Source organism: Hemibagrus wyckioides, linkage group LG17, assembly GCF_019097595.1.
Source record: "Hemibagrus wyckioides isolate EC202008001 linkage group LG17, SWU_Hwy_1.0, whole genome shotgun sequence".
NCBI lineage: Eukaryota > Metazoa > Chordata > Actinopteri > Siluriformes > Bagridae > Hemibagrus > Hemibagrus wyckioides.
The window spans coordinates 23,171,867-23,434,472 of NC_080726.1; the positions used below are offsets into that span (position 1 = coordinate 23,171,867).

Here is a 262,606-nt window from a genome sequence, read left to right on the forward strand (position 1 = left end):
GAGTCTCCATGGAGGATCTGCTGCTAACATCTTGAGTTCCTAGATACCACGGCACACCTTCAGGGATCTAGTCCATGCCTGGACGTTGTCAGGGCTGTTTTGGCAGCAAAAACATTGTGTGGGACCAAAACAATATTAGGCAGGTGGTCATAATGTTATGTTAGGTGTATGTGCAGAGGTGAAGACTTGTCCACATACTTTTGGCCATATCGTGTACATGCTGATTTTGTTTATGTCTTTGTGTATGTTAAATCAAATTTAAAATAAAACCACATTCTATAACTCGAAAATGAAGCAGGAGACATTTACTTTCACAGCAGAGACCTATGAAGAGAGAGCTGTCAGGTTTAGGCGCCCTGGTGTTGATTGACAGATCATGACAAGCTTACGTTGTCTTTGGTCGTCATTGCTACATCCGGGACTTTGCCGTTTGATTGACAGTTTCCATAGTAACGTCACAGGCAGTCGCCATTTTGTCGGCAGGTTTTTTTGAACCTTTCAAATGTTTTCGCTTCCCGCCGGAATAATACAGTCGTGTGAGTCCAGAGTGACGGTTCCGTGTGGAGAATTTCCTCGACTGTTCCGGAGTGGAGGCATTTTCGGAACCAACGTTTGGACATGTTCGGGGTAGATTAAGCGGCACGGAGCTCTCCTGGCTAACGTTAGTAGCCGTGTCTGGGCTCTGCCGGGCCGGTCCGCTGCGCAGGTTTGGAGCGCGCGCCATTTTGTGAAAACTGACACATAATCTTGGAGGAAAAGTGGATTTTTAAATATAAAGACATATTCGTAGTGCATGATGCGTGTGCACTCGTAGCAGTTTTAACGTTGTCAACGGCGCACTTTTCTCCCCCCCAAATCTGTGCTCCTGAACGTTAGCCAGGGAAACGTTCTGACTTTTGAACGAAAGGCTAACAAGCGGAAGCAGGAGCGGCTAGTAGCTGTTAGCTGGTTAGCCACATTTGTCCAAGTCAACGAGACCGAGCTAACATTAGTGTACTGTCGTTTGGCTGACCTGCTATGGCTGTTTTGAGCACACAGCGTGACATTAGGTTGGTTTTGCAGTTTGTCGCCTGTCACTTAGCTTGTTAGCTGCGGTGTGTGTGTGTGTGTGTGTGTGTGTATATGTATGTATGTGTGTGTGTGTGTTTCCGAGTGCCTCTCAGTCAGTGAACGCGTCGTAACCAACGTTACAGAAGCTGGATCATTGGCTTTACCTTTCCGGATCTGGGCCTTTAAATGAAGATCACATCATTAAAGGTAAGGTGGAAATGGTTTGCTGTTAAACACTTGAACTCTGTGTGTGTGTGTGTGAGAGAGAGAGTTCAGCTGCTGGTTAGCCACTTCAGCCGCTCTCACTAGCTTGTATTGCTGTACAACCCTGGCCTACAGACTAACATACTGCTGATGTATAGAAAAGTTCTTGTCTCCAGCTCGTGCTGCACTGCTGAAAGCTTAGCCATTAAACTAGCTAGTTAACTCTGACTAGTATGCTAACTGAGTCGTTACGCTAGGTTCAGTATGTCTGTGTGTTAGCAGCCTCAGACAGCTAGCTAGGTGGAAGATTAGCTCGCTGGTGGCTGCTAGCTGAATTGTAATCACATTTAACATTTCATAGTGTTTGTTATTTTAACTAACTTGGATAACTAACTGTCAAACCACTGTATGGTTGACATGACTGTTGTTTCAAGCTGTTATTGTTTTGAGCAAGCAGAAATGATAGAATGCATGACACTGAATCTGATTGTTTCCTATATGAGATCATCCAGTGGACCTCTCTGACTTGCCAGGTAAACACATGAGATGATGTGGTGATAACTCATCCAGTGTTACCTGGAAATAAGTCAACTAGTAAGGGGCTCAGGGGTGGTTTAGAACAGCTAAAGCACAGTTTGATTGATGAGTTAAGTTTAACTCCATGCCATATTCAGGCATGTTAGAGTCTTCTGCATGATGCTGAAGAGATTATTAGAGATTGAACCATAAGATGTGACTTCTCAGAAAGGTTAGGATCTACACCTCTACATCTCTATCAGGTATAACATTTTGAGCAGTGAGAGGTGAAGTGAATAAGACTGATGATCTCCTCATCATGGCACCTGTTAGTGGGTGGGATATATTAGGCAGCAAGTCAACATTTTGTCCTCAAAGTTGATGTGTTAGAATCAGGATAAATGGACAAGTGTAAGGATTTGAGCGAGTTTGAACTAAAGGGCCAAATTGTGATGGCTAGACCACTGGATCAGAGCATCTCCAAAACTGCAGCTCTTGTGGGGTGTTCCCGGTCTGCAGTGGTCAGTATCTATCAAAAGTGGTCCAAGGAAGGAACAGTGGTGAACTGGGGACAGGGTCAAGGGCTACCAAGGCTCACTGATGCACGTGGGGAGAGAAGGCTGGCCCGTGTGATCCGATCCAATAGATGAGCCACTGTTGCTCAAATTGTTGAAGAAGTTAATGCTGGTTCTGATAGAAAGGGGTCAGAATACACAGTGCAGGACGGGTCAGGGCTGTTTTGTCAGCAAAAGGGGGACCAACACAACATTAAGCAAGTGGTCATAATGTTAAGCCTGATCGGTCTATGTTTTTATTGTGAGCTTTGCACTGTTCACAATCATGAAGGTATACCCCATGTCAAAGCACCTGCAGAGCCAGACATCAAGTGTTTTCCATCCCGCTGTAACATTTTGTACAGGACCGGACAAAAGTCCGGTGCAAAGGATTGTGTGAACGGTGGTGTGAAGCAAGCAAGAAAAAAGTTTAGAATTATTGCCTGCTAGTCAGATTGCTTGCTTAGTCACGCCAATCGTCATCTCCTTATCTTTGCAGCTCAACTAAATACACCAATAATGTAACATGTCAATATTACAGTATCACTGAAAACGTGTTTTAGCAGAAACCTTTTTGCACCAGAATTGACTGGTATCTGGAGCTATTCGTTATTCCCTCCACCTCGATTGAAGCCCCACTTCCAGCTTTAGGGCATTATGATGCCACCTCCACGCTTTTCTGTGGTGATGGTGGTCTTTTAATGATGTGCTGTGTGTTTATGGGCAAAAGATTCAACTTTGTTTTCATCAGACCATAACACACATTCCGCATGGCTTTTGGAGATCATTTGTATTATTATTATTATTTTTTTTTTTGTAAATTTTAGCCAAGCTTGGGTCCTCCCCCCCAATATAATTAATATGAGTTTATATGTGATTGGTTGATTGTGAACATTATTGTACATTTTTAATTTTCATTTCCCCCCCTAAAGGTTTATATAAAAGTTAGAAACGGCTCTGACATGATTTATCTGTGTTATTTTATTTTATTTTTTTTACACAACAAAACCTGCCATTTTGACAGGGTTGTGTGACTTTATATCCACTGTAAATATATTGGTTAAGATTTACATGTAGGGTTTAAGTAAGGAAGAACACATTCAAGTCCATGCTGTAATAAACCTTCAACATATTTTCAGCATGTTTTATATATTTTATTTAAAACTCCTCTGTCCTGAAGACTTCTCTGTTCTGGTAAACTGAAACAAAGCATCATGACTCAGAAAGCTCTTGCAACAGAGACCTCCTGCATAAGTGTTTCACTTTGTTAAGCAATATATTTTTTAAAATCAGTTTCCAATTAGTTTTGGATTTTGTGGAGCTTCCAAAGTACTAATTTTCGTGTATGAGCTGTTACTATAGAAACAAGAACATGTTAGAATGTTATAGCCAGAACGACTGTCCAAGCCGTGCTGTTAAATGAAAATAACGCACACCTTCTGACCAATCAGGTTTGAGCATTCATCCATTCTGTGGTCTAGTTAAATTGATGAAATGCAAACATTGAATTTATAAAGTCACTCATTTAACCTGCAACTCTGCATGGACATCACTCCTGACCACTCAACCTGCTTGCCTTTAAGCAACGTAGTTTAAAGCGGCCGGCACTTAGGCTAGTGACCTTCAGCAACGTAAACTGGCCAGGGTGAGCAACGCAAAAAAGTTCAACTTTATGCAAGGGAGAAAAGTGAGTTGTCAACTATCAATAGGAGTGAAGGATGGTACACTGTTGCCAAAAGTTTTGGGACATCTGCCTTTACGTGCACATGAATGTAATATGGAGTTGCCCCGCACTTTCTGGGAAGGCTCTCCACAAGGTTTAGGAGTGTGTTTATGGGAATTTCTGACCATTCCTCTAGAAGCGCATTTGTGAGATCAGGCACTGATGTTGGACGAGAAGGTCTGGCTCACAGTCTCCACTCTAATTCATCCCAAAGGTGTTCTTTCGGGTTCAGGTCAGGACTCTGTGCAGGCCAGTCAAGTTCCTCCACACCAAACTCGCTCATCCATGTCTTTATGGACCTTGCTTTGTGCACTGGTGTCCAGTCATGTTGGAACAGGAAGGGGCCATCCCCAAACTGTTCCCACAAAGTTGAGAGCATGAAATTGTCCAAAATGTCTTGGTATGCTGAAGCATTCAGAGTTCCTTTCACTGGAATTAAGGGGCCGAGCCCAACCCCTGAAAAACAACTCCTGAATTCAATGATTTGGAGGGGTGTGCCAAAACTTTTGACAATATAGTGTATGTTCCCCCTCAACCATGAATAACATCTGTTATGTTTCCACGTATTTTTAGTGTGATATTTAAATTGTGATTTGCTGTAGGATAGCTTCATTGCCATATTTAGTTCTTGAGGTAAGACTCATTTGCACTTAAACAAGCATCCGGTGCCTTCAGGACATGAGAACTGCAATTCCAGTGGGCCAGAGTGTGGCATGTCAGGGAAAGTCTGTCTCCATACAGAAGCATCCAGACGGCCTGCTCACCTCCACTGTCATTAGTCAGCAGAAACATGAATGAACAGAGGGCAAAATTCAGTGACCGCTCCGACAGCATGTCTCACTCCCTTGCCTTGAATGCCCTTCTCAGAGAAAGTGTTTGTTGTAGCAAATCTGTCCCGTAGTGTGATGGGTTCAATTTAAAGGAAGTCGTGTTCAGTTTGGATTAGTTTATCAAGGGGTTATTGTGGGTTTTCATGTGTTTTGTCAGTGTAATAGTTTTGTATTCAGTCAGCAATGAACCTTTTTTCCCACCATCACAACTTGGACGACAATCACAGTTTAGTGACAAACTGTAGCCAATATGGCACATCAGGCTATGTCTACACTAATCCTAGCTGTGTCACATGGCTAAAAATGCGTCATCGGTTTCGAAAGCCTCCGTTTTCCCATTCCACACTGCGGTGTTTTCAAATTTATACACTTTTTTTATATACACTTTGGACTAAAAGTGCCGTCTCAGTGTGGACAGAAAGCCAAAACTGATAGAAAAATATGCATTTTTAAATGAAAACATATTAATGTGGACACGGCTCAGAGAAGGATGGACAAAAACATCAACGTGGACAGAAATAGTCACACAGCTGAAGTAAAATTTTGACCATTAATGCCAGCTATACACTGTACAATGTTCAGTCTGATTTTGCTGTTGCAGATACAGCTGTACATCATAAAGTCATTGTGATCGGTGCTCCTAACTCCTAATGTGACATGTTCACCGGCGGCCGATTATATAGTGCCACTGTGACCAAAGACGACCTAAAATTTGAGTGTGATTGCTGCTGCATCACCTGACCAAAAGCTGCCAATAAAAGTATGGATATTATAATAGTGATGGTGGGACATATGGGATTTAAACGAAGAAAAGTTTGCGTTGCAGCAGAAAGAATGTCTCTGAGCAGTTATTTCATGAGAGGACAGAAAGGGACTCGTCATGGACAGAGGATGAATCGCAGCTCTCGGGTATATTTCCCAGCTAATTAGCTACAACATGAAACTGTTGTTTCTAGAGCTACAAACCTGTGCTGCGTCACTGCATGACCAGTATGTCTGAGCATAGAGACTGTCTTCATTGTCGAATCTGTAACGAACATCAAATTATTGCACTGTCTATTATAGAATTATTATTCACATCATCTCATACAGTGACCACTGGAATTGTACAGTGTAATAGTTAAGAGTTGAAGACTCTCATGCTTTTAATTTCTCATTCACGATGGTTTAAGATTTGTTTAGAGGTTATAGCATCTTCATGCATATCATCTCTTTTTTAGTTAACCTAAACACCGGAGCATAACATTATATTGATGCAAGTCAGAGTCAGTAGCTGTTATTTGCAAGAGAGATCCTGCCTCTTGTATAGTGTTGTATGTACCCAAACATAAAAAAAACAACTCATTACAAATAAATTGCTGCCTCCTGGTGGTCTAGCTGCAGGATCCCATGCTCTCATTGCTGTAGCCCGGGTTTGATTCCCAGACTGGGCACTAACCCGGTTAACCTTAACCCGATTATTACTGTGCTAAAAGGTTATTTTTTCCATCTGAAAGAGGCCTGCTGTTATTAACCCAAAATTAGTGTTTGGTTCTCTCTATTGTACACTCTATTTTAACTAGAGCCCCAGTCCCAGCTGAAGAGAAGCAACCCCACACCGTGATGCTGCCACCAGCAAGCTTCACCATGGATAAGGTTTTTAGGTGATCTCTTATTTTTGTGAAATACTGATGCATATCCTCCTAGTGGTCCTGTGGCAGCTCCCTACCAGGTTCGATTCCCTGGCAGAATGTTAACCCAGCCGCTGAAGAGTTAACTCTCAGTACCAGTCCCAAGCCCGGATTAAATTAAGAAGTCTAAAACTATTGGAACTGTAGTAAACCTGAGTGTGGAGGGCACAAGTGTGTTTTGCTACCAGACAGAGTCCAAAAACAATTCTCCAAGGATCGCAGTTGAAGATTTGCAGTGCTAGGTAGCATTTTGAGGGTCACCAAATGTCCAGTGTCCAAATCTACAATTCAGACACCACCTTTATTCAAACAAATTGCTTTGTAAAGGCGTGCCAGAAGAAAGCATTTTCTAACCAAAATGTTAAGCACCTGGAGTTTACCAGATATTCCTGGTCCTGGAATCGGACAGAAATGTAGCGTTCCTTTCAGGCTGGGATTGGTGTAAAAAGGAGGACTATTCCATAGAAAAGAAGGAAAGGATAAATGGGAAGCATGTCTAGCAGCAATGGCAAAATAGACTTCATGAAATTACTGAACACACTACAGTTGTTTATGTTGTTGGTACTAAATTGAAATTTCTTCATCTTTATCAGTATTCCTCAATAAAAAAATAAATGCACCTAAATATCTCAATAAAATATTGTTTTGTTACATCCGATTTACAATGTTGAAGCTTTTCTGTTTGAGATTTAATGTCATAAATTCTCCCCAAAATTGAAATTAGTCATAGCAGTTATAGGTACAGATCATCCTGTACAACACCAAACTGTTATTAAGCTGAAATAGTACTCTCTATTGTACTCAGCTTGGTGCAAAGATTTGGACAGAAAGGGGTGCACTGCCCACGCAATCAAAGTGCATTTTACGCTCAATTCACCACTCCTGAGTGCTGCGACTGTTATGCTCTAGGCCTTCTGTGTGCAGGAGCAGGGTCAAAGCTGCGGGTTTGAGGAATTGCTCGAAGAACCAAATCATTTTGGACACACAGACCCATTCAACACTCAAAATCCTACAAGTATAAAGTCAGGGGAATGGACAGAGACCTTATACACTATACTGCCAAAAGTTTTGGGACACCCCTCCAAATCATTGAGTTCAGGGGTTGCGCTCAGTCGCTTAGTTCCAGTGAAAACAACTCTTAATGCTTCAGCTTCATACCAAGACATTTTGGACAATTTCATGCTCTCAACTTTGTGGGAACAGTTTGGGGATGACCCCTTCCTGTTCCAACATGACTGCACACCAGTGCACAAAGCAAGGTCCATAAAGACATGGATGAGTGAGTTTGGTGTGGAGGAACTTGACTGACTGACCTCAACACTATTGGGATGAATTAGAGTGCAAGCCAGGCTTTCTCTTCCAACATCATTACCTGACCTCACAAAAGGGCATCTAGAGGAATGGTCAAAAATTCCCATAAACACACTCCTAAACCTTGTGGAAATCCTTGCCTGAAGAGTTGAAGCTGTTATAGCTGCAAAGGGCTGGACAACTCTATTACATTCATGTACCTATAAAGGCAGACATCCAAGTTTTGGCCTGACTCGCAGTCTTTGTTCTAATTCATCCCAAAGGTGTTCTACTGAGGTCAGGACAAGTTCCTCCACACCAAACTCGCTCATCCATGTCTTTATGGACCTTGCTTTGTGCACTGGTGTCCAGTCATGTTGGAACAGGAAGGGGTCATCCCCAAACTGTTCCCACAAAGTTGAGAGCATGAAATTGTCCAAAATGTCTTGGTATGAAGCTGAAGCATTAAGAGTTGCTTTCACTGGAACTAAGGGGTCGAGCCCAACCCCTGAAAAACAGCACCTGAATTCAATGATATGAAGTGATGTCCCAAAACCTTTGGCAATGTAGTGTATGTCTGGAGGTACTTTCTACATTGTGACTCAAAGTTTGCTGTTGTGGATGACGATCATGTGGATGAACTGCTGCTCTTATCATAAAGCTTGTGTTCATCCAAAGACTCATATCCTTCTCAGGTTTTCTTTCACTGCTCTAAATTTATATCCAGATTTCTGCAAAACCGCTTGGTTATAACACCTGTTGATAAAAGCACTATACAAATAAAATGTAGTTGAATTGAATCATCATGGAATAACCATGCAGTTCTGTCCTGGTTTTGCACACGTCTCGTTTTTCCAGTGTGTTTTTTCCCCCAAGAGTGGAATGTATAAGAGGTTTGAACCTCTTATCTCTGATTATTTCCATATGCCACTTCCAGTTCACCACCACCACCCAGAGCTGGGGTGCCTACATGTCTACCTGATGAACAGTTAGCTTAAATATGCAAGTATACTTCACTTTCGACCATGCGTGCGTGCATGCATGCAGGTACTACACCTGCGGCATTGTTCACATGCTCACTTATCTTATGTACAGCAGGAGGATTAAATATGGCGTCCAAGCTGAAACATCCAGTTGTTCTGTAAAGTTTTCATGCATGTTAACAGAATGTTGATCGCTGTTTCTCTTTAACACTGTCCACAGTGACCGTGACTCTTGTCATGATCTGCATTTCAATTCAAAAACACTTCTCATACATTTAGAAGAGTACTCACTGTCCACTCGATTAGGAACACTGTACTAATGCTGATCAGGGCCTCCCTTTGCTCTCAGAAAGTGTCAGTGGCATGAATTGTACAAGATGTTCAGAAAGCCACTTCAGAAGAACATTGAACCCATTGTCATGTTCATGAAACCAGTTTGAGATAACTTGCTCTGGTTCGTAGTACATTATCATGCTGGATGTAGCCAGTAGAAGATAGGTTAATTGAGGTGATGAAGAGATGCACGTGGTCAGAAATAATACTCAAATAGTTTGTGTTAAAATGTGGCATTCAAGCGATAGTTGATTGGTATTAACTGGCTCAAACCTTCCACCACTTCCACCAGTATGAACTGTTGAGCCAGTGTGGGTTGGGTCGATGGATTCATGCTGTTTCAGTTCTGACTGTACCATCTGTGTGCCTCAGCAGAAATCCAATTCATCTGACCAGGTTACATTTACAACCTGTACCCACTGTAGCGTCAGCTTTCTGTTCTTAGATGACTGAAGTGGAACCCTGTGTGTTCTTTTGCTGTTGTAGCTCATCTTCCGTCTGCTCAGACCAGTCTGACAATTTTCGTATGCGGTAGCGCTGCTCACTGTATGTGTGTTGTTTTGCTGTACCAAGTTAAGTCTAGAGACTGTTCACTGAAATCCCAGTAGGTCAACAGTCAGAATGAACTGAGATCACATTTTTTGTTGGCGTGAACATTATTTGAAACTGTCGGCCTGTTATCTGCATGATTGTATGCATTGCGCTGCTGCCGTATGATTTGCCGATTAGATAATTGCATGATTAAGTAGGTGTACAGGTGTTCCTAATAAAGTGCTCAGTAAGTGTAATCTAGGAAATCCAGAAAAGTGGTACTCAAAGCAGATCTTTACTTACTATCATAGGAAAAAGGATGCCATTTGAGAAACAGTGCTAGTTTGTTTGACTGCTTAAGTTACTTCCACTGGTATTTTGCAACATGGACATGTTCATTTCTGAGGATGTGAACAAGTGATATGCTCTGATGTGATAGCCTTAAAGTAAAAATTATCAATAAAGTCAACATATATTTGACCTAAATTACACATTCACTGGGACTTCATTGCCTACACTGATGAGCAGTGAGAGGTGAAGTGAATAAGACTGAGTATCTCCTCATCATGGCACCTGTTAGTGGGTGGGATATATTAGGCAGCAAGTCAACATTTTGTCCTCGAAGTTGATGTGTTAGAAGCAGGAAAAATGGAAAAGTGTAAGGATTTGAGTGAGTTTGACCAAAAGGGCCACATTGTGATGGCTAGACCACTGGATCAGAGCATCTCCAAAACTGCAGCTCTTGTGGGGTGTTGCCGGTCTGCAGTGGTCAGTATCTATCAAAAGTGGTCCAAGGAAGGAACAGTGGTGAACCGGCGACAGGGTCATGGGCGGTCAAGGCTCATTGATGCACGTGGAGAGTGAAGGCTGGCCCGTGTGATCCGATCCAACAGACGAGCTACTGTTGCTCAAATTGCTGAAGAAGTTAATGCTGGTTCTGATAGAAAGGTGTCAGAATACACAGTATGTGACTGGTCAGGGCTGTTTCGGCAACAAAAGGGAAAACACCCATTACAATATTAGACAGATATTAGGGAAATGTTATGTTAGAAGCTACTTGCATAAATCTTGTAGATTAACACATTTGCTACACTTCACAAAACCAGTGGTTGAGAGATTCGTAAATAAATAAATAAAATTGCAGTCCAGGAGAATGCTTCATTTTCGGTGAAGAGTTTTAATAGGCCACTGCCGCATTTTTTGGTAAAGGCCTGTATGCTACATTTCTTTCTAGCCTTCTTTCATGAGTGAGTGCACTGTTACCGAATACACATTAACCATCTGACTGCAATGTGCACAAATAAAATGCACTCATGGACATGTTTGGATCCACACACACATCGCTCAAAGTGAGGAAGCACAGCGTTATGGATCATTTGTACCCATTAAAAATCAGTAAAATAATATGAGACGTGACGCATTAGCAGCAGTAATTGAGTCATGTCTGCTTTTGGCCAAGAAATAACAGGATCTATTAAAAGCATGTGTTTTTTTGTAAGGAAACGGTGTAGTGCTTATCAGTGATGCTTGGCTACTTAGATGGTATAATAGTTCTTTTTTACAGGCTACTTGATTCATATGACATTTACTCTTTTTTTAAAAAAAAAAAAGGCACATGCATTGATTAGAAATCCATTTGGCCTGTGTGGTGGAGAACATTCCTTATTGAAGGCTTATTGTAGATTTATTTTATTTTTTTTAACTGCCTTAACAAAGTTTTTCTAGAGCTGATTAATGGCGTTGAGCTGCTAGTCATACAGACCCTCATTGGAAGCTATTGGAAATGGTGTTTTTAAAGAAGTTTTTAAAGAAAACAAAGGAGATTACAGAAATACCAAATGAAGAATAAATCTTTGACCATCTTGAGATTCATAGTCGAGTTACGCATGTGTGGCGACATTTTAATACTGTAATTTCACGCACCAGTATTCAGGTCCCGGCCGTAAAGACCTGAGCCCTATTTAAAGGTTTCAGTAAGAGTTATGTATATGTGATGGCAGATGGAGGCATGTGTGTTTGACTTATGTCCATTTCTCTTATGAAAAGTGACTTACTGTGTATCCTTTATTCTTTAGGGTCTCATGTGCAGGCTTGCCTGATGGTGTTTAAGTGAATTGTTGCCTAGGTGTTTATAGGGTTATAACACTGCTTGATAGGCATTATAACAGTATAATCCTGCAAAACTCATGTTCCTATTAATTACTGGGAATGATCATGAGCTCCCAAGTCTCATTGAGCTTTCAAGCTGACTGTCACCTCTGGTGCTGGTATTTTTCATCCAAGGCATTGCTTTACATGGCTCTCTAAGGGGTTAAAAAACCATTAAAGTGAACCAGAGTCATGGGCGGCTAAGGCTCATTGATGCATGTGGGGAGCGAAGGCTGGCCTGTGTGGTCCAATCCAACAGGCGAGCTACTGTTGCTCAAATTCCTGAAGAAGGTAATGCTGGTTCTGATAGAAAGTGTCAGAATACACAGTGCAGGGCTGTTTTGGCAGCAATAGACGGACCAACACAGTATTAAGCAGGTGGTCATAATGTTATGCCTGGTCGGTGCAAATGAGATGTAAGCCAAGCAGATTGTTCAACTTGTCTTTCAGCTGTGGACACGGTTATTTGAAGGAGAGTATTAAATGAATTTAAACATTACATAACTTAAACATTGATCCAGGTCAAGGATCAACAAAAAATTGATACCTCTCGTATACTTTGAGGTTGCCGAGCTGTGGTTTGCCTGAACTGACAAAAGAGCCAGCGTTTCTCTTCTCTACTCCGGTACCTCTTGGACTGTTTGGATGCCATGCTGCAAATAGAGCCTGATCATGTGACCATATCTGGGTGCATGAAAAATACAACCTGCAAGAAAACTCACTCCCTACTTCGTATCCAAGAGTTTTATCACTGAAAATGGATTACAGACGTGCCCCAGGATAAACTAATCCAGTCCAAATAGGGCTTAAGAGTGTACAAGTATGTCTTTAATCATGCTTATTTATTTTATTAGCACATTGCTGTTCTTGTTTTCTTTTTATTTAGATTATCTTCTATATATTTGGCCTCACTTTTATGCTATGTTGATCGTAAAGCACCTCTTGTGAGTGGCAGGTCCAAAATCAAGCTCGCCTTCCCTTTTTAGGTCATATCCCTCTCAGTGCTAGGCGTGATTCACAGTGATGGGGCGATCATACTGGGATCGCACCGTCTGTTACTGGTTTGGGTGAATTCTTCGCCCCAATCTTGGCTCGCTCAGATAAATTGCTCTCCGAGATTTTTTTATTTTTTTTTTTAGTTTGCTCTCAGCCTCCCATGTGCTGGATGTTACCTCAAAGTGTACCAAAGTTCAATTTAATTTCTTGTTTATTTCTTGTTTTCTTATTGGCAAATGGCAGAAGCTCTGCCCTGGCAACAAAAGTAGTCTATTTGCATACTCTGCTGTGATTGGCTTGAACATTGATGGGCTTGCCAAATCACACCGTATCTTGGCGGTGATAGGCTATGCTAATTGGGTGCTGTTGCTGGGATTCTGAATAGCGGTGTGGTTCAGTGTGGCTGTGGCGCATTGTGCTGCCTGCTGAGGGATGCTCATAAACCAGCCTTCTCCTAATAATTATCAGAACTCACTCTTAAAGGAGGGTGAATTTGTCGGAGGGATCAGTTGTTGTTTTTTTATTATTATTATATTCCTGCCCTACATACACCACTGAGTTACTCAGAAACTAAATATTCTTTCATTTAGTCTGCACTGTGTGGCATTCAAGTTACTTTTCGAGATTTTCCTCTTTTCATGTTTAGCCTCCATATAGAAATATGTTGCATATAACGAGACGCATTTGTGTGATCTGTGATGCTTGTTCAAATAGTAATTATTGTACTAATAAGTATATATTTGATATACTTTTCTTCTAGGGGGAGAGACCTCAGCATGCCAACCCTGGTCTGGCCGGCTTGCACACTCTTTTTCTTTCGATGCTGCTGGGTTTCACATGGCTGCTCCGATGCCTCATTCACACCCGCAGCACACTGACTGTCACCAGCAGAGTACAGAGCAGTCTGGCACTGTACTACCATACAGTGACCAGACACAAGCGCTCACTGCCAATCAGGTACTACCGAGTGCTCATGTGCACACACATGTAAACCAATAGGAGCGTTACAGTTTAGTCTGGATATATGACAGCTTTACAGTATGGCCGTATTAATAGACCATGCAAACCAGTGGTTATAATTGTAAAAATATTTTTCATCTTGGAAAAACATCTCTGTATAAGCGTATAGGCACCAGTAACACTGACGCACCTTGATGGCCCACTGTTTGACTTCGTTAACAAAGGATTGCATTGAAGAAAATGACCATGTGTTGTTTATCAACCTGTGCAAGAATTCCACGCACACAGTTTATTATTTTATTAAAAATTTATAATTTACTTGCTTTCAGCTAATAACTAGATGTGTTTATTTACTCACACCGATCAGGCATAACATTCTGAGCATTCTAACAGACTGATCTCCTCATCATGGCACCTGTTAGTGGGTGGGATATATTAGGCAGCAAGTGAACATTTTGTCCTCAAAGTTGATGTTAGAAGCAGGAAAAATGGACAAGTGTAAGGATTTGAGTGAGTTTGATGAAGGGCCAAATTGTGATGGCTAGACCACTGGATCAGAGCATCTCCAACACTGCAGCTCTTATGGGATGTTCCCGGTCTGCAGTGGTCAGTATCTATCAAAAGCAGTCCCAGGAAGGTGTTGGTCAAGGGTGGTCAAGGCTCACTGATGCACGTGGTGAGAGAAGGCTGGCCCGTGTGATCCGATCCAACAGACGAGCTACTGTTGCTCAAACTGCTGAAGAAGTTAATGCTGGTTCTGATAGAAAGGGGTCAGAATACACATAATTTGTTGTCTATGGGGCAGCAAAATGGGATAAAACAGTATTAGGCAGTTGATCATAATGTTATGCCTGATCGGTGTGGGTGAAGTGTAGAGGCTGCAAGCTGTGCCTGAAAATGGTCACCATCTACACTTATCAAATAGATGTGTCTTTACAACACAGTGAGTCTAATACATCATGGTCATTTTTTGTTACATTAGGTTGATGTTTTGTTGATGTATAATTGATATAATAATTAGAAAGTGATTCAACACTTTGATTTGTAACAGGATTACATCGAAAATTTAGTTATTTTTATTATTATTATTTTTTAAATCAGTTATATTTTCATTGCGCTTTACTGAGAATCTTGTGCCTGATATTATTACATCCTCGGTTGCTTCCAGTGACACGAGATTAAGGCAGTCGTCTGGTCATACTCATTGACCCACCCTGATGCTATAACAACCCTATAACCCACACGTGGTCCTTCCCTGCAGGCTGGAAGTTTTGCTTTGTTTATTGCTGGTGTATTGCAGGTCCAAGAAGAATGACAACTGCACTGTTATCTACTGTTAAACCTCAACCTAAACATCTGTGTGTGTTTTCCTACAGAGGCACATGCCCCAGTGTTTCCGTGAGCCCACTGCAGCTCCTTTGAGGAAGCTCTCTGTTGACTTAATCAAAACCTACAAACACATTAATGAGGTAAGATCTGCCAAAACCGACTGATGTTTAATAATGTACGATGGAAGTAAACTCAATGAAGCAATTTTATAAATCTTAATGTTATTATTTTCTGCTGTTTAGTCCTGGTTATGTCTTTAACCCTAACCCAGACTTATTTTATCAGGCCATGTCGAGCAAAAACATGATATAGTGTCTGAGAATATGTGAGGCACATAAGGGTGAACATGTCTAGAGCAAATGGTGGACAGAATAATAATATACATAATACAAAATGACATACACTATATTGCTAAAGGTTTTTGGGCACCCCTTGGGCTCCCAAAACATTGAATTCAGGTGTTGTTTTTCAGGGGTTGGGCTCGGCCTCTTAGTTCCAGTGAAAGGAACTCTTAATGCTTCAGCATACCAAGACTTTTTGGACAATTTCATGCTCCCAACTTTGTGGGAACAGTTTGGGGATGACCCCTTCCTGTTCCAACATGACTGTGCACCATGGATGAGTGAGTTTGGTGTGGAGGAACTTGACTGGCCTGCACAATCAACCCAATAGAACACCTTTGGGATGAATTAGAGCAGAGGCTGTGAGCCAGACCTTCTTATCCAACATCAGTGCCTGACCTCACAAATGCGCTTCTAGAGGAATGGTCAAAAATTCCCATAAACACACTCCTAAACCTTGTGGAAAGCCTTCCCAGAAGTCTTGAAGCTGTTATAGCTGTGGGCCAACTCTATATTAAATTCATGTGCATGTAAAGGGAGACATCCCAGTTTTGGTCTGGCTCATGCTCTAATTCTCCACTCTAATTAATTCATCCCAAAGGTGTTCTATGGGGTTGATGTCAGGACTCTGTGCAGGACAGTCAAGTTCCTCCACACCAAACTCGCTCATCCATGTCTTTATGGACCTTGCTTTGTGCACTGGTGTGCAGTCATGTTGGAACAGGAAGGGGTCATCCCCAAACTGTTCCCACAAAGTTGAGAGCACGAAATTGTCCAAAATGTCTTGGTATGAAGCTGAAAACGTTTGGCAGTATAGTGTATTTCTAGTTAAACTCTTATTTTACTTTTTTATTTTTTCTGTGAGACAGACATGAGAGAAATTGCTGTTTTTGTTGTGTGCCCCCAATAGGTGTATTATGCAAAAAAGAAACGACGGCATCAACAACAGGGTCATTGTGAGGACTCCAGCCATAAGAAAGAGAAGAAAGTCTTCAATGATGGCTATGATGATGACAATTTCGATTACATTGTTAAGAATGGAGAGAAGTGGATGGACCGTTATGAAATCGACTCTTTAATAGGGAAGGGTTCATTTGGCCAGGTACGGTTCCTAACAGTCATGTCATACGCCATTTATTTATTTATTTATGACCATTCACACCCATTTGTGCTCCCATTATAACTTTAGTCCCCCTTTGCTATTAAAATAATCTCCACTGTTTTAGGAAGTCTTTACACTAGATTTTGTAGTGTGTGAGGATTTGCTCATTAACCACTAGAGCATTAATGATGTCAGACACTGATGTCAGGTGATGAGGCATTCCATCCCTAAGATGTTCAGGTTGAGGTCAGGGCTGTGTGCAAGGCCACTCATGTTCTTCCGCTAGAGCTTACTTTGTGCTCCGGGGCATTATCATGCTGTAAAATGGTGGGGTCCCTTAGTTCTAGTAAAAGGGGAACTCTCTATGCTACAGCGTACCGTGATATTCAGGACAATCGTGTGCATCAACCTTTGCGGCAACTGTTTGAAGAAAGGCTCACATATGGGTGTCTACTAACTTTTGACAAAGTAGTGTTCATGCTTGACATCACACAGTATGTAAAGTCTCAGACACCCCTTTGTTTTGTCACTGGTCAATGTTAAATGTGTACTAATGCCTTTTAATTGGCGTCTTGCAGGTTGTCAAAGCTTACGACCGTGCAGAGCAGGAATGGGTAGCAATCAAAATCATCAAGAACAAAAAGGCTTTTCTGAATCAAGCTCAGATTGAAGTGCGGCTGCTGGAACTCATGAACAAACATGATACAGAAATGAAATATTACATAGGTATGTAAAAAATTATCTGACCGTATTTTGAATCTTGGAGTATATGGTGTATTGATGTCATTTAGCAGTTTAAGATTGGACCAACTATATGTATCTTTTATACTATATGTATATTTATAAGAATTTTCTCAATTCAGTAAATTCTTTACTCCTTTGTTTTTCCTCTTTTTTTATTTAGTTCATCTGAAGCGGCACTTCATGTTTCGGAATCACCTTTGCTTAGTGTTTGAAATGTTGTCATATAACCTGTATGACTTGTTACGAAACACCAACTTCAGAGGGGTTTCTTTAAACCTGACACGGAAATTCGCGCAGCAGCTCTGCACTGCACTGCTGTTCCTCGCCACTCCTGAACTCAGCATCATCCACTGTGACCTCAAGCCAGAGAATATCCTACTATGTAACCCCAAGAGAAGCGCCATTAAAATAGTGGATTTTGGAAGCTCCTGTCAACTAGGACAGAGGGTAGAGTTCTCTCTCACTCTCTCTCGTGCGCGCTCGCTCTCTCTCTCTCGTGCGCGCTCGCTCTCTCTCTCTCGTGCGCGCTCGCTCTCTCTCTCTCGTGCGCGCTCGCTCTCTCTCACTCTCTCTCTTTCTGTCTCTCTGTCTCTCTCACTCTCTTTCTGTCTCTCTCTCTCACTCTCTTTCTGTCTCTGTGTGTGTGTGTGTGTATGTGTGTAATGGTGGTTGTCATTATCTTGTTTGCTTATATGTAATCGCATCCTTTTCAGATATATCAGTATATCCAGAGTCGATTCTACCGCTCCCCTGAAGTGCTGTTAGGAATGCCATATGATCTGGCAATAGACATGTGGTCACTGGGGTGCATACTGGTGGAGATGCATACAGGAGAGCCTCTGTTCAGTGGAGCCAATGAGGTGAGAAACTTCATCTTCATGGTCGAGTCCGTAAAATGCCGTTTCTAATTTCTTTTAGTGCATTGTCCGGCCATCTGCAAAATGTTTAATATATTAGTATAGTTTTTTAGGTGTTTTTTTTAACAGGATTTTGGAAAAAAAAAAAACAGTTTGTAAACTGAATGTTTGTCGAATTATTCTGCATTTGTTCAAGAAATAATTCATTTATTGTATTCAAGATTTTTTACAACTTTATAACAGTGTTATTACATTGCATTAAGTTATGCATTTTGTGCTGGGGTATACTAAACTGCCTAGAGGTCCATCATGGATTGTCAGACAATCTAAGATATATTGTGGCAGCACTGAGTAGGTAACTGTAATTGTATAGTATATCCTGTTTGTCATGTTTCTATTTTGTGTTTAATTGTAAACGTATACATTATCTGTGTGTACAGAAAAAAATGTAACGATTATTTTTTCTACACAGGTGGACCAAATGAACAAAATAGTTGAAGTTCTTGGTATCCCACCCAGTCACATAATGGACCTAGCACCGAAAGCCAGAAAGTTTTTCGAGAAGTTGTCAGATGGGTCATGGAGCGTTAAGAAGACCAAAGATGGGAAAAGGGTGTGTTTATTACCAACTGTTTTTCCTTGCCCAGTAGTCAGCTTGTACGTTCATTACTAAGTTGTCTGTTCCTCTGCCGACAGTACAAACCCCCAGCTTCTCGTAAACTCCATACCATTCTGGGGGTGGAGGCTGGTGGACCTGGTGGTCGAAGATCCGGTGAATCCGGCCACGCAGTGGCTGACTACTTGAAGTTCAAGGACCTTGTGCTCAGAATGCTGGACTACGACCCCAAGACTCGAATCCAGCCCTATTACGCGCTCCAGCACAGCTTCTTTAAGAAGACCGCAGACGAGGGAACGAACACAAGCAGCAGTGTTTCAACAAGTCCTGCACTTGAGCATTCGCAGTCCTCAGGGACCACTTCTAGTACATCCTCAAGCTCAGGTGCTCTGCAAATAGAGTTCCTCTTTGCCTACTTAGTAATCCCTACTTATAGCAAACGAGTGACTCAATGAGTGCTATTAAGTGGTTTCACTTCAATTCTGTGAATTAAAACACCAGAATGCGTCTTGATTCAACTTTCCTAGAAAAGAAGAGAAGGATATTCCTGCATTAATATATGTTCTACTTAGGCTTACATTATAAGGCATGAATTTTTGGTAACACACACAGTTTACCCGGTATGTGATAGAAGTATTTGAATATATAAATGAGTATGTTTTCACTTGTTGAGTTAAAATCTACGACTGATTCACTGAAACAGCAATAAAAAATGTCTCATCATGAGACAGAGAGAAAATGGATAAAAATACGAAAGAAAAAATTATTCAGGTTCATTTCTTAGGTATTGTGGTATGAACCCCACAAACTCCCCTCTCAGAAAATGTGTCAGTATAATAATAGCAGATTTCTAACTTAATTTATTGATAAATTTGATTATTAATTTCATTTGTCAGAATAAAAAACCATTTAAATAAACATGTAATTGACGTCTACTACAACCTGTCCTAGATTTCCATCACAAGTTTCAAGTTTCTTATCGACAGGGTTTTTTAAAATAATTTTTTCCCTATCCATAGCACATACCTTACTTATGCAGAACATAGAACTGGGTTGAAAAAATACTAGAGAAACAATACTGCTTTGGGTTGAATTCTAACATAAAAGAGTTATGTGAAACATCTGTCAAAAATGGAAAAGTTAACACTGCTCATGTTCCACGATTTCAGGAGGATCATCTGGAACAAGCACCAGTGGCAGAGCGAGGTCTGATCCCACTCACCATCATCGGCACAGTGGGGGGCACTTTAGCACAGCAATGCCAAGCATAGACTGTGACAACCTCCGCCCTCAGGTCAGTGTTTTTAGAAGGACTCAGCTCTTAAAAATGTTAAACACACTAAAAAAATATTGGTGGCTACAAGGAGAATACTACAAATACAACAAAGTTACTTTGTACACTGATCAGGTGTAACATTGTGACCAGTACCAGGTGAAGTGAATAAGACTGATGATCTCCTCATCATGGCACCTGTTAGTGGGTGGGATATATTAGGCAGCAAGTCAACATTTTGTCCTCAAAGCTGATGTGTTAGAAGCAGGAAAAATGGACAAGCGTAAGGATTTGAGTGAGGTTGACAAAGGGCCAAATTGTGATGGCGGATAGATGACTGGATAAGAGCATCTCTAAAACTGCAGCTATTGGCACTCCAAAAACACTGGACATGTGAGCATTAGAACTGGACCACGGAGCAATGGAAGAAGGTGGCCTGGTCTGATGAATCACGTTTTCTTTTACATCACGTGGATGGCCGGGCGCATGTGCGTGGCTTACCTGGGGAACAGGATACAATTACATTATTTACTATCCAGTGTCACCCAAATGAGGGTGGGTTCCCTTCTGAGCCTGGTTCCTCTCAAAGATTCTTCCTCATATCATCAGGGAGTTGTTTATTGCCACCGTTGCCGCAGTCTTTCCCCTTGCCCCTTCTCTCTTTCTCTACTTCTGTAAAGCTGATTTGAGACAATGTCCATTGTTAAATGTGCTATACTAATAAATTGAATCTAATTGATTTGGAACACATGGCACCAGGATGCACTATGGAAAGAAGGCAAGCTGGTGGAGTCAGTGTCATGCTTTGGTCAATGTTCTGCTGGGAGACCTTGGGTCCTGCCATCCATGTGGATGTTACTTTGACACGTACCACCTACCTAAGCATTGTTACAGCCTTTCATGGAAACAGTATTCCTTGATGGCTGTGGCCTCTTTCAGCAGGATAATGCACCGTGCCACAAAGCAATGCTTAAGGGATGGTTTGATGACCACAACAACCAGTTTGAGGTGTTGACTTGACCTCCAAATTCCCCAGATCTCAATTCAATCCAACATCTGTGGGACGTGCTGGACAAACAAGTCCGTTCCATGGAGGCCCCACCTCACAACTTACAGGACTTGAAGGATCTGCTGCTAACATCTTGGTGCCAGATACCACAGCACACCTTCAGGGATCTAGTGGAGTCCATGCCTTGATAGGTCAGGGCTGTTTTGTCAACAAAAGGGGGACCAACACAATATTGGGCAGGTGGCCATAATGTTATGTCTGATTGGTATAATATGTACAAGTAATATACACATATAGTAATATACACTGGATACACCTACTGTTTGTGTTTAAAACCAAGCCCGTTATTCTTATACTTGAGCAGTTTGACAGCAGTGCTGTCTGCATTTCATTGTTTATGTTCATTGTAGTATCTTGTCTTCATGTTCTTGGTGTGTTGTTTTATTAAAAAAAAAACTAACAAATAAACAAAAAATTAAACCAACTAATACAGTAGGGTGTTTTTGGTAGAATTCTTTTTTTTTTTTTCCTGCATGCTAGGATTTTCTTATTAGCATTGTTGGCACGTGTGTATGTAAACACCCATGTCTGTATTTCCTCCTCTTACAGAAAAGACAGCCTTACCATCCTCCCCTAGTATGGACTGATGGTGGCTCAGAAGCGGTCGCCGTCGAGACGCATCCAGTGCAGGAGACCACCTTTCATGTGCCTCCTCAGCATCCGAAAGCATTACACCCCCATCACCACCACCACCACCATCACCATCATCATCATGGACAGGTCATAACAGCGTTCCCTCGGTCACGGCTCTACAACTCGCCCACCAACAGCGCCTCCACACAGGACTCCATGGAGGTTGGGCATGGCCATCTGTCCATGACGTCGCTGTCTTCCTCTGCCTCCTCTTCCTCCACCTCTTCCTCTTCCACAGGAAACCATGGCCACCAGGTGTACCAGTTCCGCCAGGGGCCCACCACAGCCCTAGACTTTAGCCGAATTGGGAGCATGGGGTTGGGTGCCTTCTCAAATCCCCGCCAAGAAACTGGCATTGCTGGACATCCACCGTACTCCGTTCCCACCAACACGGGACCCGGGCACTTCATAACAGAGGGACATTTGGGAATGAGACAAGGCATTGATAGAGATGAGTCTCCGATGACCGGAGTCTGCGTTCAGCCGAGCTCCATGGCTAGTTCGTGACTAATCTGAAAATGTTTTGTTTTCTGTACGTGGTTATTACGACTATTTTTTTTTTTTTCTAGGTGATATTTTCCTTTCTTTCTTTTTTTTTTCTCCTATTTTTAAATGGTGCATAGAGAACAAAAAGCTGCTCACTTTTTAGGGGAGATATCACTGAAACGCTACAACTGAAGAGTATTTAAAGTATATGTGTTTCAAATCTCTTTTTCTTTTTCCACATTCGTAATACTGCAAAATAACCCTCATAAAATTGCATCTGCCAGTTCATTCACGACACAGAACTCATGTCCCACTCATTGTTCATTCATTTTATCAAATCAGTTTTTTTAGTGTTTCAAAGCCAAGAACTGCCACACAGCTATCTACATGTAAAGCAATGCAAAAAAAAAAATATATATATCCCCATCCATTTTACATTCCAACAAGTGAAACGTTTATTATAATATAATTTATTTCCCCTTTATTTGAAACCTCTCAAAGGAGCTGTGTGTTTAAAACCTGTAGTGTGTGCAGGAAGAAGTACTCGCAGTGGTCTTTGGTGTTGTCTGTATTGTGTAACCGTGAGAAGCGTGTGCTCAGGCTGTGGGAAGCAGAGCGAGCCGCAGTGGCGTTCGGGCCGAGACGCGTCTCACTTTGTGTTCCAGTTATGGAGAAGATGCACTGAATCGGGGCGGGGTCAGATACAGATTTTAAAAGGGGGTTCTCGTTAAGAGCCCCCTGTCAGCCTTATGATTTTTTTGAACATTTGAATGAAAAGGACAAACGTGGACAAAACTGTTCCGATTAAAAAAAAAAGAAAGAAAAGAAACGGCTTTCCTCTCTTTTTAACGTACGTGATGATTATTTAGAGGAATGCTGAGTAGAGTTAAAAAGTAATCAAGAGGTTATAGAGGCCTTTATTTAACAAAGGGACTCGTAATTACAGGGTTTTAATCCTATCATTTTAGTAGGAATTCACAAGGAGTTCGTCACCCCTATACGAGACGCTCGATTTTATTTATTTTATTTTCCTTTCGATTGTACACTTTCCATTGTTTACTTCAATTTGCTTATTCACTTTTTAGTCGAGAAATATCCGCTGAAATTTGTGACTGCCTTTCTCCCCTCTTGAATTATGCTGTGAACTTTACACGTTTTTTTAAATACCAAAGTAATTGGGTTTTTTTTAAAGGTTCTGTAACCAGTAATGTAGCAGTTCACCACTCCAACACCAGTGTTTTTATTAAATGATCAGTTTTGTCCATACCAAATGTCTATCAACTACTTTTGCAAGATGGAAATTATTTTGCAGAGCTTGGTTGAATTAAACATCGTTATTTTCATTTTTTAATTCTTTCATACTTCAAGCAGTTGGGAGCAAAGCTTGGCACAACACTGCTGCTCTGCAGGCTACGGAGTAGCTGTTAAGGAGGCAAAAAATAACCATTTTTTTTTTTGTTGTTGTGGGTGATGCTACGTTTTCTACTTACTTTTGGTTGACATGCTGATGTTTTTGTTTTTACCGAAGTACCATACTTCAGCTCAAATATCCAGGCAGTCTACTGTAGCTACTATGAGTTTGTCAACCTTTTTGTTTTTGTTTTCTGGTGCTTGTTTCCCCCCATATAGTGTTTAAACAGATCCGAAATATGGCACCGAGGGCACACGGGCGTATGCATGTTCGCAAGAGATTCAGTGTTTTCAAGATCACTTTGTCAAACAAGCAATTTGTTCATTAATTGCATAAGCAATCTCACCCACACTTTATAGTACGCCAGGTTTTGGGAAGTGTTCTCCACCCGTGCTTCTCTCTCTCTCTCTCTCTCTCTCTCTCTCTCCCTCTCTCTCTCTCTCTCTCTCTCTCTCTCTCTCTCTCTCTCTCTCTCTCTCTCTCTCTCTCTCTCTCTCTCTCTCTCTCTCTCTCTCTCCCCTCCCTCCCCCCATCGGGTTTTAACAAAGACCGACTCCATCCGTCGCTAAATACGTATCTTTTAGCGTCCTGCTGCAAACATTGAGTACCAGGACACACAAAAAGTGGTGTTTATTTTGCTGAAGGCATCTTTACCCTCTTCTAAAACAAAATCATGGTTGCTATATTTCCATATTCTGAGAAGAGTCATGGTGATGAGAAATGGTTCATATCAATGTTAAATGGCTTTTAAAAAATAGTTTTTATAAGAATGACCCCGTTTGAGTGGGGAAGACGGCAATTTGCTGAAGCTCAAAACATTCCAAAATAAACCTGGGAAAGAAAAAAGACAAAAAAACACGAAACATATTAAGTGTCTACCTGTTTTAGCGCTCTGATTTAGTGTCGTTTTCCTGAAATGCAGCCCCTTTTTAATAGTTGAAATAGACTTGATGTATATATATTTATATTTTTTAATAAAGGAAATACAGAATTCGCTACATTTCTCCTGGTTATATAATTATAACTGTTTTGGCTGTTATTGTTAAGAGGTATTTTCCTTGGGTAACGAGAACGAAAATGTTTTCGGCAAGCGCTCGATTCGATCCGAAATGTTTTACTACAGAGGGAAAAATGTTTTTCACCATCTTACACCATTTTATTTTAAAAAATAAATAAATAAATAAATAAATAAATATTAGGAATGCGGAGCTGCCTTTAAATGAGGAACAAATCTGGTCTTGGATCCAGATTTCTACTCTGTGATGTTTTGTGTTGATGGTGCAGGATCCCAAACCCGCTGTAGCGCATTACTCTTACCATGTGGTGCTGATGTTCGTGCACGCTGTGATGCTTTTTGGAAAAACGCGGCTCTGAGTGTTATAACGTCGACATAAGTAGTCGACATACACTATATTGCCAAAAGTTTTGGGACACCCCTACAAATCATTGAATTCAGGGGGTTGGGCTCGGCCCCTTAGTTCCAGTGAAAGGAACTCTTAATGCTTCAGCTTCATACCAAGACATTTTGGACAATTTCATGCTCCCGACTTTGTGGGAACAGTTTGGGGATGACCCCTTCCTGTTCCAACATGACTGCACACCAGTGCACAAAGCAAGGTCCATAAAGACATGGATGAGTGAGTTTGGTGTGGAGGAACGTGACTGACCTGCACAGAGTCCTGACCTCAACCTGACAGAACACCTTTGGGATGAATTGGAGCGGAGACTGAGAGTCAGACCAAAACTGGGACGTCTGCCTTCACATGGACATGAATGTAATATGGAGTTATATGGAGCTATAACAGCTTCAACTCTTCTGGGAAGGCTTTCCACAAGGTTTAGGAGTGTGTTTATGGGGAATTTTGACCATTCCTCTAGAAGCGCATTTGTGAGGTCAGGCACCGATGTTGGAGGAGAAGGTCTGGCTCACAGTCTCCACTCTAATTCATCCCAAAGGTGTTCTATGGGGTTGAGGTCAGGACTCTGTTCAGGCCAGTCAAGTTCCTCCACACCAAACTCACTCATCCATGTCTTTATGGACCTTGCTTTGTGCACTGGTGTGCAGTCATGTTGGAACAGGAAGGGGTCATCCCCAAACTGTTCCCACAAAGCATGAAATTGTCCAAAATGTCTTGGTATGAAGCTGAAGCATTAAGAGTTCCTTTCACTGGAACTAAGGGGCCAAAAACACCACCTGAATTCAGTGATTTGGAGGCAATATAGTGTATTAATGAGCTGAAAATGATGCTGGCTTTTTCATTTAAAGATGAAATCATTTTAACTAAAAGAATCAATACCTATTTAACGATCCTTGAAGTGTTAAGATGCAATAACAAATAAAGGGAAGTGTAAATATACTGTATACTCACACTGTGTTTAGGAACATCTTTACATCTACACACTTCATGCATTTCTCCAATCAGCAAATAATGTGGCAGCAGTGCAGTGCCTAAAATCTTGCACATGCAGGTCAAGAGCTCCGAGTTAATCTTCATCATCAAACATGAGAATTGGGGGATAATGTGATCGAGTGTGATGTGATGGGAAGGCTTTTCAAGGTTTTCACACATTACAGTTTACACAGAATGGTGAAGTATCATCCGGTGAGTTCTGCTTTGAGCTGACCTGAAGACTAGAGTAACTCAAATAACCACTCTTTTCCAAAAGTACTGAATCTGGACAATTGAAAACATTGAAAAATCATCACCACTTTTTTCTTTCGGTCAGGTTTTAGAGAGCCTGTGCCCACTGTAGCGTCCGATTCCTGTTCTTGGCTTACTGGAGCAGAACCTGCTGTGGTCTTCTGCTCTTGTAGCCCATACACCTCCAAGTTTGTTGTCATGTGTCCCAAGATACATTTCTGCTTGTACGGAGAGGTATTTCTGTCAGCTTGAACCAGTCTGCCCATTCTCCTGTGACCTCTCATCAATGTGTTTCCACCTGCAGAGCTACTGGATGTTTTCCACACTATTCTGTATAAACTGTAGAAATGATTGTAGAAAAATTCCCATGAGAAAATCTCCACAGTGTCTATAATACTATAACCAGCCTATCTGGCACCAACGACCATTCCCTAGGTCAACACCACAGAGGTCACATTTCCTCCCAGTCTGATCTGAAGATTAAATGGAGCTCTTGACCTGCATCTGCAAGATTTTTTTTTGCCTCATGCTACCGCTATATTGCTTTGCTTTGAGTGAGTGTTAAGGTGTTTCTAATAAGGTGGTGAGAGTAAGTTCTGCTTACACTGTATGGGCAAAAGTATGCGGACACCTGACCACCGCACCCTAGAACTGGGCCGAACTTACCAAAAAAAAGTTGTAAGGGTGCAATTTTATAAGATATCTTTGTATGCTTTGGTATTGAAATTTGCTTTCACTGGAGTTAACGGGTCCGAGCCTTTTCCAGTACGACAATGCCCCTGTGCACAAAGCGAGTGTCCTGCACAGAGCCCTGATCTAAGTCCCACTCATACATCTTCATGAACACCACCTGCACCCCCGATCTCCTCAACCAACATCACTACCTGACCTCACTATTGCTCATGTAGTTGAAGGAGCACAAATTCCCACAGATAAACTCCAAAATCCACTGGAAAGCTTTTCCTGAAGAGTGGAGTTTAAATAAATTTCAGGAAATGTTTAACGATCAGTTCATGGTATGATGGTCAGGTGTCCACAAACTTGTGGTCAGTCTTTGCGCCAAAATGAGCGGTGAATTTGCTGAAACGCATTGTTTTTAGGAAGATATTTATTGCGATAAAATGCGTGGTTGTAGCACGTGGCTCGTTGGTCTAGGGGTATGATTCTCGCTTCGGGTGCGAGAGGTCCCGGGTTCAAATCCCGGACGAGCCCACTTATTATTATTATTATTATTTTCCCCTTACATCTCTTTATTTAAATGGTAGGCTCGAGTTGAATGGTTTGTTAAACTGACACAACGAGTTCCATTTACATTCCAGACATTTTGAAGCGCTGTAATTCAACATCAGTCACCTTGCTAATACCGTCTAAAACCCAATACCAGAAATAAAGTAGGAAAATCCGAGTGGCTTTTTTTATTTTCATTCCGTCTATAATATTGTTTACTTCTAACGAGTCTATAAATTTCGATCACGTTATTAATTGTTTCTTCGATTTGTCTCATTTTAACACATAATCTCCTCAAAGAAAGAAACGCTAGCATTATGGGACACGTGTCGAAATGCATTCTGGGACAGCAGTTCCGTGCTTTGTTAGCTGTTTAGCTAGCTTGCTAGCTAGCTGTGTAGTACCTGCGCGCTGATTTAGTAGGAAAACTACAAACGGTTCAATTTTTAATACACCTAATATAATGCTTGGATTGTGATCCAGTAACAGTTTATTCATACTAGTTTTATTAAAAATGCCAAATTTTTGCGCGGCTCCGAACTGCACCCGGAAAAGCACTCAGTCTGATCTGGCTTTCTTTAGGTTTCCAAGAGATCCCGAAAGGTAAGTGTTTCTGTTCTTGACAAACTAATACGTTTAAAAACAATAAACCTAACACCAGCATGCTAATAAGAAATAAATAAGCGTTGTGTGCAGACTGTTAGAACACCTTTCAGTAAGAATTCAGGTACGCGTTAGCTACACAAGCTAAGCCTAAATAGCGTATTTTTTTTTACCACCTGTACTCCGAAAAATTTCCGCATCGCGTCTTCATGCTTGTTTTTTAATTGGCTTGTGCGTTGTTTTGTCTCTACTGTCAGCCAATCATGTCGGAGGAGGCGGGATCTGTCAGAATACGGGTGGACAGAATGTCTTTGCCTTTAGGATTGAGCAATTGTGTGATGAGAGAGAGAGAGAGTTTTACATGGATCTGAGAGTGAGAGAGTCAGTAAAGCTAGTATGCAATTCCAGATGTTTAGAGTGTTTTTAATAATGTGACAAATCAGCTTTACAGAAATCCCCAAAGAGCAAGCCAGAGGTGACAAACTCCCTGAGACGACATGAGGAAGAAACCTTCAGGGAGCCGGTCAATTTTCTTAAAAAAAGATTTAATTATGAGCATCATGATTTCCGTCTATATGATTTCTTGCTTTCTCACTCTCTTGAATGAATCAATATAATGAGCACCAAATTTGTGGACACAAGGCCTTCACATTCATAGGTCAGCTTTTTTTAAATAAATAAATAAATAAATAAAAAAAAGGCCAAAAAGATGGAAGCACATCATTGTATAAATTGTCTTTGCATGCTGTAACATCACTGGAACTAAGAAGCCCAAACCTGTTCCAGCATGACAATACACCTGTGCACAAAGCGAGCTCCATGACGACATGGTTTCCCAAGGCTGGAGTGAAAAAGTAGCCTGACCTGCCCAGAGTTCTGACCTCAACCCCACTGAGAACACTAAGCCCTTCTGGCCTGCCATCAGTGCCTGATCTCACCAATGCTCTTGTGGCAGAATGAACACAGACACAATCTAGTAGAAAGCCTTCCGAGATTATAAAAGTAAAGGAGTTACTAAATCTGGGAAGGGATTTAACAAGCACGCATGTGATGGTCAGGTGTACATGAGCCTCCTGGTGGTCCAGCGACAGAATCCCATGCTCTCATTGCCACGGCCCGGGTTCGATTCCTAACCAAGCCAACAAAGAGTTAACTCTCAGTGCCAGACCCAAGCCAGGATTAAATGGGAGGGTTATGTCAGGATTGGAGTCCGGCGTAAAACCTAAAGAACAACACAAGAACAACAACGTGTCCATATACTTTTGGAGATGTATTTGGGTGGACTGAATGCTCAGAGGTGTTTTTCTTAGGTCACTGATGGTAGAATGGGAGGGGCTGATAAAGTTGGGTTGCACGACAAAAGACTGGCTAGGTTTCTGTGTCCTTTTATTTACTGGTCAGAAATATGGCAAGACCTCCTCACTCGAATGCTACTGGACCAGTTGTTTTGGTCCACATTAGAGTGTGATTGGTGTGTTCTGACCTTCCTTAATGAACTGTCCAGAAGGTGGAACACATCAGGGTTTCATCTAAATGGACTCAACACCTCCATAGTGATTAATAGGGTACTTAATAAAAGGGTTAGTCAGAGTAGGTCCAGGAGCTACCGCTATAGAATGACATCTGGAGTGTCACAGCATCAGGATTTAACAAGTCACCAGCAGCTGGATATGAATGTGATCTAACACCTTCTGTAATTTCTCCTTGTTGTGGACAGATGCAGGCTGTGGGTGGAGAACTGTCGCCGCGCGGATCTGGAAGAGAAAACTCCTGATCAGCTAAATAAACATTACAGGCTTTGTGCCAAGCATTTTGAACCTGCAATGATTTGTAAAACAGTGAGTGTGGTTACCTGACTTCAATTACTCTGTATGACATCAGGACTGACTCTTTATGACTTCAGGACCGACTTTAGGGCAGGTTTTATGTGACTGTGATTTGAGGACTGCCTCTGACTTTAAATTGATTCTGCATGACTGACTCTGTAACTTCAAGACTGATTCTGTGTGCGAGTTTAAGACTCTGCCTGTGGGACTGACTCTGTGACTGTAGGAGTGACTCTGTGACTGTAGGAGTGACTCTGTGACTGTAGGAGTGACTCTGTGACTGTAAGACTGACTCTGTGACTGCAGGAGTGACTCTGTGACTGCAGGAGTGACTCTGTGACTGCAGGAGTGACTCTGTGACTGCAGGAGTGAATCTGTGACTGTAGGAGTGACTCTGTGACTATAGGAGTGACTGTAGGAGTGACTCTGTGATTGTAGGAGTGACTCTGTGACTGCAGGAGTGACTCTGTGACTGCAGGAGTGACTCTGTGACTGTAGGAGTGACTGTGACTGTAGGAGTGACTCTGTGACTGTAGGAGTGACTCTGTGACTGCAGGAGTGACTCTGTGACTGCAGGAGTGACTCTGTGACTGCAGGAGTGACTCTGTGACTGTAGGAGTGACTGTGACTGCAGGAGTGACTGTGACTGCAGGAGTGACTCTGTGACTGCAGGAGTGACTCTGTGACTGCAGGAGTGACTCTGTGACTGTAGGAGTGACTCTGTGACTGTAGGAGTGACTCTGTGACTGTAGGAGTGACTCTGTGACTGTAGGAGTGACTGTGACTGTAGGAGTGACTCTGTGACTGTAGGAGTGACTGATTGTAGGAGTGAATCTGTGATTGTAGGAGTGACTGTGATTGTAGGAGTGACTCTGTGACTGTAGGAGTGACTCTGTGACTGTAGGAGTGACTCTGTGACTGTAGGAGTGACTCTGTGACTGTAGGAGTGACTCTGTGATTGTAGGAGTGACTCTGTGACTGCAGGAGTGACTCTGTGACTGCAGTAGTGACTCTGTGACTGCAGTAGTGACTCTGTGACTGCAGGACTGACTCTGTGACTGCAGGAGTGACTCTGTGACTGTAGGAGTGACTCTGTGACTGTAGGAGTGACTCTGTGATTGTAGGAGTGACTCTGTGATTGTAGGAATGATTCTGTGATTGTAGGAGTGACTCTGTGATTGTAGGAGTGACTCTGATTGTAGGAGTGACTCTGTGATTGTAGGAGTGACTCTGTGACTGCAGGAGTGACTCTGTGACTGCAGGAGTGACTCTGTGACTGCAGGAGTGACTCTGTGACTGCAGGAGTGACTCTGTGACTGTAGGAGTGACTCTGTGACTGTAGGAGTGACTCTGTGACTGTAGGAGTGACTGTGACTGTAGGAGTGACTCTGTGACTGCAGGACTGACTCTGTGACTGCAGGACTGACTCTGTGACTGCAGGACTGACTCTGTGACTGCAGGACTGACTCTGTGACTGCAGGACTGACTCTGTGACTGTAAGACTGACTCTGTAAGACTGACTCTGTGACTGTAAGACTGACTCTGTAAGACTGACTCTGTGACTGTCTCTGCCATGTTTTGATGGTTGTTCTCGGCCTCTGTCTCATAGAGCTGAATGTTGAATTTTCTGTGCTTCAGAGCCCTTACAGGACTGTGCTGAGAGATACTGCAATTCCGACCATTTTTGATCTAACCAGCCACCTCAGTAATCCACACAGCAGACACCGGAAACGCATCAAAATTTTGGTACACTGCTCTTTTAACTATTAACTAAAGTTTTAATGAAGTATAACTAATTAAACATATGCTCCTATAGTCCACTATATTCTGCTATTGTCTTTATCCTCTGGAATAACTTATATACAGACAAGATCAATTCCACAAGATTATTCCACAACAGTTTATTTATGTTTCTTATCATTTCTCTGGAAAAGTTAGCCTACACACTGCACCAAATATCTCCATACATGGAGGAAATGAACAATTCCAAAAATATTTCACTTGATATTTTATGTTTTTGCCTTTGACACAATGGTGTACCAGGATAAGAGCATTTAATGGAACATATTCCAGGCATAGAAGATGATCACATGCATAACACCAGAGGTGTGTCTTACTAAGAGTTGGGAAGACGATTCTGTATGTTTGCAAAGAACAGTTAATCACGTAGATCTTTTAAACAAAATAAACATTTATTTCATTTCCCCCCAATGTATGGAGACTTTTGGGACCCTCTGTATAGCAGCATTATGAAGCACTTGTGATTATATCCTTATTTATATCAAAACCTATTAGTATTTTTTTTATTAAGTGATGTTTAATCCCATTTCATTTCTGTTTTTGCTTTTAAAGACAGATGAGGAGGTGCGAAAAATCAAAGAGCGAAGATGTGAGTATTCATTACATCGCTATATACACTATATTGGCAAAAGTTTTGGGACACCCCTCCAAATCACTGAATTCATGGGGTTGGGCTCGGCCCCTTGGTTCCAGTGAAAGGAACTCTTAATGCTTCAGCTTCATACCAAGACATTTTGGACAATTTCATGCAACTTTGTGGGAACAGTTTGGGGATGACCCCTTCCTGTTCCAACATGACTGCACACCAGTGCACAAAGCAAGGTCCATAAAGACATGAATGAGAGAGTTTGGTGTGGAGGAACATGACTGTCCTGCACAGAGTCCTGACCTCAACCCCATAGAACACCTTTGGGATGAATTAGAGTGGAGACTGCGAGCCAGGCCAAAACTGGGACGTCTGCCTTCACATGCACATGAATGTAATATGGAGTTGTCCCGCCCTTTGCAGCTATAACAGCTTCAACTCTTCTGGGAAGGATTTCCACAAGGTTTGGGAGTGTGTTTATGGGAATTTCTGACCATTCCTCTAGAAGCGCATTTGTGAGGTCAGGCACTGATGTTGGGCGAGAAGGTCTGGCTCACAGTCTCCACTCTAATTCATCCCAAAGGTGTTCTGTGGGGTTGAGGTCAGGACTCTGTGCAGGCCAGTCAAGTTCCTCCACACCAAACTCACTCATCCATGTCTTTATGGACCTTGCTTTGTGCACTGGTGTGCAGTCATGTTGGAACATCCCCATCCCCAAGCAAATTTGGGAGCATGAAATTGTCCAAAATGTCTTGGTAAGCTGAAGCATTAAGAGTTCCTTTCACTGGAACTAAGGGGCCGAGCCCAACCCCTGAAAAACAACACCTGAATTCAGTGATTTTGGGGTCAGTGTCCCAAAACCTTTGCTAATATACTGTATATCTTTTGGATGCCAGGATTGAAAACATTTAATATATTAAATGTGTTTTGCCATTATTTGTTTTTCAGTGGAGTCTTCATTAGAACAGTTGCTTTCAAAAAAGGATACGACTGGTGAGGATGACGCAGAGGTTGAAGACGTACCCCAGCTGACTGCTCATCAGAAAGAACTAAGAGAGTTCCTGAGGTCTTTGTTTGAAGTGATTGTTTTAATAGGGAGACAAAACATCCCGTCAAGTTTCCAGGCAAAAGAAGAGCCGTTAAACACGAGCACGTTTCAGGCTTTGCTGGAAAACCGCATTAACGCTGGCGATGAAGTTCTTCGAGCGCGGTTTGAAGCAGCAGCTGTTACTGAGGAATTTTGTCCAGGAGCGCAGCAGAAGCAGCTGCTGGATGTTTGTGAGCGATGCATTCGCGACGAACTTCTGCAGGAAGTAAGAGAAAGCCGTTTCTTTTCGCTGGTGACCGGGGAGCTGGTGGAATTTCCAGAAGGTCAGCACATCCCAGTGTTTTTGCGTTTTGTGGACCAAAGTAACACTCTCAGGGAGGAGTTTGTAGAGTTCCTCTTGTTTGAAGGAGAGGAGAAGTGTATGGCAGATCGATTGGAGTCTCACATCATGAAGGAATGGGATCTTAACATGGAACATTGCAGAGGTCAGGCACACTCAGGCTCCGGTGTTTTAGGCATTAAGATGAAATCCGTAGCCAACCAACTGATGGAGAAATACCCAATGGCCATGAACACACCATGTGCGACTTATGCACTTAACATACACCTAGCTAACAGTATTCCACTCACCGGCGTTCAAGTCGTGATGTCGGTTCTTAAAAAGACAGATGCCTTCTTTAAGGCTTCTCCACAACTGCAGGCTGAGCTAGACAGCGCCATCTCCATCCTCTCTCAGGGCAACACTGAGAAAGGAGACGAGCTCAAAGAGAACTGTCGTGCCACCTGGACGGAGCTGCATAATGTGTTCGAGATGGCTGTTGAATTGTTAGAGCCACTTCTGCTCTGCATGGACAGCATCCATGACAACGAAGACCTGAAATGGAATGACCAGTTTACCGGCGATGCGTATGCCATCTCCGAGGCTTTGGCTGACTTTGAGTTCATCGTTACTCTGGTGGTGATGAAGAACGCTCTCTCATTCACAAGAGCCTTTGGTAAAAACTTGCAAGGAGAGACTCTCGATGTGTATTTTGCGGCCAGCAGCCTGACGGCCGTCTTGCATTCTCTGCATGAAGTCCTAGACAACATTGAAGTTTACCATGAGTACTGGTTTGAGGAAGCTGTGAATCTAGCCACAGCGATGGAGATCCCAGTCAAAGTGCCCCGACTGTTCCTCAGAAAGCAACGGGCGATCGAAACGTTAGAAATCCAGGCCGAGGCCTTTTACAAAGAATACCTAACTCTTCCGCTCATGGAGCACATCACTCAGGAAGTGAAGGACATGTTCTCAGATAACCATATCAGGGCTCTTAAGTGCCTGTCTCTCGTTCCAGCAGTTATGGGCCAGATGAAATTTAACACCTCGGAGGAAGCCCATGCGGACATATTCCGAAGCGATCTTCCTCAGCCAGACACACTGCCTGCGGAGCTTCACTGCTGGAGGATCAAATGGAAGCACAGGGGAAAGGAAGTCAACTTGCCGTGCACCATTCATGAAACATTGCAGCACTCGGACGTCAAGTTCTTCCCAAACGTTAACGCCTTCCTGAGAATTCTGGCCTCTTTACCCGTGTTGGCGTTCGGAGGTCAGGGAGGCACTGGACAGAAACGCCTACAGGCTTACCTTTCAGACACACCAGTGAGGCACAGGTCAAAGAGTTTGGCTGTGCTGAATATCAATTATCATGTTAAATTAGATCTAGATGAAATGGTTGAATGTTACATCAAAAGTCACCCGGAAGAAGAAAGTTCAAATGAATAGTGGCCTTTACAGAGACTCAACAGTGGAAATGTTGCTCAAATCACACTGTGCTTGTGCAGATTAAATTATTTATATTTTTCTAAATGGTGTATATAAATTTGACATTTTGCAGGATTATTATTTCGGTGTTCCGGTAGACATTACAACGTTTAATGTATTTATACAGTTTTATATTATGCAGACCTCATGAACTTTAAATGCATTAAATCATGGGTATAAATTAGTGTGTATAGTTCACTGGTGTGAAACTTCAATAAATATGTGAAGGTGAATATGTTAACAGGCTGAAACATAAATGTTGCATCGTTTTTACATCTGTACTTCATCTACTGTAAATAAACGTCACTGATTTTTAATATGGCTTTCTGACAATCCCCATATTTCTTGTATTTTTGTAAAAAGAAAGAAATTGAGTTGTTAGTTTTATAGAGCTCTTACCAACTGACATTGTCACAAAGCATCTTTATAGAAATTCAGATCCTTATTGAGCAAGCCCGACATGACTGTGGCATAAAAAACAATACGATGAAGAAACACTGCAAGATAGAGAAATGACAGTAAACTGAATCTGATTGGTTTTTATATAAATGTTCACCTGTCTTCATAAGTCATTGTTGATCATTTCTGGTGAATAGAGTGAACGTGAAGCATGACTTTGTATCTTTGCTTTCTGTCTCCGGCTTCAAGTCTGCTGCTCTGATATCACCACTAGATGGTATCGTTAATGTTTCTCTTACAAGATTGAAACAAAGGAACATGGGTGTGACTCAGCTGCTGAGTCTTTTAAGAACTTAACCAGTCTCTCTGAGATGGTGTTTCATAATTCCAGTCCTAAAAGCATGGGAAACCAGCACAATTCGGTGAAATCTTAAAGTCTGTTAGAGTTGCAAAATCACCAAACTGTAGACCCTTTAATTCAGGATAAGTGAGAAAGGATAAATGCACACAACCCAAACTTACACTGAAGATTTATGCAGAGCATTAAGAGCATCAGAAGAACCTGACATAATGTCAAATCAAGATTTCTGTGTCTAACTGAGGTCTTCTAATGAATGCAGTACTCTGAGGACACGCTGTTATGTTTTTTTTTATATATATATATTATTAACACGTTTCAAACTGAAGAGGTTAGCACACTGCTCTAATACACTAGTCATCTAATCGAGTTGAAGTTGGTGTGTAATAACAGGGAGGGAAGGCTAAAATGTGCAGGACTGTACAAAGACTGCCCCAGGACCTGGGTACTTGTGACCTATACAAGTTACATACACTACATTGCCAAAGGTTTTAGGACGTCTGCCTTTACATGCACATGAATGTAATATGGAGTTATATGGAGCTATAACAGCTTCAACTCTTCTGGGAAGGCTTTCCACAAGGTTTAGGAGTGTGTTTATGGGAATTTTTGACCATTCCTCTAGAAGCGCATTTGTGAGGTCAGGCACCGATGTTGGAGGAGAAGGTGTGGCTCACAGTCTCCTCTCTAATTCATCCCAAAGGTGTTCTATCGGGTTGAGGTCAGGACTCTGTGCAGGTCAGTCAGTTCCTCCACACCAAACTCGCTCATCCATGTCTTTATGGACCTTGCTTTGTGCACTGGTGTGCAGTCATGTTGGAACAGGAAGGGGTCATCCCCAGACTGTTTCCCACAAAGCATGAAATCGTCCAAAATGTCTTGGTATGCTGAAGCATTAAGAGTTCAAGCCCTGAAAAACAACACCTGAATTCACTGATTTGGAAGGGGTGTCCCAAAACCTTTGGCAATGTAGTGTATATAGTACACTTACAACTATAAGTTATATACAGTACAGAGAATAATATACACATATAAAGGCTTTTCGCTTGTACGGCGGTCAGTTTTAAACTTCATTAAATATTTTTCCCAGTGGTACATTCATTTCCGAAGCTAATTATGTTACAGTTTGTATTAAATATTAATATATAAAGCCAGCATTATATTAAGATAAAGTATTGCATGAAGACAGCGCACTGTACTCCAGCGACAGGTTGTGAAAGTGAGGGTCAGACAATAAACGTGTGATTTTACGTAAAAAAAAAAAATGTTATACAGTCTCGGACATGAAATGGTTAAATTCGGGGGCGTGGCCTGTGGATGCTGCTGTCCAGCCGCAGCCGGCTGCAGGTGACGGGCGATTTTACGCAGCAATCCTCCACAACCAGGCGGGGCTGCGCTCATACTCATCAGGCCTTCAAAACTACTATTTGGGGTTATTTTTTACGCGAAGAGGTTTGGGATCATTAGGAAGGAAATAAAAGATCTTTTGGATTTGGAAGACCACGACAGGATTTCACTGAGTGCGCCTTCTGGGGATAAATCCATCACAGGAGGGAAAGTCGCGCTCTAATCCGTTTAAAAGGGAGCGGGGGAAAGCCGATGCCTGATTTTCCCTGATTATTAATCGCTGCTGCAGGTCTTCGGCATGGCGTGGCCCTGCATCACCCGCGCCTGCTGCATCAACCGCTTCTGGAGCGAGCTGGACAAGGCGGACATCGCCGTACCGCTCGTCTTTACTAAGTACTCAGACGTGGCCGAGGTGCGGCACCTCCATCCGCAACCGGGCCCGTTAGCGCAATCCCATCATCATCCCAGCGCGGTCGCCATAGAAACAGAGCCCGCCCACACCGCGCCACAAGAGTCGGCTGCAGCAGCATCCTCTTCGGCGGGGCGCGGAGCGTCCGTCACGCGCCAGGACTTCAAAGCCTGGAGAGTCAAACCGGAGCCGAGCTGCAAACCCAAAAACGAGTACCGCCCGTGCCAGACACCGTTCGATAACGAGACGCAATACCGGAAAGATTACAAACCGTGGCCTATTCAGAAACGCGGCGATCACCCGTGGATCCCCAAAGTGGAGAGCAAGAGCCAGAAGCAGGAGCACGTGGCCGCAGAACCGGACACAGGCGTGGAGAAGTGCGAGATCGAGGAGAGAGTAAAAGAGAAGGAAGATGCCAAGGAGGAGAAGAAGAGACCGGTGAAGAAAGAGGAGGATGCTGAGACTGGGGAGAAGAAGAAAGAGCAGAGAGCGGGGTCCAAAGGAAGATCAGCTGCAGATGCTCTGAACAGGCAGATCAAGCAGGAGAGAACCACCGGAAGCTCATACAGGTGAAAAGTTTCTCTAAATAGTTTGGCCCAGCATCGATACTGTATTGTTCTCATACATGTGAATTATATAGCACTTACACACCTCTACACCGTACTCTACATGCAGAGTAAGCAACACGCACCAGTGTGTAAAGCGGAATGATGAAACTAAAAGACATTTTTTAAGTATAGTAGAAGACCAAAATTGGGTTTAAGCACAGAGGGACTGAAGATCTCTGACAGTTCTCTGTAAATGAGTATTACTACTATTATATTGTAAAGAAAAATACAATATATTAGCATATAATTTCACCTTACATACTTTCAGCTGTTTAGCAGTATGTGTAAGCTCATACACTCTGACATGCATTTCTTAGTCAGTAAAAACCTGAGATTCAATCTGTTCATTTTATTCGTTTACATCAGTGGTTTCAATGGCATTCATGTTCTGATTGTTGTCATTTTTAGCATAACAGAATATCAAAACTAGCTGAAAAACTATCACAATGGCACACTAAATGAATATATATATGACACAAAACAGTTTTGACTGCATACACTTGTCCTTGTCGTTGTTCACAGTATGTAGGCCTGTTCCAGTAAATAGAAAATCAATGTAATGTCTCAACGTACTACATCTGATCTGTCACTCCTAGAAGGTCTTGAGATGAAAAATCGCATACTAATAGATATGTAGTATGTAGTCAGATATACGAGGTACATAGGGACAAAACGTTTAAAAAAGTAAAATCCACAGTCTGCAGCAATTGCTCTTGGTCTTGCTGAAAAAGTCAAAGTCAGAAAGTCTACATCAAATATGATGCTCTTTTTCAGGATGGAGTTCAAGGCGTACACTGATGTCAAGCCGGTCAAACCGATCAAAGCAAAGTCACAGTACAAACTGGCAATGGAGGACAAAGCTAATCTGGAGACGAGCTACAGCGCCACTTATAAAGGAGAGCAGGGAAAACCAGAGGCTGCAGATAACAAACTGCTGGAGCGCCGCAGGATACGCAGCCTGTACAATGAGCCCAGCATTAAAGAATCAAGCAAGGTATGCATGTTGTACAGTACAGTCAGTCAGGACACATTTGATAGCAGGTTGTTTATCTAATCAAATAACTCTATTAAGACAGAATATTGAATCTAGATACAAAATCCATTGGGGGTGTTTTCCTTTCTCATGACAGTCAGTGATAGGATGTCTAAAACTCCAGACTGGGCAAGAAAGAAATCAGCCACAGTTCTTCACATCATACTGTGTATTTTTCTTTTTAATGAAGGTGGTAGGTGGTGTAGTTTTCTTGTTCTTGTACAAAGGAGTGGCACAGCCGAGAGTGAAGGCTTTTATTTGTACATATACTTATGGCAAACGTTTGTGGACACCTGACCATTACACCCATATGTGATTTTTGATTATCCCATTTCAGATTTATTCACATTTTGCTGTTATAATTACCTCCACTCTTCCAGGAATGCTTTCCACTAGATTTTGAAGCATGGTTGTGGGGATTTCCTGTTGATCCCAATGGTGTTTATTAGGATTGAGGTCAGGGCTTTGGAGTTTTTTCACTCCAACCTTGGCACACCATGTCTTCATGGACCTCGCTTTGTGTACAGGGGCATTTGCCATGATGGAATGTATGGGATTGAGGTACAAAGGCATCTTATGCTTCCATCTTTGCAGCAACAGTTTGAGGAAGAACCACACATGGGTGTCACTGTCCACAAAACTTTGGCCATATAGTTTATTTTTCCATGACTATGATGGGGCTCTACTAGTCTATTTATACTATTCAGCCCTGACTCAATATGACATATGTGTCAAGTTTTATTATTGGATAGTTAAACCATGTAAGTTCGATCCATTTGTTTCTATAAGAGTTTTCTAGACATCATCTTGGTTTAACCCAACGTCTGATGTCCTGATCTGCAAAGAGTTTACAAAGCATTTGTAAGATCTCAGTATTAGAATTTAGTCATCAGTAAAAGGGTACAAGAAAATTTACAAAACATTAGATGTACCATAGAAGATTATGTCAACAAGTGGACGGAATGGACACCACAGTGACGTTACTAACAACGGGACATTCCTTCATAATTGACAATGCAAACCATGTCAGGGAGTCTGCCAAGAGACTTACAGCAACATTAAAGGAGCTGAAGGAAAGTGCTGGTCACTTCCTGCAACAACAACCTCTAGTATTCTTCAAATATCTAGGCTATGAGGTAAGCTAGAAAGAAAAAATAACATCCAACCCCACCTAAATTTTACAGTCAGCTCCAGAATTAGTAAAGATGTGGTTAAAATGTTTAAGAAACTAGTTTTTGTTCCTTCTGTCTTTCCTGGTCATCATCATCGTGCCAAAAAGCTGAGATGGACAGCACAAACTTCTCTAGCTCCACCCACAGATTTAAATTTTACCGAAAGCATGTGTCAAGAAATGTTATGGTCTGACGATTTTTGGGAATAATTCTGATATGTTTATCTCTCAAAAAACAGCATACCCCCGGTGAAGCATGGTGTTGGCAGCATCATGCTATGGAGCTGCTTCCCTTCAACTGGGAATCGTGACTAATTTCTAAATACCAATCTATTATGGCACAAAACCTGTAGGCCTCTGTTAGATAGCTGATGGAAAAACATATACACACAAGCATGTATAGGGTTTTTATGTTCATTGTATGTAAATACAACTAGCTAGAATTTGTGTATGCACTTACAGTATATATTTGTGTAGTTGTGTTGATGCAGCCCGTCTTTTCATCCTCATAGGGCTGTTCAGACAGTGACAGACGTTCTGTTGTAAGTCTGTTCTAGTCAGGTGTGGGTTTTTTGGTTTTTTTTAAATGTTTTATACACAAAGCATGGAGGACGTGAAGCATCTCAGCCCAGCACACCAACACCACGGCTGAGATGATTAGACCTTTCTCACTGTGGGTCAAATTCAATCCCTCCGCAAAATTTGACAATCCAAAACTGGCTAAATATCTCACCGATTTATAAAGAAAACTGTAAGAACGGATTGATGAATATATTTGTTGGTTTATTCCTTCCTTGGTGAATGGATAGATCCTTTTAATACTAGGTGAATGGATGGATAGATGGACGGATAGATGGATGGATAGATGGACGGATGGATGGAGTGTACAGATGGATGATTTTAGCAGTTGTCATTTTAAATGTACAATGTAATATGTGCTGGTAAATTTGATTGAAATTAACATCAGCACTCATGCGGGAGGATTGAATGCACAATTGATATGAATGCTCAGCTTTACAATTTAAAGACCACTCTCACTCTTTTTATTTGCACGTCACAAAAGCAACATTCACTACGAATGGCCCTATTTTCCCACTTTTAATGCAAATGACTAGCGCAAGAACTAATTAAGCACATTGCGCCCAACTTTAATAATTCACATCTTGAAAAATTATAAAATATGATATATAATTATGTAAGCATTTAATGTATTTTTGTAGTAGTTAATTCATTCTTCCAGATGTTATCCTGCAGTTTTGTCATCGTAGACTTTACACGGCACATGCAGCACAGCCAGTCTCTCTTGCGACAAAAATGTCATCTGCAAATGCATGTTGAAATAGGGCCGCGTACTCCCAACTCAAACGACTGCCATATCTACACTAACAAGAGAATAACAATTTAGAATGAAACTATTCTGAATGAATTATTCTGTGTGGATTTTTGTGTTTATTGCACATCAGCTCAAGGAATTATTGGCACCCTTGGTAAAGATGGGTAAAAATGGTCAAGAAAATAATTTTTGTCTTATTAGTTAAACGATTTATTCATTCTTCACTCTTCTGGGTTGGCCAGCAAGCTAAGCCTTCTCTAGTCCTATGCACAGATTTCAGCTTTTTTAGGGAATTCATAGACTATTATTAATCCATTTTCTACTCCACTTATCATACTGGGTCGCAATGGAACCTGGAGCCTATCCCAGGAAACCTGGGGCACAGGGCAGGGTACAACCTGGACAGGATGCCTGTTTATCGCAGGGCAAAATCACACACACACTCACACACTATGGACAATTTAGAGATGCCAGTTAGCCTACAGTGCATGTGTATGGACTGGGGAGGAAACTGGAGTACCTGGAGGAAACCCTTGAGGCATGGGGAGAAAATGCAAACTCCACTTACAATCGAACCCCCAACCCTAAATTTGATGCAAACATGCTAACCACTAAGCCACTGGATTCAAAGACTTTCCTAAGTTATTTGTAAGATAAAATCTCTTTACTAGCTGCTGGGTCTGTCCCAGTGTCTCCATCCAGTGGGACAGGTCTGATCCTTACAAGATGCCTGAACTAACTCAACTAGCTTCTCTTGATTTGGAGGAAGAGCAGATCAATTCTTAGGCTCTTACAATTACTGGTCTCCTCAAACTATCACAGAGAGTAAACCCAGCAATCCAGCAACACACAGCTCAAGATGATGATAGGAATCTAGATTAATAAGACATACCAGTTTCATTATGGGGCTCCTAAGTGGCACAACTTCAGAGTGTTTGTTCTGTCTTCTGGGGATCCAAGATGGAGCCATCTGTGGCCACAGCCAAGGCTACCTCTTGGGAGACTCTCTTTTATTTGTTAATCACAGTAATTCATGGGCATCTGTGAGCTCAGGTGTGTGGAACAGGGCAGATTCCTCTGAATGTGCCCTGTGATGAGCAGCAGGTGGGAAAAAACATTTGGCTAGCTTCTTGGAGGAAGTATGTGCTGGCTTTCACCCCCCTTGGTTGGAAGTTTTCCTAAGAAACGGTCCATATTTTCCACATTGTTTTAGTCTCCTTCAGAACCTTGGCATAGACTTGTCTGGGGAGGTTGAGGGGTGTGATTCCTCTATACTTGCAACACACCCTCTGTTCCCTGTAATAAGATCTTCATGCAAGACTGAAGAAGCAAGTTTAGATGGACTAAAAAAACACCAGGGATTTCTGGCCTCATGAAGGGAAGGCCTGTCCACTGGAGTTTCTCAAAGTGCTCCTGCAATTGCTCAGCAATATCCCCAGTAGATGTCAACTTTCTTACTAAAGCTTATGAATGGTCTCTTCTCCTTCCCAACAATTTTCCAGAACATCTATTGGCTCAAGTTTATATACATAACTGGTCTCTTCAAACTCTTCTCAAGCACAAGCGGGGATTGAACCCTGATCTCCACGGTAATCTCGAACACCCACTGACAGAGATTTAGACCAAGATGCAGAATCAGGAAAAGCGTGACTTTAATTAACAAACATAAAAATAACAAAAGACTTTCATAAAACAGAATGAATACAACATGGAAAACAATGATAACTACAACATGAGGAGCTGCTTTGGTGTTAATGAAATTAACAACAGGTGCACTAGATGGGCAACAATGAGACGACCCCCAAAACTGGAATGGTTTTACAGGTAGAGGCTACTGAAAATTTTTGTCCCTACTCATTTTTTCTGAATGTTTTTCACTAGTTTTGCATTTGGCTAGGGTCAGTGTCATTACTGGTAGCATGAGGCAATACCTGAACCCTACAGAGGTTGCACAGGCAGTCCAACTCCTCCAGGATGCACATCAATACGTGCCATTGCCAGATGGTTTGCTGTGTCTCCCAGCACAGTCTCTTGAGCACATAAGAGATTCCAGGAGACAGGCAGTTACTCTAGGAAAGATGGACAGGGCCTTAGAAGGTCTTTAACCGATCAACAGGACCGGTATCTGTTCCTCTGTGCAAGGAGGAACAGGATGAGCACTACCAGAGCCCTAAGAAATGACCTCCAGCAGGCCACTGGTGTGAATGTCTCTGACCAAACAATCAGAAACAGACTTTATGAGGGTGGCCTGAGGGCCCAGTGATCTAGTGCTCACTGCCCGGCAATGTGGAGCTCGATTGGCATTTGCCATTGAGCACCAGAATTGGCAGATCCACCACTGGCACCCTGTGCTTTTCACAGATGAGAGCAGGTTCACCCTGATAGACATGAAAGGGTCTGGAGAAGCCATGGAGAACGTTATTCTGTCTGTAACATTATTCAGCATGACCGGTTTGGTGGTGAGTAAGTGATGGTCTGGGGAGGCATATCCATGGAAGGACGCACAGACCTCTACAGACTAGACAATGGGACCCTGACTGCCAATCCAAATGAAATCATTGGACCCATTGTCAGACCCTATGCTGGTGCAGTGGGTCCTGGGTTCCTCCTGGTGCACAACAATGCCCGGCCTCATGTGGCGAGAGAATGCAGGCAGTTCCTGGAGGATGAAGGAATTGATACCATTGAATGGCCCCCACGCTCGCCTGACCTAAATCCAAAAGAACACCTCTGGGACATTGTGTTTCAGTCCATCCAATGCCGCCAGGTTGCACCTCAGATTGTCCAGGAGCTCAGTGATGCCCTGGTCCTGATCTGGGAGTAAGTACCCCAGGACACCATCCGTCGTCTCATTAGGAGCAAAAAAGCCCGTGGGGGCCATACAAACTACTGAGTACCATTTTGAGTTGTTGCAATGAAATTTCAGGAAAATGGACTAGCCTGCTGAATCATTTTTTTCACTTTGATGTTCAGGGACATCTGGGTCTTTGAATTCAGCCCCCTGTAGGTTGATCATTTTCACTTCCGTCAAAGGATATGGAATCCTTTAATTCCTAACACATTACCTAGTTCATATCAGTATAGATATTTTTCCCCATTGAGATCTGAAGTGTAACCTTAATTTTTTGTGCAGTATATATAGGGCAAAGTATTAGATTAAATAGAGAACAGGTGACATGGTGGGGAAAAGGAACAATGGGAAGGGCAGGGCACAGCTCATGTGGGAAATAACAAACAATACAGCAAACTATAATGAAACGTCTGCCAGCACCCTCTGATGGTCTGGCAGGGAACCGTCCCAGTAGCTCCAGACACTTTCACTTCTGAAACACTAGCCTTCCTCTACAACTTGATGGTTTCTCTCAGCACTGGTGTCCATTGGTGTGTCATAAAGATGTAATTGCTCCTTTTCCTGACGTCAGGAACTTATTCTTGCTGCAATTAAGGCACCATCAGATAATGAATTCATGAAATCACAGTGGTGTCTGTTCTGTGAACATGCTTCTGAACTACGCTGTTCAGTTGAGACAAAAAATCAATAGAGAGAAAACAAACACTCAGGGTGGACTGAGCATAAAAAGAAGGATGGTTATATAGACAAGAACCTAATCAATATGGTTACAAATGGTGGAGGATCTGTGATATGGGGATAATCTTACTCCATATGCTATAAGATCCTTGTAAGAATACATGGCACTTTGGACTTCATGAAGTAACAAAAGATTTTAAATGAAACTCTGGCCTCTACCAGGACAATAATTCAAAGTAATATCCAAATCTATACAAATGACCACAGAATCACCATTCCAGTCCCCTGACCTGTACACCTATTTAGATCCTGTGAAGTAAAATGAAGAGCAGAGTCCAGAAAAGAAGATGTAGAACCCTGGAGAGATTCTGTACTGAGGAGTGACACTGTATTTCCCCGTCTCATCAAGCATTACAGGAGAAGACTCGGAGCATAGTACTAAAAATGAAAAAGCAATGGTGACAATATTTGAAACAGCCTTTATTTGTCACATATACATTACAGCACAGTGAAATTCTTTCTTCGCATATCCCATCCTTGGAGGTTGGGGTCAGAGCGCAGGGTCAGCCATGATACGGCACATGTAGGCTTATTAAAAAACAATTTAGGGTGAGATACAGCTACATAAACACAAGATAGAGGTGTGTGCTGGGCTGTTTTTAAATCCCAATCCCACCCATTCCCACAACTTTTGTTCGCACATGACTGTAATATTTTCTAATGAATTTAGTTGGTTCTACAACAACAGAATCAGTTACTAAATGAATGAACACAATCATGTCCAATTTGCACTCATGTTAATAACTTTTCTTCGTCCCGCAAGCTTTATATCTGACCGCCTGCACCCGCCCGCATGACAGTAAAATCATGCCTGCTCTGGTCCCATAGAATCCTAATCCCAATGCACACCTCTAACATAAAGACATTTTTTATAACCCTTTATATCTTTACCAATTTCTGCTGATTTTTTTAATCATACAACTACACTATATTGGCAAAAGTTTTGGGACACCCCTCCAAATCATTGAATTCAGGTGTTGTTTTTCAGGGTTTGGGCTCGGCCCCTTAGTTCCAGTGAAAGGAACTCTTAATGCTTCATCTTCATATCAAGACATTTTGGACATTTTCATGCTCCTAACTTTGTGGGAACAGTTTGGGGATGACCCCTTCCTGTTCCAACATGACTGCACACCAGTGCACAAAGCAAGGTCCATAAAGACATGGATGAGTGAGTTTGGTGTGGAGGAACTTGACTGTCCTGACTTCAATCCGATAGAACACCTTTGGGATGAATTAGAGTGGAGACTGTGAGCCAGACCTTCTCATCCTACATCAGTGCCTGACCTCACAAATGCGCTTCTAGAGGAATGGTCAAAAATTCCCATAAACACACTCCTAAACCTTGTGGAAAGCTTTTCCTAAGAGTTGAAGCTGTTATAGCTGCAAAGGACGGGATGACTCCATATTACATTCATGTGCATGTAAAGGCAGACGTCCCAGTTTTGGCCTGACTCGCAGTCTCCGCTCTAATTCATCCCAGAGGTGTTCTATCAGGTTGAGGTCAGGACTCTGTGCAGGCCAGTCAAGTTCCTCCACACCAAACTCACTCATCCATGTCTTTATGGACCTTGCTTTGTGCACTGGTGTACAGTCATGTTGGAACAGGAAGGGGTCATCCCCAAACTGTTCACACAAAGTTGGGAGCATGAAATTGTCCAAAATGTCTTGGTATGAAGCTGAAGCATTAAGAGTTCTTTTCACAGGATCTAAGGGGCCGAACCCAACCCCTGAAAAACAATACCTAAATTCAATGATTTGGAGGGGTGTCCCAAAACGTTTGGCAACATAGTGTACATAATCACAATACAAAGATCTTTAGAAAGGGAAACAAAAAAAAAAACAAGCTGCTTGTATTTCATTTGAAAGCTGTAATGCATGTTATACTGTATATTTATATTACAAGCGCAGTATGTGGTTATTAATTAAAGTATTACTCTCAGATGTCTGTGTGTTTAAAGCTGACTTGCAAAATATCTGATTTTTGTGCTTACAGTCAGAGAAGCCCATTGTGTCCCACTCCAAACCCAAAAAGACGACAAGCCATAGTAAAACAGCGAGCAAAGCTAAAGCAAGGCCGAGCACTGGAACCCAACCTGTCAAGAAGAAAAGCTCTGTGAACAAGCTGGAGTTAAAGCCAGATGGAGGAGTCACCAAGAAAAGTAAAGAAATGATTAACAGACTGGCTGAGGGAAAAAAATAAATGCAATTCTGCGTGGATTTGGGTGAAAGGAGTCTGCGCTCTGCTGCTAGAAGACTCACTTTGATTGAAGCCCAATTTCAGTCTTTTAGGCTTTCACGTATGGATGGTGGATTTGGATTTGACAGCTTGCTTTGCCTTGAATCACTGCATAACTCACACACCAATCTTTTTACACACGCCTTAAGCTTTACTGCATGAAACTTGCCCCTACCCTACATGTTTGATTAGAAATGTACTATTAGAAATTTCTAGCTATTGTCATTGGGCTTTAATCACAAACACTACATACCCCAATCACAAATAATATGAACTGATTAGAGGTATCCATTAAACTGCACATATATCTGGCTCCTAGCATCCCACTAACTAGTAATAAAAATGGAATTTTCAAATGGCGACATTAACAAACACTAACACCAATGAGCCAGATTTATAGTAGCTTTTAGCACATGATTAAATGATTAGTGCATGAACTTCCAGCCATAATTCATTGTCCAGTGCACTGCTTTTACATCGCGTCGTCAAATCCGCTGCTGAAACATTAAGATCAGGCCCACAGACTTTCAGAATACACATGAAAACAAAATAAATGAGTGTTGAAATAAAATACATAAGCTACTGTTTTCGGTCTGGAGTATGAGTCTCACCCAGCCTCGCTGTGTTTTTTTTTTTTGTGTGTGTGTGTGTTCTTGTAGCGTCGAATTCCTTCATCATGAATTTTTCAAAAGTGTCAAGATGATCAGCTGTGTGTTATGCTACGTAATGAGACACTCTTTTAGGATTAAAGTTTCCTGCTATAGTTAGTTAAAGCTGTGTGGAAGAATGCTGCTTAACCGCACTACTGTTTGGTCTTTTTAAGGATGTACGAAGCTGATGATTTCTGTTAAAATTGTTGGAATGTCTCTTACAGGTGGACGCATGGCTTCTGTATGAGTCCTCATTTTTGATAAGCATTGTTTTGTCATTATCAAACCCAGCCATGTAAGTCACACGATGGGAGAACCTGCAGACTTCTTGGTACATCCTTCTTTCTGGACCGTCCTTTAAACATGCTGTGTACACTTCACTGGGTGCTATCTCCAAGCTATGCTGTCCATTCGAGAATACTGGTGCCTGAACACACCACCTGATGCCACTGCAACTGCAATGTGTTTGTATGTGTGATGTTCTTGTGGTGTTCGCTTGCCTTGAATAAAATCACCTAAAGCAGTGTCTTTGATATATTGATTTATTTGATTTTACACCTTAACAGTCTATTAGTGGATTCAGTAATCACTAATTAATGTGAATTAAGATGAATAATACACAATAATCTAGAAGGCAAACATACATAGATCAGGTATAACATTGTGAGCAGTGAATAAGACTGATGATCTCCTCATCATGGCACCTGTTAGTGGGTGGGATATATTAGGCAGCAAGTCAACATTTTGTCCTCAAAGTTGATGTGTTAGAAGCAGGAAAAATGGGCAAGTGTAAGGATCTGAGTGAGTTTGACAAAGGACCAAATTGTGATGGATAGACCACTGGATCAGAGCATCTCCAAAACTGCAGCTCTTGTGGGGTGTTCTCAGTCTGCAGTGGTCAGTATCTATCAAAAGTGGTCCAAGGAAGGAACAGTGCTGAAACGGCGACAGGGTCATGTGTGGTCAAGGCTCATTAATACACGTGAGGAGCAAAGGCTGGCCCGTGTGATCGGATCCAACTGATGCTGACGAAGTTAATGCTGGTTATGATAGAAAGGTGTCAGAATACACAGTGTATGACGGGTCAGGGCTGTTCTGGCAGTAAAACTGGGTCCAACACAATATTAGGCAGGTGGACATAATGTTATGCCTGATCTGTGTATACCTCTTCTTTAAAATAGTACGCACCTCCTGTGAAATTGTTGAAAATGAGGACATCTTGTGGCCAGTTTAAATATTGCACCTCTGCAGTTTTTATACAGATTTAGATATATAGATAGATGCTAATGTGCTTCATTATTGCTGACAAATTAATCATTTAATAGCTGATCCACTTAATGCTTGTCCTTTATGGTCAGTGTGTGCTGTGTAGTGTCCTGTCTATTTCATTATACTGCGAAGTCTATGTTTTTATACACCTGGTTAAAAGGGTAAAAATAACAACAACAAAAAAAATGTACAAAACTTTGAAAGGTTTTTTTTTAAATTAATCTGTTCATTCTAATATTTTATTATTTCTTCATATACACAGGGATTTGTATGGAGGACGTTCTGCATTAACAATTATTAAATATTTTTAATATGGTGAAGTTTTCAGTGAGACTTGTAGTGCTTTGTAACAGTCAGTGTTCAAGCAGTAACTTTACCTTTTTTAACAGAAGAAAGTCTTTTTTTCTTAAAGAAAAGAGAAGTTGGTGCTAGAAAGACTGTTTATTATATGACTGTTTAGATTCAAGATTCAAAGAGCTTTATTAATCCCAGGGGAAATTCCTTTTCCATGTTACAGTTGCTCTAATAAAAACATTATATATATATATATATATATATATATATATATATATATATATATATATATATATATATATATATATATATATATATATATATATATGAGAGAGAGAGAGAGAGAGAGAGAGAGAGAGAGACATACATACAGATAGATAGATAGATAGATAGATAGATAGATAGATAGATAGATAGATAGATAGATAGATAGATAGATAGATAGATAGATAGACAGACAGATTCAATTCAGTTTCAATTCAGTTTATTTTGTATAGCGCCTTTTACAATGAACATTGTCTCAAAGCAGCTTTACAAAAGAAGATTATTATTATTATTATTATTATTATTATTATTATTATTATTATTATTACTCCAGGACCAGAGCTTGGGATTTAATTATCTTTGTGTATAACTAGCCTTTATATTATTTAGGTTTCTTTTTAAATCCTTTAATTATTCTCTATAAACTTATTTATCACTGCAAAGGAGACTCAATGCAAAGCCAACACCAAGCGTTCCTTCACAAGATGGCGGTGCCGAGAAACCGAACGTCAGGGCAAATCCTTTTTATTTTACTGTCTCTAATTCTTTAATTAATTAATTAACTAATTATTGTAAATAATTATTTAATTCTCTCGAATGTCTTTAATTGTACTGTCTCTAGACATTTTCACTTGTTTACGTTGTACAAGGCGCAGGGAAAGAAGGACTCTAATTCAAAGAAGACTCTTATTTTGTTTTCTTGCCTGATGACACGTTCAAGCTGCGACCGAATCCAATGCGTTCCCCAAATCGCTTAAGCCTTCCATATTGGTGGACTATATGAGACAATAATGACAGATACTACACCCTACTTAGTGCACTACTTAACCAGATTTGTGAGAATTGAAATTCAGCCATTATCCCGCGCCCAAGCTCAGTTTTAAGGGATGTGTATCAGTGTACACAAGCTTTGAGCTGCTCTGTTCTGGTCATGTTATAGAGCAGAATTTTAACATTTAATCTTCGTACTTTTGTTTTTTTTTTTTAAAATAACATTTTTATACTTCAGTGCATGAACGGTAAGTATTTAATTTGTTAAGTCAGTTACTATCTAGTTAGACTTTTATCAGTGAATAAAGCAGGAACAACATTTCCGGTCAGTGAACTAAATTAGTTAGTAGTATGTTATTATAACCAGAACTTCGACATTTCGAGGTGGAGAATAAAAATATAAATGTTTGACTTGTTTTTAGCTGCTCCAATGACCTGAGGAAATCTCAAGCTTAGTTACTAAAGCACCTGGAGGTCGGAAATGCGGTTGTAGGTTTATACAGATCCCCTGCATCTACTGAATCGAGGGTGAGTCTTGGTCATTAACTGTTTTTGGGAAGTGTAAGTCCATTTTAGAGCATCTACAGCAGCAGGATGATCAGGCATCTCTCAGACATGTCCAGAGACTGTTGATATATTTATATACACCGACCAGGCATAAAATTATGACCACCAGTCTAATATTGTGTTGGTCCTCCTTTTGCTGACCTGTCCTGCACTGTGTGTTCTGACACCTTTCTATCAGAACCAGCATTAACTTTTTTAGCAGTTTGAGCAACAGTAGCTCGTCTCAGCCTTCACTCCCCACGTGCATCAGTGAGCCTTGGCCACCCATGACCCTGTCGCCGGTTCACCACTGTTCCTTCCTTGGACCACTTTTGATAGATACTGACCACTGCAGACCGGGAACACCCCACAAGAGCTGCAGTTTTGGAGATGCTCTGATCCAGTGGTCTAGCCATCACAATTTGGCCCTCTTTGTTAAACTCGCTCAAATCCTTACGCTTGTCCATTTTTCCTGCTTCTAACATCAACTTTGAGGACAAAATGTTGACTTGCTGCCTAATATATCCCACCCACTAACAGGTGCCATGATGAGGAGATCATCAGTCTTATTTACTTTGCCTCTCACTGATCGTAATGTTATACCTGATTGGTGTGTGTGTGTGTGTGTGTGTGTACCTACCGTGCGTTTGAGATGTTGCCTCATTACTAACTTGGCTCATGCCTCTGTAGGAGATCATGGCGAAAAAAAGAAATCTCTCCAACATGGTGATTGCGTGTGAATGGTCCTCGTGTACATTTAAAGGCCACAGTATGGAGGAGATGAGTGAACACATGTCTTTACATTTGAAGGAGCATCTTGGGGATGCGGACACCGTGGAGGAGCTTGGTAAGTTGTTTAAAGTCAAGAAATTGCTTCTTAGCAGACTGCCTCTATCCAGAGTGACTTAGAATTTACCCCATTTTATACAACTGAGCAGTTGAGGGTTAAGGACCTTGCTCAGGGGCGTGGCCGTGGCAGCTTGGTGGACCTGGGATTCGAACTCAAAACCTTACGATGATTAATCCAACTAAGCAACCACATCTCCTTCATACATCCCATAATGAACTGAACCTACCATACTAGGGAAGTGAAGGCTGAAGCAGTTAAAGCTCTGGGTCACTGATCGGAAGATCAGGGGTTTGAGCCAAGCTACTGCCGTTGGGCCTCTGAGCAAGGTCTCTCCCAGGACCCTGGCTTCTTAATAAGCTGTTAGCTGTCAATAATCTGGGCAGTAGTAGTTCAAGTGGTTAAGGCTCTGGGTTGTTGATTGGAGGATCAGTGTTCAAGCCCCAGCACCACCACGCCCCACTGTTGGGCAACTAAGCAAAGCCTTAACCCTCCCTGCCCCTGGGGAACTGTATCATAGCTGCCTCTGAACTCTGACACCAACTTCCTCAGCTGGAATACACAATGAAAAGAATTCCACTGTGCTGTAATGTATGTGTGGTGATAAAGGCTTCTTGCTCTTTAAGTTCTTCTTCTTCTAAACCTACCGTATATACATGCATTGCCTTCATGTTTAATACAGTGGTGTGTGTGATGTGTTAGTGATGTGTCACTAACGAATCAGGAGCATTGGTTCTTATTGATGAACTGAGCTGATCAATGTTTATTTCGATTTATTTAGTGGCCACATCATCTTCATGTTCCGTATGTAGGTGTGTCCTTGCAAATTTGTTTTTAATGCCCTTTATCAGTGCTCAGGTTCTGACCCCAGGATCAGAGTCGGTGAGATGATTTGGGAGTGGGTCCCATCAACTTATTCCTTGATGCCAGATTGTGCAGGAACCACACACATTTAGACTACTATTAAGTTCACGTGAAATGGCCTCACAGGAGGTGGACACGTAGGCTGATGGTGGTCATTGTGTGAACAAACAGCCTAAGGGTAACAGCTGAAGCCAGTGGTACTCATGCTGAGTAATCAGCCAAGAACAGAAGCCTTTATACTTTTTTACAATCGTCATGCTGTCTTAGATTTTAGATCAGAACAATTAACTGTTCTAGGGCAGGAATCATCCAAATGTTGAATCCAACTATGCATTAATGAGGTCTAATTAAAAATTTTTGTGCATTGTTGCTTTTTTGGGTTAAATAATGTAGTAAATTGTTGCATGGTCTTCCTTCTCTCTTTCAGATGATTATCAGTGTCTGTGGCAGGGCTGTGAGTTCCTGGCTATGGGAAGTCCTAATGAGCTGATTGCCCATGCACACTTCCATAACTTCCACAGCAAACTGAAGTTCATCGGGACTCAATTGCTCCAGTCCCATCCCGAGCTTCCCAGCTGCACTCAGGATCTGCACAGCAACAACCTGGTGACGGACATCTCCGAGGGATTCGTGTGTCAGTGGGAACACTGTGATGTTAGTATGAGCTTTTCATTCCTTCAGTTTTATTTGCGGAACGCTTTTAACGGTGGACTACGGTGGCCAAGAAGTGCAAAACACGATAACAAATCAGAAAACACAAGGAGAATTCAGACAGTCTGGAAAAGGTAGGTATAGTTTGTGAACGGAATTCTTCCCTCTGATTGGACGAGACATCTGTCACTCAGGATATACAGGAAGTAGGAAATTGTGTATCTAACATTATTTCTTGTACATGTGTGGAGTTCTGCCTTCACTTTAAACCATGTTTTAAAATCTTTTAAAGAAAATAACAAACATTATTTATATATATATATAAATCTCTTTATAAGATAATGGAATCAATTCAGCGCTCCTTTGAGGAAGGACGCTCATATGGCGTGATTTTGGATATACTGATAGTGTATAATGGTGTAAAGGTTTCTCTAAAAACACACCAGGTATGTTTGGAAGATCAAACTGTTCCAGATTAAAGGATGTAAGGAGCGCTATAAGAGCAGAGCTGTGTTCATACACACACCAATCCACTTTCTACTGCTGGACTTCCTCTGTATCCCGAGTGACAGATGTCTCGTCCAATCAGAGGGAAGAATTCCATTCACAAACTATTATACCTACCTTTTCCGCTTTGTCTGAATCGTCCATTTATTTTTGCATTTATTGTGTTTTGCACTTCTCAGTCACTGTAGTGAACAGCTATACAGGAACGTAAAAATTCAGAATAATATTTGATTTATTCCTAATGAGCAAGCCAGAGGCCACAGTGGCAACGGGAAAACTCCCTGAGACGATATGAGGAAGACGAAACCCAGTCTCATTACGATTTCTGAAATGGGATAACAAGAATAAAAGCAGAGGCGGTTATGTACTCGGGCAACTTTTCTCTTTCCGCAGAGTTCTTTTAACAATCCAGAGTGGTTTTACCGCCATGTGGACATGCACGCTCACTGCACGGAGTTACAGCCACTTCCTGACCAACAGCAGGCTCTGTTCTGCAGCTGGAAAGGTAGGTCAGGCAGGTAAACATATTGAGATGATTGTATTATGTGGCCGTCTTAGGAGTTAAACGAGGTTTGGCTTGGTTTCAGGCTGCGACGCCTTCTTTAAGATCAAGTACCGTCTGCGTGAGCACCTGCGCAGTCACACTCAGGAGCGTCTGGTGGCTTGTCCAACCTGTGGCTGCATGTTCTCCAGCAACACCAAGTTCTTTGATCACATTCAGAGACAGGCCGAGCCAGAGGGTCAGTAATTACACGCATACTGTACCATTCCACAACCGGGGGCCAATTTAAACCCCTTCCAACTCTTATTTATTTTTCTTTTATGGTTTTTTACCACCAAAATCTAATACTGTCCACTGCCTCATTTTGTTCTTCAGTATTGAAAGGTACTTCAGTCTTCCTTTCATAAACATTGTGTCTGTCAATTTCAGAAAATCAGTTTAAAAAAGACAGAAAGAAAAATGATGTTTTTACTTTTTTGTAATGTGGTTTTGATGTTAATGTGCTGGCTGCTCAATAATCTGTCCTGATTTCCTGTTTCAGATTCTCTTACATGTGCCCATTGTGACAAAGGCTTTGCTAACGAAAGACTGCTGAGAGATCATGTCCGGCAGCATGGTACGCTCGCCTGCAGGGCATGTTAACCTTCCATCACGTTTTGGAATCTTTCTCAGACAGTATACAGGCGTAGTCGATGTCAGTGGTAGAAATATGAGATCACACACCTTGAGATTAAACAATGGCACTTCGAGTCTCGTGAATTACCATGACGAGTCGGTACACGCGTAATAAATACTCAGATATACAACACTGAGGATGTTATAGTCTCCTCGGTTGTGTTTTGTAATTATATCTAAGTGTTACGTTGCTTGTCAGGGTAACAATAGGCGGAAATGTTAAGCAGGACCAGAAATGAGAACCACCGTATTAAAGCACATTTATCTGGGCATGTCCTTTTTTTTAATTTTCCAGTGAATCACATAAAGTGCCCACTCTGTGACATGACGTGTACGTCCCTCTCCACCCTGAAGATCCATATCAAATTCCGCCATTGTGACGAGCGCCCTTTCCCATGCGACTTCTGTGAGAGCAGGTAGCGAATTATGATGTCCACACCTTCCATTTTTCTTAGCCTGTGATTAAATAAAGAAATATTTATTTTAATTATATAGAAAAGAGAGAAGAACTGGAGTGAATGTTTGTTTACTTTCGCTCTTCAGCTTCAAGAATCAGCACGATTTGAGGAAGCACATGGAGACCCACAACGAAGGAGCGGCGTACCACTGTACGGTGGAGGGATGCGGTTACTCTTCTCGCATGGCTCACACCATGAAACAGCATTATAAAAGAGTACACGAGGTTAGCCAGCTGGGGGCGCCGTAACCACACACACGAACAAGTTTTCTGCCATTTCACATGCTGGACGTTTGTGTTTTTGTTTTTTTATATGGGGTGTTATTACTGTTCCAGCAGGGGAACATGGTGTCCAGGTATAAATGTCATCTGTGTGACAAGAACTTTTCATGGTGTTACACCCTGACCCTTCATCTGAGAAAGAAACATCAGCTCAAATGGCCATCAGGACATTCCCGCTTCAGGTATGTTGTTTTTCAGTTGTTTGTATGTTGCACAGGTATTCAACTAAGATTTATGAAGGTACAGGACCATAAAATTCTTCAGATAAGTAACTAACCTGATTGAACGGAGACCAGTTATCTTTTAATGCTTAACCATTAATGATGGCTATAAATAATGCAATTTGAAGTGGCTATATTTAATTTTATAGTGGTATCTCACATGACCACCAATGAGATGCCTCTGATTTGAACGCGATTCAGGGAGAATGAAATTATACTTCTCTGTCCATTCACATTCAAATAGACTGCTTTTGTTGTTGACTATTTTTGCATCTCATCAGTTTGACAATAAATACACTCTCCCCTTTCTGACTTCATGTCTCGAGCCCAGTGGCTGTATATATGAATAAACAACACGGCACTATCGACGCCCTTTATCCTAAATTTGTTGTGTTGGAAGCTGCCATCTTAACTGCGTTTGGTCAAAATTGGAGCCAAAGCATAAGCACATTGATGATCAGACTGTAGGTTCAACTCTTAGCTAACCGTATTGGTCATTCTTCATACTGGGAGCACACAAGCAAGGTACAAAGCTACATCAATCAGGCATAACATTATGACCACCAAATAATGTGTCGGTCCCCTTTTTTTGCTGCCAAAACCGCCCTGACCCGTCCTGCACTGTGTATTCTGACACCGTTCTATCAGAACCAGCATTAACCACTTCAGCAATTTGAGCAACAGTAGCTCGTCTGTTGGATCGGATCACACGGGCCAGCCTTCACTCCCCACGTGCATCAATGAGCCTTGGTCGCTCATGACCCTGTCACCGGTTCACCACTGTTCCTTCCTTGGACCACTATTGATAGACACTGACCACTGCAGACCGGGAACACCCCACAAGAGCTGTAGTTTTGGAGATGCTCTGATCCAGTGGTCTATCCATCACAATTTGGCCCTTTTGGTCAAACTCGCTCAAATCCTTACACTTGTCCATTTTTCCTGCTTCTAACACCAACTTTGAGGACAAAATGTTCACTTGCTGCCTAATATATCCCACCCACTAACAGGTGCCATGATGAGGAGATCATCAGTCTTATGCATTGCTCATAATGTTATGCCTGGTCGGTGTATTAATATATAAAACGGTACAAATAATTTTTATGTTGTCAGAAAAAGATTTTAGAGCTTTGAGTCATGACTGAATGAGCTCCGGGCTGCTAGCTAGCTGACCTAAGTGATGAATTGTGACAAATGTACTGGAAACTAACTGGAATTTCCAATCAACAAAATCTTATTTTTTCTAACCAAAAAAATAATAATAATCTGCTGTTTTTCTTGGGTGGTGGTGTATGCTTTGCTAGTTATTTCGGTGGTGTTGGTTTAAAAAGGAGAGACTGGGTAACTTTACCAAACTACTTCAAGCATGAGATACAGTCACACCGTAAACCATAGATTGTTATGAAATTGAGGTTGTGTTGGTTGGTCAATATCAGTAACAAGCTAGCGTATACATCAAAAGTGCAAGGACCTCCTTACTGAGGGTCTGTTAGAACAGCGTACAGCAGAACAAGGCAATGTTTTGCTACAGAGCTCTCGAGATCTTCAGACCCGTCTTAGAAAACGCCTGAGTACTGACTCGTGTCCAAATCTGTCAGTGACATCATCAGCCATTTATCATCAAATAATGTGTATAAAGTTATTAGGAAAATTAAATTGAGGTATCTCAGAGTTAAGTGATATCTTGTAAAAGTGACGGAACACGATACGGAAAAATTATTTGTGGGGGTGTAACTTAAAATCTACGCTTGGGTCATTCTCAGTTCACTAACTGGAGAATGGGTGAGGTTAAAAACTGTACTGAAGCCAGCCACTAGAGGGTCTCCAAGACATTTTGGCTTCACTTGTTATGGTGTTCTTATACACTTTATTAGGAACACCTGTACCCCTGGATGTTTCATGTAGATACAGCTAAAGAGCTTCAGTTACTGTTCACATCAATCACGAGAAAGGGGGGAAAAATGTGTTCTCAGTGACTGCGGCATGATTGTCGCTGCCAGATGGGCTGGTGTGAATATTTCAGAAAGTGCTGATCTCTGGGGGTTTTTACACACAACAGGCTCTAGAGTTTACACAGAACACAGAATGCTGCAAAGAACAAAAACTTTGAGTGAGCTGCAGTTCTGTGGTTGGAAACACCTTGTTGAGGTCAGAGGGAAAATGGCCAGATTCTATCCCAGGAAGGATATATATACACCAATCAGGCATAACATTATGATCAGTGAGAGGTGACGTGAATAACACTGATGATCATCTCATCATGGCACCTGTTAGTGGGTGGGATATATTAGACAGCAAGTGAACATTTTGTCCTCAAAGTTGATGTGTTAGAAGCAGGAAAAATGGACAAGCGTAAGGATTTGAGCGAGTTTGACGAAGGGCCGAATTATGATGGCTAGACCACTGGATCAGAGCATCTCCAAAACTGCAGCTCTTGTTTGGGTGTTCCCGGTCTGCAGTGGTCAGTATCTATCAAAAGTGAAGGAACAGTGGTGAACTGGTGACAGGGTCATGGACGGTCAAGGCTCACTGATGCACGTGGGGAGTGAAGGCTGGCCCGTGTGATCCGATCCAACAGACGAGCTACTGCTGCTCAAATTGCTGAAGAAGTTAATGCTGGTTCTGATAGAAAGGGGTCAGAATACACAGTGCAGGACGGGTCAGGGCTGTTTCGGCAGCAAAAGGGGAACAACATAATATTAGGCAGGTGGTCATACTGTTATGCTTGATCGGTGTATACTTTACAATTGGGGTGCATCTCAGCATACATAAAACATCAGTTCCACTCCTGTCAGATTAAAAACAAGAATCTGAGACCAACATGAACTCACTGAAACTGGACAGATGGGGGGAAAAAAATCACCTGGTCTTTTTCCTGACCAGTTTCAGTGAGTCTGTGTCCAAGATCGCTTCAGATTCCTGTTCTTGGCTGACAGGAGTGGACCCTGATGTGGTCTGCTTCTGTTGTAACCCATCAACCTCCATTTGTTGGTGTGTTGTGTGTTCTGACATGCAATTTATAGAAGTTACTATAGACTTCCTGTCAGCTCAGATGAATCTGGTCATTCTCCTGACCTTTCTCATCAAGAAGGGTGTTTCAGCCTGCAGACCTTCCCCCCCCCCACAGGATATTTTTGGTTTCCAGCACCATTTTGTGTACTCTAAAGACTGCTGTGGGTGACTACAGGGGTTCAGCAGTTTAGCACCACACATCTGGTACCCAGAACCAGGATAAAGTCGTAGAGATTTTCCAAACCTTTTCCCTTATTCTGTTTGATGAAGCTCTTGAGCTGCATCTACACAATTTTATGCATAGCGCTGCTGCCATATCATTGGCTGTTTTTATAAATGTACAAGTGTACAGCTGTTCCTGGAAAAGTGTGTGTGTATAGATAGAAAGGATTATATAGATATCTGTATCAGTTATTGCACTAGTCTTAGTCTCTGTTCTGATAAGCGTCTTCTGCTAAATAGATAATAAGACGATAAGAAGCCAAGCTAGGTATTTAAGAACCTAGGGTCACTGAATGATGGCCTTTTTTCTAAAATGTTTTCAGCTCTGATACAATTTTTTTCTATTTCTTGTTTTTTCTCTACTGAAAATACTTTTCTAGGTCTGCATCTGGACCATGGTCTGCTACCTGATGATACCTAATTTACTAAATTTTCACTTCAGCTACAGGATTTGACTTATTACACACTGCAAAGGGGTTACCCTTTGCAGTGTGTAATAAGTCATATCCTGTAGCTGACTAATAATCTCTTTATGATGAGCAGGTATAAAGAAGATGAGGACGGCTACCTGCGCCTGAACATGGTACGCTTCGAGACCGTTGAGGTAACGGAAGAGCTGATCAAGAACATGGCAGAAAAACGCACACCTCGGAAGCTCTCTGGTTCGAGCGCTCAGACCAAGAGACCTGCGCTACAAGCGGAGAGCATGAATGATGTTTCCACACAGTCTGCCTACCCCTCCTCCTCCTCTTCCTCTTCCTCCTCGTCCTCTTCCATGACGGTGCTTATGAATGACCACGACGGTGCGGTAAAGGACAGAGCACCGGTGTACTGTATACTGAGCACAGTGACCGAGATGAACGGGGATCAACAGAATACATCAGACTCGGGGATGGAGTCCGGGGCAGTGAGGGCGCTGGCAGCTGTGGCTCGAGGGCTGGGTATGGATGTAGTGTGAGGAGAAATTACACGCACAAAACACTGCTCTACTACATCGGTTTTAGTCTTAGTCTAACGAAGAAAAATATTTGGATTTTTCTTAGCAGGTTTTTTAATTTTAAGGCTATTTACATTTTCCTCTTTAAATCGTTATAAATGATTTTATATTAATGTTGTGGCTAGGCTTTATAATAATATTTCCACTTGGAAATCTCTGGTACTAATGCTGATTGTAGATTCCTGTTTCTAAAACCTCCATCTGCTTTTTACAGTCGTTTTAGCTGATAAGTTGTATTTTCAGCTTTTTACAGTGTTTATTATACACGTAATACAAACGTTTCTGCTTTAAAGGAAATCGAATACGTAGTCAGTTTACGATTTGCTGACACTGTTATTTATTTGTATTTAAATTTGTTGTAAATGTTGTCTAATGTTGTTTACTCGATATTAATCAAGCACAAAAAATAAACAAGTCTTTTTTTTTTTTCTTAAAATTCTTTTAATTTTTTCACAAAAAAATGATGGGCCAGTTTCCTGGTAATGAATTGCGTAGCGGAAGTTGGAAAAAAAAAAAAAAAAAAAAGAACTCTGGATCACCACTGACACTGCAATTAAATGAAAATCTAGACGTAATCTGGATCCAGGCAACAGCCCAGACGCTTTTGCCCCTGTACATTTCCATATTTATCACATATTTGACATGAAGTGCTTGGCTCAGCCTCGGCGAGGCCCGCGTTATGTCCCGTTCATGGTGCCTCGACATTTCTGTCCGCCAGTGGCGTAGTCCGTCTGGGAGAAGGGGGCCGCATGGGCATTCCATGCAGCAGAGGGGGCGGGGGGGCATGGATGTAGCCTGCAGGAGGCAGAGCCTTGCTCAGAGTGCCGTAGGGTGCAGAATGAGGCAGCGCCAGGCGCGGGAACAGCGGGCTGGCATAGGGTGCGGGCAGGAGGCCGGGATGTGCCAGCTGGGTCTCGAGGGTGGCGTGGTGGTGTAGTGCCAGCAGGCGGCTCCTCTCGCTCTCCTCACGCAGCAGTGCCAGGCGATGGCGCTCTTCCAGCTGGCACCTCTGCTGCTGTTCCAGCGCCAGCGGGTGGAGGAGCGGCTCGCGTGGGTAAACACGCTGCAGTGGGTCGCCCCTCAGCAGCAGCTCCTTGGCAACGGGGTCTTTTTGAGATATGTCCAGACCACGGCTCATACTCCGAATCGGATCCCAGTGCTGGGGAGAATATGGAAATCGCTCGGCTCCAGGCAGTGGGCTCATCCCGACAAGGGGTGTCATTAAGCGAGTCCTTTCCAGGCCATGTGGAAATCCTGTCATTCCTAGAGGCACAGGAATGGATGACATGGGCAAAGGATGCATGCCTGGGGTTCTTCGGTCCTGCACTGGTTTCTCCAAGACTTTAGAAGGTGGTTTGATTTCAGGAGAGTCCTGATTCTCTCTCCTCTCCTCCTTTACTTTAACCTGGACACTCTTCACGTGTTCCGTTTCCAGTCTACTCCTCTTTGCGTCTGGCTCCCACTGTGATCCGTCACTACTGCGCCTCTCGACTCGAATCCTTTGTTGCTGTGGGGACAAAGTGTCCTCAGAAGTAGACTTCTCCTCTGTAGGACGCTGGTCACCCTTAGCAGGTTTCTCTTTCTTCTCTTGCTGGCTGTCCCGGTGCCTCTGATCCTCCGTTTCTCCACTCTGACTGGGGGGCTCCTGGGATTGTACTCGTTCTCTGGCTCTGTCCTTGTCTTTTGGCTCAGGAGTGTCTCTAGAAGACTGTACTGTGGGCTTATGACTCTGTGGGCTCGTGTTAGCAGGTGACAGGTGTCTCACGTTTACCTTCTCTTTTGTGTCCCTGCCAAAACAAGGAAAATCAATGTAAGCAAACAGGAAGTAATGTTGCATAAAAATATTTCTACACATAAGTACTATATATTACTGCTATCCTTTTTTTCTGTCTCACAAGTGCAGGCAGGAAACAAACGAAAAACACTACATGGCCAAATGTTTGTGGACACCAGACTACCACACCCATTATGTGATTTGTCCCTAAACTATTGACACAAAGTTGAAAGTACACAATTGTCTAGGATGTCGTTGTGTGCTGTAGTTTTACAGTTTCCCTTCACTGGAAGTAAGATGCCCAAACCTGTTCCAGCATGACAATGTTCATGTGAACAAAACAACCATGAAACATTATTTCCCCAAGGTGGAAGAACCTGAGTGGCCTATAAAGACCCCTGACCCTAGTGGAAACCTTTAAGATGTACTGGAACACTGACTGCACCCCAGGTCTCCTCACCGGACATCGTTAATAGTCTTGTGGCTAAATGGGTTAATCACCACAGCCACGCTTAAATATCTAGTAGACAGCCTTCCCCGAAGAGTGAGGATTATTATAACAGGGAACTAGATCCGGAACGGGATGTTCACCAAGCATGTAAGAGCACCTTACGTGTCCATTCCAATTAAATTAATAGCAAAAAAAAAAATTACTAAGAATAATTTCAGACCTTTCATGCTCGTCTTTGTTAAGCCCAAAGTCTCTCTTGTCCATTACTCTTTCGAGTTCAGGGGGCTGGGGCCATGCAGGGGGTGTAGGGAAAGAAGAGGGTGTTTGCTGCAGCCTGTTCCAGGGCTCCTGAGGTCCTGCTGAAGATGGAGCTGCTTTACTGTCTTTACTTCCATGTGCAGAGCTTGCTGTTTGGAGCAAAGATTCGAGTATTTTTAGATTAGACTTGACATCTTACAACACATATAAAAGGCTTATAAAAAGATGAGTCCAAACAGAAAAAGCAGATTATTTACTTATTGTGGGATTCCCAAGCCCTCCGAACGCCGTGGAGCTCAGTATTCCCAAACCTCCAAACGCTGGTGGCTTACTCAGAGGGTCTATATATTTAAAACAATACAGTGTTTGAATGTGTGTTTACAAGGATACCTGAGAATTACACAATGATCACTTGGGAAGCCAGACTCACCATGATGAGAGGGGGGTGTGTGGAGATTAGTGTGAGGGTGGGGTAAGTATCCGTAGGGAGAGACCGAAGGGTGTGTGGAACCTGATAACAGAAACGGTCATCATTATTATATATTTAAAACTATTTACTATAAATATTTTTTATTTTGCCTATATAATTTTCCATGTCTGATTCAGTGAACAGTGAAGTGATCTAGAAAATGTCGCACAGCTAATGTGATAATTATCCTACAGACTTATTAGATCTCCACTAAATACTGTTATACAGTAAATGCCCATTGTTCCTTGTCTGCTTTTGTGTCGCCGCATATGACCGAGCCCCATGACTTACCAGCACTGGAAAAGATGGTGGAAGGGCGGGGTAAGTCACGCGGTTGCTGGATCATTCCTAAGAGGCCCGAACCAGAAGGTCGACTCAGGAACTCTGGCTTCAACCCAAAGTCTAGCTTGTGTGGCTCATTTTGCATCTGCTTCTGAAATGCACACAGACAAGAATGGGGCTTAGCGCTCTAGTAGCTATGACAGAAGCCCAAGATCAGTGATCTGGTAAACACAGATGGAGAAAGGCTGAAGGAACAATAGCTTCCAAAACAAACAAAAGAGTCATGGCTACAGTGCCAGTGTTTGATCTGCTAACATACCTTTATTTTCTGCTGATGGTGGTACACCTGCCATGCAATGTGAACATGCATCGCACACCACTTTCCTGGCTTCTGTACAGCAAACACAGGGAAATTACTGTATCTCCGATTTCTACAGATGGCTGAATAAAGCTTTATCTGCGAGGAAAGGGCGCAGCTCTTACCTTTGGTGTAGGGCACGAAGAGTCCAACAACTGGAAAACAATGAGCATAAAACACTATTTACTCAGTGTCCACCTGCTTACTTTAAATCAGCTTCAAGGAAATGTCCCTTGGCATACACAACATGCAAGTGGCAGGTTTATGCATATGTTAGTTTGTTCTCAGACCAGAACGCATCAGTTTAGTTAGATGGAAAAAAGCCAATTGGTGAAGATATAATTTGATACACAATAATAATATTCATGCTTCGAAAGCTTACTCTGGATTCCTTCTGTAGGAGTGGACGAGGCATTGCTCCCGCTCCGGGAACTACATCGAGCGGGTTGGAGGCCTGTTGTAACGAATCACAAGTCACACACACTACTTTAAAATACAAAATATATGAAATCCTTTGCAAAGTCTTTGTGATTCCATCAGGCAGTCAATAACACTGCTCATGGAAAAGGCTAGGAATTCACCTGCCACACTACCACTACGCTATCTAAATGTAATTTTAAGCAAAAAGTAATCATTTTAATAATATGTTATAATGCAGATGATTTAGGTTAGTCTGTGTATGTGGAGCTGCAGTACCTTGGGCTGGAAGGCTCCCTGCAGAGAGCTGAATATCCCTGTTGGGGGCACCATGGGGGACATTCCCGGCATTACTGAAGGATATGACTGAAGTAACTGTAAAAGATGATGGGACTATGAGTGAAAATGCGATTTTTCATTAAAACAAAATTTATATTAAAAAGAAAAAGACGTACATTGTGCCTGTGAAAGGAGTCGACCTTTGGTGGGTATTTGTCGAACTGGAGAGAAAAGAAGTTCAAATGTTACTCTACAGACCGAAGAGGTTTAATCCGATGTATCTGCTATCAGTACGCAGCCCCTAATACAGAGTGTCCCTAATACAGAACTATGGTCGCGTTAGTCCTCCATCAAATTCACTGATACATTTGCAAACGTGACCATTAGGAGAATAAAAAGCAGCCTCGTTAACTCATCCTCACATGTCTGGTGGTGGTACGCACCAGGGGTGCTACAGGGCCTGGCAGGATGGCCGGATGAGGGAAAGGGGTGAAGGTGTGCTGGTGTGTGTGTTGGTGTGTATGCTGGTGCTGATGCTGGTGCTGGTGGAACTCGGTGCGCAGGTATGATGGAGCGGCCAGAGGAGTTCCCCTATCCACGTTCTGGGAGGCCAGGAAGCGCGAGTTCAGCTCTTGGCGCAGTAGGTCCTGCTCTGTAAATTCAACAATCATGCACACTTCAGCACAATGTTTCAGCACAAATATCAGCACGTTTGTCATATAAAGCACGCCGTGACGTACCTGTGTAGGGACCTGCAGGAGAAGCACCGGGCACGGCTAGAGCATTTCCTGTTAGGAGTGGAGGAGGAGCTAAGGCTGTAGTGGGAGAAAACATGGTGCGATCCTGCTGATCCCAGGAGCACAGGGGCTGTTATATGACAGCTTTTACTTCGGGAAGGTTCTCGTGCACAGTTAGCGTGCAGAGACGGTTTATGCTTTCCTGCGCCTTCGCTTGCTGCCAGGAAACTTTAGTCTTCCGCTGGTAAAATCTCCAATCCCGATTTCGTCTGGACTTTTACTTGTAGTATCATTAACATCACTGATACCTGCAAGAGACAAAATACAATCTCGTCAGTACGAACGTTTTACATCCGTCGATGCTGAAGTATCACAATTTACACCCCTAGCGTACGTCCCGGCGTTTACTGCACTGTCTCTGTGGACTAGTACTGGAACAAAAATACATCCAGTGTAGCGAGACTGCATTATGGACAATAACCTAATTTAGAACGAGGCCACTAATAATCCGCTAATTACATTTGATAGCATGTTGTTCCAAGAAGGGATGTTAGTATAATGCTATCTGTTTAATGTTGTTAAACAGGGCAGAGCACATTGCAGTAATGCAGCCAGGACAAAAGCGCCAGAGAGTAGGGTATGGCAGGGAGGGCCATGTCATTTGAAAGAGCTAATAAAGCAGGGGTTAAGGAAAATAAAAGCGAGCCTTTCTGCTTTTATTGCAGCACCTTTTCCATGACATTATGCCGCCGTGCTCTTTTAATTCTGCTGCACTCAAAGTAAACCTAGCATTTAATGGCTAATGTTGGTGTCACTTTGACATTTACTGGACCTTCCCAGGGGAGCGGCAATAGTGAATGCAAATGGGGCGGAGGCCTGAAATCCCAGGAGGATTGCCGATGTATACAACCTGCAATTACCTCTTTTTGAATGCCACTCATGCACATGAAGATAAGCAGTAAATCTCTTTTGTGTAGGGCTGTCAATTCGGGCCTTTTCCCCCCTGGAGCCTGTTGTATCTAGAGTGAAAGGTCTTTTGAGAGGTCCATAATGGATGGTTAGGCTCTCTTAAAGTAAAGCTCCTTTTGGGAAGCACCAGGGGTCCATGGAGGAGGGAGTAGTAGGAACAGCTTATTCCTCCTCTGCAGAGCGTCGCTTCTCCCCTGGTGAACAGTTTGTATTGAGCGGGGTGATGCAACCACAGGGGGGTGAGCATGGTAACGCCAGGAAGAACAGCAGACAAGAGCGCTGCTGCCTCAAGGAACATGCCTTTGTGCTACAAAGCACTTGAGATATAGACCACAAAATAATCTTCAGTGCACCTTTTGTGTAATTGTGGAGCTGCTGGATTTGTGGTGCTTGTGTAATTGTGGTGCTTTTACAAGTGTGGAGCTGCTGGATTTGTGGTGCTTGTGTAATTGTGGTGCTTTACAAGTGTGGAGCTGGTGGATTTGGTGGATGCTTGTGAAATTTGTGGAGCTTTTCCACAAAGGTCTTTCAAAAAAAAAAAAAAAAAGCTTGATTTTACAGAAATGATGTCCTGTTTTAATAAATATGCATGTTTAATAAGTAGGATATTTATCTAACAGTGTGAGCTAACATGCTGCTTTGTTCTAACCCTTTAAACCTTTTCACTGTAGTTCTATGCAATTATTTCTGAATCATACCTTGACTGAAACATTACTGCAGCCATTTTAATCATTTAGAAAAATTCCATGCTGCCACTTTCCCTTACCGAATTTCCTGATTGTGACTCTAAGTGCTTATTTCCAGTTTGAGTCATGGTACATTAATGTTCCTTTGATGAAGGTTAGGTATTAGGGTTAAGCTTCTCAAGCTGTCAGCCCACCAGCAAATGTGTCTTCCTATTTCAATCGGCACCTCTCTTGTCCAAGCGGTTTTTGTCATTCATCAACCCCATTACTGAGCTAAACCTCCCAGGCATGCTGAGTCTAATGGCCTAATCCCTCCAATCACACAAAGGTGAGATTAGCTGAAGGTTAAATACTCTTGTTCTCTACATTTTTGTCTTGCTCAGAGTGACAGGAAAATCTTGTGAAGGAGCCACTGCAAGAGGTTTGTGTGTACACGAAAGAAAAGATGGAGGCTTCAGAAACGGTCTGAGGGAAAGCTTGCGTAAAGACGTAGAGGAAAGTCAGAAAATGTGTTTACGCTGGCAACGCCGGACAAGGGACAGCCTGTGAATTCTCCTGCAACATGGCGGTTCGTGGACAGCACTGCCCGAGTGCAACTGGCAAATGACCGAAACAGAGGAACAGTTGTTCTTGCGCGCCGATAGTTTCTCACGTTGCTTTTAGCTTAGCTGTGAATGAGGCCCAGTCAGCTAAAGGGGCATCTGGCCCATAACCGTTCTCACATATACAGCAAACATTTGTCCAACATCTGAGTATTACACAAAGTTACTACATTCCCGTGCAGCAGACACTTCGATAGAAGAATTTCCCGGCATTTCTTTTACAAGCAATACAACAACCTTTGATCTACGCTTCATACTATCCAGAGAACAGGAGGAGGAAATAAATCGAAAGGTAAAAAGGAGAAAGCGTTATGAGACACGCTGGGTTTTTCATTTTGTCGAACCGACAGCTTTGAGTCGTCCACTGCAATGCAAGCTTTACATCTTTGCAGAGCTGCTGCTTTAAGTGCGGAAAGTCTGCAGTCCAGCTAGAGTGTAACGAGCTGGGTTAATGAAATTTTCCTCCAGTGGATTTCTATGGCACTCAAATAAGGCACCAGGGAGCTCTTTCTGTATACTCTACTTCTGTCTGAAAGTTCACTGTCTGTGGTGTAGGGTAACACACCGTCTAAGCGAAGACTTCCCTTATGTCTCTGCCTCTCTCTCTGGCAAGCAAACACACTCCCCCAACACTAAGCCTGTTTGATGGTGAATTCACCACAGAACATTACTAACATCAATCACAATATAAAAGGCATTGAGTTCTTCCACACGAAATGAAATAAGAAAATTTCTAACACCATTTCCAACAAGCTTCTACTGTTGTTATTAACAGACTACGGTGTAATTATAGTCTCAAACCATATATCGAGACCTGAGAAAACTCTGGCTGCATTCAATAAAACCTACTGTGTTATTCGAGCAAGACGGCCCTGGCATGGAAGATAATCCCTTTCTCAATGTACCGTGTAAGACAGAAGACTTTGAAAAGAACACATGAATTGCGGCAAGCAAATTGGTCCATGCCAGGAAATAGGTGAGTGCGCTGGCATTGAGCTCTTCCATTATTTAGCGGTCAGGTTTCTCTCAGTTAGAGATTAGCGGCAGTGATGTAGGGCGGGCATGCACACAATAGCCGTCAATGCCTCTGGGATGTGTCGTGCCGCCTGCTTCCTAGAAACCAATCCCCCTAGTACGCTAGTATAACAATCTGCAGCCCAGAGGACCCCAGGGACTCCCCTCCACTCCTTCCTTATAATGGACGGCTTTAAAGAATGACCTTACAAATGAGAAAGGGCTGGGCCGCTTCCACGGGGCCAGCGTGGCGAGCCACTGCAGTCGCGGCTCTAACGTGCGTGTGGGATCTTAACGCTCGTAAGTTAGGTAGTCAAAGTATTTATTTGAGCCGCGTTGAAAGCTCCCGAATGGGCAGCTGTCTTGCTGATCGCTCAACAGAGTCCACCTTGGCTGCACACCATCGCTCCCTCCCCTCCACTCATGCCTGGCTCGGCTCAGGTTACGGCGAGAACAATGTGAACCCTGTGCAGGCTCTGCAGTCTCTCAGGATCCATCTGTACTAACATTCATACCTATGTCTGCGCCGGACTGAGAATTAATATATCATGCAGTGGCCTTGGATGGGTTATTTCCTATGCATCATCTATGAGCCAGTTGCAATTAAGTCTGCACTTAAAGCTCTGCCTTCTTGGCTTGGCAACAGAAAGCTTTTGTGAGCAATCCGTAATATATGAACTAAAAATAGATGGGATTCTAAAGAAAAAAATACATACATTTACGGCGTGGTGCCCTGTACCATATCTTTATAGTTTTTGAAATGGATACTGCACAAGTCAAATTGAAAACATGAGATATTTGGGAATATAAATATATCTCAATATATTCCAGGCTACACATTTAAACATAACAGTTTTACTGCTGTACATATTTGCACCAATTCCAGTATGAGTAGACCATTCATAGCCTTTAAATGAGGTTTGACATTCCATCGCATGTTGGTTTTTCCGCATTAAGAGCTCTGGCTATGAATCTGTAGAGGCCAAATGCCTCACTTTCTTGGAATGCCTCACAATAGTTCTTGGAAAATTTAGAGCCCTGAATGTGCAGGAAATGGATTTTGTATCAAAAGCTTTCAGGCATATTTATAACAGGCTTTCCAAAGGTCCTTTGCAGAAGCGTTTCTGTTGACAAAGTAATAAAATAAAAATAGAATACACAAGCAGCTACCATTGGACTGCAATAACGTTAATGGTGTCCATGTCCGGACATGTGAGGTTTCAACACCTTAAGCAGTAGATCATGTAGAAACCTTGTGTGCCTACGTGAATGCGCACATTCTGCAATGTCCTTTTAATAAACATAGATCACAAGAGTTACAAAGGTGCAAAAACCTTCGGCCATGGCCGGCTGCCACACGATGTGAGCAATACCGAGGCCGGGGCCAAAAACAGTTCCGCAAATAGCCGCTCCAGTTATTCCAGGCAGTGACAAGGTAAGACTTCTGCGCTGAGGGAAGCTGTCAGCATTTGACAGCTGGGTTTCAGCCAAGTGGATGAGCTGCAGTTTAGCTCCGCTGGGACCTTATCTTACTTTAAATGGTACCTCAGCAGAAGCACCATACCAACAGCACAGACACATATCCCAGATCAACAACATGCTAATGTAACTAGGCCATCCCCAACCAGAGCATGAACCCATGACTTTTAAACCTTTTAAAGCTTACATGCTTTAGAGATCAGTGCTATCAGTCACAGAGCCACTAACATCGCTCGGTTACGCTGTTGCGGTGGCTGCGCCGTGTGATATTAGATATCATAAACCCGGGGATAATCAAAGTGGAGTCGTACAACTTTGGCAGTAAATGTTGCATCACGCAAGACTATATTTGAGAAACAGTTATCTATAGATTGCCGTTTTAAAACTTGGTAATCTTCACAGCTGTCCAATTAAAGCGGATTCCAAGAACTACTTGGAGGAAAATCGGCTGTAACTGAAGCAAATGGCCTTTAACTCAAGTCCACCATCGCGGCCCATAGGCTTTGCGAGACTCAAATGCGCCATATGATGCAACTGGATACGTCTATGAAAAGAGAGAGAGAGAGAGAGAGAGAGAGAGAGAGAGAGAAAAAAAACGCTTTCCAGTCAGTCTGGGTTCTGCCTCCAATTATAGAATGTGCACAAGTGGCATTTAGTCACAAGGAAGGGCTTTAATGCCTCACACCTCTGGGTCGTCATCTGTTAAAGGAAGCTATCCGCATCCACTAGCATTTCGTGTGGAGCCCTGGCTCAGCAGGCTGATGGTCACCCCGACCCTGGAATCCCAGCAGGCCTTGCCATCGGTGTTTGGGGGTCACAAGCCAGGCTTTGGCTCCTGCTGACATGTGCTAGCCAGCACCTTTTCTAAAGCACCGTCTCTAATTTAAAGACCTAAATACCATTAACCAACACTGGAGACCATATAACCATAATCTTTTTACGTTCTTAAGTGCTTCGGTTTTCACAGTCTTAAAGGGCAAAGGCAACACGAAGGCAAATGTTAATGTATTACCTCAGTGCACGCATTTTACCTCTTATGACTGTCTATTAAATGCATTTTAGTAACTGCATTTATCAAAATGTCACGAGCAACACAGTCTCTGTAACCTTCACTAACGTTGACATGATTCATGGTAATGGTTCTGTCTTCCAATCCAATTATTTTAGCGATTACTAGCACGCACTTGGCTCACCACATACACTTCCTTAAGTTATCAGGACACTAATTGGTTAACAAGATATTGCATTTTGCAGTCTTCTCCTCGGCCCTTGGGGATTTCTCACCATGCCATCTGCTCAGAGCTAATAGGAGATATAACGTTTCTAGATTTCAGCAGCACTCAGACACACAATAACATTACAGATCTGAGCGAAACGGAGTTAAAGTCTGGCGTCCGAGTTTGATTTTTTTCTGCTCGTCGCAACAAGAATGCGCATGGTTTCTAAACTTTGAGAGACTGGCTTTAATAAGCTATCCAGCGAATAATCATTCTAATGGAAACAGTATTATAAGCAACATCAAACCGCTAGGCCTTGTTTCATAGTCACTGGAATATTAAATGTCCCTATAAAACACATCACATATCCTAAGAAGCACCACGTTTACAGCTTTTAGTGAGGGCTCAGGGCCTCATAAATTACACTGAAAGGAACATCCTGAAAGGAACAGGGTAAATAATTGCGCTTAGTCAACTAGTGTGTTTATTTACGGTTAAATCTCAGCTAAGCTGTCCTTGGTTAAGGAGAATCAAAAGAAGTCCCTGTGATGAGGAACTACTTAAAATGACCTTGCCATTATTGGATGTTCAGGTTAGAACAGGGCTCTCGACTGCGACGTGAACATCTCTGATAACGTTGACTGCCGAGGGTTAGGACAATTTCCTTGTAGTAATTGGTTTTAGGTGATATTTGAAGCCAGTTTGACAGGCTGTGTGGATTTTATTACTCTCAGAAACAAAAGGGAGGGTTTTTCTTTTCTTAACATATAGTTTGATTGTATGTGGAAATTTTAAGAAGAAGAAAAAAAAACCCTCACATATTATTGTCATATAATGCATCACATTGAGTCAAATACAAAGCATGTCCAGTCTGGGAAATGTGTTGTAGTTTCATAGCATTGTCACAAACATGTACATGGATTTATTTAACATGAAATAAAAAAAAACTCATATGACCTGCATGGATGGATAGACAGGCAGATAGATAGATAGATAGATAGATAGATAGATAGATAGATAGATAGATAGATACAATGAAATGGTATTGAATGCAATTATTGGTCGAGTCAAAGGACATGTACGCTCTTCTGTTATTGTTATTATTATTATTATTATTATTATTATTATTAAATGTCGATAGAACAATTCAGGTAGTAGTTCTAGAGTGTTTTGAGCACTTGAACTGTCAAGTAAACGGTGAAGTATGTTTGCAGCAGGTCTGATGTTGGCGATGAAACCTCTTTTTGTTACAATATTACTGGAGAATGAAATGATTGTGTCGATATTAAAATGCCGGTGTATTAGCGTCTAGTTCACGAGGACTTGACTGAAGCCATTTTGATGTTTACTTACCGAATTCACAGACAAAACAGTACAAAGAGGAACATGACGTTCCGCCCGCTCCTCTTCGGCGTTATAATCCACAAACACACAACAAATCCCAACAAAAGTATATCTATATATATATATATATATATAATGTTTATTCTCAATCCTTCGGTGTGTCTTCCCGTGAGTGTGTGTGCGCGCGTGTGCACGCGCGTGTGTTTTTGACTCTAGCTAGCCCACGTAACCACGAGTGGAGAAAGAAAGTTGGTGTGGTGGGAAGGACAAAAGAAGCCGCTCAGAAGTCGAAGAGTTTCCGCAGAGCTACGAGACTTTTTTTTGTTTTTTCCTCGCTCCGTTTTTATTCCTCGGATTCACCAGGATATTGAGACCGGAAAACGGCGTTCATTACCACGTCCATTGTTAAGAAAGCTCATATCCATTTTTTTTTTTGTTTTTGTTTAAATCCCTGGAGTGGCGCAGGCTCGGGTTTCTCCCAGCTCGCTCACAAGTGAAACAGATTAAATCCGGGTCCGCTGAAGAAGAGGAGGAGGAGGAGGAGGAGGAGGAGGAAGAAGAAGAAGAAGGCAGCAGCAGCAGTAGAGGCAGCGTGTGAGGCCGCCCTTCTTTTACGTGAGGGCGCGCGAGCGAGCGCGCGCGTCTGTCCGTCCGTCCGTCCAACGCTCGAGGAAAGCGCTTTTCCCGCCGAAGCGCGTCTCCGCCACGCAGGTAGGCTGCACGCGGACGAACCGATCGGTCGGTGAAAAACGAGTGCTGTTCTGCACTTCCGTCTCGATCTCCACCCTCAGTAGTGCTCTTCCCTCCCTTCCTCTTTCACTCCCTCCCTCTTTCACTCCGTCCCTCCGCCCAGCAGGGTGCAGGCAGCGCACTACACCGACCAGCACAGCAGACACCTGCTCCGAGTCATGCCCTTTATCCCTCTCATCTCACACACACACACACACACACACACGGACCTTCCTCTGACATGCATCTGATTAATACTATGTTTACACCTGAATTTAACCCTAATCACAAACTCAGTAACCAATCAGAAGGTCAGAAAGTCCCCACAAGGTCAAGATTGTCTGATATTCCTATCCTTGTGCAGCTATTTGGTCCTCACCAATATACAAAAACATGGGCGCAGACAAGCACATAGACTGTGGGTCTGCCCTCTTTAATTAGAGGGAGGTGATGGCCTGAGGGGAGTTTGCATAGGCTCTGGTATGGTGATGAGGATGTTCTGGTTCACACAGAAAGAGACCTCTCAGTAAAGTGACACAACGTCACACTATAATTAATAGTGGTGTGCTGAGCTGGCAGCAAGAAAGGTAACATGCTACGTTCGCTGCCAAGGCATTCGAGCATACTGTGTAGCCTGTATTAACTCCTACATATCCTTATTACTTACTCATATAACCTGCACCTACCAACTGCTCTTTCTTTTCACTGAGGTACGGCTTGTGATGGTGGCCCCTGGCTGAAAAGGGCATTTCAGAAATATATTATTAATGAAGCCTGTAGTTATCCAAAAAGACACTGTTAAATTTCTATTGGACTTGAGATAAAGACACCAGACCACTAATCTATACAGCACTGATGAAACTCCTCAGACGAGTGGCCAAATCGCTACAAGATCAGGCCACAAGTTCTGGATTTCTTCCTACTAAGCTTTGCATATAAAAACACAAAGTAGGCCATGATCACACAATATCCCCCCAGTTTCTCCACAGGGAAATGAGCCTGTGGTCAAATAACATCTAACCAAAAAAAGGCTGTAGGTGAAGATTAAAGGCAAGCTGCATGCGCAGCAGTTTGCCCACGGCTTCTCGTCCCTAACGGCGCCCCTCATAGAGCAGAAGAGAGATGGCGGAGGACTTCAAAGCCCTCAGGCTGTCCAGGCCAGCAGGGAGGTCCCTCCCTCTCTCTCTTTCAGGCCCTGTGGGGGTGTCTAATTGCATCTCACCAAGGCCCTGAACAGAGCGAGGCCTTGTTGGAGGCGCCGTGGTCTCTCCCGCTGAGACGGGGGCTGTTATTCGCGACTCCTCAGCGGGACGCAGAGCCTCGGCGAGTCGGCAGGCCTGAGGAAAAATGGCCTCCACTTCCTTCGGCTGATGGCGCACACCGGGAGGCTGATCAAGAAGGGAGGGGAAAAAAGGATAGAGAACGGCAGGCGACTGCCATTTCCTTCCATCACCAAAGAAAATGGTTCCAATTTTATTTGCCGGAGGCTTGACTGATGGTATAGTTGATTTGCTGTTCAGCTTTTAGAGTGGAAAAGATCAGAGTGACAACAGGGGATTTCAAACCATTATGTCCGACATCATCACGTCCACTATAATCAGACTTTAATCCTAAATATCCTATGAAGACAATAAATGAACGTAGATAAAATCTCGTGTGCTGCTGTTGGCATGAAAGGGCTCGGATCTTATAAGAGCTGTCACATGCCAATAATATCTTGGTTTTCTTTTTTTTTCACACCTATCTACAATAAAATATAGATTTACTCCTATCATGGCAAATACACACTGACATACAAGTGTTTGTTTGGCAGTACACCACATCCTGTTGTACGTTGGTGTTATATTGTGTGTTGAACTGTGTTCCTGTTCTTTGTGCATGTTATTTGGAAAACAAGTGGATAATGTTCATCAGCTAGATTCTGTGCTGGAGAGTGCTTGTGTAAGAACACTTGAAAATGAACATTAAAAGTCAGTAAATAATTAAAAGCGGAGTGTTTTAATCAGTTTTTGGCACTGCTTGATGATTGTATGCAAAAGACATGCAAATGGGAAATAAACCAGTCAACCTTAAACTGTGTGAATAAATACAACTCGTGTATTTGGCAACTGAACAATAGCCTTTTATTTTAGCGTTGCATCCAAAACTCTGGCCTGCTCCGGAACTCAGACATGCAGCCCAATGACTTTTAACCTCTCATAGCTCTTTGCTAAGCAAAGAAGATGCTTAATTGGTTTCCCAACCAGCTAGTATCTTTTTTAGACTAGCTATCAGACCTTTAATAAGTTTCAATTTATTCATTACACGCCGAGGCGTAAGGACAAAACTTTCCGATAGCCTTATTTCTTCTGCATTTGTTTTAATACCTCTAGGAAACAATTGTATGTCTCAAAACTGTCAGTTTCTAATAAATGTGTAATTATTCTCAAAGGCTGCAAACCTGAGGCACACATAATCACGGAAATTGAGCTGCAGAGAGAGTGCGCAAGTCTCTTGATGAGCCGAGTGCCCATTTGCATGAATCCTTTCTAAATCATGTTTTTATGATAATGAACCAGAATGGTCTCATAACAATGTCGCATGCAGTTTAGTACGCCCTCAAACTCACCAAAAAACACAACATACTCATCTCTCTGAAAAAAAAAAAAATATGAGGCAAATCTTATAGACCTGCCTCAAAGGCAAAGTCATTAGTGCAGCTTGGCCTGATTGTTTTCACCGATTTTCTGTCTGGAGGAGGAGTAAACTGATGTCTTAGCCTTCAGCCCGAGCCTGGCTATTAATTTCAGCACGCAGGTCTGGCCTGATGGCCCAAAGAGACAGAGAGCTGATTAAAGTAGATAACTGTTAATGGACATAGTGGCCCTCTGGAGTAGCACATGTCCTCCATAAACGCCGGGATGTAATGGCCTGTGACTCTTATTGACTATTATTAATGGCCAGTCAGCCTTGATAAGAAGTATATCAAACCCTGTGTGTTGTAAGGCGTGGGCTAAACTCAGGTCAAGATTTAAACGACCTGCCTTTCGAGCCTCCTACAAATTAAAATTCTTGCCCCAATCCATCATCAGGAGTGAATGTATGCTAAGACCCTGGTCAGCAAAGGTTCTTTTATGCATTCGAAATGACTGCAGAGCATCACTGGCCCACAGAAAATGGCGCTGCCAAATGATTATCAACGCTAGCCTAAGTAAATCAAAGGAATTTGGACTTCTTTGAGAACCATAGCGAAATGCCAGTCCTCTTGGATTTCAAAGCCCATCTAACGACTGAAAAGGCTTCCCATATGCCCTTTGGTTTGGATGATACAATGTTGCGTCTGCGCCGCTTTGGATAAATTAAGCATGTGAAAGTTTTAGTGAAATCCCCATTTTCCAGTTAATCAAATCTCGCCTAATCAAATTAGGAGCCATAATTCCCAAGGATGCGTGGCACAAAAGTGCATTATTCCTGCCTTGGGAGCTGAAAGGGGAAAATCAGCGTGATGCCATTCCCCTCTGCTTCAGTGGCCCTGAATTGAATCGCTCTTCCGACTGACCCGGGACTAAGAGGCAGGGTCAGGGTAAACTTTGGCAGTGTTTAGGTTCCCAGCTCATTAAAGAGCTGCCTCAGTGGCCTCCTCCCGAGACCGCTCAGCCGTTCATTAACGAGCCACTTGTGTAATTCTCCCTGGACATCTGTGATGAACAGGCTCTCTTCCAATGCCACACACACAAAAAAGCACCTCTCACAAAGGAGCGTATTTTTCCTGCCTGCCAGGCTGATGAACGACATTAACAAGATTATTCATGACGAAGTTAAAAAAAAAAAACCCTGAATATTCTCTTCAAGTTATAAGGTCCTTGGAGCATAATGATAAAATATGCAGGTCTTGTCATTAGCTATCTGCACCAGTGACAAGTGAAATATTTCTGACTTTTGTGAGGACCTCACCCCATTGCTCTTGCCATCAGTTCGGAGCTGACGAGTCTAATTGTATATTCAGTGTTGAATTCGCTATCTTATTGGCAACTGACATGTTGCAGCAGGCGTATATGACATTCTGGTGGCACATGCAGTATGAACGTAAATGTACTACCATCATGTTTTACTGGCTGCTCTGCACATCACCCTTCTTCTTGGAGGTAATACATGTGACAGCTAATGAATATGGCCCTTTAGATGTCCTGAATTGCTCCTTTCCATTCATTACCCCCAGTGTTAACAGCCCTTTATGCTGATTCTTAACACCTATTGCATAGTCTCTCAAGGTCACTCTGCTGGCTTGGAAAGATGAAGAAGAGGGGAAAAAAAAAACCTGAGAGGCTCCATCCCTATTCATTTGTCACATTTGCATGCATGCCTCTATACTCCATCAGACAAAGAGCATGGTAGCTTAGTCATTGCCCCCTACCAATTACAAATGAGCCCATTAAGCTGTCTGCATCGGGCCCGGCCTCTTCATGGTAATGGCTTGTGAGATTTCCATCATAATCACGCAGCTCCCATTGCAGTCATGAGTGCAGATAGAAGAGGAGAGACAGCAAAGAGGTGAAATTCTTCAGCATTTTTCCCTCGCATAGTAAGGTTTCAGAAAAACACAATCGAGAATGTGGATAAGGAACGATACAGAAGAAGGGATTTTAGGCTTTAAAAAGAGGCAGGACCTCAACAATCTATCAACCATGTCATGTTTTTGTGTCATTTTGCTCGGAAGGTACATCTACACCTTTCCTGTGCAGGCTACAAACCAAACCTAGACACACAAACACCTAAACTCCTGTCTGGGCTTGATCATCAATCAGTGGAAAGCTGTAAACTGCAGATTGAGCAACTGTTGCTGCAGGCTGTGATAAAGCTTTTTAGTTAACCCTCACCTTTGCATCCTAAGCTTTTCAATCTGGGATGCTATGTACCCTTGCTCTTTGGCATATAGAGGTGGCCCACCCTTCCTTTTCCACCAGTGGAGTTAAAGTGCTATGGCTTGATCTCTCCATATTTCACATCACAGCACACTCCCCTGCTAGTAGCCCTATATGCTGAAAATGATTGCAGCATTCCACCTTGAGGACATCTAGACCAGCGCTAATGCAGTGCACCAGCCCAGGGAGAGCATGAAGAAAGATGATGGGACTTGGGAGGTATTAATCACCAGGACAGTGAGAGGCGCAGCCTCAAGCCACTGAGGTCTCCGGATAAGCTTGTGAAATTGCTCTGCTCTCCGCAGGGTCCTTATGTCTCGCTGCTTTATGGCAGCTGAGTCCCCGAGGAGGCCACGGCGATGTGCTAGCCTCTAAACCCTTGCCGTCAAAAATGATCTATGACCGTCATTAACAGAAAATATCACTTCAGTCGCCCCATGATCTTGCTTCGCTAAGGGTCATATTATCAGCCAAGAACAAATTACGGTCCAAGTACATTCAAATAGCCCTAGAAAAAAAACAAAATCATGCAAATGGTGATATGTCATCTGTGACAATGGCCTCTGGTGTACTGTCGATGAAAACACAAGGGAGGAATCATGAACTGACAGACTGGGAAAGCTCTTTCTTACCCTCTGTCAGTTGGCAGCAGACATACTCAGTGAACTGAAGCCTGACACACACACACATACACACACACACAAACAAACACACAAAATGGATTTGACCAGATAGGAGTAGACATCTCCATATATCACTCTAAATCTCAGAAGGTTTACCATATTGATCTTGAAGGTGTTCTCACTTTTGGCCTGTTTAGGTACGGTTAATACACACACACACACACACACACACAAGAACTTCAACCAGTTCTTATGAATGACCTTGAACTTTTCCATTCATACTCTTTCTGTTCAATGAATGGTTTAATGCTACTCAGTGATAGATTCTACAAGTACAAAAACCTGGGCATCCATTGTGGCATGCCATTTACGGTAATAGCAGGCTGATATATGTGAAATAACAAAAACTCCTTTGGAAATTAGTTCTGCGTTTCGCCTGTGGATTTTGGGTAGGTGGGTGGATGGGGGGAATAAAAGAGCTTGTGAGTCCTCCCGCCCAATATCAATTTCAAGGTCCATTTACCCCCACCTTCCCCAATGCCCGGCGTGGTGAGCAGACGGAGGCGCCCTGACTGTGCGCATATGACAGAGGGCTGGGAGTCTGCCAGTGCTGGTAATGACAGCCACGGTGAAGCGGGTGCGTTTGCCGTGGCAGTGCCGTGCCAACGCTATAATTGACAGCAGCGCCAATTCGCACAGCTCCCTAATTCGCACAGCACTGACTCTGCCGCTCAGCTCAGCGGGGGCAGCCCATCCAATTTACAGCTCTGTCCAGGAGCCGTCTCCAGCCTGGCCGAGACACACCGCCGGAGCCTAATGATGAGCCTCTCCAGCAGCTCATACATTATGGAGACAGATCGGGACGTGGCCACCAACGCCCTCTGCCATTCCGACCGGAAAGAAGCAAAGCAGCTTGGGATGCCAATATGGAGCAGCTATCTGTAACGCAGAACTGTAACTCTCCTTGTCAGCATGTGGAGTGGTAATTTTCGCTGAAAATCTGGGCAAGAGCTCTCAGTGTGTAGCATAGAAAAAGATAGTCAACTTGGCACTGGCCTCATTTCTTTTTTAGTTGGAGCCTATAAAGATGCCAAAAACTGTCTCGGCCAAAATACTTTTTCCATCAAACTGTGAAGGAAGAAGCTGCATAATCAGGAATGCATTAGAAATGCTGTCAATATGTGTGTTGGCTTACGCCTTGATTGCTAGCCTGGAGCTTCTCGCCGAAGAGGCTCTTTGCCTGGTGAGATTGCACCTCTCTCTGCTCTGCTCCTGCATGCTTATGAGAGAGAACAGAGCAGAGCTGGCCCACTGCTGAGGACACCTTGGCACACAGTCGCGGCGAAACAAATTGTGTTCTGTGATAGCTCTGTGGGAGGCTTGGCGTTGCCAACGTCCTTGGGATGCTTACCATCTGTCAGCTCTATAGTTGCACTCAGACACGTTGTGTTGAAGAAGACTCTCAGCACTCAGCAACAGCATAGCACAAAACTCTGGGCCTGCATATGGAGCTACTCTGAGGGTTGCCTTCTCTCCCCCCCCCCCCCAAAAAAAAAAACTGACGAGAGTGTGGTTTTAGAAAGAAACTACTTAGGAACTGTTTCCCCTCCTCATGCTTCCTTCTGTATTTTCTTAGGGAAAGCCGTATTTGTGATGACCTCCAATATATTTTATTGGTGGAAAATTCAGTCTAATCAATTTCTTCTTCCAATATTTGTTTAGTTATGATTCTAATGATCTAGAAACTTCAAAACAATGAACTCAGTCCAGGCTTTTTGAAGGTCCTCCCCAGGGAAGCCTGAAAAGTCCATTTCATTACTCCTTCCACCCTGACGGTGTTGACACCCAGCACTGCAGAGAACAAAACACAGACATTACCATAATTGTAAATCTCTTACTTTTTTCCTTTAACCATAGTGTGAATGCATGTCTATTGCATGCTCTGACAAGCTTTGAATTAGGAATAAATAAATGTATACTCTCCCCTTGGGAGAACAATAAATGTATCTCTCGCCCTCAATTACTGGAATCATTTCCCAAATGGGAAAATAGCTAGATTTGTGCCGCCCACTTCACTCTGATCATTCTCAATGCTCTTGTTGACTGTGATGGTCAGCAGATCCAGTAGGACCTTACTTACAATCTTTTTGATGAGCCTGTGTCACAAAAAGCAATTAACCCTGCTCTCAGTGTTTGTCCATCAGAGACCTGCAGTCCAACAGAGGCCAAGGCGAGAAGCCCTGAGGGGTCATCCATTAGCTCTGAGGCAGATGGCACAAGCTGCTTCTACTCATTGAAGTAGAAACAAAAGGTTTATGAACTCACCAAGAGAGCAAGCGATGAGGTCAGTCTCTAGCTCAACACATTAGGGCTATCAGCGTTTGGGAAAACAATATATATTTATATATATAGAGATATATATTAGACAGGTAGATGGTGTTGCTTGATGCACTCAACAGCTTTGTGATACTGGAGTAACATAATAATAAAAGGCCAAACCATAAAAAGCATCTTAAAAATAATTTCTTCATATTTTACTGACAAGAGTGGGATTTCATAAGAACAGTGTGCATCCTTCATGAGGAATGGCCCATAACAAGCTATTATCTCCCTCTTGCTTTCACCAACAACCAAAATGGAATATTACAAATGGCTTGTGACAGGTGAGATTCGCCATGGTGTTTACCACACTGAATATGTCAGCCTTTAACACAGTCTCTTGGCTTCCCTCATAGCAATGACAGCTTACTTGACATTTACGCACTCCGATTCCCGTCGGCTAATAGCTACGCCTCATCTCCCCAGGGTTCGGCGAGCAGGCCAACCGATAACAAACCTGTCAGGACAGCTTCGGCAGGAAGATAAATTCTACGCCACGTGAGAAATTAGCCGTTCGACAGGAGAATATGGAGTCTGACACGAGCGGCATGCTAGCTCAGTGACAGATGATTTTTTTTTTCACAGGGTGCGCTAAATGGAAGGCGCCACGGCAGCTGATTAGGTCCTTATCAGGGGTGCTTTGGAGCGAGCGCCTTTTTTTCCCCCCATTTCACATCTCTCCAAGGAGTCGACATCAAAGGAGATCACTGAGGTTGCTCTGGTTAGCCTGTCAGCTGAATTTGAAGGAACGTGGTGGGAGGATAGAAGCGGAGGAGGGAAATGTCTAAGATAACACTGATGCTCAAGCTGTTCAGAGATGAGAGAGGACAAATTAGGCCCACACAAGCTGTGTCACAGGCGACTAAAAAACATTCGGTCCAATTACCGAGAAGCAGCAGACCGCTTGATTGTCAGTTTTATACAAAATAAGGACTCGATTACTAAATGTTTCATTGTCACATCCACTCTTTTACGATCTTACACAGTTAATGTGCAGGGAGTAATCTGAAACACTGAACGGTTCTGAGTGCAGAAAGAGAAAATCCATTAGAACTTGAAGTTTAAACAAAGAAGACTGTGGATGTTGTCCTGTCAGATGAACCAGTTTATACTAACAGCTTAATTGTAAGGTGGTGTATTGTTATAGGAAAATGATCAACGTCATGGCTTGGTTTTGGTCCGATGTGAAACACTGACTCAGGGTACAGAACCTTTCTACCTATATCTTTAAAATCAGACAGTTATACACTATATTTCCAAAAGTTTTGGGACACCACTCCATATCATTGAATTCAGGTGTTGGACTTGGCCCCCTAGCTTCAGCATACCAAGACATTTTGGACAATTTCATGCTCCCAACTTTGTGGGAACAGTTTAGGGATGTCCCCTTCCTCTTCCAACATGACTGCACACCAGTGCACAAAGCAAGGTCCATAAAGACATGGATGAGCGAGTTTGGTGTGGAGGAACTTGACTGTCCTGACCTCAACCTGATAGAACACCTTTGGAATGAATTAGAGTGGAGACTGTGAGCCAGACCTTCTCATCCAATGTCAGTGCCTGACCTCACAAATGCTCTTCTAGTGGAATGGTCAAAAATTCCCATAAACACTCTCCTAAACCTTGTGGAAAGCCTTCCCAGAAGAGTTGAAGCTGTTATAGCTGTAAAGTGCAAGCCAGCTCCATATTACATTCCTGTACATGTAAAGGTAGACGTCCCAAAACCTTTGGCAGTATAAGAAAACAGTATATTTTCATTTATTAATACAATTCTGTTATTATTACCTTATGATTACGCGGCATCATACACCCCTGTAGATGGGCTGTTTCTACAAATATGATAACATACTAGAATAATCGCATTACTATATTATGTTATAGAAAATTGATCCACAATTTTTGACCAATCACCTTTTTTTAATTCAACTGTGCTGATAGGTCTAATAGTGTTAATTCACGTTTTATCTCATTTAAAGGCAAAGTAAGCTGCAGTTTATAAACATGTAATTACATACACAGATATTTTCTAAAAGTAACCTGTTTATGTAATTTTCTGTTGTAACTTGATTATGCATATTTAGTTATTGCCCAATCCTAATGCAGGCAACAATTTTACTGTTATTAATTACAATACAAGCACACTGCCCAATTCGAAGAGACCACTGGATGTACGAAAAAGACAGCAGGACTCACAAGTATAGACCTAAATCTATAAGCTTTTTTTTTTGTAAAAGATTTTATCCTTTTTCAATGACTATTTAGACCAAAAGTATTTTTATCTGGTCAATTATTTCTTCAGTCTCTGAAAAAGCTGTTTAGAACGGTCAATACGAAACCATATCTGGGGTCAACACTTCTCTTGTGCTCAATTCAAGTCCAGATGGTGCTCATTAAAATATGGCACATCATCCATTTATTAGCTGAGTACCATTCAAACCAAACAAGCACATCAGAATATTTTTTTAAAAAGGTTCTATGGTCTATATGATAATATCATGATCATGAGCTTGAGCGTAATTAACAGTAATCACACTTACAGGAATACTCATTATACCCATAATACTGACCTGCCCTGTCTGTTTGGACTTGGCTTTGGGCATCAATGATGTGGAACACTGTCACAATAAAAATTTATACATTATCAGTTTTGATTAATTATGCATTATTATTACCTGTTATTTGGCATCAAAATTTAATTAGCGTGCCCTTATCCAGTGGCTGCTTTTGGCTGAGAGTACTTGGTGTCCATTTACTCATGGATCTTATTTGCTGGGACATAAGTCTGTAATTGGATGAGGCTTTGTGATCAGATGTTCTCCAGGAGAAGCTAATTCCACTCTTTCTGACCTGCTTAATCTGCAAAACTGAGCCCAGTTCAAGCTGGGTTAATGGGGTCCTTTGCCCACCCGCCGCTCACGGGTCACCAAACAGCTGGCACATTGTGTACACACACACACACAACAGACATAGTGCGAACTAGCTTACAAATGACACAGATGTATAATACAAACCTCCAAACGTGACCTATTGATAACCCAATTAAGGCTCGTGTACTCAACCACAAGTGAATATGAGAGACGTTTTCAGGTTCTGCTGATGCAAAAGAATATCACATAACGCTGCTCCTGATAAAAATCGTTACTCTGACTGTAATCGTTCCAATTTACCGGAAGGTTGTGTTCCCCCCCCCTCTCCCTCAGGAAATAGCTAATAAAACATGATCTGTCAACATTACCATCACTGCAGTTCCATTTCAACGCCAGAAAAGGATTTTTTTAAACTAACCACTTCATCAGTGACCTCAAACCAGTATGATTAATGCATTTTTTAGTTAATTACACATACACAGAAATATCCAATTTTTCTATCTGAATTCTCAGAGAGCTCCATGATGAAGCACGAAGTTTTCTGTCTAGGTGAATGCACTTTCCTGCCACTTCAACAGGATGCTAATGTCTTCCTGCCACAAACACACAGATTGATGTCTCAGAAACACTGCAGCTCTCTTTAAGTATTCAGAGCTCTGCTGCTCGGTAACCAAGCTGTATATTAAAGCAAAACTCTATCCTGAAACTATGCTTATATTCAAATATTTCTGATGTGCTTAGCGATTGTGGTGCTAATCTGTAAGTCGATGCTGTATTTACATCATCGCTGAGAGAAATGAATGGATCGATCACATAAGGGGTAAAAGTGAGTCTTTCTTTTTTTAAATCAAGAACAAAAAGGATATATAACATAACATATTAAAGAGAAATACAACACAGAAATAGTGAAGACGTGACATTGGATTTCTCGAATAATGTTGGGTTACAATGCAATAAAACTATACAACACAGTTGCACAGTTATCGCAACTCGGCTAACAAGAAGATGACCACAGTGGCCTCGATGATGGTTTTAGCACTAAAGTTGAGGTTTTGGTACCTGACCTGTTTAAGTAGTGTACAGTAAGGCTTCTCGAGCTTTCTGCTTATTTTATGTACATAATCCAAGTTTATACGTTTACAAGAACCCTCTTGTTTACAGTTCTCCTATTTTGCACATTGCACTGCTTATCCATCGCAGAATGTACACTGGTCAGCGCTATTCTGTTTATATTGTGTGTTTTGTGTATATGTGCATCAGTACTGTTTTGTTTTGCATTGTCTGTTTGCACTACGTTGCACTTTATGTAGTAGCTAGGACAACTTACTTTCTGTCCTTGTCTATGTCGTAATGTCATTTTATGTAGCACCACCAGGGTCCTGGAGAAACGTGCTTTCATTGCACCGTGTACTGCGTCAGCTATATGTGGTTGAAATGACAATAAAAGCTTCTTGAATTGACTTATATAAATGTTAGGCTTGTTGAAATGTGTACAGTGAGACCCATCAAGCTTTTAAAATGAATTCCATTTTAATACCACTTTGTCATTAGATTCGAATTGACATTATTTACATCCATGCTTGTTTTATGAGGATTCGGATTAAACCAATGGGAAAGAGACTAAAAACGATATAAGACTTCGATGATAAATACAACCAAACAACTTCGATCATGCGATTTCAATCTATAACAAAATAAAGAAAGCATGGACCCCGGGGCTCTTCTTCCCAGGACCCCATTTTGGACCCCAACTAAAGTACTAAAGTACTAAAGCACTGCTGCAGAGATCACTTTAGGTAGAGAATAAGCGAAGGCCAGAGACGACGCTATGTAGGAAAACGTTTCCTGAAGTGGAAAAATGTGTGGATGAAAGAAGTTTAAACCAACTTTGATAAATCAGTACAGTATTAATCAGATCATGGGTTGATTATGAACCTAAAATCCAAGTTCTTTTCCTTCTAAGGCCAGAAATCTAACATGGCGGCTGACATTGATAATAAATCCTATACCTCAAGGTTCAGTCTCTTTTTCTTTAGTCTACATCAAGAATTCGACCTGAAATCAATTGTGTCTTGAAAGTAGGCCATTTTCTTTCAGAGCAAATGCTTGTCGACTTCCAGGACAAACCAGACGTGATTAAAAACGTTGTCTAATCCTCTCCCCGTAAACAGCCGTGACTGTCGGGTCCGCGTCTCTCTCTCTCCCCCCACTGCGAACAAAATTTGTAGGCGATTCATTAAATTCCCGCGCCTCTGCTTTGCGGCCATTTTGTCCTAATCTATCAGCTCAAAGCACATTTCTGCCTGAAGCGTGCCAGGTCACATCCACCCAGAGGCAGCCAAGCTCAATAAAACTCCACTTCCCTCTTCACCCTCGACAGCTATCATCTCCCCTTTTTATTGCCATTCATTTTTTTTTCCGCCGGCAACACGATGCCGCCATTATAGGCTGACTGATGTGGGGGAGTCAGAGCAATTTCCTGAGCCACTTAACGCCAGGTCGCGCGGGGGCTTGTAACATGAGAGAGAGAGAGAGAGAGAGAGAGAGAGAGAGACCGTGGCCATTCAGAGGTCGCTTATGCGCCATGAATACAGACCCAGATGTTAAGTCAATGGCTTAAGGGTGAAGAAAAAGCCCCCCCACCCCCCCATCCTCCTCCAGATGGAAAGAGAGCGGGTTACATTTCATAGGGCAGCAAAAATGTTTCTTTTCGAAGGCGAACGGTTCGGCTGAGATAAATTAGTCCCTCAATCAGATACATTCATAACAGGCTCATAAAGAGGCTGAATAGACTACAGGCTATGGACTGCAGGGAGCCCAGATGCTTCTATGCGACATAATCCATTAGCGTCACATTTTCTTTTCTCCCTTTTCTTCAACGTTAAATTACGAGACATATCCCTGTAGCGGAGTAGCATTAGGCGCAGATAATGATTTTGTTATCCCTGCGGTCCGGGAGGCCCTCCCTTCTCCCCTAACTACAAATGTCAGCCCAGACAGGCAATTATAGGAGTCGGATTACTCCTTCTCCTCTATCAGTCCATTCTCCAAGCCCACGGCACGGCGAGAAGCCAAAGGTAATATTCCCCCGGGGTCGGAGCCAAGGCCATGAACCCGCCTATTAAAGGCCTAACGAGTTTCTGCGCGAACAGCGGGCCGGAGGTTTGAGTGACATGCGGTCGATGGGCTGCTCTCTCCCGGGTCTGCTCAGCTGTCAGAGGGGCTGATGTCTAAAAATGCTGCTCTCAACTACTAAAGCCACCTGAGTAAGGAAAAAAAAAACACATTGACACTATTCATAGAAAGAGGTATTAGCAATGAAATAATCCATGATCATATAAATGCAGCATTTCTCCTATTTATAACATGTATGATTTGATTTCCTGATTTATTTTATTTTGTTTTTAAGAAAAAGTTGTTTTTTTAAAAAAACAAAAAAAAAAACAAAAGATCTTCCGTTTTAACCAAATGGTTATACTGGTGAATGAAACTGGAATTCAAAAGCAGGCACAAGAGCGCCATCTGCTGTCGCCTACCACAACTGACACTCTAACCACCTCAGGATAGTGTCCACTACTGTCCTGCACAGCATTTTTATTCTCCAGCATAGCTCATGCACACTTAATAGGATAATTAAGAGACCTTCCAGGTTTGTTAGAGCAGGAACCCCTAATGTGATTAAGGTGTTGGACTAATGGGAAGGTCAGAAGGTTGTGAGTTTGAATCCCAGGTCCACCAAGCTGCTACTGCTGGTTCCCCGAGCATGGCCCTTAACCCTCAAATGCTCAGTTGTATGAAATGAGCAATCGAGTCGCTAGAAATGCAAGTGTAATGCGTATTCCAGGACTAGAGTTGGAAACCTGTGGGTAGAAATTCAGGCATAATTTGTGTTGGAACACTATAAGGTAGACTTGCATAACTTTATAATGTCTGCATCACTTTCTGAAAGCCTTTGTGTAGCACACCAGTTGAAGGTAGGGTCAGTTATTTTAATGTTAAGACACCTTTTCGTCCATGTACTCGGGAGAAATATTCTCACACATTTAAAACAATTGTGGAGTAACTCTAATACGATTATGCTGAGTGGATATTACCTTTGTGGATTGAACTTTTCCTGACCTGTTTCAAATCATGACAAAAATAAAGCTTTCTAAATGCCAATCAAATCTGGTTTGTGTTGAATAAGCCTACTCCTGAGGAAGTTTGAGATTATTGGGCTAGAAGCAGCTTCAAAGAACGTAAAAATCCAGGTCCATGCGAAATCAACGATTCAATACCGCTAATTAGCCAAGAGAAAAAGCCTGAGGACTCTGAGGTGACTGAGGACAAGTTAAAAGTAGGCTGAGCCCAAACATGTTCAGGCACGACGGTACACAAAGCAAGGTCCGTGAAGACATGGTAGGTGGTAGTGGAACTCAAATGACCTGACCTCAACCCCTGAACACCTTTGGGATGTACTAGATCAGTGCCTGACCTCACTACTGCTCTTGTGGTCGAATGGGAGATTTCCATAATCATCCTCTAAAACCTAGAGGAAGAGTGGAGAATGTCTGAAACTGGATGTTCAACAAAAATATAAAGCTCAGGTGTTCACATAATTTTCGGCCATATGATAGGTTCGGATAAATGCCACCAATATCACTATGACCACACCTTTTAGAAGACTGGATGCAGCTACAGTGTATAATGACTTCATAGTAGACACAAATGCCTGTAAGCAAGGCAGAAAAAGCAAGGACTTACGCTGGTAGTAACCCACAGACGACCATAAAGGGGCATATGCAGTATATCAGTAAAAGAAAAACGCATCAAGAGATTCACTAGTTCATGGATCGTAATGGAGAGCAATAATGGAGCCCCAGGCAAAGTCACATTACTTCGGTTATGGACTCGCTGCAGCTCTTGCCATCAGAGAACGACATACCACATGACGGCGATAACAGCTGCTTAATAAAAAAAAAAAGCTTCAACACCCAGGATATCATTTTACAGGGGTGTGTACAAGTTAAGTGCAGATTTCCAAACACCATTATTCATAATTACTCCTAAAGCACTACCCAACTGTAAAGACTCCTGCAGAACGCTGAACAAGAAGGATGTCTCTCCTCGCTTTTACCTCTCAACTAGGGCTCGCTAACGATATTACACAAATAGAATTTATACAGGCGGTACGAGAAGAGGAATTTTACCCACGTTAGAAGTTTAACGCTACTACATAACGAGTCTGATGCTAAAAGGGACAGGCATTCTGCAAGATCATCTTGAATAGATCGACCAAAAAAACCAACTCCACAATCGTTTTAGGTTGACGCACTTTATTCCTAAAATTGGCTGCACCATTCATAGCGGCACAAGATTGTATGTACACATTTTATATAGATATTTACACACACAATTCTCTAAATCTGATATAAAATATATAATTTGACAATGTATCTCTTGTTCTCTTATTTGAACACATTAAATCGCTGTACAGGTATTCTGCAACTACAGCCTATCCTGCAGTTTCCACCACACAAGGCTAAGAACAGCTTCAGCATACTTCATTTGTACATCATGGCAATAAAAATCGTCTGTCCACTCTCAGAAAATACTTCTCTAAAAGCAACCTACTGCAAATACACTTGTCAGTTCTTGCCTTGCAATTAAGACAAATTACATACATGTTAGAGCATTTTGAATTTTATAGGAAGGCAAGGTGTACCTTCAGATATTATATATATATATATATATATATATATATATATATATATATATATATATATATATATATATATATATATATATATATATATAAAAGATTAAGAAATTACACATTTAAAAACGTACAATAAATAAGATATATGCAGGCATTTCATTTGCAAAAGATCTTACCCAGACCAAAATATCAGGTCATTAAAAAGAACATTTCAGTAGACTAGTCCCTTTAGCTCCAGTTGTTTTTGAGATGGACTCTTGGCATTGCTAATGTATCCCTGCACTTCCCAAGTGCCCAGACTGTCTGTCTGATGTGTGCCCTGTTCTGCAGTAGCGCTGCAGCACAGCGAGTGATTTTACAGCACGTTCATGATGAAGTTGTACATCTGGTTAAGCACGACAAAGTGCACAGGGAGACAAGAGCGGCGGTCCTGCGTGGCAGGGTCACAGGTCAGCCAGGAGAGGGCGTTGTACTGCTCCAGCACAAACCTACACAACAAGCAGACATGAAACATTTATCTCAGCTGCTTAATGCACAGCTTATAAAAGGATGCACAGAGATTCATTAGGACATTACAAACATTATATTCAAATAGGTTGCCAAGAGTTTTGACCACAAAGGTACAAATCAAATACTGTAAGTGTGGAGAGCTTTTGGAAAGATTGCTTTTTTTTCCCCCGTTAAAATAATTGCTTTTGCAAATTTGTGGTCCTTTCTGGAGAATACTAATGGCTAAATTTACTAAATCCATTTAAGAAAAATGTATCATCTAAATTATTTTTATTTGCTCAGAGATGATTCTTTGCCTTAAGAATAATTATGGATTTTCAAGCTGTTGTAAAAAAGGTAATTATTCATTTATCAAGTAATGTTTTAAAATCTGGTTGATCTTCATGAACAGTTTTACACTTCTATATGGCAAAATAGACATTTCTGTATTAATTTACATCCAACGGTAAGGGAATTATCCCATGCTAGGACATGAGGGTACGAGTACTCTAAACAAAACAATGTTTATATTCAATATTCTCCCTATCTTTTGTTTACCTGAGCAGATACAAGAAAGCATATCTTCGGGCAAAGAACTTAAACTATGAAACCTTAGTGATGATTAATAAAGTCCAGTGTTTTCTGATATTACTGGGGAAAAAGTCATACGATCTGTTCTTTATTAAGGTCTTACACAGAGATACGTTCAATTTATATTGTTATTATTATTATTATTTCGTAAGTGATAAACAAGTAGATTAATACTGAGATAATCAGGATATTAATGTTACCACATTAATGAACATTAATGTCAAGTTACCTGAGCACGTCTGAGGTGTGGTTGGAGTCGAGAGGGTGGGAGTGTTTACTGTGCAGCAGCTCGTCGGACTGCACCGAGGAGACGTGCAGGTGTAAAGATGCCTGAAAAACAGAATATCCCTACTGGTGACTATCTGTGAATACGCTCACCCCAGTGTGGTGTCTGAGGGGTGCCACAATCAATAAACAAAATGTCAAGCCTCTCAATGTTTGTAAAAATCTTGACACTATCACTTTACAACACTACATGAATGTTATTCTTGGAGAAAACAGATGCATAATGTCTAACCTTCAGGAAGAGGGGGCATTGGTTCTTGGCCTGAGGGCAAGAGGACCAAAACCAGTCCGGCAACGGCCCTGCTTTGGCTGTGGACACAAAGTAACCCAGTGCCATCGGCTGCTGCAGGATGTTAGGAGTTTCGTCGTGGGACTCCATGCGATCTGTGCTTTGACCCTGACACACACACACACACAATGAGCAAAATCGTGTTTCATAACACGTATATTTAATTCTTTTTGCCAAGTATACAGCGAGTGCACTCCAGAAACTGTTTCTATAATCAGAATGTGTAAGGTAAAGAAATGTTTATAGTGTCACCGTTTATTTATTTGGTAGTTTAAAATGGCCGACACCATGCAATTCATTCATGAAATTACAGTTATTCATCATAAGAGCTGCTTTAAGTCAACAATAGAATTTCTTCTTATACAAGTGAAAGGAGATGACTCATTTTTGTCCGAAGCATGTTTGTTTTTCATAACTGTGGAACTGTCGACTGTGTACAGCAATCTGTGAGCTAAAAACAACATTGTTCACGACAGAAAATTAAAAGTTAAGAAGTAAAACCTTGCTGCCATCTCCTCCGTGGTGGTAGTGTGAGCCGGGTGAGTGTACTGGGGAGGTGGTTGGAGAATTGGGTAAAATATTAATGAGGTCAGGGTCCACGTCATTCTCCGACACGAGCAGGTCCAGGATTCCATCCATACCGCCCATGGCATCTGATGCATCTGAGAAGATGAGAGAATTGATTAAGGATTTAAACAAGAACAATGTCGGCTAGAACTTTGAGAGCCATTCGTGTGTATGAGACTGACCGTGAATGGGATTGAAGGGCGTGTCGATGACCTGGACTACAGCAGAGGTGGGGAACACCAGAATATGGGTGCAAGAGGTGTCCTGAGGGGTGTTCAGCTGTGACGTCTGCATGTTCAGAGCAGTGCTGCGGCCAAACACGGAACCGGTAGATACAGAGTCTACACATGGGCACAAAAAGATGGGATAGTCAGAGAAGTGTCTAATTATGTAGTATAAATCACGAATAATAAATTTTCACTCTGGTTTCCTAAATGCCTTTAGGATGAAGACTCTTGGAACTAGCATTGAAGTCAATATATAATCAATTAACTGATAAGTACATGCTTTGCTGGCTTTTCATACAGGGATTTAATCTACCACTTATTTTTGAGCCTGGATTTGGAGTGAGAGTTTTACGCTAGTGCTACTCTGGCTTACTGGGAAAGTTTTTAAGCATTTTTTTTTTTTATCATTCATATAGATCCCACCTGGCATAATGACAAATGTTGCCTGAGGCTCTAGGGCGACTAAACAGGCACTAAGGATGCTGGGACTGTCTGCTGATGAGATGCCACACATCCTGCACATCTCCTTCAAGCGGCGACTCAGAGACTGCAGGTTTCGTCTGCTTAGCAGGATACTCCAATCTGTTCGAAATGAAGCAGACCACAAATTAAAGAGTGAACAACCATGCCATGTATAACACAACTAAGGTATGTGACATAAAAAAAGTTACTTACCTTGCAACTCCCCATGACCCATTCTACCCAGCCGGCCAATCACAACTCGCCAAGGCAGCGAGGTCACTTGTACCAGACCCACACACCACTCCCAGAGCTTCTGAAGACCGAGTCGACGTGCTGAACCCTTTTTCCTGCGAGCTCTGTGGGAAGACGTTCTCTCAGTTACAGAGAATTAAAACTACAGAAATTCCTATTTACAAACAAAATACCATTTTTAAGCACTTACCTGTTGGGCACATCAATGCTGATAATGGAAGTCTCCAGCAGCTCTCCATACTGGTCGGTACAGCTGGCCAGCAGCCAGCGTTGGTCGTGAGACAAACAGTAGGCTACAAAGAGGACATTGTGTTTTTGCGCTGCCTCACCAAACGTCTCACCCAGCTCTGTCTGCTTGTCCTTAACTGGAGCCAGGACAAATGGTGGTGTGTAGAGATGAACAAACTCTGCCCTCTGGATTAAAGCAAAAAAGAATACTCAACTCAATACTCCGCTGAACAGTTTTCATTCAATCCTTACTTCCTCATTTTCACAAAATATACTCTTATATAAAGGGCACTGTGCTCAGAAAGAAAATTAAGATGATTTTGAATCAACAAGTTTAATAACAGAATAGGTTTATTACACTTGAAACCAAGCAGAAAACATATTCATTTTCATTTCACATTAACATGAAGCCTATCTGAACCCTTGAAGCAAAGAATAACTTAAACCTAAGCTATAATTGCAAAACATATTGTGAAAACACTTCGCTCAAAATAAATGTCTACGCAAACGTCAAAACAATAGAATCAGACAGAAAGTTAAGTCTAACAAAAAGAGTGACATTTAAATGAGAATTATCAATCATGAACCTGATGTCAATGTGATCAAGTATGCACCCCTAATAATAGCTACTTGAAACTTGACAGGAAACAAATAATATAAAGACCCTGTTAGACAAACTCGGTCAGTTATAAACAGATACCATAAATAAGTTTTTAAGTAAATTTGCAGTCAGCTGGATATTTGTCATAAGGGGAAATCAGAAGCTATGTACCTCAGAGCTCTGTAATGCAGTGTCTATGGCAAGTCCGGGGCCAAAACCTGTTAGTGTTTTGACGTTGGTGGAGTTTGGGAGAGGCCTCCTGCATTGCGTGTACACGGAGAACGCCAGGGACTTCAAATGCTGAGCATACATATGCCTCTCCTCACTCCGTACTGGCTGCAGCAGGTACTGGCAGGGAACGACCTGCATTGACGATACAGCATCAGTTTTAGTGTTTAAAAATACTGTTTACAAAACGTGGAGGAAAAAAAAAAAAAAAATCAGACACAGATCAACACCATCAACTCACCTGCACAGACACAGCGTTCCTTATATGTGGTGGTAAAAACTGCAGCATCTCCATATAGCAGTAGAGGAGTCCCAGACTCCACACACTAGAGTTGCAGCCTCTGCTTGTGTCCTCATAGCTAAATGGGTCCACAATATAGACCACTATGGCAGGAGGGTAGCTGACAGCATGGGAGTCTCCATCCGTTGGCACACCCACTTTGTCTCTTTCCATAGTGCTGTGAAAAAACAATGCTCACATCAGTTGGAGGGTCAGAGATTGATATAATATTTAGAGTGCATCTTCTATCTTTACTGCAGCCAATAGAATGCTAATAGTATACCTCTCAGGGGGCTCAGGGTGAGCCTGTGGCTGGCTGGTGGCTGATGTGTTGTCTCCTATGGTGCCCGTGTTCTGGGCTCCAGCATGCTGAATTCCTTGAGCTCCAAAGGGAGGGAGAGAACTGGGCTTATTAGATCCTAAGCCTCCCAAACCCTGAGGGTTAGAGGAGGTGGCAGAGGTGGGTGCTGGGGTGCTGCTGTTACTGCTGGCTGTGGAGGTGCTGGTGGCAGTGGTGGTGTTCTGAGGGCCTGTAGAGGTGTTGCTGGAGCTGGCAGGTTGTGAAGATGTTGAGGAGGAGGAGGAGGAGGAGGAGGAGGAAGAGGAGGATGAAGGGTTTCGCTGAGAGAGTAGGGTGCTGTCTAAAGACTGGGCAGCCAGGTATGGAGCTGAAAAGAACGAAATGCAAATAATTAGAAATTGTGTACCTCAAATTCACACTGACAAGTGTCAAGGCAACAGCTGACTGATTATCCATTTTGCAAGAATGCGAGTGACTTCTTTTCAAGAGGTCTGACTTCTTTTTAGATCAAAATTCAGTCTAGTTTTCAGTCTGAGAACTGAAAACTAAAGGTTGGAAGAAGAGCAGGGAGATATGGCCAAAAAATTGAATCTCCGATTTTTTAAAAACAAAATTCAATTTTAAAAGGATTATTTTTCTTTAAAAAAATTTAATAAAAACACTAGAGACTATAGAATAGATTTTTTTTTTTAAATTGAGCAAAAACAATATAACCAAACATATGAACTGCTAATTTGGACTAAAAGTGCAAAATTACTTTTGCTAACAAGTTTTTTTTTGTTGTTAATTTAGAAAAACAATAATCAATACAACATAAAAACCTTTTTTGGGGATTTATAAAATGCAAACTTTCACCAGTCTTTACAAGTTCTAATTATTCTAGTAAAATAAAGTAATATAACAAAATATGAGGGATTTGTAAAGTGCAAACTGCAGACTTAAATCACTTTTTATAAAATAAATAATTGTCACCTGAAAAAAAATCCCTGAAGAAAAACAATTTTGTAAATCAGTTCAACACACAACTAACACGCTAAATAAAACCGACACGCAACTAACACGCTAAATAAAACCGACACGCAACTAACACGCTAAATAAAACCGACACGCAACTAACACGCTAAATAAAACCGACACGCAACTAACACGCTAAATAAAACCAAACAGGTGCCAGACTGCATTTTACATCTGTGTATATGGGCACAATCAGGGGCGAATCTAGGATTTTCATTTAAGGGGGACTCCGCCCCCAATGAGGGTATAATAGTAAAAAATATAAATAAATAAATAAAGGTTTGACTAACAGGGTAGGATGGTAAACTTATTGCAGCATTCCACTGTATTGCATAAATGTGTTTTATAACATCTGAGTACTGAACAAGCCAAATACGAGTCTTCCTGATCTCTCACACACACGTCCTCTGATCCTAGCTCTGTGACGCTGCGGTTTCTAAAGTCGGATTGAAGAACGCGCTGAAAGAAGGGGAGGAGCCGAAGTCTGCCGCCGTTTTCGTCGCTAGGCCATTTTTAACATTTCTATTCAGCCACCATAAGAAGTCTGCGATTCTCCATAAATTCTACACAAATTCGGGATCGCTTCATTCCCCTTTAAATTTCATGAAAACGGCGGCAGACTTTCGGCTCCTCCCTGTCTTTCAGCGCGTTCTTCAGTCCGACTGAAGAAACCGCGCCTCTCTTAGAAACAAGCTCTTTGCGTCACAGAACTATGGAAGCTCGCTCTGGCTAACCAAAGTGAAAGTGGAAAATCGATTTTCGTTTTTTCAACATCGACATAAACCATAAATTCGAATTACTTGATAATAATGATTAATTGCCCAGCTCTAGTTGGAAGGGTGACTTGGGTGAGTGTATTTAATTGTATACATCATATAACAGACTATATATATTGGCTACTACTGTTTCCTGAAATGTGCACACCCACACAACAATAGGAGCAGCACTCTCAGGAAATGAACTATGTGACACAAGCAACAGGCTGCTTGTTACTGTGAACACAGGGGCAATGTCAGTATGGCAAAACACACTGACAGTAAAAATACGCTGCTCTGTTCAGTGTAATTCTGCAAGTTATCTGCAATACCAGTATCGCTATATTGTCATCAGCACAACACAATGTAAATGTGCCTCAAGAACACCTCCATCACATGTTTGAGGCAGGAAAATCCAAACCTTTAACAGAAAATGATTATATACACTGAATTCTACAAATGTACTATATGGAGTAAACAAAAACCAAAGAGGTAAAAAATATAAACAAACAAATTCATACCCAAATCATGCCGGCATACTTGAGCATAGAGCTTAAGTTTTGTTATGGAGTCACTGTTGATGCTGCTGCACATTTTGAAGAACCAGTCACTGAGCGGTTGATCTGCCTGAGGCCTCAAGCCAGCGGTACTCACTGTTACTATCCCATCAGCGTGAGCCTTGCAGATGGGCTTGTGCTGACCAAGCCGACATGCCTGCGTGAAGAGTGATACTGGTATTATATACGGTTCCACTGAAATGCTAAACACAGTTCATCAAGGTTATATTGTGTATATACCTCATAGACTGCAGTCAGGTCTCTGAAGAAAGTTTTAGCACCAGTCAGCAGAGTCTCGTTGTCAGGACACACCACCACATAGCCAACGTCTCTCTGAGAACCGAAAGGTTCCAGTAACAGCTTCTCCCAGTAGGGAAGGACAAAAGGTGACAGAACCACAAAGTCATACTCATAACCAACTAGGAAGGTTGGTATGGGTAATGGCTCAGGAGATTCATCAGTACCTGAATGGGGAGACAGAAAGAATTTAGCCAATCACCCAGACAGATCTGTTTCACAAAAATTACAAGTAGTGATATCCACAAAGCATACCATAGGATCCCCTGCCAGCCATCTTGTGAAACTGCTGCCAAGTAAGGGGACCCTGGACACCCCAAGAGCGCACAGATCGCTTCTTCTGGATGGCGTCTTGCAGCACAGGCTGCAGAGACAGTAACATCCTTAGCACATCCTGAGAGAAAAGCAAGCTCACATCCATGGCTGAAAGAAAAAGGAAAGAACAGAGGTTTTGAGCACGTTTATAATAAACATAGAATATAGCCTATTAGTTCAAAGTACTAGTGTGAAACAGTTTTTTTTATTCCTATGGTATTATCTGTAAACTGCTAGATTATGAATGCAAGTTAGATTTCTAAAAAAAAAAAAAAAAAAAATTAAATAAATTCCCTGTACCATTGCGATTGGCCCAGGGGTGCAAACATGAATTCTTGACCAGCGTTTCATCTACTTTTCCTCCAGACATGTTGTCCATGAACTGACGACCATGCTCCAGAGCCAGGTAGCAGTCGCTACAGTAGTCCCTCTCCTCCAGGCGCCGGGGTGGCCGTGGTACTAATCCGGCCCTGGGCTCTGGCATGCACAGAGCGGGAAATGGATTGGAGCATTGCTCCTGCAGCAGAAGGAGCAGCTCGTCTTGGAGGTGCACTGAGGAAGCACGGCGCTGTGCTTCCAGGTGCTTTTCTGCTTCTCGGCCAGCATCCGTGCCCCTGCCCACAACATCCAACTCGTCCTCGAGAAATAGGCCAGCACCATTCGCATAGCGTCGATTTACGACGGCACTGAAGCCACAGGAGCAGGTTTCTGTACTGGAATACTGTGAATCCAGGCCTGCGTCACTAATGTAAACACCGGCATCAGCACCCTTGATGTTCATGTTGCACACACACACACAGCAACTGTCAAAATTACAGTCTTTAAACAAGTTCATGGTGGAGTCAGAAAGGATGAGTGTGACATAGAGGCTGTGGGCCTCAGGCACCGAAGGCGCTGTAGCTGGTTCCACTGAGCTGAGAGGCCTAAGAGTGGAGGGGGTGGAGGCGGGAGAATACAGATCAGAGTTGTCGTATTTCATCGATCCCTGGGCACTAGCAGGACCACGTGGGGTGCGTGGGGTACGTGGTGTCCTCGGCGTAGGTGCTGAAAAGCGTGGCGTGGCGGGTGAGGGTAGGATACCCGCACCACTGTTGCTAGGCGGGGCACTGTTGGACTGCATAGGGGTGTGGGTCTGAGGGGTGTATGTTTGTGTGTAGTCTTGCAGCTCCATTGCACTGCCCACACTAGGGATGTTACTGTGAAAACAGACACAAGACAACAATCACATCAAATAAGATACTTAGAAACAAATAAGAATAGCAGGCCAGACTGCTGAATAGGAGCAATTTTTACTACTACCCTCAATTTATCCTTTAAGTCATTCCCAACCACTGAACAGCATAAAAGCTACCTTGGGCCTTCTCTGAGACAAGGGTCATGCATTATCCCACTTTTGTATCAAAAAACTATTTTGGTGAAGCAAACGTATTAACTCTTCTTGTAACGCAACTGCTACATTCTCTGTACTGTAATTTACCTTTCCTTGCCGAGGAAAGACATGGCAGGCACTGGCTGCAGCATCTCCAGTTTGCCCACAGTCCAGCTGGGCCGGTACACACAATCCTCTGGCAGCTTGAGGGAAATTGGGCATTGACTAGGCAGTGTCTTTAGGGGCGCATACAGGGAGCTACCCACAAAAACCTGACAAGGCTCTGGCTTAAATACAAAAGAGAAATCCTGAAAGAAAAGAAAGCACAATCTCAGCACTAGACTACAACATAAATCATTAGTGTTTTCGGTTTGTGTCACCAGTTGTCCACACCTTGATCTCGGAGGGTTTGGGGCTGCAGAGGCCTTCCTCCACTTCCATTTTAAAAGTTCCAATGAGCAATGGCCCATCTGTCAGAGTGAAGCCTGGCCCAGTTTCAACAGAACCACACTCCTTACTACCCATGTTCATGGGGGAGAAGCCCATGATGTGTTGCTCTAGAGATGGAGGTGTGGGAAACATCTGGTGTAGATCCGCAGCACCTAGACAGCCAAACACACACACTTTTACTCCATTTCTGAATGAAAGAACCCTTACTATTTGGAGGTAATGCCTTTTCAGAGCACTCTGTGTTCTGTATTAATAAACCAGTCCATCTGCTTAAAATGTTTTCTGTATATGGAATCTGGGCAAACTTCTGAGTTGTAATTAAAATTAAATTGCTTCTCCAAACAAGTAGATTTTGTTTAAAACTTAAGTTTACATATAAAAAATCATTTTCTGACAGTAGACCATGAGTAAATCCATCTTCTTAGAGACATACTTAAATTTGACAGAGTGTCTGCTGCTGCTGGCTTGGGTTCCTTGCCACCAAATTTCTCCTCAGCTCCACTCCCAGTTTTCCTGGCTCCAGGCTGCTGGGAATAACAAAAGCACAGAAAACAACCGTTCACCTGCGTGACACTGCCATGATGCCGTAGACTGCTTTACAATGCACACATAATAGATCATATACTAAACAAACTGTTATGAAAATGGGCTACTGAGAAAGCAAGGGGGATCTGAATGCTTAGTAACAGGGAAGATCTGAAAGGCCAAACAGAACTCACGAGAGGTTCACGAGACACGTGCAAGGATCCTACTAACCGTAAGCTCATCTTCATCAGAGTTGAACAGATTATCCAGGTCGTTTATTGACACAGCCAGGTCGGTCTCATGTATTAGGCTGGTGGATGGGAGAGGTTTACTGCATGCTGAGCCATGAGTGTCTGTGGTAAACAAATATCAATCAAATGAGGAGGCAGACTTAAAAAAAAAATGGCAGTGTAAAAATAGTGTCTGATAAGAAAACGCAAAACATACTCACCATCAGTCGAAGACGTGCTACCATCATCCCTCTGGAAGAATAGAATTAAAATCAATCAACAATATCTAGTCATTGCAAGCAACTAATTTGGTGTTTTTGAAATCTAACAAGTAAACAATATTAAACTGTCGCCTGCCACAAATATGCCACTGGGGTATTGTTTGTTATCGGTGGTGCACTTGTTGAGTTTGACAATGTAATGCGGTGTGGACGGTGTCACCTGTCGGGTGAAAATTGTTCAATTCTTCTTCACTTAAATGACACAAAGACAGACAGAGCAGGACATTGCATTTTGTCACACTTGTTTGTGCCTTTTACTCACAAGAGTATCCTCTACCTCTTACTGACTCTACTCCATCTCTGTCACTGGCAATTGCCTGCATCAGTCACCCAAATGCGCTGCTGAACTGCACAGACTTATGTAAGGAATGCTGCCATTGTGACCAAAACACTAGTCACAGTTTATTTTCATTAGATATCACTCGATTCGTCTTTTTTGTAACGCTCAAATGTTAAGTTGACATCATAACCAAATAACAGCACATGTGCCCTGTTTCACAGTGTATTTATTTAAGCATATTAGGACGCAGTGAAACCTCACACTGCCACTTGCCACCTTCCTCGGTACATCCTGCCATATCTGTCTCACGGCTAACACGTTGCCATGCAGTATTTTTAGCCCCAGTGTAAATGATTCAGTGATGCAATCTTTCTTCCACGCCTGCCCAAACTAAGATGCTTATTACCACATCTTACCCCAAAGGTTTGCCTCGGTGGTTAAGCTTTGTAAAAGAAGGCTGACATTTGGAATTAAAATTCAGAGTGGTACCTCTCTCACTCTCCAAAGCAAAACTTTGGCTGGTGGGCAGCACTTTTACTGCTCTTCAACTAATTGTGTGGTGGTATCATGGGAGATAATTAACTTAACTAGTTAACCGTACCATACAGTTAGCTCACCATCTTCCAAAGCTGTTGTACAATTAGCTTTAAAAGTGGAATGTAAGTGTGTTTGGTTCATTCACTGTTCCACTAACTTGTGTCATGTGTTTTAGTGGCCTGTTTTGTAAATACAGCTGGTTTGACAACGTGTGTGATTTACAATAGTTAATGAAAACCATCAACTAAAGATGCAAGTGACTGACCTTGTTTCTCTTTGCAGGTTCTGCTCCAGGCCTCTTTTCCTTATCCGTGAAAGAAAACTCCTCATCTCCTTCCACAAAAGCATAGGGATCTGCGTCCAGCTCCTGCTCCCCATCGCACACAGACACTGAGAGATACTGGTTCTTCTTCTGAATGTACATCTTCACCCGTTCCTCTGACACTTTCAGAGTTGCGGAGGAAGCCATTACCCTGTAAACCAAAACATGCACATCAGAAATATTTCTAGAGCACATTATACCGAGTTCATTTTGGCCTATTTGTGAGGCCGGGGTTTTTTTTTTTTTGGTGATTTTTGGCCACAGATTTAACTTTTTGCAATATTTTGTTTTCTTATGATGTTATATGATGTGTATTGGCCCGAAACTGTAGAAACATTAGCGGTAATTTTGCTAAACTGCAAGCTCCTCCAAATACCGTGGCATTGGCTTGATTTTGCATTCATTTTTGTGATCGCAAATTGTGGAGCGACTGATTCAAGGTTGCCAGCTACATAGATTATAGACAAGACAAACATAGTAAAGAACATAATAAAACTGTAGAATTAATGTGTGCTTACTCTGTGACAGAAACAGCACTGTCCATGCTGTCCTGCTTCAGTTTGTCCACAGGAAGCTGAGGAGGCTGTAGATCCATATTTCTTTTTCCAGGGAGCCTGAAGTACCTCCAAGGGTTGTGGCTTGTGTCCTCGTTGGGGCTAATGGCTGAGCCAACATACACTGTGGGTTCCAGAGAGTCTGGATAAGCTGTAACATACTCCGAGGTCAAAGGGTCAAAGGAAGCGCGATCAGGGCTTTTTGAAGGCAGAAGGCAGGCCTCGGAAGAAGGAGGGTAGAACTGTTGATGAAGAGGGGTAGAAGAGCGTTTTAGGTCGGATGGTGTCTCTTCCTCTCGCTCACAGGGATGTGGGCTGAGTGGCGGGGGCTGAGGCGAGCCAACCATGTCCCTGGATGATGTGTGCAGGGTTTGAGATTTGCTCGTATCAACATCCCCATGGTGAAGAGCACGGTAATGGCTGCCTCTCTCATCTGGCTCTAGGCTCAAATCCTCACCCACAGAGCTGCGGTGGTGGAAGGGTGTTTGAGGTCTCTTCTGCTGTTTCTCTGCCTTCTCTGGCTTTTCTGCCACTTTGTATTTGGAGGGGAGTTGAGAGGGCTGGCCAGCAGGGAGAGGAAGTCCAGGAGTGTTACTTGTACGCTGCTTCAGGTTTTTGTGTCTGTAGGAAAAAAGGGAATGCTGAAATTGTACTTCTGTTGACTTTTAACTTATTTACAGCAATGAAACACAATCAAATTCTTGTATCTTGTCGTTTGAGATAAAATTGATATTTGAATATTGAAAATATATTATATGAATGGATTTCGATACTATACCTTGAGCAATTGCACTGCACCCTTTGATAGCGTTCAACAAAATCCCAAACACCAGTTTTGTCCATCTCTTCCTCACATAGACCACTGGCTATGGCTGAGAACCTTCTCCTGTAAAAAGTTAAAGATATAAAATGAAGCATGTACTAGGACCCAGCAGGAATAAAAGGACAGAAAAGATTAGGGTCATACTTCTGAGCACGGTTGACATTGCACTCCTGCCATACTGCCTCCAACAAATGACTGGCCAGCTTGCGCGGAACTTTACCCCCATGATGGCTAGTACTGTCCATGCTGAAGCCATCAGCTGCTGAGGAAATTTTTGTCCATCTTGGGGCAGGCTGAGGAACTACAGTAAAAAAAAAAAAAAAAAAAAAAAATTAAATTAAAAGCACCATTAAAAAAGTATACATAAAAAACAAAACAAGGGACATCTTCCCAGGTTATACTGCAATCATACCTTTCTGAGCTTCCTCTGGTGAAGTTGGAGGAGTGAGCGTAACTGAGGAGAGGGCAGATTCTCTGTGTATGGCGTGACTGTGATGTCCTCCTGGAGTAATCATAGTGCCGGAGGAACTCGCTGCAGCCGGGGTTGGAATATCCGACTGGGCCACGAGCACCAAGCAAGCCGGGTACACCATCCTCACTCCGGCTGAGAAAACAAACAGGCGAGATCATCAAAAACAATGTCAACTAAACCTACAACACAAGACATGTTCTGAATCCTTAACTTGTAGAAATATTTGCGCCATACCGACAAGAACCTCCACAGCAGCTAACGAGTCATCTTCCCAGTCCAAGTCATCTAACTTATCTTCTGGTGTCTCCTTGGTGTTTGGGCCAATGGGGTAGAACTGCTTCCATTCTTCTATTAACTTCTGTGTTGGTGGATCAGAAAGCTTAAAGGATTGGCCCGTGAGTGTACCGTTCAGACCATACGGACTGAGAATCACTGAAAATGAAATTAAAACATCGTCAGATCAGATTTAAAGCATCATTATAACTTCTCCATTTTTTACAATCAATCGCTAAAAGGTTCTGTTACTTAGGTGAGAGTGGTGCAAGGAAAAAAAAGGATTCTTCTTTACACCGAGTTTGAATCTTGATGCCACAAGCACAAGAGCACAACAAGATTGGCCATGCGTTCTAGGTGGGAGACATAGGACATATTCTCACTTCCTTGTCTATTACAGAGACAGTAGCCAGTCATGCAGAAAAGGGTAGATAGTGATTTCCTGAGAGTGTTATGCCTCCAGTGAAACTGGCATGCTTCACACTTCTCCGAGAAAATTGTACAAATTGTCATCCTTGATAAAGGTACATTATCTTTCTGCCTTGCACCATGTCCTGTTTCCCAAGGGTTTAAATATTGGGCTGCACACAAGAGACACTGTGCACCATCCCACACATGGTTAGGAAGAGGGAATGAGCCTAAAGAGTAAAGTATCAGAACTGCAGTATAGCTGATTCTTGTGTCTTGTCAGGCTGTTAAACTCGATTTTAAAGCAAACTTTTTATCTGGAGAAAAATATAAGGAAAAAAGAGCATCTCAAAATGCACAACCTAAACTCATTGTAACTATAACTGGCACAAATCCTAGGAATTTAAAGGAGCTGAAAAAGAAGGAATGGACCAACTCTCCAACCTTCTCAGGCTTTACAGAGGAAGAGACTCTGTACAGTTATTTTTAGAGCAGATTTAAGAAAATATTAACTGTAAATGCGCCAATAGTTTTGTTTAAGACTTGCCTGTATAGATTTCCCCAATGCCTCTGTGTACTTGAACTAATCGCACGTTTTTTTATGTGACGCTGTTTAGTTTTTAAGGTGGGAAATAAATACTGAGCTTGTTTTGACTGGATGTGACCTGAGCTGTGTTTGGTTAAGCCTATAAGCATAAAATACTTACATAACTGCCTAAACTGCCTCCAGGGAGACGAATGATGAATGTGTGACTATAAAGGACAAACTTTGCCATGGAGTTAATCCACAATCAGTTATTGAATTACAGAACAAACACCCCGATCACCAATGCAGAGCTCTTTCAATATGAAACGCATCCAGATACGCTCATATGTTCCCTTCTGTCAGATTTCAGATGAAATTATTCTAATGTGCAGAGAAGACTAAATCAGCATAGGTTAGCTGAATGAGCACCAGCTACAGGGAACAGTGAAGTAGTGCAGTTGTAAGTGTGTATTTGGAGAAGCCTTCATCAGTGCTTGAGTGAGCCTGTACTGAGTTAATTACTAGCAGCAGGGAAGGCAAGAGAGTCCCAGAAGAATCAGCAGGATGCTGTAACTCTGTCATTACTATGCCCTTGAGCACAGGGGAAAAAAAACACATGCTTGCCAACATACTGACAGCTGCAGGCCTTTAAGGAGACAACAAAAACAACCAAAAACCCCCTCATCACTTAGATTTAGGATACACAATACTGTACTGCACATACTTTAGATGGCCTAAAGTTTGTGGACACCAAGCCTGACTGTCACACCCCATTGTGGGTTTCCTCAAACTGTTGCCACAAAAGCAGAAGCACACAGTTGTATACCCTCTTTTGTAACAGTACACGATTTTCCTTCACTAGAAATACAGCGCCCAAACCCCATCTAGCATGACAATGCCCCTGTGCACTTCATGAACACACAATTTGCCTAGGTTGGAGTAAAAGAACTCGAGTGGCCTTCAGGAAGCTCTAACCTTAACCGCACTGAACACCTTAGGGATGAACTGGAGTGTAAAATTTCTCGACCAACATCAGAGTTCAACCTTATGTACCCTTGTGGCTGATCTTGGGCACACTCCAGAACCTTCTTAAAAGAGAAGAAACTACTAGAGTAACGAAGGGGGAACAATTCAATATCAGCCCCCATGAATTTGGAATGGGATGATCAGCTCACTTTTGGTGTATCTGCATTTATTCTTTTAGTTATTAAAATCTATACGCTTTAGTAATATGTTGTAAACTATATGACGCAAACAGCTTACCTATCAGTTATAAATCCCATGTGCAGCCTACAGACTTCATTTTTTTTAACGATGCTATAAATCCTCTGCCAAAAAGTACAGGCTTAAGCTGACACGCTGAGCAGAAATGTGGTGTTTGGCATCATACTGCCGAGCTGAAATGCATGATCTCACCTTGCACTGGGCTGCTGCTGTGCTGGGCCTGAGTCAGGTGTTCCTCACTCAGTAGGTAGACAGGCTGATGCTGGTTGATCTCCACACTGGTACACACGTTATTGTCTCCATGCAAGAAGAAGGTGAAGGAACAGGACAGATGCTCGCTATTCAAGAGCCAGAGAACAAAAAGAGAACAGGATCAGTACTGATTTAATTCAACGCATATAGGCAAGTTGTAAAGATAAGCTCTGAGTGACTAAAGCAATTATAATTAAACACCCGAGATGGAATGTCCTTATTGTTCCTCAGCAGTCATACTCCTCATAGGAGATTCTACCAAATCCCAAGAGACTTGAATTACTTTCGTGTGTGTAATTTGACCTAATTTAAGGAATTAATTCATGTTAAGGTTAAACAATATATTGTTAATGCTTCATGTAATATTGCAGAAGCCTGCGATATGAAAATGTGCCATCTAAACCACAATTTTGTTTATGCTGCTCTGGGAGCCTTCCAAGAACAGACAGAGCATCCAGTTTTATGTTGTTCTTTCGATGAATCATGGCATTAATGTTATCAAAAGACAAACAAAACATCCACAATTAATTTAAGTCACAAGAAGACTCAAGACTGTCCTGAAACCCCACTAAGCCTCAGCCCATTTTCTGTACTGAAAGAATCTATTAGGCTAAACAGCCTGGGGCACAACAACTGCTGTCGCATGTTCCTGAACCCTCTGTCACAACCTATTTCACATGTGAGGGGGATTATTTTTTACATCTCAAGTCAAAGGGAAAGAAGGACACTTCTACTGGGTGCCACCTTGCTTACGCGGGAGAGGCGCAAAATAAAACCATGAATCGCAAGCCAGGTAACGAGAGAGCAGGGAGATTATGCTGAATGGGGAAAGTGTGCGCATTCGTCATACGACTGCTGAGCACTCAGTGGAGTGTCATTAAGGCATGCTACCAACTCACCATCAAACTCCACACCAACAGATGGCACTTCAAAGCCTGCACACAGCCCTGTGGTGTTTAACACAGCCTGACTTCATACTATGTCATCTGTTCGTTGTCTATCTGAAGAAATTAAACCACTTCAAATGATCAGCCTGAGGTAATAGTGGAATTGTTCTAAAAAACTTATGATTGCTTACACCCGGGCAAATCAGTGCACTAATATATTACAAGCAAACGTGTAAAGCTTTTCATTTTTTTTTTAAAATAAAATAATAATGCTTTGCTGAAGGCAAAACAGGGAAGTCAGTCACATTTTCCATGCACAGTTAACAGACACTATGGCCCAGTGAGTACACCCAGAGCAGTGCAGGAAGCCAAGGGGCTATTTATGACACATTGTCAAAACCGTAAACACAGCACAACTGCTCAGTCTTGAGGGAGCAAATTACTTCTTGTTGATTCTTTACTGAACACTGCTTCCACAACTAATTTGACCAGAGTCAGGATTTAACAGATTCCATGCACTTGACATACCAAAACCAGATGATTCTGCTAAAAAAGGCCGGCGAGAAACACGAGACATAAACACAGTGAGTGATCACGGGGTGATACAGAGAAATATATGGCTTCCAGATGAGAAAATGTGCCCTACTGTGTTAACAGCCTAACTCAATTGGACTTCTGTGATCATAAGGCTTAATAAAGTAGCCTATGGCATTGGGTAAAAACCTTAATCTTACTAAAAAAAAAAAAAAAAAAGACAAAGAAACAAAAGAATAAACACAGATGTTTCCATAACGCTGAGAGATGCATTACCTCTTGTTGATGGGCTTTTCGTCTTTCTCGTAGGGTTTGACGAACCACTTGCCGATGCGCACAAAACAGCGGTTCATGAGGCAGCGCTCCAGCAGGTTGTGGATGGCTTTGAAGAGCAGTGTGCGGCACTCGTATGTCAAACCGCTTTCCCACACGCCGTCTTCATTACCTAACAGAGGAAAGTCCGCAAGCTTAATGTCCGTTTCCATAAAGACGCCTTAACTCACTTTACTAACATGCGGGTATGTGCATGCATAGTTAAATTTTACATCTATACAAACATGTACAACCTCTATTTTGAAAATTAGGTTTTAGCCAGAAACAAATAACGGTCTTAAAGTTCATGATTCTAAAACCTCACTGCATCAGAATAATTGTTTTGGAATTAAGTGGCAAGTAAATCACTACGGGAAATTCAGCACTGAACAATGCATGGATAATGCAGTGAATAATCAATAGACATAGTGAGTTGTTACGTACGAATTATCTAAAAATTAACACCAGTCAGCAACAAAGTTTGTCTTTTGTGGATGTGTAGCGATCACTTGTGAACATTGTCCAGTTCTCTTTAAAATAATAAAGTATCTACAAGATACCCTATATACCCTAAATTCTGGACAATTTCATGCTCCCAACTTTGAGGGAACAGTTTGGGGATGACCCCTTCCTGTTCCAACATGACTGCACACCAGTGCACAAAGCAAGGTCCATAAAGACATGGATGAGTGAGTTTGGTGTGGAGGAACTTGACTCAACCCGATAGAACACCTTTGGGATGAATTAAAGTGGAGACTGTGAGCCAGACCTTCTCATCCAACATCAGTGCCTGACCTCACAAATGCGCTTCTAGAGGAATGGTCAAAATTCCCCATAAACACACTCCTAAACCTTGTGGGAAGCCTTCCCAGAAGAGTTGAAGCTGTTATAGCTGCAAAGGGCGGGACAACTCCAAATTACATTCATGTGCATGGAAAGGCAGATGTCCCAAAACCTTTGGCAATATAGTGTACATTTAACTGTATAATTTACACATATTGCTTGAGGTTATATTGAGGTTTGTCAAAAGTGTTTTTCAAAGTTTTTTTTTTTTTTTTAATTTGTATAAATAACCTGGAGTAAATGTAGAACATGATTAAAAATAAATGAACAAAACAAAAAAGATGTAGCATATGTGGAGGTAGCATAAGTGTATCAAGAGCTGAAAAAACCCGTTTGGAAAATGGACTTCTGGTACAGAATGCTTGTTTGTTTGCAGTTTTATCTTACCTAATTATACCATTAATTACTAACTTTTAACAATTAATAACTTGTATGGGGGGTTCCATACAATTGTTTAGATATATATAATATCACATACATAATTTTTTTAAATAATTTTCGCTGTCTCCAGAATTGCACGGCTGTGACACAGAAACTCAGGAAAGGTATAGCCATCTGTCACTTCATCACCTACTACTGTGAACACGCTGTTAACATCTTTGCAATTCTAATCGAAAAAGAAGAATGCTGCAGGATTACAAACACCAAAACACTAAAAGAAAACACACTGTGTGTTCCAATGTTCCTGCATTTCTAGAGTCTGTTAATGGTATTCACCATATAGCCCAGAGGTGGTTATGTAAATTTACTTGACAAACAGGATCAGAATCAGGCCCCCAAAAAAATCATAATTCTCTGGTTAATTCTCCTGGACTTAAGTACATCTGAGAGAGAGAAAAGGATTATGGGTAAGCATACCACGTCAGAGATGTGTCAGAAGTGCTTGACACACGCCTCCCAAATCCTAATGGCTCACTGTGTACATCTTTAGTGTTGTGTATCAACCATTTCATGTCTCTGAGATTAAATCACCCCAGTACGTGTCAGGATGATTATTTGAATATGATGAAATAGATCCCTTTTTACTTGCCATTTGGATTGTTTTTACTCCTTAAAACAACGTGCACGTTTTTTAAGCAAGTTTACACACCTCGTCTCACAGTTCTGCATAGCAATAATGTTCACAAAGCAGACTGCTTTTTTTGGTCCAATTGCTTAATCTGACTGGTAACCCAGTACTATAATGATCACCAAGCATCTGGAAAGTGCAGCCAAGAACACACGAACACACACACACACACACACACACACAAAGGGGGAGGGGAGGAGGGAGTGGTAGAGGCGCTCTGCTTGTCAGGCACAAAGCATGCCCACACATAACTAAGCAATCCCATAATGCTTTATTTGGCCAAGCTGATGTTTTGGCAATGACTGTATGAAATAATTCTTTTTACTAACAATGAACATGCTTAAAAGACTTTTTTTTCATGTCATATTAACATTATTTTAAAGAAAAGATTATCTGAAAAAGCCCAAACTGCACCCAAGTCAGCTTCAGTACTTCAGAACTTGGTCATTTAAAACCCACAAGTAGTAGAAATCCTCAGTATTATCTCACACAGGACTTTAGTCTGCTCTGTAAGGAAATGTGAAACTTGATTCATTACAAATATATATATATATATATATATATATATATATATATATATATATATATATATTTTAATTTTCTGCCCCCTAGTGGATATATCCGAGTTAAGTGCGAGGCAGACACCTATGCAACCGCCCATGTACAACGCCCTCATGTGTTCACAAATACGTGCACGAGCGCAAGGGTTTAATCAGAGCTTCTGTGTAACAAACAGCAACTAAGCTCTGCACTCAGCATCTGCATGTTCCTTTCTCGCCGCGTCACTGTGCACCAAGCCCAGCTGCAACCAGAAACATGATCCTACTCTAGCAAGCAAGTGCAAACACCCACGAGCTATTTCCAAAAGCTAAACCCGACGAGGACTTCTTCATACATTAGAACTGCATGACGCGGCCTCTTAAACATCTTCTATATAAATGTGCAAACCGCTGTCTCCAACCCTTGCAAATATGGTGCAAGCCACGTGATGTTTTCATGAGGGGATTTAAAGGAGAAAAGACAGAATGATAATGCTGGATTAAATTAAATATTAAACTTTTTGTAGTTTTTAAACAATTACAATGTTCACAATCACATCACTGCAAAAATAAATAAATAAATAAATAAAAGTTAGACGAATTATTTTGGAAAGCTTTAAAACATTTCAAGAGAAACAGAACAGCCAGCCAAATGGTGATGTGTTTTTTTTTCTCCCCAGTGCACAATGTTGTGAGTATTCAATTCAATTTATCTGTACAGCGCTTTTAACAATGGACATTGTCTCAAAGGCAGCTTTACAGAAGTAGAGAAATATAGAAAAAAAATTAGAAAGTTTAAAGTAACTATTTTATCCCTAATGAGCAAGCCTGTGGTGACGGTGGTGAGGAAAAACTCTGAGGTGATATACGGAAGAAACCTTGAGAAGAACCAGGCCCAGAAGGATCCTCGTTTGGATGAATTGTGATATTGAGAAACCTACTTGAAAGCTCATGGTGGATGAGCTCGGCGAAGTTGGGATCATCGCCCCACCAGAAGAGCCAGAGCTCCCGGCGTCCGGGCGTCTGGTGCCGCCGCCACACGCTCAACACGTCTGCCTTCAGGCACCGGCTGAAACTGCACAGGATGGGGTCCTCCTCAGTCACGGGGAAGACGATGGGTGAAGATGTGGGGCCTTGCCATACAAAGCACTTCCATTTGATGCCTGTGAGGTCAGCCTGAGGTCAGAGACAGAAAAAAACAACAACATACAGTTAGGACAAAAGTCAACATAGCAAACTACAACGCCATAAATATTATCAAACGTCGTATCCTGATCGTGAAAAACAGACATCCTTCAAGAGCACTAATGTGTAACGAACATGCGCCTGCAAGTAGTATTGATCGCTGTTATGTTGCCTAGTATGCATTCCCATCGAACTGGTGCACTTCAAGTAAACATGCATGAGCATGAGGCTGTGCATGAGCAGATCAACACGAACATTGAGTAATATAAAAATAGGCATGAGATTACACAAAGGAGGAAAAAAACAGGCCTATGGTTAGAATGATTACACTTTCCTGAAACCCATAAGCATCATACTACTGCCTGCCAGGGCCTTAAATCCAGTTATACAAGACCATCTGACTGGAAAAGTTTTCACTTATCTCCAGGAAATACTCTGCTCTCTCTCTCTCTCTCTGTGGGCAAGAGTGGATTTCTTTTCTATTTGAGAAAGGATGTAAATATCAACAGAGTAATCAGATCATGTCGGTATTATGTTGAGCAGTGCAGAGGTCACTGCCTAACTTAACGCAAGACGAGAGCAATATAAAGGAAAAGAAACCTGCTGTGATTCAAATGCTGGTTAATCACCAAGTGAACACGAAGTGGAGAAATACAAAACACACGTTACATAAAGGTGATCAGGTTTTAGCAGAGGAGAGAATACACATGTAGGCCTTACTCGTAGTCTATCTGACTGATGGCTAGTTATGCTAGCTCGCTGACTAGCGTTGATTTGAAAATTACTAATAGTAAAAAAAAAACACTTAATTTAACTCGATATCAATCGTTCACAACATCGACTTTGTCTAAACGTTCACGTGAAATCGGATTTACATTTTGGCTTCCAGATATGAAATTAAAAAAAAAAAATAAAAAATCATGCATCTCGATTTGAACAGGAAAGATAACTAGCCAAATTGATCTAAATCCAAGGCGAAAACGTTCAAATCTGGTTTAATAACGTGTTAATAACGCACACGTCGTTGGGATTATTCCATCAGGCTGTTATTTATGAGTAATTACAACCTTCAACTTGTAACTCCAGATAGTTGTGACATTGTTTACTACCGACATACTAGCAACAGCTAGATTAGCGCTTGCTAACTTTACACGTAATATATAACGATCATCTTTCAACTTTTTTTAAAACCCCACAGGTATATGTTGCGTGTGTGATCCGTACAGGTAGAATGGTGTTTTATTTCCAAGCCCAGCAACACTATTTACTTGTTCAGACACCATTTAAGTAGCTCAACAGGCCTGGGCCGCTACTTCGAGGAAGCTAGTCGTGAGTCTTAGCTGGCCAGAGCTAGCTGGAATTGGCTTTAGCCGCAGTTTAGCTTTAGCTCGGTTAAATCTCTTACCAGACAAAATAGGTTGGAGTGGCAGTCCTCCAGGCTCGCCCCGTTGGGTACAAAACAAGAACTCATCTTCAGGGTGAAGCCAATCTCGCCATCATTTCACAGCAAACAGATATTTTTTTTTTTTCGGAGTGTGTTCGAATGTTTTTGTGGCTGGTCGAGTCTGAACTCCAGCAGAGCAGCTCCGCAAACAAATCAGCCGTCAAGACGCGTCTCGGGCAAGTTTAGCTGCTAAGCGAGCTAACTATTCAAATCCTCCACAGTCTCTTGTTGAACTCGCCAAACATTCGCCGAGCTACTTAGCCGCGCTTAAAAGGAACAAACAAATATAAGCGACGCTAAAAGAGTACCCGCTTCTGCGTTCCGTTTTCTATTTGCCAAAAAAACCCCAATAAGAACAATCCGATTAAAAAAACAAGGTAAATCAAATTGTTCGAGGTAATTCCCCCTCCCCCCTCACTTAGCATCAGAGTATCTGGACGGCTAGCTAGCCAACCCACTAGCGTTAGCTAACAAGCTAGCTAACGTTAGCTAGCTGGCTAACCGATTGGCAGCCCAAGCAGTCAAGTCCAGTAAAAAAAAAAAGTGTTCAGTTACAAAAAAAGAAGAAATCCCTACTATTTTCTCGGTCTTTACAAGAAGGTGTTCACATTAGAAAATGCCCATTAAATATCAATTAAAAGCCGAAATGCAAAATCGTTTAAAACGCGAAACATTGTCCGCTTTCTCATCAATGTCTTGCTGTTTTTTCTGTTTGAATAGCTACATGGGTCTGTATCCTTTAATGGCGGCCACAGGGACAAACTCTGTAGCTGCCTCTCGGCTCCGGCTGGGAGTCAACCGAGGAGAAATGAATCGACTCTCCGGATTCGGGTGGATCATTAGAGTGGAAATCTTTAAAGAGTCGATTCTTAATGGGAATCGTTTTCCTGGAAAAAAAAAAATACCAACACTTGTTTTGAATACTGCAAATTAGAGTCTCTATACACTTAAAAAATAAAAGGTTTCCACAATGGTTCATAACGTTTTATTGTGTGAAAGGACAACTATCTGTTCTACTGATCTCCACTGACAGAGGGATATGCCTGAGGAACCATTCAGAGTAATAGATGGTACCTTTTTATTAGAGTATGAAACAAAAGTGCTCCAACTTTCTTTAAATCACTTTTTATAAAATAATAAATAAATAAATAAATTCTGACCTTCAATGTAATGTCCGGTCTTTGCAGAACGGTAATAATGTATAAACATGCATTTTGTGGTTTTAAATGAGAGAATAAATTACAACTATTGAAAATTTTGAAAATCCCCCCCAATAAAAATAAATAAATAAATAAAAGCATGTTTGATTCTAGACTTATCAAGCATTGATCACAAAGTGCAAAATAATTTCTCATTTAAAGTCTACCTAAACTTTTAATTGGTTAATTTTAAGCCATTTCCCTCTTTAAGCTATCCCATAAAAGCAGGTTCATTTTTTTGGCAGATAAAAAAAAAAAAAAAAGAATTAATCAGAGAAATTGTAAGAAAATGGAACATCTTTGTGTAGAATTAAAGAAAAATTAAAATCTCACTTAAGAGTTCAGCAATCAACATTACAAGACTACCAAAGTTGTGGAGGCAAGCTTTTAATTTTATTTTGATAAAACACCAGCCCAACTTACTAGAAAAGCATATAACAGAACTATTAGGTCTCAATAATATCACCTGTGTCATCTATCTAGTGTCAAACAAAAATTGTAAAAAAAAAAAAAAAAGATGTATGGTATAGCTAGTAAACTTTAAAGTGTGTCCATAATTGGAATCTGAGAGTCGACAAAAACATTAACCAAAAGTGAACAAATTGATCAAACTTGGATGACTTCTGTCTACTCTCCTTCCTCCAATCATAATCAAAACAATCATAGCGTGATTATGGGCTACCTCATTGGCCCTCTTTTAGCACTTGGTGTAGTTTCTTTCCCATTATGTACTATTTCTGCACAAGCATCATCTACATATACAAGATATTGAGAAAACAGGAACCTTTGATGAGTGCAAACCTTAGATGTACATCTAAACTGGCCTCAGAGTGGATTTTGGATTGTTTCTAGATCATTGTCCATTGACCATGTTGAGCTTTTTCTTTAAATATGGGAAATTTCCAAGAAAGCTGTGTACAGTAATCAACACGATTCACACATTAACAATGCAAAGTACATATTTTAGGACTAATTTTTAAACAAAATCATAACAGATCATTTTAAAGTTGTGTCTGATGCCAGATGTTAATATTACATCAATTTAATTACATTTAATTTCCTTTGTATAGGATTTCCAACAATAGACATTATTTTCAGCTTTACAGAAATCAAGACATACACCGACCAGGCATAACATTATGACCACCTGCCTAATATTGTGCTTTATCAGAACCAGCATTAACTTCTTCTTCTGTCTGTTGGATTGGACCACACGGGTCAACCTTCACTCCTCACGTGCATCAATGAGCCTTGACCACCCATGGCCCTGTCGCTGGTTCACCATTGTTTCTTCCTTGGACATCTTGTGATAGATACTGACCGGTGTAGGCCGGGAACACTGCACGAGAGTGTTCTTCACTTCACCTGGCAGTGCTCATAATGTTATGTCTGATCGGTGCAGATGCAGATTTAGAATCTATAAAGAGCTTAGAGATGACAGTATTAAAGAATATGACATAAGAAGATAAGAAGAAACCTTGATGGGGAAGAAATCAAAGTGACCATCAAAGTGGGAGTTGTTTTGGTAAGTCCACAATCTTTAGGATATCTATAACAATCTTTACTTTAACCATGTGGGCCAGTCCACAGCAGCAGAAGATGAGTCACAATGCACAGAGCTCAAAGCAAAAGTAGATCTTTGAAATAAATCAGGCCACAAAGAGGAGCCACAGAGAGAGAGAGAGAGAGAGAGTATTAAACTATTTAACAAAAAAGGCAGACTAAACAAATGTATTGAAACTGGTCTAAAAGATTGAGAGTCTAAGATCCAAGCACTAAAAGGCTATTTCATAGTTAGGCTATTTGTTGGAAAAAGCTCAGCTGCTTGACATATTCTAAATTATGCTAGCTACTAATAAAGAGCCTGTACTGTTTCACTACAGTATACACCACAGGAAACTTCAGCCAAAACTACAGAGATCCTCAGAAGTACTTTGCTTATAAAGCTGTTTGTACTATTTCTCTGGAAACTCTGTGTGTTGTTTACTTTTTCTGTAATATTTTATGTGATGTAGTAAAATGCCAGATTAGGTCTTATTGAAGTAATCCAGAAATTACAGTCAAAGAGTGTTTATGGAGAGTGAATGCAGCTGCAACTGCATCAAGAAAAGAAATCAGAAATCAGAAAGAAATCAGGGGGAACGTTAATGAAGGGAATACCTCTCAGTGAGAAGGAGTTTTGAGCTAGTTCTTGTGAGAGGAATGTCATGCCTTTGTTTATGCTGACACTTAAATTCAGTGTATCCATACTTTTAACTTTTCTATCATGTCCCCAAACCCAATTCCTATGAAAAAACAACAACGACGACATATTGGAGGCAAAATCATTACATCAAAATGCAAAAGAATACCTGGGAGATTTGTTAAACTGTGACTGGATAACTATATCCTTCACCTGTACGAGAAAGAAAGCTGGGAGTTGTGTTGTGACTGCAGATATTTAATGCTGTATATTAGGAGTGGTTGTAGCTTGTAATTCCATCCCTTTGTCCAGGAAAAAAATAAGAAATATGCCCCCTCAACACTTTCTGCTCTGCATCCCAGGATGGTCTCCTCCAATCTGAGTTCCTCCAAAGTACACTTATTGATATCAGCCGTGCACAACATTTAGCGCTTTCAATAAGGTATGTCAGTAGTCACTTACATTCACTTGTTGAATCATTGACTTTAAAAATTGAGAAGAAAAATATACTTCATTCATCATGGTTAGCTGTGACAGAAGACAAGCATGATGGTGTCCATGTTTTTATTCCAGTTTTGTAGCTCAAGTGCATGGAGGTAAAAAAAAAAGTCAATTCAGGGGTACTTCAAATGCAGCATAAATAAAATCCATGATCATCACCCTTAACCTGAGATAAAGGGGTCACTATGTGAATTTCCTGTTTTTTAAGAGAAAAAGTCTACCATCAGGGCCTCTGAGATGAAGACATTTACTCACTGACTGCTTTCATCATACCATGGAGGCAGTACCACTGGATTGGGATTCCATTTGGGCTTAAGTTAAGCTTCAGATAAATTTTAAAGAAATATAGAAGTGTTTAGATGTTTAGATGACAATTTAGTACGCAGCCCTAGACTAGGCAGATCGGAACAGTTTTGCATAGATACACTATATTGCCAGACGTTTTGGGACGTCTGCCTTTACATGCACATGAATGTAATATGGAGTCAAGTTCCTCCACACCAAACTCGCTCATCCATGTCTTTATGGACCTTGCTTTGTGCACTGGTGTACAGTCATGTTGGAACAGGAAGGGGTCATCCCCAAACTGTTCCCACAAAGTTGAGAGCATGAAATTGTCCAAAATGTCTTGGTATGCTGAAGCTAAGGGGCCAAGTCCAACACCTGAATGGTGTCCCAAAACTTTTGGAAATATAAATGTCTTGATATGCTGAAGCATTAAGAGTTCCTTTCACTGGAACTAAGGGGTCGAGCCCAACCCCAGAAAAACAACACCTGAATTCAATGATTTGGAGGGGTGTCCCAAAACTTTTGTCAGTGTAGTGTATATGTAGCATTGGGTAACACGACATCAGGGCAAGCTTTTTAAAGTGCACTGTCTAGGTAGGTGTGCCAGGTGATAGGTACACAATGGACCAAGCAGAAGTTTCCCCTTTGCAAGCATTAAAAATAGAAAGTAACCAGGGTTTTTTTTTTTACAGACTGAGGATGTTGGGTTTCCTCTAGTACATATATTTTCTAGACTTTATATCAGCTCCTATCACTCCTACCTTATTAGTCTACAGCCCCTAAACAACTGTCAGTGCAGTTAGGACAGGCTAGTTGTCAACTACATCTCCCACAAACTGGACACAGAACAGCAACCATGTACACCGTATACACAACCTCATTCTGCATTGCAAAACTTCTTGCATTGCCGTACAAGATGCAAAAGGGGATCATGGTGATGATTATAAACCCTAGAGAACTCTAGAAAACCAACCCCACCCAAAAAAAAAAAAAAAAACTATTAAATGCACTCAGGAACCCTGAGTGTTTCCTGGACTAATGAGCAGCCCTGAGAACAGAACATCCATATATGTGATTATGCAGAGATTTGCTAAACAAAGCAGTTCCTACTTGAGTTGCCCTTTAGCTAGAATATGTACTATGTATTTCTCGTAAAAGTTACTCAGATGAACTACCCATCAACTCCAGTAGACAATCTTAGAAACATGGCATAATGTTAATTTTTTTTTTTTTTTATATTTTATTGTTTTTGTCCAAACCAGCCCTGATGTTCTTACTTTGGCTAAAAGTCAAGCCTTTGAAGAGGTTTGTTAATGTGGAGGGTTCAACCATTTCAGGAGTTTTAAAGTCAAGGTCTGGGACACATCAGACAGCAAAGCTTAATACAACAGGTCAGTGGGATTGCCAAATTGGATGATTTCAATGTAATCATAAAGTACTGCCCAGATAAACACAATACAGATGTGTTCTAGGATGTCCCTAGACATGAACACGTAAGGCGTCAGACAAGATTTTGTCTACATGTGTGTGTTTTTTGCCAGATTACCCGTCTTGTCAGGCTGCTATATATGTTGTGTATACCTCTAGTTTCTTGCAAGTACTTTGTGTTTAAGTGTTCTCTCATTGTCCTTTGCACATACTGCTGCAAACCCGGGGGTCAAAATACACTGATCAGGCTTAACATTGTGAGCAGTGAGAGGTGATGTGAATAAGACTGATGATCTCCTCATCATGGCACCTGTTAGTGGGTGGGATATATTAGGCAGCATGTGAACATTTTGTCCTCAAAGTTGATGTGTTAGAAGCAGGAAAAATGGACAAGTGTAAGGATTTGAGTGAGTTTGACAAGGACCAGATTGTGATGACTAGACGATTAGATCAGAGCATCTCCAAAACAGCAGCTCTTGTGGGGTGTTCCTGGTCTGCAGTGGTCAGTGTCTATCAAAAGTGGTTCAAGGAACAGTGGTGAACCGGCGACAGGGTCATGGGCGACCAAACCTCTTGATGGACGTGGGGAGAGAAGGCTGGCCCGTGTGATCCGATCCAACAGACGAGCTACTGCTGCTCAAATTGCTGAAGAAGTTAATGCTGGTTCTGATAGAAAGGTGTCAGAATACACAGTGCATGACGGGTCAGGGCTGTTTTGGCAGCGAAAGGGGGACCAACACAATATTAGGCGAGTGGTCATAATGTTATGTCTGATCTGTGTATAATCTCAGGTTTCTTCCTATGAAGAGCATAAAGTTGGTATGGGACCTATAGTTATAGGTAAGAGGTGTATTTCAATAAGCCTTTAAAGCCTGTGTAATAGTTTCAATTTTGATGTAATGAGCTTGATACTGTTTATTCTGGCAAAAGCTTGGAATTTCCATAAAGTAAACCGGGTTCCATTATCACTTCCCAACTGTCCTGTTAAGCATGTGCATGACAAACAAAGTACAGAGAATGAACTTTGAGTTTTAAGGGAAGCGGTTTCACTGTGAAGACCTTAAGCCATAATTGGAGCTCTGTGTTTGAGCAGTTGTATTGGACAGTGTTTCCATTTATACAAATTTGGAACATTTCAGCTTCTACCCACCACCCTGTCCTTTGGCTCACATGCCAGGCAGAAAGGTTCCTCAGTATTTGCACATTGTTTTGCACATTGTTCTGCTGAACTCATGAGACCCTAAAACAAGGAGTGCTTTAAACCTGTCTGGTGCAGCTTTCTGAGGGTGAAGAGTAGTTATTAATGTAAGAATCTCTCAATTAGTTTTGAGATACACTTAGCAGTGTTTAATGACCTTGATCAGGCCTTGACCTTGATCCAGTGTGATACCACTGTACCAATGCCGTACCGGTCAGATCGAAGCAAAAATATCATGTATGCTAATGAGTGGATACTGGTCCGCATGGACATAGTGATATTAAAGCTGCCAGCACTTGTCCTGACTGCTAGTGCTATGGGTGTTCATATCAGTCACATCAGTGTGCTTTGGAAAGAATAGTTTGATCCTCTAGAGGCTTGAGTTCTATCTTCATATTAGGGTAAATAGTTGGCACAGATGGAACTTTGGGAAGCTGGGAATTGTCCTCTATGGAAATATGTGCCTTAATACACTATATTACCAAAAGTTTTGGGACACTCCTCCAAATCATTGAGTTCAGGGGTTGGGCTCGGCCCCTTAGTTCCAGTGAAAGGAACTCTTAATGCTTCATCTTCATACCAAGACATTTTGGACAATTTCATGTTTGGGGATGACCCTTTCCTGTTCCAACATGACTGCACACCAGTGCACAAAGCAAGGTCCATAAAGACATGGATGAGTGAGTTTGGTGTGGAGGAACTTGACTGACCTGCACAGAGTCCTGACCTCAACCCCATAGAACACCTTTGGGATGAATTAGAGCGGAGACTGTGAGCCAGACCTTCTCGTCCAACATCAGTGCCTGACCTCACAAATGCGCTTCTAGAGGAATGGTCAAAAATTCCCATAAGCACACTCCTAAACCTTGTGGAAAGCCTTACCAGAAGAGTTGAAGCTTTTATAGCTGTAAAGGGCGGGACAACTCCAAATTACATTCATGTGCATGTAAAGGCAGACGTCCCAGTTTTGGTCTGACTCACAGTCTCCACTCTAATTCATCCCAAAGGTGTTCTATCGGGTTGAGGTCAGGACTCTGTGCAGGTCAGTCAAGTTCCTCCACACCAAACTCATCCATGTCTTTATGGACTTTGCTTTGTGCACTGGTGTGCAGTCATGTTGGAACATGAAGGGGTCATCCCCAAACAAAGTTGGGAGGTTGAAATTGTCCAAAATGTCTTGGTAAGCTGAAGCATTAAGAGTTCCTTTCACTGAAAATAAGAGGCCGAGCACAACCCCTAAAAAACAACACCTGAATTTAATGATTTGGAGGGGTGTCCCAAAACTTTTGGCAATATAGTGTATGTTTCGTAGTCCCAATTTTCTATGGGATGAACATTCCTGTAGCTTGGTGTGTTTCTTCTGAGTTATCCTCACAATTTATGGACTGCCAGTTGAGCTAAATGTTCCTTAGCCATTCACTTCCAAACAGAAAGGCACAACTGGTGTGCTGTACAATACAGGTGTTTTGTGGTCATATTTCACTTTCATTTTCAGTTTTCTTACACTCTTGTGTATGGTTTTAGCATGACTGTGGAAGGTTTCAGTTATGTGTGAAAAGTTTTCTTGTACTTTGTACATTTGGTATGACAAGTTTGACATCATTTTTAAGTTAACTCATTCATTTACAGATTCTTGTCTGTAAATTCTCATAGGTCTGTCATTTTCATAGAATTTCATAGATCTCTATCCTGATTTCCACAAGTGTTCTCTTTTTGTTTCACTTTGCACATTTCTTGTGGGCGTAGCTTTCCGTTAGCCTGTTTGCATTCTTTGTCTTTCAATCTGCATTTTGCGGGGTCACATGTCTTTTATCCATATCTAGAGCATGCCTGTGCTTTTCTTTTGCACAGTTCATATGGCACTTCACACCGGCCTTCCTTAGCAATGAGTGGCTATATACAGAGAAATGGCTACCTCCCATGTGTGACTTACTGCTAAGCCTATTTTTCCCGCGTAAGCAGGCATTTATCCATGCTTTCATTGTTCAAACCTATCTCTACAAACTTATCTCTGTAGGCATTAGACAACACCTTGCCAAATTGGCAATGCTCTGCAACTTTGAAGCCATTATTTAGCTTGCTAGAAGGGACTTTGTAAGTATTGCAACATATATAATTTACGTTCATCTTCAGGAGCTCTCTTAGACACCGGATATAAAGTTCCACCCCTGTGAGTGTAACGAAAGAACCTGAAAAACAGGAATAGTGCTAAAGAATGTAGCAGAGCCCATAACCAAGGGTTTGTCTCTTTCTATTCTTTCCACAGTGTAGTGGTCTAATTATGTGGGAGATTAGCTGCTGATGCAACTATTGCCGTATCACACACCTGGGCTTAGACAGTCACATCTTGCTCTAAACTGTTCTCCGGTGGCACAGTATTAGCAGTAGTGGGCTGGAGAGATGTGTTGCTAATGCATTTATGGGTGGGTAGTTCAAGGCGATTTTATAGCAAAAGAACAGTTTTACAGGTACACCATAATAGCAGAAGCACAGGCAATAGTTTTTAAGTGGTAGTCATCACCCTGCAGGTAAACATATATGGAAATCAGAGAATTTGCCCAATTCCACCGTAATGTGGACATCACCGTCGAGCATTTTTAAGGCATTTTAAGCAATGCAGTTATGCTGACCTGTCTCAAAGAATTGTTCACACTGGCACAGGTCAACTGATGAAATAAAGACTATACATATCAAGTACAGGGGGTTATATTGGAGTTATTATGCCTACTGTCTACTATATGCTAATTTTCATTTTCACTGATGCGTGTCTGGTGAAATAAAAATGTATGCAACCATATGTAATGTATACTTATTAAAAATATTATGTTTTATTATATTAAAATATTCATCATCAGGCTTGATTCCCGGGCAGGGCGCCAACCCAACTCTATCTATCTATCTATCTATCTATCTATCTATCTATCTATCTATCTATCTATCTATCTATCTATCTATCTATCCAGCCTGTTCAGCAGCATTTTTATGCTAGTAAGAACTAGCTTTAAAGTCCAGACGGACAAAACCTGCAAAGATTTGTGCTGCATAATTGTCAAAAAAAAAGCACCAGCTGTTGCCAACACTTTCGAAACAAGCCGACTGAAAGGATGCAGGTTACTGCAATTGGACAGCAGTGGTTTCAGATCTGCTTTCCAGTGCTGTGGTGTGTGGCCAGGTAGAACAATGACACTGGCTTTAGCTGAGAATGAAATCTACAGCTGCTCTGGTGGATTTCAGTTTCAGTGAACTAAGTGGGAGCTTATCCTTATTTTTATGAACTCTTGCGAACCATACCAGCAATTGTGTAATGATTTATCAGAGCAGAAAACTTATCCTGTTTGGTTTTAAGATACACTATATTGCCAAAAGTATTCGCTCACCCATCCAAATAATCAGAATCAGGTGTTCCAATCACTTCCATGGCCACAGGTGTATAAAATCAAGCACCTAGGCATGCAGACTGTTTTTACAAACATTTGTGAAAGAATGGGTCGCTCTCAGGAGCTCAGTGAATTCCAGCGTGGAACTGTGATAGGATGCCACCTGTGCAACAAATCCAGTCGTGAAATTTCCTCACTCCTAAATATTCCACAGTCAACTGTCAGCTGTATTATAAGAACGTGGAAGTGTTTGGGAACGACAGCAACTCAGCCACGAAGTGGTAGGCCACGTAAACTGACGGAGCGGGGTCAGCGGATGCTGAGGCGCATAGTGCGAAGAGGTCGCCAACTTTCTGCAGAGTCAATCGCTACAGACCTCCAAACTTCATGTGGCCTTCAGATGAGCTCAAGAACAGTGTGCAGAGAGCTTCATGGAATGGGTTTCCATGGCCGAGCAGCTGCATCCAAGCCATACATCACCAAGTGCAATGCAAAGCGTCGGATGCAGTGGTGTAAAGCACGCCGCCACTGGACTCTAGAGCAGTGGAGACGCGTTCTCTGGAGTGATGAATCGCACTTCTCCATCTGGCAATCTGATGGACGAGTCTGGGTTTGGCGGTTGCCAGGAGAACGGTACTTGTCTGACTGCATTGTGTCAAGTGTAAAGTTTGGTGGAGGGGGGATTATGGTGTGGGGTTGTTTTTCAGGAGCTGGGCTTGGCCCCTTAGTTCCAGTGAAAGGAACTCTGAATGCTTCAGCATACCAAGACATTTTGGACAATTCCATGCTCCCAACTTTGTGGGAACAGTTTGGAGCTGGCTTGGATGCAACTGCTCGGCCATGGAAACCCATTCCATGAAGCTCTCTGCGCACTGTTCTTGAGCTAATCTGAAGGCCACATGAAGTTTGGAGGTTTGTAGCGATTGACTCTGCAGAAAGTTGGCGACCTCTTCGCACTATGCACCTCAGCATCCGCTGACCCCGCTCCGTCAGGCTGAGTTGCTGTCGTTCCCAAACACTTCCACGTTCTTATAATACAGCTAACAGTTGACTGTGGAATATTTAGGAGTGAGGAAATTTCACGACTGGATTTGTTGCACAGGTGGCATCCTATCACAGTTCCACGCTGGAATTCACTGTGCTCCTGAGAGCGACCCATTCTTTCACAAATGTTTGTAAAAACAGTCTGCATGCCAAGGTGCTTGATTTTATACAACTGTGGCCATGGAAGTGATTGGAACACCTGATTCTGATTATTTGGATGGGTGAGCAAATACTTTTGGCAATATAGTGTATGAACAGTTACAAAGCACAATCTATCATTTGTTATTTATTAAACTTGTAATTGTTGGCAAAATTGCTGCAGTGTTAGAGGAATACTACACCAACTAGGCATAACATTATGGTCATGACCCGTCCTGTACTGTGTATTCTGACCCCTTTCTATCAGAACCAGCATTAACTGCTTCAGCAGTTTGAGCAACAGTAGCTCGTCTGTTGGATCAGATCACACGGGCCAGCCTTCACTCCCCACGTGCATCAATGAGCCTTGACCGTCCATGACCCTGTCGCCGGTTCACCACTGTTCCTTCCTTGGACCACTTTTTATAGATGCTGACCACTGCAGACCGGGAACGCCCCACAAGAGCTGCAGTTTTGGAGATGCTCTGATCCAGTGGTCTAGCCATCACAATCTGGCCCTTGTGTCAAATCCTTACACTTGTCCAGTTTCCTGCTTCTAACTTGTGCAAGGACAAAATGTTGACTTGCTGCCTAATATATCCCACCCACTAACAGGTTCCATGATGAGGAGATGAGAGAGTGTTATTCACTTCACCTGGCTCAGAATGTTATGCCTGGTCGGTGTATCTCAGACACACAAGCTCAAGTTTTATTATTATTATTATTATTATTATTATTATTATTATTATTATTATTATTATTATTATTATTATTATTATTATTATTATTATTATTCAGGATAGTATGATGGTTGGGAGGGTGTTTTCTTGAAATATATTGGCTTCCTTAATACAAATTATGCACCATTTGAATGCCAATGCCACAGCCTATTTGAATGCAGTTGCTGACAATGTCCATCCCTTTATGGCCGCAATTTGCCCATCTTAAAATGACTTCTTCTAGAATGTGTCCTAAAGCACACTAAACCGGTTTAAAAATATGACAATGATCTCAGTGTACTCTAATAGCGTCCTCAGTTGCCAGATCTAAATCCAGTAGAGCACCTTTGGGATGTTGTAGAAGAGAATATTGGCAGCATGAATGTGCAGCTGAAATAACGGCAGCCATTATGTGATTCAGTCGTGTCAACATCGAACAGAGTCAAAGAAACATCTTGTGGAATCCCTGCCATGAGGAATAGAGCTTGTTCTGAAAGAAACTGACAACTTTTACACTTTTTCAGTGCTGCAGTTTCACATTGGAGTATGTTAATAGGACCTTTTTCTGTTCTAACACTTTACCAATAATATTAGTGGTGATGGAAATGAGTGTAACAGAGGAGACACAGGGATATAGTGAAAGATCCATGTACAGGAGTTGAGAAACATGAGAAACAACCCACATGCTGAAAAGGTCATACACTAAACACCCAGCTTCTCCATAGAATGACTGGAAGATCTCTCAAAGGAGCTAAATCTCATAAGTGGACGCTGAAGGGTGTGATGACACAACCGTAAAAATTATGTCTGCCTTTATAATCACCTTTACTCATAGCCTAGTGTTGATGGGTGAGAAAATGGCATTTACTGCTTGAGGACAAGAAATTCAGTAGCAATTAAGGAATAAAGTGATTAATCAAAAGTCAAACTGGCTCCTTAACTACCTAATTACACAATTATGCAGAAATCCTAGACAAGTTAAGAAAGTCAGTAACACATTTCCACACAATTTTTAGGAAAATGCTTATTTTTAATGAGATGTGAAATCCTGGCAGAAAAACATGATTTTTTCATCTTTTTTCGGCTTTTGATTAGATTCAGCCTCAATTACCTTCATTAGATTCAATTACCTTGATTAGATTCAGCCACAATTACCATCGATGACAATTTTATCTTCATTTTTTTTTATTTTAATGGCATTCTTATTAATATTAAACACAGAACAAATGCAGAGTTAAACCGATCTCAACAGACAATTTAGAGATACCAAATCAGTCAGCATGTCTTTGGGTGACTAAGGAAGGAAACTAGAGTATCCAGAGGAAACTCCTGGAGTATAGAGGGAACATGGAAACTCCATATACAAAGGGTGGAGACAGGAATCTACTAACCACTAAGCCACTGTGTTCCACATGCATACGTTCAAGACATTTGTGTTCACACTTCACTGCTCCTGGTCTCACTTCACTGTCCCTGTGGCTTGTGACCTGAGCACTAGACTACCATGCTGCTGACCCAAGTTCAAACACTGTCCTTGATTATAACATTCGCTTGTACTCTGCCTTGCTTCACCTCCTCTGTGGCTCACATGCAGAGTGTCTGATTTCTGGCTTTCTTAAAAGATTAAAATAACAAATTTCCACCCAATCCATGAATGTGTCACACTTATCTGTGTAATAGTACTGGCCACATGGTGACTTTCCTCATCACCCTGAAATTCTTTCCAGACTATGCTTGCCCATGGATCCCTTTGGCTTCATTGTAAAAACAGTGCTGATTAAAGTAATAAATTACCCACTACTGGCCTCTGATAAGGTTTGGGTCTCCTTGGGTCTCCTCAATGACCACATTGTTCGTACTACACTCCTTGATAGACTAGAAAATGTTGTTGGAGTTGTTGTTGATTGTTATCAGTTATTAGGAACACTGTACTAATAATGGCCGGGGCCTCACTTTGCTTTTGAATGTTCAGAAAGTCTCAATTCTTTGAGCCATCGATTCCACAAGATGTCAGAAGCATTCCTTTGACACTCTGGTCCAGGTTGACCGAATAGCATCACACATGAATTTCACATGAGTGAATCTCACGTTCTACCAAATCCCCAAGGTGTTCTTTTGGATTCAGGTCTGTTAAACTTATTGTCATGTTCATGAAATAGTTGCTTTGTGACATGGTGCATTATCATGCTGGAAATAGCCATTAGATGATGGGTAAATTGTGGCCATGAAGGTAGGTAATTGTGGTCATAAAGGTAGAATGGTCAGCAACAATTCTTAAATAGGCCTCCAAGCCTATGGTTGATTGGTATTAATGGACCCAAAGTGTACAAAGAAAACATTCCTTACACCATTACACCACCTCCATCAGCCTGGACTGGTACCATAAGGCAGGAGCTATGGATTCATCCTGTTGCCACCAAATTCTGACCATAATTCTGTCCATTCTCTGCTGGTCTTTCTCATCAACAAAGTATTTCCATCCTCAGAACTCCTGCTCAGTGGATGCTTTTTTCTTTGATCTTTGATTAACTCTAGAGAACGAAAATCCCAGAAGATCAGCAGTTATAGAAATACACAAACTCTCAGACTCAAAATCACATTTTTTCTCATTCTGATGGTTGATGAACATTATCTGAAGCTACTGGCATGTGTCTGTGTGATTTTATGAACCGCCACACTGACTTTTTTCAAAAGAGGCGTAATTTTTGTTGGTACCTTGAATAGTGAAGGCTATAGAAAGGGGCAGATTTCTCTTGCAAAGCCCCACAGTTATGGAACAGCCTTCCAATTAGTCTCTGGGACAAAATCTGAGATAAAGTGTTTGCAACATTAAGTCAAGCATTTTGTTAGTATTTTTTCTTCGGTAAAGGAACAGACCTGGAGAATATTTTGGGATATTTAGATGCTGTTGCTCTCCCATTCTCTTGTCTTCACACTCAGGTTTGTTGCTGGTGGAGTGGCAGGCTGATTTATATCCCAGGGCATCATCATGTCTGTATTTCCTCCTTGCTTTTTTACTTATGCTGAAGCTCTTCAGACCTGCCTGATCCATCTGGATGCACTACTTTTAGGTGAAGTTCCCATCACTTGGAAACCAGTTGATGTTGCTGAAGATGTCCTCATATGGACAGCCTAAAGATACATCAGATTACTGGATGGAAGGGCAAGTTTGCTACACTGGTTTAAGACTACAGATTTGCGCTCGTGAAGTGAACAGTTGATAACTTCAACAAAATAGACGTGATGTTAAAACTAGAATGAATCTACTTCAAAATTTTCCTTTTAGACTATAGAGTACACAGTTATAGAAGAGAATAATTCATAACTGCACTATCCTGTGTCACCAAGATGAGACTGGATGCCATTTTGAGCCTGCTTCCTAATATAATAAACTATATATATAGCCTGCTTCCATTTTGAGCCTTTTTCCTAATATAGTCTCTGAGTTTTTTTTAGCCACTGTCACTTCTGGTGGGTGGGATAAATTTATAGATATGGAATTTATAAATGTAAAATTTTTGTCTAAAATCTGTCTATTTCTAGAAATCCGATTTTTCCAAAAAGTGCTAAAATTTTATTATTGCATTTAATTGAAGATCTCTTAATATGGACAAATTGAGATTGGCCCTTTGTGACTTTTTATTAAATTATAGCTGATAGAGTTTTCTCAGCAACAATAATTTAAAGTATCTATTGACTTTCAATCAAACTGGTTTGTGCTTTTACTTTATAAATAGTGATATTGAGGTTAACACAGTTTAATTAGTTATTGTGTTTGCAGTTTCCTTAAAGACATGTTGCAGCTTGCGCTCGGAGGGATTTTCTGCACCTTTTCTGCTCCACCCTGTCGCTTCTTCTCCATACTTCAGTGCATTGGCATTGCTTCTTATGAACCAACTTCTGATGACCTATCTGGGCCTGATGCTACCTAGGTACCTCAATAAAGAGACCTCTTTGACCTCCACACATTGTACACTAAACAGAAGTGTAGTGACACAAAATGTGACCAGAATAAGACAGTTTTGTTTTTACTGAGCCTGCCTTGTTAAATTAGGATTCCCTAATTCTTAAAGCAGGTCTGAGGTGGAAGCTCAACTGCTTAGGTTCTGGGTTATTGTGATTTCAAGCCCCAGCACCGCCAAGCTGCCACTTTTGGGCCCTTAAGCAAGGCTCTCAACCCCCCCCTCCTGCTCCAGGGGTGCTGCATCATGGCTGACCCTGCACTCTGACCCCAACCCATCTAACAGGGGTTCGTCTAAGGATGGGATATGCGATGAGAGAATTTCGCTATGCAGTAATGTGTATGTGACAAATAAAGGCAACTACTTACTTTATTTCAAACAATGGATTTTAGTGCTTATAAATTGTGCTACACTTACTCAAAGATTCACTCTGGCATTATACCAGTCATGAGCTGTTGGCATGGGGCAGAAGGCATGGGGCAGAAAATGGTCTACACCTTACAGTGGCCCCCAAACTTTTTCTGTGAGGGCCACATCATTTTTTGTTTCTTTAGTGGGGGTTTGGATCAGTCTGTACCTGAAAGTTACATGGGCCGGAGTGACTTCTAGTATTATTGTGGAGACTTTATTATGATTTTAAATGTGCTTATTACGCCTCCTAATGTTAGAATAGTTTATCATTTTGTTATGCACCGTACAGACAAATGACCATTCCTTTTCAAGAGATGCAGTATATAGCCTATTAAAAGAGACATTAATACTATCATAATGAAATTTTTTTCATATTCAGTGCTACTGATATCAAAACTGTAGGCTTGCTTCTGGCTGGTGAGAAGTCCAGTGTCAGGTTCCGTTCCTGTCACAGCATGTCTCAAAGTCTGATGCAAATGTTCATCAGTAAGTCTGGATTTTGAGTCTGAGTTTTCATCACTTTCACGCATGGAAAGGTTTACTCACAGATATAAGTGTGAACATCTTCACTGCATGCCTCCTGACGTTTGGGTATGTCTCGTTAGGGAGGGCAGCGTAGAATTCGATGAGACCGTTGGGCTTAAATGTGTCTTTTAGAACATCACAGTTCTGTAACTCAAACTGATAATAAGAAGACAGGGCTTCGTCAATGTCGGCAGCAAAGGGGTTCTGGAAAAGGCGAATTTCTTTAGTGTGGAACTCCGGCGCCACACTTCCGGCAAATAATTAGGCTATGTTATTAACTAAGGGAAATTTTTAGTTTGAAATCCAACCTTTATTATCAAATACAGATATGATATAAGTAAAATATACAGTATATGTCTCGGAAATTTTCCAGAGGGCTGGTCCAAATGTGGGGACGGGTCACGTTCGTAGTTTGGGGACCCCTGCATTATAATCACTTTTACAATAGATGTGTAAAGACCAGTATCAGATAGGCCCTTCTGATTAACGTAAATTTTACATTAGCTTACCATTATCTGCTATTTCTCCTGATCACTGTTGTAGAAGCATATAAAATACTTAGTGAATATAAAAAACAAGTTTATAAAACCTGTACTTGATTGCCTTTTTATCGTGTTAGGTTCCATATTACCTGGAGTTGCAAGGAAGGACTATGAAGTGATAACTACTGAAGTGATATCTACAGGTATGCAACAGGTTTGTGGTGAAAAAAGAGTCATAATCTTAGAGACCCTCAATAAGAAATACTTTTAGCTGAATTTGGCAAAAAACAAAGAGCAAAAAGGCTTAGATAGCTTTCCTAATGACCTCGTGCAGTACACGTTGCCTTTTATTTGACACATGACGATTTTTTATTGGCTTACATACAGCAAGGTTTTTTAAACATTTTATATGACAAGGAATCAATACAATTTTTCAATGCCATTTACTACAATGTATTGTGTTTTGTAGTTGACAGGGATGAAAGACGCCAGCCTGATCACAGCATCATTACACCTTTGCTCTACCATGTGGTAAATTTTAGGATCACTGTGTCTTGAGGGTTTGGTATATAACACCCGACACCTGAAAAGAGTAGTAAATATCTAATTATTATAAATTATATGCACGTATACATACTGTATAACAAACATACTCTATGTAGTTATCAGGAAAAATCTCAAAGCTATGGTAAAATACTGAATCAGTACTGACCCACATCAGGCCTGATTATGGTGCCATTCTGCAGTTTGACAAGAAGCTCCCAGTAGGTACGGTCAGCATCGATTCCTGGAACTCCATTCACACTTACGAGGAATGGACCATAGTTCGGATCCTCTTTAATAGTGAATCTATACAGAAAATGGAATACTTAACTGGAATTAAGTTTTTATCCCAAATCAAAACAGCAAGAAGACTGCATTAACAACACTTCTACACTATTATTATTATTGTAGCACTACTACTACTGCTACTACTACTAATAATAATCATCATCATCATCATCATCTTCATCATTATTATTATTTATTTGTTAATTTGCTAACACTTTACAAATGAGCAATCCATTTTACTTTGACAGGAATGATTAGCTAGACCTGATCTACACGAAGGCTAGACCTGTATCTCTGATATCTGATATGTCTGAAACTCAATTGTGCTGTAGTTAATAATGAATGATTATTGACTAAACTATTTAGTTTGTATCAGGGGGGTCATTTTGGCTGTCACCCCACACACACACACACACACCCTACTGTCCAAACTTGTACTATGATAACTTACTTAAAATCATTAGTAGTCTCTTGGATCTTCCTCATGGCACCTAGTAAGATCCCTCTGTATGCGATGTCGGTGTTGAAGGTCAAATTCCTCTGGTTGGTGAGTGAGTTGTACACGAGGAGTGAAATAGGATATGGCTTCTGGATGTCTGCGAGGAGGAACATGAAAATCAGACACTTTATATTTGCTTCAGGAAAACATGGAATTTATAAAAATACAGATTTGCATGCTGTGATGTATTCACATGCGGTATACTGTGAGTGCAAAGCAGATCAGGATTTCTATGGACATGACAGCAAACGCGACAGCAAACGCAACAGCACCCCCCCCCCCCAAATAATACCACAACAAACTCTCAGCTAATCGGAAAACTCAACAATTTAACAAGTGTTGTTGCTGTTGTGTTTTGGAATTTTTGCCTCCTTCTACTGTATGTTCCACACCAGAAGGATCAGAGATTTCTACCTACATGTTTAATTGGTTCCACTTCTAATGCATGATGCATTCTTAAAAGCTGCATATATTTCTATAAAAACGGAACATTTAATGACCGTGAATCAGACATTTTTGCATCGAAGGATGTGTGTATTCTCACCTGAAGTAAAGACCAGGGGAGCCAGAAGGTAGGTGAGCATAAACACGGACAGAAGAGCTGCAATTTTGAAGGCCATCTTGCTGCTTCTTTGCCCTGGAGCTCTGTGTGTGTGTGTGTCCTCGTCTGATGGTATTATATGCTGCAACACCTTTTTTTTTTCCAATCACATGATCCTGCCGATTTTTTATGCTTATCAGGAAGAAACTACATTAATACAATGATGCAGCTTTGTTCCATGTCCAAGTGCTGATATATTTCTTTACTGCTCAGAAAGCTATTATAAAATAAAGATTAATCTAATTTATTTGATGTTCTCATGGTTGTGTTTGTTTGCATTAATAAAACTGAACGCCTCAAAACGAATGCTTATCTCATTTAATGCGTTTCATTAGCAGCCTGATAACAAAATGTTCCTGAGGTAACTGAATGTAATTTTTACTTTTTCAGAGCACGGTGTTTTATCAAGTGTGCATTAGAGATTGGTGGGAACTTTCACCTCCAGTGAGACGTACCTGGATACCTTCTTGTGTGTGTGTGTGTGTATGTGGGTGTGTGTTTTTCTTTCTTTTTCTTGCCTCATATACCTTGAATACACCTGGAAGATATCTCAATTCCATTCGGTTTTATTTATCTGGAACTTATAACATACTTGTAACAATACTCACATAGCAGCTTTACAGAAATCCAAATAAAGATAAAGATAAGAATCCACGTAAAGATAGATGAATTAAGATTCCCTAAAAAGCTGGAATAGAGTGTCAGGGAGGGAGGTGAAAACTTCCCTCGGATGAAGAAGATGAGGAGGAAATCTCGATCGGAACACAGGAATCTTTCCTCCTCTGGGTGACATCTAGTAGTAGGATTAAGAAATCATCAATCATAAATATTCCTCCACAACTCTATAAAGCAATCTTTAGGGTAGCCATGTGGGAGGAAGCACAGCAGCAGAAAGTGAGTCATAATAATAGGAAGCTCCAGGCTGAAAGAGAGTATCAGGGTGAATCACTCAGGTCCGGAGGGTGAGAGGAACTATGGCAATAGGATCAGGCCAAAGCATCAAAGCATCACACATACACAGTTTATTAGAACAGATAATTAGCTATTACTCTTCAGTGGATTAAAGGGCTTGACAAGCGGGAGAGACAGAATCTACACCGATCAGGTATAACATTATGACCAGTGAGAGGTGAAGTGAATAAGACTGATGATCTCCTCATCATGGCACCTGTTAGTGGGTGGGATATATTAGGCAGCAAGTCAACATTTTGTCCTCAAAGTTGATGTGTTAGAAGCAGGAAAAATGGACAAGCATAAGGATTTGACCAAAAGGGCCAAATTGTGATGGTTAGATCACTGGATCAGAGCATCTCCAAAACTGCAGCTCTTGTGGGGTGTTGCCGGTCTGCAGTGGTCAGTATCTATCAAAAGTGGTCCAAGGAAGGAACAGTGGTGAACCGGCGACAGGGTCATGGGCGGTCAAGGCTCATTGAAGCACGTGGGGAGAGAAGGCTGGCCCGTGTGATCCGATCCAACAGACGAGCTACTGTTGCTCAAATTGCTGAAGAAGTTAATGCTGGTTCTGATAGAAAGGGGTCAGAATACACAGTGCAGGACGGGTCAGGGCTGTTTCTGCAGCAAAAGGGGGACCAACACAATATTAGACAGGTGGTCATGATGTTATGTCTGATCAGTGTATATATATATATATATATATATATATATATATATATATATATATATATATATATATATATATATATATATATATATATATATATCACATCTCACCAACTAAGTCACAAATCCAATATTCACAAGACTCTAAACAAAGTCTCAGGCTTATATAAGTAGCTTATATTGATTAAAATCGTTTATTCTGACACAGTAAAAATGATATCTTCAGATGAGGACTGAGAAGAAAATCTAGTGTCTACTTGAAAACAATGATTTTTTTTTTTAGAATTCTTTTATTCAGATATATCAGCTGAGGAAGTTGAGGTCAGAGTGCAGGGCCAGCTATGATACAGCACCCCCAGAGCAGAGAGGGTTAAGGGCCTTGCTCAGTTGCCCAGCAGTGGCAATTTGGCAGTGCTGTGGCTTGAACCCTGATCTTCTGATCAACAACCCAGATCCTTAGCTACTTGTCCTACCACCGTCCCACAGTGAAAACCTTTCTTCGCATATCTCATCCTTGGAGGGCAGAGCACAGGGTCAGAGCACAGGGTCAGAGCACAGGGTCAGAGCACAGTGTCAGCCAATGATGCAGTGCCCCTGAAGGGCTCAACAGTGGCAGCTTGGCGATGCTGGCAATCTTCCGATCAACAACCCAGAGCCATAACCACTTCATCTACCACCACCCCTATCACTAGGCATCTCACCACTAAGGTCATCTGGTGCTTCAGCTATTCTTTTTCTACTGAAAGCTTAACAATGTTCAGGAAGCAAAGGAGATTAATAATACTTTTCAGAACAACAACAACTACTACTCTTGTCTCTTGCCTGCATCTTTCCAATGAGGGCTTGCTTTCAGTGTGTTGAATCAACTATCTATGTCTTGCTGCATATCAGGATATGTCACACCAAAGAGCACACAGTCATCACACAGCCAGCAGTGAATAGTTTGTCCGATCTTGTTTACATGTTTTTAAAAAAAATCTAAATTAGCCTAAAGGTCCTTATTAAATCTGCTCAGTGCTGTTAACTAGATAAGTGCAATTGTTTTGCTTTTCGATAGGATTTCCACATGCCTGTATTTCACTGACCAGGCATAACATTATGACCACCTGCCTAATATTGTGTTGGTCTACCTTTCTGCAGCCAGAACAGCCCTGACCCATCCTGCACCGTGTATTCTGACCCCTTTCTATCAGAACCAGCATTAACTTCTTCAGCAATTTGGTCCTTCGTCAAACTCGCTCAAATCCTTAACAATGCTTGTCCATTTTTCCTGCTTCTAACACATCAACTTTGAGGACAAAATGTTCTTGCTGCTCTAATATATCCCACCCACTAACAGGTGCCATGATGAGGAGATCATCAGTCTTATTCACTTCACCTCTCAGTGATCATAATGTTATGCCTGATCTGTGTAGATTACAAGAGTATTTGATGGAAAATATTACATACAACTGGGCTAGAGTATTTATGTTATTTCTGTCAAGTTATTTCATTTCAAAATAATAGCAGAGACAGACTTATTTCAGATTTTATTTAGTATTATCCTTGTTGAGTGATGTTTTCTATTTCGTCACCACTTCCTTTTTTTTGTCAGTGGTTGATCTTGGGAGATAATTTGCATCTTTCCTGAAGGATACAGTGCTAGTGTGCTCTCAATATTTTTTTTTTATTTTGCAAATATTTGCATACAGTTGTTTGTACAGATGCTTGGGGTATCTTCAGTTTTTGGAAATTGCCCCTAAGGAAGAACTGAACTGCTGGAGATGCATTTTTTTGGCCCTGAGGCCTTGCTTGGATTTTCCCATGGTATCGAGGGGAAATGCTGGGCCAGAAAGTACGCTCTTTTAAAGCCAGACATGAACCAGCGGTTAACTCTTAATTATGACCACTGACCAATCCGAAGCTTCTTAAAGTCATCACACAATGTGTGGTAACATGAATTATTCAGACTTATTAAAAAACTGAAATTAAATCACTTTTAGTGTATGTAAATGTACACTTTTTTACCCTTTTGCCTGTCTGTTTTCGCCAGTAGGTGGCAGTATTTACTCTGAAGTGTAGAATCTTCTAAGCTTCTTAGTATCTCCTTGAAGTAGCACTTGTTTTTGGTGAATAATGACCATACCTACTGAAGCCACTTTTTAAAATGTTATATTTATATACCCAAATTATAAGCTGCTTTAAGAAATTAAACTAATTTATCTAGCCAGCTAACTAACTATTACTAAAGAACTAGTCAGCAGTTCTTTGATCAATATGAAATGTGAAATACTGGCTCATAAAACTTGATGTACCATAGAGAAAATATCCTTATGTACATACATTTTGTTATAAAACATAAAAATATTATATTGGTTCTGGTTACTTGTGCAGTTTTGGGTTTATGTAAACTATAACTATATATAAACTATATATATATTATTGTATATATTATATATAGTATTGTTATTATTAGTGTTACTGTCTACTATTGCTGCTGGATATCTGGAAATTCTGATCTCTCTAAAATAAAATGTCTGACATCTGGGAAAACCTGATGTTCTCTCTCTCTCTCTCTCTCTCTCTCTCTCTCACTGTGACATCACTATTAATAAAAAAATATTTACCTAAAAATTGCAAATATTTTGATCTCAATTTGCCTGAGCTTTCTGTGAGACTTCAGAAGAGGCAGTATTAGCTATGAATACTGTAAGAGTGGTTAAAAAATGGAGACATCATTATAGATAAAAAATTCAAAAATTCCCATAAACACACTCCTAAACCTTGTGGAAAGCCTTCCCAGAAGAGTTGAAGCTGTTATAGCCGCAAAGGGAGGGACAACTCCATATTACATTCATGTGCATGTTGTGCAAGGTGTTTCAGCCTGCAAATTCTCAGCACATAGGATGCTTTTTTCTGCACCGTTCTATGTAAACTTTAGAGACTGTAGTGTGGGAAAATCCTATCAGGAGATCATCATTTTCTGAAATACTCAAACCAGCTGAACAAATGGCAATGGCTGGAATCAATGTCACAGAGAACATACATTTACCTCATTCAGATGTTTCAGTTCTCCTCAATCTCCTGGCCTTTAGCTGCAAGTTTATATCAAGGGCCTAAATGAGTAACAACAAAAAAACACAACCGATTTCAATTTGTAGTTATTTTGTTCCCCTAAAGATAAACCATCACTCAGAAATCAGGTGAGAAATATCTTTGGCAAGAATCATTTTTGGGCTCACTTCAATACATGAAACTACTAAACTGTTCTGCTCTTACAGTGGAATCTACACTTCTTGATGAATTCCTAATCTCATTAGTAATATCCGGCTGCTAATTACTCTCTTAATAATAGCGGAAGTAGGAATCTACTTATTCTTCCCACCCAGGGTTCTGCTAATCTGATAATTACTACATATTGAAATCTGTTTATAATTTCATCTACTTTTTTTCCTCCATCACCTGATGTTTGTTCATAGAAGATGACGAGACGCACACAGTTGTTATGTAGTCTCTGATATACTTATGAAACATAGAATTGAAAGAGGATGTGCTTTCCTTTCCTCGTGACCGTCTGTAGTGGACTCGGAGTGAAGGCGAGACATACGTGCCGGATCTAGGCATTTGATGACATGTGAAAAAAAAGGATGAATAATGCTTCTCAGTCGTCACGTAAACTCCCGATTTACACCCAGTGTAGGTTTAGTTCAATTAATATTCAAATAAATCACAGTAGATTAATACACAGTAATCCCATCCGTAACACCCATCAGTAATCACAATTACTGGAGAAAAAATATTAAATTAGGATTTGAAGCATGTTTGATGGCCACTTATCAGCTTTATAGTCCATTTAGAGCTTCATCAGTCAGTGTGTTCTGATGAGCCATGACTATAGATTGATCCATCCATCCATTTTCTATACCCGCTTTATTCGTAATTCGGTCACCAGTCCATCACAGGGCGACTATAGCTTGATGAATAATTTTATTTTCTTTAGCACATGGTAGACTGTTTAACTGACATATGGAAATAGTTCTTTAGAAGGATAAAATATGTGCAAGTTGAACAATGCAAATGGAATAGCAAATTGAACTTTTCTTGAATATTTCCTGGTTTTCGAAGCTGGATATAAGTGAAGGGATTGCAGGCATTCGAACAAGTGACTTAAGAGTTAAAATAAAAACATTTTAGAGACCTTTGATAAGAAATATTTCACCCAAATTTGTCAAAAAAATATAAAAAACATGGGAAAGAGCTTGTGTAATATGATTTCCTTTAAAAGAAAAAATTCCTAATGATATTTTCTAAGACTATGTGCAATAGAGACGAAAATATAGATCTATTAAATGGCTTACATATAGCAAGAGATTTGACAAAAAAAGAAGAAGAAGAGGAGGCATCCTGATATGATGTAAAATATGACTTCATTTCAAGTGAATTTCCCACTAATACTTTTTGTCTAACAGGTCCGAAAGCCCCAGCATAGATCACAGCACCGTTAGAGCTTCTCCAGATTACCATTTGCTGAATTTGAGTATAACTTTGTCGTAAGGGTTTGGTATATAACATCCAACACCTGAAAGAATCAAAGTTTTGTGTAAATATTTAACGTACATACAGCTTGGATTTGGATCTGAAAGATATAATACTGAATCAGTACTGACCCACGTTAGGTCTAATCTCGGTGCCGTTCTTCAGTGTGACGAGAAGCTCCCAGTATGTGTGTTTAGAAGGGTCCCCGGGCACTCCATTCACACTCACGAGGAATGGACCATAGTCTGGATGCTCTTCGGTGGTGAATCTATTCAAATGAAGTACATAAACTTCATTTATCCTCCGTGACACTTTACAAAATAAGTTTAAATTCTAAAATACATGACACAGCATCTTATTCGTTACAACAACAAAGGCTGGACTTAATATGAATCAACGAACAATTATGAACCGGTCTACTGCATTTAACTTACGTGAAAGTTTTATTGTCTTTTTGGATCCTCCTCATGCCACCAAGTAAGATCCCTCTGTGTGCGATATTAGTGTTGTAAGTCATATTCACAGGGGTGACGGTTGGGTTGTATACGACTAGTGACATCGGGTGGGTGTCCTGGATATCTGTAAAAATCATACACTTTATATATGAATTTGCACTGCTTCTGAGAGACACAAGAAAGTTAGAAAGCATATTATTCCCTTATGTAAAGGAGATATGCTTAAGTGTGTGCACCTATAATGTCTATAGAAGAAGACTTAATTTGTAACATATACATTACAGCACAATGAAATTCTTTCTTTGCATATCCCAGCTTTGGAGGTCGGGGTCAGAGCGCATGGTCAGCAATGATACAGCACTACTGGAGCAGTGAGGATTAAGAGTCTAGCCCAAGGGCCCAACAGTGGCAGCTTAGCTGTCATGGGGTTTGAACCCTGAACAGCCCAGAGCCTTAACCCTTTGTGCCACCACTGCCCCTGTGATAGTGAGCTGTACCATTTAAACATTTAATCAGTAGTTGAGCTACATACATTTAACAACCGATACTACATAAGATAGCACATACACCGATCAGACATAACATTCTGTGCAGTGGCAGGTGAAGTGAATAAGACTGATGATCTCCTCATCATGGCACCTGTTAGTGGGTGGGATATATTAGACAGCAAGTCAACATTTTGTCCTCAAAGTTGATGTGTTAGAAGCGGGAAAAATGGACAAGTGTAAGGATTTGACCAAAAGGGCCAAATTGTGATGGCTAGACAACTGGATCGAGTATCTCCAAAACTGCAGCTCTTTTGGAGTATTTCTGGTCTGCAGTGGTCAGTATCTATCAAAAGTCCTGTAAGTATCCCCATGGAGGCTCCGCCTTGCAACTTACAGGATCTAGTGCTAACATCTTGGTGCCAGATACCACAGGACACCTTCGGGGATCTAGCAAAGTCCGGGCTTCCACAAGTCTGATCTGTTTTGGCAGCAAAAATAGGACCAACACAATATTAGACAGGTGGTCATAAGGTATGTTATGCCTGATCACTGTATTGATACTAGTGTTATGTATTCTCACCTGAAGTGAAGACCATTGCAGTCAGAAGGTATGTGAGCATAAACACAGACAGAAGAGCTGACACTTTGAAGCCCATCTTGCTGATTCTTTGTCCTGGAGCTCTGTGTGTGTGTGTGTGAGAGAGTGTGTGTGTGTGTGTGTGTGAGAGAGAGTGTGTGTGTGCATGCATGCATTTACGGACAAATATGCTGCAAGAGTTTTTGTTCCTGCCCACTTTTTTCAATACCAACCCAGGTTCAGAAGAAAATGTGTCCATGTGCTGATATATTACATGAATGCAGATTTATTTTATTCTTCACTTGGTATAAGTATAAAATATTACCAGTCAACATTATAGCTTATCTCACTAAGAGAATTTTATACATTAGCAACGTTCATAGCGCACTTGACTTGACAGCTGACTGAACCTACAGTAATATTTGCTAATTCAGAATAAAAACAGTGTTTTATTTGAAGTGCTACTGGTCTTAATAACCGATGTGACACCACTAGCAGCAGTTATGTAAATATTCAGATATTCTGGACAGAGTCTTAGATTTTACATGAAGAAAAATAAATAAAAGAGACACTACTTAATGGTCAGTAATGGACACATTCTGCAAAGGATTTCACTGCAAATAAACTGGATCGTAATGACCCACGATGATGACCCTGTCATGTGTGTTCTTGTGTTTTCACTCTTATTCACATCCCTAAATTCAGTGTTCATGTCTGTATGAGTCACACAGTGTGATTAAATTGTGCAGTTTCCCATCAACAGGTTGAACTTCCTCATCAGTCAACAAGTCCAGTCACTGATTCTTTCAACTATTGTAATGTTTGTTTTACTTAGTAGTTAATAGATTTTGGTGCTTTTGTTCCTTTCTCTGATTTTGTGGTGTTTTGGGGATAGCTATAAATCTACAGTGTGTTAAATAAGTGTGTGTATGTGTGTGTGTGTGTGTGTGTGGTCAGATGAACTCGTGTCTTTGTTGCCACAGCATCGAGTTACAGGAAAAAAACTAAATTGCATCACATTTCTCCCAGCATTTGCTTTTCAGATGTGCAAAAAGTGAACTGTATTACCACACCAGGTTTTTGTGTACAGTTGGAAAGCCAAAAAAAACGTGATAAATTCAACATTTAACTCTGAAATAAATGGCCCTTTTTAAGAAAACGATGACAGAGGTTCAACATTCAACTTCTATGCACTTCTATAAGCTCATTTAATCTTGCTAAACATTTAAAAAATGCACTACTAAGAAACTACTCTATATTAAATACACTGTATTATACATTCACTATATTATATCATTATATATAGATATATATTATATCTCCTCTGTATGACTCTTCATGTGTGTTATCTGTGGTGAGGAACACAAATACAGCTTAGTTTAAGAGACATGAATGACCTTCTGTTGAACTTCCCCTTAAGTGGCCAATCCCTGAGATATCTATAAATGCCTACGAAGCTCCTTTTCTTAACAAGTAATTAGAAAGAAAATTACTAATACAGCCTTTATGTTGAGTAACAACAACTGTGGATACCATATGCACACGTTGTAATAAATAATGAAACATAGATAAAGATAATTGGAAATAAACCTAACTAGAGGTAGAGTAAGGTAGGATAGGGTATAGACTACCTGATTCTCTCTCCAGACATCCAAAGCTTTATTCTGTCTCCATATGGCTTGTTTTAGGTAATGAAGAGGACCCCCTGTGACCCACAGTAAATGCGCTGAAATGGCCAGAAACATTTACAGAAGATTTCCAGGAAAACAAATTACAGCTGCCTGGACTGCTTTCCTTCTGCCCAACTACTATGAGCCAAGAATGAGCTTGAAGTGATGTGTGTAAAGCCCCAGGAAGTGGCAAGCTGGGTACATTTTTCAGATGCGTGATGTGAGTGATACCACAGCTAGTTCATTCTTTCTGTCAGTGGATCGTCACTAAGCTACAGCATTGCCACAATAAATCTGGAAAATGTAATCAACCAGAACAAGATAGCTACAGTTGAGAAGATTAATTTGGCCAGCACCAATTTCCTGCCCAGTGTCCCTCTAGAGTCAGACATGGGAGTCTGAAAGGGTTCTGGAGGTTGATGTCTTGTTCTGCAACAAATGTCACATTATTTGATTCATTATTGTCCAGCAAATTGAAGATTTCGCTCAGTCTCTCAATTTTGTTATGCCCTGATGGTAGCTTTTCCAAGCGTTTGCGCCTGCATTAAGAGGGATGAAGACCAATTTTGTTGTCTGACTGTTCCTTAGCGAGATCAACTAAGGTGAGCCAATATGGCCCCAAGACACAGTCATGTTCAAGCGTCAATCCTGGCAAAGGAGAGGATTTCAAAGGATTCTATTGTGTTTTCATCTCAGTGAACAGGACCCATGAAAGGTATGGAGAGATGCTTAAACCTTTACGGTAGTGATTTATACAAGATTTGAACCTCTATTCAAGCTCATACACACCAATCTGGCATAACATTATGATCACTGAGAGGTGAAGTGAATAAGACTGATGATCTCCTCATCATGGCACCTGTTAGTGGGTGGGATATATTAGGCAGCAAGTGAACATTTTGTCCTCAAAGTTGATGTGTTAGAAGCAGGAAAAATGGACAAGCGTAAGGATTTGAGCGAGTTTGACCAAAAGGACCAAATTGTGATGGCTAGACCACTGGATCAGAGCATCTCCAAAACTGCAGCTCTTGTGGGGTGTTCCCGGTCTGCAGTGGTCAGTATCTATCAACAGTTGTCCAAGGTGACAGGGTCATGGACGGCCGAGGCGCATTGATGCACCTGAGGAGCGAAAGGCTGGCCCGTGTGATCCGATCCAACAGACGAGCTACTGTTGCTCAAACTGCTGAAGACGTTAATGCTGGTTCTGATAGAAAGGGGTCAGGATACACAGTGCAGGACGGGTCAGGGCTGTTTTTCAGCAAAAGGAGGACCAACACAATATTAGCCAGGTGGTCATAATGTTATACCTGATCTGTGTATGTGTATATGTGAATAAAGGTTTTAGACACAAAACTCTCCATTTTAAATTGTCTGTGTGTCTGTCACAAGATACAGCTGTCTTGTGTACATGTGTGCATGAGTTTTGCAGGGAAAACCAAGTAAGGTGTATTTAGAGTTGGTCTAGGAGAATCAAGTGTCTACTAGAGGCCCCTATAACAACTTATTCACATCATAAAGTCAAAATCCAAGAATTTGACACATATCAGTTCAATTCAAGGGTTTTTTTTTTGTTGAAAGAACTTAATCTTAGGTTTTGGTCACTATTCAGATAAATTAGGAAATCGATATTTGGGACATTTCCACTAAGATTTATTCTTTTTATGATGTTAATGTCTCACTGTTCAGCTAGTTCGACTGTTCAAACCTTAAAAATGGCTTTGTTTGAATAAACACATTGTTCCCAGGCTTGATCTTTACATACTTCACCCAGTGAGTGTCTGTAACAACACGACATCACCCCTCTCAGTTTATGACACATGTTTCCTGATGAATACAGCTGTTTCTTTGTTTAACCCCAGCACTTGACACAACGTCACATGAGCAGATGAATGTTGTACTCCAGGTATAATCACCTTTCAGTCGAACCTTCCCTTTCTTATCACAGTGTTACTGACTTCTACAGTGTTATCATTCCATCTAGACTTCTATGGTGTACTAAAAATGGTAGATATTTAATTGAATTCAGATGTTGTGGCAACATTGTTCTTTGGTGCTAATGGTGTAATGTGTCCCATGGGGTATTGAATCCATACGTTTAACAATCCCCTTCAGCAAATCTTCAAATGATTTGAACTTTTGTGTTGAATATACTTCCTGTAGTCAACACTTGGTGCTCTCATTCCTAACTGCGGTGTCCTATAGCACAACAGGGATGTACCTGTACAGTGGAGGGCTGTACGGATATTTCTGACCTTACCGTCCATCAGAGATCTAGATGAACGTGTTCAGCATCTCGCTCAAGTGAACACTGATTGATTAGGTGCCTGGCTAGGTTCCTGGATGCAAAGCAGATGTAAATGTTTATTGTGTTTCCTGGTCATCATCCTGTTAGCGTATGTCATGATTCACTGGTCTATCTATTTTTAGCATCGGTTTGTTCTGATGAGTTTTATGGTTAATAATAATATAATAATTAGATGTTGAAAAAGCTTTCTAAAGAATGTTGCAGAAAGTGTGAGCTCAGCCACTGGACATCATAATCGCAATGGCTGAAGATTTTGAGATTAATGTCATAACTAAACCAGGACATATCAGATCTTGGATAAGAAGCTTTAAGAGATAAAATCTGAGAAGGTTAAGATTAGGGAGAAATATAGGAAGTGACTATTTAATATACACTGACCAAGCATAACATTATGACCACCTGCCTAATATTGTGTTGGTCCCACTGTATCCCAATATATCCCACCCACTAACAGGTGCCATGATGAGGAGATCATCAGTCTCATTTACTTCACCTCTCACTGCTCAGAGCATTATACCTAATCTGTGTATTAAATGCTATTTTCCACTTTTCATTCTTGTAGATGATTACCTGTGACAGTGTATATAAAATAGTTAATGCACACTAAAAAAAAATAAGCGTAGACAAATAAAATTTGAGCTTTTATTATTTTCATTTCCTCACACAACATTTTTTGACTACTTCCATTTTATTTTCATAAAGCTATGGTTTCACCCTGGATATATGTGTGTATAACTGAAAAGAAAAAACTTAAGAGTTAAGAGGGTGAAAAGTATCATAACGGTGACTGGAAATATTTTAGCTTAAAACACACCGAAAAGAGCATGATAGATTTTGCATAAAGTCAGATTTCTCGAATACATTTCCAAAAACAACAAAAGACAAAAATCATACATAAGGATTCAATGATTAGATACAGCGAGAGATTTTGAACATGATCTTGTTGTGTTAAAGAGACATCACACAGATTTTCATGTATTTTATGAGAATTTACCATAATGTATCATGTATTTATTTCTCTACAGAAGCCAGAAGACCCCAGTTTGATGACAGCCCCATTAGTTTTACCATTTGGTAAATTTCAGGATCACTGTATCATTTGGATTGGGTATGAGACATCCGACACCTGCGAAGAGTGAAAGTTCGATTATTATACTTTTGCATCGAACATATATAAACTTTGTATATGGATCTTAAAGCTATAATAAAACAGTGAATCGATACTGACCCACATCAGACCAGATTACGGTGCCATTTTGAGGTTTGATAAGCAGCTCCCAGTATGTATGTTTGGCATCGTTCCCTGCCACTCCATTCACACTTACAAGGAATGGACCATAGTCTGGATTCTCCTTGATGGTGAATCTATTCCAAATGAATTATTCAATAAGTAAAGAGAGCAAAATAGGGCTCATGGAAAATTTTGGATTAATCGATGAACAATTCATAAACACAAAGATTAAACCCGTATCTCTGGTACTCACTTGATAATGAACTATTTATAAACTGATGAGGCTTATGCCTAGGTTTTCATTCCACCCGAGCAGACACCACACCTGAGTCTATTAAATGCATAAAGTTGATTAAAAAGGTGGAGTCAAATGTGGCTCCTGCTTGGTTGGTATGAAAACCTGTACCTGTCCAAAGTCTGGACACTGCTGACCTACTTTTTTTCTGTTGCATCCAAGCAAGAAATAAAAATTCACATTACGTTGTACATAACTTACCTGAACTTCTTAGTGGATGCTTGGATCCTCCTCATGGCACCAAGCAAGATCCCTCTGTATGCAATGTTGGTGTTGAAAGTCAAATTCTTCTGGTTCGTGAGCGAGTTGTATACAACCAGTGAAATAGGATAGGATGTCTGGTTACCTGCAAACAGGAAGTGATGTGAAAACTCATGCATTTTATATTAATACTGCTTTCGAAAGAAAGCTTTTTATATTTTAAGTGTCTTCATAGTCTGTTATAAAGGGTATAGGTCTGGGTATACTGGCAATTTTGTTAAAATGTGCCTGTCAATAGAGATCTGTAAGAAATTTACTTATAGTATTAGTTTTCTCACCTGAACTTACGAACAGAGGCGCCAGAAGGTAAGTGAAGGTGACCACAGTCAGAAAGACTGCAGCTTTAATGGCCATCTTGCTGCTCCTTTGGTCTGCTGCTGTTGCTCTCGTCTGTCAGGATTTTATACACCTTTTTATACCTTTTTGGTCCTGCCCACTTTTGGTACTTTCATGACTGAACCTGATTTTAGTGCTAATATATGTCATTAGTGCATATAATATGTCGTTGTTCTTGTTCTTTTGGCTGCTTCCTGCTCAGGGATGCCACAGTGGCTCATTGGGCCGCTTGTTTTGGTTTGACACACAACGCCCTTCCTGATGCAACGCTCAGATTTTTACCAGGGCTTGGGACCAGCACTGTGAGTTAACTTTTCAGTGGCTAGGTTAGCTTCCTGCCCAGGAATCGAACCCAGAGGGCGGGATCCTGCTGCTGGACCATCAGGAGGCTATTAATGCATGCAATATTCTATTAAAAAATACACAATAAATGAGTTTACTTGATCTGAGTTAAGATGTCTTTATTTGTCACTTATACATTACTTCAAAGTGAAATTCTTTCTTTGTATATCCCATCCTTGGGGGTTGGGGTCAGAGCACAGGGTGGGTTGGGGGCCTTGCTCAAGGGCCCAGCAGTGGTAGCTGGGCAGTGCTGGGGCTTGAACCCTGATCTTCCAATCAACGACCCAGAGCCTTAACCACTTGAGCTACTACTGCTGCAGTCTCACTCAATATGTATTGTTTGTCTCATTTAAAGCATTTCATTGCAGTATTTTATGCTTTAATAACTTTAATGCAGTAACACAGTCTGTAAGGCTCATTGAATCAATGCTGATGGGTGATCAGTTATATATATATAATGGAAACTTGATGTAAACTTAACATCAGCTTTAATTTAAGCGTATTGATAAATCCAAATTTGAACGCTGTAAGAATTACAACACTTTTTATTTTAAGGGATCAAAAGTAAGCGGACAACGGACTGCTCGGCAATTCCATGACCAGGTGTATGTTATTAATTCCTTATTTTCCCTTGAACTAAGCAGTTCTGATGGTTTAGAGAACCTGTTGGTGTTAACTCTTGATGTGAAGTCCCAAGAGCGGTCTCTGTCAGTGAAGCAAACCAGCATTAGATGGCTGCTCAAGTGTACAGGGATAAATTATTTACTCAGATTCATCCAAATGTTCCAAACCTCCTTAGACAATATTCGACAGTGCAGATGGACAGGACAATGATCCGAAGACTTTTTTAAAGGTAAAGCTGAGGAATGTTCTGAAATCTCTGATTGTCCAATCGAGCACAGCATCACTGAAGGCGAAATGCCCCAGACGCTAGCAAGAAGAGAAAATGTTTGCAGAAGAGACCTGACAGAGCATCATCAGGGAAACCCAGTGACAGTGGAAGTGCAGCAATTCCTACATATATATAAATACCCCACTTTTAAATCTGTATAAAGTTTAAGCTCATACTCATGATTAAACTTCCACTCTAATATACTGTGTAGATAAATACACTGATCAGCCATTAAATGATTATGACCTCCCACAAATTTTATTTGTATAGCTCTTTTAACGAAGAGCATTGTCTCAAAGCAGCTTTACATAAAAAATAACACAAGAAAACAAACATATAAACAGACAAACAGTCCTAGATGTTATCCCAAGTGAGCAAGCCTGAGGTGACTGAGGCGAGAAAAAAAAATCCCTTAGATGGTATGAGGAAGAAACCTTGAGAGGAAACAAACTCAAAAGGGAACCCATCCTCATTTGAGTGACAGCGGAGTGTGTCATTATATTGTGCATTTGTGTGTAGTCAATTGTGTGATGCCGATACAGCATGTGTAGAATGTTATGTAAATTAATAAGGAGGTTGTTGTCATCCACATAAGGTTGACAGCATTATCCTGCTCAAAGAGGCCACAGACATCAGGGATTACGGTTTCCATGAAAGGGTGTACATGGTCTGCAACAATGCTTAGGCCAAAGTAACATTCACATGGAAGGCTGCTAAAAAGATTGCTAAAATAATAACAACTTTGTCCATTTCCATAAATCTACGGACCCGACTGTAGTTAACATTGGCTACCTCATGTCAGCTGTATAGCCAGAACAAATAGACACATGAATAAAAGGAGCATAAAAATACAGCACAAATTAAATTAAACTTAATCAGTGCCATCTCTGAACATAAGGTAAGGCTTGTAATAACAACATTCCCTACTCACAACATCACCCTGATCTGTTTACTCAGGTGTCTCTGATTCACCTGCATGGACTGTGGTGTTATGTCAGTTTCTTAATGCCTCAGGTGTATTACATACTCTGCTTAAATGACGGGGGTTTTTGAAATGGAAATGAGGAAGCTGCAGAACATCATCAAGACTGATTAAGAAGTCTAAGATAAATGGATTGAGTTGTTCATTCCTTAAATCAACAAAGATTAAATAAACTAATCTTGGAGGTTTCCTTAGTGTCACCAAATATAACTATAGTATTGAAGGAGGGTCTATTTTCTTTTTTCCCTTGACTTTATATCTACACATGCTCTGAAACAGCTGTGGTCAAATAAACCATATGTTTCCTATATAGTGCCACAAGAGTGTAGATAGATATTTAATTAAAACACTGGCCACAAATATACACTATATTGCCAAAAGTTTTGGGACACCGCTCCAAATCATTGAATTCAGGTAATGTATTTCTGGAGTTGGGCTCGGCCCTTTAGTTCCAGTGAAAGGAACTCTTAATGCTTCAGCTTCATACCAAGACATTTTGGTCAATTTCATGCTCCCAACTTTGTGGGAACAGTTTGGGGATGACCCCTTCCTGTTCCAACATGACTGCACACCAGTGCACAAAGCAAGGTCCATAAAGACATGGATGAGTGAGTTTGGTGTGAAGGAACTTGACTGACCACAACCTGATAGAACACCTTCGGTATGAATTAGAGCAGAGACTGCGAGCCAGGCCAAGGCTCATTGATGCACGTGGGGAGAGAAGTGTGATCCGATCCAACAGACGAGCTACTGTTGCTCAGACTGCTGAAGAAGTTAATGCCGGTTCTGATAGAAAGGATTCTAGTGTCTCTACAGGAGGACACTGCACCTTTTGTCTCTATAAGTTTACCCCGTCTTGCTAAACATTACAGGAAGCGCTTTGGTTTCAAAATGATCTGCACTCTTACAATGAATATTTTAATGGCACTGGGGAGAATAACTGAGTCTGAAACCAATTTGTGGTTTTTCGTCCATTTCTGTATTGATTTGGAATTACACTCAACTCGTTTTCCTCTCCTTTCATCATCAGTCTCACCTATGTAGGGTACAGTGAGCTTCTGAGTCAAATTTCCAACTGTTTTAGAAACTTTTTATTCACCTGGTTAAAAGTTTTTCTATCCCTGACCCGATCTGTGCAGATTTACAGCAGATTTTCTCTTTTCTGTGTTTTTTTTCCTCCATAGTATTGAGTGACAAGTATTGAGTGAAGTTTTTCAAGAAGAATGACGAATGTGTATTTGTATTTATGTAAAATAATATTATTGATGTTTTAATCAAGCCTCTTTTTGCAAAATTTTCATGTCTTCATTTTTCATGTGAAGGGCATGTTTTTACACATAATTCACTTATTTTCACATGTGGGGCATGTGTTTTTTTTTATAGGAATAATTCTCTACCCTGAATCAGGCATAACATTATGACCACCTAATATTTTGTTGGTCGCTGCCAAAACAGCCCTGACCCGTCCTGCACTGTGTATTCTGACCCCTTTCTATCAGAATCAGCATTAACTTCTTCTGAGCAACGGTAGCTCGTCTGTTGGATCGGATCACACGGGCCAGCCTTCCCTCCCAATGAGCCTAAACCTTAAAACAAGTCTGTTGCAGTGTCTGGGTCTTGGAGGCTTTACAGAGGTGAAATTTGTGTTTCATGGTTTCTAAACCTTCACTTAATCTTCTTCTGTGGTGCAAAAATGAAAAACTATTACATTTCTCTCTCGTTATAAACGGATAATCCAATGCTGGCTAATAGATATGAACAGTCTGCTGTTCTACATTCATCTGCATGGAGCTGAAGCTGCAGGAAATTGTGAAAAACTCATCAGATGTGATACAATGACCCAAGAAAAAGACGCAGTTTTTTTATTTGTATTTTTCTTCGTGAGCGCTGTAATGATTTAAATACAGACTGTGAAGATATTTCAAGGTAAAAGTGGAGCAATGTTTTGACGAAAGATATGAAAAAGGGTCCCAACTGATTAAATGCTCCCATCTTTATCGATAAATGTATAATAGGGATAGCAAAAGCAAGTTTGTTTTTTCAGCAGATTTGTCTCATGCATTCTATTCTTAAGCAATTTTATTTAATCTTATTTAATTGGCTTTGCACCAAGAGTCAACTCTGTTATTCTCGACGCAACGGACGCATCCGGCGTTGTCACAGCGATAAAGTGGAATTCTATTGTTTATCTCAAGTATGTTTTGCTCCCATTGATTCTTACCAACATCATGTTTCCAAATCTCACTGAAAACAAAGGCTTTTGGACCCGTGTGCGTCTTGAACATGTCGAGAGCTGGGATGATGCTGTGGTTTCCGTTAGGTGTTGAGCAGGTTTGCACACAGGGGGAGTTGAAGGTGTAGAAAACCGTGCAGCCATCTTTCCGTCTATTCAGGAGGTCTTGCATGGGCGAGGGATTCTCAGCAACAGGGATTCTCAGCAACAGGGACTCAGAGTGGATGTTTCTTTTAGAATTTTTTCGTTTTGGTCTGGCACCAACCAGCTCATTACCAATGTAAATACATTCTTCACTGTTCATGTCGCTCTTCACTTTATTTGCTTCGTCGCCAGAGAGGAAGTTCTGGTCGAGGCTGGCACCTTGCGCACAATATTTAGCTAGGACATTAATGCCCAGAGCGTACTGACCATCAATACCATAGCTAAAAAAAACCAGAAAGAACAATAAGTTTCATTAGTATCATGGGTCACTGAATAGGCTCTCTAAAGGTTAATAATCAAACTTCATTAATAAAACTTTAAGTTTTAATAAAGCTTATTTTCTAAGAGCGTAGCATTAAATCATGTAAATCATTTATTAAAAACACTGACCCTGAAGAATGTGCTCATAAATCTAGTCAGGCATGACATCTCCATTTTCATTAACTGTTTTATTGTGACAAAAAGATTAAAAAAAATATTGCATAAAAATATTTGGTATTATGGATATTCTCTCATCACTCTGCAAAAATGTTAAGAAAAAAGGTTAAATCTGTGTCTGTGTGTGTGTGTGTGTCCTTACGATTTGTTAAGGTGATCAGTTATATTCTTGAGATTTTGAACCTCAGCCCCGAAAGCAGGAGAGGGCAGAAAGAGCAGGACCAATCCCAGAGCTCCACAATACACCTGAGTAAAACACACCCCAAACACCATCGAGTTTTCCTCAATTCCTGATTCATTTAATTTGACAGAAATGCACATTTTATTATATTAATTAACACGTTTTTGACACAATTAGGCTTAAAATAATAAAATGCCATTCTATTGTCCTCATTGTTTCGTCTTATTTATTTTAATTCCGATTTTTTTTTTCATGTGTCTTTATGGCCTCTTTTATGCAGAATTGTGTGAAATTCATATGAATTTACAGAGAGACTTTCATTAAATTCGCATGTTTATTGAAATATATATAAGCTACGTGAACATGACAACGTAATCTCGATATCTGGGTATACAACTGAAGAAGAAAAATGAAAATAAACTATTTGAAAGTAATCACATTAAAAAATCCATACTTGACTTTGATAACCAGCCATCGTGACTCTTGTTGGAAGCTTGCAGAGGAAACGAGACAGAGGATGTAGACTCGGAGTCCTTCTCAAGAGAAACTGCTGCTCACACATTTATACCCAACACCACATCACTGTGGCTATCGAGCAATACCAAAAAAGGCCATGTGTAGGTTTACAGTAAAATGTGTGTTCACGCCTCCTTAACCCTCTTTATTTTCACCAACACACTGATGTTTCAGTCCACCAACAGAATGGAAATGGAGGTTTTCAATCAAAATGAACAAATGAATGATGTTCAGGCTGTGAGTCTGATATGAAATGAGTCTGTTGGCTTTCAGTCTGTTTTAGACATGTGTTTTTTCCCTCTGTTGGAGAAGCTGCTTTTTAGATGAACAAGCACTCTGAGCATCTCAGAGAGCAGAAATGGGGCATTTATATCGATCAGGCATAGCCGGTCAATAGGGGGCGCTGGGGCACTGCCTCCTTAAAGTTAGCCAGGGAAGAATGCTACTTTAACACGTTAACAATAATTGTTTTAGTCGTACTATTCTGCTGTTAGTCATATTATTTATTTAAAGTATAAAAACTGTATTTCGTTCATTTGTGTGTGTGTGTGTGTGTTTGTGTGAGACTGGATCAGAGCATCTCCAAAACTGCAGCTCTTGTGGGGTGTTCCCGGTCTGCAGTGGTCAGTATCTATCAAAAGTGGTCCAAGTAAGGAACAGTGGTGACCCGGCGACAGGGTCATGGGCGGCCAAGGCTCATTGATGCACGTGGTGAGTGAAGGCTGGCCCGTGTGATCCGATCCAACAGACGAGCTACTGTTGCTCAAATTGCTGAAGAAGTTAATGCTGGTTCTGATAGAAAGGTGACAGAAAAAGGGGGACCAACACAATATTAAACAGGTGGTCATAATGTTATGCCTGATCTGTGTAAACTCAGGTATGAACATAAACTTACTGCTCCAGAGACAGAACTTAAATATGATGTCATAATAAGAAAATACAAAAACTGGTGTGCAATAATGAAAGAAGAAGCTAAGAGCAATCAGAAAAAGTTCAAACTCTGGGTGAGGGTGCCCTCTGGTGGTCCATGGGGGGGTGGTCCACTGGGGGGTGGTATTGTCTATGGTGGCCAGGACAGAGAAATGCTGCTTTATTAAGTTAAGGGGTCTTGTGACTGACTTGGCCAGTCTAAAAACCTTCCACTTTTTTCTGAGATGTTTCTACACCTTGATTGGAGTTTGAAATTAGAACATTTTCTGAGAGTGAGACTCGAAAAGATTGGTTAAATGAGGACTGTTCAATGGATTGTTTATAGTGATCCTGTGGTATAATCTACTATTTCTATTATCTCCTAACAATAAATCAATACTTCTATAAAATCGTTTGGCAGAAATGTCAGATTTTTTTTTCTAGTAGCCTTTATTTATCACATCTACATTACTGCAGAGTGAAATTCTGTCTTCGCAAGGTTGGGGTCAGAGCACAGGGTCAGACATGATGCAGTGCAACCTTGGTGCAGGATGTGGGGCTAAGGGCCTTGCTCTTGCTCTAGGGCCCAATGCTGGTAGCTTAGCAGTTGCTGGAGCTTGGAGCTCTTCTGATCAACAACCTAGAGCCTTAACCACTTGAGCTACCATAACCTCATAATAAAAGCATATCATGCCAAATTAATAGACCTTATCTAAAGAAACATGACAATTTAGACATGAGCTACAACTCGGACAACGTTCCTGCTGACCCCTGCAGGATGCAATAAGTAGAAAGGGGACGTCTGAGAGAAAATACACAAACAAGTGACAGTCTACAACTATACTTTCCTCTGAAACTGTTTTTGTTGTTCTTCCCAGCATTATTCTTGTATCCAGAATAATGAAATGTGTGACTCAAATTCATAAAACCTCCAATAAATACACAAGACAAGCCCTGATCCCAGCCTATGAAGGAACCTACTAATTTAAATACAAATGGTCTTTATCAGTAGGCTAATTATGGGCGACTGACAGCAGGATGTGTGATGTGAGGAGACAGCTGTGTTGGTGTTGCCAGAGTTACTGTAGTAGGCTTGGCTAGGGAGTGGGGGATGAAGTGTACCTTTATTTGAGGGTTACTTGGTGGCGGAGTGGCAGAAGGGGTGTTAATGACTGCTCTCCTGGTCATAAAAGAGGGTGGGTCTTTTTTTGGATGAATGAGCAAGGAGATAAGCGTGGAGCCAGGCTTTGTTCAAGGGCTTATATGAGAGAATGGGAAAGAGAGAGAGAGAGAGAGAGAGAGAGAGAGAGAGCAGGATTAAAAGACTAAAGACCCACCAGGTCAACACTGCTTTACCTTCACATTCTTTGGAGATCCAGTCAAAATATTTTACACCCACAACCCATTTGAGAACCATTTTTTTCCATGAGCTGCAGAAATCTTTCTGATGTTGTTTGAGTCAGAATTCATTCCTGCTTTGGATTCTAAATCAAGTCTGCAAATCTGGACTCTAGCATGATGCTGAAGAAAGTCCGCTTCCAGGTACCTCTTGCTTTTCTTGTTTAAGATTTGAGGTGGAATATGTTAGATGTGCATGCACTTTGTTTCACACGTTTTGCAGTTGCATTGTGTGTTTTGATCACGAACACGGCACCGTTTCATGTACTGACGTGTCGGATTGTGGTCTGAACTCACGCTTCAACAGAAGAGATTGGACATGAGGAAAATCTGACCTTTAGCACGAGGCATTTATCATGCTCCATATCACACAGCTGTTTACATTTAAATAGGGTATATTAAATATTCCTTAACAATACTGAAGATTTCCTTTCTTTATTTTAAAATTCTAAAACCTTCTTGGAAATAAATAAAATGTGGTCAGTGCGGTCACAGATTTTTTTTCACCCCTCTGTCTGTTTTGTTTAACGTCTGATCCTGCCAACCTGACATGGAACGGTTACCGAAATGTTGTTACTCTTCTGCTGAGAAGTGGATGTAGGGTCATTAGTAAAGTTCCCCATGTGAGGAATGTAGCAGAGAAAGTGACAGTATGTCTCTGGACGAATTTTGTCCAAACAAGTGCCTGTGCCTGACTGACCCCCTTGTAAAAAAGAGATCTGGACTTTTCCTGTAGTGAAAGTAAGATCCAGTGAAATTCCTCCTCACCTCTCTACTTCCTCCTGTTCAGTATCCCGAGAGCTGAAGATGCTTTGAGCACACACACACACACACACACACAGAGGCAATTAGACTCAATCTGGATGGACATGAGGAATTTCTTTCCTGTGACCCATTGAACAGAACAAACAGTGGCCTTCCTTTTGTGCTCAACCTGGCATGTGTGTGTTTTTCAAACCCTGGTGTTACAAGGGAGAGATTAGCTTAAGTTCTTGTTTAACACACAGAGCCTTATTAGTCATAGCAGTGCACATGGCTTGTGGGTAATCTTGTAGTGTGGGCATTATATTGAAGTTTTGAAAAAGAGAACCTGTTTACAGTCCCACTAGGTGGCAGCGTCACTACACGGTAAAATACACAGATCAGGCATAACATTATGACCACCTGCCTAATATTGTGTTGGTGCTGCCAAAACAACTCTGTGTATTCTGACACCTTTCTATCAGAACCAGCATTAACTTCTTCAGCAGTTTGAGCAACAGTAGCTCGTCTGTTGGATCGGATCACACGGGTCAGCCTTCGCTCCCCACGTGCATCAATGAGCCTTGGCCGTCCATGACCCTGTCGCCGGTTCACCACTGTTCCTTCCTTGGACCACTTTTGATAGATACTGACCACTGCAGACTGGGAACACCGTCACAATGGTCTAGCCATCACAATTTGGCCTTTTTGGTCAAACTCGGTCATATCCTTACGCTTCTCCATTTTTCCTGCTTCTAACATCAACTTTGAGGACAAAATGTTGACTTGCTGCCTAATATATCCCACCCACTAACAGGTGCCATGATGAGGAGATAATGTAGTTTTTACAAATTCTACAACAGCTAATTTCAATATTTATACACTACAATACATAATAGTTGCTATGGTAAAGCTTTGTGTAAGGAGATGTTTATTTAACATTTATGCAATGAGTCTAGTGTGAGTTTTCCATAAAGGGGAAATATTCAGACATCTCAATGACATTACAAGGCTTTTTTTTGTCTAAACGTTAAGAGAAATGAACAATGTTGTGGGAATAACTATTGAAATGATCATTTTAATGTTTGTACAATAGTTTCAGAATAATAAATGTGGTTTCAGTGCTGATTTGAAACTATCCTGGAACCATCACAGACTTCAGTGTACTACTGTACATCATGGGAATCAGTGCCAGCCACTGGATAGATCGGCTTTCCAGTGATCCACTTTAGACAAGGTTTGACTTGAAAATTGTTGGTTAGAGAAAAATACTGTGTAGATTTGCATTAAAACCTATTCCAATACCATATAAACATAGCAGGAAAAATGGATATGCATAGGGATTTGAGCGAGTTTGATGAAGGGCCAAATTGTGATGGCTAGACCACTGGATCAGAGCGTCTCCAAAACTGCATCTCTTGTGGAGTGTTCCTGGTCTGCAGTGGTCAGTATCTATCAAAAGTGTTCCAAGGAAGGAACAGTGGTGAACCGGTGACAGGGTCATAGGCGGCCAAGGCTCACTGATGCGCGTGGGGAGCGAAGGCTGGCCCGTGTGATCCGATCCAACAGACGAGCTACTGTTGCTGAAACTGCTGAAGAGGTTAATGCTGGTTCTGATAGAAAAGTGTAAGAATATACAGTGCATGACAGGTTAGGGCTGTTTTGGCAGCAAAATGGGGACAAACACAATATTAGACAGGTGGTCATAATGTTATGCCTGATCAGTGTACATATACTTAAACCAAATTATTTTTTATACAGTATAATAAACTACAGTCTGTTCATTTGTTAGAAATATGACATTTGTTAAATATGTGCATTCTAAATGTTCCTTTAACTAGATAAATTCCTATAAATGAACGCACTTAAAAGGTGACATTGATGTGTTATTGTGTTATCTATGCAATTTTTTTAATGACCCTTTAACTAAACGTATTTAGCATCAAAAGTATTTTAACCCCTGTGTTTAGATGTCCAGTGACTTCCAAGTGGTTATTACAGGCTTGATCATCTATCCGAGGCTTTTATATTTAGCACGGGTGTTTCTTTAATCAGACTCGGAGGAATGCATGTTCATACAGATCCCTGAGAGACTGGCGACAGAGTAGAGGGTTTGATATATCATATTATTGTTCTTAATATCACTAATCATGTGTACATTTTATTTTTACCTTATAGTCTACCTTAGTACAGTGCAATACTGCATTATTTTTCATTTACTCATTGTGTGGCCCTTTGTGTGTGTGTGTGTGTGTGTGTGAGTGTGTGTGTGTGCTTTGTATTACCTGAGCCTTTTTTTTTGTAGAAATTTCCTAGAAATCTCCTCTAATATGATCTAAGGGGTCATAAATTACTTGTGAAGGAATAAATGCATGTCTTTGGTTAGATGCTGGAACAGAAGGGCACGAAAAGTGCACAGGGTCAGTGAAGGTCAGTAACTGCAAAGTAAACATCACAGAAAACTAAAGGAACACAAGGAAGTGCATGTCAAAGACAGACCTGAGCTCTGCTGAGCCTGGAACTCCTTCCTGACCAAAGAGCGATCTGCTCCTCATGGCTAGTCTGAAAAGACTTCACTTTAGATTCAGCTCTGGATTTTTCCACCGAATCTATAAACGGACCAAGTCTTCTAACATGGGCTCCTGCAAAGATGAGGAACAAGTGAGGATTTCTTTGGCTGGGATAATGACGGCCTTGTGCCGGACTAGGAGGGGCTGATGGCACAGGAGGCCTGGGAGGGTAAATGTGAGAGTGAGAGAGAGAGAGAGAGAGAGAGAGAGAGAGGTGTAGTGAATAAAACTCAGAACCGAATTCAAGTGCAAGACTGATTGACTGATTTTGTAAATACAGAGCCACACGCCACTTCTGTTTGGATTTTGGATTTTCTCTTCAGCCTATATAAGATTATTAGTTCATAAAAAGAGGCAAAAACACAGGTATGTATGCATTTACATGTGAGATATTAGCCTGACTTTTTAACCACACAATACTGCTCTGTTAGAACAGCTTAATCAGTATATGATTCAGATTCAGGGGGTGTGGCTCAAAGCATCAAGGTTTAATTGCACATTATAACTGATTTATTTATTTAATTTAGATAAATCAATCATATGCTAATGTCTTGGCTAATGGATTACATTTGTGATAAGTGATTATTAGTGTAAATGTAGTTTTTCTGAAATTATTAAGGTTAGATGTTAGATGGTGGGGTCAGCTCGCCTGTAGGTTGATCCAGTGTAGTACTAGATGCAGGAGTGCTCTAAAAATTAAATGCTTTATAACATCATCGATATTAATGTAGTTCTGGTATTTGTACAACATGCCATCAGTGTATCCTTTAACAGAGAGTTGTTGTTATCTGGCAGTTTGCTACTCACTGCTACTCACCACATAGTTTCTTGAGTGAATTAAATAATTAGCAGCCATGACTTGTTTCCTTAGTTTGCTGCCGTCCAGCAGTTCTTAACATCTCCATCCAGTTTCATCAAACTGACCTTGTTTATTCTGAATGAAGAGACATGCAGAGATAAAAGTGGCCTGGTTTGTTTAATTTTGCATTACATCCTCTACGACTACTCTGGCATTCAAAACAGAGCAGGCCAATAAGAGAGATGAGAGGCATTTCCACGATCAGCTCGTTCATGGCTGTGGAAAAATCTCGGTCTTTATAACCCAATATTTAAGGCTAAGCTCTTTTCTTTTATCATGGCACACATCCATCCATCCATCCATCCATTCATCCATTGGCATTTGGCATTTATCCAGAGCAACGTCCAAGAGTGCTTTGAAGTCTCTATCAATGAGTACATTAACACTGGTTCAGTAGGTCACAGATTTAGGATACCATCACCCTAAACAGTGAGTTAGGAGGTTTTTTTTGTTTTACATCAAAATACAACAAGACATAAAACACACACGGAACACAAGAGCTAGTGTTTCAGGAAGAGGTAGGTCTTCATCCGGCGATTGTGGACGGTCAGTACGGACATTTAGGGGAAGTTCATTCCACCACCAGAACAGAGAAGAGTCTAGATGTATACCTACCTCTTACCCTGAGAGATGGTGGGAGCAGTGCTAGTGGATCTGAGGGAGCGAGATACAGTGTGAGGAGTAATAAGAGCTCTGAGGTAAGATGAAGCTGGTCCATTCTTGGCTTTGTAGGTAAGTGTCAGTGTTTTTAATCTGATGCAGCTACTGGAAGCCAGTGGAGGAGCAGCAGTAGGGAGGTGTGGGAGGTTGGAAACAAGTCATGCAACTGCATTTTGGATCATTTGAAGAGTACAAACTGCATTTAGAGGTAGAACTGCCAATAGAGAGCTGCAATAGTCCAGTCACAGTCCAGAACAGAAATGACCAGAAATGACCAGTGAGTGAACAAGCACCTGAGTGGCCTGTGTGGATAAAAATGGCCGAATCCTTCTGATGTTGTACAGAAGAAACCAACATGAGCGTGTGGCATTAGCAACATGGGAGGAAAAGGACAGTCGATTGTCCATGGTTACCCCAATTAGATTGTCTTGTTCACATTTGAATCAGAAACATCTCAGGTGTGATTTTATATCTCTGAATGAACCTAGGTCAAACTCAATAATTAACTGTCATTGTATGAGAATTATTTTGTTAATTAACAACCTAGTTAATTATGTCACAATTAACTGCAATGCATTCACACTTTATGTCCAGTGCAGACAGGAATTCAGGTTTTGGTTTTGATCTCCAGGATATATTGTGCTTGGTGAACCCTAATTTTGCAAAGAACATGTAAAGAACCCTTATTCAAAGTGTGTATGTAATTTCCCTCATTTGATGAAACTATGAGTAAATAAATGAACACTGGCTTTTGCAGCGCAGCACAGTGATCTAGCAGGTAAAGTCACCTTCCTTCAGTCTTGTATTAAGTTGCTCAACTGGATTCATGAATCAGATTCAGCTTGTGCTATCTTCACCCAAACATTCATGGTCAGTTTTTCTTGTCCCTATACTAATATAATCTTCAGTTGCTTGTCATTCCTATGTTCAGTCCTACCTTCTTGTCATGATGTTCACCATATCTGTACTCCACTCACATTTTTCAGTGGACCTGTTTGTTTGCTGTCCCTGTGTTTTTTATTTTAAACCTTATAAACCTTTATTAAGGTTTCCCTTGCTTTGCTCTAGTGAGTGTGAACTAATCTCTTAGATCCTCTTAAAGGACATTATCAACATTTACATTATGTATTGTCCAGTGTCACTCAAATGTGGATGAGGTTTCCTTCTGAGCCTGATTCCCCTCAAGGTTTATTCCTCATACACTATATTGCCAAACGTTTTGGGACGTCTGCCTTTACATGCACATGAATGTAATATGGAGTTGGCCCGCCCTTTGCAGCTATAACAGCTTCAGCTCTTCTGGGAAGGCTTTCCACAAGGTTTAGGAATGTGTTTATGGGAATTTTTGACCATTCCTCTAGAAGTGCATTTGTGAGGTCAGGCACTGATGTTGGACGAGAAGGTCTGGCTCGCAGTCTCCACTCTAATTCATCCCAAAGGTGATTTATAGGGTTGAGGTCAGTACTCTGTGCAGGTCAGTCAAGTTCCTCCACATCAAACTCATTCATCCATGTCTTTATGGACCTTGCTTTGGTCACTGGTGTGCAGTCATGTTGGAACAGGAAGGGGTCATCCCCAAACTGTTCCCACAAAGTTGGGAGCATGAAATTGTCCAAAATGTCTTGGTATGAAGCTGAAGCATTAAGAGTTCCTTTCACTGGAACTAAGGGGCCGAGTCCAACCCCTGAAAAACAACTCCTGAGTTTAATGATTTGGAGGGGTGTCCCGAAACTTTTGGAAAGATAGTGTTTCATCTCAGGGAGTTTTTCCTCACGTCCATCACCTCAAGCTTGCTCATTATGGATAAATACTAACTTTGTCATTTTTTCTATCATCTGCTGAGACAACGTGCATTGCTCTACAAATAAATTGAATTGAATTAGATTAGAATTTAAACGAAACCTCTTGCTCTGCTCTTTAGTCATTGTTTCAACTAATGTGCTGAAGCCAAAACAAAACAAAAATGTCCAGTCATTGTCCAATGCCATCAGGACTGTATTTTCTTCTTCTTCTTCTTCTTCTTCTTCTTCTTCTTTGGGCTTTTCCCTTCAGGGGTGTCCACAGCGAATCATCTCTCTCCACCTATCCCTATCTTCTGCATCCTCAACACTTGTACCCACTAGCTTCATATCCTCATTTATTCCATCCATATACCTCCTCTTTGGCCTTCCTCTTTGCCTCCTGCCTGGCAGCTCCATGTCCAACATTCTCCTACCAATATACTCACTCTCCCTCCTCTGGACATGTCCAAACCACCTTAATCTGACCTCCCTAATTCTGTCCCCCAAACATCCAACATGAGCCGTCCCTCTGTACTTTACACATCTAAAAAAAAAGGAGAGAGAAATGTCTGTTTGAGTTCATGTGAATCATTTTAATCCAATTAGGTTTCATTAAATTTAAGCAGGAATGTGTCTTGTATGAATCGAGCAGATTCAATCTTTTCCTTTTTAGAGTGTTTTAATCAGCAAACACTGAATAATTTTCAACACATAAATAATTTGGTTATTAAATCTCAACCAGCATGTGAAATATCCAACTGTATGCTGCTATGGCAATAACAACAACAACAATGACAATGCTTCTACAGATTGTGTGTGTGTGTTGTCATGAGCAGCTCTGGAAATAAATAGGCATTTTGGAATAATGCAATAGTTTTTCTATATTGCTTCTAAACCTAAATCATTTCTGTCTAACTGCTGAACTGCACAGCCTCTAAATTCCCTATAATACACCAAAACATCTCATTCTTCCTAAACCACTGGGACATTTTAATGGGAAAATGTAATTTTGATGGGAAATAGACTCCGAGGAGAGGTGCGCTCTAGGAAAGGGTTTTTTTTTTCCAGGAAGGAGATAAATGACGAAATTTCCATTAGCTAAAGAGATTTCTAAAGCTGCTTCCTCTTCCTTGCCTCCATGTCCTCATCCTGCTCCTCAGCACTTCCTCACATTTCAGCATCCAGAACATGGCTTGGCTCTTCGCTCTCTCTCTGAATCCTCACACAGGGCCTCATGGATTTGCCGGTTCCTCTATTATGTTCTCTACTAAATGATGAGGCGTACGCTGGCATACCCGGGGTGATTCGAGGATACTTGACTTGCTCTTAGCCTTATTCCTGCAGTGTAGTGGTGAAAAGGTGAGTCCTGACGTTGTTCTATACTTTAAAGAGGGGTCTCTGCTGTTTGTCCCATTCCTCTGCCACTTTGTGCCTCAATCAAAATTCCTGGCCTTGGACTACCCTTTTGTGTGTATATTTCAAATGGATTAGAGGAGACTCTGGGAGATTTGGCATTGAATAAGAAAGCCTGTATCTGGCAGCGAGGATAGAAGCACCACTTGGCACAACTCACAATGTCTGAACAACACTTTTAGCCCAGCGAGACTGTCTTGATTTGACAAATCCTGCTCAAGACATTTGGACCAAAACAGGATGCTTTTCCTACATGTGACAAATGGGATTTTGAGAGAAGAGAAATTGTATTCAGAGGAGAATTGAGCTATAAATGAAATTATGTTCTGTATGTGTGTTCTCTGCTGTGTAATTGAGGTCTCACTGGGAAAAAAAACATATAAAGAAGAACCAGTTGGGAAATTTTTACTTTTTAATTTATGTTTATTTCACAAATCGAACCTAAACAAATTAGCTCTTAATTATCCTTGAGTTTGCCAGATGCAACGATTTGTCTGCGCACCACCCAGCATTTACTGCATACACAGAGCAGCATTATGTGTTGGGATGAGTGCCTGGAGATTGAAAGACTCCTTTGGAAGAAATCTTTTTTTTTTTTTTTGGAATAAGCAGGTGAATAAGTAATAGAATATACAATAAAAATCAAATACAGTAGGGGTGGAGCAGAATATGAACCAACAAGGTGGTGCGAAAACGTAGATTTGTTTTACTTTTCTTTACACAACAGCATTTTTATCCATTTACAGTTACATTTGCTGTTCTCCAAATCGAATTAGTTAGCCTTCTATCCGTGTAATGCTTAGCTTAACTCAGACTTTTAATTATACTGAATCTGGGGGAATCAGTATAATTAAATTATTGAAATAAATTATTCATTCAACAATACACAAAACAAACGTCACTATATCAGCGATTACACACATTTTATTACACGGGTGTTTATTTGGAGCATCTAGCCTGTGTAAATTGTTACCACAGAAGCAATAATGCTGTCTGTTTTACGGTCAGATCTGCTGATAAAGAGGAAAGAAGAAAAAAAACCCATCTGAACGATTAGAATATTCATAATATTATCCTAATAGAATATTTTCCTTATACGTTGTTAATCGTTTTGAGGGAAAAATACTAAACAGATTCATTTGTTGAGCAGTTCTTTTGGGATTTTGCTGCAGAAGGCTGTGTGTAAGCGTATAAGTGTGTGTGTGTGTATATGTGTGTGTGTGTGTGTGTGTATGTGTGTGTGTGTGTGTGTAGTATCCACGTCACTGCCAGTGGTGGAGGAGGGCCAGGCCCCCTTTCCCCTCTTCAGGGATTAAATGCATTGAAAAGAAGTCTTTGTGTCGGTGGAGCTGGAATGCCTGTAGAGCGTAGTGTCTTTGGGAAACAAACAGCCAAAGTCAACGGAACATTTGCGCAAGAGCCTACTCGAAAAACGGCACTCCCAGAATGCCCCACTGCCCCATACCCCTAATTAAGGGAACAAGGAACAAGGGAAAGACTGACTCCTCAACTTTCAATAGCAGAATCCTAGCCAGGGGTTTATTAGTCAGGCTTTCCCTTTATGCATCATTGAAGCAAAAACCTAACATTATCAGAATATGTGCAAATTCTGGAGATATTATCTGGTTGTAGATATCAGTGCTTTCTTATAAAAATCGACACATGCGTGACACATGCATTTCTTCACTTGCGTCTTCAAGTGTCCAAATAATTCATCTCTCTAAGGTTTGGATAAGCCTCTTGGATAAGGAAAGCGAAGTTTATCCTTGCTTAAGCTGCTAGCGTTTAACTGCCACACTCCCCCGGTGACTAGCGTTCTCCTTTTTAAGCTATCTAAAGCCACACCTTGGAGGAAAACAACTCAGAAATGGCTTGTGTCCAGTCTTTTAGTCTAAAAGAGGTTCTCCCCAGTCTGGCTTCACAGGAAACCGCCTGCTCGTCCACGTACTACAGGAAGTCTACATATAGATTCGCTAGTGTCCTGTTTTCCTGTTATTTTTTTTGTTTTTACTTTTTTTTCCACGTTTCCATGTTGTGCAGGACTTTCATTCAGTGTGTTCTTCCTTATTGGAGACTTGACATGATGCCAGATGTTAGGGAATCCCCCTCAGTTATCTATCTGTGTATTGTTGTAGACAAGACAAGGGTTTGTTAAATACTGGACTGAAATGAACAACCTTAGGTTTCATATTATTCATTAGATCTTATCTTTAAAACTGAATTTTAAAATAGTTGCACTAATAAAATACGGCATAACGTTTCAGTCAATTAACCGCCTCAAATGCAATCAAGAGTGTTGCTCATGAATCTGAATTATTGCCTCATCCAGCAAAAAGAGAGAGATAATTTTTGCACATGAAGCATATCTTCTTTCACTTTCGCATGTATTTTTTCTTGAAATTCTCTACATTCTTTCTATGGTCTTCTCTTTTTCCCAGTGTTTTTAAACCACCATTTCAATAAACATGAATATAAAACATTTTGATGGACCGTCATTGACTTCTATGTGTCTGAGAAGTCTGCACAATCCACCGTCCTTCCTCTCGGGATGAAATGCTGTCTTTAGAAACACAATAAAACTCTGAATGGAAGAATACCAAAGATTCCATCAAGCATTATAAAACAGGAGTAGGTCTTCTTTTACAAGCACAATAATATTTTATTGTCTGGTTAAAAAGTACTGAAGCAGAAAAAAAAAGAAACCCATCAAGCTGTGTGCAAAAAGATCCTGTCATGTCATGATTTTAGTAATATATAAGCGCTTTACCACAATTTCATCCACAATTTTACGTGACTTGAACTTACAAACTGCTGCCTGCACATTTCTATGCGAGACACAGTCACTGACGTACCCATTTGCCCTTTCAGCAGTTCTGTCACATAGTTGCGGAATGGTTTATAACAGGGAATGCACTTTAACTGCCCACATCTTTCCCTGGGCACCAGTGTGGCTATAATCATACACTCAGAGAAATGTCAAGTATGTCTCTTCTGCCCCTCAATATCCTGGCTACACATGGTGCACTACATAATTCAGATTCCTCTCCCTGAACAAATCTTCTGAAGCTTGGCGTAGGTCTATCTGAAAGAGAAACAAAGGCCTCTGGCAACGTTTTTCTCTTTATAGTTTGCAGCATGGGCTGTGCAGTAGTGGTTCCAGTTTCTTGAAAACATTGATGCACATTTCCATGTCAGGTTACTTACCTCTATTATTGTGGTTAACACTTTACCACCAGCAGTGGAAAATGGGCCAGAGGAAGGGGGTAAATGTGCTCTGTGCTCACCACCAGGTGGAGGTCTTGGATTAGACAGCTTCAAGAGAACGATAACTGAGCGAAAACACATCTCGTTCCTCAAGCCTATCTGAATTTCCGTCGATGGATAATTGTAAGGCTATTATGAGACTACTGCAACAGCAATCTTTGAAAGCATCTCTTCTATATTTCCATCCCGTGATCTTTTCTGTTTCTGTGTTCACCATTTTCATGAGAAGGCAGTGTGTATCATCTCCAAGGGAAAATTCCATTAACTAGGCAGCAGGAGAACACTGAAGTCACTCCATCACTGCAGGACTGGCTAATGCTCTCAGCATGGATTTAACCACTGATGACTGTTATGAAGCAGGGGATCAAGTGGTAATATATCCACATTTCTAGCACTTCTTTCTGTCGGAAGAGTCCCTGCTCTCCTTTCAGTCCATGTGGTTGCTGCTCAGATCAGCTGGCTTCTGTAAAACCCTCTAACCTAATTTATTTCAGCTGATTAATTATAGGTCTAGTGGAATAGTAATACTTTCTTCTGAATTTGAGAACTAAAAATCCCATATGGAATGATGTGTTAGCGCTTTTCTACAAAAACAATATTGTGCATGTTAAATACTTTAATATATTGTGCAACTGTTTATCAGCATTAAGTGGAACGATGCTCATTCAATAAATTCTTGGCCACTAGAACATTAACAGGGTTGTAAAATTTTGATTCTAGATGGCCAGAAGGTACTGATTAATTTTCTGTTACACCTGCTGTGACAGTGTGCTACCTGTAAGCCAAATCACAGGTTGCTCGTGCTTGATCTAATTTATTCTTGTTTCTAAATGGTTCCAGTGAAAGGAACTCTTAATGCTTCAGCTTCATACCAAGACATTTTGGACAATTTCATGCTCCCAACTTTGTGTGAACAGTTTGGGGATGACCCCTTCCTGTTCCAACATGACTGCACACCAGTGCACAAAGCAAGGTCCATAAAGACATGGATGAGTGAGTTTGGTGTGGAGGAACTTGACTGGCCTGCACAGAGTCCTGACCTCAACCCCATAGAACACCTTTGGGATGAATTAGAGTGGAGACTGTGAGCCAGGCCTTCTTGTCCAGCATCAGTGCCTGACTTCACAAATGCGCTTCTAGAGCAAAAATTCTCATAAACACACTTCTAAACTTTGTGGAAAGCCTTCCTAGAAGAGTTGAAGGTGTTATAACTGTAAAGGGCGGGACAACTCCATATTACATTCACGTGCATGTAAAGGCAGACGTCCACGTTTTGGCCTGACTCACAGTCTCCGCTCTAATTTTGTCTTTATGGACCTTGCTTTGTGCACTGGTGTGCAGTCATGTTGGAACAGGAAGGGGTCATCCCCAAACCGTTCCCACAAAGTTGGGAGCATGAAATTGTTCAAAATGTCTTGGTATGCTAAAGCATTAAGAGTTCCTTTCACTGGAACTAAGGGGCCGAGCCCAACCCCATCCCAAAACTTTTGGCAATATAGTGTACTTTTAAGATATAAACATTTGAGTAAAATAACATTTTGGGGGTTCTTTTCTTTGAATATATTGTCATGAGTAGGCTAGGTAAAACAGAAGAACCTATGATAAACTACAAATTTATAAACTCCTAAGAGTCTAATTACATATGAGCCATTAACTACCACTGTAGAGTGTGGCATTACAAATAAATTCAATGCTGAACACTGACACAACGGCCTCTGGTAAAAAAAGAAAAGAAAAGAGTAAGGAAATGAAACATAAAATGAAAATCTTGATAGATAATGTTCTTTTCGACAAGAGTTAAGACCTTTTGTTACCAAACAAAACTAAACACCAGAATAACACTAGTACTATAATACTTTCAGCGATTTTACACAAAGCATGACAATTCTAGGGAAAAATACACAAATAACAACAACAACAAAAAAAACCCAGATATGTCATTGCCAGTTCCCAGAAATTCTTAGGCTGTTTTCTAGGCCTGGAAGATTCCTCCTCTGCTTCAGCCAACACGCCACATTTCAACAGGCAAACAATTTTGGGCCCTCACATTTTGCTGGAGATCAGGAAACAAGCTGTCCACATGCTCTTTATGGCCCGAATATTTTCAGGCACTGAAAGGAAGAATGCATATTTGCCATGTGCGCTCCACATTGTTATGGACTGTGCATGTCAGTGACTGTCTCGTTTGCGTCCTCACTGTGATGTGGCTTTATACCAGACCCACATGTCTTGCTATCAGATCTTTTAGTTCTTTCTCAATGCAAACACATACCTACCTACCTCCCAGTCCTGTCCAGCACCTGAGACAAGTCTTCGTACACATACTGGTAAATAACGGCAAGTTTTAAGGCTGCTGCTGGAAAAAGAAGTGCTCATCATAGAGTTGGTGGGGTTTTTTTAAGGTTTGGAACAAAGCTAGTGAGGAGATTCTGGGGATGTAGCGAGCATATGGAGTGATGATAAGCTCTGATGATCATGTGGTCATGAACAGGCTCTGGAGTGAGATCAAACCCAGCTCCATTGGAAGAATCTGCCATATGCCTACAATAGTGTCTCATTGTATGAACTCCACTGACCCATATACAGTGGCTTCATTGTTTCTCCCTTGCAGCTTTGCACATTTGCCCTGTCTAAGCTAGAGCTTCAGAATTTCCCATTTGCTTTCCATCATCCTCTTTCTTCTCTGCTGTTTTTTGACCTGCTCTCTAGAGTATGTTATCAGGGCTTTGGCTTTGGTGGGTTGGAATGCAGGATCCGGCTCGCTGAAGCATGTACAGGCAGGTCTGCGCTGCAAAGTCTGCTCTTCTTTGCTCTGAATGGAGACTAGTCTGACAAACGGATTATAATATACTTGGTTCGAACCTTAGTGTGCTGTAGGATGGTTAGGGACACTCTGGGCTGAAGGACAAATGATAAGATATGGTGAGATTGCATTGCTGGACCATTGAGGAAAGGTAAAAATTGTTTTTTTGTTTTGAATAAATAAATAGTAAATAAGATTGACTTTTAATTACTGCTACACAATTAACACCTTTTCAGGTTGTTGTCTTAATCTATTGTGCTATTGTGATTTAAGCTGTGGTTTAATTTAGCGTGATTGCGTAACTATATTTGATCTCTTTTCTATGAGATGCCAAGTTTACCGGTGAGTCCCAATTCAACACAATCCGCTATTTCTCTTAGAGCAATATAACAGAGATGAATAATTATTGTATTAGCATCCATACAGCTTGAGTCTTTCATGCAGACAGTGTTGTTTCTTTTCCCCTCTACAGTAGATTACAGAATTACAGCCATCTCTCTATATAGGTCATGGACAAATATAGCCATTTCTAAACCTGCCTTTGTTTCTGTCTGCTCTGGTTAAAAGAAAAGTCAGAGCCAGGATTGTGAGTAAGTCAGGAGGAATTCCAGGGGAGGGTGGCATGTTTGTGTGAGTGTACCAGGTTCTCGCTAGAGCTCAGCCGAGAAGAACGGAACAGTTTATATGAATAATAAAATCTGAGGCTGTTTTATTAATTTATTCAGGAGCCACTGTAGTGCTTGAGTCGTCATTTTATTGATGAGAACACCGAGATGGTGCAGAGAGACTTTCTATCTTACAGGAATCAATACATTATTTATTTTAGATATAAAAATGACAGCTTTAGAAACACATTGTATGACTGAATCGCCTGTAAGAACAACCAAACAGGGAGCTGGTGAAGCCTTGTAATGCAAGAATACATTGTAATAAAGACTCAGTGATGTGTTCTTTGTACTGTAGCACGTTTGCACAGACAAAACACATTGTTGTTGCAAACTGCTCAAGGTTGTCTTTTGTGTCCCACAGGATGCTCAGATATTAGAGGGAGTGACAAATAACACAGAAGACATGGACCGTGTGAACAGGAACGCGTCCGATCATGGACGACAAACACATCAGGTGCTACAGGTGAGACTATCAGGATTATTTAAAAGACGGTGTAACGTCGTGGTATAAATGTCATGTGTATATTGCTGTTGAGATGAATACATAAGAAGAACAATGGTGTCCTATAATATAAGCAGCTATGTCAATATTATATCTATAAATATTAATTAAATTCCATTTTTTTGACCTTGTCATAAAGCAGCCTAACATAAACCTGGATGCCGATTCAGATCCCTAATGAGCGAGCCAAGGGTGACATTACCTTCTGAAAACACCCTGAGATGAGATGAGAACGAAACACTGAGGGAATCCAGCCTCAAAAGGCAACCCATTTCCTTCTGAGTGACACCAGATGTAGAAGGTGTAGAAGAGTAAAATCAATGTTAATGCATTCTTGGATAGAGAATTGAACATGTGCGAGGATATACTAGTGTATCTCCACTAGAAAACTTAGAGGAAGGACAAGGATAATGGCAACACAATGCACCATGGGAATATAAAGTAGCTCACTAGTACACAGGGTGAGAATAAAATCATGACTGATGTTTGATTGTATATCCAATGACATTTCACGGGATGGTCATGGAATTGCATCAAATTTTAATTCACTTTTTATTGCTCACCTACACAACCATACACAGTCCAACATGCAGTGATGTTTTTTTTGTCCAGTTTAAAAATAAAATAGAGCCAAAATAGAGTAGAAAAAAGCCATTTAAAAATAAAATAAAATAAAATAAAATAAAATAAAATAAAATAAAATAAAATAAAATAAAATAAAATAAAAAATAGCTGTACAAAATAGAGGAAAAATAAATAGACACAATCCAAAAAAAAAATAAAATCATACAATTACTGATGTTATAAATATCATATGATATGAATGTCTGTTTATAAATAAGCATCAATGAATATTTACATAATATCCATGGTCAGAAAATACTAAAGGATTCCAGGAAGAAAGATTCTAATCAGAATTTCAGCATCATATTTTGTAGCCATTCCCATAAGATGTCATAAGCTGTTGGAATTATCTTATAGGACCAGACATACTGTAAATATCCTATAGGACAGCCTCTACAGGAATTTTTAAAAAATGGCATCCATTTGCTATCTGATTCAGATCTATTTGGGAATTCAGTGTGTTATTTCTAGACAAACAGAATATTTTTGACTTCCTTTAATGGAGATATTGTACTGAGAATATCAGTTATTGATCTTAATGGTGCATATCAATCAACCTGCAGTAACATCATTAGATAAGAATAACGGGGATGGGAGCAGCAGACAGGGTAGGACTGATGTTTTGGGAATTGTTCGGAATAAAAATCAGAAAGAGCCGGCAAAACCTACCTTGTTACTCGTGTTATACTCATCATTGCATATCACCAAACTACTCTTAATATTTCTGCCATGTATGATATATCATTATGATCATTTTTGAGGGAAGTAGAAAATATTCTAAATAACATCGTTAGCACCCTCTGTAATTTCCGACAACAAGATATTATTTCCAATTAGAGTTCCCATAATATTTGAAGAAAGATCCCACAGGACAAGACAGGACAGGATTTTTCTGACGTGTACATCTCATAAGAAGGTTGCAGATGTTAAATAAGAGATGCGAAGAACCATTACATCTGGCACATTATCAGAACACAAAACCTCGTGCAAAAATCCCCAGTAAAACAACAAGAAGGCTTCAGGACAATGATGTGACTGCAAGACGGCAAAAAGCCATGCTATTCCATCACACTGTTGCCATGACAACTACAGCTTGCTCATGAGGCACAGCAGAAGGGGAACAAACAATACATCCTCAGCCACTGATTCCTACTGAAATTACATCTCAGTTTACAAGCCAGGATATTTTAATATAATATATCTGCAATAACTACTATATAGCCATACCATTTACATTAGAAATTTATGGTAAAACCACCAGGATTTAAGAAATTTAACCAGGATACAGAATTTTCCTCACTGATCATTCCCACCCTAATTAAAATGGCACAGTTGCTGCACAATGCTCCTCTGCAGCATTTCACACTAGAATGCGATTAAATGCTATTTCTAATAAAGTAATGCAGTTCATAAACCAGATTAAACTAGATCCTTATTCCTACTGACCTCTTTCCCTCCTCAGAGCACTCCTCTGGACCTGATAGAGACGGGAAAGGGGCTTAAGGTTCAAGCAGAACGCCCCCATCTGGTCAGTCTTGGGAGTGGCCGACTCAGCACAGCCATCACGTTGTTGCCCCTGCCCGAAGGTGAGTTCAACAAGATGTTCTATATAATGATTTCAAACCTCTTCAAAACCCCACCGGCATCTAAAAAGATGCTAAACTGTGTTTTTGAGTTATGTAAGCTTGCACCAATTTTCTCTTCTGGAGGGACATGCTTATAAAGGGTTCCACTGACCCCCCAGTGTATTATTATTAACAACATTTATTTACACTGATCAGGCATAACATTGTGAGCAGTGAGAGGTGAAGTGATAAATAAATATAAGTCACTCTGAATGAAGAGGTTTGCTAAATGCCATAACAATAATGTCGTGTGATGTTTTTATACATATCCAGAATAAACGCTATAAATTGATCAGGTACAACATTGTGAGCAGTGACCGGTGAAGTGAATAAGACTGATGATCTCCTCATCATGGCACCTGTTAGTGGGTGGGATATATTAGGCAGCAAGTCAACATTTTGTCCTCAAAGTTGATGTGTTAGAAGCAGGAAAAATGGACAAGCGTCATTATGTTATGCCTGATCGGTGTATACTGACACTAAAGGACATTTTTTTATTTAGAAATATCTCATCTTCAACATATTTACCTTGAACAATTTCTTATTCAGCTACAAAAAAAATATCTGGCAGAAAAACTACCTACGCTGTCTGCCTCTATTAATGCCACATGCCCACTCTGCCATGAAGGTCAAATATTTGTTGCTGGTTTATTCCAGTTTTGGATCAAATATTCAAATAATTATCTATGGATCTAAATGGGATTCGACTGGGTTCTCCAGTTTCTTCCCACGTTGCAAAAACATGCTAGCTAGTGGGTGGATTGGTTGCTCGATATTGCCTCTAGTGCCTCTAGAATGTGTGTGTGTGTGTGTGTGTGCATGGTGTTCTGAGGTTAACCAGAGATCTGTCCATGATGTGCCCCTGCCTTGTGCCCAGGGGTTTTTGGATAGACTCTGGATCCACCAAAACCCTGAAAGCCAGTGTTGCAGATAAATATGATGAATATATAATTTGATAAATGTCAGCCCACACACACACACAGAAGAATATGATGTGCTGAGCATGATACGCTCACTATGGGATGATGATCCTTTGAGATTCCTTCACTTTGTCACTATGCGTATAAACATTCTATTAATCATATAAATGCATTTTAATACCGCATCATGTCCGATTAACCCAGCCTTAGGACACAACCACTGGAAAGATCAAAATGACCCTCTCCTCACCCTCTTCTTCTGCTCCCCCTCCAGCTTTGAAAAAACTCCCCCTCCATACACTGAAAAGCTAATAACACAGCAAGCCATGATAAGCATGATAGAGGCTGCAGCAACAATAGACCTTGTAAAAAACCTTCTCCTTAATAAACCCATTTCATACCTGTCCATCAAGTCCTCCTCCGTCTGAACGAAACTGTCCAGCCTTTCCCTATCAATCCTTTATCTGGCCATCTATAGAAAATGCATGGAATGTTCTGGAAAACGTTCACAAGCTTTCATATTAAAATGTCCATATAGGGGTGTTCTGGTGATGGTTTGTCTTGAGAAAACTTGAAACAGTTGTACAGTTAATGCTACTAAAGTTACTGTTCTTCTTATGATAAGAGAAACAAGATGTTATGTCCAGATGCATCATGTGCATGTCCAATATGCAACACACCAAGGCTAAATAGAAGAAAAGAGTGTTTCTACATTCAATCCTTTTAACAAGTCCGTTTCGATCCGTTTCTCTATTCAAATAATATCACGCTTGTAGAAATGCTACTGTTACAATGGCATCCACGATAAAAAAACGACAACGGTGTTTTTACAATAAAATCACTTTTTTAAACACTTTTCATTCCTGTAGTTAGGTAATGTAGAATGAACTGGTAGCTCTTCCTAGCCTGAGGTGTTCCACATGCCCTTACTTATCTAACTGATAACACTGAAGATGATTGAGCAGTGCTAGTAAGAGAGTGGAATGTTATTTGCCAGAGTTGTGTTTGTTTATCCTGGCCTGGAGACGGTCTGCCACGCTCCGGTTCCTGTGTTGTCATGTCTTGTAGCGAACACTTCATGATTCATTCCCCTTCAAGACCAGGCCGACATTCTTCCTCAGTGTGGTCTTGCATGACATAATACCTGAGTCCTTTGTGACTAATGCTAGGTGTGGAAGGTGAGATACAGTATCTTGCCTACTGTGGGATTGTGCATGTGTTTAAAGCCCATGCAGACTTTAGGTTTTATTAAGTGACCTGTAAGTATACAAATCAAAGGACTGGTGCATTTGGTAGATACACTATATTGCCAAAAGTTTTGGGACACCCCTCCAAGTTCCTTTAGTTTCAGTGAAAGGAACTCTTAATGCTTTTACATACCAAGACATTTTGGACAATTTCATGCTACCTTTGGGATGAATTAGAGCGAAGACTGCGAGCCAGGCCTTCTCGTCCAACATCAGTGTCTGACCTCACAAATGTGCTTCCAGAAGGGTTGAAGCTGTTATAGCTGCATTCATGTGCATGTAAAGGCAGACATCCCAGTTTTAGCCTGGCTCGCAGTCCCCACTCTAATTCATTCCAAAGGTGTTCTATCAGGTTGAGGTCAGGACTACATACTTTTGGCTTGATAATGTTCCTCAAGTCTTTTTTTACCTCGAAAATCATTCAAACAAAATAAATAAAATTAATTTCATGAGAAAAGCACCAAGATTTTAGAGATCTCTGAACAGACTGACTGCATTTACTGAGCTAATCTTCTGGCTCTTTGAAGGCAGACAGCCAAGACAAGGTTTGATGGTTCGATTTATATCATTACAGTAAAATCTACTAAAATTTTCAAAAACATAGACATATTATTGCATTACTGTCAATGCCAAATGGACAAAATATGAGTTTTTTTTTGTAGGGAAGACCACACTGGGCCATGGAGCCGTGGACATCAACATCCAGGGTCCTGGAGTTGCAGCCCAGCACTGTTTCATTGAGAACAAAGCTGGAATAATCATCCTAAACCCCTGTGGAAATCAGTGTAGCATGGACGGACTTCCAGTATTCAAGCCTGTACGCTTGTCTCAAGGTAGGCTTAACACGGTGTGCAGTCATTTTTTAATGTCTCTAAATAAAAATGATTGGATATTTATTGAAGACTTGCTGACGTTTCATTGCTCATCATCATCAGAATGCGACATCTCAGGCAGGTGTAAATGAAAAGCTGTATAGTGTGTCAACATCAGGATGCAATTTAAATTCATAGGATATATATGCATAGCATATAATTTCATCAAATTATCCTGGAATTTGAAGCCAACATATGTTCCAGTCCTCCAAACAGACAATTGTCAAAGACAACCCCTCTCATGTTGACAGCTGGATCATTTCCCATATTATACCAAGCTAAGTAGAGAATTCAATATTGAATAGCAGAAATTACATTGGATTATAAAAGATAGAGAATGATGATGAGAAGAAACATGACAGAGACTTGCAGCATGTAAACTAAAGGGTGAGAAGATCGTTAATTTTCCAGATATTAACATTGCTTATTAACACTAGATAATATGATGACAAATGGTAAAACCAAGACTCGACCTCGACTGAATCCTGAAACTTGTCTTCTTTTTGGAGGTTTCAGGCAATAAAGCAACCGGAAAATCTATTCAGGAAATGCATAGGTTTTCCTTTCTAGAATGAATTGATTCGTGGTTAACCGCAAGCTCCTGCTGAGTCTTCAGACTTGCCTATGATGTCATATCTCAGCCTGAAAACCATTATATTCAGGAAGGTAAGGGCTGATCGTTACGCCATACGAGCGAGCAGTCTGGTAGAAACATCTGAGGGTTTTAGAAATTCAAGTGCTGAAGTGACATCTGAATTCTCTCTGGTTAAAAATGCAGTTTGCGTTGGATAAAAGCAAGCAACTTTGCACGATGGGAAATTTAGGGGTTAAAAAAAGGAAGGACAAGAAAGATTCTGAATCAGTAAGCCAGAGTTGACGGTGGTGAGGAAAAAATCCTTGACGATATGAGGAAGAAACCTTGAAAGGAACCAGACTCAAAAAAAGAACCCATGCCGGATAGTGTGACTATAAATAACTTCCCTTTTATAACTGTGTACTATGTGGTCAAATAGTGTTATTATTTAACCAGGAAATTCATTCTAGTTGTAACATAAAGTCTATCATGCTAAAGTTGTCAGCTGTTCAGTGATGGAGAAATATTTGTGGCAATTGCAGTCCAAACACCCTTTCCATGGTTTCTAAATGGATTATCCATAGCAATCCCATGTGGGTTCATAGCCAGCATCGATTGGCCTTCAAGTGATGAGAAGTAGGGTATCTGGATGGTTCAGGAAGATCTAGAAAGCTGAAGGTGTCACGATTACTGGAATCTCAGGAGTAGCATGTGTAGCTCAAAAGAGAGAGTAATTTCCATTCAATGATCCATGTCCAATCAATTCCAGTTCAAATAATAACACCTTATTATTTTATCTATTTATTAAGTAATGTTCTCCTAACACAGTTTATAGAGTGAAGTGGTGTGTGTTGTGATTCTCCCAAGATTCCCCCCAAGAAACTGCCTATAAAAATACACTATCTAAGATCATTCGCCAAAAAATAAATGACAAAACACATATTTCATCATGACCACATATGAGCGGAGGAAATCGGGAAGTACAGCAGTTGGATAGTTGCACATCTGGTATAAGAATGCCTATTATGTAAGTTTGTTCTGACGTTGGACAGTAGGCTATGATCAGCTTCGTTAAATAGGAAGTAAACTGCAGATTTCTAGAGAATGTTGCACAAACATTGTAAAGAGTTTCCCAAGATCAGTCCATATTTCTTCACATTACTCTGTGTTTATTCTCAAGGAATCATGTTCTCAGGTAGACCTGTGGACTAAACAAATACCTTTAAAATGTGTCGGTTTCACAAACAACTGGAATTGCATTAGCAAAACTGAAATAATTAATGCTAAGTACTTGCGTTATTTTGACCGTCTGTCAAAAAAACTTCAAAGACATGTCCAGAATTGCTCAACAATAAATAATTTTATGCTAAATAAAGGATATTCATATGTATCGTGGAGGAATTCATTCACAGCTATCAGGGTAAAATGTTGTTAACTGATGTTACATCACTGCTGGCATTCTTTTGCTAATGTTAGCTAAGTGTGTTTGTAGTGAATTAAGAGCTGGATAAAAAATTAAAAATAGTGGGAATGATGAGTATTTTTGTTTGTTCAGTGCCTATATGTATTAGACCTAGATGCTATCTGAAAACAATTCAGAATCAGAATCATTTTTATTCGCCAAGACACAGACACACAAGGGATTTGTTGTGGATTAAGGTGCTCTTGGTAAATACATACAAACATACATACGTATACATATATATACATACATATCTGGCATGAGAACAGAAAACAGTTAAATAGTAAGACTTAACAATAAATAATAATAATGTGTATGAATCTGGAAGAGAGGATTTATGTGCAGATTTGTGCATTATTTACTCTATAAAATAAAGAGATATGCTTATGTATTTACATTAGTACTTGAGAGAGAGAGGCAGTAATTAAAGATGGAGAATGATTTACAGAAATGAATTACAGAACACAGTTAATAATTCCTGTGTTAGCTGTTTAAGCTTGAGATGGCGTGGGTTTTTTTGTGCCTAGATCAAAATAACAAACCAGAAAACAAAATTACAAAACAAAAAAATACAATAACAAAACAGAAAACTAATTAACAAATCAGAAAAGTAACAAAATAACAAATCCAAAAACAAAATAACTAATCAGTAAACAAAATAACAAATCAGTAAACAAAATAACAAATCCGAAAACACAATAACAAATCAGTAAACAAAATAACTAATCAGTAAACAAAATAACTAATCAGTAAACAAAATAACAAATCCGAAAACACAATAACAAATCAATAAACAAAATAACTAATCAGTAAACAAAATAACAAATCCAAAAACACAATAACAAATCAGTAAACAAAATAACAAATCAGTAAACAAAATAACTAATCAGTAAACAAAATAACTAATCAGTAAACAAAATAACAAATCCGAAAACAAAATAACAAATCCGAAAACAAAATAACAAATCAATAAACAAAATAACTAATCAGTAAACAAAATAACTAATCAGTAAACAAAATAACAAATCAGTAAACAAAATAACTAATCAGTAAACAAAATAACAAATCTGAAAACACAATAACAAATCAGTAAACAAAATAACTAATCAGTAAACAAAATAACAAATCCGAAAACACAATAACAAATCAGTAAACAAAATAACTAATCAGTAAACAAAATAACAAATCAGTAAACAAAATAACTAATCAGTAAACAAAATAACTAATCAGTAAACAAAATAACAAATCAATAAACAAAATAACTAATCAGTAAACAAAATAACAAATCCGAACACACAATAACAAATCAGTAAACAAAATAACTAATCAGTAAACAAAATAACAAATCCGAAAACACAATAACAAATCTGTAAACACAATAACAAATCAGTAAACAAAATAACAAATCAGTAAACAAAATAACAAAACAAAAAACACTTTCACAAATACAAAAACACAATTTTGGTTGGTTATTTTGTTTTTTGTTTTGTTATTTTGTTTTGCACTTCTCTGTTGTTAAAAAAGATAAAAAAAGATTTTTTGGGTGTATATAAATTGTGACTTTGCATCGCCTTTTTGAAAATTACATTAAATAAATAAATACATACAAGGCTACTATTGGCGGAGTTGTGAAAAGGGCTCCATACTCCGCGCATGCGTGTTGCCACAGTGAGCCTCAGTCGGCTCGTATTAGTGGGCGGTGTTTCAGATTGAAATCCCGCTGCTGGTAGACGCTTTAAAGTCAGGGGGCGTGGAAAACGCTCTCACTCTTTCCACATCCCTGCTTTCTGTGACAAGGAAATGAGCTTGCTTTATTAACGGAGACAGCATCTGTTCATCTCTTAAGACCTCTCTGTCTTTACACAACGCTGTAGACATACCAGCTTGACAGCTAAAACTGCAGCCAGCCATTATTACTCTCACCATCACCATCAGTGGATAGCGTCTTATAAGACCACTGAAGACTGCCATGCTGCTATCAAGAAACCTAGAAGATTCCTGAAGAATTGCCCTCGTTAGGCATGGATCTGGGGAGAATGACGATCCTCTAACAAAGGATTTCCTCAGGGCAGGAGGTAAAAGAAGAGAGGAATCACCCGGCTTTCAGTCCACTCCAGTTTCCTATCTGGAAAACGTGGCTTGATTTTAAAGGGCCAGTCTGCACTGCACGCATGAGGATTTAAGAGTAAGTGTGCATGAGTGTGAACACCTACTTCATGTCACATTTGGACATGCATTCACATTTAATCGAAGCTTCTGAGTCCCCGTTTCACTAAATTCCTTACAGTTTTCAAATGATGATGTCACTGTTTTATTTTCCCTGCAGTAAATCAGCACCGGGTCTAGGATCACGTGACCAAAAGAGATCCACTTACTGCCCAACAAAAATCTATAAGCAAATATTAACAAGTCTACAAGCTTGTAGATATTAGATTGACAAAAGTGTTATTTCTAGATGTAGTGGTTCACTGCCTGGTTAGTTCTTTTAGCTCTGATTTAATGTTTAAACAGAACTTGATCTACTGGAGCTTGTGCACTTTTATCCTTTAACTATAATGCTGAGTTAATCAGTGTACTGCTGAATGAATTGTGGTGCATAACCTAAACCGGACAACACTGACCGAGACAGTGATTATAAAGCTGGTCCTTGACTCAGTGGCACGTCGATCGGTCATTTCAGCATGCTCATGGACGCTGGTATACTGTTACACTGCTATTCCTGGTTAATGTGAGCCACTGACTCCTTTAACTCCTTGAGGGACAGATGCATACCTTTTCACACATGCTATTTTTGTAATTAATGGTTATCTTTTCCAAAAGCTGTTTATCTGAAACACCATTCGAATTGTAGTCAGATTACACCGGCTCAGACCTGATTTTTTTAGAACTGAACTGTTTGTACTATAAGCATCCTACTTTTGCACTTTTCTGACAATTGGATCGGTTTGCATTTAGCTACAGAGTTCAGCTCTCTGTGTCCACTATGGTAGTGTCACTGTGCTCTGACCTGACCTCAGGGTTCACTCTATATGAGGCTCTGAGTCTTTCTGCTCTCTTAAACTTGGCATTGGTAAACATTAGGTACACCGGTCAGGTATAACATTGTGAACACTGACTGGTGAAGTGAATAAGACTGATGATCTCCTCATCATGGCACCTGTTAGTGGGTGGGATATATTAGAAGCAGGAAAAATGGACAAGCGTAAGGATTTGAGCGAGTTTGACCTAAAGGGCCAGATTGTGATGGCTAGACCACTGGATCTCCAAAACTCTTGTGGGGTGTTCCCGGGCTGCAGTGGTCAGTATCTATCAAAAGTGGTCCAAGGAAGGAACAGTGGTGAACCGGCGACAGGGTCATGGGCGGCCAAGGCTCATTGATGCACCTTGGGAGTGAAGGCTGGCCCGTGTGATCCGATCCAACAGACGAGCTACTGTTGCTCAAACTGCTGAAGAAGTTAATGCTGGTTCTGATAGAAAGGTGTCAGAATACACAGTGCATGACGGGTCAGGGCTGTTTTGGCATCAAAAGGGGGACCAACACACTATTAGGCAGGTGGTCATTATGTTATGCCTGATCGGTGATCATTTTGTCATTGCATGTATACCGAACAGTACTCCTGTTATTTCGCTGCCGCTTTCAATCCTGATTAAAATTTCATTCAGATTGAGCGCAGTTGGCTCAATTGGGGTGTCTACATTTGACAGTGTTTTGATCCAATTGATCAGTCAATCTGATTATTTGGTGTAGAGACACTTAAGATTTCTAGCATAACTCCTACTAGCTATTTAACTATCCAGATCATCCTTGAATATTAATTGTGTCCGACACTAGACATTAATAATTAAAGTTGAAGTTGAATTTGATTTGTGTTAAAAGGCTGAAATACGCCTGCAGTGCTCATACGTTGCTGTTCTCTCCAGACCTCAGAGTTTAACCAACATGCTTCAGGGATTTCTGCTTTCCATGCATGCCTTGTATGAGGGTTTTTTTTCCCCTTATATCATCATTCTCTTACTTTCTCTTCATTTTCAATCATGATTTCTGAACCCAAAGATTGTGGGATGCTGCATAAAAAGTCATTCATATAGGGCTGCAATTCCATGTAACCAGTAACAGATAATTATTGTTTTAATAATTAATTTGACCTTATTTCTATTTTTTTGTCAGAGGTAAAGCTGTAAGCTACTAAGTTTTCTACTATGCGTCAGTCTCTTCTCCGAGACAACGCTCATGAAAAGCTGCATTTAACTTTCAGAGAAGGAAAGAGTGTCTGTAACTCGCTGTAACGTAAGTGGTAACGGGAGCGATCTTATTTTGTTTAACGATGTTCCACAATCAAAGTAGCTCTAATATGATAAAATATCTGTCGTTTTTCAAAGAATAGTCAAACTACTGAGCTATAAGAGGAATAAATCACTTCTGTAGTAACAGATCACACTACTCTTCCACACTTGGGTCATTATTAATATTGCTTTAGTGCTTATAGAACTGATAATTAATAACTTAATGCTTATAGCAGATGTACTGCCATATAGCGAAAATGATAAAGCAAAGGCAAAGAATATTAGAAAGCTTTCACACGGGCTGTTTAGCCCTGAATCAGATCATGATAAATAGGTAATGTGAAAGATGTCATATGGTCAGGAGGCACGTCGGTATTGAACCCAAGACTCCGTGTAGGAGGTGGTGTGAGTTCGGTTCCTCTGGAACTGTACCCGTGTGCTTTAGCCGATGATGACCACAGCGTCTCCAGCGCTCGAGTCTGTTAGCACTGACCACCCTTACACATTACAGAGGGGCCTAAAAAATGATTGCACACTTCAGCATGAAAAATATCTGCATAAATATTTTATTACTAAATTTATATCTAAACATCAAAGGGTAGCTGTAGGTCATGTTTGAATTATGCAATCACAAGTGGTCACCGTTAGCGTCCAGACACTTCTGATTTGGGCGAACAACTGAACGAACAACATTGACTAGAGGGATCTCTCTGCATGATACTTCAATTTCCTTCAGTAGTGTTCCCCAGAGATAGAAATCGAGGGGTGTTAAATCCGGGGAACGTTGAAGGCATTCTATCCGACGTCCTGGCAGAATGTCATCACGTCTCAGTGGTAGTGAGGTGGTGTGCCATCTTGTTGGAAGTAAAATCCCACATAAACCGCACTACAGTTCAATTATAATTTTAAAAAAGGGCGTAGATGACAGCTATTGAAGGGTTCATACATTTTATTTGGCACCTCTTACATTCTTTTGCCAAGATCTCAAAGATTTCATAAAATTGTCAGAATAATTATATTTCTGTCCTCTGGAGAGAAATATGGTCCTAGTTTTCTTGGCTCAGGTCCCAATCTACACTTAGTTTAATGAGCACATGCATTAGCACGAAGATCTAAGTTCTGTCTAGGAATGGTTAATAATATGACCTAAAGCTGTCATGTTATTACTTTGGTTTCCTTTTGACGCGTCTTCTGGCTGGTTTGCATCCTCTGGAGTCATGAAACCGAATTACAAAACTGCTCTGAGTCACAGTTTGTCAGAACATGGAAGAATGTTACTCTGGAATTCGCGCAGATGAGAAAACGTTATCTTTGGAGGAAATGGCGTCATTTGTGTTGCGCTCCACGTGCAGAGTTATGACAGAGTTTCAATGTTTGCATACAGAATATTGACGATGTGGAGTATATACTGCTTCATCATCATTGAGACAGATTTCAAAGTTATTCATCTAAAATTTTAGCAGGATATTGTGACTAGACCATGTGAGAAGTGCTAGATGTTTGCTGTGTGGTTTAGAGACAGGCTGTGAGATGTCGAGCGAGCGTGACTCTGCAACAGGAAGCAGACACACAAACACACAGCCTTCTCCTGGTGCAAAAATATCTGCGGTAAAATGATCCATAATGCCTGGCAGAAGCATGCTATCTATAAACAAACCCCAGGAAACAGGGGCAGCGGGGCTATTTATATCTTTAAACCTTTTAAAAGAGAATGTATAGAAATGATAAATTCGTAGCCATTTTTAATAGTAATCAGATTAGGCTAAGCGTCTAAGGATTTAAAACTCGGCAGCAGCGGTGTGGTTTATAGCCCAGGTCTGAGTGCTTTTGCGTGACAGTATTATATATACGATAGCGCAGGAGCGAATTGCTCCTATAATTCATGACTCCATTAAACGCTCTCATCGCTCACGAAGCTGTCGCTACGTTTTGATTAATGCTCCTTAATACTGGGCTGTGTAGATTCACTGGCAGAATGCACTCCATTATTTCATATTCCATTCAGGGTTTATAAATAAATAAATAAATAAAAAAAAGACTCTTGGACGTCTTTACATCTGGTACGTGAGACTGCAGACTGGCGTCTCTTTCGCAAATGAATGCTCACTTTTCCGGCTCTCACTTTTCCAACATGTTTGGAATAGTGTGAATGATTTCTCTCTGTCTCTGTCTCTGTCTCTGTCTCTGTCTCTCTCTCTCTCTCTCTCTCTCTCTCTCTGTCTCTGTGTCTCTCTCATGTATTCATTAGTTTGAAACAGACATAACAAGTGAGTACATCTGCTCACATGCTGCTCCCATCCTCAATGGGAGTCTCTTGTTTTTCAGCTCGATTCCCAGAGGAAGTCATGCAGTAACCCAGAACCGTGCTTCTGTTGAGTTTGGTTTATTTTGAAGTTGCCAGTCAGACAGGGATTTACTGCTCTATCCTCCTGGCTGACGAGTGCAGTAGGATTCACAGCACTGTGCCGGTTTGTCGGTGGTGCTGAGTAAGCAGTGGGGTGTGTGTGTTGAATTCGGGACGGATGGCTGACTCATCCCTCTTCGAGTGGAGGAGCTCGGGTGTGAGGACGCAGCTCTCGCTTAAAGCGTGGACCTCTATGACGTGAAGCAGATGTTGAAAACGGTCGTATGAACCGTATGTTCTCTATCGCACAATATTTCCAGCGTGTACAGTAATAATGCGTAGAACACGACAGCTGATAATATGATTTCGATGATGAACGAATTTGTTATAGTGTTATTTTTGCAGTCTCCATTTTGTTTGGAAAGCTGCACCCTAAGGGCATGGATTACAGAGAGGACGTGTAGAGACAGATATCTCAGGGCCATGCCTTCTGAACAGACACTAAAACTCTCTCAAAGCAATAAACAAAGCCAGCCAGCTTTTATCATATTGAGAATATTGTTTTAGATCGGACCGAATTCGCACGTGTTTGTGGTCTGGAAATCATTGATACCTGTGGGTTTGTGTTCTAGTCTCGGGGATTTACATGGAACTAAATGTACTTCCATCCGTCTGGAACACAAAAAAAGGGGGCATCTGCCACTGTCTATTCATTGAACATCTGCTTTTTTGTTGGAGAAACTTTCCATATGAAGTACACCCCCCCTCCACCAGCAGCACCACCAGCATAGAATGCTTTTTTTTCCAATGAATTCTCCTCTCTAATGCAATACCACATAATACGATTATAAACACCTCATTTGCTGCTTTTGTCTCTTTTTATGGACTTGTAAATGTGCTCAGAAGATGTTTGGATAACAGCACATGATTAAAAAATGTGCCCAAATATTGTGTGTGTGTGTGTGTGTGTGTGTAGAAGAAGCTGTGAGATAAGTGGTGTAGAAAACAGCAGACAGAAACAAGGCTTGTCTTGTCTTATTTTCCTCCTCACTCAGCAAGCCAAGAGTGTGTTTAATGGCTGACTCTGCAGTGAAGGATAGTACTGAATGTTCCCAGCTTTCTCTGTCTAACCATGATAGCAAATGTTCCATACACACAAGACTGCATCTCTCACACTGCGGCGCTAAAGCCAACCCACTCCAGCAGGCCTCTTGGTGATTGTGAGACATGTAAAAAATGTTTCTACTGTTAAAGAAAATGTGATGCACGATATCATCACACATCGTGTTTTTCATTTAAAGCGTCTGTGTGTCTTTTTCTGGTCCCGAAATCTCCAGCAGGCCTTTTTTTTGCGATTGTAAGAATGACATTAACCTGGAAAAGTGTTTCCACTGTTAAAGGTGCAGTGTGTAGACTTTTAAAGGCACAATATCCTCCAACAGTGTTTTTTAATTTTTTTCATTTAAAGCGTCTGTGTGTTTTTCTGGCCCATAAATCACCAGCAGGCTTTTTGCGAGAACGACATTCACATTTAAAATGTTTCCACTATTAAAGGTGCAGTGTGTAGACTTTTAAATGTGACATACAAAAAATGTGCACAATATCATCAGTGTTTTTATTTCATTTAAAGAGTCTGTGTATGTTTTTCTGGCCCAGAAATTTTTCTCTTGGTTCCACCAGATGAAGAGAAGGCTCAGCTGGGATAATAGAAAGGCTCATCATTGCCTTGATTTATAATTAGAATTTACTGTGCAGGCAGTAGAAATCTCCAAAAACGCCAGACTGCTGCTTTAATATAATCACTTGTTTGGTTTCATCAAATGTAAAAACCTAGTTCCTGCAGGGCTGCAAAAGCATCTCTGGGTAAACTAATCCAAATGACATGCAATTATCTGTGTGGTCTTGAAGCCTTAACTCATTGTATGTCCATAAACCACACCCTCCTGTCTGTACAGCCTGTGGTTAGGACAACCTGCACCCCTCATTCGTATTGTGTTGTGTGTCAGGTATTTTTCAAAACACTCAATGATCTTACATGTGTGCAGGCTGTATGCTGTGTTTTGGCCAGTCGTCCTTCTTCCGCTTCAACCACCCTGAAGAGGCTTTCAGAATGAAGAGCATGAGGACAGAAGGACCGCTGAGAACCAGCACTAATAAAGGTAATGCATCATCAGAAATACACACGTTTAAACGTAGCTAGCATGAACTTTTTTAGCAATTTGTGTAGATCTTCTGTAGGATCGGATCAGACGGGCTAGCCTTCAACAGTGGACCGAAGAGCACCCACGATCCTTTCTCAGCTTCGCCCGATGTCCTTTATTGGACAACTTTTTTAGTATTACTGACCACTGGTCACATACACAAGATGATCATAAGCCATCACAATTTGTCCCTTATCAAAGATCCCACCTGTTTTTTTGTTCTCTTTGGTCTTCTTTCTTCCTCTGCTAGATCTTTCTGTAGTTCTTTACTCTGGTAGTAGACAGGAGACTTCTAACTGCTTTCTCCTGTTGAACACCTGTGAAATGTTTGTGCAACTGTGATTGTGTGAAGACACACAATCTGATTGTCCTAGCTGTCTGGGTTAGTCCATTCCTGTCATGACAGAATTCCATCATTTTAAATGCTATGCTGAAAAACTGCTTATTATGTGAAACAATGATGTAAAAGCCCTGTGGGCAAAACCACTGCTTCTAAGACTCCTATGATGCCACGTAATCATATGATCTACTGAAAATGACTTCAGTCTATAACCTAATCTGGATTATCAGATAAATCCAAGCAGGTGACAAATTAAAGGAAAAACATAGACATATAGCACAGAATAAGGGTTTTAGCGTTCTTAACCTACCAGAAAAATGGCACTATTGGCCATTTTAATATTCTTAAACTATACAGTAGAGTTCATGTCGAGAAAGCTTTTTAAGTTGCCTTTGTCACATGTACATTACTGTACAGTGAAATATCCCGTCCTTGGGGGTTGGGGTCAGACCGCAGGGTCAGCCATGATGTAACACCCCTAGAGCAGGGTGGGTTGGGTTTGTGGCTTGCTTAAGGGCCCAACGGTGGCAGCTTGGTGGTGCTGGGGCTTGAACCCCAATCTTCTGGTCAATGACCCAGAGCCTTAACCACTTGAGCCACCACCACCACCCTTTTTAACAGTCTTGTCTTCCAATGATGGACTTAGAACTTGAACATTGAAACATCCCTTGAAATTAAAGCAGTAAGTGTATTTAATACAGTAGTCCTCCAATGTCCACTCAAAAGCTTTACTTCTAAGTGAAAATCAGCATCTCCCATTTGTAGGCCGTGGCTCTCTCCTGGAAAAGAGTGGGATGGGTGATGGGAAAGAGTATCCCAGGTGGAAAACTTTAACCCTGTTTACCAGTACACTGGCGTTTCACTTTTCACGCTAGCAGAATGGAAATCGACTTTTCAATCAGTGTAAACAAATATGGCCACAAGTGTGATCTAAAATGAGTCAGGTTTCTGTTGGCTTTCAGTGTGAGATGTTTTTTTTAACCTCTGTTGGATAAACTTGAACAGAATTTTAGTAGATGAAGATTCAAATTTTAGATGCTTGGAGCATCCCAGAGATCAGAAATGGGTTTCATGTCACCAACTTTTCTATGAATACACTATACTGCCAAAGGTTTTGGGATGTCTGCCTTTACATGCACATGAATGCAATATGGATTTGCAGCTATAACAGCTTCAACTCTTCTGGGAAGGCTTTCCACAAGGTTTAGGAGTGTGTTTTTGACCATTCTTCTAGAAGCGCATTTGTGAGGTCAGGCACTGATGTTGGACGAGAAGGTCTGGCTAACAGCCTCCGCTCTAATTCATCCCAAAGGTGTTCTATCAGGTTGAGGTCAGGACTCTGTGCAGGTCAGTCAAGTTCCTCCACAACAAACTCACTCATCCATGTCTTTATGGACCTTGCTTTGTGCACTGGTGTGCAGTCATGTTGGAACAGGAAGGGGTCATCCCCAAACTGTTCCCACAAAGCTGGGAGCATGAAAATGTCTTGGTATGATGAAGCGTTAAGAGTTCCTTTCACTGGAACTAAGAGGCCGAGCCCAACACCTGGATTCAAAACTTTTGGCAATATAGTGTATATTGCCCCCTACATAATTTCTTATAGTCCTGAGTGTCTCCTTTCATATGAGTCATTAACATTTCTTTTTTTTTGGCCTCTGGGGAAAAAGAGTATTTTGGGATCTTGGAGTTGTTGTTGTTGTTGTTGTTGTTGTTGTTATTATTATTATTATAATGTTTAGTATTAAAGCAGGAAATCTGTATGTGGATGAAATGTTCTATGTAGCAGTCAGTCTATGTCCTTACCTGTTGTTCAAATTTTTGGGTATTGATGAAAACAGTGGAATCATTGGAAATGAGATTCCTCCATTGGGTTTATTCCCAGATGAGAAAATCTATAAACTGGGTGAGCCTCTAAACAGCTCCTCTGAATCATGCAGAGAGCATGGAGGTGGTTTTGTCAGCTTACAAGAATGCCCTCTAGTCAGCTTCTGCTAAAGATGCATCAGCCCTGTAACGGCCACTAGACAGAAGCCTGGGGCAGACTTAGGACCTGCTGATAAGATTAGATCTGACAGCTGGCTTGGGAACTTTTGGGGATTCCCGACAAGGTGGTGGAATCCATGACTGGAGATGGTGATGTCTGGACTGACCTTTTCATCCCGCTGTCACTGCGACCCCACCCGGAAAAGCTGAAAGAAAGCAAAGGAAACGATGAACAATGAAAGTCAGCCGAGAAAGAAGCGCCTCCGGTATAGCATCACTGTAATGAACCCATCAAATTCTCCAAAACAGAACTCCAGTTGCTAACCAACGAATGTGGTGGGATTTAAAGGTCCGGGTGCTTGACTGATTTTTTTTTTTTTATGGTTAATAATACATAGAGGCAGGAAGTTAAAAGGTTTACACCTCTAATTAGTCATGCCGTGTTTCAGGAAATATACAGTCCTGATGACATCATACCAGAGCCGTCCCAATCAGGACTACTCTGGTTGCTGAGGCAAAATTTTTATTATAGATTCATTCTTTCTCTTCATATGTCATGGGTAGGTGGAGCTCCTGTACAAGACACAACAGGGAGCAGAGAGGAATCATGTGGATTGTTACAAGGTGAAATCCTACCTTGGGTTGTAGTATGCATTTTTTTTTTTTTTTGTTTTTGTTTTTTTAATAAGGCCCTTATACCAGGCATTTAGCCTCTCCCTGTCCCAGAGGCACAGGAAAGCGTCTTAAACTGATCTCCAATCTGCCTTCAATCTGCCTCCTGTTATGTCCTGCCTTTTCCTGCTGGGCTACATAGCATGTAAACATTTTTGGTCTGTTGCACTTCCTAGACTGATAAAATACTCCTCATCTGAAAGTATTTCGTTTAGTGGGGCCACATTTAGTTTGTGGAACTGATATAGAGCTTAATCAAGACTTAATATATCTATATTGGAATATTCACAGCAGACTTTTTGAAGGTGGTACGTAATGATGTGACGTGGATATCAGTAGCTCAGTTGTGACAACGTTGCACCACTGAAGATAAGGTCATGATTTCAAATCCCACCATGCCTCTGCTGGTACCTTGAGCCAGGTTCTTAACTCTCAACTGTTCTGTTGTTGTTCTTTCGGCTGCTCGCTGTTCGGGGTCGTCACGGTGGATCATTTGGTCGGCATGTTTTAACGTGGCACAGGTTTTACGCCTGACGCAACCCTCCCATTTTATCTGGGCTTGGGACGGGCACTGAGAGTTAACTCTTCTGTGGCTGGGTTAGCTCCCTGCCCGGGAATCGAACCCGGGCCGCGGCAGTGAGAGCACGGGATCCTGCCGCTGGACCAGCAGTAGGCTTTCAACTGTTCTGTTGTATAAATAAGATAAATATAAGTCACTCTGAATGAAGAGGTTTGCTAATTGTCATAACAATAATGTCATGTGATGTTTTTATACATATCCAGAATAAATGCTATAAACTGATCAGGTATAACACTGTGAGCAGTGACCAGTGAAGTGAATAAGACTGATGATCTCCTCATCATGGCACCTGTTAGTGGGTGGGATATATTAGGCAACAAGTGAACATTTTGTCCTCAAAGTTGATGTGTTAGAAGCAGGAAAAATGGACAAGCGTAAGGATCTGAGCGAGTTTGACCTAAAGGGCCAAATTGTGATGGCTAGACCACTGGATCAGAGCATCTCCAAAACTGCAGCTCTTGTGGGGTGTTCCCGGTCTGCAGTGGTCAGTATCTATCATTGATGCACGTGGGGAGCGAAGGCTGGCCCATGTGATCCGATCCAACAGACGAGCTACTGTTGCTTAAATTCCTGAAGAAGTTAATGCTGGTTCTGATAGAAAGGTGTCAGAATACACAGTGCATGATGGGTCAGGGCTGTTTTGGCAGCGAAAGGGGGACCAACACAATGTTAGGCAAGTGGTTATAATGTTATGCCTGGTAGGTGAATAACCCCATTGCTTGACGTAAATGTCATAATTGGCTCTAAATTGTTTCTCATACGTTGGTGTGGAGAACAGTGGAGCATGTTTCCTCTTCATCTAATTTCTACTCCAGACAGCTTTCTCGACCATGCATGGCTTATTTAAAGAATAGCTTTTAATGTGTCTATTTTTATCTCAACGCTGCTTTACTTTTCTTCCCCCTCTTCTGATGTGATGTGTTTGACGTGTAGACCAGCTATGTTATGAAAAGCTTTAAATTTGGTGTTTTTTTCCCCAAACATTGTTAAACAAAAACATGCAAAAGGACAGTAACACAGGCAGACAGAACACCTTTGGGAGGAATTAAAGCAGAGCCATTCCAAAACTGGGACATCTGCCTTTACATGCACATGAATGTAATATGGAGTTGTCCCTCCCTTTGCAGCTATAACAGCTTCAACTCTTCTGGGAAGGCTTTCCACAAGGATTAGGAGTGTGTTTATGGGAATTTTTGTCCGTTCCTCTAGAATAGCATTTATGAGGTCAGGCACTGATGTTGGACGAGAAGGTCTGACTTGCAATCCACTCTAATTCATCCCAAAGGTGTTCTATGGGGTTGAGGTCAGGACTCTGTGCAGGCCAGTCAAGTTCCTCCACACCAAACTCACTCATCCATGTCTTTATGGACCTTGCTTTGGTCACTGGTGTGCAGTCATGTTGGAACAGGAAGAGGTCATCCCCAAACAAATTTGGGAGCATGAAATTGTCAAAAATGTCTTGTTGTTATGAAGCTGAAGTATTAAGAGTTCCATTTACTGGAACTAAGGGGCCGAGCCCAACCCCAGAAAAACAACACCTGAATTCAATGATTTGGAAGGGTGTCCCAAAACTTTTGGCAATATAGTGTATTTACTAGGTATTTACACAAAGCTTTTCCAATCTGATGTGAACATACTGAGTGTCTAAGACATTTGCACTCCACTGAATCTCATCCAAAATGACGGTGCTACTTTTACCATAAAACTATGACACAATAAATGACACTAATATATTATATCTGATATGTAATAAACAGCTCTACCAAACACACACTATTGTGCTGTATTACAGAATTAATAGTAAAGGTGTAAAAAAATAAAATAATAATAATTGTGCCTGTGAGTTAGATAGAAATATTTCTCTCTTTGTAATCTGACTGAGTTCAGTGTGTAGAGAAGAAGATGAAATAAAATAATAAAAATAAATTAAAATTAAAATGCGTGTCGCTTTAAGAGACAGAAGTCAGATGTTTCCTGCAAGTCCCGCCTCCTGCACCGGATTTGTCCAATCGGCGAACTGCCCGTGATTGTTCAACGTCAGCACCAGATAAAATCCACTATTAGCCAATGATCATTCAGGATTGTAAATACTACCATCCAATCACGGTGCACGAAGGCGGGAATTGCCGGAATACAGGTGTGGGGGGAAAAAAAATAACGCCGCACATCAGCACCGTGGACAGGGCAGGGCTGCCGGCTGTAAGTGACCGCTGGTGTTCGGTGCCGTGATTTTTCTAAATAACACAAATCGGTTCGGCATCAAACGTGTCCTCATGTAAGTACTGATTTATTCCTCATGACGCTTCATGGTCCAGGTCTGAACTGAGAGCAGTATGATGCTGATTTTCTACAGATGCGCAGAAAGCCCAATGGAAACGAATCAGTGTAGCGTTTTATTTGGAATGTTTTATGCCATAAACATCAAGCACATACTTTAAACCTCATTATTTAACCAACAAACTGTGCATCCTTTGTTTCCTTTGTTTGTTTAAATGCATGTATCATCAATATGATTTGATTAACAAAGCTGAATGGTTTGTGTACAATGTGTGTGTATATGTGTTTTAGTTGATTTGCTGATTTTTTTTGTTTGTTTGAGAGATGTCACTTCCTAGCAGAGCTTCTTGCATGAGCTATTCCTGTGTTGATTTAATAACAGATTCATTGGAGTGCTTAGGATCGACAGCAAGGGAGCAGCGGCATTGTAAAACTAACTTGTGTTGCCATTAAAGCCCTTGGTTTGAGTAAAGAGTGTGTGTGTGTGTGTGTGTGTGTGTGTGTGTGCTGTCCATCATATCTGTGCTGTTAAGATATCTCATGAATACATGATGATGATACAAAAACAGTGGTGAGAGATGTCACATCATGAAACATTCAGTACAGAATTATGTCAATTTCGTTCCTGTTTTTTTTTGTTCTTACACTAGCTTTGTTTCTGACAGACTCCGAGAGCCTGGTCAATGGGAACCACCAGTCAGGAGGACCCGAGTCTCACCCATCCAGACAGGAGAGAGTGCGTCCTGAGCACAGCGCTATTGTCAGTTCCATCGAAAAGGACCTTCAGGACATTATGGACTCCTTAGTCATGGATGATCCCCTGCCATCTTCCTCCTCCTGTGACCTCAATAAGCCATCCGGTCCCCCTGCTGCTCAGTCTCCGCTGTCCCCCATGTTAAACGGAGGTGGCCGATATCTCCTCTCACCCCCCACGAGCCCTGGTGCTATGTCAGTGGGCTCCAGTTATGAGAATAACTCGCCGCCCTTCTCCCCTCTGTCCTCGCCCTCAGCTGCAAGTACTGGGAGCTTCAACAGCCCCTCACCGAGTGGTTGCCAGGACCAGATTCCTTCTCTCCCTCCAGTACCGGTCAGGTCCTCCAGTTACAATTACACGAGTCAGCCACCCATACCTCAGCCTCGGACTATGCTGCCTAACCCGAAGGTGCCTGAGAGCCCTCGGCTCCAGAGAAAGGCTCTGCTGGAAGCCCCTCCAAGCCCTAAGCCAGCTCGCCGGGGGCTGAGTCAGGATAGCCCTGTTGGGAAGTCTCCAGACAGCTCTCGACTGCCCCCAATGTTGCCTTCAGTATCTAGTGATGTGTCGTCTATCAGGCTAGCAGTACCAACCAGCCCAAAATTCACTCCCAAATTCACCACCGCATCATCTTCGTCCCCTCCTTGTAGTCCCAGGGTAAAAATGACTAGCAGCCTACAGGATCATCCATCCAGTGTGTTTCATGATCAGTCCGAACGCTCACTCACTTCTAGCCCTTCCCAGCTTCTCTCTCCTCCTTCTCGGGCATTCCAGCCCCCACTGGACCCAATTGTACACATAATCCAGGGTGGACAGCCACAGACCCACTCACTTCAACCTCCAGAAAGTCCTCGGCTGGCCCGCAGGAACTTGGAGGCTGGCTGTAGCAGCAGCGTGAGGGATCTCCCACCTCTCAGCCCCTCCCTGGCACGTAGAGGAGTACCAGTACTGCCAGGTGCACTACCAGGAACACTTCCAACCTGGTCCTCGGAGAGCCCAACCACCAAGATAGTTCCAGAAAGTCCCAGACACAGACGCAAGGCTTCCTCTCCCTCTCAGGAACTATACAGTCCCCGGCTAGTGCGCGCCCGCAGCCCCTCTCCCACCTCAGATAATGGTGGACGCAAAGGAAGCTTTGGGAACACTTTATCTCCTGCCTTCAGCCTGGGCTCCCTTCCTGGATCCTCACCCTTAGCTAGTCCCAGGAACCAAAGGAAGATGTCAGCAGGTCACAGGGACCTACGGATTGGCCACCCAGGCATGAGGGAGCGCAAGAATAGCATCACAGAGATCAGTGACAACGAAGACGAGTTACTGGAATACCACCGGCGCCAGCGTGAGGAGCGTCTCAGGGAGCAGGAGATGGAAAGACTGGTAAGTGACATGATGGAACAGTGTGATCTGGAAAATACTTTAGCCACATGGTATTGGAGTGTACCAAATCGTAATTAAAACACTGCAGGTTGCATTTGTCTTGCCTCCCTGTGAATATTTTGGCAGATTTATTAATGAGCTCTAGTGCTGCAGAGAAATGGCCAAAATATTAATGTTTATTCTTATATAGCTGCAGTTAACCTGTATATGTTCACTGGAACATTGAACACCACCTTTTTTTTGGTGATGGTGAAGAAGTTGCTAGAGCAATTGCTGAAGATATTCTGATTATTGATAAGAATGACTTTGTAGCCATGAGGGTCTTTGTGTGAGTCTGAAACCTTAAGTAAAGCTCAAGATAACAACCATTGGGGCTGCTGTCTTGCTGTGACAGAAGGCTCTGATTTCACCATGGCAACATTATTGTTTCGTGTCTGTCTAACAGGATGGTGAGCGAGAGAGTGAGAGAGAGACAGATATCTCTGTCTGGTCGTTTGTCTGGAATGAAGCTATGGAGTCAGCTGTCTTGCATACAAACGTATAAACCCCCCCACCCGGTCCTTCATTTTTACTGGGTGGAGAAAATGATGGTGTGTGATTGAATAAATGTGTATACATTTTGGCCGTTTGCCATTTATGACGCAAACGCCCTCAAGACGTAATCAATAAAGGATTAGTTAAGGATAAAGACATTTTGGCTGAGGCTGAAAATGGAGTTTGGATTTGATTTAAACTTTACTTTGACATTGAGCAAGCTCAGCGTATTTGTTTAAGATGAAGTGTAAATAGCAAAGACAGTCTCTCAAGCTTTGCTCAAGAGATAAGGGATACACGTAGCTTTCTGAATTCAACAAATTCATAAAGATCGTCTGAGTCCTGCTTGTGTTTTGGGGCACATGATGGAAAAATAGCTTTAACACGCCATAGTGGTATTTATCAGACTAGTATTCGTACCAAACTAAACATACTCGCGCAGCTGAAGTGAGCCAAAAGCCGGGGTCTAAACACACAGCATGACCGAGCCAACTGAGGTCAGAGGTAAGCAGCAGTGACGCTTCCATGCCCTTCCAGCATAACTGACACCACAGTGTGAGGGGGGGAATGCAGTGCCGGTTATATTTACCCCATAAATCCTCCTGTGCAAAGTGCTTCTCAGTAGGCATATTGAACACTTCAATCAGGCTTATAATATAAAAATAGTCCAAAAAACGACTTTAAATCACAGCTTTTACAGCTTCCGTCCAAATAGTCTCGCCTCACGTGACCTCATGGGTGTGATCTGACTATCTGTCTTTTTTACTGTAAAGTAAGGAATTGAAAGACTTGCATGATGCAGTAGGGTTTTTTGTGTCTTTATTAGTTAGCTTGCAGAGGCTCCAGAAGCACGCTCGGTTGCTGGAGAGACAGCCTTGGCGCACACAGACACACTTGGCATATGTCACCAGTCTGTCAGTCGGTTAGTGCTGTAAAGATGCCAAGGCTGGTCAAAGATGACCTCATTCATTTTTAAAGCAAAAGTGACATCATGTTCCCGTTATAACTTTAAGGAAAATATTTGTAAAAGTTCGAAAGGTTGCATTGAGCTTTATTGTATAAGGATAGTGTGTGTGTGTGTGTGTGAGAGAGAGAGAATAATAATACATAGTTATGGATATACTAAAAAAAAAAAAGCCATATTCCAAATTTTCCAACCATCAGGTGTGTAACCCCAGGAGCTCATCCGCACATATTACTGTCTTCAGCTTTGATAAGAATGAGCTGATTTGTAAATGCTAAAGGCTATTAATCTTGAAGACCCACTGTGGCTCTACATATTCTACAAAGTACAAAATGAGGTTTGAGGCATTAGAAGGTAAAATTGTGCTCATGGTTTCAGTGTAGAGCTGACCAGACTGTTCCGAATGATGCATTCTCTCACACTCACTTTACTTGACCAGTAAAGACCAGTACCATCTCTGCCAGAACTGTGCCACTTTCAAGCAGCAGTCGGCCATTAATAATTGAGGGCTGTCCTTCTGCCAGCCACAATGCAACAAATTAAAAGAATACGTCCGAGAGAAAGAGAGAATTATCCGAATTACATGCAAGCTCAGTTTCTTTTCATTTTAGTCAGTAAGTAAGTTTCTCAAGTCAGTGACCGTGTCAGAGTAAATAGAGCTGCCTTGGGTATAGACCTGATAAGTATATCTGTACACATACAGGCTATGATACAGTACCCCTGGAGCAGGGAGGGTTAAGAGCCTTGCTCAATTGCCCAACAGTGGAGCTTGGTGCTGGTGCTGGGGCTTGAACCCTGATCAGCAACCCAGAGCCTTAACCACTTGAACCACCACTGCCCCAATAAGAGGACAAATTGCGTCCTGAACATCTCACGTGTCCTGAAAAGTCACCAGATTGTGTATTATTGAGCCACTTTGGGCTGTTTTGGAGGCAACATGTAGTGACCTGGTCACTTTTCTGCAAAGAAATGGCTCAGAATCTCCCTGGCCACTCTACAGGACGAATTGATGTCACAAAAGGGGAGTCCCTGAATCCATACTAATAAATTACTGTAGCTTGAAACCAGGTGCTTCAGTTTCATCGTTCGTCCCATGTACATTAGAAACGGATTAAAAACTGTCCTTCGCTGGTCAGCAAAGACGCGTTCAAACAGTTTGAGCAGATCAAAAAGAACAGATCAAAAGATTTTGTTTTCCCGACCCTGAGAGACCCGGATTTCCGTTTCGGCCAGGAATTTTCATTTTGTTGCATCACTCCTATATAATCAGAGCTGTATCCTGGCATCGGAGAAGAAAACTCTGCTTTATACAACAAATGCGGGTCTGAAAGAGTGTAGCTTGTGTTAGTAATGCTGTGGGAACTCTCTGAGAGTCAAAAGTCAAATGAAGTCAGTAAACTGGGGTTGTCTGGTAAGCATCTCAAAGAGACATCCCATCGCTCCAAGAGAGATTAATCGGTTCTACTGATTTAAGGATAAAATCAAAAGGGGATTCATTTCATTTCAATGACTTTCTAAAGCTCATTAGGTTAATTGAAATCTAGACGCATGACCGTCCAGTCACTTCAATTTACAAAAATGACCCGAATGACTGAAAAAATGTTCACAGATGACTCAGCTGCTCTGACAACTTCTCTACTGAGTTTCTCCTTCTTCCTTATTTGGCTCTTTATAACTGTATGTCATATCAGCACGCTGAGCCAAGACTAATGGAGTGAATTTATGGAGTAACAGCAGGAACTGAGTGAATGAGCTGGCTAGAGTTCGATGTCTCTGTGGATCGGTGTATGGCAGCCAGAGCGAAGCAGACGTCTGCGAGTTACACGGCTGAGTTGTAAGTCCAAACACGCCGACGTTTCTCTGGACAGACTTCTGTTATTATTTATCGTGGCTCTACACTCTGTTGGATGAAATATTTCCGATAATGACGATTAGCAGAAACGTGCCTTCGCTGGATTTCTGGGTGTAATGTGAAAAGATAGAAGGGTAAAATAAATACGATAAAATTTCATATAATAGAGCTTGAATTTCGAACCACACCTCTGGGTTTTAGCTCACTAATTAGAGCTCGAGTGAGTCTCACGCTGAGAAAGAAATTCCGAAGATGGCGACGTTGGAGACAGGAGTCTGTCTGTATGTGTATGTGTGTGTGTGTTGTGAGTATTATCACAGACAGACAGGCCTTTTGGAATGTAGGCGTCTGGGGTCAGATGGCACAGCCCTTTGTCCTGCGCTCTGATTGGTCAGTACATGCTGGAGTTGGAAATGAGGGCAGAAGCATTTTAGAAGAAAACCATCAATCACTTCAGACTGCTGCTTTGTCCAGGACTTCTCAGCTCTTAGCTTGTGGATTTCAGATTGTTGAGCCATTCTTTAAGATGATCCAAGGTTAATCAGCTATCCTCTCTCAGTTCCCCTTTAAATAGCGGTGGCTCTCTTGCGAAAACAGAATTTAGAGCAGTGAGTAACTGTGAGTCGTTTTGTAGGAACGTCCTTCAACACCAGCAATCTATTCCTGGATAGTAAAAAAAAAACAAAAAAACAAAACATGATTGAAGAGTTAAATTTTAAAGGTTAGGTGGCAAAATGTAGGCAGATGATTAAACAAATCCCATGTAGTATCATATCATATATTCAGATTTTTTTTATATAAAGGAATGACAGGGTTTTAGAAAGCAATGATTCATTTCAAAGTCTTTCTATTCACTGAATGAATAAGAGATATTGTGAAATAACGGGGTTGTAGAATCTACTTGGCCACTACACATCCTGGTGATTTAAAGGGGATTAATGATGTTGAAACACATTGCTTTTTCCCCTCATTTGTCTCATTTGTCATAAAGCTTCTGTATTTAGACGGTGCTGCTTACAGAGACATTTATTTCTGTACAGTTGTATTTATATAGAGCTTTTATTAATGGACCTTGTCTCAAAGCAGCTTTACAGAACATAAGAAATATAGTACAAGAAGTTCAATGTTAATGTTCGACTTATTTGAATTTATTTGTATTGATGCCTAATTCCTAGTGAGCAAGCTTGGGGCGACTCTGGTGAGGAAAAACTCCCAAAGATGGTAAGAGAAAGAAACCTTGAGAGGAACCAGACTCAATAGGGAACCTCATCCTCATTTGGTTGACACCAGAGTGTGTGATTATAAATTGTTATAAACACCAGAGAGTGTGATTTTATAAATGATCATAAACACTGGCGAGTGCGATTATAAGTGATTTTATGAATAATGTCCTTTCTGCAGTAGACATGTTTCCTCCCAATCAATATTTTAAACATGCTGCTTATGATACGTTGGTCACAGCAGACGAAGTAACACACATGGAGGAAGGTGTTACCTCCCCTCTTCCGCATACACACAAAAATTGGGGTCACTTTGAATAACAGGTGCCAATAACACCAACCATTTGCCGGGGCATCACAGGAGAACACTTTTTTTGTCGCAGCACAGAAGGAGGAACCCTAATTTCTGTTCCATCTTAATGCTGTTTCTTTATTTCCACAAAATATGAAATATTGGTATATCCATCAGCCAAATGCTGTAAATGTATTTGTCGTCCTTGGTGCTGGTAATGCTAAATAGATACAACATATGAGATAGAAAGTGGACCTTTAACATCACACCAAAGCTTTTTATTGCAAAGTAAAGTAATACATAGGCCTGTTTTATTATTATAAGGCGTCGTCTCCTTCCAGTGTGTGCCAGAACACTCGTATAGTGATCCTTATGCCGCGTTCACACACGCACACAAAGTTTCATTTTATGTAAATATGAAGTGACTACCAACGGGATAGCATGTGATCCATGGCAAAGAGCAAGACTTTCAAATCAGGGAGGAGGAGGAGGATGAGCAGGAGGAAGGGGAATGGTAGAAAGTGTTTGTTCATCTGTCCCAACATGTGTGAGTTTGTTAAAACACAAGATCTAAAAGACCCCGCCTCCAGGAGAGAATGTCTCCACAGTGTGAGAACTAGGGCCACTTTAAAGCAAGCACAATGAGGGTAAGTGGGATTTTGTGCCTTTTGGGGATTTGTGGGATTAAGTAAAGAAAAAAGAATACTTTTTTTTCTTTATGATTGGGTTGATTTGAATTAATCAGATCACAGTGTAAACACATCCAATGAATTTGAATTTATTTGCTTGCATTAAAAGGATTTTATCGAATTATGATCAATTAAACAATTCTTTACATTTTTTTTTTAAAAATGTTAATATTCTTTACATAATTTAAAAAAAAAATTTGAATTGATCTTGTATGTGAAATGGTGTAAATGGAGTCGGTTTAATCAAATAATCCGAAATAAAATGCCACCGTTAGCATTTGTTTGAACTAGAAGGACCTACTGAATTATATTGGGGGGGATTAACCCTTTGTTTGCTGCAGTAATCTGTGGTCCATGTTCAGTTGGACAAGAACGTTCTGCTTGAGCTCGCAGCTGCCATATAATTCACATGGCCTGTCTTATTATGAGAGAATATGGGATTACAAAAGTCAAAGGTTGAAGCAGTGCACGGGGTTTCCCCATAACACCGTTTACCTCCCTTAGTGGAAGCCACAGCATCACAGACTCAGCAGGCCAAGATGGAGCTGAACTGTGCACCTCAACCTACACAGGGGAATAAAGGTTTTAGAAAGATTTCACAACCTGAGCTTTCTTCAGCTCCTGTTGCCTGAAGGAACATGCCCCCTGAGTTCATCTGGAAGCTTATAAAACCTCACTGACAGTTTACCTCGAGTTGCATTTTCTAGTTCCGGACTGAACAGCGTGCTCTTCCAGTGCATCAGCTCTCCTAACGTATTTGTTTACTCCGAAGCGTTCTCTATTTGGCCAGAAGCTGCTGAAAATGTAGTCCTGCTTTACGCCGGGGCAGATGTGTTTAGTCGAGAAACTTGCCAGGTGTTTGTATATCCTCCTTAATTTAGTCTGAAACGAAGTAAGGCATTCCAAAGGCTTCGGAAAAGAGGGATTACCGGATAGCACTGGCATTCAGACGTGCAATTTTCTCAGAAAGACATCTGTGGCAGATTCGGGGGCAGAGGTGTCTGTTTGACACGAGGAAAAAATTCCTCCAGATATAAAAACATCATGTTCTGGACGTGACGTTAGAGCAGAAACTTAACAGCAAAACAGGTTTCTTAGACATGTTTAAGTTTGAAAATGATCAAAAGATATATTTTATATATATATATATATAATCTCCTTGCAGCTTCTGAAGGGTCGGGGGAGTTTTTCAGCAGAGAGCTCTGTAGCTGTAGGGCTTGTGGGCTGCAGATTACAGGTTCCACTAATGGAGGGTTTGGAGAAGCTTCATCACACAAGATCACAGTGCAGCAGGAGCTCAACTCCGCTTTGAGCGTTAGACCAAGAATGAAGCAGTGAGATCAAGCACTTCCAACACCAAATATTTATCGTCTTTTCATCGTGATTTTAGCTTTGTGTGTTATTAGACCTGTTTTTCATGGAAACTTGGTTTAAAATCTTTAATTAATTATATTCTTTAAATCATTTCTTTATCATTTGAATCGGTCAGATATGTGGAATGGTCTAAATGGTGTCGGTTTGCCTGATTAATCTGAATTAATATGTCACATTAGGAACTGTGTCGCATGAATTATGAAGAAAGAAAAAAACAAATAATAAACAAACCAGTTCCTCTAGGATTTCAGTGATTTTTTTTTATTTTATTTTATTGGTTTTTTTAAATTATTTAATGCAACTTGCAGAATTATTGTTTAAATTGATTTATTTTTAATATTTATTTATTTATTTATTTATTTATTTATTTATTTATTTATTTAGCTTGAAATCACTTAAATTGGACAAATTGCTAGCACCAGGAGTCATCTTTTAAACCACACATACACTGATCAGGCATAACATTGTGAACAGTGCCAGGTGAAGTGAATAAGACTGATAATCTCCTCATCATGGCACCTGTTAGTGGGTGGGATATATTAGGCAGCAAGTGAACATTTTGTCCTCAAAGTTGATGTTAGAAGCAGGAAAAATGGACAAGTGTAAGGATTTGAGCGAGTTTGACGAAGCCAAATTGTGATGGCTAGACCACTGGATCAGAGCATTTCCAACACTGCAGCTATTGTGGGGTGTTCCCCTTCTGCAGTGGTCACTATCTATCAAAAGTATACTTCAAGTCCTCTAAGTATCCTGTAAGTAAGGATCTGCTGCTAACATCTTGGTGCCAGCTACCACAGCACACCTTCAGGGATCTAGTGGAGTCCATGCCTCGACGGGTCAGGGCTGTTTTGGCAGCAAAAGGGGGACTAACACAATATTAGGCAGGTGGTCATAATGTTATGGCTGATCGATGTATATGTAATTATTTCTATGATGCTTATTGAATTAAAGAGCCTGAATCTCGCTCAAAATGTGTGTATTTGATCATTTCCTAAAGTATTCGTGTAGTTTGCTTGATGTCGTTCTGATCTCTGTGATTGCAAAATCAGGAAAACCTGGAGGGAATGCTAAATAGTGATGAAAATAAAGCAACACACAGATGCGTTACAAGAAACAAAACACTCTTCACAGTTTATCTACACGCTGTTTGGACTATAATTATGTGTAATGTATGTAATGTTGAAATGTCACTGCTGCTGCCCTTCAAGGTGGGCCTGAGAGACACACAGAGACAGCTGTCCTGCTGAGCCGAGACACTTTTCAGAGCCAGAGCAGTAGGAGATCGGAGCCATGCTGCTCCATTAGCACATGAGAAGTGCGTTTGTCAGCACTGAAGAAGGAAACACACTGCTCAACACACTGCTCAGCTTACTGCTCCTTTATCTGCCCCTGTCCTCCGAGCGTCTCACTTCAGGACCTCAGGATCACGCTCTGAAGTCCCTGGTCTGATAAGAGCAGATATATCCAGCATAATTTCCTTTTCTTTCTGCTCTTGCCTTATTGAGGTCACCGCTTTGTCTTAGTCATGATTCCCAGAGGAAATTAAACTGTTGTTTTCTCTCCTCTAAATCAAAATTCTAAACTTTACACTTTCTTGTAGTCTAGTGAGGATGTAGTCGCTCAGTGTTGGGCTACTGATCAGAAGAGTTCGAATCCCAGGTCCACCAAGCTGCCACTGCTGGGCCCCTGAGCAAGGTCCTTAACCCCCGTTTGCTCAGTTGTATAAAATGAGATAAATAGTAAATTGCGCTGGGTAAGTGAGTCTACTAACTGCTGTTAATGTAGTGATGTAATTTCTAAGCAGTACCATCCACAGCAGTCTCTTGCATCTCTGACCATGTGGACTGACCATGTCATGAGAGTCCAAGCAGAAGTAGGGCATCAGGGTGGATCAGGCAGATCTGGAGAGCAGAAGAGGTCACAGATTGTTGTGATGGATTTGTGCGTCTGTGCCATTTAGCGCCTGCTGCCGTTCACTTACTGCATTGACACGATCTGCACATGGGTGAGAAGTGAATGGAAAAATGAGGGGCTCAGGTGGTTAAGGCTCTGGGTTGTTGATTGGAGGATCGGTGTTCAAGCCCCAGCACCACCAAGCTCCACTGTTGGGCAAGGCCCTTAACCTTCTCTGCTCCAGGGGTGCTGTATCATGGCTGCCCCTGTGCTCTGACCCCAGAGCACTTCCGTAGCTGGGTTATGCGAAGAAAAGAATTCCACTGTGCTGTAATGTATGTGTGGCCATAATAAAGGCTGCCCTCAGTTCTTCTTCTTCTTCTTCTTCTTCTCTTCCTTCTAAAATTCCCGGCTTGTTCTGTTTTATGCTGTGGGAGTCTTCACTCTTATCGCTTTCTCTCCAACCAAGTAGGAGCTATACCACTTGGTTCATCAGTTCATCTTTGTCTCTAACGAATTATCGTGTTCCTCTTATATGGCTGGAGTGAAAGCTTGCAGCCACAACAGTGCTTTGTGGATAAGACTGAAGACTCTGGGGTTATGCTGTCAGAGGAGTTTTGTGGCTGTAGTCTGGATCTCTCTCTCTCTCTCTCTCTCTCTCTCTCTCTCTCTCTCTCTCTCTCTCATTTATTTATTTAATTTTGATTTTTTTTAAATACATTTTATTATTTCAATTTTTTATTTTTTTTCTGTTTTTTTTTTTCCCCCTTTTTCTTTTTTCTTTTTACTAAGAGCCATCTTCTCTACAATACAAAGCAACACAAGAAATATTTCTATTCTGATGGGAGTAGTCTTCCAGAATGATCCCGCCCACATTCACACATTCAGTCCGTATCCTCGGAATGGTTTGATGTGTCTGAAAATATTGTCAGTCGAACACTATGGACTTGACAGCTACCAGATCTCGGATGCATGCGATTTCTGACCGACTTCTTCTATGCTCCACCAGCACCATCAAACACCATGCTTACCCTCATCTCAAATATACATCTGGTAGCCCCGCCCCTTTTCTACTGCATAAGCAAAGCTGCTGTGTTGAGTTCATGAAGTGTCCAACATTCCATACATTATTTTTTCGGTAAAAAGTATATAAATTCAGTAGACATGTCCATAGTGTCCAGCGTCTACTTTGTCCCCCAACCCTGTTGAGGAGTCAGATAGCAGCAGACAAGAATGACCCTTTCTCTGTTAGTCATGCAGCTTTAGCCAGTATAGCATGGAGGGGTGTTTGTTCTTGTCCGTGTTCGTCTTGGTTTTGTCCTGTCTAGTTAGCGTAGCTTAATTACTGCTCTCTTTTTGTTATTTCCAGGAACGGCAGCGGCTGGAGACCATCCTGAACCTGTGTGCCGAGTACAATAAGAACGACGTTCCGAGCATGATGGGGGTCTCCAGGCCCTCAGTGACGCAGAGACGGCGGGAGAGTGACGAGGAGAATCTGAGAGAGGAGTGTAGCAGCACAGAGAGCACACACCAGGACAGGAGGACGCCCAACAACCTGCAGAATGGAGACAACACACAGGTCAGAACTTCTCCTCCTCTACTGACGGTAAAACAAAAAAGGATAAAATTTATTTTTAAATACTCTGCATACCTTTATCTCACAGAATAAAGAATGCTGTATGTACCAAGCACTTGGACACGATTGGGCATACTTCTGATTGGGCATTGGGAATTGTCTTGATTAGGCATTGTTTTGATTGGAAATTGGGGGAGTTCTTGATTTGGGATTTGGAAATTCTCTTGATTCTGGATTCTTTTGTTTGGGTATTGGGAATTCTGTTGATTTGGTATTCTTTTGAATTCTCAGTGTTTTCCCACATTCTCTCCCAGTTTATTTTCCCCCTCCCATTGCAAAACCGAACTGAATACTGTGTTGGGAAATGTAAAAGGACAGCTTTACTACTGACATTTATGAAGCACTGACGTTGGTGACTCCTCCCATAAGGGTTAATGAAGATTTTTTTTGGGAGAAAACCTCATCCTTTTAACAATTACAGCAATTACACTTGTGTTTTTTTCTGTTTATGTGGAGGTAGAGGTCCATGCCATTGAGCTGTCACTATACAAATGCTAACATATTAGCATGAGCACATTAATATAAACCTGTCATGTCAGAGCTTACGGTTCTGGAAATGAATCCAGTCCTTCTTGGAGATTTGGGAATTCAGTAGTTCTGCGGTATAAAGATTAACTGCTAACACTGGTTTCTGTGCTAAATGCTGCAGTAGGGTTACATGAGTGCACTTGTGTTTTTGTTTTGTGTGTGTGTGTGTGTATAGCTGGAGGAGATGCCAGGCAGTGGAACAAGGCTGGAACTGAGTTATCTGGAGGAGGAACGGGTGCGAGTGCTGGCGAGGGTTGATGAGCTGAAGACTCGGCTCACGGAGCTGGAACAGCAGCTACAGGAGAACAAACAGGAGGTGGGAGACACACAGGGGCTGAGAAACACTTGAAGCACACTTCCAAAAAAATCCTTGACAACATCCTTGACAACACACACGCACGCACACACACACACAAATTGCTGGATAAATGCGGTTTATATACACAAAGGAAATACGTACATAAAGATAAGAGCTAAGCTGAGGGGGGTTGTGTGTGTGTGTGTGTGTGTGTGTGTGTAGGCGGACATGGAAAGGGCCTTGCTACAGGGTGAGAGGGAGGCGGAACTTGGCCAGATCGAGACAGAGACTGACATCATCACCCAGCTGCAGCACAAAGTCAACGAACTGGAGAACACCTTCCAGAGGGAAAAGGACAAGGTAGAACCCTTCCACACACACACACACACACACACACACACACACACACACACACAAAACAACAATACTGAACATCTACAAAGCACATAGTTGGCTGTTGATTAGTTAATAGATTTGGGGTTTTGGAGTCACGTGATTGAGCTGTGTGTGTGTGTGTGTGTGTGTGATACAGGTATGCTCCCCTGGACAGAACAGTCTTCTCTGTTTTTGACTCTAAAGTCATGTTATTCTCCAGATTTGCCCCTTCAGGTTTCTTTTCCTGGTGACTTTTGCCTTTTCAGGTTAAACAAAACTAAAGGGATATGGATTTATCTGAAAAGAAGTGATTTTCCTACTTGGTCATCAGGTCATCTACTTGGCTTCACTAACCAAACTTCATTAACCTCTAATCTTCTTAGTGCATCCCTCTGCCCTTCTTTCTCTTTGTGTGTCGCTGTGTCTCTTATTGCTGGTTTCTCTCAGATATGAGGATCAGCTCCGAGGCTTTAACCGGAAATCTGTCTGAGTGCACACAAGCCAGAGGAGCTGAGATTTCCTGAGGGCATCTGGTTCGGGAATTTCTTAATGTTGAATGTGTGAGGGAGGGAGTGGGTGAGGGGGTGAGGGAGTGGGTGGGTGAGGGAGGGGGTGAGTGGGTGAGGGTGTGTGTCTATTCTTAAATAAGATCTGATGAAGTACATTATTATGAAACATTATTATAAAAGAGCATTAAAACATGATGCCTTCATTTAAATGGAAAAGAATTAGTAAGAAAATGGAGGCACAGGCCAGAGTCATAACAGATCAGTGTTCGCTTTTATCATCAGGAGATTTGGAATCCCGGTCATTCCAAAGCCAGTCACATGCAGGAAAAATCCCCATGCACTCTGGGCAGGATGGACTTCTGTCAGTGACCACAACACTGGCTAGCAGTGAGAGTCCGTGAGCTCGGATATGTGGAAGAGGGCAGATTTTAGTTCAGAAAAGAAAATGAGGAAACACATAATTTCATATAATAATGAATGAATAAATAAATAACAAAAATAAATAAATAAATTGATTAATTAAATAAATTGATTAATTACATTAAATAAATAAATAAATAAATAAATAAATAAATAAATAAATAAATAAATAGTAATAGTAGTAACTTCATAGAAAGTCTTCATTTATTTAAGCTGAATAATAATATAACTACAAAATCATTTCTGGAGGCTCACAAGCCTCTTTCCTCCGTTCAGTTTTCTTCATTTATCTGGACTGAACAGAGTGCTCTACGGAGTACGACTTTCATGTTGTTGCTGAATCACATGATAGAATGTGATTTATTTGGCTCAAATAGAGACCCAGTGAAAGTAAGGCAGTACCAATGTGACCTAGCATGTTTTTAATGACCACTAAGGTGGTATTTGTTTATCTGGTTATATTCCGAAGGCTTACTTTAGTGTAAAGTATTAATGACACTCCTTTTACAAATCTTTATGGGATTAAAGAAGGAAACGGCTGACCGTGAGATGTCTTAACAAGAAATGAGACTCTCGGTCCAAATGCGGTCAAATGCTAAAGCCTGTTGTTCTGCCCTTTATTACACTCTGATGTAAATAGATAGCGTGTTCTATATGTTGGTGTAAGTACAGATGCTGTAATAAATTTAGAAAGTCACGTCTCTCTGTTCTTCGTCCGAACCTGTACCGTCGTGTCCTCTAACCTCGGACGCTTGTGCATGGAGTGGATTTGAGCAGTGTGTTTTCTCTCCCTCTCTCTCTCTCTCTCGCTCTCTTTTTCTCTCTCTCTTCTCCACGGATGGTGTTTTGTTCTCTTTCTAGGAAAGGGCGAACCTTGACAGCCAGCGGGAAGCCCTGGAGAGGCTTCAGGATGGCTACAATGAGCTGAAGAGCCAGCTGCATAACTGCCCTGAGTCTCTAAGGGAACAGTTGCAGGAGCAACTCAAAAGGGTCAGTCTCATCATGCCGGGTCTCTTACTGTGTACCAGGACCATCAGAAAGTCTGCAGCCTCAACAAACAAACACAACACTTCCAATCATAGCCTCTCTGAACCTACGCACACACACACACACACATATATACACACACACACACACACTACACTTTGGTCCAGCAGATGGTAGATGTTGGTGTGCATGATGTATGAATAATAAAAGCAATGGAAGGAACAGTTTTACAAAACGCGCATCACGCAGGCCGCTATTGGCTTGCTAGCCATGTTATTAATATTATTATCACAATTTTTATTTATTTATTTTGTGAAACTATTCCTTTATGCTGGCAGCTTCTTGTCATTCTTTCATTTACCTCATTTCACCTACATGGGTAAATGTACCGAGAGAAGGTGTGTCTAAGGGCTGTGTGGTGAATTCTGGGTAAGAAACTCAGCTCTGTTCTTTATAGCTCTGCACGGTTTCTCGAGTTTGGGGTCTCTTGTGTGCATGCGTGTTTTTGTCTTCTTCCCCGTTCCAACCTTTTAACCCTTAACATTCTACTAATACATTAATGATCATTAGAGATTAATAGCGCTGGTCTCTATCGCTCTGCCTGCATCAGTATTGGGATTATGAGAAAAGAACATGATCTGTATTGTTCAGTATTTCCGAAGGCTCCAGCAGTCAGTACACTTCTGCTTGGTTATACGTGTATTTCCTTCTTCTGGTAGTTTGTAGTAGAGCACGCTCTTCTAGAGATGGATTTTCACAAAATGGTATTCGCAAAAGAATAGTCCTGCAGGCTGCTCAGAGAAATCAACACTGACACAGACTCTCTGCCCTCAGGCTCGCTCATGTCAAAAGGAGTTCCATTTTATAGTACTGTGAAGGCTGACCAACGATCCTCTGTGAAAGCATGAGTCAGGTTCACTAGAGGTCAAGTACAGACAAGATCAGCATGTCCATACTCAGCAAGAGTATGGACATTAAAAAAACAAACTGATGTATTTTTGCACTTAATATGATATACACTATATTGCCAAATGTTTTGGGACACCCCTCCAAATCACTAAATTCAGGGGTTGGACTCGGCCCCTTAGTTCCAGTGAAAGGAACTCTTAATGCTTTAGACATTTTGGACAATTTCATGCTTTGTGTGAACAGTTTGGGGATGACCCCTTCCTGTTCCAACATGACTGCACACCAGTGCACAAAGCAAGGTCCATAAAGACATGGATGAGTGAGTTTGGTGTGGAGGAACTTGACTGGCCTGCACCTCCTGTCCTGACCTCAACCCCATAGAACACCTTTGGGATGAATTAGAGCGGAGACCGTGAGCCAGACCTTCTCATCCAACATCAGTGCCTGACCTCACAAATGCGCTTCTAGTGGAATGATCAAAAATTCCCCATAAACACACTCCTAAACCTTGTGGAAAGCCTTCCCAGAAGAGTTGAAGCTGTTATAGCTGCAAAGTGCGGGACAACTCCATATTACATTCATGTGCATGGAAAGGCAGGCGTCCCAAAACTTTTGGCCTGGCTCACAGTCTCCGCTCTGATTCATCCCAAAGGTGTTCTGTCAGGTTGAGGTCAGGACAGGAGGTGCAGGCCAGTCAAGTTCCTCCACACCAAACTCACTCATCCATGTCTTTATGGACCTTGCTTTGTGCACTGGTGTGCAGTCATGTTGGAACAGGAAGGGGTCATCCCCAAACTGTTCCCACAAAGTTGGGAGCATGAAATTTTCCAAAATGTCTTGGTATGAAGCTGAAGCATTAAGAGTTCCTTTCACTGGAACTAAGGGGGCAAGTCCAACTCCTGAAAAACAACACCTGAATTCAATAATTTGTAGGAGTGTCCCAAAACTTTTGGCAATATAGTGTAATTTAAGGAATTATGTGATGGATAATTATATAATGGAAAGCCCAGCAGCGTGTCATGCTTTGTGTGCAGCAGCTGCGCTCTGAAGCCGCAGTACCTTGTGCTCCTGCGCTTGTCCTGCTGAGGAGCATGGCTGGACCTGCCTGTCTGACTGACTGACTGACTGCTGCTCTCTGACCCCATGGTTGACCTGCCTGTTTGTCTGTGTTTGTGTACATGTCTACACGCTGTAGGAAGCAGAGACCCTGGAGGCTGAGATGAAGCAGTTCGAGGACCTGGAGTTCCAGCAGCTGGAGAAGGAGAGCAGTCTGGAGGAGGAGAGGGAGACGATTTCCCAGCAGCTATTGCAGGAGAGAGCTCAGTATCAGAGCAGTGTGGCTAAGAGAAAGGTACACACTGCCTTTACTGTTATTTCAACTATATTGATTTGTAGTGTGTGTGTGTGTGTGTGTGTGTGTGTATTAGTTTGTGTGTATGTCTGTGTATTAGTGTGTGTGCGACTGTATTTGTGTGTATATTACTTTGTGTCTGTCTGTTTGTGTGTATTAGTGTGTGTGTTTTTTATGTGCGTTTGTATTAGTTTGTGTGTCTGTTTGTGTGTGTGTGTGTATTAGTTTGTGTGTATGTCTGTGTATTAGTGTGTGTGCGACTGTATTTGTGTGTATATTACTTTGTGTCTATGTCTGTTTGTGTGTATTAGTGTGTGTGTTTTTTATGTGCGTTTGTATTAGTTTGTGTGTCTGTTTGTGTGTGTGTGTGTGTGTGTGTATTAGTTTGTGTGTATGTCTGTGTATTAGTGTGTGTGTGTGACTGTGTATTTGTGTGTGTATATTACTTTGTGTCTGTCTGTTTGTGTGTATTAGTGTGTGTATTTTTTATGTGCGTTTGTATATTAGTTTGTGTGTCTGTTTGTGTGTGTGTGTATTAGTTTGTGTGTATGTCTGTGTATTAGTGTGTGTGCGACTGTATTTGTGTGTATATTACTTTGTGTCTGTCTGTTTGTGTGTATTAGTGTGTGTATTTTTTATGTGCATTTGTATATTAGTTTGTGTGTCTGTTTGTGTGTTTGTATTAGTTTGTGTGTATGTCTGTGTATTAGTGTGTGTGTGTGACTGTGTATTTGTGTGTGTATATTACTTTGTGTCTGTCTGTTTGTGTGTATTAGTGTGTGTATTTTTTATGTGCGTTTGTATATTAGTTTGTGTGTCTGTTTGTGTGTGTGTGTGTATTAGTTTGTGTGTATGTCTGTGTATTAGTGTGTGTGTGTGACTGTGTATTTGTGTGTGTATATTACTTTGTGTCTGTCTGTTTGTGTGTATTAGTGTGTGTATTTTGTGTGTGTGTTTGTCTTAGTTTGTTTGTATGTCTGTGTATTTGTGTGTGTTTATTAGTTTGTGTGTATGTGTATTTGTGTGTGTGTATTAGTTTGTGTGTATGTTTGTGTATTTGTGTGTATGTTGGTGTATTTGTGTGTGTGTTTGTGTGTGTTACTTTGTGTGTATGTTTGTATTTGTGTGTATATGTTTGTGTATTTGTGTATGTATAGTAGTTTGTATGTCCGTATGTGTGTGTATTGGGGTGTGTGCGTGTGTGTATTAGTTTGTGTGTGTGTGCGCGCACTAATTTAATGTGTTTGGTGTTTGAACAGTTAACCAGTGTACCAATGTGACCTGTTAAAACAGGCAACCTAATTTTGCCTGTGTGTGAGAGAGAGAGAGAGAGAGAGAGAGAGAGAGCACACGCTGACTAACTTAATGGATCTAATGTTTACAGGACAAGGTAGCAGCTCTGGAGAAGCAGGCTAATCAGCTGGGCCTTCAGGCTGCACAGGAGTGTGAGAAGCTGGCTAAAGACAGGAGCGTCACGCTACAACTGCTTCAGAAGGTACACAACCAGTTTATTTACCCTTGCTACATCCGGGTGGGTGGGGGGTAAATATGGACCCACAGCCAACCACAGGGACATGGATCATCTGCAGCGGCTTAATAGAGCAGGCATAACCCCCCAAACCAAACAAGTGCACCTTACACACTTAAATACACACACACCCTCATTCATATATCACACACACACATTAACAGTGTTAATTACAGTGCCTTGCCCAGGTATTCACTAAAATAGCGCATAATATTGAAGTGGGGGGGGGCAATATACTTTTTATACAATTATTTACAAATAAAAAATGCTAAAGTTGTGATTGCGTAAGTATTTACTTCGGTTGCTGTGTGTGTGACTACTAAAATGGTTCTGGTGCAACCCAGGAGTCACGTAATTAGATGAATGGAGTTCACCTGCATGCCATTATAGTGTCACATGACCTCAATATAAATACAGCTTCAAGGTCTCGGAGTTTATTAGAAGATGTTATTTTTAATAATAAGCCTTTTTTTTTGCATGTGTTTTCTGTATGTCCTGTTTAAATTACGTCCGAGTTTGCTGGAGAATTTCACTGTACTGTGTAACTGAATATTTCCTGTACATCAAATCTCCTAGCTAAACAAACGGCATTAAAGCAGCTGCTAAGACATGATCAGTCAGGGTTTGGTTATTAAAAGATTAGGGATTACTACAAATAAATTTAACACCGATCAGACATAACATACTGAGCAGTGAGAGGTGAAGTGAATAAGACTGATGAGGCAGTGTCATGCTTTGGCCAATGTTCTGCTGGGAAATCTTGGGTCCTGCCTTCCATGTAGATGTTACTTTGACTCGTACCATCTACCTAAGCCAACACAATATTACAGTTAATCATAAGGTTATAGCTGATCGGTATCTGTTCACTGGCTAATCCCATAAAGCTGTATTAGCCATATAGAGGCTAATATCACACCTAACACTTTGGCACAAAGCTGTTTCTTTTGCCAGAAATTCAACACTGCTCATTACCATGAGAACTTCATCCCCTCAGGGAAGCATGGTGGTGGTAGTATCTTGTCACCCTTGGCCTCTTCTCCGACCACCTTATTCACCAGTTTAATTGTAACTAGGATGTGCAGGAGGAAAGCCTGGAGCTCTCTTGTGGTCTGTCTTTTGATGATATGTATAATACATTATTAGTATGCTCGCCACAGGAAAGTAAACTGCTTCAAAGCTGCCTTTCGTGGTACATTCCGATATTCTGCACAGCGTGACAAATTTACATAATAATAAACTATACATGGAAGACGGAGAAGAGTCTGTCTTCATCACTGGTTAGCAAAAGAAACGTCCCCTGTGCTTTCTGGCATGTGATGAAGTACTGACGGTCTGCTGGAGGCAGGGGGTCTCTCTGCTTTCTTACGCATGCAATACATGATTTTACAGGAGAAGGAGAGGCTGGCTGGTCTGGAGAAGAAATACTTCAGCTTAACTGGAGGCAGGACTTTTCCCAAAGGCTCCAGCACATTAAAAGAGGTAAGAGTATATTAAACCTGTGAAAATAAATAAATTTAGAACAGTGAGGCCAAGCGTTCAGAAGCGTACTTTATCCTTAATCTTTTTTTTTCCCCCATGTGGTTTCTAATAACATCTTTTACCTGTTTCACACTGAATGGATTCATGGTTCGTTGTATTTTATTTAATGTTGTTAGTTCGCCTGTTTAATCTAGAAAGCTGTTTTAATGGTAATGATCGAACCCAGTGTGGTTAACGTTAAGGGTAAAGCTCTCTCAGCAGATATTAACTATTGCTAGCCTCATCCAACCTCCTATAAATCAGTGGTTATTATCCACTCTTGCATTAGGGTCACTTTTGTATTTAATTATTAAATCATGACCACGGCTAATATATTTCAGAAACCCATTAGTGCAAAAGGAATAAACTGTGGCTTTATGAGCTGCAACACAAGGGATAAGCATATAGGATTAAACTTAATTATCTAAAACAAACCCCTGGCTTCCTAATCTGTACCAGATGTGCAGTAAGCAAAGAAACAAAACACTACATGTTGCCATGCTGTTATAGGAAAGTAATCAGTGTTGAGGTTCTGTGATGGGGCTGTGATTATTGCCCTGAAGTTGATCATTTTCCATTTTCAGCATGATCGAAAGTATTTCATTTCTCATATATTACAGCAATTTACCAAACAGATGTTATTGATTAATTAATGAAAAACACATCATGGCCTCCTGGTGGTCCATCAGGAGGATCACAGCGCTCTCATTGCCGCGGCCCGTGTTCGATTCCCGCGCAGGGCACCAACCCAGCCACTGAAGAGCTAACTCTCAGTGCCGGTCTGAAACCCAGATAAAAATGGGAGATAGGAAGGGCGTCCGACGTAAAACCTGTGCCAAATCGTGTGGATCAAATGATGCGCTAAAAACAGCGGACTCTGCCATGGTCATGTTAATGGTAATGAATGACATCAAAGTAGCCACTATTAGCGTCCAGATACTTTTGCTTCCAGTGAACTACTATGCGAATATCACGAATTCATCGTGTTAGTGGTTCTGTTCCAGACACACACGTCGCCATCGTCGTGGAACTTCACACACATCTTTAAATTTACACTTGATGATCCTTGCGTTGCTTGAGAGTCGAGTGTTCCTCCACCATTTTCTTTGGCTCTCTTCTAACGGTCACAACACAGGCTACTGACTGTCTATCTTTGGAGGAAACGTAATACTACGTAATCGCTGCCTTAAATCAGTTCCAGTTTTAATAAAGGGTGTAGATAACAATAGTTGAAGTCTGTAAACATTTTTTGGGCCCTTCTGTATTTCTATAATGAATGACTGGTCATGGTCAGACATCTGTAAGGTTCTGCCATGTCTGATTATGCTGCATGTGCTTATTAAATCAGGAAGAGGATGTTTGTTCCTCAAGCTTCATGTAGAAAACCTCATACATGAATGCGGATAATTTACCACAGTTTGGTTTGTTACGGTCAGCTGTCCATAGATATCATATTATATGGTCAAATGTATGTGGGCACATGAGTACTCCAAAACCTTGGGTGTCGTGAATTTCCTGCTTTGCTGTTATAATAAGCTCCACAGAAGGTTTTCCACTAGATTTTGGAATGTGGATGTGAGGATTTGTGCTCATTTATCCATAAGATGTGCATTGATGTAGGGCAAAAAGGCCTAGCGTTAATCCGATTCATTCTAAAGGTGTCATTCAGTGGGGTTGAGGTCAGGGCTGTGTGCCGGACACTTGAGTTCTTCCACACCAGAATCTCACTCTGTTGTATCTTCATGCTGAGGCATATTTGGGCTGCTTGGTGTCAGTGAAGGGAAACTGTAATGCTACAGCGTACAAAGATGTCCCAGACCTTTGTGTGCTGCTGTCTTTGTGCCAACAGTTTATGGTTTGAAGATTCACATGTGGCTGGGAGGGTCGAGTGTCCACAGACTTTTGGCCATTTTAGTGTTTATATGTATATAGAGGATGCGAGGTGTGTGTGTGTGTGTGTGTGTGTGTGTGTGAGAATCTGTCCAGGATGCTTTATGTACATAATGACTGATCTGGTCCTGTGTAAATCCCTTGGTGGTTGTACAGGGCTACAGCAGGAAGGCGGATTCCTGTAGGATGTATGTGAGCGATACCCAGCTGACCAAATCTGCTTCGCTTGACCCCTTACTTACACTTGACCCAGCTGTAACTGCCCCCTGCGAGGTATCACAGTGCTCTAACTTCATTTCTTTTCTTTTCCTCTCTCTGTTGCTTGCTTGCACTCATTCTGTATGCAGTTCTGTAAGAAAAAGCAGCTCTCTACAGTGTACTTCATTTCACTGAGGAACATTTAACACACATCTGACATGATCTGATCAAATATTTTCCAAAACCCTGAATTAAACTGACTCGTGATTTCCTCTACTTTAATCACAAAAATGCAACACCGTAATTATTCTGTAATTTCCATCAGTGCTAACATCATGAGAACTCTTTCTGTTAGCGGTTTGCGCTAATATTCCGTAAATCAATCACGCTCACTCTACATCACTTAATCTAACAGTTAAAAAAACTGATTTAAGTTAACTTTAATACAATTTTTATTTATTTATTTTTTAAAATCTGACTGACCAGATATTTATTTATTTTTTTCCCAGTGTACTCCTAAAACGTTTGCTGTAACCAGTTAAACACAGCTAATTACTCTGTTCAGGAATTCATATCAGAATTCTCACATTCATACATTACCTGGTGATTAAAAGCCTCTTTTTTTTCCCCTTAAAATGGTCATTTTTAGGAGACCAGATAAAGTCTTGAACATTGTATTAGGAGAATCAGAATGTCCTGTTCATCATTAGCGCTTTGAGAAATTTGTTTCTATATTTTTGTGCTTGTCTGTCTTTTAACGTCTCGCTCTTTTCCTCTTTATTCCCTTCCGTCTGCTTGCGCCTGGGTGTCCCTGCTGGGTTTCAGGACTATGTTACGGTGGGCCAATTAAACCAGATCTATGGGATGCCGAAGGTGGATTCCTCCCCCACCTCTCCTGCCCAATTGCGTCGTCCCACCTTCACCGAGCCTGCCTTTTCCTGTCTTCCTTCCCCTCATGGCTCTTCTCTTTCTCTCTGTTTTGAGGTGTGTCTCTCTTCTTCTAGCTCCTGCTTTCTGCTACGTTACAACCTTTTAAATCCAGTTTATCTGTGTATTAAATCAAATAAGTCATCGTCTTCTTCAACGCTAGTCAAATTCGTTATCGTTGATATGAAGAAAATATGAAAAACATTGCGAAATAAAATGCCCAAGCTCTTTTTCTTTTCATTAGGGACACGCAGTAAATATTTCACACTGCAAAGCAAACATTTCATTGCTCTTACATCTCTTCAGTTCTTTCTCCCTGCTGCGAGCTGTAAGTATTTCTGATCATATAAGAACTTTTAAAATGTTTAAGTAGTAATTCGTGATTATTTAACGAGGAAGCGATGGGTTGCATTTCAGTGTCGCGTGACTGCAACACAGTGATGAAAATTAAACGCGGGAAATTGCATTCGTTTCTGACGGAAGCAGCTGAAGAGATAAAGCAATGTTAAGCCAAAGATTTTCTGCATGTCACTAATGAACAGCGGGACAGTTTGTCTTTTTGTTTTTTAGATTTCTCGTCTGATTTGCTTTTTGTTTTGAATTAATCTATGTAATCGTCTCTGCGTTGCGTTTCCATTGTGATGGGGTTGCAGTTTATTCTGTAGTCATCTTCACCCTTCATAGTGAAAATTCTGATTTCTGTATCTGTGCTTCAAATTTAAGATGTTTATGAACAAGGATGGTGGTGTCTCAAGTGGTTAAGACTCTGGGTTGCTGGTTCCTGGTCCTCTATATAAGCCCCACCAATTCCTCTACATAAGCCCTGTTCCTGTTCCTGTTCCTCTATATAAGCCCCACCCATTCCTCTACATAAGCCATGTCCTTGTTACTCTAGATAAGCCCCGCCCCTCTTCCTCTACATAAGCCTCATCCCGTTACTCTTCATAAGCCTCATCCCGTTACTCTACATAAGCCTGGTCCCTTTTCCTCTACATAAGCCTCGTCCCTCTTCCTCTACATAAGCCCTACCCCTTTTCATCTACATAAGCCCCACCCATTCCTCTACATAAGCCACGTCCCTCTTCTTTTACATAAGCCTCATCCCGTTACTCTACATATAAGCCTTGACTCGTTACTCTACATAAGCCTCGTCCCTCTTCTACATAAGACAGAAGCCTCACTCCTGTTCCTCTACATAAGCCACGTCCCTCTTCTTTTACATAAGCCTCATCCCGTTACTCTACATATAAGTCCTGACTCGTTACTCTACATAAGCCCCGTCCCTCTTCCTCTACATAAGCCTTGCCCTTCTTCCTCTACATAAACCCCACCCATTCCTCTACATAAGCCCCGCCCCTGTTACTCTACATAAGCCCCGTGCCTCTTCCTCTATATAAGCCTAGCCCCTGTTCCTCTACATAAGCTCTGCCCCTCTTTCTTTACATAAGCCCTGTCCCTCTTCCTATACATAAGCCCCACCCATTCCTCTACATAATCACCGTCCCTCTTCCTCTACATAAGCCACGTCCCTGTTACTCTACATAAGCAAGTAGTTAAGAAATTTTCTGCACCAAAATAAGCAACAGTCACAAATAAACTCCTGGAGGGACTGAGCAATTTCTTTAAAATGAGTTAATAGTGGTCCATTCTTCTCATTAAAACCAGCTTTTCAGTTCCTCTGTAACACTTTTATCTTCTTTTCTTCTTCTTTCCCTCACTTTCTCTTCCCATTCCACCCCACCACCTTCCTCTGCGTTCCGATGCGGGTACAGGGTCAGCCGGAGCGGCTTAGGCCCCAGATCCCCAAGCTAGATTTAGAGCGCTGGTACCAGGAGGTGATGGCGGCTGTAGATCCCAGCCAGCTGTGCCCGCCTCCTCTCCCGGCTAAAGCTCACTCGGCACACAGACCTCTGCAGGTAACTCCTGCCATGAAGACCCCACTTTCCTCTTTCTCTTTCTTTATCTTTTTCCCACTGCTCTTATTTCTTCATGTCTTCATCGTCATGTAGGTCTGTCTTAATGCATGGGTAGCTCCAGGAGCCTTGTCGTATTGTTCAGGCTCATGGCCACTGTTCTGCTGGCCAACAAACTGGAAAGGTCACATGACTTGGCATGAAATGTCTAACACTAAAGCAGTCTGCTCGATCATGCGTGTATTGTGTTGTACAGGATAAAGCAGTTGGCTTGAATTTGTATCAAAATTTAGATTTAGAATCATTTTCTCATAGATTTATTTATTTATCTTTCCAAAATATGCATTTTTATAAACATTAAACATGTTAAAGTGAAATTTTCTGTTTATTATAGAATTACAGAACTGTCAATTTAAATGATTTATTGTGTACATGTATAAGCCCCACCCATCCCTCTACATAAGCACCACCCATTCCTCTACATAAGCCTCGTCCCTCTTCCTCTACATAAGCCCCACCCATTCCTCTACAGAAGCCCCATCCATTCCTCTACATAAGCCCCATCCATTCCTCTACATAGGCCCCACCCATTCCTCTACATAAGCCCCACCCATTCCTCTACATAAGACCCAGCCCTCTTCCTCTACATAGGCCCCACCCATTCCTCTACATAAGCCCCACCCATTCCTCTACATAAGACCCACCCATTCCTCTACATAAGACCCAGCCCTCTTCCTCTACATAGGTCTCACCCATTCCTCTACATAAGCCCCACCCATTCCTCTACATAAGCCCCACCCATTTCTCTACATTAGCCCCATCCCTCTTCCTTTACATAAGCCCCACCCATTCCTCTACATAAGCCCCACCCATATATAAACATAGATAGATAGATAGATAGATAGATAGATAGATAGATAGATAGATAGATAGATAGATAGATAGATAGATAGATAGATACTTACATACTTACATACATACTTACTTACTTAATTGATCCTGAAGGGAAATTCCAGATATCCAGCAGCAATAGAGACAGTAACACAAAGACAGGTTGTAGATTGCACACTGTGTATATCTTGCACATAGTCAGTATACACAGGGTAACGTGATAACTGACCAGAAGTTACTAATGTAATGCTAAGAACAAAAACAAACTACAAGATATACAAGAAGCATATAAATAAAATAAGAGTAATAGGAGAGATAAGGTTAATTGCAGTACAGCCATTATATGTAACAAAGTGACAGTGCAAATAGTATTAATTGTTCAAATACCGAAGTAATTGTGCAAAGAGCAGCATGAAAGTGACAAATATATAACATTTTTGGTATCTTGCACACATGAAGTAAGAGGTTTGCTTTAACTAATAAACCTGTAAATAACAATAAATAACATATAGAGATTACAGTAATACAGTTAGACAGAGAATGTAAGTAACACTTGTGCGGCAGTCCGATGTGGATAAATTCCGGCAAACAGACGGAAAACGGGGAGCTAGTATTTCACCAAAACTATACGGAAATGTGTTTTATTTTTGTATTAATCTGGCTTAGATCCTTTTCCTGCAAAAGGTCATGTTGGATACGTGATCAGTTTAGTAAACATTCAGGCTGTTTGTAGATGATTTTCCTCACAATGTGCAAGTTTCCTTGTAAGGAAAAGTCATGTTGTGAGTGAGGTGTTGGTCAACTACAACACAATCGTCACTGTCAGGACTATCCACATTTATATGATCGAATACACTTACATCCCATTGAGATGCATGGAAAGTTCCCAGTACGAGGAGTTTTCCCAGGCTTCCGCACATTTCTGAAATCATTCTCGGTCTATTTTTTGAGATTGAAAAACTATAAACATGACAAAGCCTTTCCTGAAAACAGTGTTTGGAGTGATTGTGGTGTAACAGTCCAGGTTTCTCTGCTCTGTAGGTGTACCGCTCCAGGCTAGACAGCGACGCCAGTCAATCCTCACAGAAGCCAAAAGTGAGTGCCGGACTTTCCCCCCCTTACACCACGGCAACACTCGGCCGCAACACTTCCTCCAGGGTAAAACACACTCACGCACATGTTCTTCATTATCATATCAAGTTATCACACGCTACTGTGATGGACTTGTATGTGTAATGGTTGTATATTCACTTACCCAGAGTCCCCTCATGGTGGCCAGTAGCACCGGGAGTCTCCCCCGCAACCTCGCAGCCACTTTACAGGACATTGAGATGAAGAGACAGCTAGCACTGCAACAGAAAGGTATTCACACGTTCTTTTACACCGCAGTGTCCCTGTTTTACTTCTTATATTCCGTTATATTATATTATATTCGACGCATTGCAGGAAGAAACACTGAACGTTTTTCCAGTAGGAGAGCTTTGAGCTTTGGCTTTAATGAAGACAGAAGAAATTAAAAAGAGTCACAAGCAGACATATTCCCACTTTTAAATGGCTGATCTGTGTATAAATAAATAAATAATTCATTTTTATTTATTTTTTTTAGTGAATTTGGAACGGGTCACAAGACCTCTGTTACTTTCGAGTGCATTTGGATAAACATAAACTTATTTTAGAAAGTTTTATTTTTTATTTAAATAAAAAAAAAGAGAGAGGCTGTAATAAACAGGATTCATGTGCAGGTCTGGAAAATCTGGGAAAAAATTTTTATCTAGAATTTCTAGGCAGATTTCATGGAAATATACAGAAAGAAATAATTTCTTAATAATTAATAATTTCTAATTAATAATAATAATAATAATAAACAAAATCCATTGTCCAGGAATTTATGTTTAGGTTTTAATGCAATTTTTTTCTCTAATGCAGCCAATATTTATTGTACAGATTTCAGAATACTTTATTGGTCTCCTCCTCGGGGAAATTGTTAATTTTTAAATTAATAAATTATTTTTTTAGGAATGGAAGGAAAGGACAGAAATTCTGCCAAAGTTTGTTTTGAGAAAAGTTTGGGAAACATTTGGATTTTTTTCTTTTTTTTCCACGAGAAAATGGAAGAGCGCTCGGTCAATGGGAGAATAAAGCGATCAGTCTGATTGATTTTAGATTGAAATGTTCCAGTGCTTGTTATCCCTCCACCCCTCCACCCTTTCCTCTGAACTCCTCCTCCAGGTTTTTTTTTTTTTAACCAGTGTGACGTTTGTCTCTCTCTTTTTGTTCGTTCATCTCCGATATTCCCCCACTCTCACCCAGACTACTTGCCATCATCGCCTGAGTTCTCCACCATGGACAGTCCCACAGGTAGATTGCATTGAGTCTGGAGTGGGTTTGGCCGTGTCCTTCATCATCTTCCTCTTCATCGCAGCTCATCCTTCACTCTCTCTAAACTGATCCTGTGGCTGAAAATGGTGCATGAGTCCATTTAGAAGCGTGCTTTCTGTCTCTCTCTCTCTCTCTCTCTCTCTCTCTCTCTCTCTCTCTGTCTGTCTTTGTATTTCACTCTCTCTGTCTCTCTCTCTGTATGTCTCTCTCTCTCTCTCTCTGTATTTCACTCTCTCTGTATGTCTCTCTCTCTCTCTCTCTCTGTCTGTCTTTGTATTTCACTCTCTCTGTCTCTCTCTCTGTATCTCTCTCTCTCTCTGTCTCTCTCTCTCTCTCTCTGTCTCTGTCTCTGTCTGTCTCTCTGTATGTCTCTCTCTCTCTCTCTCTCTCTCTCTCTCTCTGTATTTCACTCTCTCTGTATCTCTCTCTCTGTCTCTCTCTCTCTCTCTCTCTCTGTCTGTCTCTCTGTGTCTCTGTCTGTCTCTCTGTGTCTCTCTCTCTCTCTGTCTGTCGCTCTCTCTCTGTCTGTCTGTCTGTCTGTCTGTCTGTCTCTCTCTCTCTCTCTCTCTCTCTCTCGCTTGGCATGGAGCCATATGGTTAAGATGTGTTTATTTTTCTGTGACTGGAAGCAGGAGATTTGCTTGGGCATTATTTTTATTTTTTTGAAGCACAGTGCAGGTGCCTGGTGTCTGTGTGAGGGCATGAAAGAGCAATGTGGCCATGGCGTGTCATCCTACATGGATACATGGGTTTCTCTGTTTAGTTGGGCTTGGCATGGGATTGTGTGTGTGTGTGTGAGAGAGAGAGAGATTTTGGTCCAGTTTTTTTTATATTTATATTGCACTGTAGAGTTCCTGTGCAGAAGGGTTGTGTGGTGATGTAGTACACTGGTGTACGTCTGTGTGTGTGTGTGTGTGTGTGTTCGGTGTGTAACTGTATCTGATGGTAAACAAATCTCATTTTATGACACAAAATTGTGCAGTGTGGCTCTTTAGACCTGCTGCACACTTCACATAGCACCACTGTCTCTGTGGTAAAATGCTGGAACTCTTCTTTCTAATTTCCTATAGAAACACTCCAACAGGTCACTGACCCAAATTATTGACCGCATTAAACTGGGTTCCATCTTATCACCTTTTACAGTGCAGAGCTGCAGCAGATGCAGTAATGTAAAAAAAAATCATTTCACACACTGTCACTTTCATCCTGCATACCTTCTCACACCTAATATCTAAATCTGTTCATTCTGCTTCCTCTTACATCTCTCTCTCTCTCTCTCTCTCTCTCTCTCTCTCTCCAGGTCAGCAGGTAATCGAGGAGCAGCGACGGCGTCTGGCAGAACTGAAGCAGAAGGCTGCAGCCGAGGCTCAGTGCCAGTGGGAGGCGCTGCACGGCTCTCACACGCAGCTCAGCAGCTCTCCAGCTCCTCCGCTGGTCCATCACTCCATCCTGCACCACACAGCACCCTCTGCTGGAGAGGACAACTACGACACGCTCAGCCTGGAGAGCTCGGACAGCATCGACACCAGCGTGTCCACCAGCAACAACTCCGCCTGCTCGCCGGATAACATGTCCAGGTTAGAAACATGCTTTCAGAAATCAGTGCATTTCCTTTCATAAAACTGTGTGTGTGTATGCAGTTAAAAATGAATAGTTCTGTCTGCAGACTGTAACAGGGACTTACACTGAATACACATGTTGCATTCGCAGGATTCCATCACCAATCAAACATTATAAATAACCAGTGTGACGTTTGTGTCTTTCACTTTGTTCATTCACCTCCGTTATCCCCCCCACTCTCACCCAGACTGCTCCGTTATCCCCCCCCACTCTCACCCAGACTGCTCCGTTATCCCCCCCCACTCTCACCCAGACTGCTCCGTTATCCCCCCCACTCTCACCCAGACTGCTCCGTTACCCCCCCACTCTCACCCAGACTGCTCCGTTATCCCCCACTCTCACCCAGACTGCTCCGTTATCCCCCCACTCTCACCCAGACTGCTCCGTTATCCCCCCCACTCTCACCCAGACTGCTCCGTTATCCCCCCCACTCTCACCCCAGACTGCTCCGTTATCCCCCCCCACTCTCACCCAGACTGCTCCGTTATCCCCCCCACTCTCACCCAGACTGTTCCGTTATCCCCCCCACTCTCACCCAGACTGCTCCGTTATCCCCCCCACTCTCACCCAGACTGCTCCGTTACCCCCCCCCCACTCTCACCCAGACTGCTCCGTTACCCCCCCCCCCCACTCTCCCCCCAGACTGCTCCGTTATCCCCCCCACTCTCACCCAGACTGCTCCGTTACCCCCCCCACTCTCACCCAGACTGCTCCGTTACCCCCCCCTCACCCAGACTGCTCCGTTATCCCCCCACTCTCACCCAGACTGCTCCGTTACCCCCCACTCTCACCCAGACTGTTCCGTTATCCCCCACTCTCACCCAGACTGCTCGGTTATCCCCCCCACTCTCACCCAGACTGCTCCGTTATCCCCCCCCCCCACTCTCACCCAGACTGCTCCGTTATCCCCCCCACTCTCACCCAGACTGCTCCGTTATCCCCCCACTCTCACCCAGACTGCTCCGTTATCCCCCCCCACTCTCACCCAGACTGCTCCGTTATCCCCCACTCTCACCCAGACTGTCTGCTATCCCCCACTCTCACCCAGACTGCTCCGTTATCCCCCCACTCTCACCCAGTCTGCTCCGTTATCCCCCCCACTCTCACCCAGACTGCTCCGTTATCCCCCCCCACTCTCACCCAGACTGCTCCGTTATCCCCCCCACTCTCACCCAGACTGCTCCGTTATCCCCCCCACTCTCACCCAGACTGCTCCGTTACCCCCCCCACTCTCACCCAGACTGCTCCGTTACCCCCCCCCTCACCCAGACTGCTCCGTTATCCCCACTCTCACCCAGACTGCTCCGTTATCCCCCACTCTCACCCAGACTGCTCCGTTACCCCCCCCCCCCCACTCTCACCCAGACTGCTCCGTTATCCCCCCCCACTCTCACCCAGACTGCTCCGTTATCCCCCCCACTCTCACCCAGACTGCTCCGTTATCCCCCCACTCTCACCCAGACTGCTCCGTTACCCCCCCCACTCTCACCCAGACTGCTCCGTTACCCCCCCCCCACTCTCACCCAGACTGCTCCGTTACCCCCCACTCACCCAGACTGCTCCATATCCCCCACTCTCACCCAGACTGCTCCGTTATCCCCCCCACTCTCACCCAGACTGCTCCGTTATCCCCCCCACTCTCACCCAGACTGCTCCGTTATCCCCCCACTCTCACCCAGACTGCTCCGTTACCCCCCCCACTCTCACCCAGACTGCTCCGTTATCCCCCACTCTCACCCAGACTGCTCCGCTATCCCCCCACTCTCACCCAGACTGCTCCGTTATCCCCCACTCTCACCCAGACTGCTCCGTTATCCCCCCACTCTCACCCAGACTGCTCCGTTATCCCCCACTCTCACCCAGACTGCTCCGTTATCCCCCACTCTCACCCAGACTGCTCCGTTATCCCCCCACTCTCACCCAGACTGCTCCGCTATCCCCCACTCTCACCCAGACTGCTCCGTTATCCCCCACTCTCACCCAGACTGCTCCGTTATCCCCCACTCTCACCCAGACTGCTCCGTTATCCCCCACTCTCACCCAGACTGCTCCGTTATCCCCCCACTCTCACCCAGACTGCTCCGTTATCCCCCACTCTCACCCAGACTGCTCCGTTATCCCCCACTCTCACCCAGACTGCTCATTATCCCCACTCTCACCCAGACTGCTCCGTTATCCCCCCCACTCTCCCCCAGACTGCTCCGTTATCCCCCACTCTCACCCAGACTGCTCCGTTATCCCCCCCACTCTCACCCAGACTGCTCCGTTATCCCCCCACTCTCACCCAGACTGCTCCGTTATCCCCCACTCTCACCCAGACTGCTCCGTTATCCCCCACTCTCACCCAGACTGCTCCGTTATCCCCCACTCTCACCCAGACTGCTCCGTTATCCCCCACTCTCACCCAGACTGCTCCGTTATCCCCCACTCTCACCCAGACTGCTCCGTTATCCCCCACTCTCACCCAGACTGCTCCGTTACCCCCCCACTCTCACCCAGACTGCTCCGTTACCCCCCCCACTCTCAGACTGCTGAGGGCCATGTCCCTCATCATCTTCCTCTTCATCGCAGCTCATGCTTCACTCTCTCCTAAACTGATCCTGTGACTGAAAATGATGCATGAGTCCATTTAGAAGCATGCTTTCTCTCTCTCTCTCTCTCTCCCTCCCTCTCTCTCTCTCTCTCTCCCTCCCTCTCTCTCTCTCTCCCTCCCTCTCTCTCTCTCTCTCCCTCTCTCCCTCCCTCCCTCTCTCTCTCTCCCTCCCTCTCTCTCTCTCTCTCTCTCTCTCTCTCTCTCTCTCCCTCCCTCCCTCTCTCTCTCTCTCTCTCTCTCTCTCTCTCTCTCTCCCTCCCTCTCTCTCTCTCTCTCTCTCTCTCTCTCTCCCTCTTCTTCTCCATCTCCCTGCCTCTCTTTCTTTCTCTCTCTCTCTCTCTCTCTCTCTCTCTCTCTCTCTTCCTCCCTCTCTCTTTCTCCCTCCCTCTCTCTCTTTCTCTCTCTCCACACGTTCAGCCAGTGGTATCTAGTAAACAGACAAAGAAAACTCAGTTAAAAATGCATGTTCTTTATTTTCTGAGTGGAAAACAAAATCCCAAGTGTCTCTGTTACGATTCCATGTAGAAACTTTAAAAAGTGAGTGTATATTACAGCGAGCTAACGGTCCGCAAACGTGAGGCAAAAACCAGTTTAAAAAGCATCCAAAAAAAGCACAAAGTTTTCCTTTTCGTTTGACTCCCTGGAGGGAAGAAAAAAAACTTTTTAATGATTTTTTTTTTTACTATTAATATCTTAGCATTTTATTACGTGTGATAATGACGAAATATCTGTGAAAGCAAACACTCTAATTGTCTTGTTGATTAAATTTGTACTTAATTTTATCCTAAGGGCATGCAAAATTTCGCACTGTTTTCTACATAAGTGGTGCTAGCTAGCTTTATTAGTTCACTTACTCTAACAGCATTTGGAGCTCCTATATATATATATCTCCTAAAATTTTACTTCCACCTTTTAAACTTGTTTCGGTGTTAAATCTTCTGTAGTAATAAAGATTTCAGCAGCTTTAGTTTCAACACCACTCCTGCAGTTTCCCGTCAGAACCGATAGGTCAGTTGACGGTGGATTAAACACGAGCCGGCGGAAATATCTCGACACGCTCGGAACACGCTCGGATTATTTTGTTGACTTCAGCTCGGCCTACACCACGATGCCGGACAAGAAACTGACTGGATCTGCCAATCTCTATCTGCCAGTGGATCTCAGATCTCCTGACAGACAGACAGCATGGCAAATAAATGTCAGGCGCTATATATCAGCACTGCAGAGATACACCTCACCGATACGTGCTCCTCTTCTTCCCTTCCTCCATCTACTGCAACATCTGCACTTTTAATGAGCCGTCCATCAGGCTCGACACCTTCTCGGAGAAATCCGTATACGCACGTGAATCCTGTACAGTCACAATAACCTGGACACCCAAAAACACTATCGATTTGAGATAACCAAAAATGTAAGGTAGCCCCATCATCCTCAGCAATTGAGTCATCCCTCCGGATTGTCAAGTCATGTAACCTTTAGCCAGAGAAAAACGCTACCTGTATCATCAAAAAATCTCAGCAAAGGCTGAGCCAGCTGAAAAAAAAAAAACTGCACTCTTCCCCCAGGCAGTACTGGTCCACAGCCATCACCAAGTCCATCCTGACCTCCTCCATAATTGTCTGGTTTGGTGCTGCTTCTGCTCAGAGGCCAGGGGCAAACTGCAGCGCATCATCACTTCTTCTTAAACAAAAGCAAAAAAATATCTTGTGTAGCTCGCTGTCTATCCAAGACACTTCCTCTTTCCTACTTCCACTCAACTGCAAACAAACAAAAGCTTCTCTCGTTAACTCTTAACAGCTCTGAAAATCACCGCACTGTTTAATTGGGTCAGAGCGTCTCCAAAACTGCAGCTCTTGTGGGGGGTTCCCGGTCTGCAGTGGTCAGTATCTATCAAAAGTGGTCCAAGGAAGGAACAGTGGTGAACCGGTGACAGGGTCATGGGCGGCCAAGGCTCATTGATGCACGTGGGGAGCGAAGGCTGGCCCGTGTGATCCGATCCAACAGACGAGCTACTGTTGCTCAAATTGCTGAAGAAGTTAATGCTGGTTCTGATAGAAAGGGGTTAGAATACACAGTGCAGGACGGGTCAGGGCTGTTTTGGCAGCAAAAGAGTGACCAATACAATATTGGTGATAATGTTATGCATGGTCTCTATTTTTTAAATTACTCTGTTTAGTTATCACTTTTGCATTACTTATATTGCTGTATTTACGTTTTGTTGCATTATTTGTACAGTTTTCTACTAATAATGCAATATTATATTATTATTATGCAAAGTCCACCACAAGTTGCTTAGTTAGTACTGAATGTGGACTAAAAGAGAAGCGCGTGTTCCCTGTGATCCAGTGCGAGTGGTATGGGTGCGCTGAAAATCGAAGAGATGGAGAAGCTGCTGAAGGAGGCTCACCTGGAGAAGGCCAGACTCCTCGAGTCCAAGGTGAGCGAAATGAAGAAGATTGACCTTACTGTTTAACAAAGGAGGTTCCAGGTTACTCAGTTCTCATGGTGCTTTCTGCTTTGTGTGTGTGTGTGCGTGTGCTACAGGAGCGAGAGAGCCAGGCACGTAAACAACTGCTGGAGGAGGAGAGGAAGAGGAGGGAGGAGGCTGAGAAGAGGCTGCAGGAGGAGACGGTGCACCGACAGCAGCTCATCGAGAAGGAGGTGAAGATGAGAGCGAAGAACTTCTCTCAGGTGAGATGAACGATAAACAGGAGTCGGTACACTGCACATAGGATGATGTACAAAGACAACACACTGGACTGTGTAAAAAATAAAAAAAAATAAAAAAAATAAAGAGAAAAAACAACAACCCAAGACAGGGGTAAATCTCGAAACGACACGGTTTCAACTCGACAACATGATGATAGGATTTTTGACAATTTTTTTATATCTGTTGTAATACATCACAAGTTAATTTCCTTTGATAATTGCCTGATTTTCAGACTCTATTTTTTTGTTTTAGGTATATTTTATTTGGAGTTATCCAGCCTTATTTATATATTTGTTTCAGAATTATTTTAGTTTCATTTTTTTTTGTCTTTTTCAATAATTGATCAATTCTAATCACTTAGAGTCAATTTATAATCAGTTAGAATGAATCGATAATTATGTTAATATGAGTATAAACAGAACACAATACACAGCACAGCGCAACACACAACACAATACACAGCACAGCGCAACACACAACACAATACACAGCACAGCGCAACACACAACACAATACACAGCACAGCGCAACACACAACACAATACACAGCACAGTGCAACGCACAGCACAGCGCAACACAATACACAGCACAGTGCAACACACAACACAATACACAGCACAGCGCAACACACAACACAATACACAGCACAGCGCAACACACAACACAATACACAGCACAGCGCAACACACAACACAATACACAGCACAGCGCAACACACAACACAATACACAGCACAGTGCAACACACAACACAATACACAGCACAGTGCAACACACAGCACAGCACAGTGCAACACACAACACAGCACAGCGCAACACACAGCACAGCACAGCGCAACACAATACACAGCACAGCGCAACACACAACACAATACACAGCACAGTGCAACACACAGCACAGCACAGTGCAACACACAACACAGCACAGCGCAACACACAGCACAGCACAGCGCAACACAATACACAGCACAGCGCAACACACAACACAATACACAGCACAGCGCAACACACAGCACAGCACAGCGCAACACACAACACAATACACAGCACAGCGCAACACACAACACAATACACAGCACAGCGCAACACACAACACAATACACAGCACAGCGCAACACACAACACAATACACAGTGCAACAACACAATACAGAGTACAACACAATATATCACAACAGAGCACACAACACAATACACTGCAACACAACACACCAACACAACACAATACACTGCAACACACCAACACAACACAATACACTGCAACACACCAACACAACACACAGCACAACACAATACACTGCAACACAACACAACACACCTCAATGCAACATACCAGAACACAACACAACATACAGCACAACACAATACACTGAAACACACCACAACACACATCACAATACACTGAAACACACCACACAACACAATACACTGCAACACACCACAACACACATCACAATACACTGAAACACACCACACAACACAATACACTGCAACACACCACAACACACATCACAATACACTGAAACACACCACACAACACAATACACTGCAACACACCACAACACACATCACAATACACTGCAACACACCACAACACACATCACAATACACTGAAACACACCACAACACACATCACAATACACTGAAACACACCACACAACACAATACACTGCAACACACCACAACACACATCACAATACACTGAAACACACCACAACACACATCACAATACACTGAAACACACCACAACACACATCACAATACACTGAAACACACTACACAGCACAGCGCAACACACAACACAATACACAGTGCAACAGAGTACAACACAATACACTGCTACACACCAACACAATACACTGCAACACAACACACAGCACAGCACAATACACTGCAACACACCAACACAACACAATACACTGCAACACACCAACACAACACAATACACTGCAACACAACACACCAACACAACACACAGCACAATACAATACACTGCTACACACCAACACAATACACTGCAACACAACACACAGCACAGCACAATACACTGCAACACACCAACACAACACACCAACACAACACAATACACTGCAACACAACACACAGCACAACACAATACACTGCTACACACCAACACAACACAATACACTGCTACACACCAACACAACACACCAACACAACACAATACACTGCAACACAACACACAGCACAACACAATACACTGCTACACACCAACACAACACAATACACTGCTACACACCAACACAACACACAGCACAACACAATACACTGCAACACAACACACAGCACAGCACAATACACTGCAACACAACACACCAACACAACACAATACACTGCTACACACCAACACAACACAATACACTGCAACACAACACACCAACACAACACAATACACTGCAACACAACACACAGCACAGCACAATACACTGCAACACACCAACACAACACAATACACTGCAACACAACACACCAACACAACACAATACACTGCTACACACCAACACAACACACAGCACAACACAATACACCTCAATGCAACATACCAGAACACAACACAACATACAGCACAACACAATACACTGCAACACACCACAACACACATCACAATACACTGAAACACAACACAATACACTGCAACACAACACACCAACACAACACAATACACTGCAACACAACACACCAACACAACACAATACACTGCTACACACCAACACAACACAATACACTGCAACACAACACACCAACACAACACAGAGCACAACACAATACACCTCAATGCAACATACCAGAACACAACACAACATACAGCACAACACAATACACTGCAACACAACACACCACAACACACATCACAATACACTGAAACACACCACAACACAATACACCAGTCTACACCACATAACACACACACAACACCACGCACAATACACCACACACACCACATGCGTTCACGGTGGTGATGAAACACTGTAAAGAGCAGCACATGGCTTTAGCAGCATTTAATCTGTAAACACAGTATCATTAACTGAGCTGTGATCGGTCAGTGAAGTGCTCCTGCGTCCACTCCTGTCACACTTCCTATTTGTGTTGGATGATCTCCTGCAGTGGAAATGACCACCGCACCCCACTGAGATTATGTAATTGTTTTCTAGCAGCCCCACATGACCGCGTGCACTCGGGAGCCCGCGCTAATGAAATCCTTGTGTAAGATTTGTACAGCGTCTGTAAAGCAGCTACCTGTAATGCCAGCGTCAGTATTGTATCAGCGCGGCTCCGTGACGGGGATGTGAGGTATTTCCCAGCAGCGTTTGTCAATGTTTACCCGGTGTTACGACTCCTTACTGTTTCATACTCAATAAATACAACTTTCAGTGAAGTTACAGAGAAACGAAATTCTATAACTTCTATAAATTCTATGAATATTCTATAACTATACTCGCCTTGACGAGGCATGAACAAGACAAAGGTCGTCTTTTAATTCAACAAAAATTATATAAAGTGGAAATATGTGGCTTGAATCTATTCAAATTCTTTACCTAAACCTATTTCTAGGCACAATTGACTTTCTATAGTTTAAAAATGTTATAGATTAGATATATCGATATTATCTTAACAGATCTATCTGATCTTTATAATCATAGATTTGATTTTAATAGTAGTAATGTTATTACATAGTAGTAATAATGTTATATAGTAGTAATAATCGTTTAATAATACTGTAATAAGCATAACATTTAATGTGGGCTGCAGAAAATGGAAGCAAAATGAATTGCTGTGGCAGAATTGAAATCATCTTCATTCTGTATTCTTATGTCGGGTATCAAAACACATTAAATCTGCGATTATTATTATTATTATACTCATTTTTAAGAGATGGACTCTAATAGCCAGTTTGAGAGAGCTGCTTGTTGTAAGGATGTCTTTTCCTTTGTTTATATTTATATATTTTTTTAAGTGTCACTGGTTTTATATATGTATGTGTGTGTTAGAGTTTCTTTAGAGTATTCCTGATATATATTTGTTTTTGCTCTGAAATGTGAAATATTGAACCAATACATACAGTAATGTGTTCTCACACACACACACACACACACACACACACACACACACACTGGAAATTGATAAAATACATAGAAGTGGAAAAGCTCATACAGAGGACACTGATGTGATGTAGACAATCAGTCATACAAAGAAGAGAGAAAACACACACACACTTAATTAAATCACAATTAATTAATACAAACAGTACTATTATAAGTGTTTCAAGTGTGTGTGTGCTTGAGACAAGTATATGTATATTAATGTGTGTGTGTTTGCATACACACAAAAACGAAAGACAAATTTCGCATTTTCTTTGCTTTATTGTCAGTTTGGCTCTTTGTATGACTCTGGTGTCACATCAGTGTCCTTTGGATGTGCATTTAACTTTCATCACCTAGAGTTTGATCTGTGTGTGTGTGTGTGTAAGACCTACAAGTATAGATTCTGTAAACGTATTTTCCTAAACATACGTCACTTAAAAGTCCATTAAAAATTGGCCCGGAACAGTTTCTGGAAATTTCCTCTAGTCACCGGTTTCACGGCAGTGGCAGCTCGGTGAGAACGGCGTCGGAGGAGACTTTAAACCTCCGTTCAGGGTTTGTAGTGAGGAGTTTGACGCCCCAGGGGAAGACGGCTTTTTGTAGTGCGTCGTCCTTAGACACTTCAGTTTATTCACAAACAAAAAGTCTTTTTCTTAGAGTGCAGAGCTGAGGTGTAATCTTCATCACGGAGAATCTGCCAGATTGAGACAGATCTGTGTGTAAAAATAGATCTTTCTTTTCTTTTGGCTCAAAAGGCTCGGCCCATGACGCGCTACCTGCCCATCCGCAAAGAGGAGTTTGACCTGCGCTCGCACGTGGAGTCGTCGGGTCACAACGTGGACACCTGCTACCACGTCATCCTGACGGAAAAGATGTGTAAGGGCTACCTGGTCAAAATGGGAGGAAAGATTAAATCGTGGAAGAAGCGCTGGTTCGTCTTCGATCGCCTCAAACGCACCTTCTCCTACTACGGCGGTAAGTGTTCGGCTCTGTACATGAGCCTTAAGCCTGGATGATGAGAGCCTACCGTTTTGAATCCATTTTGTTGGCCAAGTTAAGATATCACTTACGAGAAATTTGACTTGGCAGCAAAAGGAGAAGCGGAAAAGTAGAGAGGAAGGAAGCAAATTAAGCTCAGAAAAGTGAAATAAATGAATGAAGGATTTACAGTATTTTACAACATTTAGATTTTTTTCCCCCAGTTTTTTTTAACATGAATTATAAGACATCTTTCTCAAGAGCTCGGTCCTGGCATAGTGAAGCTAGCGTGGGGGGATGCAGTAATTAGCGGCGGCTTTAGCTCGGGGAAGGCTGCTGTGGTTTCCGATAGCCTCGGGATAGCTCGAGGCATACAAATATCCAGCAGCTCGTCCGCGTTCTGTATGATGCTGATGAAATCGAGCGCAATGCTGTGGAAATTCTGTTTCACACTCAGCCGTCGTGCTCAGCAGGGATAGCGGTTTCTACCCCTAATGGTTACACAGGCAAAAAAGATGGCGCAAACTCAATAACAGGGCTGGATTGCTGCCTCCCATATCGCTGCCTCTGAGGACAGTCTAGTTTTTACCCCTTGTTTTATTTTTTATTTTTCCTTTTATTCTTCACCTCCAAATCAACCATGTTCGATATTATCCTAAGTGGAATAATTAAAAGAACTGATTTTTGCATCATGAACAATTTAGGGCTAGTTTTCTCCTCTTTAAAAAAAAAAAAAAAAGAAAGAAAAAGAAAGAAAAATTATTAAAAAATAAAAATTTTTAAAAAAAATTAAGGCGTATATTGTTCTCTGGAGATTGTGTAAAAAAAAAAATGTTTTGACCGTGTTGGAGGTAAAAGAATTATGGTTTTTTTTTTTAATGAATTAATTAAAAATAATAGTTATTTATTAATTAATTAATTAATTAATTAATAAATAATAATAATACAACACAAAGGGCAATTTCAGTCTCTGTCACATGACCTCCATCTCTAATTTTCAGTCCCATCTGTACACACACACACACACACACACACACACACAAATATCCCCAGACGAGGCTTTTCCACATCTGTAGAATAACTCTCATAATGTTATAGTACTAATGATTGTCACATTTTATTTATTTTAAATAACTAAAGTATTTATCTCAAAATAAAAAGAGGGGAAAAAGAAGGCAGAAGGTGAACAGAACATTGTCTAGAAATTATTTTATTTTATTTTATTTTATTTTATTTTATTTTATTTTATTTTATTTTATTTTATTTTATTTTATTTTATTTTATTTTATTTTATTTTATTTTATTTTATTTTATTTTATTTTATTTTATTTTATTTTATTTTATTTTATTTTATTTTATTTTTTTGCTCACTTTGTTATTTCTGCCTCGTTCACAGACAAGCATGAGACCAAGCTGAAAGGAGTAATCTATTTCCAGGCCATTGAGGAAGTTTACTACGACCATTTACGCAGTGCAACAAAGGTAAATCATCCAGTTAAGCGCAGAATTTCTCTCTCTCACACACACACACACACACACACACACGGCTGCTGCTGCTTCGGAGAGTTCACACTGCCATCCTCAGTGTAATTGCTGCCTTTTATTATTTTTTATTCTTCCTCATCCTTATTTCATTTCTTTCATTTACTTTCCATAAATTTGTTTCCCGCTTCTTTCTTTGAGCGTCTTTGTATTTATTTGTTTATGTATTTTTTATTTTTGCTCTCTTCACCTTTTCTTTTCTGTCCATTCTTTTTCCCACAGAAAGGATTTTTCACCCTGAACTTGACCAGCGTACGTATTTCCCGACGCGTCCCGCATGCGGTCAAGCCTCCTTTTTTGTTTTTGCCCACAGACAAAACTGAACCGAATTATAAATTCTTTTATTAAAATCCGGTTTTTAATCCACGTCGAAGTGAATTAGTCACAGTCTCCGCTTCGGAGTGATCGTGCCTGTTCCAGATTTTTCCCCCGCTTGGCCGAGGCGTTGGGGCAGGCTTAAGGGCAGGACTGATTGCATGGTGCTAAATTAGGAGAAAAGGGGGGAAAAAATGTTATGATATATTTTTAATCAGATACTTTCAGCGCGTCTGAACTGCTGCCTCTTCAGTTTCACTGTGTGTGTGTGTGTTAATAAGCGTGTACATCATGCTAACTGCATATTTTGTCTGCGTACATGTTTATTTTAAACTCTCGTAAACTTTGTCTATATTCTGTTTTCAATCATGATTATTGTCTAATATTTAAATTATTAATTGTGTATTAATTGTTCATGAAGCTTGCAAATCATGCACCATGTCAATCCTGACCACCGTTTTTATTTATTTATTTATTTTTCTCCAAATTTTTATGAAACTCTCATGAACCCAACAGTGGAAATTGCCTTCACCGAGTAGCAGATATTCAGCACTTCCTTCAAATTTGGCCAAAAAATAATGAGCCTTGGAAGACAACTGTCTTATGCTGTCTTTGGAATTGGATTGCCATTATTTTTCCGGAGAAAAGCCTCGAAACGCTGCCCAGGAAAAATGTCTGCCCAGACAGTCGGGGATCGTGAATGGCAATGTGGTTAAAAAAAAAAATTTAAGGAGAAAATTGTCTTCAGTAACAATATTTGAAATGTAAAGAAGGAAACATTATAAGACAAGCTGTTCATTCTGTAGGTATTAAGCATGTGCCGTATCGTTACTCTGGACATTTCTTCTCCTTATAATTTTTACTGCTTTATCCGTGACATAGTGGTGTGAAGGGACATTTTTACTCGTACCACTGAAAGCGAAACTCAACAGGAGGTCCAAAGTGTTTATTAAACCTTTTTTTTTTCTTTTAATACAGAATGTCACGTCGTATATTAATTTCTGATCCGTTTCTAGTCACGCCGAATGTGGTCCATGAAACTATATACCTATAACCAAAGGGTCGTTCGCTCACCAGGCCTCTCTACAACTTCTGTCTCGAAACATGTTAATAAGGAGAAAGGAAAAAAAAAGCTTGTTAAATTAGAGAGAAATGACAAAATGCAAAATGTCCTCTATCCTGAGGTGGAAACGGTGTGGAAGTCTGCTGCAACGTACTGACACTCAGAACTCCTTATTCATAAATGTTCAATAAACCCTTACAGAAAACCTCACCATATCATTGATTTGACATTAATTTTTATTTATATATATTTATATATAATATATGTAAAATAATGAGACAGAGACAGACAGAGAGAGACCGACAGAGAGACACAGACAGAGGGAGGGAGATTTTGAATCTGTTTATTATTCATCTTATTACGTAGAGTGTCTGTCACTTCTCTGTAGCTGTTACTATGGAAACAGTAACACATTCAAACAAGTGCATTAGATAAGAGTCAGTCAAGTCCAACAGATTTTATTGTCATTTTAACAATATATATAAATAAATACACCGATCAGGCATAACATTATGATGGGTCAAGTGAATAAGACTGATGATCTCCTCATCATGGCACCTGTTAGTGGGTGGGATATATTAGGCAGCAAGTCAACATTTTGTCCTCAAAGTTGATGTGTTAGAAGCAGGAAAAATGGACGAGCGTAAGGATTTGAGTGAGTTTGACGAAGAGCCGAATTGTGATGGCTAGACCACTGGATCAGAGCATCTCCAAAACTGCAGCTCTTGTGGGGTGTTCCCGGTCTGCAGTGGTCAGTATCTATCAAAAGTGGTCCAAGTAAGGAACAGTGGTGACCCGGTGACAGGCTCATTGATGCACCGAAGGCTGATCCGATCCAACAGACGAGCTACTGTTGCTCAAATTGCTGAAGAAGTTAATGCTGGTTCTGATAGAAAGGTGTCAGAACAGGGCATGACGGGTCAGGGATGTTTTGGCAGCGACCAACACAATATTAGGCAGGTGGATATAATGTTATGCCTGATCAGTGTATGTAGCTCGTGCAGGAACAACATTCCTCTAGGACCCTGGTGCTAGATAAAACCCAGAGCTAGAGAAAGTAACTGAGGATGAAGTCAATTAAGTTTCACATTACACAGTTGTACAAACCGGAGACGGTGCTGAAAAGGAGACGGTACGAGACTCTACAGTAGTGTACACAGAACAGCACATGAAACGATGCTTTGGTTGTTAAACACATGACAGCAGCCGCTTACGTCAGAGCTGTGGCACCTGCCTGCCTTCTTTAGACTGATATCTGACTTGACACGTGTTCTCACGTCTTTAATCCAGCCTTCAAATAAACAGGATTCAAAAGGAGGAACGATTAATGTAGAAACTTTTTACACTAGATATCCGTATCATGTATCTTAAATAACCTGAACAGTGTGGGGTTTTTATTTTTGACGTTTATTCGATATTAACATGATCATCATTTAACTGAATATAGTGTGACATGAATAAACTTCAAATAAACTACAGAAGCGACTCCGAGGATGATAAAAACACATGTATAAACAAATCCAAAATAAATGGTCAATTATTTAAAAAAAAAAACATTTATAAATATTAATATTGGAAATTACATCAAAAGATTTCCCATGGATATTTCCAAAAAAGATGTCATTTGGAACAAAGAAGAAGCACAAAAAGAGCCGAGACCATCCTTTACGAATTTGACTCCAGAAGAAGGAAACTGACCCCAATTAAATTGACCACTAAAACTATTTTCCTTAAAGCTGAAAGCAAGTGATCTTTAACAGACCACCCCACACAGCTCTGTATATTACCCCTAAGCACAGCAGCCAGCCTCTCATGGGGCAAAACCACAGCACGTGTTTTTAAACCAGTGTGTTGACCAGCATGACTAACCCTCTGTTTAAACCTGAAGCTGAATTAGCCGCATTGTCCAGCACGTTTCATAGTTATGCTAGCTGATAACGCGTATTAAAACCATAACAGATGCATGGTGATTTCTCTCGCGGCTTATTTCTCTCTTCTGTCTCGCTGCCAGAGTCCCAACCCTTCCCTGACCTTCTGTGTGAAGACCCACGACAGACTGTACTACATGGTGGCTCCGTCTGCAGAGGCCATGCGGATCTGGATGGACGTGATCGTAACAGGAGCGGAGGGCTACACGCAGTTCATGAACTAAAGTCATACGAGGACAAAATGAGGTCAAGCGCTTGCTCCAGGGAAACTTCGAGTGACTTGTCCTCCTGTTTACCGGCTCGATTGATTCCTACTGAGGGAGAAAAAAAAGCCTTTTTCTTTTTCTTTTATATCTTTCCTTTTACTAAGTTGTATATTCAGCTCGGTTGTACAGTTGTCAGACGGTCTTCTACACCTGCCTGGATTTAAAAAGGGATTCCTACAAGATTAAAAAAAAAAAAAACAGAGAAGCAATTAATTGTTGATTGTTTAGGCCAACAGACATCTCTCACTGACATTTTTCTTTTAAACTTTTTTTTTTTGTTATTTTTATTTATTTTTTTGCATAATTTTATTTCCCAACCCATTTTTTATTTATTTATTTGGGTTTTTTTTTTTGCCATTTTTTATTTTTATTTTTTTGCATAATTCTATTTCCCACCCCCCCTTTTTTTTAAAAATTCATTTATTTGTTTTTGTTTGTTATTTTCTGTTTTGTCCCCCCCATAATTTCGTTTTACAACTCCTTTTTATTTATTATTTTCTTTTTTATTATTTTTTTATTATTATCTTTCTTATTATTTTTCCCCATAATTTAATTTTATTTTTTTTAATTATTTTGCATAGTTTTTTTTTTCCCTAACCCCATTTTTTGTTTTTTGTTTTTTTGCTTATTTTTTTAAATTTTTAAATAAATAATTCTTTTTCTTCTATCGTCTCTAGAACTTTCTCCACATTTCGAATGTGGTTGATCCATCTGACTGGCCTTTTTTTTTTTTTTTTAAATATTTAATTTTAATTTTGTTCTTTTTTTCTTCTCCTCTCGTCTCTAGAACCTTCTCCACATTTATCGTGGGAGAGCCAAATGACGTCAAGCCATTCTGAACTTTTTCTTTTTTATATAAATTAAAATGATTTGAACCTCACAATACGAGCGGCTACGGATATTCGGATCGTACCTGTAGTGATGTTTAAAGCAAATGTATCACAGTAGATTTTTTTTAATGAGAATTTTAAGAAAAACGAATACCCAATTTCACAGAAACTAGAACCTCAATCACCAAAGCTCATTGAACAACTGTTTCACCTGCAGTCCTTCTGTATACACCCTTTTTGTTTAACCTCACCTGTATTTACACACACACACACACACACACACACACACACACACACACACACACACACACACTCACTGTATTTGAGAGTCTATTTGCCAAGTCCTGACTTCAACCCCAGCCTTCACTTCTGAAAGGAAGCAGCCATCTTCAGTACACTGCCACCTGAAGGCTCTCGGTGGACGAACATCATTAAACAACAAAACCAACACTAACCAACTTAACCTTCATATAATAATGCAAATCATTCAGTGCCTTGATATTTCTCCACATTTCATCACTGCAATACTGTTGTGAGAAACCTGCAGGACCACGAAAACACCAGAAATACCGTACAAACACTGTTTACTTAAAAATGTATTTTTATTCTCGAAAGAGATCTGTTATTGTGAATATTCATAACGGTTTGCACAAGGCATGCAGTCAGGATGACGGGAAAGTGAGATGTAAACAATTTATCAGCTCCAAAAAGGAAAAACAATCGGAGGTATTAGCTTTTTGGAATGAATAGATGTTGAATTTCTTTATGGAGAGATCAGAATAATAAATCTGTCTTTGCTCATGTTCAACAATGCTGTGATTTAAAAAAAATAATAATAATCTTGTTTGGAAAGTGTTTATAAAATGTTTTTCTATTTTATATTGTTCTATGCGAGCGTTTTCCCCGAAATCCCTCTCTGCATGCATCTAAAATGACACTTCCGATTATTTTGCTAATATTTTTAATTTTTTCTTCTTTTTTTTCTTTTTTTTGGACCCCTCTGGAAATCCGACTCCGTTCAGTGTTTTATTTCTTTTTCAGTGTTCTGTTGTGTGCACATGGAGAACCAAACCGTACTAAGACGCGCCACATGCATACAAAAAAATAATAATAATGATGCATAAATTCTGTTTATCTGTTATTTTGTTCCTAACACACACTTACACATGCTGACACTATGATATAATATGATGGTACTGTTCATGTGGCACTTTAGATGGATTTCATGGAATTTTTTCAGGTTTATTAAAAAAAAAAAATCTATATAGAAATAGAAACCTTTCCGTTCTTTTTGGGGGTTTTTTTTTTTCTTCTCTCTTGTTGAATAAAATAATTTTATGCAGCATTTCAGAAACCACTTGGTTACACAGGAGGCGGTGGGGTGAGAGCTGCGGGGGCTGGAGGGGGGACACAGCCGTGACATCCTCGGTTATTTCGGATCTAACAGAACTGCAGTGACACTATAAGTCATTACCACAGCCCTAATGATTTAATTATTTATTTTTTTAAATTTAATAAAATGAAGTGACGTGTGATATGAAACTTTTATCTCTTCTCGCTCCGGTGCGTCTGAAAGAGCGACGTTTTTGGCGCACACTCTTTGTGCGCACGTGAGGATTGTGGGGGATTTTTTAGCGTGTGAAAGACACTTTTTCTTTTTGTTTTTTATCCTTCTTTTTAATAAGTTGTAAGTTTTTTCTACTCCTGCCTGGATTTAAAAAGGGATTCCTACAAAATTTAAACAAACAAACAACAATTGTTTAGGCCAAAAGACTCACTTTTGACCCCCCCCCCCCTTCATCAAATGACAATTTATTTTATTTTCCCTGCTATCGTCTCTCGAACTTTCTCCAGATTTAGAATGCAGTAGAGGCAAATGACGATTATTTTATTTATTTTTTTTTTAATTTATTTTATTTTATTCTCCCCTTTTCGTCTCTAGAAATTTCTCCACATTTAGAATGTTTTAGAGCCAAATGACTGGACTTTTAGTTGACTGGAGTTTTTGGGGTTTTTTTTCCTCTCATCCCTAGAACGTTCTCCAGATTTAGAATGTGGTAGACTGGATTATTTTATCAGCCCCCCACCCCCCTTTTCGTTTGTAGAACTTTCTCCAGATTTAGAATGTGGTAGAGCCCAAATGACTGGAATTTTTTGTTTGTTTGCTTTTGTTTGTTTTTTTGTTTTTTTCCCTTTCGTCTCTAGAACTTTCTCCACATTTGGAATGCGGTAGAGCCAAATGATGTCAAGCCATTCTGGACTAATTTTTATGATCAATTAAAATGATTTAAATTCCACAATACGAGCGGTATTGTGTATAATAAGAGATTTTTATTTTTTTCCCTCCCATTGTCAGGCACTTTATCTGTTCTCGCTCCGGTGCGTCTCAGAGCGCAGTGGTTTACACTCTTCTGTACACGTGAAGAATGTGTTTTTAGTGTGTAAAAGACAGTATTGTTTACAGAGGGGGAGCATTTTAGCATTTCTAGCGTGTTACAGCACATTTGATGGGCATCTTTTATTTTTCTTATTTATTTAATTTACTACTGGTTCATTTTTTGTTTTTAAGATAAACAATTACATTTGAAGTCATTTAGTATCCTAAACCATGTGAACCACATCACAGCAACAATACTGAGTCCTTTCAGCCCAGTTCTCATGTAGGCGTGTGTGTGGGTGTGTGTGTGTGCGCTTTATACGCTTAAAAAAAGCCTTATAATCTTTCATATAATTTTTTATTAAATGGGGGGAAAAAAATTCCTTATCGTTTCCTGACTGTTAAGCAGGGCTCACTGGATACTGTGGTGATGTTAATATCCCATGAGGCTATTTCTACTACCCAGATGATGAAGATGATGGTTAATATCTCCTGAAACATCATCTAGGAAAAGCTCATTTAGAATCTGAACAAACAGAGGTGTAGGATGTGATGATTAACCGTTACAGTTAATGTTACATAATTAAAAGGGCTGAGCATTTCACTGTAAAGTCGCATGACATGAAAAATTTAATTCCTGCTGATTTGATTAATTATTTCAATTATTGCTATGAGGTTAGTGATATAATTATCTTTCTTTTGATCATCTGCGGGTGTGAAAAGTGGAAAGCCAAGTCGAATGAAACAAAATGAAGCCAGTTAGGCGCCAATTTAATATTTCACTTCAGTTCAGTTTTAGTTGTGCAGGAATTTTAACAATGAACAATTTCACAAAGCAACTACAGTGAAATATATAAATTCAGGATCATACACCGATCAGGTACAACACTGTGAGCAGTGAGAGGTGAAGTGAATAAGACTGATGATCAGTATGATGATGAGTAAATTGGTATTATTATTTCAAAGCATAGGATAACATTTATACTATACTATTCATTACTACAGACAATTCTTATTTAAAAAAATATTTTTTCTTTTGTTAGCGTAGAGCAGATGAAGTTGACATTTTGTTAGGAATATTTTTATTCTTTGTGCACAATTCTATTTTAAATGCCAGTTTAATGCCAATTTTTTGGGGGGTGGGGGGTTGTGTTGTGTTTTTTTTTTTAATGTAAAATGCCTATATTAATGTAGTAAAAAGTATCTTTAAATCAGCTCTACAGCCTGAAGCTGGAAGTACGTCTGTAGGTTTCATTACGTTTATAACACTCTTGCGATTCTAACTATTAAAATTACAGAGAGTGTGGCTAAAAAAAAAAAAAAATCAATCCCGAATATGTCATAAAATATTCAAACCTAATTATAAAAATATAAGCCATAAAAGAAAAGTTAGATATTAGACATGAAATGTGAAACGTTCACAGCTGTGCATTAGTGTATAACACGATTTGTACACAGGTTTGGCGCACCAGTTATTTAGCTCATGTCAGAACTGATCAGGCTTCATCGTTATTCCAGAGAAATAATATCCACCGCTCTCCACCCCATTGTTTAGCTCCATTGTTTACAGATTCTCTACCGAGTCCCTGCGAAGCTCTACGGGCATCAAGAGTCTTGTTGGTGTTTGTCTTTTCTGAGCTCATTCTCTTAAAGTTATACTAAACGTGAGTGGAAAAGGAACCAGCCACTGAAATTAGTACAGAATTTAAACATACACAGATCAGGCATAACATTATGACCACCTGCCTCATATGGTGTTGGTCCCCCTTTTGCTGCCAAAACAGCCCTGACCCATCAAGGCATGGACTCCACTAGATCCCTGAAGGTGTGGTATCTGGCACCAAGATGTTAGCAGCAGATCCTTTAAGATCCTCCATGAGTCCCACCTCACAACTTACAGGACATTTTTGATAGATACTGACCACTGCAGACCGGGGACATCCCACAAGAGCTGCAGTTTTGGAGATGCTCTTATCCAGTGGTCTAGCCATCACAATTTAGCCCTTCGTCAAACTCGCTCAAATCCTTACCCTTGTCCATTTTTCCTGCTTCTAACACATCAACTTTGAGGACAAGATGTTCACTTGCTGCCTAATATATCCCACCCACTAACAGGTGCCATGATGAGGAGATCATCAGTGTTATTCACTTCACCTGGCACTGCTCATAATGTTATGCCTGATCGGTGTATATATATATATATATATATATATATATATATATATATATATATATATATATATATATATATATATATATATATATATATATATATATATATATATACTGTATGTATATATATACTGTATGTATATGTTGACAAAATATTTTATTTTGAAACACTTCATGACATCACATGACATCACTGGCATTACCACATGCCCTTTTTATTTCCTCTTTCCCAGCTTTTCACTCAGCTCTGCAATGCACATAGAGTATAACACTGAGGTCACATTATTTCACATTGAAATCTAACATCTATTATAAACCTCCAGGCTCTCGTTCCTACCCGGAGAAGGTCATCGATGATGTCACAGACCGTGTTTTGTATGCTAGCACTTCCGAGAGAGGCAATGTACTGACCTCTAAACGGTGCCAAACACAGTGGCTCTATTATATTTACTTCCTTCAGCTTTCCCTTTTTGGGAAATCTCTACTCATCTACTCCAGATGGGATAAAACGTTAAAGATGAGCTTGTCAGGAGTGAATTTAATCATCTCTGAAATCAAATCCGTGGCATACGGAATTTTTAAGATAGCCACTAAAGATTTTGTATCTCGCCGCTCCTCAGGCAGAACTGAAGTAGTTGTTTATTGTTTCTCTGACATGAGAAGACTAACAAGTCTATTCTTCTTTCCAGTGGCAACATGAATCTCCATCCTTCAGTGAAAGATTTTCTAACTGGGGTTAGGTGAACAAGTTTCAAACACAGACCTTTAAAGTATCAAATCAGATTAACACAGAAATGTGTGTGATTAGAACATAATAAGGTAGACCTTGGACCTTGCCTTCTGCCCTGAACTTATCATTAGTCCTGCTGAGGCTCCTGGTAAAGCAACATGTACTGACAAGTGTGAGGTTGTACTGAGGTTCAAATCATAATGATCGTGTCTGAGGGAATGTAATAGTCGGTGTGAAAAAGCAGTAAAATCACATACTGTAAGTGCCAGGTGAAGTGAATAAGACTGATGATCTCCTCATCATGGCACCTGTTAGTGGGTGGGATATATTAGGCAGCAAGTCAACATTTTGTCCTCAACGTTGATGTGTTAGAAGCAGGAAAAATGGACAAGCGTTTGTGATGGCTAGACCACTGGATCAGAGCATCTCCAAAACTGCAGCTCTTGTGGGGTGTTCCCGGTCTGCAGTGGTCAGTATCTATCAAAAGTATCCTTTAAGTATCCTGTGGAGGCCCCACCTCAAAACTTACAGGGCTTAAAGGATCTGCTGCTAACATCTTGGTGCCAGATACCACAGCACACCTTCGGGGATCTAGTGAAGTCCATGCCTCGACAGGTCAGGGCTGTTTTGGCAGCAAAAGGGGGATTAAACAGGTGGTCATAATGTTATGCCTGATATGTGTATATATCAATTACATTATCAAAATGTAATATCAATGTGTATATATCAATCAAATTGATATCAAATCAATTACATGCATCAACATACATATGAATATTAATTAAGATTCAAGATTTTTTCTTTGACATAGAGTTTTATAGTTCATTCTAAATTATTATAGCACGTCTCCAGTATTGTGTAGTCTCAAGGAGGTGTTCCTTTAACTGGTTACCATAGTAATAATGATTATCACTGAGTGGGGCAACTAGCTTTCCAAATTGGTTATCGTGTTACTATTTTGGACTGTGATTTGGCATTTATGTAGAAAATTCAGCAGTCGCAGTATACCAAATGATGTGTCGCTCTTTTGGCACGGATCTCGTACGCTACACTGTCTTCGCTCTCATTGGTAGTCCTTGCACCGAGTTGCTCCATATCTGTATACGGTTGCATATGGTAAGTTAAACTTTTTTCAGCATTGTCATGTCACTGGACACGCCCACATCTAGTCTCCATGTCGCCGGATGTCACCATCTCTTATTGGAAACGAATGTCTGGGAGTAGCTGTTTCTCTTTTCAGCTTCTAAGCAAAACCAGCTGAGACTAACAGACTGTTCCTGGTACAAAACTAGTTGACTTGATATAAATCTACACGTGTTGGATCTGCACAGAGACAGTTCTGTATCTGGTAACACCCTGGACCTCTATGTGCTAGTGCAGAGGTATTCTGGGACAAAAAGAAATGCCAGGAAAGGCCTTTTTTTGGTGAGTTTGAGAGGGGTGACAATACACATCCGTAGTAAGGAGTCTCTCTCTCTCTCTCTCTCTCTCTCTCTCTCTCAGAAACATGAGATTATCAAGGATGGTATCTCTATGAAACCATAAAAATGGCTGTGGATGTTCTTTCTTGGATACAGTTAGGACTCCTATTGCACACATGAACAGTTTTGCTCTCCATCAATGAACAAACTGACTTTAAGTTAAAACAATAACGAATTCAAACACTCTTATAAGCTCTTAAATTTCTTTTTAACTGGACTACACAGATCAGGTATAACATTGTGAGCAGTGAGAGGTGAAGTGAATAACACTGATGATCTCCTCATCATGGCACCTGTTAGTGGGTGGGATATATTAGGCAGCAAGTCAACATTTTGTCCTCAAAGTTGATGTGTTAGAAACAGGAAAAATGGACAAGCGTAAGGATTTGAGCGAGTTTGACGAAGGGCCAAATTGTGATGGCTAGACCACTGGATCAGAGCATCTCCAAAACTGCAGCTCTTGTGGGGTATTCCCGGTCTGCAGTGGTCAGTATCTATCAAAAGTGGTCCAAGGAAGTGGTAAACCGGAGACAGGGTCATGGGCGACCAAGACTCATTGATGCACGTGGGGAGTGAAGGCTGGCCCGTGTGATCCGATCCAACAGACGAGCTACTGTTGCTCAAATTGCTGAAGAAGTTAATGCTGGTTCTGATAGAAAGGTTTAAGCCCCTTAACAAACTATGCACACCATACTTTTTCTCTTAATAGCAAAATTTTGAACCTGGTGGTCACAAGACAAACCAGAATATCAGAGATTTATGTTACTGAGTGTGGTCTGGGTGGCACTGTGGTGCAGGAGAAAGCATTTCTGTCTCAATTCTCCACGGCTCCATCCTAAGCTTACTGTCTGTGTGGAGTTTCACATGTTCTCCCTGGGTCTGCATGGGTTTCCTTCAGGTTCCCCAGTTTCCTACTTCCCTAAATGCTGTGAAAGTGTATTACAAATGTGCATGTGCGCAGTATCTCTTCTGGTGTGTATCCTTACCTTGCACCCAGCGTTCCTCAATCTACTTCAGCCCTGATCAAGATAATGCACTTATAGATAAAGATGATGAATGCGTTTTTGTCTTTGTAGGACAACAAAGAGACAATGATACCATGAATTACTGCCATTCTTCTCAAAAAAGCAAGAGTATATCTGTGTTTATCTGTATGAGTAAAGGAGAAATGAGCCTGCAGTAGAAAAGAAATCGAAGAATCCCTTTAAAATGTCACTCACGGCCTGCAGAAACATTTTTTTCAGCTTGTAGCTGACCGGCAGTTTGACACTCATGATTGCCGTGTTGGGTCTTGTTCTGCTCCTGTGTACCAGCTTTCATCATGTACCACTTCAGAAATCCCATTCCAGTTTTAACAGTGTTATAAATAATTAAAACGCATGTACTGTATACCAAAGAATAATGTAGACTTTGCCATCTGCCCTGAGCTTATCGCTGAGACTCCTGGTAAAGCAACATGTACTGACAAGTGTGAGGTTGTACTGAGCTTTAAATCATAATGATCGTGTCTGAGAGAATGTAATAGGGACTGTAATAGTGGGTGTGAAAGGGAGAAAAAAAACACACATACTATAATCCGAGACTTAATTCAGTAATTATGTATAAAGAATAAAAATTTTTCCATGGACATTCATATCAGAATATTAATTGAGATTTAGGATTTTTTTCCTGGTCATGTACGCACTCGTACACAGTATACAACATGCAGTGAAATGAAAACCTGGCCACTCCTCATTATACTGCGCAGAGAAATAAATGAAATTTAGAAAGATAAAAAAAATCAAATCAAATCAAATAAAAGATTATAGAAATAAGATGAGGAAATAGAATGTGATGTTTCACAGGTTAGAAGTTAAAACTAAGTTTATGAAGAAATAAATAATAAGAAGAAGAAGAAATAAGAAGAGGTAACAGAATATGGTGGTCAATATGTTAGAAGTATAACTGAGTTTAAAAAGAAATGAATAGAAATAAAAAAAAGAGGAAATAGAATATGATGTCCAATAAGTTAGTAGAAAGTAGAAAGCTAAGTTTAAAAAAGAAAAAACAATAGAAATAAGAAGAGGGAAATGGAATATGATGGTCAATAGGATAAAACTAAGTTTATAAAGAAATAAATAAGAAGAAGAAGAAATAAGAAGAAGTAACAATATGATTTTCACTATGTTAGAAGTTAAAACTAAGTTTAAATAAGAAACCAATAGAAATAAGAAGAGGTAACAGAATATGGTGGTCAATATGGTAGACGTATAAGTGAGTTTAAAAATAGAAACCAATAGAAATAATAAAAAGTAACAAGGGAAAAGCCAGAAGCAGAAGAAGAAGAAGAAGAAGAAGAAGAAGAAGAAGAAACGGAAATAGAATACGATGTTCAATGTGTTAGAAGTTAAAACTTGCAGTGTGCAGAATGACAATTAAGTAAATGAGGGTTTTATGGGGATCCTAAGAACAAGGGACCTGTAAGTCCCTCAAGTCCCCAGGTTTCATGGGAATATATTAGGGTGACGAAGGACAATACAATTCAACAAACTCCTTTTTAATAATAGGTCTGTCCTCGTTCCAGGAGACTGGAGAGTAGAAAATACTACTGCAAAAAAAAAAGAAAAAGAAGAAGAAAAAGTAAGAGTTACAATGCTACTGTAAATGTAAATGTACTGTACATATCAAAACAATGTGCTAATATGAGATTCTAAACTGAATTGAAATACACTGCATGATTCAATACTCGGCAATCTCCCTTTAAATGAATCCCTTTAAATCGATCCAGACATATTGTATAGACTGAGACTGGCGAATCTGTCTGCGCTGGTTACTCCTTACACCGTTAATACTCCGGCTGGGGCGGATTGATCTGGGGCAAATAGTAAGTGAGCAACGAGAACGCAACACATTCAGCATCTGTGTAGAGAGAAAGCTGCCAGAGGCATTTTTCTGTTGAATCAGACTCTGCACAATGCTTCAGGCATAGCCTATACCTTACAGGGGAAACTGTGGGGCAGAAAGCAGAAACAGGAGTTCATAAGAGCTGGTGTCGACTTCCATAGAGACCCATATCCTCCTGACTGACCCAAAGGCCTTAGTGTTAAGCGGGATCATTTCATATTTAATGTGATACGATAGGCAGGTGAAGATATTTTTTAAAATCTATATGGCTGCCTGTTAATATCATGAGTTGGTTAAAAATGCTGTTTTGAGTACTGGTTTGAGGAACATGATGAAGATGACCTCCAAATTCCCCAGATCTCCATCTGATCCAGTATCTGTGGGATGTGCCGGACATTCAAACCCGATCCACAGAGGTTCCACCTCACAACTTAAAGGATCTGCTGCTAATTTCTTGGTTCCAGATACCATAGTACACCTTTAAAGGTCTTGTGGAGTCCATGTCTGGACAGGTCAGAGCTTTTTTGGAGGCACAAGTGGACCTACATGAGATTAGGCTTGTGCTTTTAGTGTTATGGCTGATTGGTGTATAACGGGTTTCCTCCCATCTTCCAAATACAAGCTGATATGTAGATTGGCATCTCTAATTTGTCACTAGGTGTGAATGAGCATGAGAATGTGTGTGTGTGTGTGTGTGTGTGTGTTGATAATGATGAAGTGTCATCCAGGGTGTATCCCTGCCTCGTGGAAGAATTTGTATCTTGCTAACTTGACAGGACGACTAGCGGATTTAAGGTTCAATATTTCAGTGTGTAAATTAAATTTCCTCGTCATGCCACATTAGCTGATTTAATTCTATAAAAATGATTAATTCGGGCTATTTCCTGTTACAGAATTAGCTAATTACCTAAAGCTAGGCATCCTGTCAAGTTAGCAAGTTGCATATTCTTGCACAAGGCAGGAATATACCCAGGATGACACTTCATCATCTCTCTATCTGTCTCTGTCTCTCTCTCTGTCTCTCTCTCTCTCTCTCTCTCTCTCTCTCTCACACACACACACACACACACACACACACACAGACACATTCTCACACTGTTCACACCCAGGGACAAATTAGAGATGCCAATCTACATACCGGCTTGTATCTGTGATGTGGAAAGGAAACACTACGGACATAGTGAATATATAAAACTGTAAATGAAAACAATAAATCAATAATCAATTTTCAATAATGTATACGACAATGTACTTCTATCTAATCTCAACCCTGACAGATTAAATAATTTACGTATTGGATGACATTCAGAAACATTTTTATTTTTCAGAGAATTTGAGTTTTAGATACAAGATCATTCATATTTTTTAAAAATATATATTTTTAAGCTATTTATGAATTTTGTTAAATATTTTATCTTAATGTAATGTAGAATGTTTGCGTTCCAGTTATTGGTTATTAGTCTTAAATGATCGGCTATAATTTTATAACATCAAATTTTATTATTATAAATTGAAATCTTCATTACAAACTCATATATCCAGGGGTCAGCTTAATAAACAGTCAATTAATCAATTAGTCATTATTTTATAATTTAAGATTTGTCTGTTGTACACTGATCAGGCATAACATCCTGAGCAGTGAGAGGTGAAGTAAATAAGGCAGATGATCTCCTCATCATGGCACCTGTTAGTGGGTGGGATATATTAGGCAGCAAGTGAACAAGTTGATGTGTTAGAAGCAGGAAAAATGGACAAGTGTAAGGATTTGAGCGAGTTTGACCAAGGGACGAATTGTGATGGCTAGACCACTGGATCAGAGCATCTCCAAAACTGCAGCTCTTGTGGGGTGTTCCCGGTCTGCAGTGGTCAGTATCTATCGAAAGTATCCTTTATATCCTGTAAGTTGCAAGGTGGGGCCAGTGGAGTCCACAGTCCTTACAGGACTTAAAGGATCTGCTGCTAACATCTTGGTGCCAGATTCCACAGCACACCTTCAGGAATCTAGTGGAGTCCATGCCTCGATGGGTCAGGGCTGTTTTGGCAGCAAAAGGGGGCCCAACACGATATTAGGCAGGTGGTCATAATGTTATGCCTGATCAATGTTCATGATTAATAAAACAAATTCAAACAGCAAGAGAAAACAAAAACTGTATACAATTATTTAAACAAACAAACAAAGCACTACAGTTGCTTCTAACCAAAGTACTGAAATGTGCCTAGGATTAAATCTGACATTAGGTCTAATTTTGCAGCAGCTACATCAGTGGCACTATGTGTCTGCAATGCTGAAGGAAGTGACTGAGAGTGAAAATGATGTGAATTTCACATTGGTGTATCGATATGTCAATTTAACATTACAAAGGTATCATACACACCATCAGCCATAACATTAAAACCACCTGCCTAATACTGTGTAGGTCTCCCATGTGTCACCCAATCAACTCTGACTCTGAGCTCTAAAAGTGTACTGTGGTTTCTGGCACCAAGACATTAGCAGCAAATCCTGTAAGTTGTAATGTGGAGGCTCCATGCTTTGTCCAGAACATCCCACAGATACTCGATCAGAATGAGATTCGTCAACACCTTCAACTTGTTCAAATCATGTTCCAAAGGCACTTTAAGCATCCTGATGTCAGCATTATGGAACATTGTTGTCATTAAAGGGTGCACATGGTTTACAACAGTGTTTAGGTAGGTGCTATGTGTCAAAATACCATCCACATGAATACCAGGATTTAAGGTTTCCCAGCAGGACATTACCCAGAGCATCACATTGCCTTAGCTGACTTCTCTTTCTCTTATGTGTCCTGGTGTCACCCACATGCACCCAGCCTTCCACATGATGTAAAGGAATTGCTCCATGGTCTAGTCCTGATGCTCACATGCTCATTCTGTGGTGGACAGGAGACAGCATGAGCACTGACCAGTCTGCAGCTACGAAGCCTCATACACAGCAAGCAGTAATGCAGTGATGTGTTCTGACTCCTTTCTGTCATTGCCAGTAATAACTATTTCAGTAGTTTGTGCTGCAGTAGCTCTTCTCTGGGATCTCGGCACCATTTTTGGTACTGACCACTGCATACCAGGATCACCCCACAAGATATGCTCTTTGGAGATTGCCTTGACCCAGTCATCCAGCCATCACAAGGTGGCCCTTGTCAAAGTTGCACAGATCTTTACGCTTGCCCATTTTTCCTGCTTCTAACACATCAACTTGACCATAGAACTGACCGTTCACATGCTGCCTAATATTTCCTATACAGACAGATCACTTCACCTTTCAGTGGTTTCACACACACACACACACACACACACACAATATTCAATGTTATTATATGATACGGAATAATTATTTGTTTGCATTATATTTTATAACGCATAATTGAATAATATTTACAATATAGAGCATACATTATTATTTTTCAATATTTTACAAGTATTTACTTGTCCTTTTAGATACATGTTATGATTTTAATTAGCTTGTCCGAATTTAAATTTCACCCTTATTTTTCTGTACATCAGGTTTTCTATGTGATGAACATATATTACACTGTCTCATTTATATACAGTGAAGACAGGAAATGTGCAGCGGTTGCTTTTTTCCTTATTAAATATAATCATAAATATTGTTCATTTTTGAAACCCTTGCAGATTTCATATGTCCAATTCCACACGTCCAGTGTACTGCTTGCTAAATAATTTATAATTCCCTTCCCAAAAAATAGCGAATTAAAGTGTTGGGCCATTTGTTATGCAGCAATAAGCGTTGTTGTTTCCAGTTTAAGGCTGACGAGGTTATGGTAGGTTCAGCTGAGGTGACTTTCCTAGCAAGTTGTTCCACGCTTTCATGGAGTTACACTGGCTCATGCAACGCTACCTTCAAATTTTGCTGAAATAACAGCCATGTTATGTTGCTTTCCAAACAAGACGAGAGTTATTTCTTTATTTATGCAACTCTGCCCAGATTGCTGGGGTGTGATGCTTATTTTGAAGCTGCCACAAGAACAGCATACAGTGTATACTGACTATAACAGTACATCACATAACAGTTTATCAACACATGATAACTAGATAGATAGATAGATAGATAGATAGATAGATAGATAGATAGATAGATAGATAGATAGATAGATAGACAGACAGACAGACAGGCAGGGAGATAGCAGGGTAAACAGAGAGTCAGAAAGATAGACAAACAGTTGGATAGAAAGATAGATAGATAGATAGATAGATAGATAGATAGATAGATAGATAGATAGATAGATAGATAGATAGCAGGGTAAACAGAGAGTCAGAAAGATAGACAAACAGTTGGATAGATAGATAGATAGATAGATAGATAGATAGATAGATAGATAGATAGATAGATAGATAGATAGATAGATAGATAGATAGATAGATAGAAGACAGAGAGATAGGAGGGTAGACAGAGAGTCAGAGAGAGACAAATATAGATAAAAATAGATATTACTACAGGCTGGAAATTATTTCAAATATTTATATTATTTTATACATGAATACAGAACAATATGTTACGACTTAAACTTCAGTAGATATTATTATTATTATTATTATTATTATTATTATTATTAATAATAATATATAATTTATATACTTATGTATCCTGTGATCTGTCTGTCTATTTGGAAAAAAGGGTGCTTACTCCTGAAGGGAATTGCTCTAAAAGGTGTGTTTTAATCTGGTGTGACCTGAATCAGAGGACCCTGAGATCCTTTCTCCCATGCTGTAAGAGTGAAGACACTTCCATTAATTATTAATCATTAAAAAATAAAGAAAGATCCTCGTTTATGGCCTCAAGTTCATACTTACCACAGGAAGGGATGCACATCATAGTACAGGTATAGCAGCAGGATAAACCTAGAGATATATGGGATTGTTGTGGGTAGAACTACTTGGAGACCATGGCGCTGCCTTTGAGCTCCATCATGGAACATCTAATGGCTCCAGAAGGAAGGGGAAAGACCCTATAGTGAATGAAAGCTCACGGTTTCACAACTCCATTTGACTATATACAATTATAGAAAGGCCATTATTTCTAATCACTCTCCGGCGTCACCCAGATGATTCTCTTTTGAGTCTGATTCATGGTTCATGATTCATGAGTCTGATTCATGGTTTCTTCCTCATATCATCTCAGAGGGAGTTGTTCCTTGCCTCAGCCTGGCTCATTAAGAATAAAATAAACTGAATTTTGAACTTTGTTATTTTTCTTCGGAATTTTTATGTCTGTAAAGCTGCTTTGAGACAATGTGTGGTGCTATACAAATTAAAAAATATTTCGCATGGGTGTTAATATTTGGTTATCCTCAGGTTAACTTTATCTACTGTTACTGAAACTGAGACTCAAGAAGTCCATTCCTCCTTAAATCACGCCTTTCATTCCTTCTCCTATGAGACTTGCCTTTTAAAAGCGCCAACATGCTCTTTACAAACTTATTACACTCGGTACATTACATCTATAAATGCTCTACTGTAAGAAAAGTCACTCATCGCTTCATCCCCATATGTTACACACACTATTGCTGCTGCACCACTCACACACTTTGTACTGTTTATTGTGTTGTACACTACTACTATTACACTTTATATACAATGCTCACCTCATACTCGGTATATTGTGGCCTTTATTCAATTTTCTTCTGTATAGCATTGTCTCTAAATTAAATGTATAGTGCAGTTATTTTATGTCTGTAATTTCGAGGGTCACCATAAACCACTAGTGTGTGTGTAAAAACATACTTGTCCAATAAACCTGATTCTGATTCATCTCTCTCATTCCCACCCATGATGAAGGTGTAGTTAAATAAAAATGTCTTATTCGGCTGACCTCCTTTTCATAGAATCACATGGCAGTTAATTTCTTCAGAAATGCAGCTGTAACATGTGCTTACTGAGAAAAAAAATACAAGGAAATCATAGTATGTCAATCATCATATTCAGCCACAAAGAGTGTTTTCGCCATCAGCTCAGGATTCCTTCAACGCCCACAGACCCCCCCACGAGCCTCGTTCAGTACTCTACCCCATATACCCCATATGATCGGGAAGCTCTGCAGATACACATGTTTAGCTCAGCAGAGCTGTCAACAGCTGTCCAATTTAGAGCAGTGTGTGTGTTTTCTATGCTTGTCAGAATATGCTTGAGATTCTCACAGTATTCAGAACACAACTGCACACTCCATTTGACCCGGCAGGTCGATCGGGATGAATTTTCTCGCTTAGATGAAACGGCTGCTTGACTTCAGATACAGAACAGAGCTAAGCTAAGCTTCTGACTGCTCAAAGCACAGTATATTTTGTCCATAAAGATAAATTCTGCTTTCTGAACACTTTACATATTAACAAATTTAATTCAATTTTATTTTTGTATAGCACTTTTAACATTGTCAGAAAGCAGCTTCAATGGAATTCAAGATATAATGTATAAATTTATCCCTAATGATGAAGCCAAAGGAGAGGATGGGAAGGAAAAATGCCCTGAGACGAAAACAGTCAGTTTGAAATGATTAGATGGCTTTGTAAAAAATTAGACATATATACATATTATATATATTACTATGGGCTGTAAATTATTTGAAATATTTATATTATTTCATACATGAATACAGAATAAAATGTTATTATTATTATTATTATTATTATTATTATTTATGTCTGCTAAATAAATTAATTAGATGTATTTATCTTAAATATTAACAGTAACCTAAACTATTTTTATAAGCATGTGCGGGTATAGTCAGTGTTCTAAACTAAAAACCTGGTTTATCAGCCTGGCCAAAAGCGCCGCAGGAGCAGAGTCCTCGTGGATGTAGGGAGAAAAAAGTAAGAAGCATTCTGATAAGCAAAGAATTTCTAGGCTTATTTTAAATGCTGCTCTGACCCTTAATGAGTCAGTAGCAAAATAAATAAATTAATAAATAAATTAATTAATTAATTAATAAACTTTAATGAACAATTTGAATAGAAAAAATTAAAATACATGCCTGATAAATATTTGAGTTCTGTAGAATTTTATACCAGGAATCTGAAGCAAAATCTGAAAGCTGATATAAAAGGTACAAGAGTTAAATTACAAGGAGGCGTGGGTTGTGTTACCTAAAACCATTTGTTATAAATAATATCTGTAAAAAAATTTAAATAAAATAAACAAACAAACAAACAAACAAACAAATAAATAAATAGAGCCACTGAAATGTTACTCGATTCTTTTTTATATTAATTATTTTATTTTATTTTTCCTCATCTAATTATCAGATACATTTTACTTATTACTATGAATCTATTTTCCTTATTGAAAAGCATCAGAAAAGCTTTTTATTTATTTATTTATTTTATTTTATTTTTTTACATTTTTTTCACAGGTTTTTTTAGACAGATAATTGCTGCATAATTTTTGGTCTTTGGAGTCAAATGATCTGCAACACTTTTCCGGCAAAAGAATTCCAGCCGGTTTTCATCGGAGTGTAAATTAAAACAACACAGCTCCTTTTTTTCCACACTCATTGACTTTTAAATGCTAAATCTAAATACAATAAGCGTCAACATTTATACAATTCTTGCTCTAATGGTATCAGGAACATCTAGCATTATTTGTGCTGTATACTGCTACAGCTAGGGGAAGATTTCAAGGGTTCAGATAGGTTGCCTGTAGCACTGAAAATTCTTCCTTTGCTTATTTTCATTTTCACAGTATGGTGTCGATGCGGCCCATAATCTCTCTCTATAACCACAAATACAGACACACACACACCACAACTCATCAATCAACATGTATCAACATGAAGCAATGCACATAGACTAGACTGAAACATGTTTAATATACAAATGATCATGTAGAATAAAAATAGCTTCTCGAAACCCGTTTCTTATAATTGGGTTATGTTGAAAGTATGGCATTAAAGTATGATAAACATTAAGCATATTGGGATCCCAAGTAGACGGGAAGACTTCCTTTACAAGGCTGGGAAAAGACCTGGTATAAATGTGCCTGCTGGGTATGATGCAACAAACTTTTGTTTGTTAATAGTATGTAGAAACAACAGAATTGTAGATTTGCAGAAGTATTTGATAAGTCACTCCCCATTAAAATGAAGCTGACCATCATCTTGTAAGTAATGGACTGGGAAAGGGTCAGACTAACAAAGAAGGCCTGGAAGGGATCAGTGGGGTCAGTAATGGGGGCTACTCCAAATGAGCTCTGACTGACCATTTAATGATGTATTGACAGCTTATCTCTAGAAATGCTCGTAAGCCACATTAATACGGGATGGGAAGACTCATGAATCATGCTGTAGTATGACTGATACACACCCGTCTGTTATATGATCCTAAAAGTCTCTGGGAAGAATTTATGGATCGTATCATATCATGAACTAGCTCCGCCACTTTTTACTCCCATAGACTCTTTTTGCACATTAAGTAAATCTGTCGGTATTTGGAGCATTTTGCTTTTTGAAATATCATTCCCATGTCATTTTCAGAGTGTATTCCCACCTCATGCCCAGTGTTCCCACGACAGAACGATTCTGAATCCATCGCAACACTGGCCATAATAAAGCAGTTCATGAAGGTGAATGAATGAATGAATGAATGAATGAATGAATGAATGAAGTCATTATAAATATGCTGTAGAGAGACTTCTGGTCTTTCTAACATTCTCACCTGTAAATAAATGAACTCCTTAGAACCTACACCAATCAGGCATAACATTATAACCGATCCAAAATCAGTACAATAAATAAAATTTATCAATACAACCATGGTTCTGTGGACACTGGATAACTGCAAGGATCAGTGCCCAAGAACTTCAACAAGGTTATGAAGTGACAAAGGCAGAGTAGATACCATTATAGCTACTGGCTGAGTATTTTTCAGGTTGGCAGCATTTTGGAATGACAGGGATCCCTGCTGATTATCCGGTGTTGAAAGAACCACAGTTATGTCCATAAATAGCATTGAGATGGTGTCTAACACCTGGATACTCCCCTGTCACCACCAATTCACCTATTACCAACTGGGCAGATGATCACGGTGCTTACAGTACTAAGAGGGGTGATGTTGACCTTGGAAAAAGTGGAGAGGTTCACAGCAGCGCTCAGATAGCTCAGTCCTCTGGGAGCACCCATGGAGATTTAATGCTTCTTGTTTGAATGGTATGTCATGGTAGGGGCTGAGGGTCCAGTCCAATCATGGGCTGAGGGTGACATTATCTGACATTATCATTAGAAAGGAGAGCACCATGTAACACCGTGACACATGAATCACAACTAGTCGAATGATCAAATTGCTATATAAACAACAAATTTGGGTGAAATTCTCTCTGATATCAGTCAGCCACCAAAACATGAAAAACAGTGCTATGACATATTTCAATCACAGATCAACCACCTCTATGGATTTAAATGGAGAGGTCTGAAGAGGAGGTCTTGATGAAGTATGGTGTATGGATATGCCAAAGTCCTTTCAGAAGCATGATGATCCTATGAGCTCCAGGTGAGGTGGCATTCACTGTGCTGTGATGATGTGAGACAAAATGGCTGCCACTTACAATTTCACTGTACATTTACATTGTTGTCTTATTTGTCACATACACACTACTGCACAGTGAAATTCTTTCTTCACATATCCCATCCTTGGGGGTTGGGGTCAGAGTGCAGGGTCAGCCATGATGCAGTGCCCCTGGAGGAAGGGAGGGGTGAGGGCCTTGCTCAAGGGCCCAACAGTGGTTGGAGCTTGGCTGAGCTGGGGCTTGAACTCTGATCTTCCGGTCAGGGCCATAACCACTTTTTCTCTCATTTTATACCACTGAGCAATTGAGGATTAAGGGCCTTGCTCAGGGGCCCAGTAATGTAGTCCAACACCTTAACCACTATGCTTCCAACATCCCAACACTGTAGACAGAGACTTGCACATTGAGTACTTTGGGCACTAGGCAGGGCACCAAGTCCAATCAATGGGGTGCACACAACCTGACTGTGTACCAGGGGCCCTAGCAATCAGGATCACTTCTCAAACTGCTATTACACAGCATTCTAATGGTCTAAGTCAAACCCACATCCACAGATGATTTGTCTGTGGCGTCTTCTTAATCTGCAAAATGAATTTTGAACAGAGAGATCCACATCTCATCCACTAGGAATAGTAGCAGTGGGAACCAGTGCCATTCTGGAGCCTTTACTGGCTTTACCACCAGTGGATTCTCCTCTGTACAATGATCAGGCATAACAGTATGACCACCTGCCTAATATTGTGTTGATCCCCCTTTTGCTGCCAAAACAGGATGGACTCCACTAGATCCCTGAAGGTGTGCTGTGGTATCTGGCACCAAGATGTTAGCAGAGATCCTCCATGGGGCCCCACCTCACAACTTACAGGACTTAAAGGATACTTTTGATAGATACTGACCAATGCAAACCAGGAACACCCCACAAGAACTGCAGTTTTGGAGATGCTCTGATCCAGTGGTCTAGCCATCACAATTTGGCCCTTTGCAAACTCGCTCAAATCCTTACGTTTGTTCATTTTTCCTGCTTCTAACACATCAACTTTGAGGACAAAAGGTTCACTTGCTGCCTAATATATCCCACCCACTAACAGGTGCCATGATGAGGAGATCATCAGTGTTATTCACTTCTCAGAATGTTATGTCTGATCGGTGTATATCTGCTGTCGTCATCACACCCATATTGCCCTGGTACACTTTGCAAAGGTTGGATAGTGCACAGAGGCAGTATCCACTTTTTTTTCCCCTCTTATGCAAATGAATAGAATAATGTGGAGTACAGCATTTAGAAAGAGTTGCCTTTTATAAAGTATTGGTTTGCTGTGATAAAAGTTGCGCTAGAAGTAAAACTTGCTCGCTAATGAACAAATTGTTTTGTAACATATTAGTTAGGAAAACTCTTTTCCCTCTTAGTGATGTTCAGTATACTTTTTATTTACTCTTAATAAAAGCAAGTTTAAACTTGGTTACATTTCTGCAAGTGTATGCAAGCTCACCTGTGTGGTTCCTGGGGAAACAATATTATAAAGTGTAGTGGGTTTAGGCTCTTTTGAAATTTATTTAACAAGGTTATGTAGAGTACCGTGCAAAAGTCTTGGTCATGTGATGGGAAATGTGGTAAAGATGTCTTCAGAAAGTGAATATTTGGTGTCATTTTTCTATCAAACTGTACAGCAGTGGTCTCAAATACACTTTTTGCCTTTTTATATGGAAGTTGGCTATAAATTCTTGGAGTATTTTGTAGAATTTGACAGAGATTTTGTATTTTTTTTGTCTAAACAGTAGTCTGTTATATAATGATTTTTTTTATTGACACAAACATTTTCTGTTACGTTTAATTTGGTTGGAAAAGTAATGTTCGGAGAAGTTAAATTACTGACCCAGTAATCCTGAAATAAAATCATAATCTAAAACAAAACCAGCGTAACGAAAATGTACAGTGCCTGAGACTTTTTTTTTGCACAGTACTGTGTTCAATTGATCTGAAACAGAAAATCTTCCAAGGGCTTCTTGTACTAACTTCCCTAACCTTGGAAGAATCGATCATATACAGTCTTATTCAATCTGTGAGGCAGAAACAAGCTTCTAGGGAAGACAGCAAAGTCATTAGTGCTGAATTATGAAAGCCGAGACTTATAAATGACATAAAACCCTCGCCTCTATCGAGACTTGCCCAGAGTTTATTTGAAGCTGAAGCTCTTTGACCTTGTAGGGAGGTTTTCTGAAATTTCAGTATTTTATTTCAGCATTTCCTTAAGCCTGGGTGAATGTCAGAGACGATATCTGAATCCATCTGATTGATCCATCGCCTCATCGATAGCACATTCTGCTCGCTGTATCACTCCAAGCACAGCAAATGTGGTACATTTCCTTTACTTTTGGCCACTGACTGGTCAGTTGAGTATTGTAAAAATTGGATTTCACATAAATGAAGCAGAATTACTACAGAGGTGATGTTTTGATGAAATACCATACACTGAAGACATAAGGATAGAGATAAGGACAGAGAAATTGTGTGGGACAAAAATTGTGGTCAATTCATATATAGACATGAGAGCAGAGTTCCTGAGTAGTCTTTTGCTTTATAAGTAGCTGTTTCGTGCATCTATATCCCCATATATCACTGTCTATCTGCAGGCTTCATCTAAATATCACTAGTCCTGAGGTTATTTTCACATCTGGTAGCTGAAAGCACAGTAAAGTAAAGATGATCCAGTGTTTAATGTGGGGAATCTCTGCCTGATCTCAATATTTAATTCTTATTTCATGTTAAATTATTATTGTACCTGTGTTCAGTTCTTGTAGTATGGCTCATATCTCATGGCTCCCTAAGCCTGTCTAGCTAACCCATATCACATCCTTTTAAAGTTTTATCATCTGAACATACGTTACACCACTACATAATGCAGCATCTCATTTTTAAAAAGAAACAAAAAAAAAAACCACGCACTTTCTTTCTTGTGGTAGTTCTGAAAACTTCGTCTCACTCTGTTTTATTACACCATTGCATCAACCAGTAGCTCACAGACCCTGCTACATTCCACTATTTGCCAAGTTTGCCTTTGTTATGTGAGGCCAATAGTTGTCATCCAATTAATTCATGAATTAAATACGTTAATTAATTTATCTTTAGTTGTGTAATACATATTCTTTACCTGAATATAATGTAATGGACTAGGAGATGTAACTTCCCATTTATGGCTTCTTCCATAGGGCACATGGAGATGTGTAATCGCAATTACTCGATGTTGTAAACACTGTGATCTTTCCCTGACGATATACCCTACATTTCCATCACCATCCTGATAGATTCTAGAAAATACTAAAGGAATGTGTTTTCTATTTATTCACCACTCCTGAATAATAGACAATATAGACGCCTAACAAGCTAACGCCTTCCTTCAGTGCTACACTTTTTAATTCAGCCGTGTCTGACATGTTTTTTTGACATTTTCTTATTAATGCAGATGCTTAGAAACGGTTTATTTATTGAACACATACATAATACATAAAACAACATATTTCAACATGCTTGACTAAGATTTTACTAATCAATTAGTTTTATTTAAAACAATGCTGTTGCCATGACATGAGTCGTCCATTACCACTAATGAATTACTGTAGTTGAAAATGATGCAATTATTTCACTTTTCCCCCCAAGGTAAAGTCAACTTATTATGGTTTACAGTGTGTGTAAAAGTCAAATTGAGTCTGCCCAAAATGGTGGAACTGACAACTTCCACACCTCTTACAGTGAATTTAAAACAATGTTAATGAGCACTCTAAAATAAGGCGCCTTAGACAACCTGTATGTTACTCTGGAATTCATTTACAGTCTCAAATCTGCTCTGAAGCAAAGTTAATGAGGTAATTGTTCCCTTTCAAGCAACTCAACCTAAGGTTAAGCATCTTGCCCAACAGGAAATGTAACACGGTGAACAGAAAGCTTAAGATGCACTCCCATTAGCACAATCTTACACATTTGACCCATGTTACTAATTACTAATGCTCAATGACGTCTATGACGAACAACATCTTCCTGAAATATTCAAACTATCAATTAAAAAATGTTTGTGTGCATTCCTGCTATATTAACTCAGCAGAGTTTGTAGACTGGTGGTATTTTTAGCATGTTGGCTAGTAAGCCAGTATCGATGTTCTCATCGCTGGAAACTTCAAAAGCGCTTGTGCCGTAAATGTAAGTGCAAACGCTGAACTACCTAGACAACATCAACATCAGTGTCAATCAGTCTTATTCTTATAACAGCTAATCAGCTAACAAATAAACTCTTCATGATAGTAAAAAAAATGGCAAGAAATGTTAGAGCAAGTCTTCAAGCAAGGCAGAAAGCCATAAAGTGACACAAAATACAATGTGATAAACGCTGAATATATGAATAAATGCATATATTTGGAACACCATAATAATACTAGGTTAGGACCCCACTTTGCTCTCAGAATAGCCTCGAATTCTTCATGACATGGACTC

At 41.0% G+C, this 262,606-nt stretch overlaps 8 protein-coding genes and 1 non-coding gene across 14 annotated transcripts; 6 read left to right on the forward strand and 3 right to left on the reverse strand.

Annotated features, from left to right (window-relative positions):
• Positions 1 to 445: 445 nt before the first annotated feature.
• Positions 446 to 24,643, forward strand: dyrk1ab (dual-specificity tyrosine-(Y)-phosphorylation regulated kinase 1A, b). Its single transcript, XM_058413438.1, has 11 exons — positions 446 to 1,257; positions 13,589 to 13,785; positions 15,165 to 15,257; positions 16,369 to 16,560; positions 17,139 to 17,286; positions 17,465 to 17,751; positions 18,018 to 18,164; positions 18,634 to 18,774; positions 18,858 to 19,161; positions 19,947 to 20,071; positions 21,669 to 24,643. Exons 2-11 carry the CDS (start codon positions 13,666 to 13,668, stop codon positions 22,257 to 22,259), a joined length of 2,148 nt encoding a protein of 715 aa, XP_058269421.1. The 5' UTR covers positions 446 to 1,257; positions 13,589 to 13,665; the 3' UTR covers positions 22,260 to 24,643.
• A 2,788-nt stretch (positions 24,644 to 27,431) lies between these two features.
• Positions 27,432 to 27,503, forward strand: trnap-cgg (transfer RNA proline (anticodon CGG)). The gene has a single exon. It is a non-coding gene; the product is annotated as a tRNA-Pro (tRNA).
• Positions 27,504 to 27,712: 209 nt separating this feature from the next.
• On the forward strand, positions 27,713 to 35,499 carry thap12b (THAP domain containing 12b). Its single transcript, XM_058413437.1, has 5 exons — positions 27,713 to 28,121; positions 29,839 to 29,959; positions 31,586 to 31,693; positions 32,300 to 32,336; positions 33,282 to 35,499. The coding sequence occupies exons 1-5, from the start codon at positions 28,033 to 28,035 to the stop codon at positions 35,141 to 35,143; spliced, it is 2,217 nt and encodes a 738-aa protein (XP_058269420.1). The 5' UTR covers positions 27,713 to 28,032; the 3' UTR covers positions 35,144 to 35,499.
• A 1,771-nt stretch (positions 35,500 to 37,270) lies between these two features.
• Positions 37,271 to 48,839, forward strand: map6b (microtubule-associated protein 6b). Its single transcript, XM_058412931.1, has 3 exons — positions 37,271 to 38,264; positions 39,078 to 39,297; positions 47,423 to 48,839. The coding sequence occupies exons 1-3, from the start codon at positions 37,585 to 37,587 to the stop codon at positions 47,627 to 47,629; spliced, it is 1,107 nt and encodes a 368-aa protein (XP_058268914.1). The 5' UTR covers positions 37,271 to 37,584; the 3' UTR covers positions 47,630 to 48,839.
• A 2,158-nt stretch (positions 48,840 to 50,997) lies between these two features.
• Positions 50,998 to 61,224, forward strand: zgc:112083 (uncharacterized protein LOC550461 homolog). Of its 4 annotated transcripts, none has more exons than XM_058413538.1 (11): positions 50,998 to 51,161; positions 51,336 to 51,441; positions 52,150 to 52,306; positions 53,598 to 53,824; positions 54,722 to 54,833; positions 54,916 to 55,068; positions 55,372 to 55,446; positions 55,801 to 55,921; positions 56,049 to 56,187; positions 56,302 to 56,426; positions 60,243 to 61,224. In XM_058413538.1, the coding sequence occupies exons 3-11, from the start codon at positions 52,156 to 52,158 to the stop codon at positions 60,655 to 60,657; spliced, it is 1,518 nt and encodes a 505-aa protein (XP_058269521.1). In that variant the 5' UTR covers positions 50,998 to 51,161; positions 51,336 to 51,441; positions 52,150 to 52,155; the 3' UTR covers positions 60,658 to 61,224. The 4 variants fall into 4 exon arrangements, with proteins under 4 accessions (XP_058269521.1, XP_058269520.1, XP_058269519.1 ...); XM_058413536.1 differs by having other exon boundaries at positions 51,000 to 51,161; positions 56,299 to 56,426; XM_058413537.1 differs by lacking the exon at positions 51,336 to 51,441 and having other exon boundaries at positions 50,999 to 51,161; positions 56,299 to 56,426.
• Positions 61,204 to 73,820, reverse strand: auts2b (activator of transcription and developmental regulator AUTS2 b). Of its 2 annotated transcripts, none has more exons than XM_058413534.1 (13): positions 73,042 to 73,820; positions 65,725 to 66,029; positions 65,428 to 65,636; positions 65,161 to 65,205; positions 64,985 to 65,080; positions 64,671 to 64,742; positions 64,414 to 64,443; positions 64,250 to 64,321; positions 63,940 to 64,081; positions 63,610 to 63,690; positions 63,437 to 63,520; positions 63,142 to 63,328; positions 61,204 to 62,483 (listed from the first exon to the last, which is right to left on the reverse strand). In XM_058413534.1, the coding sequence occupies exons 2-13, from the start codon at positions 65,816 to 65,818 to the stop codon at positions 61,385 to 61,387; spliced, it is 2,211 nt and encodes a 736-aa protein (XP_058269517.1). In that variant the 5' UTR covers positions 65,819 to 66,029; positions 73,042 to 73,820; the 3' UTR covers positions 61,204 to 61,384. The 2 variants fall into 2 exon arrangements, with proteins under 2 accessions (XP_058269517.1, XP_058269516.1); XM_058413533.1 differs by having other exon boundaries at positions 65,407 to 65,636.
• Positions 73,821 to 90,325: 16,505 nt separating this feature from the next.
• On the reverse strand, positions 90,326 to 114,083 carry med13b (mediator complex subunit 13b). 2 transcript variants are annotated; one of them, XM_058413545.1, is made up of 30 exons: positions 113,268 to 114,083; positions 111,619 to 111,853; positions 108,191 to 108,359; positions 106,434 to 106,579; positions 104,045 to 104,242; positions 103,751 to 103,942; positions 103,483 to 103,639; positions 103,294 to 103,401; positions 102,480 to 103,136; positions 101,905 to 102,112; positions 100,763 to 100,793; positions 100,543 to 100,664; positions 100,220 to 100,313; positions 99,730 to 99,938; positions 99,445 to 99,644; positions 98,268 to 99,163; positions 97,908 to 98,075; positions 97,596 to 97,819; positions 97,320 to 97,512; positions 95,012 to 95,396; positions 94,690 to 94,906; positions 94,392 to 94,583; positions 93,582 to 93,805; positions 93,353 to 93,495; positions 93,101 to 93,259; positions 92,633 to 92,791; positions 92,385 to 92,545; positions 91,827 to 91,991; positions 91,539 to 91,639; positions 90,326 to 90,717 (listed from the first exon to the last, which is right to left on the reverse strand). In XM_058413545.1, exons 1-30 carry the CDS (start codon positions 113,331 to 113,333, stop codon positions 90,585 to 90,587), a joined length of 6,312 nt encoding a protein of 2,103 aa, XP_058269528.1. In that variant the 5' UTR covers positions 113,334 to 114,083; the 3' UTR covers positions 90,326 to 90,584. The 2 variants fall into 2 exon arrangements, with proteins under 2 accessions (XP_058269528.1, XP_058269529.1); XM_058413546.1 differs by having other exon boundaries at positions 90,327 to 90,717; positions 100,220 to 100,310.
• A 36,476-nt stretch (positions 114,084 to 150,559) lies between these two features.
• On the reverse strand, positions 150,560 to 152,187 carry LOC131368422 (uncharacterized). The gene is made up of 2 exons (XM_058414547.1): positions 151,678 to 152,187; positions 150,560 to 151,318 (listed from the first exon to the last, which is right to left on the reverse strand). Exons 1-2 carry the CDS (start codon positions 151,854 to 151,856, stop codon positions 150,754 to 150,756), a joined length of 744 nt encoding a protein of 247 aa, XP_058270530.1. The 5' UTR covers positions 151,857 to 152,187; the 3' UTR covers positions 150,560 to 150,753.
• A 13,720-nt stretch (positions 152,188 to 165,907) lies between these two features.
• phldb1b (pleckstrin homology-like domain, family B, member 1b) lies at positions 165,908 to 241,440 on the forward strand. Its single transcript, XM_058414454.1, has 24 exons — positions 165,908 to 166,198; positions 169,660 to 169,761; positions 171,887 to 172,010; positions 174,879 to 175,049; positions 185,798 to 185,911; positions 192,471 to 193,930; positions 204,118 to 204,327; positions 205,088 to 205,228; positions 205,433 to 205,570; positions 207,376 to 207,504; positions 209,606 to 209,761; positions 211,146 to 211,256; positions 212,679 to 212,768; positions 215,721 to 215,879; positions 217,595 to 217,738; positions 219,668 to 219,784; positions 219,886 to 219,988; positions 220,937 to 220,984; positions 222,306 to 222,582; positions 227,565 to 227,655; positions 227,763 to 227,909; positions 232,786 to 233,005; positions 234,405 to 234,490; positions 237,940 to 241,440. Exons 1-24 carry the CDS (start codon positions 166,154 to 166,156, stop codon positions 238,078 to 238,080), a joined length of 4,524 nt encoding a protein of 1,507 aa, XP_058270437.1. The 5' UTR covers positions 165,908 to 166,153; the 3' UTR covers positions 238,081 to 241,440.
• Positions 241,441 to 262,606: the final 21,166 nt, after the last annotated feature.

Excerpts from the sequence above, each read along its gene's own strand:
- map6b (XM_058412931.1), top strand. The coding sequence starts at position 37,585 with ATGGCGTGGCCCTGCATCACCCGCGCCTGCTGCATCAACCGCTTCTGG. Across the intron at positions 38,265-39,077 it reads ACCACCGGAAGCTCATACAG|GATGGAGTTCAAGGCGTACA; the intron begins GTGAAAAGTTTC and ends GCTCTTTTTCAG. Across the intron at positions 39,298-47,422 it reads GCATTAAAGAATCAAGCAAG|TCAGAGAAGCCCATTGTGTC; the intron begins GTATGCATGTTG and ends TTGTGCTTACAG.
- med13b (XM_058413545.1), bottom strand. The coding sequence starts at position 113,333 with ATGAGTTCTTGTTTTGTACCCAACGGGGCGAGCCTGGAGGACTGCCAC. Across the intron at positions 102,113-102,479 it reads AGTGCTGTTTCTGTCACAGA|GGTAATGGCTTCCTCCGCAA; the intron begins GTAAGCACACAT and ends TTTGGTTTACAG. Across the intron at positions 91,640-91,826 it reads AATGCCCCCTCTTCCTGAAG|GCATCTTTACACCTGCACGT; the intron begins GTTAGACATTAT and ends TCTGTTTTTCAG.
- thap12b (XM_058413437.1), top strand. The coding sequence starts at position 28,033 with ATGCCAAATTTTTGCGCGGCTCCGAACTGCACCCGGAAAAGCACTCAG. Across the intron at positions 28,122-29,838 it reads TTTCCAAGAGATCCCGAAAG|ATGCAGGCTGTGGGTGGAGA; the intron begins GTAAGTGTTTCT and ends TGTTGTGGACAG. Across the intron at positions 29,960-31,585 it reads CTGCAATGATTTGTAAAACA|AGCCCTTACAGGACTGTGCT; the intron begins GTGAGTGTGGTT and ends TCTGTGCTTCAG.
- LOC131368422 (XM_058414547.1), bottom strand. The coding sequence starts at position 151,856 with ATGTGCATTTCTGTCAAATTAAATGAATCAGGAATTGAGGAAAACTCG. Across the intron at positions 151,319-151,677 it reads ACTGATCACCTTAACAAATC|CTATGGTATTGATGGTCAGT; the intron begins GTAAGGACACAC and ends GGTTTTTTTTAG.
- auts2b (XM_058413533.1), bottom strand. The coding sequence starts at position 65,818 with ATGTTTTCTCCCACTACAGCCTTAGCTCCTCCTCCACTCCTAACAGGA. Across the intron at positions 65,637-65,724 it reads TCCTGCAGGTCCCTACACAG|AGCAGGACCTACTGCGCCAA; the intron begins GTACGTCACGGC and ends TTGAATTTACAG. Across the intron at positions 64,082-64,249 it reads ACCATCAGCAGAAAATAAAG|AAGCAGATGCAAAATGAGCC; the intron begins GTATGTTAGCAG and ends TGTGCATTTCAG.
- zgc:112083 (XM_058413537.1), top strand. The coding sequence starts at position 52,156 with ATGGCGAAAAAAAGAAATCTCTCCAACATGGTGATTGCGTGTGAATGG. Across the intron at positions 55,447-55,800 it reads AGATCATGTCCGGCAGCATG|TGAATCACATAAAGTGCCCA; the intron begins GTACGCTCGCCT and ends TTAATTTTCCAG. Across the intron at positions 56,427-60,242 it reads TCAGGACATTCCCGCTTCAG|GTATAAAGAAGATGAGGACG; the intron begins GTATGTTGTTTT and ends TATGATGAGCAG.
- phldb1b (XM_058414454.1), top strand. The coding sequence starts at position 166,154 with ATGGATTTAACCACTGATGACTGTTATGAAGCAGGGGATCAAGTG. Across the intron at positions 185,912-192,470 it reads GAGAACCAGCACTAATAAAG|ACTCCGAGAGCCTGGTCAAT; the intron begins GTAATGCATCAT and ends TGTTTCTGACAG. Across the intron at positions 193,931-204,117 it reads AGCAGGAGATGGAAAGACTG|GAACGGCAGCGGCTGGAGAC; the intron begins GTAAGTGACATG and ends TGTTATTTCCAG.
- dyrk1ab (XM_058413438.1), top strand. The coding sequence starts at position 13,666 with ATGGCTGCTCCGATGCCTCATTCACACCCGCAGCACACTGACTGTCAC. Across the intron at positions 15,258-16,368 it reads CCTACAAACACATTAATGAG|GTGTATTATGCAAAAAAGAA; the intron begins GTAAGATCTGCC and ends TGCCCCCAATAG. Across the intron at positions 16,561-17,138 it reads GGAAGGGTTCATTTGGCCAG|GTTGTCAAAGCTTACGACCG; the intron begins GTACGGTTCCTA and ends GGCGTCTTGCAG.